This window comes from Hippocampus guttulatus, chromosome 4 (genome assembly GCF_054856545.1).
Source record: "Hippocampus guttulatus isolate MCC_2025c chromosome 4, RoL_Hgut_1.0, whole genome shotgun sequence".
Taxonomy (NCBI): domain Eukaryota; kingdom Metazoa; phylum Chordata; class Actinopteri; order Syngnathiformes; family Syngnathidae; genus Hippocampus; species Hippocampus guttulatus.
Window position 1 is genome coordinate 9,217,629 of NC_141264.1, and position 267,415 is coordinate 9,485,043.

General features: G+C 42.0%; 4 protein-coding genes across 7 annotated transcripts; 3 read left to right on the forward strand and 1 right to left on the reverse strand.

Moving 5' to 3' along the window:
* Positions 1 to 4,671: 4,671 nt before the first annotated feature.
* fjx1 (four-jointed box kinase 1) lies at positions 4,672 to 6,846 on the forward strand. The gene has a single exon (XM_086110322.1). It carries the CDS (start codon positions 5,026 to 5,028, stop codon positions 6,274 to 6,276), a length of 1,251 nt encoding a protein of 416 aa, XP_085966448.1. The 5' UTR covers positions 4,672 to 5,025; the 3' UTR covers positions 6,277 to 6,846.
* An 8,687-nt stretch (positions 6,847 to 15,533) lies between these two features.
* trim44 (tripartite motif containing 44) lies at positions 15,534 to 79,970 on the forward strand. Of its 3 annotated transcripts, none has more exons than XM_086109830.1 (6): positions 15,534 to 15,622; positions 29,740 to 30,374; positions 32,973 to 33,050; positions 43,909 to 44,196; positions 50,206 to 50,228; positions 78,939 to 79,970. In XM_086109830.1, exons 2-6 carry the CDS (start codon positions 29,790 to 29,792, stop codon positions 79,021 to 79,023), a joined length of 1,059 nt encoding a protein of 352 aa, XP_085965956.1. In that variant the 5' UTR covers positions 15,534 to 15,622; positions 29,740 to 29,789; the 3' UTR covers positions 79,024 to 79,970. The 3 variants fall into 3 exon arrangements, with proteins under 3 accessions (XP_085965956.1, XP_085965955.1, XP_085965957.1); XM_086109829.1 differs by lacking the exon at positions 15,534 to 15,622 and adding an exon at positions 26,118 to 26,312; XM_086109831.1 differs by lacking the exon at positions 15,534 to 15,622 and adding an exon at positions 26,118 to 26,312 and having other exon boundaries at positions 50,209 to 50,228.
* Positions 79,971 to 101,168: 21,198 nt separating this feature from the next.
* ldlrad3 (low density lipoprotein receptor class A domain containing 3) lies at positions 101,169 to 191,896 on the forward strand. 2 transcript variants are annotated; one of them, XM_086110104.1, is made up of 8 exons: positions 101,169 to 101,291; positions 102,147 to 102,580; positions 136,179 to 136,325; positions 146,980 to 147,105; positions 149,066 to 149,200; positions 186,109 to 186,272; positions 186,414 to 186,505; positions 188,392 to 191,896. In XM_086110104.1, exons 2-8 carry the CDS (start codon positions 102,538 to 102,540, stop codon positions 188,543 to 188,545), a joined length of 861 nt encoding a protein of 286 aa, XP_085966230.1. In that variant the 5' UTR covers positions 101,169 to 101,291; positions 102,147 to 102,537; the 3' UTR covers positions 188,546 to 191,896. The 2 variants fall into 2 exon arrangements, with proteins under 2 accessions (XP_085966230.1, XP_085966229.1); XM_086110103.1 differs by having other exon boundaries at positions 186,109 to 186,505.
* A 71,234-nt stretch (positions 191,897 to 263,130) lies between these two features.
* Positions 263,131 to 264,320, reverse strand: ascl1b (achaete-scute family bHLH transcription factor 1b). The gene has a single exon (XM_086109371.1). The coding sequence runs from the start codon at positions 264,213 to 264,215 to the stop codon at positions 263,640 to 263,642; it is 576 nt and encodes a 191-aa protein (XP_085965497.1). The 5' UTR covers positions 264,216 to 264,320; the 3' UTR covers positions 263,131 to 263,639.
* Between the last annotated feature and the right edge of the window lie 3,095 nt (positions 264,321 to 267,415).

Here is a 267,415-nt window from a genome sequence, read left to right on the forward strand (position 1 = left end):
GGATGGAGGGGGGAAATGGGCAGGTTTCTGTTTGCTGTAAGCCAAGCACAAGTCCCCGCAGAGCAAAATCGCTTGATTCTTTGTAAAGGGCTGCCGACTCATTCTCATTACTGGCTGAGAGACTTGAGCTTCTGTCTAGATAGCAGCAGACAGGAGCCTGGTTTTAAGATAGCATCAAACACTGCATTGAGAATTAAACAACTGCACAATTGACTTGGGAACTTGTGCATTTATTCCTCAGTCAAGGCACTTTTCCGCAGTAGTAGTTGAGATGAAAAGAGTTCACAAATTCAAGGATATAGTGTCAAGCAGTCTGCAGCCATCAAGTCTTAGACTCTTCTTAGAAACTGGTGTTTATTGCTTCCTAATTAACCACGCGTAGAGAGAGACACTCTCCCTTCAAGGTTGCCCTTATCGCTTATCAGTTGGGTCTCATTCTCAAGGAATTCAGTACTTAACCTCCTCAGTCACGCTGGTAATTTATGTCCTTTGGAATGGAGCTCAAACTTATGGAGACTAACAGATCAGTGTTCACAGAAAACATGAACCAAACACAAGTACAGCAAATACTAAATGAATTTACCGGTAATGCAAAGGTTTTAAAAACTCCTTGAATACTTGATTACATAAAAGCAAAGGAATGCCTGAGAAAACCAAGATCATAAATTTTCCATTTTCGGGGTGAGCCAGACCAAGTGTGTCAAACTCAATCGTACAAGGGGGGCAAAACAAAGCACAGGCACAACAGACTAAAACAAAACGCTTCACGTAAATGAGAATTTAAAAAAAAGAGAGGATACAATTTTATTCCAAAATAAAACTAGATTAGTTTAAAATACACTGGTGCTTTGAGACACGAGTAAACCGACTTAAGAGTTTTTCAAGAGCTGTTCAAACACAACGGAAGTGTAAGCAAGGATGCACAACCTTTTAGCCGCATGATCCTCTGATCCAATGATTCGGTATGGCAGCTGTTGCTCCGTATTATAGAATTTGTAGTTTGTTATGTCTTCCTCGCTTCATAAAGGACCGTTAAAAAAGATATTGTGGAGTGTTGGGCAATCGGAATAGGTGATGTTTGCCAGCATATTTTGCTGAAGTCATATTTATCGTAATGTGTTGTGTTGTTCAAGTGTAGTGTAATTGTTAAAATCATGCTGTTGTGTGCAGTTAAATTATGGCTAATTTTGGTCACACTGAATCTTGCATGTTAGTGCAATTAATAGCACTCTGGTCTCTTGTGGCACAAGGGAGCCATTAGTGTGTTTTGGCATATAAACTAGGTATTGCTGAAAACAAAAGGTACCGTTTGGTTACGTTTTGTTGTTGTTTTTTACTGTTGCTACGTGGGCCAGTTCCACGCTATGAATTAAATGCTGGCAATGACTTTTGACATATTTCAGGTACACCCAGTAGTTACCCCTCAACCTTCATGCTTTGACTTCTCAAGTGGTTTAATCATTGTGGGAACAGTTTAGAGAATGTTTGTGTGGAAGTAGCGGACGGGGCATGCAGTCCCATCAAACATCTTTGGGATGACCTGAAACAGAGACTGTGAAGCACGAACCTTTGAATTGATAACTGTTTCTCTGTAAGGATTGCAATCCCACAAAACACACGGACACGTACTGTCAGGTCGGAAAGTGGTCTCCAAGTGCCCACTTCACAACAGTTTATCATTGATGGCCCTGGCCAACTTTATATCATCTACACATGGAGATGTACTGTATGCTTACAGTTCCTCATCATACTTAATTTCTGCCTGTTTCCATTTGCGTCAATCTTTGTGCACCTACGAAAACGCCAGAAAAAGGTACACACAGCCTGCCCATGCACATGGTTAGACCACATTTTGCACGAAGACAGAGCCCTTGGTGCTCAAGCATACTTGCGAGTAGAGTGCAAACACGAACCAGCTACTTCTTTGTTTCCGATTCCGTCTTCATTTTACAAGCTACAAAAGAGATGCAAAACCACTTTTTACACAGTGAGACATTTTTTTCAATACGCATAAAAACTTCAAGACTATGAATTCATCCCAATAGGTTACCCCACACACACACCAACCCTGTCCTAAATCCCAGAGCAAGAATTGTCATGCCCTGTGAAATAATTGCAGCTTTCAACGCTAATGGAAAATGTGCACATTCATTATTCAGTCCAGAAGATAAAGTGCCAAGGGACCTGTGACTTATTTCTTTTTGCGAACTAACCTTAGACTGTAAAGGAAGCAACACAGATCTAGTGAACTCACTGTCCCTCTGTCCTGATCCCCAATGTCTTATGTCCTCCTCTCTTCTGGCCATCTGCACAGGCAGAGCGGCACCACGCAGAGAACCCGAGACCGCATCACAGCTGTGGCGTGCTCAGACCACTGCTGATGGGTGCACTGCGTCTTTGCAGACAGAATGACAGACGGCCTGGGCTCTCTTGTGTCACTGCAGCGCTTGACCACAGGCGGCCGCGACTTGTGGAGAAAAGCCAGCCCAGTATTATACGTCTCTCTGGGGAACGCTGTCGGTTTTTATGAGGAAACGTGGGGCAGGAATGTGGCAGGAGGGGAGGTTGCTCCAAGGTTTGCTGACCTGCAAGATAACACGCGGCAAGAAACAGATAGGCTTGATATGTGAACATGCCCACACTTGCTCTGAGGGAAAGAGACACCAGAACTTGGGCTGCTGCTGCACACTGATCCAGTCCACACGGATACTTGGAAAAGCCAACACACATCTGACGGAATTCCAGCAATGCACTTAAGCCTTATTCATTTCCCGTGTCTAGAACCCAAGAGACTGTTGTTGTGCTTTAGCTACTTATTCGGTTACGAAGTGAAAGCAAATCAACTGAACCAATGTGAAGCGGGATTTTGGAGGGCGGAAGCACATACCAAATAAAACAAAACAAAAAAAAAACATGCCATGTGCTCACTTACAAGAAGCATGGATTCAAGTGCTTTAATGACCTTGTCTGTGCCACTTGTCGAGAACGTCTTTAAAGTTCCTTGCTATCTAGTTATCTGGGACGAAGACGCAGTGCAGACTCATTTGGTTTCAACAGATCTCAAAATTAGATTGGGTAGATTAAAAAAAATAAAATCCACTGAAGGACTTACTTTTTTGTGAACCGTGTTAAAAAAGCACAATCAGCGGACTACCCAAGATTTCTTCACAAAGATTTGAGGGCTAAAATACGAATACATATTTGTACCAGCAAGGCTCTTTCCATTTTCCATGCCGCTACTTCTCATTAGGGTCATATGTGAGCTGAAGCCTAGCTCAGCTGACTTTGGGCGAGAGGCAGCGCACACCCTGAAAAGATTGCCAGTCAATCACAAGACATATAGACATACTGTACAACCATCGTTCTTTTCATTTTAAATGAAAATATCTATAAAAATGAATACTTAAAAAAATAATAATAAATAATCAAACAAAAGGAATAAATTACATGTACCTGCTTAGGCACATTTGATCATTTACATGTTTAGAAAACGAGCTGGCAGAGGTATAAACTTATGTGGACCTATCCTTCAATTTTTATTTTATTACCAATTTATAAATAATATTTAAGAATATTCATATACCACTCTCTCATCATAGCATAATATATAAAATGATAAACTGTGTACCAATATGTAGCACGCATTTCTGTCACAATAAGCATATTTATACACTAATATGTAGCTATCCCTAATACTCTTAACATCCTCTGTACCAACAACTCTATTTATATATTATAGTTAACACACATATTATTGTCGCATTGCAGCAGCAGTTTTAGAAGGTTCCAACATGTATTTTGACAAACTATGCAGTGGAAGGCCTGCTACTTTATGGCCACTGATGAAAACACCTAACTCTTTGTGATGGCATTTATCCGGTGGACTGCATTTGATCTCAGCGTCAACAAAAGCTTGATTCCGAGAGGCTTCAAGCAGAAGATTATTATGTTAACCAACCTGAGGTCGGTTAACATAATAATAGTATTTGGTGCCAGGCTGAAATTTTGTAATGTTGCTTTAGTGTCACATGGTGAGCTATGGGCAAGAGAATGATAGGCTTAAAGTGCCAAGCCTAAGCTATTAAATGTTGATGGCCTCACATCTGTTCAACTGATACCTGAAATGACATAGAAAATGGAAGTGGATAGTAGTGACTTTTGGGACATACTGTATTACTAACAGTAACATTTTGTTTTTATTTTTGCTTTTGTACATTTCAGAGCCTTTTTTTCTTTTTTCTTCACTTTTAAAGGTGAATCAGTATTTCTACTTTCACTTGTGTTTTTTACGCCAATATCTGTATGATAAGTAAACACTAATTCAAGTAATTTTGCCACCTCTGAAATCACATCATTATACTGTTGCTTTCTGGGCAAATGGGAATCTTTTCTTTCTTTTTTTTTTTTTTTAAATCTGCCTCGGTTTTGAAAATATGTTACCTGGAGGGGATTAAGTGGGTGGAAATATGAGATAGAAATGTGATGAGTCTGTTTCAGAAAACTGCTGCTTTAATATGAAAGGATTAAAAAGTCACTGCACTCACACACATAACACAGGCACACACTCACACGACGCATGGTGCACTTGCTCCACTCCTCCCCGCTCCCTCCTCCGCACGACCCTCCCACCAACCCGGGACTGGAATCACGTGTCTCACAGCCAAGCTTCTCAACCAGCCAACACCGCCACAAATCAAACATACCCAGCACCGGTTTCCTTAGAGAGAGAGAGAAGGGGAGAAGAGCGAAAGAGAGGAAGATGAGAAGCAGTGAGGTGTTCACGCGCAGAGAGCCACTCCATCACCAGAGAGGGTTCAGTAGAGGACAAATCCAAAATGTCTCTGCATACAGGAGGCTTTTGATAAGCATCTGAGATGAGCGGCACACCGCTTCGGAGTCTCATTCTCAAGCAGTCCGACTGCCAGCCGCTGGGTCCGGGGGCGCACAGGCTTTCGGTCGCTCCAACTCAACCTCGGCTTGAATAGAAGCGGATCTTATTTAATTTTTTTTTGTTTTGTCTTCGCCATGAGGGTTGTGACATCCAACTTGTTCGCGCTGCTCTTGCTGAGCGCGTTCGCGGGCGTTTTCTACGTGTGGAGCTCACTGGAGGACCGCTTGGAGCGACACAAACGAGGCTTCACCGTGCCAGGCGCGGGGTCGTTCTACCCCAAACTCCCCGTGGATCTTTCATTGAAAACTTTCCGGACTCTGCTCGCTGTCCCGGCGGCGCACAGAACCCAACTCAAGGCTCACAACCTTAGTGAGTACCCAGCGGGAAGTCGCCATGACAACGTGAATGGGAATCAGCCGACTCCACAGGAAGGGTTTGTCAAGTTGGACCCCCCCGTGGAGGATGGCATATTTTGGAGCGCATGGCTGGAGGATTTACTCCCGGTGGGCTTTACGGCGAAACACGCCCATGCTTGGCGAGACAGGGCGAGGGCGGCGCGGGTCGTGAAGCTGGAGCCAGGATGCGGCAGGACATCCAATCAGCTCGCCACCTTTGCGGATGGCTCCAAAGCGTGCGTGCGCTACGGGATCAACGCGGATCAGGTGCAAGGTGAAACTTTGACCTATTACCTTGCTTGCTTACTGGGCATCACCAATGTGCCCCCACTAATACTGTCGCAGCTAAACAGCTACAATGAACAATGGGGGGCGGTGAGGACGCGCCTCGGCGGACTACAATGGAGCGACCACGCTGTGGTTTCTCTCACCGAGTGGGTCTCCAACCTAAGCGGGGTGGTCACGCCTGCTCCGCTACGCCAGGAGAGCAGCGGGCTGCACCCCGAGCTCCTAAACAAGAGCACGGCGGAGCTTGTGGATCTCATGCAGTGGAGCGACCTGATCATATTCGATTACATGACGGCCAACTTTGACCGGCTCGTGAGCAATCTGTTCAGCCTGCAGTGGGACGCGCGCGTCATGGAAAGAGACACGAACAATCTCCTGAAAACGCCGCGCGGGGATCTCGTTTTTATCGATAACGAAGCGGGGTTAGTGCACGGCTTCCGGGTGTTGAACATGTGGGAGCAATATCACCAGACGGTGTTGAGCTCCGTGTGCGTGTTCAGGAAGAGGACCGCGCAGCGCGTGGCCGAGCTCCACCAGCGCAGAGACTCAAGGATAAGGTTGCTACAGCTCTACAGAGACAGCGAGCCTTTGTCAGCCAAGCTGGGCTTCCTTTCAGACGAGCACGCCGCTGTCCTCCAGGACAGGATAGACAGAGTATACAAACACATTCTACATTGCAAAGAGAAGTACGGCCAGCTATGAGCAGCCACGATGGAGTCTGTGGCCCAAAGATGCAAATATGACAGCTTTGGCTCGAATATCCAAGTGAACTACCTACCTCTTATGGATAAAATGTGACGCCTACTTTATAACTATTTGTGCCAGCTTAATCCCTGCTGATTCATCTCACACCGTGAATCCCACTTGGTACAATTACTTGACTCGAACCACATGTAAAGATTATAATAGTGACTGCATGGGGTAACATATAACCCCTGTTTGGATTATTGCCGTATGGTCTTTAATCTAGATATGATAAACTCCCACGCCTTACTGTTTACAGTTCAATGTTTAATACTTTATTTCTGTGAACATATGGTCGATTTTCTAGAAAATCTTTTTGCACAGTTAGTTGCCGGACAGGCAGCGTGGCACCTGTATTTTTCTTTTTATTCAGCCTTAAATGTGTAGCATTTCAACTGTACATGGTGTAAATATTGCTGACCAACTTGTTTTGGCAAGTCAGAGGTCCGCTAATTGAATGTGCATTGTAACATTCCAAACTATCTTGTCCCTTTTCTCTTTTGAAATATACACTAATTTATGTTGAAACACTGTGTGTTGCTGAACAGTTACTATGGTGCGTCAAACATTTAGTAGCCTGCACAAGCCACTGTGCTGATCATTACAGTGCTTTCATTGTGTTGTATAAATGCGTGGTCCTGGCATGAATGTTCCCTCTCAGCCATCCTGCCAGCCAAAGGCACGCTACAACGGGAAACGCTAATCCTTTATAATCTTACCAGGAATTATGGAGGAGACAAGTGACATCATTTGATACGTTTGCAAAAGGATTTGCTATTTCTTAACTATGTTGAAATTTCTTCTCATCTGTCTTTCACCTGAATCAAGGGCTTCATTGAATGAATTTGTCTCTTCGGTTAAAGAGCAAAAAACATGCTACGCTGCTAGGCTAATTAATGCTCTTTCCCTCAGATGAGGGCTTTGTTTACTGTTTTTCAAAGGTTAAATTTGAACAGTGAAATGGATTCAAAGCACATGAGTGCCTGATGGTCAGTATTACTTCTTCAGGCTGTCGCTCCAACACTGCAAGGGTTTATTTGACCGTTTTAAAAAGGCTCATTCTTTATTAGTTCCCGAACAGATTGGACTTCTCTGATCTTCAAAGCGAAAACCAACTATGCATGTTTAGAAAGTCATATTTTCAGCCTCCCTGCTATTCTGCAGCTGGTTTCTTTTACTACTTCTGTATGTTCAGCCAACTCCAGGGCGCATCACTATTTGTAGAGTTCGTGGTATGAGAGGTTTTGCGTATGTTATTCGAACAGTGATTCATCCGCCGTTTCTATGTTTGGAGCACGTGCAAATGATTTGCGGTCTTGCCTGGTGGGTCACAATGGCAGCGACGCAGTGTACAGGGTTAAGCAGGTAATAACATTTTCACCCGGCGAAACCAACTGCTTAGTAGATCAATATGTGCACTAACTCTCGGGAAAAGGAGGTCACGATAACGAGTTGGGCGCTGGTTCTACGGTTAATATGTTGACTTGAGTTTCACTGGAGTGGGGGTGGTGGGTTGTTACGTGGATTGTGCGTACAGCTGGGCACCATCTAAGCATGCTTGTTCATGCTGAACCCTGCAAAGAGATTTATGATGGGTTGCAGACACCAGGGATTAAACACAATGATTAACTGTGGTCTGCACGTGGAAACCAGACTCACAACCCTCCTGCTTTTTCTGCCTTTCATGATTCGCCTCACATCTTGACCTTTGAGGTTCACATCTTTTGTTCACTGTTCACTTATTTGGTAGTGAAATCAACTAATGTTCTAAATTTTTTGAATGATTCAAAAAATGTTCACTTTGTAAATCACATCTAGCCTTAACTTTTTATGCATGGCTCACACTTTCGCCTTGGCTTGTTTTGGTTAGCATTGCAAAGTTTTTCAAGTCCACCCCCAATTTATCCTCTTCCACAGGCAACAAAATCCTGTGACACTGTAATGAATTAAACTTTTCCTATAGCTCATGGCACTAAAGCAGTATGTGGTACTTAATTACAGCCTAAGAAATGCCAGTGCGCTGTGGTTCTGTTCACATGTGGTACTTGTTTGTGTTTGTGTGTGCGTGTGCGTGTGAGTGTGTGTGTGTGTGTGTGTGTGTACAAAGAGCCACCGGCTCCCACGGTCATGCAGCCTGAGCTGCATGCCCCAGCACAGATCTGCAGGTACTTCAGCTGATCTTCCTCTTTTTGTGCACATAGCAAACATTCCAGAGGAGCAGAGGGAGGATCATCTCCATGGACACGCACACACACACACGCAGCGAGTTCTCCAACAGGAAAATGAAACAGGAACCGGCTGTGTACACAGACTGTCTTTCATGTTGAAGGCTTGAACTCTGATCACTTTTTCTCTTCCTTTTTATAACTCCCACCAGAATGTGACAATTGATTTGGCTAATAATTTTAATAGCACAACATTTTTTACATGAATTAAAAACCAGTCTAACAATATTTTAGGCATAAATAAACAAAAAGCTAAATGAATGTGTAGGTGTTTTGCCATTAAATAAGTGACTAACTCAGGCTCGCTCCCCCTCGCCATGTGTGAGTTGATAGACATAACTGACATTCTTTCAAGGCTACATAGTGCAGGGGACTTCCTGCGCATGGCTGAATGATTTCATTATAAAACACCGCACATAGGGGGAGAGTCACTTAGTCACAGCTGAGTGGATACCGTTCATAAAGGGTCAATCGTGGGGGGCTGGGGCAAGGACTAGAGGGGCTTTCGCATTGTGGGCCGGACATTCAGGGACTGGTGTGCTGGGAGAGCTGGCACAAAGCATGACTGTGTTCAAACCAGGGGTACAAACATAAGGTCAGGGCCTTTGGGTTTGTTCCTCAAGAAAGACAAAAGTTGTAGTCAGGCAACAGAGCAACACATTTCTCAGCTGAAAAAAAAAAACTAAACAAAGAACGATGTCTGAATTACAAATAGTTGCCTCAAGTCTCGTGTTGTTTTATAACTACAGCCATTTCTGGTCAACATTTCATTCCATCTTGCAAGTTTAAGACGGAGCTTGGAGCAGGAAACACTGTTGTATTCATCTAATGTAAGTGCAGTTTTATAGTTTTGTATTTTGCGGAGGTCACGGAGCAAAATGAAAATGAGACAAGAATGCTGTGTGTAAGGGCAAGAACTAAAGACAGCTGTTGTCCAATCTTTCACTGGTGCCATGCCTGCAGATTAAGGAAAACCTGACTCCCTACTTACCGATCATTCTTCCTTATACCATTTTTTTTGCATCAATGTGTTATATCCTAGTTTAATAATTCATCAAAACTACTTTTTACACTGATGTAGATTTCACAAAGAGCAAAAACAATTACGATATTTCCACTCATTATAATGTATCTTGCAGTCTGTATAAATCAGCAAAAATACATGTCCTGGTAATCACAAAAAGATGTGTCATAACCTCATTTGAGAATCCCCCCCGCCCCCCCCCCCCAATACGATTTAGTTCATGGTCGACTTTGCACAAAAATAAATCCAGATTAATTTCAACACACAATTCCATCCTACTTTGTATTTGTTATGCTTCATCATTCAAGGCCTGTCTCCAAAATGTCCTGCAGAAAGTTGCCATTTTTATTTAATTGGATGTAAACATTAACACTCCTTCACATAGAGAAAATAGTGTAACAAAATCCATTTTTACATAGAGTAGATGCCCTGATGTGAAGAATTCAATAAGGAATACTCTGGATTTATTTCCACGAGCACAAGCGCACAATCACTGAGTATGCAAACATCCTTTCAATGGGCACTTCAAGAAGATGAGTTCTGCTCTAAACGAGACATGCATTATTGTCACCTTTTAAAACAGTTTCCAGGTCTCTTTGTGGAAGGTCTCTGATGTTCTTGGCTCTAAATAAACAAAGGATAAATAACTACAGCATACTTGATGTGCTCTTTTAACACAGTTTTTGAAATTATATGGTGGTGGAGGCGATGAGGGCTACTTTGGTGACAGTGCAGCGTACATCTTATGCTATCATGACCAGTTTACTACTTGTTATAAAGGAGCCCGGAGTCTAAAGAGATAAGTGCGCCCCCAAAAAGGCAAATATTTATTTTCAACTCATCGAGGCAAGGCTTAATCACCAAGCTTTATTTGTCGATCAGTATCCGGATCTGTGCGTGTGGCAAATGCTCCGAGCACATCACCAAATACAAATATCCCCCAGCTCCACATCAACAGTTTTGCTAAACAGTGGCGTATATGCTGGTTATGAGAAGCTCATTCTAATGATAATGTCATACTTGACTTAATTAGGGCTAACGCTGCAGGTCATCTGGCCTTTTGACTTTGACATGATTGGTCTTCAGTTGAGTCCTCAAAATAGCGGAACTTTGCCTAGTCTCTCTGCCCAAAACCTAGTGTGAGGGCAGCATTGTCTAAATTAGGCCAGGAGTCACCAACAATTTTTAAAGTGAGCGCTACTTCATGGCTATTGATTAGTGCGAAGGGCTACTAATTCGATACATAATTCTGAAACAACAAATTAGCTCAAATTACCTTTAACCTCCTGTCAGGTTAAGATCAGGGGATGTCGTTAGTATTTGTCCACTATGGGTTTGTTAAGCCCTTTGAGACGTTATACAATACAATGAATACATCTCTATTTAACAGCTGTCGCTGTAGCTGTAGCAATTCTATAAATTCCTTTGACTTGACTTAATACGACATGTTATTGTTAACACTGCATTAATATTCATCTTTGTGAAGACACTGATCGCATTAATGATTTCTCACGATAATGAGGAAACCGAAAAATATCAAATGGAACACCATTTTCATAAATCTCTGCTCGTATTCACATTTTAAAATGACCACTTCTTAAACATCCCTAGAAAATCACAATGTCCTGTTACTGGTGAGCAGTTTTTAGAACAGCCCAGTGGGCTACTCTTGTGGTCCTTGCAGGCCATCTGCATCTGCATTTTTTTTGGTTAACTTTTCTTTTGATAGCGGCGCGGACACCCGCAGCAGCTCCTCTTCTTTTATGTTGAGAGTGAAGAAATTTCATCTGTGCTGTATGTTACACATACAGTACATTTGACAATAAAGTTGTATCCAATCCAATCCAATGTGGTGCCGGTGGGCACCACATTGATGACCCCTGAATTTGGCACAAGTTACATTGCAATACGGTAAAATTTTAAATGTCTCTCTCACAGACACGTTTTTTCAATATCCATATTTTCTTGTAATTTCAAACTTGGTGGATGAAAGAACTACCAGTATTTGCATTGAAGAGCAATTTAATTTAAAAGTAAATTCCCACGAACACACACAACCAGTGACACATACTACTATCAACACCAAAAAAGCAGAAAGTTGCCAGAAAATACTATTGCTTTTTCTTGTTGTTGTTGATGTTGTTTAGCATGTGTTTGTTTTATTCACAGAAGGTGTTTATTAGTTAGAATACTTTTTGTAGCCGCCATTTTTACTCTTCATGACATTTGATTGACATGCTTAGGTTTTGAAATTTCCATATTGTGCTGCCTTGCTACAGCAAGGATGCCACTTTCTAGAGCATGCTCATTTGCATTAGGTTCATCTCCATGTAAATGAGAATTAGTGTGCTTATGGAAATGACTCTTGAGTTTTCTTTTTCACTCCTTTTCACAAACACATTTCACTGCAGAATTTGTGTAAAGACCTGCACCTGCCCATATCGGAACCAGCACCATGCAGCGATTTCTGAGCAAACATCAATGCTGAAGAGCACAGGTGTCAAACTCAAAGCCTGGGGCTCAGATCCGGCTCGCCGCATCATTTCATGTGGCCCGCGATTAACCTCATGCTTCTTGCTAAAATACCAAATTTGCAAAATGTTGATATATTGCAAGCATTTTTTGTTGCCAATCCCCCTTTTAAAATATATGTAATAAGACAATAAGAATAGCACAATTTTTACTGGCCTCTAATTACAGAACCAGTAATTCATCAAATTATTTTGCAACACAATACATTTATTGTGCATATTGCTGGCTCATTTGTCACAATATGGAGAATTTCAAAAAAAAAATTCACATATCTATATTGTTGGTCAGTCCACACGTGTGAGTGCTGTATTTACAAATTATTGCCCGATGACCCATGTGCCCTTTTTGTCTCCACCTGTTCTCGCCATCCGGGTCCCTTGTGTTGAACCAATCAGCTCCCTCAAGGTGTTTCTCGTCTCGTCACTTTGCTTGTATTTAGTTCCCAGAGGTCTGCCAGTCTTGTTTGGAACATTTGTGTGTTTGTGTGCCCCGGTCATGTTTTGTTTCTGTCATAGTTTTTTGTTACTTTAGTTTCCTGTGGTTTTCGGGACTTTGTTTGTATGCTTCTTTTAGTTTTTACAGTGTACTCCTGCAAGTGTTTTTGTTATTGTATTTTGCTCAGTCCACCTTGCTCCTCCTGCCTCCCTGCTTTTTGGGGTCCTCCACCTACCATTATGCAAAACATGACAGAAATGAAAATATGGAAAATGTCATTATTATAAAGTGCTATTATCTAGATAATGTACATAATTATAAAATGAATTATAATGATTTCAGATTTTGAATTGTTTACTCACGTACTTTGTAAAAAAAATAAAGAAATAAATCTGTCATAGGCCCTAAATTTGAATTGGACTCTAAGCCTTGCAGCGTAAATTGGCGTTAAAGTGCTTGTTTGACAGAGTTTATGGCTTTTGTGATTTGCTCAGTTTGCTGTGACAAAGTCATACAGGCTTTGTGCCAGACATGCCTGAAGTGCCGGCAAAATCAATATATAGAAGGGCAAGAGGACGTGTGATGACAAAATTCTTCGAGCCTGCTGAAAAAGCATATTCTTCCGGGCTGACTTGATCCCTTGCCGCGTCTCTTGCTCTGCTGGTTTCAGGGTGTAACCTATCCAAGGTAGTGCTCTTGAATTATAGTATCCACTGACAGTGCAGGAACGCTGTAATTTGGTCATTTGCATGTAAATTGTGTGTTTGTGACACCATCACAGTCTGTTGTGCTGCACAAGCAGTGCGGCTTTCCATGCTCTACAATGTTGGACTTTCACACGAGAATGACTAAAGCTGTGGGAAGATGTCAGAAGAGCCAATCACTTAAGTAGATAGTTGACAAAGAGTAAAGAGAGAAGCGGAGGGCAGTCAACCATGCAGTGATGAGGACAGGCAGGAATGGTAGCTATTTAGGGTTGGACCCAGGTGGTAGCATCTTTCCCTCAATATCAGTGGGATAATGCAAAAGCTCGCCTCAGGCAAACGAGCGGGGGTTTATGGCTGACTCCGTAGTTTCATTGTCATTGGAATAAGATTTGACATGCCTTGCTGATGGTGAGAGGCCACAAAAGACTGGGGGCAATCTGTCATAATAGTGGCACGATAATCCAAATATAGCTTAATGAAGATGATGTAAATTGATGAATATTCAGCTTTGGCTTGAGTGCAAAAACAGACCATAAACCAGAGTTGCTGTAGCCTGCAAGTCTGGGAAGGAAAACAACAGAAACACTTTGTTTGTAAAGGTCAACAAGTTGGCCAAAAAATCCTGGTCGTTCTGAAGTGATTCATTACCTTAGTAAGTATCAGGGTTAAAATGCCCCATTTTGAGTCGGAGAAAATAAAACATTGGGTGTTGTCTCTGTCACCATCCTAAAGCTTTTAAGACGACTTTTTTTTAAGCTCTGCATCGTTTCTGTGGTATCCCAGGCAACTCCAACTCTCACTCCTCCTCACCACTTTTGGCACAACATGAAATAAAGTGGTGACAGCAAAGTACCAAAGTCAAAACTTCAAAGCATCTCCACAGAGCAATAATCAACTTTTCAAAAGCTGAATCTTGTTCTTTTACGCACTCTGTGGCGATTTGCAGGATCTCACTTTCATCATTATATCTCTGACCCAATAAAAATACTGTAAATGTGGAACAACCATCACACAGGCATCACACATATATTCAGGAATATGCAGGGATTTATTGACATGTTTAGATACAAATGATATGAATTACTTTTTTGTGTGTTTGTGTTTTGCTTTGACTTGAGAGCAAAAAGCGAGATACAAGTGCCGTATGGTGGCAGTGAACTCAATTCAACTCACTTCAAAACAAGATGCAGTTATGCTGATAGTGCACAATTCTCCATTTGACATTCACTGTCAACCTAAACATAAAACAAAGAGAATTACATGTTGTGTGTTTAATCGAAACACATTCACTTTGCCTTACAAAAGCCCACTTTGCTTAATGCTAAGAAATAACGCAAGACATCAAATATGGGTTAATCGATACTATCTACAGTATGTGGCAGTGTCATAATGCTTTCAAGGTGTGGTTGACAGTTTTCAAGTTGCTAGCAAGATTTATATGTAGCCTCATCGTTCATTTATGTGTGACAAGATGACTTCAGATAGATGTTTTTTGAGTTACGCATGTGATCACGGAATAAATGAAAGTGGTATCTCAAGGCACCAATGTATGTTCAAAAGTATTGGGTTATCATGAGTTTTGTTTTAATGACCATTCATTTTAACCAGTCAAGGAAAATAGTAAGGAACAGACACACCATGAATGGGATTTGGCGAAAAAAAAAGAAAAAAAAAAGAAGTAAAGCCAATTTCCATGACATTTTTTAAAGTGCTTACATTTTAGTGAGATTCTCGTTACAGCTGCAGATAAAGGATTGAAGTACAGTATCAGTCCAGGCCAACTAAGCAGCATATACTGTATTGTTCCATATTTTTTGTCTTTTTTTCTTATTGTTTACTGAGTTGCTCATAGCTGAATTTGTACCGGTCCTAATTTCGAATTAGGCACTTTGACCCGCATTGCATACCAATTCCTCACCACACAAAAATTTGATTGGACCAGCTAAATGTTCAGTTGGCCTCACCAAGAGTGATTCTTCTTGTCCCGCAGCATTGGCAAATCTGCAGAGCACTGGCTAATTCTCCTGCAAAGGTCAAAGCGGTGGTGGTTTGAGACACACTTGGTGCTTTGTGAAGCCTTTTTCCATATACAATACTGTAGTCTTCTGACTTCCCCCACTTGCCGAGTGAAGCACATACCGGTACTTGTTGTCACACGCTTTACTGACTTGTCTCAAAAAGGAAGTCAGCCAGACTCTCTCCCAGGCAGACCCAGCTATTATGACACACCTGTAGGGCAAGTCTAGCGTTTTACCACAACCTAGCACTACCTTAAACAAAAGAAAACCAGGATGTACAGTGACGCATTTCCTAACCTCAATCGTTGCGGCAACTGTTTAGCCTCCCAGTACATACAGACCAAATTTGGATCCATTCAACAAGTGAGTATTCAACAAGGTAACACGGTGTCCTTTCCAGCTTTTAATTTCCTTATATATATGGTCACATCTGTTCGTCCTCTGTAAATATTTCCTGTGCACTGTGCAAACATTCATTGGCTGGAGGTAGGGGCTAAACCTTCCGGTAAGATCCAAAGAAACAAAATCAGTTTTATTGGAAGACAAATGTATCGATTTGAACATTTCCAAAGATGCCCTTGTAATGTACCAGTTTCTTCAACAAAGGCAATCATCTCTCTTTCCTGCTGTCCTTTATTCCAGCTCTTTTTTTTTTATTTGAAACCGCCTCATGTCATATCATCTATCTTTAAAAGAGGAGAAGAAAGTTTTATTGAACACCTGGGGTATGAAATATGTCACTCTAAATGGCAAAATTCATCGCCATCCAGTGGGAAATGAAAAATTACATTTACTGACTGTGTGTGTGTGTGTGTGTGTGTGTCTTTTGGAGGGCAATGCTGAGAAAGCATAGCATGTTAAAAAATAACTGATGGGCACGTCGCTTTTCATTTAGCAGCATTGGGCTTGTCATCTGCATGGCTTTATTCCAGACATTTTCATCAGGAAATGTTGTGAGTGTGGAATGCCTTTTGATATGTAAATGGTTGGGATACAACATTATTACATCTAGTAACTAAACAAATTAGTTGCTGGCAAATACTTTTTACTTCTTGAATTTGAATTGTTCAATTTAGACGTGGTTCCAAATTTCTAGGAGGAGCAAGGGGAATGTCCTTTTTCCCCAGCATGACTGTGATCCAGGAAGACATGCTTCAATTCATTTGGTGTTTGTTGGGTTTCTTTTCTTTCTTTAAGTTCAATTTAGCAAACAGCTCAACAAAACAGCTGTTTGCTGAGCGCCGTGCTAGTTTCTTGGAAGTAAAAGTGTGGGGGAAAAAAACAGGCAAAGAATAAGGTAAGGAAGAGAGGACAAATGTTGCAGAATAAGAATACAGAAAATGACAGAAAAACAACAAGGCCAAATAACTACCAGAATATGTCCATAGTAACTCCAGCAAATTATATGCATCCAAAATAAACAAACGAAAGGGCTATTTTTTAAGTGTCCTAAAGTGCCATGCCTTTAGGACATGCCAAAAAATAAAAATAGCAACAATAATATTAATAATAATTAAATGATGTGGAAAACAACTGTAAATAGCACTGCGATTTATCCATTTTGTATTTATATTGCACTTAATTGAACGGTGTTTGTTTGTTTTTTCTTCTTTCTTCTTTCTGCCTACATTCTTGCTGCTGGAGGCTGTAAATTTCCCCAGTGTGGGACAAATAAAGGATATCTTATCTTATCTTATCTTATCTTGTTGAACCAAACCAAGGAACATGGAATCAAGGAAGGCGACAAAATATCAGATGGCCTCCTCAAACTGCGTCGTGCTTCAGTATAAGAGGATTGTTTGCCTCGCCATTTTTTCCAGAGTGCTGTTGGGTCTTTAATGCATAGGGTTGTGGTCTAATGTTACCTCCATATGAGAACCTCTGACATAAAGTGTGGTGTGATTTGACGTCACATACAGTAGTAAGTATTGGGCCACGGTTAGATTTGTTGTTTTAGGAGTGCAACAATGACTATGGATGGCTGTGGACGAGCAAAATGAAAATTGCCATTGGTGGAAAAACGTTACTCTGCTTCTTGAACACTGTTGCGGGGCCCTTGAGCAAGGCATTGGACTGCAGAACGCCTTTTCAGATTTAGCATGTGCGCAGTGTGGCAGAATCTATGTTCAGTTTTAAAATTTGCTGAATATGCAGTCCTTTAATTGAACATTTTTCCTGGACTTTGTTTAACATTAACAGCTAATTGGTCTCTCAGCAGACTCGACAGACACATCATCAACACTATTAACTGTCTCTATGATGCTCGACACGTGACGTGGACAACATCCTGAAGGAAAACCAAGGCCTTGAATGTGTCCCTCTGGAACAGACAAAAAAAACTCATGTTGTGGCAACTATGTACAGACATGGAGAGGTGCTAAGGTGACTTTGGGCTTGCTGATCATGTTGTGTGAAACTGAAAGTCAAGCCGCACACTGACCCCAGCCATGTTGTGCTTTTACAACCCCCAACCTTTAAAAACAAACTCCCCTGCGGCGGGCATAGATTCTCTGCACTTTTTTCCCCATATGATGTTGCTACTTGGCAAGCAAGCATGTGTCACAAGACCTGTCTTGTAATCTGTGTATGTATTCCAATTTTAATTAGGAGTTCGAGGATAGTTAACCTATGACTAATCCATCTGGCTAGCTTCGTGTCAGCATGTTGCTTTTCATAGGTTTAAGGATGCCAAGCAACACCTCCCTTTTCACGAGTGCTGCACCCCTTTATGCATTCCAGGTGTTCCCATAATTCAGAGGGCCCCAAATACCAAAAGGATGGACATTCCTAAACTTCAGAGGCACACCAGCAGATGAGGGTGTAGATATATGGCCTGCTGATGTACAGGGCAAGGGGGAGTGCAGCATGGCTGAGAAGGAGCAAAGGGCCACTTCAAAGAACAGAAAGTGTTGCTTTTGTTCTCCCTGATGCTTCCTCTGAGGAATGTTCACAATTCTCACATGCTCGGTTCTTTTGACAACTGCAGTGTTCAATCACTGCTTTGCACACGTTCAATATAGGTTTCATTTTTTATCCAAAATGACAAGAGCATCAGGCAGCTCACACCGTGCCCCATTTAAAATGTGACTGTTCCTATAACAAACATAATTCTCAAAGACATGGTTTAGCTTTTCATTTCTCATTATTTCAAAGGTGACCCTTTGTGGATTGCATCCAGTTTTCTTTTATTGCACCTGGATACAATATCCCCCCCAACCCTCACTTTAAAATGCCACCTCCTTCTGATATAGCTGGTGACAGTGATTGTACAATCCAAGGTCAAATAGCAATGTCTATCTCGCTATATTTGTGTATGTGTGAGTAGATTTGCATTTGTGTGTGCGTGTAGATTTGCATTTGTGTGTGTGTGTGTGTGTGTGTGCGTGTGTGTGGATGGTGAGCGTAGCCCTCTGCGCTCAACTTGATCGTATTGTACTTCAACGGCTCTTGGTCTGTGACAGTGATAGTTGTGCAGAGGGCTGTCTTTTTTCTAAGGTCTTCCTCTTATTTTTGGAGTTGTATTGCTGCGACAAATATTTCAAATATTTCATGGAATTGTTCTTAACAATGCCAGCTAACACAAAAGCAAAGTAGATAGCACAAATATTATGGACACGGACACCTTGCTTGTTTTTCAGCTCTCTCAAGCATTTCTTTCTGCAAGTAAGACGTGGAACGAATACCAAAATAAACATGATAAGACTTCCATTTTCCTTTCCTTTTCCCATTGGTTGTCATCATGAAAGGAACAATCCTGTTCCAATTCTGGATGTTATTTCCAGGAACTAGTGTGATCCAAAAGGCACCGTTTGATCACTTTCACTACTCTCGCCTAGATTTAACCTGCCAATTTGGCCAGTCAGTGAAAAAAGCAAAAAGTGCATATTTTGTGGCACCTGCAAGATCTTTTATAATTACCGACAGTATATGCACTATTATACTCAATTCAACTCAACCCAATTGGATTTAGAGAGCACTTTAAAACAACCGCCGCTGTATACAAAGTGTTGTGCATGGAGCAAAAATAATTCATACACCAAACATTAAAATACTCAATTAATTAATTAATTAATTAAGCCAGTACGGCTGGGATAGGCTCCAGCACCCCCCGCGACCCTAGTGAGGATCAAGCGGTTCGGAAAATGGATGGATGGATGGATGGATTAAGCCAGTAGAAAGCACAAAATCAGCAAAAATACAAATCAAGTCTCATGCTGAGTCAAAAGCCAAAGAATAAAAATGACTTTCAAGATGAGTTTTAAAGAAGTCCTTGCCTAACATTCGGCGCGAGGTCATTCCAAACAGCAGGACCAGCAACAGAAAAGGCTCAATCCCGTCTGAGCCACTTTACTGTCTATTACTTGTAATATTTTATATTATATAGCACATGCATTCGATATATTGTTGGGAATCTCTTCATGGTGCATGGTGAAGCTAGAACTGTTGCTAGAACTGTTTTTGTTGATTCTTCTTTACTTTGTAATGTGTGTAGGCAGTCATTGTGAAGAGCTGCGAAAGTGCAAAAGCCCCGTTCTGGACCTGGGTGCTTGCCCTGCCTGACGTGACACAGAGAGGGTATAAATAGAAGCGGCCCACATATCATTGTGCCAGACAGAATGTGGCATCTGCTGTGCAAAGTGTCTGAGAACCTCCGAAGGCTTCTACATTTCTTTCCCCCTCCCCCCTCGCACCTTTTATTCTTCGCAGTGATCCCATTCCTCCCCCCCATTTGTCTCTTTTTGTTGTCCTCCTACTTCCTTTTCTCTCTCCATCGCATTCCATTCCTCAGCCTCCTTCTAATTGGCCCTTTGCCCTCCCCCTTCACACTCACTGCCACACATCTGTTGCCATGTGTTGAGTGTTGTGGAAGGGACCCAATTCTTTGTTGAGGCAACGAGATCTTATTTCAAAACATACATAACCGGAGAGGGAAGAAAGACGAATAGGAATGAACGGAAAGGAGCGAGAGGAGTTGAAAGGATGATATTGGGCTCTCCTCCAATCCTGATTTCATATTTACATTTGTTAACAAATGTTTCCTCAGGGAGTTACACGTGCATGCAAATACAACTTAATCTCTTGGGATTAAGCGGTCTATTTGTGAGGGAATTTTGAAAAGGATTGCCACTCTGTGAGAGATATAAGCAGTCATTGTGATTCTCTGCAGGTTATTCCTCAACCAAAGCCCATGCTAATGATTTCGCGATGCAATTCTCTGCTCTCGCCCATCCAGTGCAAAGTCAGGTTAACCTTTCTTTTCTTACTTTGTCTTGTAATACTTCACTCAGTGGCATGACCTATTGCATTCATACAGTACAGCGATACATAGGAATGGATCGGTTCCGGCGTCCTTCCATTTGCTATGTACATTGGTATCTTTTGTTTTCCCAGAAGCACACCACTTAATCTCATAATCTGCTTTCACTGTGACTAGTCTTGAATTCATTCAGAGGCAGGGGACAAAGAGTGGCAGATTGCAAGGCATGTACACGCTCACACACACAACACTTAGTCACGATGCCTGCCAAATTAATGAGCATTTTACCAGTCATTACATTTTTTTTTAATGATGCATCATTCCTTTGTTCTTCATCTACCCTTTCCTTTTCTTCCGATGCTTTTCATAACTCCCCCCCACCTGCTTTGACAGGTAGATTTCCATTAATGTTTGCTGACACAGCACTGTGCTCGCCCTCTGGCAGGCCAGTCATTGCTTTGCCAGTTGACAGTGGAGATTCACAGTAGGATAGAGCGTGAGAGGGAGGGGCTGCAAGAAGATGGCAGCCCGTCCAACTGTCAATCGGAGAAACGCTGCGGGTCCTCTTTTCATCCTTTTGTTTGCTTGCAGACTGCTTTGCCGGTTTTGAAGATGAAATTCTATCTCTATCCTTTCACTCCGTGCCTTTCCGACTTCCCCCTCCCAACCCTTTTGCTAAACCTGTTCTCTCCTTATTCCCCTTCAAAGCTATTCTGTTTTTCCTCTCTTTTTCATTTTCCCTCGTGTTCTCTCCTGCATGTGGTGATAGCAACAACACATAAGACAAAGATTCTCCTTTTTTGCCGGGTAAGGTTGCTCAAGTGAACATTGAGTAAATGTCACCCACCTTTAAATCTGTAATTACCTTAGTGATGGAGCCAAATGCATTTGCAGTCACTCATCTTCCTCCAGGTCCTTTCTCGCTGCGTGCTTAGGAGAGAAATAAGGCATATGCTGCCAACTTTTGACTGGCAGGTGCAGTGTTACCTTCAGTTCAACTGTTAGATTTCAGGCCATTGGATAAGATATGTTATCTTCAATGCTAAAATAAAGAGATTTATGATTTCAAAATCAAGCGTCATATAGACAAAAATTGATCTGCAACTATAGCAGACTGTCTCACGCTATTGTTCGATGGTGCATACACTTAACCCTGCAAAACCAGAACAACTACTAAGTACTGTAAAACTCACTGAAAATAAAACTTTTCATTGCAGATATCAACAAGTAAGATTCACATTTTAATGCAGTTACCATAATATCCATTAAAGGCAACCACAAGCCCATATATATCTTCACAAACTCGTCATTCGTCACTCAAGCCCGTTATTTCTCGATTACTTGCTGCTAATATATGGTTGATTGAGCTTGAAGGAGAGAATAAAATGATAATGTGTGAAACAGTCCCACAGACATGATGACATGAAAGTCATCGGTACATGCGATACCATGCATGGGTGTCCTGTCCTACAATAATTATCCACAAAATACACACAAAAAAGTACTGGTAGTTTACTTTTTGGATGCTCCTTTGTATTTGTATTGTACAGTTTATGTTTTGTAGCATCGTGTATGTGAATCATTTAAGCAATATAGATGATTCATATTTGATGTAATGTATTTTTTAGATGAGCGATTCCTTTTTACGTGGACATGATTTGGTCAAAAACACAATGGGGCCACTTCTGAGCCTAAAAAAACACTTTAAGAGAGCAAGAGAAGCAGGAAAGAAGCGGCTATCGAAAAAGAGCCAAAATTCCCATCGCTGCCTCGGTGAGATTGGTGTTTCTTATCAGGTTTGTAGATTCCAATAGAACACCTTTACATGGTTGGTCGCAATCGAGAGGGTCACTAGGACCTTGAGGATAGTGGCGACAAAGAAGATAACTTGCATTTGAACTCGTCATTTTTTCTTGATAAGGGAAAAGGTTAACATACACACTATTTTTTCTTCACACGTCTCAATCAGTTCATTTATATCTCCAAGTTAGTTGTCTGCAATCATGAGTATAATGAGTCGCAGGCAACGAAGCATGTGCCCCACAGGGGCTTCAGCGATTCAAAAGCGGCAGACTTGAGTTTTCATACTGTAATTGTTTCTCATCCACAGCAGTGCCAGGATACCGCACATCAGGGAGCGCAGAGGAATATTGACCACATTTAGGGGGCTGCTGAGAGGGATCACGAGGGAAACACTGAATGTCATTAGTGTAAAACACAGATGTCCTGCCTTGTGTCCTAAACCATCCATAATGGTGAGACACGAGTCCAGCTGTGGCAGAGTGTGCCTGACAGTTGAAAAGACCGAGATTGTGCTTCTTTTTTTTTTGCATACCGTACTTTGATTTTTTTCACTTTAACATGATTATAGTTTTGATCCTCTATAACGGGGTTCGGTTTGAATTTTGCTGTATACCGATCCCTCCATCCATCCAACCATTTTCTGTACCGCTTGTCTTCATTAGCATCGTGGGTGAGCTAGATCCTATGTCAGCTGACTTGGGCCGAGAGAAAAGGTACACTATGTCCTGGACACACATAGAACAAGTCTATTCTATGGCAGCCCCATAAATGTACTTTCTGTCTTGATGCCAAATACCACAGCACCCCATCTGGAGTCCATGCCTCAGTGGGCTCAAACTATCTTGGCACCAATAGGCTGACCTACACAATATTAGACAGGTGGTTATGATGATCCAGACCAGTAAATTCTACTTAAATTAGATTTTATTTCATCTTAAACCCTAAAGGACCAGAGATAAGATTCCCACTCCCATCTTTAATCACTTCCACTAATCATGTACGGTGATCCCCAGACACTCAATTTCTGCCTCTCTGAGAGAAGAGTCAACCATGAAAGCAACAGAAAACTGCTCGTTGTATATCACTGCCCTACAATTAGTGGTGTAAGAGAGTTACCCTGATCACAGAGTGGGTAGAAGAGGAAGTTAGGATCAAACAAGATACTGTAGGCAGGGATGGTGCAATCAACGCCAAGACACTGAAGAAGTACAGAACATGAAAAGGCTCTGACTTACAAGCGCAACTACAACAAATGAATACTAAATCCCTCATTTCTAATCCAAACATAAAAAAGAGGTCTTCTCAGCCTTAGCCATTTACTAAAGTATGAATGTATCGTTAATGAGACAACTTTCAAAATAGGTCTGGATGATCATCATGTACAATAATGAACATGTGAACCATGAAAATGTTTAATAAAAAGAGAATTAAAAAAAAACTAAGAAAATCAGCGGGTCATCTGCAAAATTGTGTTTTGCCATTGTGCACTCTGCGGCAGCCATGGCAGCTTGACATCTCGGAGAAAAATGTTTCCTGCTTTTTTTTCGGATTGTCCAGTGCAAAGCTGGTTCTCAGTTGTACGTGGATTTTTTAAATGTAATTATTTTTAAAAAAATCCAACTCTATGGTGACGCTGTGCAAGCTTGCGATCACCCAGAGAGCCTGCTGAGGCGGACTGACCCGTGTGTGTGTGTGTGTGTGTGTGTGTGTGTGTGTGCGTGTGTGTGTGTGTGTGTGTGTGTAAGTGTATCTATCTATATCCATCTATCCATCCATCCATTTTTTTCTGATCCGCTTATCCACACAAGTTTCGCCGGGCGTGCTGGATCGCAGCTGTCTTTGGGCAGTAGGCAGAGTACACCCTGTACTGGTTGCCAGCCAATCGCAGGGCACACATCGCTGATCAAAAACCATTCACACTCACAGGGAGAATTGATAGTGTTCCATTAACCTGTCACGCGTGTTGTTGGAAAGTGGGAAGAAACCAGAATACCCAGAGAAAACCCACGCCGGCATGGGGAGAACATGCAAACTCCACACAGGAAGGCCAAAGCTGGAATTGAACCCTGCACCTTTGCACTGTGAGGCCCACACGCCAACCAGTCGACCACCAGGCCGCCTATCTATCTATCTATCTATCTATCTATCTATTGTTCATAAATCCATCTAAATGTATGCCGAAACAATCCACCAGTGATTGTAGATGATAATTAAACTGCACGATTTTTGCACAAGTGTGCCTGAGGCTGCCCACAACAAAAGGTAACAAAAGTGGAATCATACAGCACAATGCTACAGATGTCGAATTTGTTGAGGAAGCGTGCAATTGGTATGCCTGTAATGTCCTCCAAGGCTCCTCTGAATTTCATGTTCGTTGCTCTGCCATAAGCATTCTCCAAAGATGTTTCAGGGAATTCAGCAAAAACGCAGACCATGTGTATTGCAGCAGCCCAGGATTTCTCATCCAGCATCTTTACCTCCAAGATCATATGGGACCATCCATCTGGACTGCTGCTGTAATATCGGTTTCCAGAAACAAATAATTTCTGCACAAAGTTTCAGAAACTGTCTTAGGCAAGCTCCTTTGCATGCTTGTCATTTTATTAGGATCTCCACCTGAATGCAGTACGCCAGTACACATATTTTGCTGTCTTCATGTGCATTATCTGCTTACATTCAATTTTTAAAAAAGTGTGGGCGCTTGACCACTGCACAACAGAATATCTAATGGTACTTAATAAAATTAACAATAAAGTTCAAGGGAAAAAAGTGACTTTTCTGGTGAATTGTGAGACTCTCATTCAAGCACGGTGGCCAACGCTACCTTTTGTGCACTGCGCCAATATCCAACCACGGCAAGTCCCAAGCTCGGACAAATAAAAGAGGTGCGTTGCATCAGGAAGGGGATCCTCTGTAAAAACTGTGCCAAACAAACCATGTGAATGTCTCCCCATGGTAACCCCCGATTGGACATGATGAAAGTGACAACTTCTTGACTTGGCCTCATGTAGAAGACTGGTTTGAAATTCTCACAAAGTGACTCCTGAATTGACTGTTGGAATTACAAAACAAATTACATTTCTTAGTTGACCCGCAAGGTTTAATTAAATGCGCGCTCTTCAGGGAGAATGTCAAAGTCACGGCCTGTGAGCTAACCTCTCACCAACCAGTCCCATTTTCCAAATCCGAACAAACTGATGAATATAAATATTGACTTTCTCTCCCTTTGCAATTTGCTTTTGCAAATAATTAGCACTTTTAATTGAATATTAATGGTTTCACAACAGGTAGTCTTGTTTTTGTCTTTATCACTAACATGTATTCTACGGAACAACGTATGCTTTGTATTTAACATTATTATTATAAAATGATCAACAACAACAGTGTATGCCCAAATTTAAATTGATTTCTTGGGAAATTGCTTTGAATTCACACTATGTCATAAATGCATGTAATAAAAAGACCAGGTCATCAATAAATCTTTTACAGATATGCATATAAACCAATGAAACAAAATCATCTAAAATAATAATAATAACAATAATAATCAAATAAGAAAAACAAATAAATGAAACACAAATACAACAATACAATAAAACTAACACATTAAAAAAAAGATATCGGCGAATTACTCTTTGAACTTTTCTGAATGTATAACAAATATTAATCTACACATTTTATTTGTCATTAAACCAATGAAATAATTGTCTACCTCGATCAAAATAATTTAAATAAAGGGGTGGAAACATTTTTCGACAACGCTCGCGTAGGTGTGTGACGTCCTACTGGAATTCGCACAACAAGGAAGTAAACTCTGCTTGCTCGGGAACGATCTTCCGATGTAAACTGAAAGTTCATTAGACCGGTCTCTAATAGAAAAAACAGCACGTCGGCTATCCTTACGGGGTTTGGTTTAAGTCAAATACCTCAGTTGACTTATTTTAACACGCCCTTGTCTGAAAAGCCGAGGTGGGGGCACGAAAACACCGATCGGTAAGTAAACTTAACTCCGGAGGACCGCGTGTGTTCGTAGAAGGAAGCACCCTGCCTGCACACATCACACATACAAATGTAGTAATGGTATAAGCACTGGTAAAATAGAGTCCTCCTCGCCTCGAAAGATGTGTGCGTGTGTCGCTAGTTGTGAAGGCAGTGGCGGTCCTAGCTTGAATGGCACCCTGAGCAAAAGCACACTTGGACGCCAACGCCCCCCTCACCCCCCTAACAGGCACAGGCATCCACAGACGAACAACGCACTTATAAATATATAGAATTTAAAATACGAATATAGCAACTGCAAAGAATATTTACATTTGTGGAAAGAGAATTAAATGTATTAAAATACACACACTTTACCATCTATAAATGAGGGGGGGGGGGATTACAATTTGCAGTTTTATATTTTTGAGCTGTGGAGATGTAGATGATTGTGCATCCTCAGTGGGAGAACATGTTCTAATATATTTGAGGAGTTCTAACATTCCATACAAACACAATCTAATTTTGAAATGAAACGTGCATGATTGAGCACAGACATTATTTTGTTTCATGTTATTAATTTGATTGTCAATGCATAGATAGTATCAGTAAGGCAGAGGGCCTATCTAATCCTATTATGAGCACTTATTGTTCGGTTGACCCTCACACTAAGATACATCATCGAATGACAATTCATTTGAACCGAAATAACGTAATTTCTTTAAAAAACAAAAAAACATTTTCATATGAACTTATTAAACATCTTAGTGAGATGCTAGTGAAGGTTTTGTGACAGGGTATCACAATTTGCACCCTCGTATTTTTTTCTTAAAAAAAACAAACCAAAAAAAGACAACATGTTAGTTTTTGATCTAATGTCAGTTTATTGGAAACAAAATTTGCATCGATTAACTTGGCATTGTCAGTAATCATCACCAGTCTCAGAAGGCTGAATTTAATTTCTGTTACCAACATCCTATGATAACTCTTACTTTTGGGTGCAAGTATCTTCGCCGGAGGCTAGCTAAACACTAAAAAGGTTATTGTCACGCCCCCAGCCTCCCCTTCTCAACATTTCTCCAAGAATGCTAACCTACTCTTATTTTGATGTAATGTGCAATCATTTGATCCGGACAAAGTAGAGAACATCGCAAATTGCAATCGGCGATAACCTCTCACTTCAAAAATTTATTAGCAAAATCCTTGACGATCTCACGTTTCTCTGTTATTAGCCTCTTGCTTAGATGCTGGCTCACCCTTTTTTTAAATGCTTGCTTTTAAGAGACAGTGCAAGGTTTCTTCAAGAAAAATGAGCTGGTTATTGACAATTTCAAGATGGAACCCGCCCATAAAAATCATACTGAAGGGATGAAAAATGTCAATATCTTCATACCTGCACCCTTTCCTCATTGCGACTTTTTCATCTTTTCTTTGCTTTCAAAACTGTGCACCTGATGGCGTTGACCTTTACCTCTTCATGATTACAATAAGTATAAATACATTTCCCATCACTCCCCAAGGTCCCTGTGCTTGACCCCAACTCTGTATCAAATCTTCACAGGGCAACACAAGGGTAGGGCTCCAGGCTAACTCTTTTTTTTTTTTTTACTCGGAGCACAGCGGCCCCATCTTGAAATTTCAGGGCCATATGTTAAAACATTTTGGGGTTTACTTTGTATTTAATATTCATATTTCCACTCATTTTCATTGTATTCCTGATACGTGGGCTGAAGTGTGGTGCAGGAGTTTGCCCGCTACAAAAAAAAAATTGAAGAATGAATGAATAAGTAAATGAATGTGGAAAATGTACTGCTGACCCATGTGCGAGTAGATGGAAAATGTACTTGCACTTTCTCAAATTGGAGCCGCAAAAGGCCACCGTTTTGCGGCAGTCTGAAGCCGTTTACATGGAGGTGTAAATTCCCCATACAAATGCCCATAACTGTCACATCATGATGCTACTACATAACAGAAAATCATTTAAAATAGCTATTTTTTGTTGATTTTTTTAAAAAAAAATTCAGGGTGCTTCACCATCCCCCCAGCAATATGGCCCTATGCGGTGAAGGCGGAATTTCTACAAGACCAAAAATCAAATACGTTGGTGGATTTCCGGGGTGCTCGTTGATGGGCTCAGGAATGACCACATGCACATGCTATGGAGTCAGTAACACAGAAAAGTATTTAGTCCCTAACAAATAGTCTAAGACTGCATAGATCATGCCAATTATTCTAAACAGAGCTCTGCGTCATCGACGTCTCAACGCCAGGGTAGCGAGGCAGAGTGACAAAGACACCTTTCCCGTGACCCACTTTTAATACAATTCCCCAAAATGTGTGTGTGTGTGTGTGTGTGTGTGCATGTGTTCAGGCATGGCCAAATGGTCTGCGAGGACAGCCTGGTTGTTATCAACTGCATCTGTCAGATTCGTGTGAATTGTCCTTCTATTGTGAATCTTCCTTTGATGTGGATATGGTCTTCCACATTTGGCCGTCTTCTGTTGTTGGAAGTGGTCGTCCTGCTGTGGGGGCCCTTTTAAGTGCCAATTGTGATCTCCAGTCCAAGGGTCCGGCCAGGGTCCCCCCTTGCTTGTGGCACCTTGGCACCCCCTCTTCCTCAATCACACCCAAATGCAAACGGTCTCTCATTTACACTCAGCAAAACATCATTATTTGCAGTCACGCATTCCAAACCTTCACTCGAATCATCTATAACCCTGAAAAGCAGCACTGACACAACAGCAAGTATTTTGTGACTGGATGAAAAAGAGCAATACAGCAATATGAAAGGCTATAATGTGAATGAAACTCCCTTCAGCGGCTACACGTATTGCACATATCATAAACCACCTCTGATTGCAGGGCTTAGGATGGATGTGTTGCAGGTGAGAAGCATGCAGCATCATCGTTTAAAAAAAAAAAATGATTTTGCTTACCAATGTAGCTGCAGGCAACATATTAGTATTTGTGCTTTTTAAATCTTGTTTGATTGAGTGCAGTTGTTGTTCTCTGCACATCATAACTACTCTGATACATATCTAAACTCAGCATTGCAATATTTGTCAACACAGAATATTTTATGTTTCTTCTATACTGCAATGAATGTGTTGCCTCTGTTTGTGTGGGTTCCGGCATCAGCCTACACAGCACTTACTGTGAGTCAGTAAACAAAGTGAGTGTGTTTGCACTCAAATAGTCTCATGACTGCAGGTTTTCTTTTCTGTTTCCTGCCTTTGTAAAATCATGGGCTTTGCTAAAGCTTGTTTCTGTTCCTTTGGGCTCTCTCTATCCAGTTGACTCTGTTTTGGGAATATTATGATCAAGGGATTAGTCCTGTGTGCTTTGCTCTTTCCACTGGTGCCAATAATAGAACCACTCATCGAAGGTCATGGTTATTATCCTGTAATTTAATTTTTGCACTTTATTGTCATCTGCCATCCAGGTATATTGTCAGCATTCAGGGACCACAAAGGAGAACCTTAGGAAGGAGTCATGAGCCTAGACGACATACCACAGATGGATGGAACATGTGATGCATGTGAGCCTGACGAGGCTCAAGTGGCCACCCAAGTGTGCCACAACTGCAGATTTGCCTTCTGCTGTTTGCATGCTGACGAACATGCTTCCAGTACACACCACTCATTAGCGCCCTATGACCAGGAGCGGATGCACGCTAATGGACGTACCTCAGACGCATACTCGGGATTTGGAAGTGGGACCAAGGAGACTCCGCCTCCTTTGAAGGGGGTGCCAAATGAACAGGATGGAGATTTGAGGCATGAGACTGGTGATATGAATGGTCATAAATCCAAGAAAGCCCTGCTACTGCAGGGAGCGGATTTGGGAGCCGATTTGAGGGGTGAGGGTTCTGAAGGTTTGCCGGTGGACAAGGCTGCTACAGAGGCAGTGAAGAACGACAGTGTATCAGTAGTTAGGCTACGTTGCATGGAGCATGGGCAGGAAGGCTCCCTCTACTGTAAACCGGATGAGAAGATCATCTGTGTTGTGTGTGCTATGCAGGGTGAGCACCAGGGACATGAGATTATCACCCTGCATGATGCTTACATCTGGCAGAAGGTGAGTCATGCACATGGAACGTGACTGTTTATAATGCAATCCATAGCCATGGCAGTGGTTTAGGATGAAAACCTCAATCTCAGTCTTTGTCAGTAGCATCTTTGACACAGCCATATCACAAAGTTGCCACATCACAGCAGCAACACAAGACCGAGTTATCCGCCTTTAGTTTACACACGGGACCTGATTTTTGTGACATTCGGCTTGTCCTGTCAGAGGTCACCACAGTGCGTCACTTGCATGGTTTGTTTCACACATGAAGTGGGATATTGCAGCAACTTTGTGTGCTTTCACACTGCGACTTGGCATCCCACAAGCATGACGACAACAGCGCCGGCTTCTGGTGTGACATATGAAATACCTGTTAGACGTCGAATTGTTTTCAGAAAAATAAGTGACAAAACTGAGTGTCACCTGCACATTCCTAGCATATCAGTCATCTAGTGTTGATATAAAAAAATGACTTCGATACTATGCTTGTGTAAAGTACCTTGATACCAATATTGAAATGATACCACGGCAAAAAAACGAAAACATCAGTTAAAAGCAATGCAATCACAGATGACAAAACACAGAACTTAAAATTCTCTGAATTTGTATAAATTCAAACTATTGCAGTCGAGTCCTTTGTTACAGCTGCAGCTGTTGTGAAAGCGCGATATAAATCAGGATGTATTGTATTGAGAATATGAAATGAAATGTTTATCCTTTATTATTTTCATGTCCTATTATATGGTCTGAACATTTTATTTCATTTTTAAAATAAATCAATCAGTAGCACTCGATCGTAGCATATTGTGGATTCAACTTATATTTTTTTCCTTTGCTATTTCTGTTGTTGCTCCTCTGCCCTTGCGCTACTGTTGTATGGAGCCTTAGGCTGAATAAAAGTACAATGCAGTCTGCTGCAGTGAGCTCATATGACCTTCGTTCTTTCCCCAAACAATTACTGGACATATTTCACAGGTGTGACAAATAAATAGCTGAACGGAATTACACAAACTCTTATTGGAGAACTGTCCCCTGTTTGCCAAAGTGTGTACAATTACCCCAACTGAAAACATTTTTCATTTCATTTTTTCTTATTGATTGTGGTAATTTAGCACCGGTCTGTAACCCTACAGTCTTCCCATATACACAGGCCACTTCTGTTTTGGCTGTGATCTCACCACCAAAGGTAGGTTGGTCTCAGGACCACACCATTTCTGTTTAGTGGCATTTACACAGAACAGAACCCTTGGGGGGAGATCAATGTAAGACCTGCCTGCCAAAGTGGAACACAAGGTCAAACACAATCAATTGTGAAACATTGATTTTATTGTTGTCATATTTTCACATTTCACAATTGTTTTACCCTCGTTATTCAAAGACATTGAAGAGGCTCCGAGCAGGTCTCTATGGTAATTTTTGCACTAGTAGCTTTGGTGCCTCCAACTTCTTCAGTCCAAGATTTGGTCACACCCTTTTTGGGGAGCTACAACATGACTATATTTGCTGTTTTAAGTTGTCTTAGTAGGCATACTCACTGTTTAGTATGACGGTAAGATTGACAGTGATTGAAGATATGTTTCCATAATATTTTACTGCAACAGGCAGTGGCTGATAAAACAGGTTGATTATTTTATATAATATTAAACGAATGCATAACAAAAAACAAAACAAAGGCTTTGCTTTTAAATCAACATATTTTTTCAACTAATAATTTTTTCAAAATTATTCACACAAATACATCCGCAATTTTCATGTGTTTTCCGGATCCACAAATATATCTGCAATTTACACATGTAATTGTTTTGGTTTTGTTTTTAACGTGTGTGCATTGATCATGACTTATCATTTCATTATGACATATCATGATTCATTTCTGCTTGTGAATCATTAAATGTGCATTTGTAGATTACCGGGCACACACATTTATTTTTGAGACAAACGTCGGACAGTTGTCAAAATCTGCACTCACGTTTCAAACATTCATGTGTGGAAGGGCCTGTCCCTCCTCCACCTACTCAGACAAAGGCATCTATCTATCTATCTATCCATCCATCCATCCATCCAGTGTATATATACACACACACAAAATCGTTAAAAATAGCCTAGGACAGCTTACCATTTTAGCAGGAACAGGAGCAGTGCCCATCATGGAGTGTTGTAGCATTGCTGTGGAAACGGTGGTGTCCTCTGGCCTGCGGTTGAGCCTCTGAAAAACAAAGTAGCTTACATTAGCTGCAGCACTTTCCCTTCCATCAGGGCCACATATGGATTGTTGCGACACAAAGGGGGTCACTCACAGCCCAAGGCTGTATTATTTATGCTAAAACCACTCAATCTTTTTATCCTCTTTCTGTGTATTCCTGTGAGAGACTTGCAGCGGTGGTTCTATGGTGTCCCTTTGGTTTGAGCTTTTGAATCTTTCCCCCTCATACTTCGCCTTCCCCGCCTCATTATACTGCTAAAGCTATTGTGAAACCATTCCAGCAATTCTAACCTGAATTGAATCCATTATTGAGGTTCACTGATATTTGTCTCTCCTGTTTGTACGAATGCTACCATGATAATTGATGACAACCTTGCATCTATTGTTTTCTGTGTATGCTGTAGAGTAGGCACCTTTGTGACCTGCTGGACTGTGTACAAGAGATGGAAGAAAAGATCTCAAAAAAGTGGACAAATTCAGAGGTGAGTCTAAAGCTCTCAATAGACAAAGTGACGACAAAAAGCACAGAAAAAAATTATAGTTTTTGCTGTATCCTTGGAGGATTTGCAGTTCGTGAGCCAACTGCCATATGTTCTTTCATCATTATTATTATTTTAAATAGAAAAAAAGCAAGCTTTCAAACAAACTCTATTCTGCTGCTCAAAGTATACTATACAATAATATACTAAGCTACAAAGCAACATCATGCATGGTAATGATTTTATCTCTTTTAGCTGTAAGACAAATTCAAAGATGTTCTGTTCATGAACCAAAATATGAATATATTATTTGTTGCGACGACTAAAGAATTGTTCAAATAAATACATGTCTTGGAATAAGATGATTTTTCATGAGTTTACATGTATATTATTTTTGCATGAGCTAATTTGAATTGTCGTAACTGAGCCATTTTACCTCGTGATTTGTCAGTTTGTACATGCCTCTCCATGCCTCTCCATTCACAAAAAAGAACTTGGTTGGATTCAGTTCATGCAGATAAAATTGTCGAAGAGACTTATGTGATGTCTAACTTTAGCCTTCACTTTTGATGTCAGTCTTTCACGTTGACGATAAGCAATAGTAATTCTGACATTGTCTTACATAATTGAGGAGAATGCGTCCAACCAGATTTCCTCTCGCTGTGGCTTAAACCCCTGTGGACCAAAATCAGTTAATTGAATCAAGGATGTAGCAGGATGCGTGTTATGTATTTCAAACAGGTGTACATACAGAACATTCAAATAAATAAAACGTGGGATGGATGGACTGAGATTTTTGATATATTGCAGTGACATGCTGCACAAATAACATTCTGAGTGTACAGGGACAATTTACACCTTTATTAATTATGGCTCCGCTGTAAGGTATTCCTTGTCTATTACTCTTCTCAGACTTACAGACTCTGGTTTATATTGATTGTGCTGGAGCTGTAAGTTCCCCGTTCTTATTGATATCAATTTAATGGCAACAGAAAATAGAGAGAGAGGGCTCCGCAACAGCAATTTATTGCTGCTTTCAAGGTGATATTGGTTCAGCTTTGGTAACTTATCTTCAGTGCTCAGCTGATGTGTGTAGTGATGAATGCAGTATAAATACGACTGGGATAGATCAACTGTGAGCTGACATCGCCAGAGCTGGACACGTTACCCTGTTTGCTGGTCTATCCTCCGTCCGCGACCTGGGTGCCCTTCCTTCATTGTCCCTTCGTCCTTAGTGACATAATAATCGTCCTACGTCCCGGTCTATCCTCATTGTTTTAAAGCGCTTCTGTACCAGTTTTATGATATGATCTCCGGATTTTATAGCTAATCTTGAAGCCACACATAATATGGCGGATTGGGTTGACATATCGCTTTGACAGGGTTCAACAATTATCTGCAACAGAATTGGCAAGAAAAAGGAAGAGAATATTGATGTTCCTTTTAGATTTCCAGAGTTTATGGCTACAATGGAGTCTTGTAGTAAACGCTTCAAATGGCTCTTTAGTTGCCGACACTAATGTTATATGTCCTTCCTAACTTGCCATATCAGGACGCAACATGACAGTCTAAACGTAGGAATCTAAACGTCTCCTAATGTGCCAATACTGCAATTGTTAATTACCAAATTGTATGTTTACATATTTACTTATGCTCACATCAACCTCTGAAAATATTAGAATGATCGCCTTCGTTTTAGGGATTTTAGGGTCTTGTCCTCCTCATAGAGGCGCTCACTAGAAAGCTTATGTCACTTCATGAGAGAAAGGCGTCGTCCATAGAATACAAAATACATGACTCAATGCCTCACTTTGAAAAACGTGTGGGACTCTACATTGACGTATTCATCGCGTACACGTCTGCGTCCCAAACCTTATTTCAATAACGCCGTGATTGGCTGTCGCAAATAAGACTGGCCATCAATCTAACAAAAATGACATCACAGTTTCTTTATATTTTTTAAATGTCTTCATGATAAGCAAATCAACATTAGTACCTCACAACTATGCTATTATAATATAGTAGTCCTGGACGAACGGACCGTTCTGTCGCAGGTACGGAATGTCCATCTCTGGAGATCACCACACTCATCGAGCAATATCCTTGTTTTAAATGTGATTTTGCAGAGTAGTTGTGGTAGTAGAAGTTGATAATGCTGCACCTTTCTCCTTCTCCAGTGAATGTCCTTAAATGAGAACTCATCGGGAGTGGGGTGTTACAAAGCTGTCCCTTTGCGACAAATAAGTTGGCTTTCTCAGGCTTGTTCCCCACGGCATACTGTTTCTGCCCTCGTAAATCTGATTACCCTTATCAAGTGTTTTACATTCAGTATGTTAATTATCTACCCAGTGTTGTGCGATGTGGCTTAGTTTCATCTGCAAACACTGCAAATGGAGAACAGGCTTTTGGTACCTCAGCATTATAGAGTGTAACACTATTGCAGAACACATTTATTTAGTCAGCCATAGGAAATACTGCAATGTGATAAGGGGTCACCGTATAGAAAAAAAAATCAACCATAACTTTGCAAAACATGTTTTATTTCCCATCCTGGGATTCATTTTGCAACTCTAACTTGACTGCCCTAGTTGTGTAATGCACAATGTCAAAGTGAGCGTCAAGGACAGGTACAGCTACCATAGTCTCGGGCTGCCATTCATCACTGAGAGCATCTGTATTCCTGCTCTATCAGCCATCTACAGTAGCTCCGCGTTAACTGGGTCTGAACCCAGTGGAAGAAATGAGAACACCGGAGCATTGTTAAGTGCCCGCAGAGATTTGACCCAAGAGCAGTAGCGTATTGCAGAAGGTTAATTTGAGTAACTGGCAGCTGGCGCCGTATCGGAATTTGCGTGCTATTATCATTTTGAAATATCAATGCTGCCCCCAGGACTGCTTTTACATTAATCAGTCATCTGCTGTTCCAGTATAGAGGTGCAGTGCACCAGCTGAAACCCACTTTCCTGCTTCCTCAAGGGGCAATGGTAGCGATATTATGTGGATTTGTCAGCGTGTCCTCTCTGCACTCCCAAATGTCAGCGCCTGCATTATTATGCATGGCAGGCGAGCATCAGAGTGGCGGCTTCTGGTAAGCAACGGTCTCTGTGTGAGAGCGCTCGTAAAAGAGCGAGACAGAAGTTGCACAAGTTTGAGTCGTATTAACGGCTTTCAAAATTTGAGGAGAAAAAGGGGTGTCTGGATTGAGAATAATTTACCATTGACTCTTTAAAAGTTAACCTTGCTTAATTATTCATACAAAAGGGGATTTCACGCTTTTTCAACACATGTACAAAGATGGTTTTGAATCTCAGTAAATTGGTACCACGGTCTATGCAGCCTCGAAAAGCCTGGTCACAAATCTACATGTATTGTGTGCATTAGCTAAATGTGTCTTCTCTGCCTCGTAAAACCTTCAAGATTAGCAGACACATATAAGCTTGTCTTCTGGAGGAGAGGCGAGGGAACAACCAGGACAGACCTCGAAAAAAAACTCGGTTTCTTTTTACATCAGGTGTTTATAGTTTTTCCTCTCGTGTACTTTGTCCTATCTTCTCTCCTCCTACTTTTCCTCTCTACCCCCTTCTCCCATTGCGCGTCGTAAGTTTGTAGCCCTGCCACTGCTCACAGAATTTTAATTGGATGACTCAGTATCATTCCCAAAGAAGGTGGCTTGGCATGCTACTTGGGCTTCTGTCAAAACCAGTATAAAGTTGTTGTTTTCTTTCCCCTCTAAGTTTTCTTCTTCCTATTTCAATGTGTCCACTTTAGGGGTGCACTTAATGATTATTTTAGTAATCGTTTAATATGTTAATTAGTTGGTCAATTAATCGATGAATTGGACAAAACTGTTTTGATTTCTATTGCGTCATAAAAGGACATTAACAGTGCAGTAAATGCACAACAGATATCATTTATGATTCAGTTATCGTTTTGGTCCGTAATTTGGCAGAAAATTGACAAAAATGGTCATTGTTTTCCAAAGTAAATGCAAGTGTTTTATTTTGAGTCAACGGTCATCCTGCTTACATGGAGGATAAAATAAATTGGCGAATATTTACTGTTGAGAATTGTAATTTCTGTTCTGTTCTTGTACTAGCACAGACGATTCTCACAATTATTTTGAAAGATTTTATTCCAAAATATTGTACATTGTAAAAAGATTTTATTGCAGAACTATTTGAAACATAAGAACGATCAAACCCCAAGTGAATATGAAATTATGGAAAAATACAGTATAGCTTTTGCTTTGTTCACACATCACATCTGCCATGTTTGTATCGGGATCAGTGCGAGCAGAAAGACCCTACAGCAGATATATGTGATGAATATTTGTTGGATACGTTAAAGAATGGGCCAGGAGTGGACTCTGAAGAGGGTTGTGGAGTGATATCAACAGGTACTTGCTGGCAAGGGGTGAGGTGAGGCCAACAAAGCAGTACAGGAAAGGAAAGATGGGGCAGGAACTCTGAGAGGAATATAAAATACAGGTTGAGATCAAGGCAATAGTGCCTGAATATGAGTTGTATGTGAGTGACTCTTTGGCAGAGTCACACACATACAAATGAGAAGAGGCGGGGCAGCAGACATGACACCAAATGGACACGTCAACGAATTAAGCCATCCCCGTGTAAAGGTCAGATGACAAAGGTCTCCGCTGTTAATATGTCACAAGTTGCTGGGGTGTTGACTGAAAAATAACGTACCACATCATGTGTGATAACCCACGGTTGAGTGAAAGTTAGATTGAATAGTTCGGTGCGAGCTCTTTTGGAGTTCAGAATGGCATCAAAGTAAAACACCATTTTACACTGATCAAGGAAGTGCTGCATTGATAGTGTAAGAAAATGTTTTGGGGGGGGCATGTTTGGCAATGTTAAAAACAAATCCTTTTAATCCCAATGTTCAGTTAATTAAGGTCCGTTTAAAATGAAAATAATCAACTAAAAAGTAAGCATTATTTAATCTTCTGAAATGTCCGATAATGGCCGAGTGAAATCTATGGATGTCACAAGATCCCATCATCACGATACTATTTTGTCCCCCCCAAAAAAGAAGTCTCTCAAGTATAGGGTCAGCCTTTATAACTGCTTCACCTCTCCCATCTCACTTTCTATGAATTTAAGTGGAAAGAAAGCAGTGGACATAAATCCACTGAACACTGCTGCATCCATTAGCCAAGTCACAACAGGAATTCTAACATAAATCTGATTAGCCTTATTATCTTATCTGTCATGATCTGACACATTCTTTCACTCCCACAACCAATTTGTCAGACCTTCTTGACACCCATCGAGCTCTCTGGCCACTCGCAGATTCCCTGTGGCCTCAACAGCAGATGGGGCCTTGAAGCAAGATCCCAGTTCTTTGTTGGGAGCAGCTATGTGCTCTACTAACTTTTATTTAGGGAAAGCATTTGCCTGAGAACGTGTCAAGCTTGCAAGGAAGATGCATTCATGCTCGCTAAACTTCATTTGCATTGCAGGCAAGCTGAGGTCACAAAATGAAGCCTCAGGAGAGTCTGCTTATATGAGGCAGTAAGAGGAAGTGATGAGCGATGAGAGAGAAATTTGAACAAATACAGGCAGAGGTAGATTATCACGCTACCCCACTAGTTGCAAGCTACATCTGACTGTGACACTTTTATTGTAAAACTTGGGATGTAACAATCACGGAAATATCGTGATTTTGCAATAATAAAATTGTCACGATATTTTTGTCATGTCATGTTTGAAGCATAGCATCCGTTAAAGAGGCCAGGTTATTTATGCACTTCCACTATCCTCTGGTGGCTAATTTATTATGACTGTTAAATTTGAATTAGGCATGTTTTGGCCACCTACGTCTAAGACCCACACTAATTTCCAGATTATCACGATATTGTGGGGAAGTTTACGATTTAAAAAAAGCTCACGATACTGTATAAAAACTCATGATATTGTGAAAAAAATCATATTGGCTCAGCGGCAGAGTCATTGTCTTATTAGTTCATAATGTTTGGCTGATAACACTGATAACACTTCATATTGAGCACCTAGCTCACCTAGCAGTACAGCCGTTAATTTAAACATTTATGTATTTATAATGATTAACATGTGAACAATAATCAAAATTTCAAACTACTCAAAAAAAAATGTTGATTTGTTTTGTATTTGTTTTGCATTCTTCCCTGGAGGCCAACTGACAGCTTGTAAGGCAGTCAAATGCCAACACGGATCAATTTCTATGTGAAGGAATCAAATACAGAATAGAGATTTGACCTTGGTGCATGCACAGACATGTGAATACCTGAGTTTCTTCTAAAATTTTCAGATTGAATGAAAACGTAATTAGTTCTGTCTGAAAAGAAAACCTGAACTTCTGTCAGACAATTACACTTAAGGGTGCACTATTATGGTGCTCAGACTCGATGTCTGTACGACTACAAATAGGCCAAGCCAATCGCACTCCCCTCAAAGATGCAATGCAGCACATTGAGCAAAGAAAAGGAAGTGATATATTAATGACGTATCACTTCAGTTTTGCTGTTAGTTTTATTTTCTAAAGTTGTGGTATTCTCAAAAAGCAGTCTGCTACTTCTTTTTAGTCGCTTTATTTTTGAGATAAAACAGATGTAACATTTCCTCCTACTCTCTGTTTGCCTTAATGCTCTCTCGGTTTCGACTAAAACCACATACCTGAAATGCCTTATCCGTGAAATGTGTGGCAGGACTGTCAGAAAAAATTGCAGTCAGTAATGACAAGTTTTGTTTGAGTGAAACTTAAACCATGTTCAAAAAATGTTCGTGTTTGGCTGAAATAGAACACGTTTTGATCACAATTGCAAGGTGTGATGGCATTATGAGGTATCAGTACTCTGTATCGGTGAGTACTTGTACTGGATCCCAGAAAATTGGTATCAGGTCAACCGTAGTTTTCATAAATGTACCATCAAACAAATACACTCAGGACATCAATGCTACTGAAGCATGAAGACGAAATGCCCCTACTTTCCAGGTAATGTCAAATACATCTCTGATCTCATTGAGTAGGACTGATGAAAATTCTGATTCCTTTTGCCACTAAGGATAGGGATGTGGAAACAAGATCAAATAGATAAAAGGACGTAAGATACATTTTCCAAGGGAGGGAGCCGGCCGAGCAAATGATGCACATTTACAAGCAGAAATCATGTGGTGGGCCTTCGAGGTGTTTCATGTCATGACATTTGGTTGGGAGGATTCAGGTTGTTGTTTATTTATTTATTTATTTATTTAAGTAATGAGTCAGAACTAAAGAGATCCTTGGCGGGGAAACAGAGGCCGATTAAAGGAATATGGCAGTGAGCAGTTAAATTGCTTTGAAAGCCAAACAGATGGCCTGCTGTTGCAGGAAGAGCCTCTGCGGTCTTCGTCTACAGCTGGGATGCATGAAGTTTATCTCCAGGGAATCTGCTTCAAACTATCAATTAGCCACAGCATCATAAAGACATTTTGGTGTTGGAAAATAATCTTCCCCTGTTGAAGTAGGTCTATATTTGTCTCATTTCACATTGTAATTGTTTTGGTTAATAAACATCCGTCCATCCATTTTCCAATCCGCTTATCCTCACAAGGGTCGCGGGGGGTGCTGGAGCCTATCCCAGCTGTCTTTGGGCAGTACGCGGGGTACACCCAAAACTGGCAGTGGCAGGGCACACATAGACGAACAACCTTCCGCGCTCACACTCACACCTAGGGACAATTTAGAGTGCTCAATCAGCCTGCCATGCATGTTTTTGGGATGTGGGAGGAAACTGTAGTACCCGGAGAAAACCCATGCAGGCCCAGGGAGAACATGCAAATTCCACACAGGGAGGCCAGATCTGGACTTGAACCCGATACCTCTGCACCGTGAGGTCGACGCGCTAACCACTGGACCATCGGGCCGCCTGGTCATAAACATGTAGTTTTAATTTTCTAAATTGTTTTGTATTTACATTTGTGAGTTTTCTGTCTTCAAAACCTCTATTTGCAAGATGCAAGTAATGAAGCCATTTAACAAGACTTTTAGAAGAGGTCTTGGAAATGTTTGAATAGCCTACAACCGAGTGTGTTTATTCACCGATTACCATGACCACACCATCTCACGAACAATGTCTCATTACAGCCGGTGGTATTCAATGTTTCAACTTGGCAGTTATCGTAAAACATGACCAGTGGGAACACTTTGTTTGTATATTGAGATGCATGTAGATTAATTAGTAAGCTAAAATGATAAAGCCAAGTGAAACAATTATCACTCTTTCCTTGCCCCGTGAAGTGATTACCTTGCCTCATTACACTTGTTTGACTTATGGCAAGATGTGATTATATCATCTTCTCAAATGTGCTGACCCCTTACTCGCTGAAGTCTATGAAGTCCTCTGCATGCGGGTGAGTGGATGCTCACCGGAGATCTATTACAGTGTTTGTATCAGCATCAACTAATTGCACTGTGGGGAACTCAAGTCCCATTTAGTGTTGTATAACCTAGACTGAAAATTGGGGCTATGAACATCCTTCATGTGACTGGGAAAGCATGTCTGCATGCATGCATATGCGCATATACCTGTATATATACTGTATATATATTAGAGCTGTCAGTTTAGCACGTTCTTATCGGCATTAATTTTAATGAATTTTAACGGGATTAAATTTTTTCTCGCGAGATTAACGCGCCACACGTCACAGCGGATGTTACGTTGCTCTATAAATAAACCAGAAAGAAAACAACAAGCGCGCTGCACAGGTCCACGCATGTTTATTTTGCCAGCCACGGCAGCGCGAGACACCGAAAACGGATACTTAAAGAGTTTATGAATGGAAAGTTTACTTTTAAAAAGTTGCCAGATAGTTCCACTGACAAGACCAAAGTTACCTGGATGTTTTGCAGTAGTAAACTGAGCTATCATCATAGCAGTCGAGTCTGAAATACCACTTAATGGCCAAGCACACAGCTGATGTGAGTACTCCGCCCCCTCGTCTAAGACAGACAGCTATGCGAAGAAAGCGAAGAAAATGGATGACACGACGAAGAACAAATTTGCTGAAGCCATAGCTAAATGTATGGCGACTGCATGCAAGCCTGTCAACATTGTCCACAGCCAGACTCAAGCTGAAATCATTCGCATTACATCTAACAACTCCACTACGGATTGCCAGCGAGAGCCTCCATTACAAGCTGTGTACAGAGATTGTACGTAGCGGAGAAGGCTAAGGTACACCAAGCGGGAGAAGACACTGTTTCGGGAGAGAAATAAGAGACTACGTTGATGAGCCTCTGGTGAATAAAGAGCAGGTAGCCTGTTGAGTACGATGTATGCCACGGACACGATTGTTACTTGTTTGTAACTATTTTGTGTGGAAGGTTACTGTGTTCCGTGTCCATATAAATAATGGGGGTGGAGCTTCTCTGTGTTCGTCTGACAGTGAGAGTTCAGCGGTGCAGTGGTAGCGACCTAGCGAACGCACTGAAAATAAAACGTCTTCAGTGTTGTCATCGAACCAAGTGTAGTCATCCGAAATGATGTCTACACAAAACCGTAGAGAGACTTCCGCGCAAGAAGGACCAACAGAATCAACATAGCCTGACTGCTGTGTTCAAAGCAAACTTGAGAAAATGTAGGCAACCATGGCTTAAATCCACTGTAGGCTGAGTACTAGTTTACCTTAGATGTGCAGTTTATAATGTTATATTGCTCTGTTTTGATTTCCTAAAAAGAGCTGTTCAAGCAGCTGTTGTGTGACAAAATATATTTTTCACTGTTGTTGATGGACAGTAATATTGTGTGAGAGATTATGTGTGAATAACTGCTCCAAGTGAAAATTTTTCATGTAAAATTGAAAATCGAAATTATTTCAGTAAATATTTGCATTTTGCACATAGAAAACTGATTCATGATTCCATGTTGATGAGAGCATTAAAATGGGGGAAAAATAGGACAAAAAATATAAAAGGAAATTCAGAAACGATAAAAAAATGTGTGAGTAATCATGATTAATTTTTAGTTAATATGAGTTAATTATGACAGTTGCGTTTTTAATTAGATTAAATATTTTAATCGTTTGACAGCTCGAATATATATATATATATATATATATATACCTAATAATGTCGCTTGCTTTTCAGTTTTGATGTATTATTTTCAATTTTTGTAGTTTCATTGAAGTAATTGTTAGTTTACGTTTTTCGGAGGTTACGTTTTTCTTGAACACCTCTCGAGTCGAACGGAAGAAGGCACGGAGACAGACAAAGACGTACCTGTATTTGTTGAGACTGTTTTAAAAAATTAACACCACAGCTCTCCTTTTTTCGGAGCTGCAACACAAACTTATTTAACAAAGCAGTGACACAGTTCACCGAACCAACAGCAAGTTATAACAGTGGAAGCATGTCTCCAGGAAGGAGCCATCTTGGAGTCGACATATTACCGTAATGACCATACACAAGGCGCACCGGATTTTAAGGCGCTGGGTGAGCTTTGAAGAAAATGGAAGACTTTTTGGTGTGCCCTACAGTGCGGAAAATACGGTGTATATATATATATGTATGTATATATTATTATGTTTCCCTGTGTGGAGTTCAATCTTTAACTGACATCATAAAGCATCAACGATGAGAGCGCTGACTTAAAATTAAACCCCCCAAGATCCAATTCAACCATTCACTGTATAAATAATCAACATGACCGACAAAAGAAAAAAAAGACAGATTTGCGGCAAAGTAAATCTATTCCCGCTAATTGTCTAAACATATTACCAGATCGTCCTAGGAGATTTCTAGTAAATGTCTGTTTTCTAACCGACTATAGTTGTTGAGATGCATTCTTTAACTCTACTTTTCTATCCTTTCAATTACAACTCAGATGTCTACAGTGGAATTGGAGGCATATGTGAGCAGTCAGTTTGATGCACTTCGCAGATTGCTATATCTGGAAGAAAAGAAGACCCTACACATTTTAGATCTCAAAGAGGCATTCCTGACGGCATCTGCTGCAGAGAAGATTGCAGAGATCAATGTCCAAACTGAGCGTCTCCAGGAAGAAATGGCCAGCATTACACACCAGCTATGCTTGTTGGACAAAGCAACCATTAGTCCTGCACTGGCAGCGGAGGCCCTCATCGAAGCATCGGGACCAGGCCATAGATTAACGGTAACATTTCCTCCATTCTCACGAGCCTTCCTGTACTTCTTACATTGCCTAGACAATTAATGTAATTTCCTACTCCTAATAAGCACACAGTTTGACAATCTCGTGATGCTCAATGTGTACCTCACTCAATTCACTCTGAACTATGATTGCTCAGCCAGCCCAGCCATGCCTGGAAACATGCTTTGTATTGGCAGCGGTTTCCTAATTATCTATGTATGAATGCGCGTGTGCATTGATTTGTTTGTTTGGTTTTTTTTTAATGCCAAATCAGATGTAAATAGCTGAAAAGTTCATGATCATGGTGGGTGCCATGTACCTTTGTTGAAAACAGGTTAACACATCAGGCATACGTACAGTCTATCATCGCATTGTTGTTAGTGCACAAGTATGCAAGAAATTATTTCTTTAAAACATCCAGTTGTCCAAAACAGAATTAATTGTGTTTTACAATGTGGCAATTAAACAACAAATACCTCCCATGGCAGAAATCAAGTGTCTGCTCCCATGTGTACAGAGATGTGTATGTATATTTCAGCATGAGATGCAGCAGCACACATTATATGATTTCTCTTTCACATCAGTTGGGTTAATAAAGTATGGAAAGTAGGGGTGTAAGGAAAGACAATTTGAATAAGAATCGTTTGTAATTTAAAAGATTTGAGTGCATCGGTAGACAAACTAATGTGTCTGGTCTCCCCACAGTTTGAACCGGTCATGAAGTTATGAATCAGTATAAGTTGATTTGATGTTGCTTATTATTATGGTTCAGGCTTGGGAGAGCTGAGACATGACAAAAGCAACAAAAACATTTCTTCTGTGTCTTTGAGAGCTCTCTTTGAAGGAAATTCCACATTTGATGCTTTGACAAGTTAATTGACATTGTAAAATTATTGTCTACCTTCAACATGAAACATCATACCCTGTCCAATTTAGCAGTACCTTCCATCGATCCATCCATTTTCCGATCCACTTATCCTCACAAAGGTCGCGGGGGGTGCTGCAGCCTATCTCAGCGATCTTCGGGCAGTAGGCGGGGGACACCCTGAACCGTTTGCCAGCCAATCGCAGGGCACATAGTACCTTATTAAATCAAATCGTTTTACTTTAAAATAGAGGTGGAAATATTTATCAACAACAAATTTATTATATGGGTCATTGATTAAACATTTAGGGGACCATTTGATAAACATTTTTTCCAATCCTCTGAATTTCAGCTTCTCAACAGTAATAATCTCTAATTTTTGCAGTTCTGTTTAAAAATAGACCAATGTATATGTGTTGTTTATGTTTTGTGCAATTTCCTGTCTCTAAAAAAAGCGACGGAAATTGACAAATTTCAAAAATTCGATTCTCGATTAATTCACAAAATGATCAATAGATTAAACGTTTCTTGAAATAATCATTTGTTACAGCCCTACTTTGAAATGTACTGCTTATAAATCCTGTCGCACCCCACGTTTTGAGATATATACCGAACACTTGGTGAGATGCACACCCCTAATAGAAAGTAAAGTTTCTGCATTTACACCCCTGAGTAAATCTATTGTCATGCTATTCCCTTTCGAGGGGATTTCTGATTCTATGGATTTTTGATATTTTTTTACAAATCGTGTACTTGTTTGGGTGAAAAAGTGGTTAACGGTTATTTTCAGTGTTGTTTGTTGCATGAACAAAGTTAAAAACTGCAATGCCACACAGAGACATGTCCAGAAGTCGTGTCAATAATACAGACTAAGCACTTGAATACAATTTCTGGGAGGAGGTATCCCTGTAATCACGAGTTGACTGTTGTCAGCATGACAGTACAGCACAGCTCCACTAGCTGGTGCCTGCAGCGGCACACTAATTGTAAATTGATGAAAATTAAATGAATCCGTTCAGGGATGAACAAATTAAATGATGGAAAGGGCCACCGTTTTTCATCAGTGCTACTGGGGCGGTGGCCCACATCAGACCACAAACTTCCTTTCCAGATGTATGACAGAAGAAAACTTTAAATCTGGACAAACTGCGTGCATGCCTTTTTTTTTTTCAATTGAACCGGTGTACATCACAGTACCTGAATGTATCATGCTCAATGCATGTATAAAAGATCACAGCCTTGAACAACAAAATGTTTGAACAACCAGCAAATACATTTACTTATGTATTTTCTTCAGTGCAAAGGGCTCTCCTTCAAAATTATACTATTATTGTGGTACTGTAGTATGTTTGTCCCACATATCATTCTAAATCCCCACATTATTAGGCATTTATCACATTGTAATATAGTTCAGTATAAGATGTCTGCCATCTAATGTTCAATGGCGATATCACATCTTAAAACTATACATTGGAACACTGCTATTCACAGGAATAGGCACTGGCCCACCCCACAAATAGTGAAAGCCGCATATAACTAGGCAGTTGCTCATTCCAGGGGTCAATGTTGGTTACACCATAGGCATGGGCCAGCTACCAATTTGACGGCTTATCTTGGTTTTAAAAAGTCAAGGTTTTAAAAGCCGCTAAAAATGCCCGTCACCGGTACTGAGCTTTGCCTTTCTTTTTTTGAGGGGATTCCAAGCGGGCAGCATCCCACTGCAATATGACTGGCTGCTTGCAGAAATCACTCGACCTGCTTCTTATGACGAGAGGCTGAGCAGATAGGGGAGGGATGAGCAGAGGACACAGAGGGAGGGAGACAAGAGAACACAACTGTGCAAATTTCACCATACTTATGACAAACATATCCCTTTTGCTCTGTCGATTAATGTGCAATGTCCTAAAACTAATAAACAAAAACAAAAAACAAAAAAATACATGGTGCCACCAAGTACTAGTTAGCCTCCAAGGACAACATGAGCCAACTGGTCTCTTTTAAAAATCGCTCGCCAGTGATGGGACACCGTGACTTACTAAGAATGTCTTTTTACTGTATTCATTTGATTCTAAGGCTGACTTGCTAAAAAACTGAGCAACAATCCTATCTGCAAAATGGAAAAGAACAAATTTCTACCCCAGATGTTAAATTGACATCTCTGATTATTCTTAGCATGAAGCGAACATTGCCAATGCCTTTGTTGTCATTTAATAATGTATTGAGTGTTCAACCACAGAATGGCTTTCTAAAGAAAAGCTTGTCAATAAGCATTTACATGCTAGTTGCTGGTACACATGCTATTACCAATACCGTGTCTATTTTTTTTTCTCAGATTTTTATGCTGGTCAGTCGTTTGTCAGGACAGATAGAAGTCATCTGTCCTTAAATAAGTGTTTGGAGTGTGTGATCACAGCTTGTGCACTGAGGGTCATTGTTCCAGAGCCCCGAAGTATCTCTGCAGTCTTCAATGCCTTTTAAACTCAGTCACAGTTAATACGCTCCCTCAGCTCTTCTTTAAAAACCGAAGAGGAATCATTTATTGCTCTGTGGCCGCAAATTAAAGCATCACGTTGGTGTATTTGTCATAGTTTATCAGCAGCCAGGGTGTCTTTAGTGTAGTGTAGTGTAGTGTAGTGTAGGGTGTCTTGATGCTGCGGTGGATAAGGTAGGCATCAGTAGTGGTTGTATATCTGCTGCAGCTCTACCTAAATAATCTGTTATAATACGCTTAAATAGCCCTGCCCTTGGTATGTTGTATGTTGCTAAACAAATATGTTGATAAACTTGATATCGAAGAAGCAGGCCCATCATTTTCAATGTTTAAACTAGGGGTCCTGATACTACTCACTGGTGGATCTCCAGATATGGCCATTGAAATTATCCCTCATTCAAATGCATTGTTCTACTCAGAACAATCATAATAGATGAAATCATAGATCCAAAAAAAAATATTGTGGATAATTCAATGCCACAACCATCATATATCACCACTAAAAAATACATTTCGTACCACTTTTGTGCTTTTACAGTTAGAATTATACTATTCTCACAATAAGATCCAACTGTCCGTTTTCCTGTATGAACGAAAATGAAGAAATAAAAGTGCTTTACTTTTTAGCACAGATCTGCTCGCTGCTCGACAGAATCAATTGAGCTCAATTCATGGTTATGAAAACTCAGAGCAACACCGGAATAAAAATGAATAAACACATCCCCAGTTACACTCCAATTATAATTCTTACTTTCTTACATTAAAAAAAGATACCATATGTGGAGCAACTAGGAAGAACATACATGTCTTCACAAATGTGTTGTACTGCCAGTAGATTGCATCTTTTTGGGATGCTTGCATGTCACTGGTGGACGTTTGGATCCCAAGCAAATCTCCCACCCTGTTCAAATATTTAAAACAAACCATTCGACGAGATGTAACACGCATTAAATTTTCAGCTTGATGGGCCAGATGGCAAGGCACTGCTCACTGGCCAACACTGATCAGTTCTCTTAAGTGTTGTGTGCTTCCAACGTCTCAGTGGCTATAAGAGACTGTGTCACTATATTCATTCTGGCTGTAGTCAAGGTCCAGCACTGCAGTACAATCTGTGCTGTGCGAGATATCGGAGCCGGTGAAAGCAGCAATCTGGTGCTCTTTAAATCATTTTGCAAAAACTAACATTAATTTTGGGCTTTGCCGTGTATGTCAATTTTCGTATTTGAAGTCCCTGTTAAATTAAACTGAAATGCAGAAGTCTTCTATAAACTTAGCAAAACACATACGTTAATGTTTGCTGTCTTATAAACCAAAAAAACTGCCAAAGTATCTTGAAAGTGAAAAGTGTAGCACTACAGTAGATCCATGTAATGTACATGCAGAGCCAGACCATTTACCTCATCTTACTTCGACTAGATGAGCATCCGTATTGTAAATATATTTTTAAACGAAGCAATGAGTCACCTAAAATGTTCTAATATATTATAGAAAACATAAATCTATTCAGAAACAAGGCAATGAGTCACATAAAGTCGCTGATGATGTAGCGGTGCACTCGCCAGACTTGTGTGCAGGCAGCGTGGGATCGGTTTTGCTCAGTGACGGTGTGGGCGTGAATGGTTGTTAGTTCTATATGTGCTCTGTGACTGACTGGCGACCACTTCAGGGTGTAGTGTGCCTTTCACACAAAGTCAGCTGGGATAGGCTCCACCACCCCCTGTGACCCTGTACAGCAGGGTTGTCAAACAAATTTTTTGTCGTGGGCCACTTCGGAGTTACGACTTCCATCGGTCGGGCCGGTGCATAATCTCAACATTATTTATTAGCCATGACAATTTGACATTTCGGTCTGGATTTCAGCAAGAATCATGATAGTTGACACACATGATTTGCTCCTGCGGGCCACATAAAATGACATGGGGAGGGCCGAATCTGGCCCCCGGGCCTTGACTTTGACATCTGTGCTGTACAGGATAAGCGGTGTTGAAAACGACACCGATTCTTCCAATTTCCATTGTTTCCAATGAGAGTATATATTTTTAAATCTATCTCTCGGCCATTGTGGAGTCCTACAGCCTCAATCAAAGTTTTCAGATTTGAATGGTGCAAGGCAGCTGCTGTAAGCACAATTAATTAAAAATAGCTTTAAGGTTATCAAGTTTATGCCAGCATTTCTTTGAATTCACTGCATGTATTGTGTTCATATTTTGAGGGCAAATTGAGTGGACCCCCGCCCCACCCCACCCCAATAACCTCTTATAGAGTTGTTTGCATTTAAAGAGTGACTACTGACTCCTTCACTTAAAATATTGGCTAATGACTAGTTTTTCTTGATACTGGATTGCAAATATTTCCTACAGTTGTATTGTCACTTTTATTGACTTTTTTAAATAGCATTGGAAAATTGCCAAAAAGGCTGCTCAAAATAAATAGATGATAGGGATGAGAGGGAGGGAGGTAGTGGGTGGGTGAGGAGCATTCCTTCTGATCGGAAAATGAGAGTGAGAATTAATGGGTCAGATTTAGAACCACACCAGCAGTGGCCCTAGTTAATGTGAATTGTGTTGTTTACCTTGTACTTTATTACCACAGCACCTGCACAATGACTTTTAATATTTTATTCTTACTCTGTTTTTGTCTTTCTGTCTCTCTGCAGCAGGACTTTGAGGCCAGACCAAGGTAAGGCTTTCAGTTTGATCCATGTTCACTTTTAGAGCATGATACTGAAGTAGGCACTTTGCAAACAATTCTTTCAGTAGCAATGTGACTAGGAGCGCCACCTTGCTGACATTTTCTCAAGAGCTTGTCGACATGCTACAGTGTATATTTAAAAAAATATATATATTTTTCCCTTTATTTGTGGCTGAACAATGCCGGACCATATTGATAAAGTTTGTATTGAGACCTATACTAAAAATTAGAATAGATATACTAAAAATAAAAACCTGTGTGGTAAAAAGTAACAAACTACAGCGGATTTTCATTGTGTTACAATGCTCTACTCAATGATTTGTTCTATTTTTACACACACACACATACATTATATATATATATATATATATATATGTATGTATGTACTGTATGTACAAATAGAGAGAGAGAGAGAGAGAGAGAGGCATGGGTGTGTCACGAAGTTGCACTAACAAAATACGTAAAGCTCGCACACAACTTGCGTATCTTGCGAACACAAGTTAGAAGTCGTGCATGCGTCTCGTAACTCAATATCATGCTGGCTGCTGGGTTCTGTATTTATTTGGGTGGTTCAGTCAGTCATATGAGCTCCCTGTTTGGAGCAGATGGCAGCACGGCTGGACTAAAGGGCGAGATGCAGCTGCCCTTCACCAAGGTTAACTGCTACATCTTACACAGTCCATGAAATAATAACTCTCAAGTCGCTCATACGGCACCAAATTGCAGTGATTCAGAATCTTTTGGAACTAGTGAAAAATAACTTAAATTTGACAAAGTGTCCTTGATCCAATTTATGTACGATGAATGAATACATTTTTATTATTTTCAAATTATCAGAGAAAATCTCTTTTAATGTTCCACACTCCATTTTTAGATTGCAGTGATGTACTGAGCAGAGGATTACACATTGGCAAGGTTTCCATATCGGAGAGCTCTGTGAATGTGACTTCCCGTCGCCAATTTTAGTTTGTCATTGTTTAGACCAGAACGTTTTCGAAAGAATCAACAGTATCTCTGCTGGTTGTAGCCATAGAGTGCACTCAGTTTAACCTCAAATGCTTCAAGACACAATGAAGTAATCATACATTCCACACAATCGTCTGAATTCTTGACTATTCATTAATTTATTTTTAATGAACTAATTTTACATGGGTTTGACAATCCAATTAAAAGTATAAGAAATGAGACATAATTCCCATCAAGGATTTTATTTTTAAAAAAATGGAGTTGAGGGGCAATTGATAATGCATCCATGTGTCAGGAACAAAATTCTGCAATCTGAGCCCAATATCATTACTTTTGACAAAGCATTCCCCTAAGACTATAATCCTTACACCCCCACACTTCTTTCCACCAGTTCCACATCGATACCTTGCCTGCCAAAGTCTTCTGAATTTAAAACTTGCTTTTCTGCTCTCAGCTCATCCACCAGACTGTTGCCTTAATGAGATGCATTTTCATTTAAATTTAAATTTCATCCCTCTGCTTTAACCCCCACATGTCCCCTGCACTTCCTGACACTTTTTGTTTTACATATGTACTATATTGATGCACTCCGAATGCATTTTCTGTATATGAACACCATGAAGCTCTCAGGCAGATTGGTCTTTAAAATGATTTTTTTTTAAAATTGTATTTTACTAAAGTTCCTTGTTGAATTGACCTAACAAAAAGAGAATCAACTGACACAATACATAATATGACTTTATGTCAGATGCACCCCAAAAGGAGTCAATTCATTTCAGGGTTATAGTGTGCAACAGTATAATTCATTTCGTTGCACACTTTAAAATAATGTTCACAATTATCCAAACAAAGTTTCTCTTGTGCAGCTTTCCTAAATTCTGCCTTTGCTTGGCTAAATGTATTTACTTCTTTATTTCATACTGTAACTATCTGATAAAATCTGACGATTCAATGTCTGTAATCTCAAGTCTTTGTTCATGACAGGACACATTGTTGAAGAATTATGAAGGGTACCATTGACATTTGTCTATCTATGCTTAGCTAAATTCAGTCATTTACCAGTACACAAAGGAATGAAGCTTGTGCAAATTGTAATTGTTAGCGAATTACATAACTGTCCTGCTTCCGAGTTCATGTTTGATAATATATCAAAATGTCTTTCAATTTATATTCATGAATTTTATATATTTTTAAACAAGAGTGAAATTAATAGGGTGACCAGGCATCTAAGGGAGATTTGACATTCATGGTGTCTGATGAGAACACAAAATACACAACTCACAAAATTCAATATTCCATCAAAGCTGCCCAATGATCAGTTGATCAGTCAGATCATTAGTAGGGAAAGAAAAACAAAACAAAACACGGTCTCTCGACCTGCAGGAACATGTTACAACTGTCTTTTCAGCACTATAAGGCGCTTCAGAGTATAAGGCGCACCTTCAATGAATGGCCCATTTCAAAACTGTTTTTATAAATAGGACGCACTGCATTATAAAGCGCATAGAATGAATAGAAGCTACAATAGTGGCTGCGGTTGCGTTATGCAGCCACTAGATGGCACTACGCTAAAGGGAATAAAATACAGCTTTATTTATATCGAGCTTTCACAACCGCTGCAGCTGTAACAAAGCGCTTTAGAGGACATTTAAATATACAACGCCCAAGAAACCAGAATATTGATCCATATATGAGGCGCATCGGATTATAAGGCGCACCGTCGGCTTTTGAGAAAATCGAATGCTTTTAAGTGCGCCTGAGAGTGTGAAAAATACAGCACTTTAGCACTATTTCTCAATATTTATTATAATTCTTATTCATTCACTAACTGTATCCTGATGGTTTTGCTTGAATGTTCTTTTATGAAGTGGTCATTGAAAGCAGATTCCAAGGCTAAACCATCCACTTTGTCGAACCGAGTGATGGTTTTTAGCTTCCCTTTTTCATAGTGTAAACGCACATGGAGACCAAGGGGACACCGCCTGACGGGGCATAGGAGTGTCGACACCGGAGGATATGGCATCAGCCTATCTGTCTGAGTAGTTTGCCCTTCACATAGTCAAAACAGATGAGCTCAGCAAGGCAGGGATGTGTCAGGGGATCATGTTTGCAGGACACAGCACAGAACTAGAAAATAAAGGTAAGGAAGGAGTTGCGTTTCCTCATGAAAAATTCACGACTTGCTAAAAACAACACGGCGTGTTGTTGTGTTCACTATCTAACTGTTGTTTGCAAAGTTATGCTGTGCAAAGTAAGCAATGAGGTTGTAAAAGTAAAGACTGCAAATAATGTCAGCGCTGCAATAGTGATGCAGTTTGCACGCTTTGTCAATTAAGCATGGGGTGTGGATACTGTGGCAGGAGATAATGTATTTGGTCAGTGGCTACAACGAATTTATTCAACATTTGAAAACAAGTGCATCACATTTTTTTTTAAACGAGAAGTACAATAATTTCATTTAAAAACTAATACAGTGGTGATGAGGCTTTTGCTTCGGCTGCAGAAAAACTTCTTATATTTCATTAGGTGACAATTTTGTATCCACCGACAACAAAAAAAAGTTTTCGAATATTAGATGAAATAACATTTTAGCAATCTAATATCTGTCTAGATCAGCAAAAATCCTCTGATTCAAGTCTACTGTAATTGGACTAGCTGGCCGCTTGGATGACAAACTTGGGCTGGGCTAGCACAGGGACAGGGAGTCTGACTGACATACACGCAGAAATCAATTCAAACACAGCAGTGTTCGGAATATGAGACAAAAGTTCTTTCCACACACAAATTGAACAATTGAAGCAGTGCTTTTGTATTAAAAACAAAATGTCTGTCCCAGGTGGGCCGTTGCTCGCGGCCCCAAATGTAGAATCACAACTGAATAAGAATAAAGGTTTATGTGAGTCTGTTTTTTATTACATATTTATAGTAACTGAAACTGCAAATGCAACATCAGTGCTCTCATCAACAAGTTATCCAATGCATCTTTAAGGTGCTTGGAAAGTGCGGTACTGATGGTCTTCAGTCACTCTGAATGGAAGGTATGATGGTTGTCTGCAACACTGTTTTCGACAGAGTTCTCCTGAAATAATTGTTTATATACTAGCGATTTATTGTGATTGAGTTCAGCTTGATTTTTTTTCCTGTTTCAGACAATTATTGTTTTTTTCCCCTCCAAAAAGAGATGTTTAAAGTAATGAGGCCCTGGCCCCAAAAAGACTGAGAATCCTTGTAAAAATACTAATGAATAAAAACAAAGCTTTTAGGAATAGTCTGAATTACATAGAGAGAGCTAGCAACCAAGTGATCAAACCTGCTCTTTGTAACAATGCTGAGCAACAGCTTTCAGCATTTGATGCCGCTTGTTCTCCTCTTTTATCCGACCAAAGTTCTTCCTCACACTCTTATAGCAACACTTTCAGCATTTTCGCATGATAATGACACAACACTTGACACTCTCTCTTGTTCACATCTTAACTCATTCAATACCAGCCAATTCTGGACCAAGTCTGAAAAGACGTTTAAAAACGTCTTTGGGAGTGAATGAGTTAAGCTTGTTGCAGAAACAAATGCGAGATTCGTGTTCATCCATTCTAGGGTGGCGGCAGTGCTGCTAAATTTGCTAACCTTTGCAACCATGCCCCCACTGGAATGTGTTAACAATGCCAATGCCAACAATGGATTGACAAGTGACATTGTGATTATACTGGCTGTTACCAATTATATGCATCACTGGCCACCGAGGGAATTGTGGGATTATTTGATTTGCATACCGACATTTCTGGGGACGGCCGGTGGCAGGGGCGGGATGGAGAAATTCCGAGCTTTTGATGCAGTTTTCCCAGAGCGATTTTGTCAAGACATGTCTCCCATTTGGCCTGGCAATCTCTCACGATTCCCTGGAAAAGCTGGACAGCACGGAAGAGGGAGGTCTGGGGTTTTTTGCTGAAGCTGCTGCCCCGTGACCCGATCCCTGAAAAGCGAAAAAAGGGGTGATTATTTAGTATTAAGCGCAATAACTTTTCTCATTGTTGTAGTCACACAGTCATTTGGACCACGACTTGTGACGTGCTGTAATTCTGCTACATATTTCTTTTCAAGTATGTAATACTATCGGGCCTGATTGGTTCACTGTCTATAGCTTGAAGAGTGCTTCTCGTATTGACCTGCTCTGTCGACAGATAGAAAGCTATGATCTCAGAGAGCAAAGATAAGGGTTTAAGTGTCTGCAATGCATGCAACGCTACAGAGTAGCAGAATCAGGTTACCACTGTGTTTGGGTTGAGGCACTAAAGTCTGTGGCGCCAATGAATAATGGATTGTTAATCCGTGTGTGAAAAATACATCTCCCCCTGCATATACTTCCTTGCCTCTTCATCTCGCTGTTTGGGATGCACTTGTGTATTCGTATTTGTCCCCATACATGCAGTTGAAGGCCCCTTTGTGGATTTTTTAATTCCTCTTCATATTCGGAATAAGAAAAATATTTTGTGTCTTAGAAGAATGAATAATAATGTGTTGACCCTTGTTTTGAAATAATATCAACAAATAACAAAATATAAGTGCAATCACTTGACTTCCACTAATCGACAACTGTTTTAATAATCGAGTAACTTTTAAACTTTTTTAATCATTTGCTTTCAGCCTCTCAACAGTACCGTATTTTCACGACTATAAGGCGCCATTAAAAGTCTAAAATTTTATCCAACATGGACAGGACGCCTTATGATGCGGAGCGTCTTGTCTATGCGCTGAGTTCCAAAACCTGACTGACAGCCGACACGCTGTTTATATAGAGAAAAGGCGGAAGTGACTGTGGACAGGCATGCGGCAAAGAAGTCGGCCAATCAGTGAAGGGTGGGCGTGTATACATACATATATGGAGAGAAAGAGAGAGAAAAGGCAGACGTGAGTGACAGGCATGCGGGGAAGCAGTCCGCCAATGAGTGAAGGGTGGGCGTGTAAGTGGACGCTAAAGGGACGCTACAAGCAGGTACCAACACCTGTATAGAGTGTGGCTATGTGCATTGTTGCAAAACAACGTCGGTTTTGGTTTCTAAGAACCCCCGAAAATAAATTCTACAAAGAGACACGCCTACGAAGCTCAGTTCAAACTTCAAGCCATCGGTTATGCTTTTGGCATGCGTGCCCATCTCACAGCAGCGGTGAAAAACCAAGTCAAGCAAATGAACTCTGAGCTTGCCGTTATTCCCGGAGGCTTGACTAAAGAACTCCAACCGCTGGACATCGGCATCAACCGGGCGTTCAAAGTAAAGTTGCGAGCGGCATGGGAACAATGAATGAACACAACTTTACAAAGAGTGAGAGGCAGCGCCGGGCGAGTTACGCCACAATTTGCGAATGGATTGTGGCTGCTTGGACGAACGTGTCTGCTTGCATTGTTGTTCGAGTTTTTGGCAAAGCCGGCATCATTTCTGTGGAGCCACATGGCAATGAGAGTGACTGACAACGAGAGGGAACACGGCGTTTTTGATGGATTACCGGTACTTGCACAATTGTTCAATTCTGATACAGAGGATGAGGACTTTGATGGATTTCTGGGTGATGATTGATCGAAAAACGTGAGTACATTGTACGATGGCTAAATAAAATACAACGGAACTCCGTTTTGCTTCGTTGCCTTTTTAAAAACGTGTTTTTAGCGTGTATCTGTATGTCTTGGCATGCTACCGTATGCTACAAGCTAACGTGTTTTTAGCGTGCGCGCATGAATGCCGTATGTTTAAGCTGGCGTATGTTTTACCACTTTAAAATTGCGCCCAATAATACAGTGCGTTTTGTCTATGTGTAAAATACAGAAATAGCACCCATTAATGAGACTGCGCCCAACCATACGGTGCGTCGAATGGTCGTGAAAATACGGTAATTCCGATTCCTGAAGTCCGTGATGACAGCAGGCTGATTATCTTTTTGTGTTTTGTGATTCTTTTGTTTGTTCAAAATTAGCTAACATGTGCTTTTACCTTTACAAAAACAGTGGCCTATCCAGCAACGGAATCGGTTTCAAAACAGTTGGTAAATACATCCACCCCTATTGTGTGATATTGCTTAGTTGTTGTTGTTTTTTTTTTTTTTTTAATCACTAAGCATTTCGAGGGCCGGTGGTTGACTGGTTAACACGTCGACCTCACAGTGCAGAGGTGCAGGGTTCGATTCCGTCTCCGGCCTGTGTGGAGTTTGCATGTTCTCCCCGTGCCTGCATGGGTATTCTCCGGGTACTACGGTTTCCTCGCACATTCCAAAAACATGCATGGTAGTTTAATGGAACACTTGTATTTAGAGTTCCGTGGCCTTTCATCGCTGTGAATGCACGGTATTGCGAACATATCGACTTCATAATTACAGGTTTCTTTGAATGCTCTAATTGTGGTGGATTCTACAACAGCTAGATTGGAATAATCAACAGAAAGCAATATTTTGATGAAATTCGCTATGAATAACCAACCTGCCAACGTGATTCAAAAGGAGATCATAGGGAAAAAAATCTCACTGTATAGTGTTTACCGTAGCATATTTTAATTCCCAATAGAGGCCCTTTCTTCCTAAAGGCAGGCTGTCAACAAGGTCTGTTGTAACTTTATACATAGCTTCACACACAATTTTTGTGAATTAACTTTTAAAGTACCGTATTTTCCGCACAAAAAGGCGCACCTAAAAGCCTTCCATTTTCTTAACAGCTCACAGCGCGCCTTAAAATCCGATGCGCCTTGTGTCATTATGGTAATATTTCGACCCCAAAATGACTCCTTGCTCGAGACATGCTGACAACGCAGAGTCAATGTAATAACTTGCTGTTGTTAAAGTGAACTGTGTCGCTGCTTTATTAAATAAGTTTTACTGACATCTGATCGTTCTGTTGGTGTTTGCTTGAGCGTAGCTCCATTTAGTGGATGCATTGTAGATTGCGTCTTATAATGCGGTGCGCCCAATGTATGAAAAAAGTTACAAAATAAGTTATTCATTGAAGGTACATCTCATAATCCAATGCGCCTTTTAGTGTGGAAAATACGGTAGTAAAAATCTGTTCATCCATCTATCTCAGGGGTGTCAAACATACGGCCCGCGGGCCGGAACCGGCCCGCAAGGAGGTTTGATCAGGCCCACAGGATAATTTAAAAGTGAAAAAATGCAAAAAACGACACGGAATGAATATTTTTAATGATGTGCAATTCATGGAATATCCACTAGGGGGACACACTGTTTTGATCAGAGGAAAAGACAACATTGTTTTGATCAGAGAAGAAGACAACACCAGCCTCAGTCTGTCACTGAGACAGACCCAACACAGCAGACGCTATCAAGGATATGTGAATACTTTATTCTTTACACATATTATGGCACTCTCCTTAGTTTGTAAGGTGTAGGCAGGGATTACATTTAGAATTTATATGCCCGTGTAAATTCTTGTCTTTATAAATTTTGTTTAATCTTAAAAGTGCATTACTATATTTTTCAATACCAATTATTTGTTAAGGTTTTTGATGCCTTTGTACAGTCAGTGGGATCAGTTGCAATGCATATATGTGAATGATAAAAGTAAATTGCACATTTGTCTAAGGAAATCTAAGGTCCTTCATGAAATGTTTTGTAAAAAATATATTCATTAAATTTCAACATTTTCCTAGTATTCTTGTGCTTCTTTAGACCAAAACAAAGGAAATACATGTTATTTTAGTTATTAACAGCAGAGTATGGTATCATTTTTAATGGTCCGGCCCACTTGACATCTACCGAGGCCGTATGCGGCCCACAATGTGAAATGAGTTTGACACCCCTGATCTATCTGTTACATTTTAAAAAGTCTGCACACCTTTGTTCAAATGCCAGGTTTTTGTAACATAAAAACAACCAAAAAAAAAACAAAACGGTTTATTTATTATCTGAGGCTGAAAAATATTTATTGTGACAGGTGACCGTATTCTCTCCATGTTATCCATCTCTGACAAACTTTTGACAGATGTAAAGATTAGGGATGCAGTTATTGAAGACATTGGTATTCGGATATCCATCCATCCATCCATCCATCCACTATCCATTATCCACACAAGGTTCGCGGGCATACTGGAGCCTACCGCAGCTATCTTCGGGCAGTAGGCAGGGGGGAACCCTGAACTGGTTGCCAGCCAATTGCAGGGCACACATAGACGACCAACCATTCGCGCTCATAATCACACCTGGGACAATTTAGAGCATTCCATGAGCCAGCCCCAAATTATTTTGGAATATGAGTGGAAACCGGAGTACCCGTAGAAAACCCACACAGGCATAGGAGAACATGCAAACTCCACACAGGAAGGCCGAAACGGAATCAAACCCCGTACTTCTGCACTGTGAGGTGGAAGTGCTAACTAGTGCTGCTTGGTATTCAGATATCCGACTGAAAATTCTGTCGAATAATTGTGTACTGTATTTGGATATTTTTCCCCCCTTGGTTAACGATACAGAAGACAAAAAGACGAACGACATTTCCACCCGATAATAAATGACAAACTTATTTACATTTTTAGCTGATCAACATTCCATACTTACATTTAAATTGCATAGTAGCACACTATTTTCCTTTCTTGAAAAAATTTGTGAGATTTTAAACACATCTCGCCCCATAGTTTTTGGTTCATAAGACAAAGAACCACAGTTGCGATTTTGCCGGCTAAAACAACACCCTTGATTCAGCCAGGGTTGTTTAAAAGTGATAAGTTGGAACGGCACCTGTGTCAGGCAGTCAGCATCAATCGGAATCAGAATCAGATTTATTGGCCAAGTATGCAAGAAACACACAAAGAATTTACTTCCCAGTTACAACCCGTTCAGAGGAACATAGACAAGACAGCAATAACCAACATGGGGGAGATAGAATGAGAAGCTTCGCGGGTCGCTGTTAAGCGCCGCAATATCTTAGATGTGAAAGGAAACAGTCGAGAAGAGGAGGGACAAAAAAAACTGATCGACTCCAACCATTCTCCTCAATGGAAGGATGACTTGAGCAAGAGAAACCTCAGCACATGTAGCGTACATTTCAAAGCACAGTACAACAATTCTCAAGACTTAACATGAATACAGCCAAGACTTTGACATGGCACCTGCAGCTACGAGGCCAAGACATGACCAGTCACAGGCTCGGGGGGCGAAAGTAGAGGAAAATAGGGAAATAGGACTCGCGTCTGTGTGTTTTTTCTATCCAAGGGAGTCCAGATAACAACTGTTTTGGGAACAGGATCGTCCACAATTTCAGACAGCCTTGAATGTCTTTTAGCATGTGACTCTCCGTGGCGTCAATCTGCCGAATTCTTGATCCATCAGTCAATCGATTTTTTTCCAGGACGGTACAACTACTTCCGGTCTCTTCCATTTTGCGACTCTAATACCACATCTACTTTATGGTTGAGTTCAGTCAACGCATGAGTCTGAATGTTGATCACCCGCCCCAAACTTTCTATGTCGGCCACCAGCTTGTTACTATCCAATGAAGCTGTCCCCAACGGCTGGATTTTGCGATAGATCAAGAGACTGCTCACACCAAACAGCAGGATACCTGTAATCAAAAGGCCAATAATATAGATGTCTTCCACATCCTCTACGGAGAATATTGTCAAGCACACCATTCTCCATTTCTGCCAAGGATCTAAGATGTACCCAGCAGCATATGTCCCAGAGGAGCAAGAGGGCTCCCCACCACCTGCTCTTTTCAAGGTGTAGAAAATGATGTTCATGATACCAATTTGTAATTTTTGGACAGTTAGAACATGCTGCAACAACTGGAAGGGAATTAACTATACAGATAGGGACTGTCTCTGCAACTCTGTTCTCTTTTACGCCCTACACATGCACATTACATTGTGTTGGAATCGAATTACATGTCTGATCTCAGTTTGATGAAGATGTGGAAAGATAGTGGCAGACTGAATCAAGGTGCAATGAATCAGTGCCTTATCAAGCCCTTGGCCCTCAGTTGGATGTGTCAAGACAGAAATAGAAGAGACACACACACACACACACACTTGGCAGACATCTCCCTTCCCAGAACGCCTACAGTTGGACACAGCAACATCACAGCAAATGTTTGTTGACTCAATGGGATGGGCCATCTCCCTTGCTCAGTCCACACAGCGTCCCTCTGCTCAGTTGTCATCCAAGTGAGGCAAGGGAAGCGTTTGTGAGTGTTTTCATGTTTAATTCAGCAGTCCTACCACAAGCGCTGACACCATGTCTATATATAGTATTAGTTAAAGGGAAAGTGGAGGTGGTTTGGATTTAATCACCCAAGGATTGGAAATTGTAAAACCAACATATGTGTTATTTGCTTGTTGGCCAACAAAAACCTTATGTGGGATGAGTAATGGCATTTCATTGAGTGACATTGTGAAAACTCAGGTCCGGGAAAGCCTGTTTAATTTTTGAAAGAAATTGTAGTCCTGCAAAATAGTCCACGTTTTTCATAAATATACCTGTAATCTGATTCTGTTGTTTTTCTGTAACTGTAACAGATTACAGTTCCAATTCTTGTGTGCTGAATATGTAATGCATGCATATATAGTACCTAGTAGCCACTTATTACACAACCCAGTGCCATACAGTATGTTGAATTTCTCGTTCTTCATTATCCATCTCTTAGGTCCAAAAATAAATGAATAAATAAAAAAATCAGTGCTCCAAGCAAGCAAAGCTAAATTTGCCCTTCCAGTGTGCATTATGTTTGTGGGTTGAACTGAAAATGCCAGAGTATCCAATTCTCCTTTGAAGTTAGAAGTGAGCTGGGTAAACTGAAATTTCAGAGGTGTTCTTTTGAAAATTCCAACTCACAGGGTAAATTGCCCGCAGCAGCAACTATGACTTAAGTGCTTGTACTGTACACACTGAGAGGCACAAAATTGCACATTCGGCTCAGTGATGATGTTCCACCCCGAAGGCGTTGGTAGCTCGCATTTCAAATTGTTGCCAACCTCCAAACTTATCAAAAGTCAAGAGCATTTTTACTGTCTGTGGGTGTGGAATACTAATGCTTAAAAAAATGATAATGAGACATTATCATGATACAACACACTCTGCAACATGATTTGTACAATACTGTTCTACTTTGTGCAGATGGAGTCAGCAGAAATGTTGTCATAACTCTGTATGACTGTGTGAGATCACCACTACCACCACCAGAATTCATTTAATTAGACTGGTAGAAAATTACAAATCGCTGCGTCTTCCCCACTTGAATACTAAATGACTAACCACACCTGACAAGACTAGAAAATCATTTTAGATATGAAACAGCAGAAACCTGCCACCTTTAAAAGTGCCTCTGATAACCCCCAGGTTCGAGGAGGCTTTTCCCTCTACCTTGACTTACACCCCACTTCCAGCTGAATAAAAGCAGCTCTGAAGCACAATGTTTCGGTGTCGGTATGGTGTTTTTTGGTGCGGCGCAGTCTTTTGTCGCCCTTGTGTGTGTGTGCATATACCTTGTTCCATCCAGTGCTTTTGTTGAAGTAATAAGATAAAAAAATGTTAATATGACTAAAATGTTAAGAATGTCTTTTGTGAGTCTTTGGTTAATTAAGCACGGATCAAACAAATTCCACTGAGTGTGCAACAGTACATAAGTGAGCCTTATTCGCTATGGCTTAAGAGTGCATCCGTCGGTATCGTTGGATCTCCAAAATTGCACCACTGTCATGATCATTTTTGTTTACATGAGTGGAAATGTTCTCCCCGCCGCCTCTCGTTCTCCTTGCGGTACGCTAGCACTCTAATGCGTGCTGGGCTGCACCTACCTTTCAGATCAAAGAGGAAACGTGATCAAGTTTTTTAAATTCTGTGGCACATGATAAATCCATCTATTTGCTGTCAACCCTTTCCCTCGCAATTTCGCGGTTCTTTATCGCGGCTTCAGTGCATCGCGGAATTTTTCAAACATATTCATAAAAAAAAAATTTAAAAAAAGAAATTACGTCCGCAAACGGTCCGGGAGAAGCAGCGAAAGTCAGCAAAACAGCAGCGAGTCACTGAGTCAACTTTTACAGTACTACATGTATGTATTTACTGTATTTTGTTATTCATACACTAACCTAACTTATACATGTTTAAATCGATTAGTATCCAGCATTAAGTAATGTTAATTACGACAAAATTTATTTCTACATGCATGTATACCATGAAATTTGGCCTTAAAATACTTTTTTATACTCATACACATGTACATGTACCTATACGGGGGGTCGCTACTTCGCGGATTTTCGTTTATCGTGGGTGGTTTTGGTCCCCATTAACCGCGATAAACGAGAGATTACTGTAGTTCATCTTGTCTTTTTTTTTTCTTCAGAAAACTCAAACTGATTTTAACATTTAGGGCGAACATCATGATGAGCTGTTTAAATATTGATTAGCCAGAAAATACGAGACAAATATATTTGTAAATGTATATACATTAGTATGTATATACTAATACATATATATGTATATACACATTAGTATATACATACTAATGTATATACTAATGTATATATACTAATGTGTATATACATTATATACTGTCAAACGATTAAAATATTTAATCTAATTAAAAATGCAAATGTCATAATTAACTCAAATTCACTAAAAAATAATCATGATTACTCGCGCATTTTTGATCGTTTCTGAATTTACTTTTATATTTATTTGTCCTATTTTTTCCCCATTTTAATGCTCTCATCAACATGGAATCATGAATCAGTTTATGTGCAAAATGAAAATATTTACTGAAATAACAATTTTGATTTTCAATTTTACATGAACATTTTTCACTTGAAGCAGTTATTCACACATAATCTCTCACACAATATTACTGTCCATCAACAAAAGTAAAAAAAATATTTTGTCACACAACAGCTGCTGCTCTTTTTATGGAATCAAAACAGAGCAATATAACATTATAAAGTGCACATCTAAGTAAGTAAATTAGTACTCAGCCTATAGTGGATTTAAGACATGGTTGCATACTTCGTTTTTCTCAAGTTTGCTTTGAACACAGCAGTCAGGCTATGTTGATTCTGTTGGTCCTTCCTGCGCGGAAGTCTCTCTACGGTTTTGTGTAGACATCATTTCGGATGACTACACTTGGTTCGATGACAACACTGGAGACATTTTATTTTCGCTAGGTCGCTACCACTGCACCGCTGAACTTTCGCTGTCATGTCACCGCCTCAGCGCACTGTCACTGTCAGAGGAACACAGAGAAGCTCCACCCGCTCTATTTATATGGACACGGAACACTGTAACCTTCCACACAAAATAGTTCCAAACAAGTAACAATCGCGTCAGTGGCATACATCGTATACCTGTATGATACAGGTAACTTTGGTCTTGTCAATGGAGCAATCTGGCAACTTTTTAAAAGTAAACTTTCCATTCATAAACTCTTTAAATATCCGTTTTCGGTGGCTCGCGCTGCCGTGGCTGGCAAAACAAACATGCGTGGACCTATGCAGCGCGCTTGTTGTTTTGTTTCTGGTTTATTTATGGAGCAACGTAGCATCCGCTGTGACGTGTGCCGCGTTAATCTCATGAGAAAAAAATTAATCCCGTTCAAATTCATTTAAATTAATGCCAATAAAAACGTCCTAAACTGACAGCTCTAATATATATATACAGTACATACACCGTAAATTCCGGATTACAAGCCGCTACTTTTTTCCACACTTTCAACACTGCGGCGTGTAATATGAAGTGGCTTTTTAATTTTTTTTTCCATCGCGGGAAAAACGTGGACCAATAAAATGAATGAGTAGTTCACTGAGGTCCAATGAGATTGTACGACTAATCACAACTTTCGCTCTTTTGCCGTAGCGGGGAAAATGTGTTACCTGGCAGCAGTCGACCAATAAAATGAATGAGTAGTACACAGGGGTCCAATGAAATTGTATGATTACCGGTAATCACAACTTCCTTATTTCAGTCTTTCTTCTAACCCTGATCAACATGGAGAATACCAGACAAAATGCATATGATGCAGCTTTTAAACTAAAAGCGATCACTCTGGCAGTTAAAGGAGGAAATCGAGCTGCTGCCCGTAATCTTGGCATAGACGAGTTGATGGTGCGGAGGTGGAGGCTCCGGCAAGAAGAACTGAGCCAATGTAAAAAGACAACCAAAAAGACCCATGCACATTTGATTTGCCCCTCACTCGGACTGTAAATAAAAAAGGTGACTCCTCCGTCATACTGAAAACAAGCGGCCACGAGAGAACACATTTTACCTGTGTTTTGAGCTGCGCAGCATCAGGCCTAAAGCTGCCACCGATGATCATTTTTAAGCGGCTGACTATAGAAATAATTTCATACATCTTTTCCCATTTATATGATTTGCATTATTCTATTTAAAGCCTAGTGGGCTGCAGTATTTCTCCTCGTAATTACGCAAATGCGCATCAAGATCTCTCTTTGTCTGGCCTCTTATTATGTGTTTCAGCGTAATTTCGTTGTGCAAATGCATTTATCATGCTCATAAAAATATGGAGATTATTTTAACCTTAAGAAATTGTTGCGTTTTTTTTCTGCGGGGGTTCAGTGGGGGACCGCGTCAGCGGCCTCACCTGGAGGCGGAGCGCCTGCGTCCCTGCCGCCTGCTCCAGAAGCAAACCCCCGCCTACTCATTGGCTAGCGGTTTATAATATGGTGCGGCGCATATAATTACAAAATTGATTTTACTTCATAAATCTGAGCATGCGGCTCTTAATCAGGTGCGGTCTGTAGCCCGGAATTTACGGTATATATACTGTATATATACAGTATATATATATATATATTAGGACAAAATTTAAAAATAAATGGTTTCAAAGCCAATGTTCTTGATAATTTTGCCCCAAAGTACCCGTAATAATCAGTATACCAAGTGCCAAATATGATGTGCTTGCACTGATGTTTAGATGTCTGCATTTCTGTGCTAATACCCAATAGCAGTGTAACTTCGCTGTTTACATTGATTTTGCTGCTAAATAGTTGTTCCTCTTTCAGTTGGTTGTGGTGAAAAATAAAAAAATAAGATAAAGGCTTTTATACCACAGTGTGATTATGATTAACACTGAAGGAGACAGAGGAGGAATGGGTGTGGCAGTGACACATTTATCAATAAACTGTGAGTTGTTCAAATCTGGAGTTTATGTGTTGTTTGGTTTGTCTTCCTTGAGTGTCCTCATCACGACTGGCTTGGATGGCAGGGTATGGATGTCAAGCGCTAATTTTTGATGTGACAGTAGGCTTTGCCTTATTGGCAGTCTGTTATTGAGCTCTGTTTCACAGTACTTTTTCATCTTTTGTCCTCTATGCCATCTGTGCCTCTGATGGCCCTCCACTACTGAGGAGGGTTCAGAAAGAGTAGGAGTCACGATCATTTCTTAACGGGGTGTAAACGGGGGTGCATTTTAATTTCAAAGCCCCTCCAGTGCAATCCAGTTTCTGTGGTAACATGTCGGGGAACCTGGTCATTTTGCTGATTCAGATGGCGCCGGCAGTTTACTGTTTGAGAAGGGGCTGTGAGAAAGAGGCAACAGGGGGTAGGCTACCAGCCTGCCAAGTGTGTATGCACTGCTGTGACCAGTCGGCCCTCATAATGGTTGTTTGGCACTGTGAAAAAGGCAGTTCAGTCATCACGTCTGCCTAAAAAGGTCTCCCAAAGTAACCCTGAAAAGACTGAGCTTTTTGTTGGGATAGCAAAAAGGTTGAGAGGATAGGCCAGAGCAGCAGAATATTGGAAGAGTCACAGGTGATTGGAAGGAGACCATATACATAAAATACAATCTGACGAGGTGATATCACGCAGTGGGCGGTGGCAAAGTCTGAATATAAGAAGTTAAAAGTAAAATGAAACGTGGAGCCAATGTACTGTTGGTGCTGACTGTTCATTACTTCTAAGCTGAAGCTGTGCATTTTCAGAAGAACAGATAACGCTTTATCTCCCCAATGTATTTTCTCTGACTTCTCTCTCATTTGGGCATGAAATTCAAACTTCAAGAAATATTGGAGACTGCATTATAGAATTTTCAAATTAAAGTCCCATTTCGTGCTTCAAATACATAATGTATTGAAAAGACAGGTTTTGCTATACTGGCAAAAATCATTGCCTGACCAGGGAGTTGTATAATGAAGTACAATAAATGGAACTTGTGCCTTCGGGTTCCGTGATGAGTAGCTGCTCAGAGCTTGGCAACAATCTTACTTTCCTCTTGAGGCAGTAATTTTATGCTAATAAGAACAGACTCCTATTAAAAGTAATTTGGTGAGAACTCTTCATGGTCTTTGCTACATAAAGAGTTACAATAGAATACTTCAGTTTTTAAAATTGCCAGTCACTGCAAATTCTTTTATAAGTGTATTTGTTTAGACTATTAAACATTGTTTACAGTCTTTAAAATTACACTGGAACCTCAGGTTACGAATGTAATTCGTCCCCTGACTGTGTTTGCAACCTGCAATGTTTGCAAATCGAGGTAATGTGTCTCATTGAACTGAATGGAAATGCAATCAATCCATTCCAGCCCCACAATATAGTTTTGCTTATGTTATTGTAATGTTTGTTTGGTTGAAATCAAAACTATAGAACAGGGATGTGCAACTTAAATGTTAGAGGGGGTCCACAAGTTTTCATTAGTGCTACTTTTTCTTTCTCCACAATTTCATTGATATAGATTTTTTGGGGGGGTGGCTAAAATGAATTCCCGCCGACATATTTGTCATGAGTGTTGAAAAATGCCTCACACAATCGGATAAAGTGAAAAAATATAGTTGCTGTGTTTATTGTTAGCCCAATTGAAAGTAACATATGAGTCCAAATTCATGTTCCTTCATTCTAGTATCCACTGTGTATGAACATTAAAAATGTAAATCAGTGGCATCTAATTCCCTGAAAAAAAGGTTGAAGATGATCCAGTATCCAGTATCAAAAGAATGACCAACCCTGTACACTGCCATATTGGACATTTTTGTATGTAATCCCTGTGACGTATTATGTGTTATGTATTTTTCATTATTGACTTTTTTTCTGGTCTATGTTCCTATAAAAATGCCATGTGGTGTTATCTAGTATTGATATAATGTAGATGGCACTCCGACACATCTCAGGTTTCATATTCTCCCTTTGAGAAAGGGAGGGAGAGACATTTATTGCGGGAGTGGCTGGCTAAACTAGACCAACCCATGGACTGTACAACAGTGTGCAACGAGTACACTACTGTGGCATAATATACGAAAACGGTGATAGATCTTCATCAAAATTTCTGGACATGTGTAAGCATGTGATAATCAGAGGCTAAAAATATTCTTCAGCAAGACAAATTATGGCAGGATCTGTGCTCATGAAGAATGAACCAGTCTGAAATTTTGTCCAACTTCCAATTCTTGGGCTTTCGGATAACAAATTCCCTCTCCTGGAGCCTCATTTATCAAACGTGCGTATGAAAGAGTTCATGCAGAACATATATAGAATTGCTATAAAGATGTTATAAATAATTAGCAGCTCATGCACCCAGAAAAAAACAAAAGGTACATTTGAAAAAAAATATTCTTGTCGCGTTTCCGTTAGCCCCAAACAGCACCACGCTCGGCCTGGCCTGGCACCACACAGCATGGCCTCTTGCTTTTCCACAGACGCAGGGTGGGTTCAACTGAACTATATTTGCAGCGTGTGGGCTTTTGCCATCACATTTCACAAGTCTCGGCCACTGTTTTTGCGGCCATTCTAAATATGACTTGCTGTTGAATGATGTAGCAACGTTGCAAAGGACAGCCATTCAAATTTGGTGTTTTACATCAACATTGAACCATATTACATGTACAAGTTTGCATATACCATTGTGCGATAATTTTCGCGAGCGGCACACAAAGCTTGCCGGCAGTGCTCATTTATTCTGAATAGAAAGGTCAGTCTCATTCGTTGGCCGCCACTACGAGTCAACGCCTCATATTTGGCCCACCTCCCTGCTCTTCCTCAAAGCAAGTTAACATAGGACATCTTACCGCAACCACCCAAATACACGCGAAGTTGCTGCATGAAGACCAACAGTTAAGCAGGAATTAGCCACAAGCTCCTACCTCCCCGGAATAATATTCACGTGAAGGGGAGTCGATCACTCCCTCATTCGAAATGTGGGGATGGATTAGAGAAAGTGGTGACATCTGAGGCAAATCGCTGGAAATTGGCTGGACGGCCATCGTGTTGACAGTGGTGGAAAGTTTCTAAATAGATTCCGTAATCTCCCTCAGGAGATGCTCACGTCTGCCGAGCAATGCACCCCGAGCACTGGCGGCTTGATGGATTGTGTTTGGGTCTGCCCTAAACCGGAGTCTGCTTGGGTGCATGACGAGTCTGAACATGCTGTCACGTGAGGAGCAGAATTTCGACCCAGAAACGGAGAGGACAAGGAAGTGGCAAACAAAAGTCTTTATTTACAAAAATAAAAAGGACGTAATAACAGACAGCAGGGCTGGATGCAGACGACATGGAAGAAAGCTTGACGATTTGACATGGAAGATAGCTTGACGTTCTGACAATGTGTCACTGAGCCCACTCAAGCTTAAATACTCAGAGACATCAGGCCATGCCCAATCCCATGTGACACAATAAAGCTTACAACATAAACTGACAACTTACAGTCACAACAGTGTGAACTGACTGAAAGACACTAAGTGCAACAAACCGCACAAAAGACTGAAATGTGATGCATAAACAGGTTGAGACAGAAAATTTGGTGATTATGAAATGTGTAACTCAGGCTACCACTTAAACATGTATTATATAATGATGTTTCCAAAGTTCTTAACTTACTGTATTTTCCGCACTAAAAGACGCACCTAAAAGCCTTCCATTTTCTTAAAAGCTCACAGCACGCCTTAAAATCGGATGCACCTTGTGTATGGTCATTACGGTATGGAGCAGCGGCAAGAGAGTTCAACATTAATGAGTCAATGTTGTAACTTGCTGTTGGTTAAGTCAACTGTGTCACTGCTTTATTTAATAAGATTTACTGACATCTGATCGTCACTATATAAATCAGGGTGTAGTTCAACAGCATTCTGTTGGCTTTTCCTTAAGCGTAGCTCCATCTAGTGGATGCATTGTAGATTGCGTCTTAGAATGCAGTGCGTCCAACACTGTATATGATAAAAAATACAAAATAGACCATTCATTGAAGGTACGCCTCATAATCCAGTGCACCTTTTCGTGTAGAAGATACGGTAAAACCGAGGGCAACATTGCCAAAAACGCCTATGGAAAGATGCACCCCAAGTAAATTTGTAGCTGTTCTTGAACCATTTGGAGTATCAGCATAGTTTTGGTCTCTTTTTGAAATGTTCAAAATGTTATCATTATGAATATTTCTCCTATACAGTAAAAATCTGTGTAAGTGCTCCTGTCACTGAACTATGGATGTTCGAAAACAGAAAAAAAAAGGGCGAATCTTATGTTCGTCCAATTTCTTTTCACAAAATCTGCCTTTAAAATGGATTTAGAATGTTGATTAGGACTTGAAAACACTACAGGATCAAAGCTTGAGGTCTCCCCAAATTCCGTTTCAAATTTGACAATTGTAACATGCATGGTACCATTCAAATCTCCAGAAACTCCGCTTTTAAAAGATGTATAACCTGTTCACACATGTACTCAGCTGACGACGTGCATCAGCGATTTGTTTTGGCAGATGGCGGAGGGCCCTTCGGTGGGCCCTCCTAACTTTAACATTTACCAATTTGAACTGGTACCTAAGAAAATTTGTTAAAATACTTAGCTTCAAAAATATACAAGAAGCATCTGTTCAATCGCGGAATTTGCTGAGAATACTTAGCAAAAAATATCAAGTGTTCAATATGCACATTTTAGCCCACGTTGGTTCGAGAGGATTGAAGTTCTTGGATGAGCTCTCTATTGCCCCCTGTGGACACAAAAGCTGTTGAAGCACCAAATGAGCCAATGTAAGATTGAGGTCAAATGGCATTATCATAATGTCTCTGCATTCATTTGTCTCTGTGATTAACAGTTGGCATCTGTGTTTAAAAGGATTGGGAATTCATTCATTTTATGCTAACATAATCATCCAACTCTTCACACCTGCTGCAACACAGAAATCTGTGTGATCCCCCATCGTCAGCTCAGTCTTAAATTGTGCATCGCTGACCTTTCCCCCCAGCTGCTCAGTCCATATGCAGGTATCCTCGGGATAATACATGCATCACGAACGGTCGGCTGCATGTGAACCTTTTGAAGGAATCGTTGGCGCTGCCTTTACTCACCACATAATGCCATGTATGAGCATTTGGTGGATGATGAGATTTATTTATTCTCAGTAGTTTCACTTTGCGCAATGAGTAAGCTTCAGAACACACAAAGGGTTATATTAAACCCCCGCGAGTGCTTTGTCCCTGCCATGATGCATTGCCTTTTTGTTTTGCCCCATCTCTTCCTTTCCTCCATGAGCCGATTAAGTCTCTAGAACAGGCTGGAAACACCACAGGGTGTTGTATTGTTTTTCAGGGGGAAAAATGTCCCTTGCCTCTTTTTGGCTGCCACATTTATTTTTATTTTATTTTTTTGCAGGAATTAAGAAATCAAATGTTATTTCAATGATTTCTATGATGTGTCCACAAATTAATGTAACCTGCATAAAGTATGAAATAACATTTGATAAAGAACAGATAAATCATCTTTTTTATTTTATTTATAGACAGAGACAGTTTTCTCTTGCAGTTTATATGAAAGAAAACTGTTACAGGTACGCTTGACAAATCTATGTAATGACTATTAAAATTCCGCAGAAATATTAGAAACTGCCGTGGACATCTGAATTTTGCGGCAAGCCAAAATCTGGATTTAGTTGGTCAAAAAAGAATCTTCACCTTCAGTCCTTTGTTAAAATGCCTTGAATTGCTAAGTCTTCTCAACGCAGTATAGATTTCCACGGCTGCAAACCAGAAAATACAGTTTTCTTTTGGCAGAGAAGTTTGAACTAGCATTAGAGGATTTATTCATGTCAAAGGGTTTTCAAATAAATCCTAAACCCGTGTGGTTGTCTCAACTATAAATTATCGATGGAATCTGGGGGATTAGTCGAAGAAAGAGTTGGGGATTTATTTTAAAATCTGTACTTTGGAATTAAAACCAAACATCTAAACCGCACGCACGCGCACACTTCCCTGTCATTGGTTGAGCTGCTTCTTCTGCTTTGTATTTGGAGGCGGCTGTTTGCTGCCGATTAAAAGGAGCATATTGATATTGAATTATCGCCCAGCGCTACTTTAATGATTATGGCCTCTTTGTAATAAAATTATGGAGGCAAAACTGTGATGCACATTCCACACGGCCTCTTCAACATTGTCTCACTTGAGTCTTATAATCAACATGAGTATTTCTTGACAGTACAGGAGCTGCTACTGTTGTTTTGCCTGCAAAATCTCCCCCTGATCAATTGTGTTTCCCCACACGATGAGTCTTCAATTCTGTGTAATGGTTCTTTGGCTCTGCTTGTTTCCCCTCCCTCACATTTCTTATCATTAGGATACAGACAATATAAAAAACAAATTCTTGCTCGGTATTGAAAGATCAGAGACGTACGCCAATGAAAAGTATGTGTGCGGCCTGCCTTGAAATGATCCTCAGTCAGGCTTCTGTGGCAAACAGAACAAAATGGGCCATTACAATTAGACATAGTTGTGTTCACAATATGGTCTGCTGTGTCTTTCGTCTATTTTTTCCCCCTATGTAGTGATTTACACTATACTAATATGTATTTTTGTAAATCCCCCATACAATTTATTGCTCATTTTCTGTTACCTCGTTCGTTTGATCACATTTTCCGTGGTTGCTGCATAGCTATTATGTTGAATCACCCGGGAGAAGTGATGGGTTTTACTTCATTAAATTGTAGCAGGGTGCGCCGCTTCGCTACCCCGCCAACCCACCCCCAAAAAATGGTACGACTCCGTCAATAACCATTAAGGATCTTCTCTCATTAGACCAAACCCTATACCCCCAGTCCTTGAGAACAGCCCTGCCGCCTTACATGATGAAATACACATAGATGGAATTCCAACTGTGTGGAAATACAAATGGCAGTGTTTATTTTTCCTCCTGGGTAATTGCCACTAATGCTGTATTATACACAACCTTGTTCTCATTCAAGCCATATTCGGTTACTCAACATCAGGTCACCTTCTCTACAATTGACAGTGGATACACAGGAAAAAAATCAACATGTTCAAATGACATGTTTTAATCATGAAACAAAGCTATTGTAAAACTTTTTCCAGCAGTGGGTTACAAAACCTGTACGTCATTTTTAAAAATATATTTTTGAGTCGTGAAACTGGGTTGTGGCTGTATTCCCGTCTCAAATTAATCCCCCCAAAAGTTCAGGTATTCAAGTAGACATTTTCCGGAGATTTTGTTCCTTGTTTTCTCGCAGAAGGTGTTGAAACAAACGCTGACTGCAATTTCGAACAGGGATGTAACGACAATGGCAGTAGCACGATATCGCGATGTTGAAATACCACAATATCATCATCGTCATGTCATGATATTTAAATCAGCACATCTTTTTAAAACTCCAAATTGTTTCCATTTTGTACAGTTCCAGCACCCTCTGGTGGTTAGTTTATTAGTGCAGTCTAATTTGAATTAGGTACATTGTGGCCACCTATGTTTAAGACCCACGCTAATCGCCAGATGAAGGCGAACATAACATGTTTTAGTTCTTCCACAAATTGACTTGATTCACAACGTGCACATGCATTAGCCAGTAAATCCCTCAACATTGTTAGGTTGATTGTAGGTCGTTTATGTACTATGAGTTTAATGTTACCTGTACTATTTTTAACTATACATGTGTAGAATTATGACCTCAGCTAATTAGCATTGTATCAATGAGCCATTTACATGCACCTGATCATGTTTATTTTATATGTATTTGGTGTTCTGCAGTGATTTTTTTCCCAGTATGGTATTTTCATTTTTCACAATACAGTGAAACTCCTCTGCAACGAAATCATATTTGCAACAAGAAATTTTTCACTACAGGGAACTTTTCACTATTACAAATTTATCTCAGATGTAAACACACACGCACGCACACACACACACATTATCGCCAATAATTATTGTATCGTGAGTTTCGTATTGTTGTTTCATATTGTTACATCAGTAATTTTGAACATATTCCGTCCAAATTGTCAAACGCGTCATTTTCATTTCTCAATGAAAAACAGCTACAAAGCATGACGCTGCCACCACCCTGCTTCACTATAGGTACGTATTGTGTTCAGTTGGTGACGAACAAGTGATGTGCCTGTGCCAAACATACCTTTTGGAATTACGGCCAAAAGAATCGGCCTTGCATCGCAGAATCTCCCAAACGCATAGGAAAATGTGTTCTGGTCCAATGTAGCCCAAGTTGAAGGTTTTTGGTGATAATTCCAAATGTTTAAGGCTTCCGATAGAGAGCAAAAACAAAAAAATGTAGGATAAGACTTTCTTTGGAATGAATAAACGAAGGTGGCAGAGTTGTGCTGACCCTCATTTAACCTGAGTTTGAATATGACTGGTTAGCTCTGAACACCAGCCCCATTCCGGTTATCACAAAGAATGCACACTTAGTCAACTTTTTTTACCCTCTCCAAGACGTTTTTATGAGTCATGGTGGTGGGATACGTTTTGAAATTATTTATCTTAGCCTCATTAGTTTTATGGATTAAAGACCTTGCGTTTGATCACAGTTACATAGATTTTTATATATCTACTGTAGCTCTTTGGTTCCTCTCTTGGTGAGTGCGCTCACACACACACACACACACACACACACACTATCTATCATATCTAAGGTACTGGAGTCTGATTCATAAGTCAATATATCTGGATCAAGCTTGTGAGGCTGCTACAAACATTGGGAGTGTTACTAGATGATGCACAGCACCCTTGCTTGGAGCAGTACATTTAAACTTCATCAGGGGCCCTCAGAGATTTGAGACCCCAGAAAGGGAATGGAATAATAGAGACCAGTCTTGCATTGTCAGTCTTGTAAGGTAGTGTGCTTTCTGACGGGTATGTTTTCAAGAGACAGACAAAACTTATGGTCTTAGTTTTCGGCAAAACACTGTAATATGCATCCAGCAACAGTAGTTTGCCATGACTTTGTTTGCCACTGCTGTTTTGACTGTCATGTACAGTACTTGTGGTTTTTCCGCGGCCAGTGTGCCAGATTTCCTTGCCGAATCTCACCCCATCCTCAGGCCACGGTCACACCAAGGGGAAGAGACAATGATCGGTCCGGATCAATAATACATTGACTGCATTAATGCTTATGAATAAGTCATAGAAGCAGAGAACCCAGGTGACAGGAATGACACACCCATATGCACGGACACACACCCGCACAGTCAAATGATCTTTTATTATAGGGCTGGGAGGATAAATGAACGAGAAGAGAAGGAGAGCAACGCAGGGGCTTTAACTTTGCACTTGAGGATGTATCAAGCACTTGCTGACATTTTGCTGCATGTCAAGGCTCCTCTCTGTCCTTTTTCTGTCACTGGCCTTTTTCTCTCAAGGCCCCCTTTCCCTGTGGGTGGAATGAATAAGAGATTGCATCTGTGTCCTCAGTCTTACTCAAGACGGGCTTTATATAACAACTCAATTTGGTTGAGGCCATGCTTTGATGCCATCATATGTCATATTATACAGTACATGTGAACAGACAAATACATCATATGTATTTGTCTGTTCACATGTATAATATGCCAAGACATTTTTCCCCGGATGCCATCTCAGACAGGAGGAGACTTTTTGTGTGCCGCTAACAACAAAGCCTGAGCAGCCTGTGAGCCGGTTTGAATGCTCAGTAAAATTAGTGTGGTCGAGGAATGTACACGTGGTACTGTTGCCAAGAATTTTGAATGGGAACATCACTATTGAATAATTAATCCACTGAATGTACACCAAAGTGAGATGGGAGAAACTATAGCAACTGCTGCATGTGGGTGTATTCACGTCATCTGATCTGTTGGCTGTCTTGCTTGTATTGTAGCATTGCCAAGATGCACGTGTTTGTGGGGCTGCTGCGTGCTGCAGTGTTCTTAAAATACAAAAAAAGTGTTATACAATCATTAAAGTTTGTTCTGGCTTGTGAGAAGCCCTGTGGTGAGTTTTGAGTGGTGTCTCCCCAGGAAGTGTATGACGGGAGAGAAATCAGCTCTTTGTTTCTGCAAACGTAAATATCCAGGGAGCAGTGCTCAGCACTATCATTGGCTTATATCAAAGATTTTTGTTTTTCCTTTCCCTCAAAAATCCCGCCGCTCCTTGCCTGGGTTGAAAAAGCGATGCGGTGGAGGTAGAACAGTGTTGTTGCTGCTTCATAATGACAGCGGCTGTGAATGATGGAAATATGTCCTTGGAGGGGAGACGGCAGGTGAGGTCAGGCAACGCAATCATGTGGCCGCACAACAAAAAAACTGCAGGTTTCTGTAGATTCCATCAATTTATTGCTTGAAAAGAAACCATTCTTCAAAAACGTATTCATTTCTCGCACAATGGCTTACAAAATTAAAGACCTGCTCTTGCACAGATTTTTGGCAGTCATAGCATTAATCTCTGCCACTTCGGCTAGTCATAAATGTCTGCCTCCACATGCTTAGAGTAAAAGGTTAGGCAATTAAAAAAAAATCACAAGAGCTGGGTCTCATCCTAAGTGCATCCAATTATCAAGTATGAGACATTTCACAGTTTATAGTCACGAGATTCAACATATCTCAGACTCTTTAGTACAGCAATTCCACAGTCGTCAGCCAAATTGTGTATGAAGAGGGCACACATACTGAGATAGGATATGGATAAAGTCTTGGGTTTGCACAACTTTATAATTGTAGCCATTTAGTCAAAGCTACCAAAAAAAAACAAACGTAAACCTCCTCCTCTGTCATCGGGGGACTTGTTCTGGATGTGTTTCCGTGCATGTGAATGGGGTATATGGTGTAGCTTTGGGCACATATAAGGAAGAGCTCTTTTCGTCACATTTGCCATTTGATCATCACATTTATCCATTTTTCATCAGGTCAGATATGACTGAATATGAGAACGCAAGGGGGAATGTGAAATGCGCTCAAAACAAGGTGTGGGTTTAAGTTTTTCAAATATGCTGGTAATAACGTTGCTTTAATCCTACACAGTATTTCACTCACTTTGCATCACGGCTGAGCAATTCTTCGATATTCAATCGTGATTTCGATTGTGGCTTCTCTCCATTTTAACAACACAATAATTGAAGAAAAATTATGAATGTGCAAAACGGTGCGGTGTGTCCGCGTTCCTGATTTTGTGAAAGTATCCTGAATAGTACCATGTTACTGAATCAAGCATGCAGTTTATCAGAATCACAGTCTGATTTATTGGCTAAGTATGCAAGAAACACCCAAGAAATTTACTTTCCAGTTACAACCCGTTCAGAGGAACGTAAAACAGAACAGCAATAACCAACCTGGGGGAGACAGAACGAGAAGCCTGGTGGGTCGCTGTTATGTGATTCTGAAGAATGACGTTATAACAGCTTGAATTGGAATCAAATGAACACAAAAAAAAGTATTTTCTCATCTTTCATATTTATTGTTTCACCGTCGTCCTGCATTCATGCGTCACAAATTCGCTTGTCTCTCGTCTAAACACAAGGCAATTGGCTAGCTGTTGCTGCTCCCTATCGGTATGGGAGGGTACTACACGATTACTTTCTGGGCGATAGACTGCACAGGCACACAAATTGGATATTTTGCCATGGCACACCTGACAATGTCTTGCGGCACACTGGTGTGCCGCGGCACAGGGGTTGAAAAACGCTTGTCTAAACTATACCTTTTAGGTTAAAAACTTCATCACATTTGTCTTTGAACAACTGACAAAGTGGTCATGTAACTCAGAAATCTCTCATTTAAAGAACACCCATTCTTTACAATGCATGAACTTGTGCATCAATCTGATACCGACTTAAATTCTGCCACAGCTTTGTTGATAGAACGCAAGTGCTGGTGGCGGCCCACTGAAATACCTTCCTTGTATACCAAAAGTGCCTCACGCCAAAGACATTAACAGCTTCCGAAAAATCATTTCAGCTGCACATTTTACACATTTATCCTCTCTAACTCTTTTGGACACAAGTGCATGAATGTCCTAACTTCTAATTCAACCCATTGTACTCGCACCACTCAAACCGCAATTTTTCAGAAAACCATCCCTCCATATTAACATTGCATTGTCAAAGTTGTTTTCAAAACTTGGACTTATCAATTCGTAAAATGAACAGCTCCTGTAGTGACTGACCAGTTATATCTATTGGTGAAAAAGGTTGTCAACCAAATTTAGACAGAACGTTTCCACCCCACAGTGATGAGTATGCTCCAACAATGTTTCCGCAGTGTGCAATTAAAACACTTTATGATGAGTGTGAACCATCCTCGGTGAGACTGAATCTATCAGCCAGCCCCTGATTGCTGCAGGTCTCAGCAATTTAGCTTTCGCTTTGTCTCCATCACCGCATAGCTTCTGAAAGAAACACGACCCAATGGAGGATTTTCTTCTTGAAGTGTTGATTGATTGAAGCTGATAACATCTCGCAAAGGTTTATTATAGTTCATATGCGTGTGCGGTTGGGGGGGGGGGGTGTTATGTTTTGTCATTTGGAAAAAAAAGAAAAAGTGTTGTGATTCATTCTTTTTGTGCTGCTTTCAGGCTACCAGTGCCAAGGGCAGACCCGGTGGACCTGCAGGAATTTGATGACAGTGGTTCCGGACGTTCCATGGACCACGCCCCATAGTTGTTGTCTTTCTGTTTCGTAACTTGGGCTTCAACCCACTTTTGGCGTCCTTGTGATCTTAAGTCTCCCTTGTCCTCAAATGGCAGTGAAGTGGCCTTGAAATCACTTGTGACGGCTCAAGGCGGTTGTAACACCATTTGCCCCCCTCTCCAAAAAATAATTTTTTCTCAACCATTAACTGAATGTAAACACTGCAGTTCACTGTAATCGATTACAATCTGGCCCGATTTCTACTGGCAGTTGGATTGGAGGCTCACTAGTGTGCTTGCGGACTTGAGAGATGGAGATTGACTATGAGTAAGCTCGGCATATGTCAGAAATTGGATATTTCTTCAATACTGGGATTTTTACTTTCAGTTTTTTCCAGTTTTAGAGACGGCCGTGTTGAAAGCTATTTTGTATTTGGTGGCAATAAAAAAAAAAAGGACATCTACAGTCGCTTCTTTTTAAACTCTGTCTTTTCCACTTCCCGTCATCCTGGTGCTTGAACGTTTTATTCCCTCATACGCCTTTACCGAACCAGTCACTGGCTTGCTTCGATTTATGTGCAACCACTTGTAGGACCATCAACTGGGGCATTTGACACGTCTTGATTTTTGGATGTATATGACTTAATGGGTGAAAATCAAACTGTAATTTGAATTTTTCAAAAAGAACTCTTACCCAATGTCAGCTCACTGTCTGTGTTGCTCATACAATAAAACATACACAGTCTGTGGCAAATTTACGCACTTTCCACCTTGACCTGCTCAAGAATGATTTTCATTCACAATGCACCGCAGTTGAATTTTTTCTGTCTTGTCATACGTGTTATGTGATAGATGGGTGGATCATACATGACAACACTCCCTGAGCGCTGCAGTCAAGGTGCAACAAAAACAAAAAATGTTTATATTTTCAAATTTTGTCTTGAATCTATAAATAAACACATTCAGATTTGATTTGAAGGATGGCATCTGTATTTTCTTTTTAAGAATAATGTCTTTGTTGCGGCTACCTGAAAAGGAAATCAAGAATCTGTTATCTGAATACTTTGCAAGCAGGTGGGGATGGTTGGAGACAAGAAGGCAGATGCCGGGCTGCATCGAGTTGTAGTTTGGCTTCATCAAAGGTAAAAACAGCAGACTCCAAAAAGAGTGGGAATAGGAGGTACTGGAGCATTATTTTTATTTATTGGCTTAGCACTGTTGCTATACTAACATAGCATCCGAGTGTTGAGCCCAGCTCAACACAACAGCCGTTGTCATTGCGTTTCACTCTCCAGGCATGACTAAGAAATTGACACGCAATCCAGTGAGTACACGAATGTAAATGTTTGGTTATTCTTGCTTTAATTGGCCATGCCCGTAGAGTGATGGGAGGATAACGCCGCAATTGCAAGAGCTTTCAATGCATGATAGAATCAAGTCGCTCACGCGCGGTCGGTGTCCCGAGTGATTGACAAATAGGGCAATGTAGGAAGGAACATGTGGCTACATTTGATCGATGATTGATGGTGACAATGCACGCTACCGCAAATGCAATCAATCATTTAAATCTAAGATGCAATGCTTGTGCATAAGCAGCTCAGTAAACATTTTGCAAACATGCATCTCTCCTCAGAAGTGCTTTTTTGATCCCACATAGACAGAGCGAAACCCCCACACCCCAAAAAAAAAGATTTTTGGGGAGATTTTTGGTTTGGGTCCTCAGCCACCCCACAAGCAAAATTGCGACAGAGTTTGCACAGCCTACCCACGGAAACATTAGCAGTTTAGCTGCTAACAACGAGCTGGCAGCCACCAATGAAAGCGGCAATCAATCGTCTTTATCTTTTTCACATTTGCAGTCATGCGAGTGGGGTATGTAGGATCATAGAGGATCATAAAATGTTATTTCATAATTATCTCTGTTGTTTGTACCAATGCTATAAAGCTGGCAATTGAAAAACAACGGCAAGTCCATTTTTAAATCAGTTTTTTTCATTTTGCTCAGTTTCAGAAAACAGCTGAGCCGTGATTGGGTGTTACCTGAGCTTTGAGCAACTGTGATATCATTTTCAGTCGACAGCAAATGGCAAAATGGCCTCCCCCTGAGATGGATAAAAACATGTGGATGTTGCTACTTAATTCATATTCCACAAACACAAATTTAATCAGAATATAGTTTTTCGACTCGTGGGGCTGCATAGAACAAATTGTAAAGAAATGGCGAGGGTTGACTTCCCCTTTCAAGAAGAAAGGAGGGGCAGTGTTAATTGTATTTGTTAGAGTGTTTTTCTAAACAAAAACATGTACGGACGACTTCTTGTGCCGCGGAGTGACATTCCGACACCGTTAACCTTGAAATGTCACACAACAGGCCTCTTCTCAAGCGAGGACCCTCTTTAACTGATTAAGTCAGTGTTAATATTCTCCAGAGTCTATGATTTTTCAGCACGGCTGTGGATGAAATGATTTGGGTTGCGTGTGAGAGAGAGCCTCATCGAGTGACACCTCGTTCATGCTTTTGCCTCTGTCGCTGAGTCCAAAGAAACAATGACAAACCTGAGGGGTGGGGGAGCGCACAACAATCTGTCGGTGGTCTAGGTTGGAAATGGAGGCAGGATATCTGATCTCGTTTAACCTGGGAAACCACAGGGTTCCCTTTTATTTTTCCCCACCCCCAATTACACCTGCTCTTCCAAGTTCAATTCACACAGGACCTGGCGGGGACACACACGCACACGCACACACAAAACACAACCCTAGGCCTTCTGCCTCCTGTTCCTTTTGTTTTGTTTTTTTCATATATTAACACCTTAATTGGTCATGGATTGTGTGATTCAATGAGCTACGTGACATGCTTACGAGTAGTGGTGCCGCTTTGATTGTTCTGTTTCAAAATACATTTGAACACTACGAGTTTGCAATGATGGAACGCCTCGACACCAGCCCACTGTGACATGCAGTAGTGATGCTCTTCCTTTCTAGCATGTAAGATCTGGCAGAAATGGGAGATTTTTCTCGACCAACACATTGCCCCACGATTCAAATGTGTGTGTGTGCTTCTTCGGTGTTTGTGTGAATGTCCATTAGCCTGTGAAAAATGATACACATTTGCAGAGACCCACACACCTCCGCCTTTGCTCAGATTGCATGTTCTTGTTTCATTCAAGAGATTGAATTGCTTGTCTCACACTAAATGCACTTTCTTATTCATCTCCCCAAAGTCCTTCCTTCGCACACACAAATACAACACACACACATGTATTCACACACACCTGGCCTCTAACATGTAAGCATACGCGAACAAAGCAAACTAGCCATCGCTCAAGGGAGAGTACTATTGATTTTCACATTCCCCACAGTTATTTTAGATTTAACGACTGACTACAACCAAACATGGTACTTACAGGACTCGATATTTGACTCAATACCAAATGATAAGCCACCCTTAAGGTAAATGCGACACATCCAGGTTCCTAAACAGCATGAATGCCATTCCTTTCAAATCTGGCCTTGGTCACTTTTGTATGTTTTCCTAGTTCAGTTCTATATCACTGGGATCAAACCAAAACCTCCTATGTCACAATTAGCTATGTGCTGAAAATGGTTCGCTGTCTTTGATGATGCAACGTTAACGGTTGAACAAACATCTCGTATTTGGCCTAATGCCAGTGATATCTATTGTGCAAAGATAGGCTGCAAGCTAAACAGTCATGTCACACTAATTCTGACCTTTACACCACTAAGGTGCTTCATTTGTCACAATTCTGTATTGGATCTGACAAGAGATCAACTCCTACCAGCTTGCTCAGAGATATTGGGTGTTGGTGGTGCGCATGTTCCTCGAGTGTCTTAAAAAAAGGCAATGCTGAATATAATCAAATATGTGCTTTGAGATCCTGAAGTTTTGTTTGAAATCTGTGACTGAAAAAGAAAACTCTTCGTCCGTATCCTTGTTCTTGCTATCACTTGCTCATAAGTTGGTCAACTTTGATTTGCACAGCAAAAGAATGACCAGTTCACTTGTTCTAAATGTATGCATGTATATGTACAGCACACACGTGAATCAGCAGCGCTGTTCGTTTTTTTTTTTTCCCCTGTCACCGGAACCTCTGATTCCATCTTGGGGTCATCTTTTTTATCCCTTCCGAAACACCAAATGCATGTCTTTGAAAGCCGGGTGCTTGGGCTCCTTGTGCCAAAGCATTTTTGATGGCTGCATTGCCCATTTTGCGAGTCATACTAAGCAGTGTGAGTTTGGTGCGTGTAAGTCAGCAAGCAATAAACCCATACCTTAAGTACGACCGCCAATTTTAGGATCTCTTTCTCATCATTTGGCCCATTCCCCTTTTTGTAGAAGCCCCCCAAAACAAGTTTTTATTTGTCTTAATTTTTTTAACGAATTAACTTTGGGGCGGCCCGGTAGTCCAGTGGTTAGCACGTCGACTTCACAGTGCAGAGGTACTGTGGAACTAGAGTCAAGTCAAGTCAAGTCAACAGTATTTATAGAGCACTTTCAAACAGCCATCGCTGCATACAAAGTGCTGTACATGGAGCAATTTAACATGCACAATAAACAGTAAGACAAATCGGTAATAAAGGCGGTAGAAAGCACCAAACAGTAAAACCAAGAACAAATCTAAGTCATGCTGAGTCGAATGCCAAAGAATACAAGTGAGTTTTGAGGAGGGTTTTGAAGATGGGCAGCGAGGAGGCTTGCCGAATGTTCAGTGGGAGGTCATTCCAGAGAGAGGGACCAGCAACAGAAAAGGCTCGGTCCCCTCTGAGCCTCAGTTTAGTTCTTGGTACTTCTAATAAAGTCTGGTCCACAGACCTGAGGCGCCGGGCAGGTGTGTAGGGGCGGATGAGCTCAGAGAGGTAAGGTGGCGCGAGATTATTCAGAGATTTGAAAACAAATAAGAGGATCTTGAAAATAACTCTAAAATGAATGGGGAGCCAGTGAAGGGATGCCAGAGTAGGAGTTATGTGCTCCCTCTTACGAGTACCAGTCAAGAGGCGAGCGGCGGCATTCTGGACCAGCTGAAGGCGCTTAATGGAGGACTGGCTGACTCCAAAGTAAAGGGCATTGCAGTAATCGAGCCGGGATGTGACAAAGGCATGAATTACATGCGGTTCAATTCCAGCTCCGGCCTCCCTGTGTGGAGTTTGCATGTTCTCCCCGGGCCTGCGTGGGTTTTCTCCGGGTACTCCGGTTTCCTCCCACATTCCAAAAAAGACATGCATGGCAGGCTGATTGAAAACTCTAAATTGTCCCCCGGTGTGAGTGTGGGCGTGTATAGTTGTTCGTCTCTGTGTGCCCTGCGATTGGCTGGCAACCGATTCATGGTGTCCCCCGCCGACTGCCCGAAGACAGCTGGGATAGGCTTCAACACACCCCGCGACCCTAGTGACGATAAAGCGGTTCGGAAAATGAATGAATGATTTATTTATTTTTTTAACAAATTAACTTTGGGGCGGCCCAGTGGTTAGCGCGTCGGCCTCACAGTGCAGAGGTACTGGGTCCAATTCCAGCTCCGGCCTCCCTGTGTGGAGTTTGCATGTTCTCCCCAGGCCTGCGTGGGTTTTCTCCGGGTGCTCCGGTTTACTCCCACATTCCAAAAACATGCGTAGCAGGCTGATTGAACACTCTAAATTGTCCCTAGCTGTGGGTGTGAGTGTGAATATTGTTTGTTTCTGTGTGCCCTGCGATTGGCTGGCAACCGGTTCAGGGTGGCCCCCGCCTACTACCCGAAGATGGCTGGGATAGGCTCCAGCACCCCCCGTGACTCTTGTGAGGATAAGTGGGTCGGAAAATGAATGAATGAATACTTAACTTTGTTAGCCCCACCATTAGCCTTCACCTTCCCGTGGTGGAGAGGGTTTGCGTGTCATAATGATCCCAGGAGCTAAGTTGCCTTGGGCTTTATGCCCCTGGCAGAGTCACCCATGGCAAACAGGTCCTAAGTGACAGACCAGACAAAGCACGGCTCACGGACCCGGGCCGTGATGATGAGCAACATAAGTAGACGCTGTTTTCTCCTGCCCCGACACGGGTCACTGGGCCCCCTCTATGAAGCTAGGCTTGGAGGTGGGGCTTGGTGGGAAGTGCCTGGTGAGCAAAAAGGCAACGTGGATCCCCCTTTCCATGGGCTCACCACCTGTGGCAGGGGCCAACGTTTTTTGGCTGTCTGATCCCCTGCTATAGAAGCTATCTCTTGGGACATGGCATGTCAACTCTCTGGCAAAGAAGGAGGGTGAGGCAAATAAGTTCCAACTAGATATAGTCAGACTTGCCTTCATGCACAGCTTGAGCTTGGTTCACAGTTTATGTACTGTAAGATGGCCGCGTCCTTGTTGGCAAGGGATGATGTAAGATGATGGTGCCATGCCATGCCATTTTTTTTTTTTTTACTCTGGGATCCCAGGCTGTTCATAACCATTTCCCAGTTATGGAAGTGTTGTGTGGCGCTAAAAGGTTTTTTCCATCGCTGTCTATATTTGGTGAGTAGAATGCTGTTGAGAAACTGTCAGTCATACATTCGTTGCTCGTCGAGTATCTGTATTAGAGACTGTAGAGCATCCTTGAGTGACTGACCTGACTGCGAGAATCAGTCAGGGGTGGCAGGTACACACAGCAGCTTGGCTTATGAACAATGACTGGGTGGGGCCGAGGCAGCCAGAGAGGCCATTTATCCTGACGACAGCCTCCATCACTCTCACATCCTCGGGTCGGCAAAGTCTCTTCGGGGCCGCCCTCTCTGACCTCTGTGGAGTATTTTCCTGTCTGACCATCCTACTTGGACAAGTAAGAATTACAGAGGGGAAACGAAGAGGGGTGAAGATGTGCATGACTGATGCATGATCATCGTCTATAATGACTGTTGTCAGCTGGTCCCATGTATGCTATTAGAGATGGAGGATCACAATGGTACGAGTGCAGAGGGAAGGAACCGCAGTGGTTTGTTTCCTCGAGCTGATAATGGAACGTGCCTCTGAATTCTAATGAACATCCCGTCTCGATAACACCTCCTGCTGTTGCTTGTGGAAGCTGACGCACAGTTTACTCTCCCGCCGTCACATTTGTGATGAATTGCCTTCACAAAAAAGAGAAATGTAGAATGTAGAGAGGTGGGAGGAAAAGTCAAGTATTCTCAGGCTCCCCTCCCAATAGTTTTGCCCGAAGCAATTTGGGAGCAAACACGAGCTTTGCATAAACACTGGTTTTAAAACCAAATCTTGCTTTGCATAAATGGGTCTCCATGAGGATGACTCTTAAAAAAAAAAAAAAAAAAAAGACTATTGAAAGTTCCTGCCTCCCTCCAGGGAAATGAATGACAGATATGACTTTGTCAACCTTGTCTGTTGCACTCAGCGTTTCTATATGCTCATGATGCAGCTTACCATTCACTCGGTGTACACAGTTTGTCCCTTTCTGTCTCCTTCGGAGCTTGTTCATTGCGTTTGCGACACGGGTTAGTGTGTGAGGCAGCAGGCATATTCTCCGACCTGGACTGAAGAGAGGGAAAGGCGCATCTGTCTGGTTCTGCCCCAAATCTGGGAGATTAAAAACATGGATTCCTCGTGTGATAAAAGAGCTGATATTAGCAGTTTTATAGGGACCATGTCTTCCGTTGAGCTTGCACCGCTGGCTTTGCTCAACCAAACTGCATCAATATGATGAAAATGCTCTCTCCTGCAATGCTTCGCCGAGTTAGCCAGTGGCGTTGCCATGACCTTTACATGACAGCAGGACAACTCACTTAATTGTCCTGCATGCTCCTCTATATTCAGAGACAATATCACAACATGCTTTCACTATGCATGATTTGCACCTCTACATGCGTTAAGGTCGAACCGTTAAGGCTCGAAGTGTCATAAATAAAGTTGGACCAGCATGTAGCTCCCATTCATCATGTTCTCTTACAAAAGTCTAAAGATGTTGCTGAAGAAATGATCTTAAATAAATCAAAGAACGCATTTGACTGATAACCTGCTGAAATCCATTGCTCATTTACGCCAAGACACCGATGTGCTAATATTAACAGAATTCCCTGTCACACTATAAATCATATACACTGAACTGGAGTTTAGCAAAGTAGGTTTATCATATTGCATGCGGGCTTTGACACTTCCTGTTACTGCCAAGATGAATGGACAAAATAAAGTGCAAATGTTAAGTGAACTCTATGCCGTAAGACTCATTAATAGCTCACAGCTCCAGATGTCATGCAAATATGCCCCCTAGGGACGGTGAGCCGCATAGGTCTGAACTCAGAGATTTCATGTTTTGGATCTGTCTGTTAAAGTAGAAACAGGAGCAGTAGACTTCACGTTTGAAAGATCATTGTGACACTCTAACTCTGACACAGTACTACTGTGAACGGATAATTTGTTGTACTTATTTGCAAAAGATGACAATGTGCAATATCGACAAATTATTGACCGGTAATCATTTTCCCCCTCCCATATACTTTAAACCACATTCTTAAAGTCATTTTTTTTACATCCATTATAAATTAAGGGAAACAAATGCAAGCATGAGGAGGGAGATACTGTACATTGAATAGCATCTGTGTGTTAGATATGTGCCTTTAAGAGAGGGGGCCTGGTCAGGTTGTGTGTGTCAAGGTCTGGATGAAATACTGTATTTGGCTGACAGCATCTTCTGCCTAGTGTGCTCCTTATGTTTTACTATTCTCCAATTGCTCTCAATAAGAGAAGTGGATTGGTGACTGTGTCTCTCCTCACGCAGCAACATTACAGTAACTTTACTGTAAAAATCCATCAAAAACGATAACTTAAAAATTTGCCATTGTGGTTGGGCGCCAATGAGCAATCAAGACGTCACGGGCAAACATTGTCCCAGCGAGTTGAGAATTATTACCATCACAATGAGTGATGCCAAAAAGGAACAGAGATATGATGACCACAGCGTTATGAATTTAAAAAAATAAAAAATAACGGAATGTCCAGGGAAAAATCATCTGCGTTGATTGCTGACATAAATATAGCCTACTTGCTTTCAGCTTTCAGCCTACTTACGTTGCAATACCTTCATCACAGTTAAGGTGGAGAAGACCACAACTTCCTTTTGCAGTGTTAAACTTCTCTTTCACTTGCATGTCAGTTTTGAGAAGAATTTGAAAAAGCAAGGCGTAGGTCGTTTTGAGTTTTCGGCACAGATGAAGGCATTCGTCCGTTAAAATGTGCAATCTTTGTTAGCTTTAGCATTGTTTTTAGCATGAGCATTCCTACTCCACCGACTGCGCAAACACCTTCTTTGTTGTTAGCTTTGAGTTTCATGACAACTGAGTAGATCATAGTGTGTAGGTTGGAATTTAAAGTGAAGACTTGTAAATCACACATTGTATTCCCATCTTCAGGGAAAGAGAATAAAAAGCATCCTTATTTCTCCAAGCTTAGCCCCACAGGAGCTCCTAAATCCCCTTAATCGACATTAAATCCTAAATTCCTCCAAAGGCAAAGACTTGAAATGTAGTGTAAAAGGATGATCCAGGGAGCAGAAACCTCGTGATTTTAATGGTACTCTCCTAAGAGATTTCAATTTATGAGGCAAAAGTAAAAGCAGACATTTGATTAAGTTTAAACACAGTCAGAAAACACGATTGGGACAAAAGGGACATGATTGTCCTAAATTGGCAAAAAGGCCATGTCTGTAAGTGCTTTGCAAATGTAATTTCCACCGTTGTACGGAATGCAGTATCAAGAAATGAATGATGTCCACTAATCTGACGTTAGATTCATTTTCTAACCCTTTCATGCACCAATAATGATAACCTGTAACTTGATAAGTGTATAGTCTGTCCACTGTAGTAACCGCTGTCCCCGAAAGGGTTCAAATGTAAATCTGAGATTGATATCAAGATGGAGCCTACTACTTCAATCATATATCCTGTTTATAAACACAGTCAGAAAACATGATTGTGGATGTGTCTATGATACCATTCAAAGTTGCTTCAATTTGGAAATAGGATACAGTTTTGGTTATGTTTGAAAAGATATGGTGGCTGGTTTGGAGGTTCTGACTGCGGCTACATTCGGGTGCAGCAGCAAAGCATTCATAGACACCTCTGACTGACACTGTCTGCTGACAGCCAATTATAGCAGCGCAGCAGTGTATTTGCCCTCCCACTAATCTCGAGTCTCCAGCTACCACAACAAACCCCAATGGACATCCCGCCCTATCCCTCCCATGCTGGACTAGTCAGGAGCACGTTCGTATCTTGGTGACCCTTGAAACTTTGGAGGCCTGATGCCCATGTCAACAAGCAGTCATGTAAGGCCAGGTACGCAAAGACAGCAGCTATTTTTGTCCCGATTACGCCCCTTCACAATCTTATGTCTTATTAGAATCTCCTGTAAGGTGTGGATTTGTCCCGAGCAAAGATGGGCATTGGGATGGAACGGTCCGGATGGCCGCCAATCTTTAGCATGGGGGACAGGCGACTTGAATTTTTTTTAAAAGGACGGACTAAGCAAGGACGGAAGCGGGTTTTCGTTCGCCCCTTTAATCGCTCCTAACCGGATTAAGTATGTGGTAATAACATGGCTAGAGTGGAGCCAAACATTGTTTTGTTTTAACAGACTATTTAAGAGCATCATCTCAAGAGTATTTTTATACTGTAGCAACACTGCCACCCATTGTACAGTCAGAGCACACAACAAAGTACGGTACTTATAGACACCCATTTCGGTAACAATCAATCCATCCAGTTGAGAAAGCTGGCTGTGTTGTTATGTCTCATGGTGCCCGCCCACCAAGATGCTCATGCCATTTGAGGCATGGATTTCTAAAATTAAAGTTTTTATTATTATTTAATTTGATATAGGCGGCCCGGTAGTCCAGTGGTTAGCACGTCGGCTTCACAGTGCGGAGGTACCGGGTTCAATTCCAGCTCCGGCCTCCCTGTGTGGAGTTTGCATGTTCTCCCCGGGCCTGCGTGGGTTTTCTCCGGGTGCTCCGGTTTCCTCCCACATTCCAAAAACATGCATGGCAGGCTGATTGGACGCTCTAAATTGTCCCTAGGTGTGAGTGTGGGTGTGAATGGTTGTTCGTCTCTGTGTGCCCTGCGATTGGCTGGCAACTGATTCAGGGTGTCCCCGCCTACTACCCGAAGACGGCTGGGATAGGCTCCAGCACCCCCCGCGACCCTAGTGAGGATTAAGCGGTTCGGAAAATGGATGGATGGATGGATAATTTGATATAGTAGCTATTTTTGAGTTATGAAATTCTAATGTTGAGCTGCTTATCACTAATATAAAATATAAAGAAACAATTATCTCATTATTGTTTGACGGACGGCCAGTCTTATGTGCAACAGCCAATCACGGCCTGACTGAAAATAAGGTTTGGTCGGCAGGCGCATATGTGATGAATACGTCAATGTTTGCATGCGAGAGTCCTGTATATTTTTCAAAGTGTGGCATTGTGTTATATGGCAAGACGTGTCGTGTATTTTTATATTGACAATGCGACATAAGCTTTGTAGTGAGCTTCTTTATGAAGAGGAAAATCCCTAACACTTGGGCGATCATTCAAATATTTTAAGAGATTGATGTGAACATAAGTAAAGACGTCAACATCAATTTTGGTGACCATCGACTGCGGTTTTTCAACATTCGGGGGCGTTTAGATTCCTATAATCCAGGTTTTGACTGTCATGTTGCATGACTATATGGTCATAAACGAGAACGGACATAGATGAGCCATTTGAACCATTTACACTTATTTGCCAATCTATTTAACTCGACAGCAGGAGCATGCTGGTGGCTGCCTGCGGCAATTTTAAGTCCTAAAACGGCAAAAGGTTTCACTTTAAAGTTTGGCTTACCTTAACCAGAAGTCCGCGTCACATTGTAGCCAAAGTCACAATTTTGTGCCTCGTAATTCATTGTGGTCAATTTCCACAACATTGCCATGGCAACAGTTGAGTTTTATTTTTATGTTTTTTTTGGTGGTTGGCAAACAACTTAATGCATTACCGCCACCTTCTGAAATAGAGTGTGGGTCTTGGTCTGTTTCACAACCTCCCATTTAACCCTTTTTTGTCCCAAAATAAAAATAGAAACTTAAAACTTAACTCACCGGAACCTCTCTTTCATACTCTAGAATTCAAAGCTGCTTTCTGACCTGTAAGCTCATTAATTAGTTGCCTGACGACACAAACATTCTAATTATCATAAACAATATAGTCAATGGAAGCAACCCTGCTGAATTCACCCCACAAACAAACGCACGCTAGATAGGCGGGGCGTGTTTCCGTCAGTCATCACCGAAACGGGCGTACGTCAGTGACAAAGGGGACAGATTGTAAGGGTCTCATTTTGTACTCGATGTAAATACTCTCCAGTACCCTTAAGGGTACTGCACCAATGACAAGCCATTGGATCCTCAAAGGTCCAAATTTAGCTACATTTTTTTTCTGACACTGTAGGATAAAGTTAATTCTCAAATATCTGACCCCAAAGGAGAGATGAGATGTGCTCTCAATATGTTGTGTTACTCCAAGATGTTCAAATTTGATTAACAGTCTAGACAAGGTAATATGAGGACATAAAGGAAAGTTGAAAGGCAACTGAAGTCTTAATATGCTCTTGGCTTCTAACAGTAACACCATGCATTTATTCACTGACATAAGGAAGCCCTTTATGTCCTTGCATCCCTGCTCCCCTGTGGTGACTAGTCCATGATGAGATTCATATGGGGAGGAACAAGATGAATTACATTGAATAGAGTGATGTTGAGACACAAATTTAAAATACACACATTCTAAAAAAAAATTAAAATAAATAAATTATCACAGGGCGGTAGTCGAGTGGTTAGCACGTCGACTTCACAGTGCAGAGGTACCGGGTTCAATTCCAGCTCGGGCCTCCCTGTGTGTAGTTTGCGTGTTCTCCCCGGTTTCCTCCCACATTCCAAAAACATGCATGGCAGGCCGATTGAACACACCAAATTGTCCCTAGGTGTGAGTGTGAGCGCAAATGGTTGTTTGTTTCTGTGTGCCCTGCGATTGGCTGGCAACCGGTTCAGGGTGTCCCCCACCTGCTGCCCGGAGACAGCTGGGATAGGCTCCAACACACCCCGCGACCCTAGTGACGATGAAGCGGTTCGGAAAATGAATGAATGAAATAAATTATCACATCTCACTATTTGAAGTTTTGGGGGAATTAATGAATTACAGCTTTGAAAGTGCGAGCCTCCCTCTCGTCATAGCTGCACCTCCCACTTTCTTCTTATCTCTCACGCTGTACCCTCCTTAATCCTTCAAGTTTTTGCGGGGAGGGAGGATGAGTGGGTTGCATCAAGAGGCAACGGTTAAAAGAGCTGCCCTTTCTAGATAACACATACTGGAGCTAAAAGTGTTTTTTTTTTTAAACATTTTATATGTTTGGTGGACTGCCAAATTAGAGATGACAAACTGTCTATATTGCACAAACTGTCACACTAATGGATTGAATGTGTTTCTAAATGTAACTCCTGTGCCCTAAGATCTTGCGATTTCTTGTATTTTAGTGCTGGCTACCAGTGGTTTGAGATGAATATATTCCGATTTCAGCTGACTGCCTCAATACCCTATACAGTCTCTCAATGTACAGGACAGTGAAGTGAGAGCTGTCCCAAGGTAGTTAGGAATGTTTTGTTTACCTGTGGACGGAAAATCAAACGCTCTCCAAACGTGCTAGTACAATTCCTTCGGAACAGTTGCAATAGACAGCTCTCTGCATCCTCTATGATGCATATCTACAGCCGCAAAGGGCAAGCTTTTAAAATCTCTTCTAATCATCTCAAAGGGGGCTATTTTATCTCCATTACCATGGACATGCATGGCAGATAAATGAGGTGTGTGTGGTTTCATTCATAAGAAATGATCGGCTTATTTCCGTGAGTGAGCATCTCTTTATTCACATATTCTGCATCTCACGGCCGAGCTACAAAGAATATTTTCTCCATGGAAGCTTTTCCAGCAGGGAGAGGAATAATGAGAATACAAAATTTATGGTCATGGCTTTTTCAGTTATGCTGAAAATGAACCTAAATGCCATGGAGTCTGGATGCACAATTACCCCAGTATCAATGCGGTTAGGGTAATGTATTACTTTTTGCTGTAAATGCACTTCATCTAAAGAAGCTAACTTGTGTGTTCCTACTCGTGCTCATGCCCACTTTTTTTGACCTTCAAAAGGTGTCATGTCGCAGTGTTCATATGTAATATTTTGGAACTGTGTTCATTTTTTTCTCATGTTGGGTGGGGGTCAGGGGGGGAGCCCCCCAATCCTATTTTCGGTGTAGTGATTGCTTATCAGCATTTTGGGGAGAATTTTTAGGGTTTGTTTTTTTTCCCCATTGAATTTCATTGAGCAACACTTATACGTACATTTTGGCTATTCGTGGGTAGGCCTGGTCCCATTCCCCTGCAAATTGCGAGTGTTGACTGTCCAGGCAACATTTTTTTTTAATATAGATGGGTTAATTTTATGATTGATTAGGTGGCGGCCCGGTAGTCCAGTGGTTAGCACGTCGGCTTCACAGTGCAGAGGTACCGGGTTCGATTCCAGCTCCGGCCTCCCTGTGTGGAGTTTGCATGTTCTCCCCGGGCCTGCGTGGGTTTTCTCCGGGTGCTCCGGTTTCCTCCCACATTCCAAAAACATGCATGGCAGGCTGATTGAACGCTCTAAATTGCCCCTAGGTGTGAATGTGAGCGTGGATCGTTGTTTGTCTCTGTGTGCCCTGCGATTGGCTGGCAACCGATTCAGGGTGTCCCCCGCCTACTGCCCGAAGACAGCTGGGATAGGCTCCAGCACCCCCCGCGACCCTAGTGAGGATCAAGCGGTTCGGAAAATGGATGGATGGATGGATTAGGTGATTGTTTTTTTTTTTTTTTGGAACTCGCTGATTGTGAACGACTCCACAATTTTTATTGTGTGAAGTCTAGTATTGTACCGTATATGTGTAGTATATGTCATTACAGGCCAGCACGGACTTATTTCTTCCATGCTTAATGAGTTTTCATGGTTTCAATGTGCTATTTTTAATGTTGCCAGTTAGATGAATATCATATAAATATACCTGTATATCAATTTTTTTAAATGGTGGCACATCCCGAAGATTGAAAGTAAAATAAATATATTTGATAACTTTTCATTTTATTTCATTCTGTGGCTCTGAAAAATGAATGAATTAAAATTATTTTGTTTCTTTCAATTTTTAGTTTCCAAGTTCATCCGTGGTTCCCCCCCCCCCCCCCCCACTAAGCTAATTTCCTCAGGTAGTTAAAACTGGCTCCTGTTCACTCATGACACTGAATGGAATAAGCAGGAGAAAATTAGTGAATGGTTCATCTTTACTTATTTTTTTGTATGCAAAATAAAACCCTACAAAATATCTAATCGAAAATAAACCCATATAAGTTGTCAATTATTATTATTACTATTTTTTTTTGGTGCAACCATTTCAAAAGCAACCCATTTGTGTAATAGACTTGAGATGCATCATCATTTTTCACAGTTAGGGACAGCAATATCCCGGAATAACGTTGCTAATTACAATACTATATATTGGGATATGTGTGTAATCTGTGTACCTCATGCTCCAGGTTGATACTGTACAGTATTTTTGAGGGGAAATTGGATTGAACCATGATAATTGTATTAAAATAGCTCTTATTAAAGGCGCATTCACTTCTGTTGATTGTCCCTATAAAGAAAAGTCATGCTTAGCACGTGCCTGGACTTAGTCGCCTCAAGCAATCCTATTTATTGAGATGTTCTCGATTGTATCAGCCACCGGAAGGCAAAGTCGGGCCCAGTTCCTTTCAATCTGACATTAAAGATGACTGGGTGTGTTTCCTGAAGGCATCAGGGCAATGAAAAGCAGTTGATCAAATGTCATGAACGGGCTGGTTTCAGCTGTTTTTGAAAACACTTCAAGCCTGTAAATACCAAAGTATCAGCACAAAGGAACTGAATATTATGTTGGAAGCAATGCTCGAACATTTGCCGGAATTCGGGCACTGACCGTGGCAGCGTGCAGAGAACCACCTCCCCTCCTTTGAGGATTAGAAACCACAAAGCCCTGCTCATTCCAGGCTCACATTTCCTCACTCTCGACAGCAGGCTGGAAACCCCCATCGGCGCAGACACACCGGAGGGAGGATGGGAATACTCTGCCGAAACCTGCCATTTCATTCCCCCTGCATCCAAAGGGCTAATTTTGTAGCTGAGTTGTAGAATCATACTGTCGTTGCAATATCACAATTTGAATCATTCTGGGAGAGGTTTAGAGTAGCGCTTTTCAGACATTCAAAAATGTGTCCCACAATACTCTGGTGGTGCATTTTGGGTGCTGGCCAATTTGTGAGCGTAATCTTGTCTATTTGATCGCGGTTCACTGAATATTCACACTGACATCTTTAAGACTGGAACGAAAAGTTCCTAGTGGAAAGCAATTGGATAAGAACATTACAAAACAATAATGCTGTTTGCTGGGTTATTTATGCTGACGATGGACTGGATTTGTGTCCATATAGTGGCACATAAAAGCAAAAAATAAAAAAAATTAAAAATTGGATGCACTAGGTGTGCCTCTTTTGCAGACACCACAATGATATGCTGCAAGTGGACAGCGATTCTCACAAAAGTACCAAGTAACAAAACTGCTTTGATCCTTTGACGAAAAGAACCATGGTGGTTTTTGTTTTATTTTTCCAATCCGCTTGTTGTGGGTGAGCTGGAGCCTGTCCCAGTTGATGTTCAACAAATGGAGAGTTACCTGGTCTCCAATCAATCAATTACAGGGTTTGACTGATATCATTTTGTAATTTTCCTACTCTTTCTGCTGTCATTTTCACACACCTCAACTGAAGTGATGCACCCGGGTTTGCTTTTATCTTTTCAAGTCGCCTTGGTCCACTTGATTGCTATGAATGGTTGCGCTCACACGACAACTGTCAGAGAATTTACTCTTCGATTGGCCAAAACTGTCAACATACGCTTTGTATATCAACCTCTGTCCGCTTTACTAAGGGCGGCCAGGTGATCTAGTGGTTAGCGTGTCGGCCTCACAATGCAGAGGTCGTGGGTTCGATCCTGGCTCTGGCCTTCCTGTGTGCAGTTTGCATGTTCTTCTGCCTGCATGGGTTTTCTCCGGGTACTACGGTTTCCTCGCACATTCCAAAAACATGCATGGCAGGTTGATTGGGCACGTCAAATTGTCCCTAGGTGTGATTGTAAACGTGAATGGCAACCAGTTGAGGGTGGACCCTGCCTACTGCCCGAAGACAGCTGGGATAGGCTCTAGCACCCCCTGCGACCCTTGTTAGGATAAAGCGGATTGAAAAATGGATGGATGGATGGCTTTACTAAGAAATCAAATGTACAAATTTATCTGCACTGGAAAAATGACTTAAACAATGCAATCGCTTGGTACTTGTTGGGTTAAGTGCTGCAATGCACCCCTGATTCTAGGTAGAAGAGATCGAAAAGAGTATTTTAATCCCCCATTTTTTTACCTGGATAAATAAAGGAAGAATAATAAAACCAAAAATAAAAACATACATTGCCTCTTGTATGAGGGTTTTTTTTTTCATAAATAAGAATTTTCTTGTGATTCTCTTGGTGTATCTGTGTATATGTACTTTGTTGCTTATTGTTCATCTTGTAGAGTCTGTAAATAAAGCTGACTCGAAACAGAAGAGCAAAGCCTGAGCTTTTGGCAAATGGTGTTGGGCTTCGTATTTGAACATCAACTCACTTCATGGCATTTTTCTGGCTGGGAGCCCAGCAGCAGTGAGCACTGAGCTGGTTTGGTTAGTCATGACAATCAAAGGTTTTGCTCTCTGCTCTCGCTCCGCTGGCCTTTTTCAGCCAGCCGCCTACCCCCTCTCCTAGCCCCTCCCCGCTCATATGGCTACTCTAGTTAGAGCACAGCGCAGCAGGGCGTGAGCTATAACCATGTGGCGTTACCGCTTGTTATCCCGGAGCCTTGCAGATCTTACCGTTTTCGACAAGGCTGTCTGACCCCTCACTGTGCTGACTCTTAACCCTCCTGAGCACAACTTCCTCCTGCCAAAATCAGTCACCATCACTAAGCTGTCTCTTTTTCAACATTTCCGCTCATCGTATCCTCTCCATGTGGTTTCTTAAACTCTGTCTAACCCCACCATAATCCAGTTTCCCGTGCCCTTGACCAAACACTTGATTCCATAAAATTGTCATTCCTTTTTCTCCCTTTGCACACACAAACGCATCGAAAGCACATGAGTGCGGAATCCGTATCTGAAGCTATTTATTTCTTGTCTTTTCACAAGTCAATTTTCTCAAATGTTTGTTTTTTGCTTCTTGTCTTCCAATTCACAGATCAGAACCGTCAATCATATGCTTATACTACATGCCATCCCATCGCCCTGTAGTACCATCTCATCAACATACATGACAGCTTTTGTACCTTCATGGTTACTCTCAAGGCAGGCAAGCGGGCAGCGAATGATTGGCCCATTAAAGTGTGGACTAAACAAGTCCGCCTGTAGGTTTTAGCGCTAAGGCAAGCCACAATGGATGCCGTAAAACAAATCAACCTGGCTGTGAGCATCTCTTGACTTTGCCCCATACACCAACACCCCCTGCACCCCCATCTACTCCGCCAATTCCAACGTGATGTTTCCTTCTCTTTATTTTTACAGATTCGTATTGCACTTGGTCACCTGTATTCAATCTTTTGCATGATTTGTTGGTTGCTTAATGAGGTTGCTGAGAGCTCTGTGTGATAGCGTTTCTCTTTGTGGAATTAGTGGTGGCAAACTTCATTTGGGGCACTCACTAAAGTGATACAGTTCACTTGAGTCACTTGTGTTGTTGTTTTTGGGTACCGTTGCACCCAAATCATCTCGAGTCTCCTGCTTTTTGTGAACTTGCCTTGTATTCTTACCAAAAGAGGGCCACAGAACTCGTCAGACTCTGGTTAATAGAGACATCAGACTCACAATTCCTCCTCATTCTGTAAGAAGATTTGAATTGTTTGCCCCGGTGATTCAGGAATCAGCCGGCTCTAGGTGGAATAGCGTATCCATCAATACTTTTTCTGAGTGGGTTTGACATTCATAAAACATGTATATAACATTTCTTCCTTTTTTTATAGCGTACTTTGTTTTAATTGTGCATTTCTACCTGTCTTTTTAAATTAATCTCATCGATGGTCAGTTTTAATCTTCTTTTGTAAAGTACTTTGTGACAGAATTGAGAAAATAGTTAGTCATGTAACTTCTTCCTATCTGTACATAATTTTGTCCAGACCCATTAAGATAGTAATTGGTGATGCTTCAAGCATGTCTCACTCCAATTGTTTTTTGGCCAGATCCTCTGAAATCCCAAATCAATATCATTTCCATACTTGTGTGACACACAAACACACTCACAGGCACACGCACACATACACACACACACACACACGCACACACACACACACGCACGCGCACGCATTGTGCAGTGTTTCCACGTTCCTTTAATTCTATTGGTGATGTCTTTCTGGTTTCATCAGCTTTGACAGCGACTGCCAAAGGAAGTTGATGTTGATCGCTATACTGTGGGAAACATCTCTATGTTTTTTATTTTGTTTGTGTGTGTGTGTGTGTGTGTGTGACCCGCTCTGTATATTTCTCATCAAAGTCATCATTTTATTTGGTGGGAGGAGATAAACTTGAAAACAAGTGCATTACGCCATCTTTGCCACGACCAAGTAGTCAAGTATGGATGTCGGGTCAATGGTAGGATGCAAAGTGTGCAGTTCCAGCGAAACAAGTCATCAACCCGTGTCTGTATAAACTCACAGAGTACTTTTGCCTTTAGATTTCCACGAGGAACCTCTAACCCTGTGTCACTATTTGATGGATTGGAAGGAAGACGACGGTGTCTCCTTCCTGTTTTTCTCTCTATTGCTCTGTGCCTTGCACGCTCCCTGGCACCTGAACAAAGATGTCCTCTATATCAGAAGGTGGGTTAATAAATGTAAGATGAATGTTAGGAGTCTCGCTCTAGTGAGTGAAACTTCCATTTCCAGGCCTCATGGGGCCTTGGCATTTCATAGTTAGCCCAGTGCAGTGCAGTCTGACGTGACAAGGACGTGACACCTTGAAGCTCTCATGACTTGCATTACTGCCATCCCCTGGCTCATTTCATCCTCTCATTAGATAAATTGATGGAGCTGCATTGGCTACAGTTATTGCCAAGGTTACAGAATGTTTCTTTGCAGCAATACATGCTATTATTTGACATGTTAAATGAATAACAAATAATTAAAATTATTTTAATGTCATTTTAGTATCGCTAAAATGAACACATTAAAAAAGGCATTAAATCAATGGAATGTTTTCCATCCAACCAACCATTTTCTGAACCGCTTTATCCTGGCTTCCTCACATGCTGCTTTGCGAGTGTTATTTTTGACACACACAGGTTCTCTTTGCAACTTGGGCCATAAGACAAACAGTAGAGTCTTATACTTCTCCAGCTCAAATTGTCTCCTTCTCAATGTCAGTACTCACCCACGGGCAAAGTCTTTCTCGGTTGTCATGTGTAACAAGTATTTATTTATTTGTTTCATGTGGCCTCTAATTGGGGTTTTCATATTACAGTTTAACATTCCTGTAATGAGTCAATTTGTCGGCAACCATCTGATCAGGACATTGCTTTTTATCGAAAATCAAACTTAACAGTGTGCCGGTCCAAATTTGTGTCTTTAGTCTTCATCTTGGTTGTACGGAGTCCTTATGACATAATGTCATGGGACTGTCGTTCCAAAAGCTCAAAAAGGTATTTCATTCATCCATTTAATATTCTACTTATCCCGTTGAGCAGCGAGAGTCTATCCTATCTATTTAAAGGCAGATTAAACATGGACTAATCGCCTATTAGTTGCAGCGTGATTTTAAATAGCACATGGAATGTGAGCCACATCAGCTGCAAAAAATAAGTCAGAAATGTGAACAATAGGTCATCATTTTTAAGAAGATAAGTTGACTGTGAAGGCGTTCGACCGCAATCCTAGTGAGAAGAAGCGGTACGAACAATAGATGGGTGTATGGCATCGGTTATCATTATTGAACATGCTTGTTTTTAATTGAGTCTCCAGAATGAATCGGATAATATGTCTTCGGACTCAATGTTCTGAACTTTTGCCCCGCCCCACTTCTTCCATAACAGTGACACAAATGTTCATATGTGCCACATCCACGCAGTTTTTCCACTCATGACATGATTGGCGAGGATATCAAAGATCCAGATCGATTGTCGCGCCACCGTCAAGCCATAGAAATACAGCCGACATACATATTTTAGGGTGACCATATTTTGATTTCTAAAAATGAGGACACTTGCCCCGGCTTTGAGATACTGAAGTGACACTCAAAGATACCATACATTATGACTTTAATCATTCTAAAGTAGGGCTGCACGAAATTGGAAAAACATGCAGGATGCGACATGGATGTTGCACATTGCAATATCAATATAGTGCGATTTTTAATATGTACCCAGTGACATCTTCATTCTTAAATAAAGGTAATAACTACACTGTATGTATTCTTATCTAACTAAGTTCTTTAGTGTTTGTAATGCTTCTAGATATTGTTCTCTTCTTGGAGTTAACTGACATTGTGATGACATGATGATGAATTGAACACAGTTTTATTTGACGTTTTTCCCAAACATTTTAGTTGAAGTCCAAATTGTTCAACTCAAGGGAATTTTGACTTTGGAAGTTTCACCATTATAGTTACACCTCAGTTCTGCAAGAAGTTCCTTATTCCCTTTTATCTAAGAGCTTTGCCTTACTTTTTCACTTGTCAGGTGATTTTATTTGAGATTTGTGCTGAACACACTCCGCCATCATTACCTCTGGCAATCATTAAAATATTCATATCTGCCAAGCACAGAGTTTTTAAGAGCGGTTACAGAACACACTATCAGCACCCGTCAAAATGTAATGAAATATATGGGGCCCTTTGGTAGACATACCCCCGCAGATAACCCTGCACATCAGATGGACTGCTACACAGTTTAAAAAACTCACCTGCTGTATCCTCGTGAGTCTATCTGCCTTGCAGGTTAACTTCCAGAAGAAATCAGGTAGCTGTTCTTTTTTTTTTTTTTATAGATGAATAAAATCTTCATGGCATGCATGACATGGCCATCCCGGGGAGTTTGGGACTGCCTGAGTCTGGTTTGATAAAGCAGCGTTAAAGGAAGAAAGTAAGCTGGAGAAGTCTAATATTGGGCCCATGCCTCCAGGTGAGCACACAATCAAATGGAGCTGTTTTTTTGAAGACATGCTGCCTCCCTGCACACAGCTGTGGTTCAGTGATAAAAAGGGGAGCTTCAATAGGTGAGGTCCCTTGTGTTTCCATTGCGTGCTTTCACTTTTGGTCATCAGAATTGGGCGTGTCGATACATTTTGCAGCTACATTATTCGTCATTCGCCAGCAGCAGGACCACCAGTCCGTCATTGTAAGTCTGTTATCGTTTCAAGCCGAACCAAACTGTAGTCGTCAGACCTCCATCTTTATTTTAACCACACTCGCTAACGCCAACATGAGACTACAATACTGTCGTCCGATTTTGAGCCGACAAATGTGTCACTGACCAACGTAGTGTCTCGACGTCGATTTTCAGTTGTCTTGATGTGTTGTCCCCCATGTGATGTGACATACTCAGCGACTGTTTGTGAGGTGTCTGGGACGCTTCATGACCACGACAAAAGTCTAGCACATCTGAATTTTTGTGAGTCTTGCTGCTTAGTGTGACATGTCTTACATCACCTTTCGATTGGTTGGTACATTACTTCCTATTGGTCAATGTTGAGTGACCAATGTCAATGTTGATTGACCAATAGGAAGTAATGTACCTGATATCTGATAGCATTTTTTTCTGAAACTGTCACATTACAGCTACGCGATATTTATGTGTGAATATGTTGTGTTGTCTGAATGAGACTGGTCATTATTAATGTTTGTAAATCATGTCTCATGCTCAGAGGAATAAAATCTTGTCGTCACTTAATGGAAAAAAAGATGGGGGTGGAGGTGGTGATGCTGCTTCATCAGATGCGTTAACTGTCTATTCAATATACTCTATTTTATACCGTAGTGACAGAGAAGCGCGTTCTCGGAAGGGCCGTTGGTGGTCCCGAGCCGAAGCACAGTTCGGTAACCGACGTCCCAGAAGGCCGACCCCTGCAGCCGGCTTTCTGTCTCCGCCTCCGCCTTTGAACAACAACACAGGAGCGACCTCAGCCTGCTAGGCTCTACCCCGAAGACCCGTCCACATTCAGCCTGCCCCCATCTCCCCAACCCGAACGCCATTACTTCATCTCAACGAGAACTTCTCCACGAAACGCCAAAAATGTTCTCTTTAACTCGGACGGTGGTAAAGTAGTTCCAGTTCTAAAGTCCAACAGGCGGCAGAGAGCGTCGCCGAGGAAGTTTTTCACCCTCAGTTTTCGGCCAGAAAGCTCAGGTCTCTGGGGAAAGGAGTGCATATGATGTGGATCTGGTACATTCTGCTCGGCTCGAGAACAATTGGTAAGTTTTTGAAAACTTAAACGTACTCGTAATGGTGGGTGATGCGCGGGGGGATAGCAGAGAGTGAAGAGGAGGGGGCGACGTGGTGAATGTATCTCTCCGCCGACAAACTGAAGAACTTTTGATCCACCTCGTCCGAATGAATGTGCGTCTTTAGCGTCAACATAGTGTAGTTTCGCATATGGCTCGCTCAGAGGTCCTTTTTTAAAGAGTGACGAGCGACAGGCGCGTTCAAGCCACCCTCCACGCTTGCCATCCTGTGTGCGATTTACGGCAACGAGTTAGAGGCTGCTGTGAACGGCGTCCCCACTGACAAACTGTTTCCCGAGTGGGCCATGGCAGCCGGGCCATTACAGAGCTCACATAGGCGGCTTCACCAGGGCTCATAACGGGACACTTGGCATTTGACTCCTCGACTGCATTTGTGCTGATTTTCCAATCAGTTGAGGTCGCAAAAGTTGTACCTATCTATGCACAACTACAGATTGAAAAAAAAAATCTGGTAAAAGTAAAATGGATTGAACAATGTATTTAAAAGTAGTCAAGTGCAAACTCTGAAATCTACTTCAATACTAAATTAATGTGTTTTCTTTCAATTATATACCCATTTTGATATTTTAGCACAATAAAGGAGCTTGCACTGAGAAGGAAAAAAAAACCCTGGACACAGCTTGGCTGAAAGCTAAACTTGACAGGATAATGACAGCTAACATGGTCTGCATGAGCAAAACAAAACGTCACAAAATAAATCAATTTGTGTCGTTTATGACAATACTAATACAATAAACCTCTGCCACCGTTATCTTCCTGCATTACAATGTTTTACGTTGTATATATCTTATGGTTTATATATATTCTAATTTTTTGCTTATTTTTTCATAATTTAAATACATTTTGCAATGAAGAAAGAGCTGCTTTCAATTTCATTGTACACTTAATTGTACCCATTTTTCAGATTTAGTCAGATAATCATTTGAATGCCTTAAGCTAGTGCTATTTGACATGGAAAAACGTTTATATCTCGATTAGGGGTGGTACTGTGGAGATTGTTTATCAATCCGGTGCTTTAAGTGTTGTCTTCTCACTGTTTTGTTTTGTTGTTCTTTTGTTTTTGTTTAGAAAAACACCAACACAAGAATGTTAGTTAACACTGCTCAGATTTGTTTTGCAACGACAGTAACATGAATGTAAAATAAATCAATAAATATAAAAATGTTCAGAAAGCAAAATGGTTTGAAAAGAAAGCATTTTAATCATGTTAAATGTTATTTAAACAATAATTTCATCTAATACAGGTGTAAAGCATAGTGTGGCTAGACATTTAACCAGGACAGTCTCGGTTTTGAGCCTTCTACAGTATCTCGAGTGTCAGTAGATTTCACCAGCCACATTGTTTTTTTCCCACTTTAACGCAGGTCCCATCCTGGCATTCTGTTTTTATTTCTTTTAAGTCCAGTCAGCAAGCCAATTGTTTGGGCCATTTGCCTCGGATCCCAAAGCTTTGAATGAATTGAATGCAGTCCGCATAAAATGAGTGAGTTGTAGAATGTTACATTTATATGTGATATTCATCCTGACAGCTAGATGTTCGGCTATGTTCACACAGCAGGACGTGATGCCAGATTCAGATATTTTTTAATAAACATACTCTTTTTATGTTCTAGTTGACATTACAAAAACAAATGCATCCTCTAATACAGTGGTTCTTAACCTTGTTAGAGGTACCAAACCCAACCAGTTCATATGCACATTCACTGAACCCTTCACTGGTGAAAAATACAATTTCAAAACACAAGTATCAGTTTTTTGAAATCTAATGACCTACCATCACGACAGTCACACCTCCATGGCAGAGGCTCCGTCGAACCCCTGACACCGATTCACCCCCTGGGGTTCGATCGAACCCAAGTTAAGAACCACGGCAGTGTTTCTGGAAGTAAATATGATGCAATGTGTTGGTGCGCTTTTTTTTGTAGTCTTATATCGACTAAGGAGCGATGCAGGAGGTGAATAAATTATTGTGATGAAATGAGGCGACACTTTTCTTTCTCTGAATTTCATGGAGATGTCCAGCAAAGATGATGTCACGTCATGGAGACGTTAACGGATTTTAATTTTGAAAATCTTGTCACTGTAGTAGAGTAACAAGGCTGGAGTATAACGTACGTTTGGTGGGATACACAGTTTCTGTTTGTTAAGCTTGTTTGAGGGTTTCCTCACAAGATTTCAATGATCATTTGTACTTGTGGCAACGTGCATTGAGCAGTGTTGTTGCGCCAATAAATCCGTCCATCCCTCCAGGCACGACCACTCAAACCAAGAATCACCAATCTTTTTTACATTCATGCAAATGTTGCGTTCAGTGTAATTCGATCAGTCATGCCAAGAGTAAAACGCTCGGATGCTACGTTTGTAATGGCCTGATCGAGGGGGAAAAATGCATGTGTAAAGGTCCAAATCGCTTGTTACAAACCCCCATTGGTTTAATTGAGTGCAATCTCCACATAACTCACAGGTGACCAATGCAATTTTATTGCACCCTTGCTTTAAACAAAATGTGCCAGAACAAGGAATAAAACTCTGCACCTCCTATGTGTGAAATGCCAACGTGAAGGGAGCTTTGGTGTATTTTGAATGGAGAAGAAGATTTACTTTGGTTATTTTGGAATGCATTGTTATTATTATTTTCTGTTTAATGTACAGTGCTTTGGTACCTCTGCGGCTACTGTGAATTTTTGCTGGTAAATAATGTGGTGAGATGCTTTGCTGGATTTTGCTCTCCTCAAATAAGGAGTGCTGTCAGTTTACTTTGTTGTGTAGTTTGTATTTCAATCTTATAGCTGTCTCTGATTTAAAGTAGTTAGGCAGACTTATGTTCATTTTGCACAGTCTTTAAAGAGTTGCACAGCTCCAAACATCCATTGTCTCAGTCTATTTAATCATTGTAAACATCTTTTACAGCATATAACTCTAACAATTTCTGTTACCTACCATAAACCGTGTTTCGTTATACTTCTCTTAATATCTTGCAATGAAAAGGTCTCCTTTTCATTGCATTTCAGACTTGGCCTTGTGGTTTGGTGCTTTGTGCAGTTTCGAAGGTGATCAGATCAGACAAGATGAATTGACTGACAAAATACCAATCTGCTTTGTGGTTTCTTGATTTATTATCTGAAAGATAAAAATGAGGGTGGCGACACAAAATACTTGTACAGTATTCTGTTCACGAACTGGATGCCTCCTGTTTAATCAGTCAGTTTGTGATCCATTAGTGCTACCAGAACATACACGCGTACACAAACTCACATCCAAACGATTAATTTGCAGCCAATTACAACAAGACTACATATTTTGGTCAATTCCCCCATTGAGGCAATGAAACTCATGGCGGAAATGGGGGGAGAGGGGAAATTAATACCCTACAGACAGCACGTGCTTAGCTCCATATACAGTATTCGCCTAGTGCTGCTGATCCCATCTTGAATGGTGCCTTGCAAGCAAGTATTATCATTTACATACACAACATTTACATTATGGCGGCCCGGTGGTCCAGTGGTACCCAGAGGTACTGGGTTCATTCCAGCTCCGGCCTCCCTGTGTGGAGTTTGCATGTTCTCCCCGGGCCTGCATGGGTTTTCTCCGGGTATTCCAAAAATATGCATGGCCGGCTGGTTGAACACTCTAAATTAGGGGTGCCCATCACGTCGATCGCGATCGACCAGTAGATGGCGGACTGGTCCCAAGTCGATCACGATCAGAGCTGTTGCACTATATCTTTGATCGTTATCATTATTCTCATTCAGAGTTTGTTTCGTGTACAATTCACCAAGGGCATGGGCAAAGAATAGGAATCTAGAGGGCTGAGGGAAGCACTTTAAAATGATACGAGTGAGCTATGATAGTTCATAGGGTGCAAAAGTGCGTCGCATGCCTCCGTGTCAGACTGTTGCTCATCATGGTGTGCGTGTGTATGTGCGTGCGCGGTAACGGGTCGATCGCGGGAGGTAGGTTAATTGAAAAGTCGATTATCGGTCCCAATATTTTGGGCACCCCTGCTCTAAATTGTCCCTAGGTGTCTGTGTGAGCATGGATGGTTGTTTGTCTCTGTGTGCCCTGCAATTGGCTGGCAACCGGTTCAGGGTGTCCCCTGCCTACTGCCCGAAGACGGCTGGGATAAGCTCCAGCACCCCCGCGACCCTTATGAGGATAAGCGGATTGGAAAATGGACGGATTGGAAAATTATTGTGGTAAGATATCAAAATGGGTATATAATTGAAAGAAGAGATTTCAACGTTATCAAGTCAATGTTGTAACTTGCTGTTGGTTCAGTGAACTGTGTCGGTGCTTCAAGTTTTTGTTGCAGCTCCGAAAAAAGGAGAGCTGTGTTGTTGTTGTTTTTTTAAACACACACTTTATTAATGGTTTTCACAGTCTCAACAAATACAGGTACGTCTTTGTACTGACATCTGATGCTTATGTTTGCATTTCCTTGAGCGTAGCTCTATCTAGTGCATGCATTGTCGATTGCATTTTATGAGCCGGTGCGTCCAATATATGAAAACAATTACAAAATAGGCCATTCATTGAAGGTGTGCCTCATAATCCAGTGCGCCTTTTAGTGTGGAAAATACGGTTTGTCCTTCTTCACTTGCCATACGGTGACACACCATGACAGTCTATACGTAGGAATCTAAATGTTGTGTAATGTGCCAAAACTGCGATCAATGGTCACCAAAATTTATGTTGACATATTTATGCTCACATAAATCTTTGAAATGATTGGAATGATCGGCCAAGTCCAAGAAATTTTAGTGTTTTCCTCTTCATTTAGGCGCTCACGACAAAGCTTATGTCACTTCACTTTTTTACGATAATGTATTCATGCAGGCATTAGAATTGGCCTTTATAAAAGCAAAAGCAAAAATAAAATAAAATAAAATAAAAAAAAAACGAAGACAATGTGGATGCATTTTTTTCTCTTTAATCCGCTACATTGCCAAGATATCAGATAAGGATTCGGGTTCTGCAGATCCTCAAAAGCAGGTGGCTTGGACTCTAAGTGCAAAAAATATGATCAGGATATTCCTAGTAAAAATCTGAATCCATGGACAGTACAGTAGCTGTGCGCTCATGAACTAAACTTGCACAAAAGGTTTGTGTTTTATAAATGTTATATATCATGTTGTAACCATACCCTACCAGGTAGCTAGTCCCTGCATAATTTCTCTGCCTCATTGTCAAATCTCACTAATCTCACATGAAGTGATTTACTGTTGTGCACTTTTAGAATTTAAACACCCTCTACCTGGAAATTAAACTGCAGCAGCCTCACATCATTGCATCTATGAAGCCACAATCATAATAAGCAAGACGATAAAGGCATGCTTTGAGCAGTAAAAAGCAGAGAGAAATATGGAATGATAAAACACATGGCACATTGAAGATAAAATACTTTTTTTGGGTTTGATATAAAATTGAATTCAATGGATGACCTATTTTTGCTTGAGAAATATGTTTCTGCTAAAATACAAAGAGCATACTGTTGTAAATGCAACAACCACTAAAGTAAGCAACTTATGCTGATTTTCAGTACGTTCAGTACCAAACCACATATTTTTGAGTTTGCAAGGACTAACACAGTCTAGAACGATGTCATGACACTGGTGTTAATGAGCTGGAGCTTGTTTTATTCTTACAACACCACATTAGCTCCAGTTTTCTCTGCTTAAATGCTTTGATTGCTGCCCTTTATCTTCATTAAACATGCACTCCATGAGAAAAGGACGCTGTATTTGTCCCCTGTGTTGTTTTTGCTGCCCAGGCAGATTGACAGCTGGCCAGCCTGCTGTCCCCATTATCAGCAGTCATTTGCTATTTTGTTGTTGTCTCATATACACCATGGCAGGCACTTTAGCTGCTGACAGTCTATTTTAGACTGAAATTTGGGCAATGGATCCAGTGGCGTACCACTCGAACAGTACATCAAAGAAGGGTTAACCTCTCAAGAGGTAATCAGTATAGAATGTAACCCCCCCCCCCCGAAAAAAAATCCTAATTTTATTTTTATATATTTTTTTGGAAGACCCTTCAACACAAGGAAAGGGCAATGCATGAATAGCCCAAGTCAGTTTTTAACTTTTTTTCAGAAAAAACAAAAAATTTAAATACATTCTGATTGTCTTTTATGTATTCATAATTTCATTTCAGGAGTCTAGTGAACTGTTTTGGAAGAGGTGGCCAATGACATTACCTTTAGAGGCTGATAGATATATGTGTGTGTGTGTGTGTGTGTATAAACACAGTATATATATGTTAGAGCTGTCAGTTTAGCGCGTTATTATCGGCATTCATTTAAATGAATTTTAACGTGATTAATTTTTTTCTCGCGAGATTAATGCGGCACACGTCAGCGGATTGTACGCTGCTCGATAAATAAACCGGAAACAAAACAACAAGCGCGCTCCAGAAGTCCATGCCCATGTCTGTTTTCCCAGCCATGGCAGCGCGAGACACCGAAAATGGATACTTAAAGAGTTTATGAATGGAAAGTTTACTTTTAAAAAGTTGCCAGATAGTTCCACTGACACGACCAAAGTTACCTGGATGTTTTGCAGTCGTAAACTGAGCTATCATCATAGCACATCGAGTCTGAAATACCACTTAATGGCCAAGCACACATCTGATGTGAGTACTCTGCCCCCTCGTCTAAGACAGACAGCAATGGATCATTTCAAAGCGCAGAAAATGGATAACACGACGAAGAACAAATTTGCTGAAGCCAAATTTGTGTGTGTATGTATTGAATCAAATTGAATACAACTTTATTGTCAAATGTGTATGGATGTATGTACACATTTATATTTCTTCAGGTATGTGTGCAAATGCACACATACCTGTAGTCTAGATGAAAACATTGCAGCAAATAGTCACACGTTTGTAAATTCTTGACCAGCATGTGGTCTGCACAGCCTGTGATTGGGTCAAAATTAGTCAAGCAGGTAAACATCTAATTTCACCGTCATGGGGTTCTCATCAGCACCGTGTCCTCTTTGGGTCAGGGTCTCATCTGCCCTGAAGGAACAGCACAGTAACTGATTATGATGGATCATAATAGAAACCTCCTTGACTGACCTCTGTCGGCAGTAACATTCTTCACTGCGCCTGCACACCCTCAAACATTTACATGAAAGCAAAAAATTAAAAAGAGTTTTTTTGTTTTTTTGGGGGCGGGGAGTGTCATTCTGGATCGTAATCTTGCCGGATGTCATCATACAAGTGCTCCGCAAAACAGATGTCCATCCACCGGTATATCCAGATTAACAATTGAAATGTTAAGCAATATTAAAGCCAGATGGCAACAAACTCTTGCTGGGAACAAACATTACTACAAATACAGCAAAATTTTCCTTTGACTTTCATCGGGCGGCATTTGAATTATTCATGTGCATGCATGCATCACGTCGAATAATACACATGCATGGAATGCATACAGACGTGAACCCTTACATGTCGTATAAATGGAACCGTTGTACATCTGCGATCCTCATGCAGTCCTAAGCGGTCTGCTGATGTGCAGTGCGAAAAGAATGAATCAGCCTTTGTGTTCTGTCCAGACAGACTGACAACCAGTGATAAAATCACCACGTTGCCTTGTACGTATCTCTTTGATGGTATGACACCAGCATCTCCATAAAAGAGTGCAAGACTGTGAATGCCCAGACTCTTGAGAATAGAAGACCGTCTAATTCAGGGATCCCCAACCTTTTTTGCCCCACGGACCGGTTTATGTCAGACAATATTTTCAGGGACCGGCATTTAAGGTTTGGCGGAAATAATACGACAAAATAATATGGTATGAGCTGCATGAAAACGGTGGTGTTTTCGAAATATAATAATAAACACATATCGCGATGGTCATGTTTAATGCCTTCAAAAAAACGATACAATGCAAATTCAAAGTGCATGAAAATGACGACTCACCACAGCCCCGAGCTTGATTTTCTGCAACCAGACGGTCCCATCTCGAGGTAATAGGAGACAATGACACCTCAAGTGTGTGTTTTATGTCCAGTCTACTTCGTAATTTTGCTTTAGTCGCCGTTGCTGCAGAAAACCCCGCCTCACACAGGTAGCATGTCTGAAATAGCAACAGTGCTATTGTGGCGATCTCAGAATATTAATATTCATTAATCCAATTGGCTCGAACGTACTTTTAAGGTCGCCGTCATTTGCGATCTCCAGCGTTTTTTTTTACTAATTGTGTTTTTAGCGTAATCGATCACGTGACGCAGAAGCCTGGCTTGACTTTTGTCAAGCGTGACAGACAGATGTAAAGGAGAATCCGGTATTTTTTCAAAATAAAACATATTTCGTATTCCGAAATAAATAAAACGGAATGAAGGCAAGTTCTTTCTGTGCGGCCTGGCACCAAATGCCCTGCGGACCGGTACCGGTCCGTGGACCGGCGGTTGGGGACCCCTGGTCTAATTAATTTGAATGTCCACTCTGAGGTTGCCCATGAATCTAATGTGCGTTTCTGTTTTGATGATGACCATGGAAAATGCTTTAGAAATTATCAATAGTGGTGTTATCAGTTTTATTTCCTGTCTGTGAATTGAATTTCAGTGGGTGAAGCTACACTGGTATTAAGTCAAAGTTCTACTGCTAAGTTTAAGTACAGCATTTATGAGAAGTAGGGTCATGTAAACACATGCATAAATGTTGCCTCTTTTTATTTGAATGAAAATGTGTTCACGTCTTCTTTGCAGCATATAAAATAAATGATCTTTTGTCAGGCCTCGTTTGTTGCAGATAAACTGATTTACCAATCAAGTCACTGTCAATCTTTCACATAAAATTACACTATATGCATTATGTAATTCAGTAAATATTCTCAAGTACGGACTCGTGTTTGCGCTGTCCAATTTGTCCTGATAACAGAAATTCCTCATTTGGGAAATGAGCATGGTACATGTCCTTTATGAACCTGCAAGTATGTTAACAAAATGCACGTGTAACAACACAATCAATAAAATACAAAAATATACTGTCCAAAAACTGTTTATATAACAAAAACTACAATACAGGTGTATCCAAAAAAAATCACAACAGTAAAATACATACAGTATTTTAATGTTTATTTTTTTTTCTGTCTTGGGAAAAAAATGTGTATTTTGGATTGTTTTGTTGGATGCATTCTTTGGTTTATGACAATGTTTGCCTGCGTGTCATACAGTTTTCTTGCTAGTTGCAAGTAACTGTCCCGTTGATCACTGATGTCTGGTAATTCTTGTGCATACTGAAGGATTTTTGTTGCCATTTGCATTGCTTCCTTGCTGGATGGTGGCTTGTCATCAGGAGTTGAATCGATGCCTTGTTGTTTAAAGTTTCGTAGATTTGCGTCTTTCCGACTCCAAGTGTCTGCTGGATCTTTTTAACTTTTGTGTCCAGCCTCGCTCAAATGGATGCATTTCACTCGCTCCGCTCCAGTTGGTACAGTTCTTCTACATTTCGATGCGATGATCTACACGACGTAAGTGAATAAAGTTAAAATCTTTCGCAATTACAGTAAAACGCACGCCAATAAAAAGTCGCTTACACATTTTCGTTTCGAATCTGATGAATGAAAACGGCGAAGCGAACACGTTTCTTCGGTCGTGTCGAGTGGGTGCTGCTTTTAAGCTAGTGCCGCGTTCTCCAGGATGTAAGTGAATAAAGTTAAAATTATTCACAATTACAGTAAAACGCACGGCAATAAAAACTCACTTGCACGTCGTCGTTTAGAATTTGATGATCGAAAAACGCGAAGTGAAAACTTGTTTCAGCGTTGTCTTTTCCGTCGCATCGGGTGGGCGTTGCGTGTATTTAAGCTCCCGCGGCATTACACCTCCATCCGGGTTACGGGTAGTGGAATTTCCGCTTACGCAACTTCCGGTAACATGTAATATCGTAGTCAAAATGTTAATGCATAGGTTTTTATTTCGGGTGAAGGATATTCCTTTCCATAGAATTCCGGGGATGGGAATATTTACTGTATTCATGTTCATGCTCTTACCTCCCCGCCCCGCCCTGACAAAAAAGGGGGGGGGGGTGACCAGAAGATGTGCTGGTGAGGCTTCCTGAGAAAGTTGGTCGCACCACTGCTACCGGTGGTAAAGTAAGTGGCAAGTCTTTTGGGGAGGTCATATAAGTACCGCGCGCTAACCGATTGCGCCACTGGACAGAACAAGCACGTACCTGTATATTCATGTTGCAATGTGATAAGTTTCAATGATTAATTCTTGTCTTTCAGGATGATTATTATGCTGTATTTATACTGTATTATTTAAGCCTTTAAGAAAATGTTTCTTCTTTATACGTACTTTTGTTTCATGTTGTGTTTTTTTTTTAATTATTCTATGTAGTAATTTTTTTTCTCAGTACAAAATTTTAGTGAAAAGTCAACTTTGGCCATTTTCTGGGTTTTATATTGTGTTCGAGCCATTCTTAATGTAAGGATTTAATGTAATGTACCCCCCCCCCCCCCCCCGCACCTCAAAAAAAAAAATACACAGTGAGACAATTTTACTTTAACCTCACATCTTAGCCCAGAGACTCTCAATGGATTCACATCGAAATATAATTTTACTGTGACCTAGCTCTGGCATGACCAGAAGAACACATTCACTACCTATTGCTCTTATGACATTTCTCGTCCTATTCATGTCTTTGCTTGGCACGTCACCTCTGTGTTTGAGTTGCCCTTTTACAGAGATCACATAGATAGTAATCTTTGAGGAATGACCTTTCGGAACAGCATCATAAGCCAGAGAACCCTGTTCAAACCCTGTTTAATAGTATTTGCCTTTTAAAACCAAGCCCTTCATTTGGTTGTTGAAGTACGCAAAAATGAAAGCCTGACATAATTACGAAGACACCACACACTATGGTCATAGTCTCTCTGGTGCAAATCCTCTTTTCTGGGATTTTCTCTCTCTCTCTCTCTCTCTCTCTCTCTCTCTCTCTCTCTCTCTCTCTCTCTCTTTGCCTCGCTACACAATTCGGAGTTAATTGCTAGTTTGTAACCGAGAAGAAGGACAAAAGCGGTCTATTTAGTCTTATTTAATGCATCACTTTTTGTGCTAATGGTTTTTCTTCTGTCTCCCTCTTAACATATATTCCTTTGATGATTCATCCTGAATTTAAAATGCTAAAAAAATTTAAAGGAATTATTTTTTGATTATGTACCGTCACATCATTGTTTGTGAATAAACTAATGTAATGAATAATGTTAAGAATAAAAATGATTACCGTATTTTCACGACCATTCGACGCACCGTATGGTTGGGCGCAGTCTCATTAATGGGTGCTATTTCTGTATTTTACACATAGACAAAACACACTATTATTGGGCGCAATTTTAAAGTGGTAAAACATACGTCAGCTTAAACATACGGCATGCATGCGCGCACGCTAAAAACACGTTAGCTTGTAGCATACGGTAGCATGCCAAGACATACAGATACAAGCTAAAAACACGTTTTTAAAAAGGCAACGAAGCAAAACGGAGTTCCGTTGTATTTTATTTAGCCATCGTACAATGTACTCACGTTTTTCGATCAATCATCACCCAGAAATCCATCAAAGTCCTCATCCTCTGCATCAGAATTGAACAATTGTGCAAGTACCAGTAATCCATTAAAAACGCCGTGTTCCCTCTCGTTGTCAGTCACTCTCATTGCCATGTGGCTCCACAGAAATGATGCCGGCTTTGCCAAAAACTCGAACAACAGTGCAAGCAGACACGTTCGTCCAAGCAGCCACAATCCATTCGCAAATTGTGGCGTAACTCGCCCGGCGCTGCCTCTCACTCTTTGTAAAGTTGTGTTTGCCATCGATCATTCATTGTTCCCATGCCGCTCGCAACTTTACTTTGAACGCCCGGTTGATGCCGATGTCCAGCGGTTGGAGTTCTTTAGTCAAGCCTCCGGGAATAACGGCAAGCTCAGAGTTCATTTGCTTGACTAGGTTTTTCACCGCTGCTGTGAGATGGGCACGCATGCCAAAAGCATAACCGATGGCTTGAAGTTTGAACTGAGCTTCGTAGGCGTGTCTCTTTGTAGAATTTATTTTCGGGGGTTCTTAGAAACCAAAACCGAAGTTGTTTTGCAACAATGCACATAGCCACACTCTATACAGGTGTTGGTACCTGCTTGTAGCGTCCCTTTAGCGTCCACTTACACGCCCACCCTTCACTGATTGGCCGACTTCTTTGCCGCATGCCTGTCCACAGTCACTTCCGCCTTTTCTCTATATAAACAGCGTGTCGGCTGTCAGTCAGGTTTTGGAACTCAGCGCATAGACAAGACGCTCCGCATCATAAGGCGTCCTGTCCATTTTGGAGAAAATTTTAGACTTTTAATGGCGCCTTATAGTCGTGAAAATACGCTAATAGAAAGCCAACCATTTTACCCGCTAGGAAATGCATTCATAATGGCAGTGGAGTAACGAGAACACTGATCTATCCATTCATCCATTTTCAACACCGCCTATCCTGTTCAGGGGTTCGGGTCGCTGGAGCCTATTCCAAGTGACTTTGGGCTGAAGACCCACCCTAAACTTGCCATTTACACTCACATTCACACCGTCACTGACGGATGTCATCATACAAGTGCTCCGCAAAACAGATGTCCATCCACCGGTATATCCAGATTAACAATTGAAATGTTAAGCAATATTAAAGCCAGATGGCAACAAACTCTTGCTGGGAACAAACATTACTACAAATACAGCAAAATTTTCCTTTGACTTTCATCGGGCGGCATTTGAATTATTCATGTGCATGCATGCATCACGTCGAATAATACACATGCATGGAATGCATACAGACGTGAACCCTTACATGTCGTATAAATGGAACCGTTGTACATCTGCGATCCTCATGCAGTCCTAAGCGGTCTGCTGATGTGCAGTGCGAAAAGAATGAATCAGCCTTTGTGTTCTGTCCAGACAGACTGACAACCAGTGATAAAATCACCACGTTGCCTTGTACGTATCTCTTTGATGGTATGACACCAGCATCTCCATAAAAGAGTGCAAGACTGTGAATGCCCAGACTCTTGAGAATAGAAGACCGTCTAATTCAGGGATCCCCAACCTTTTTTGCCCCACGGACCGGTTTATGTCAGACAATATTTTCAGGGACCGGCATTTAAGGTTTGGCGGAAATAATACGACAAAATAATATGGTATGAGCTGCATGAAAACGGTGGTGTTTTCGAAATATAATAATAAACACATATCGCGATGGTCATGTTTAATGCCTTCAAAAAAACGATACAATGCAAATTCAAAGTGCATGAAAATGACGACTCACCACAGCCCCGAGCTTGATTTTCTGCAACCAGACGGTCCCATCTCGAGGTAATAGGAGACAATGACACCTCAAGTGTGTGTTTTATGTCCAGTCTACTTCGTAATTTTGCTTTAGTCGCCGTTGCTGCAGAAAACCCCGCCTCACACAGGTAGCATGTCTGAAATAGCAACAGTGCTATTGTGGCGATCTCAGAATATTAATATTCATTAATCCAATTGGCTCGAACGTACTTTTAAGGTCGCCGTCATTTGCGATCTCCAGCGTTTTTTTTTACTAATTGTGTTTTTAGCGTAATCGATCACGTGACGCAGAAGCCTGGCTTGACTTTTGTCAAGCGTGACAGACAGATGTAAAGGAGAATCCGGTATTTTTTCAAAATAAAACATATTTCGTATTCCGAAATAAATAAAACGGAATGAAGGCAAGTTCTTTCTGTGCGGCCTGGCACCAAATGCCCTGCGGACCGGTACCGGTCCGTGGACCGGCGGTTGGGGACCCCTGGTCTAATTAATTTGAATGTCCACTCTGAGGTTGCCCATGAATCTAATGTGCGTTTCTGTTTTGATGATGACCATGGAAAATGCTTTAGAAATTATCAATAGTGGTGTTATCAGTTTTATTTCCTGTCTGTGAATTGAATTTCAGTGGGTGAAGCTACACTGGTATTAAGTCAAAGTTCTACTGCTAAGTTTAAGTACAGCATTTATGAGAAGTAGGGTCATGTAAACACATGCATAAATGTTGCCTCTTTTTATTTGAATGAAAATGTGTTCACGTCTTCTTTGCAGCATATAAAATAAATGATCTTTTGTCAGGCCTCGTTTGTTGCAGATAAACTGATTTACCAATCAAGTCACTGTCAATCTTTCACATAAAATTACACTATATGCATTATGTAATTCAGTAAATATTCTCAAGTACGGACTCGTGTTTGCGCTGTCCAATTTGTCCTGATAACAGAAATTCCTCATTTGGGAAATGAGCATGGTACATGTCCTTTATGAACCTGCAAGTATGTTAACAAAATGCACGTGTAACAACACAATCAATAAAATACAAAAATATACTGTCCAAAAACTGTTTATATAACAAAAACTACAATACAGGTGTATCCAAAAAAAATCACAACAGTAAAATACATACAGTATTTTAATGTTTATTTTTTTTTCTGTCTTGGGAAAAAAATGTGTATTTTGGATTGTTTTGTTGGATGCATTCTTTGGTTTATGACAATGTTTGCCTGCGTGTCATACAGTTTTCTTGCTAGTTGCAAGTAACTGTCCCGTTGATCACTGATGTCTGGTAATTCTTGTGCATACTGAAGGATTTTTGTTGCCATTTGCATTGCTTCCTTGCTGGATGGTGGCTTGTCATCAGGAGTTGAATCGATGCCTTGTTGTTTAAAGTTTCGTAGATTTGCGTCTTTCCGACTCCAAGTGTCTGCTGGATCTTTTTAACTTTTGTGTCCAGCCTCGCTCAAATGGATGCATTTCACTCGCTCCGCTCCAGTTGGTACAGTTCTTCTACATTTCGATGCGATGATCTACACGACGTAAGTGAATAAAGTTAAAATCTTTCGCAATTACAGTAAAACGCACGCCAATAAAAAGTCGCTTACACATTTTCGTTTCGAATCTGATGAATGAAAACGGCGAAGCGAACACGTTTCTTCGGTCGTGTCGAGTGGGTGCTGCTTTTAAGCTAGTGCCGCGTTCTCCAGGATGTAAGTGAATAAAGTTAAAATTATTCACAATTACAGTAAAACGCACGGCAATAAAAACTCACTTGCACGTCGTCGTTTAGAATTTGATGATCGAAAAACGCGAAGTGAAAACTTGTTTCAGCGTTGTCTTTTCCGTCGCATCGGGTGGGCGTTGCGTGTATTTAAGCTCCCGCGGCATTACACCTCCATCCGGGTTACGGGTAGTGGAATTTCCGCTTACGCAACTTCCGGTAACATGTAATATCGTAGTCAAAATGTTAATGCATAGGTTTTTATTTCGGGTGAAGGATATTCCTTTCCATAGAATTCCGGGGATGGGAATATTTACTGTATTCATGTTCATGCTCTTACCTCCCCGCCCCGCCCTGACAAAAAAGGGGGGGGGGGTGACCAGAAGATGTGCTGGTGAGGCTTCCTGAGAAAGTTGGTCGCACCACTGCTACCGGTGGTAAAGTAAGTGGCAAGTCTTTTGGGGAGGTCATATAAGTACCGCGCGCTAACCGATTGCGCCACTGGACAGAACAAGCACGTACCTGTATATTCATGTTGCAATGTGATAAGTTTCAATGATTAATTCTTGTCTTTCAGGATGATTATTATGCTGTATTTATACTGTATTATTTAAGCCTTTAAGAAAATGTTTCTTCTTTATACGTACTTTTGTTTCATGTTGTGTTTTTTTTTTAATTATTCTATGTAGTAATTTTTTTTCTCAGTACAAAATTTTAGTGAAAAGTCAACTTTGGCCATTTTCTGGGTTTTATATTGTGTTCGAGCCATTCTTAATGTAAGGATTTAATGTAATGTACCCCCCCCCCCCCCCCCGCACCTCAAAAAAAAAAATACACAGTGAGACAATTTTACTTTAACCTCACATCTTAGCCCAGAGACTCTCAATGGATTCACATCGAAATATAATTTTACTGTGACCTAGCTCTGGCATGACCAGAAGAACACATTCACTACCTATTGCTCTTATGACATTTCTCGTCCTATTCATGTCTTTGCTTGGCACGTCACCTCTGTGTTTGAGTTGCCCTTTTACAGAGATCACATAGATAGTAATCTTTGAGGAATGACCTTTCGGAACAGCATCATAAGCCAGAGAACCCTGTTCAAACCCTGTTTAATAGTATTTGCCTTTTAAAACCAAGCCCTTCATTTGGTTGTTGAAGTACGCAAAAATGAAAGCCTGACATAATTACGAAGACACCACACACTATGGTCATAGTCTCTCTGGTGCAAATCCTCTTTTCTGGGATTTTCTCTCTCTCTCTCTCTCTCTCTCTCTCTCTCTCTCTCTCTCTCTCTCTCTCTCTTGCCTCGCTACACAATTCGGAGTTAATTGCTAGTTTGTAACCGAGAAGAAGGACAAAAGCGGTCTATTTAGTCTTATTTAATGCATCACTTTTTGTGCTAATGGTTTTTCTTCTGTCTCCCTCTTAACATATATTCCTTTGATGATTCATCCTGAATTTAAAATGCTAAAAAAATTTAAAGGAATTATTTTTTGATTATGTACCGTCACATCATTGTTTGTGAATAAACTAATGTAATGAATAATGTTAAGAATAAAAATGATTACCGTATTTTCACGACCATTCGACGCACCGTATGGTTGGGCGCAGTCTCATTAATGGGTGCTATTTCTGTATTTTACACATAGACAAAACACACTATTATTGGGCGCAATTTTAAAGTGGTAAAACATACGTCAGCTTAAACATACGGCATGCATGCGCGCACGCTAAAAACACGTTAGCTTGTAGCATACGGTAGCATGCCAAGACATACAGATACAAGCTAAAAACACGTTTTTAAAAAGGCAACGAAGCAAAACGGAGTTCCGTTGTATTTTATTTAGCCATCGTACAATGTACTCACGTTTTTCGATCAATCATCACCCAGAAATCCATCAAAGTCCTCATCCTCTGCATCAGAATTGAACAATTGTGCAAGTACCAGTAATCCATTAAAAACGCCGTGTTCCCTCTCGTTGTCAGTCACTCTCATTGCCATGTGGCTCCACAGAAATGATGCCGGCTTTGCCAAAAACTCGAACAACAGTGCAAGCAGACACGTTCGTCCAAGCAGCCACAATCCATTCGCAAATTGTGGCGTAACTCGCCCGGCGCTGCCTCTCACTCTTTGTAAAGTTGTGTTTGCCATCGATCATTCATTGTTCCCATGCCGCTCGCAACTTTACTTTGAACGCCCGGTTGATGCCGATGTCCAGCGGTTGGAGTTCTTTAGTCAAGCCTCCGGGAATAACGGCAAGCTCAGAGTTCATTTGCTTGACTAGGTTTTTCACCGCTGCTGTGAGATGGGCACGCATGCCAAAAGCATAACCGATGGCTTGAAGTTTGAACTGAGCTTCGTAGGCGTGTCTCTTTGTAGAATTTATTTTCGGGGGTTCTTAGAAACCAAAACCGAAGTTGTTTTGCAACAATGCACATAGCCACACTCTATACAGGTGTTGGTACCTGCTTGTAGCGTCCCTTTAGCGTCCACTTACACGCCCACCCTTCACTGATTGGCCGACTTCTTTGCCGCATGCCTGTCCACAGTCACTTCCGCCTTTTCTCTATATAAACAGCGTGTCGGCTGTCAGTCAGGTTTTGGAACTCAGCGCATAGACAAGACGCTCCGCATCATAAGGCGTCCTGTCCATTTTGGAGAAAATTTTAGACTTTTAATGGCGCCTTATAGTCGTGAAAATACGCTAATAGAAAGCCAACCATTTTACCCGCTAGGAAATGCATTCATAATGGCAGTGGAGTAACGAGAACACTGATCTATCCATTCATCCATTTTCAACACCGCCTATCCTGTTCAGGGGTTCGGGTCGCTGGAGCCTATTCCAAGTGACTTTGGGCTGAAGACCCACCCTAAACTTGCCATTTACACTCACATTCACACCGTCACTGAACCAACGCTGCTTGCACCCATGAAGCGAGTGTACACCATTTGTGACTGGGCTGCACGAAAGTAGCGGATGACTTTCCTCAAGTCAACTCAGTCATGTGTATGGCCTCCATGTTCTTGTATGAACTGTCTACATAGCTTTCGCATTTTTCTGATGACAGATGGCCTCCCGGGTCTAGATGGACTCAATCAGCTTCTGGACTATCTGTGGTGCAACATGATTGCAGTGAATACAATGATATAAAATTTCTTCTTATCTTATCTTATAAGATGTCCCAGAGGTGCTAGATTGGATTCCAGTGTCATCAGAAGCCTTCCTTATCCAGAGATACTGACACACTCTTGTCTCACTCTTGAGGCATTGTCTAGTACCAGAACCATCTCACTGCAACAGCATGTAATGAATATGTGTTGTAAAACTGTCCGTTATTCCTCACTGGATTCTTCCAAAAATACCCACTATTGAAGTCAGGGGTGCCCAATACGTCGATCGCGATCGACCGGTAGCTTGCACTGGTCGATCACGAGGGGTGTCAAGGGAAATGGGGGGTATCACGATATTTGCGAACCAGGAAATTCGGCAGAGCGAGCCCTCTTTTAGATTAGAACATTGCTACAGAGATTTATGACTTCTGGGGATTTTTTTGTTAAAATAAACAAAGTAATTGGAGTAGGCTTATAACAATAACAAAGTTTTGCAGACTTTCTTTTATTTCTCAAGCATATTGAACATGTGCATTGAAACATAGAGAAACAAAATATCTTATAATACAATATATATATATATATATATATGTACCACCGGACCATAACTGAAGTGGCCGATCTCAAGAAGTCCTATCAGTGGCTAGAGAGGGCTGGCCTGAAGGACAGCACAGAGGCACTCATCCTGGCTGCTCAGGAGCAGGCCCTGAGCACCAGAGCCATTGAGGCCCAGATATACCACACCAGACAAGACCCAAGGTGTAGGTTGTGCAAAGAGGCACCTGAGACGATCCAACACATAACTGCAGGGTGTAAGATGCTGGCAGGGAAAGCCTACATGGAACGCCATAACCAGGTGGCTGGTATAGTCTACCGAAACATCTGTGCGGAGTATGGACTGGAAACCCTAAGGTCAAAATGGGAAACACCTCCGAAGGTGGTGGAGAATGACAGAGCGAAGATCCTGTGGGACTTCCAGATCCAGACTGACAAGATGGTAATGGCGAACCAACCAGATATCGTGATCATAGATAAAGGGCAGGGGAAAGCCGTTGTAGTGGATGTAGCGGTCCCAAGTGATGGAAACATCAGAAAGAAGGAACACGAGAAACTCAAGAAATACCAAGGGCTCAGAGAGGAGCTGGAGAGAGCCTGGAAGGTAAAGGTGACAGTCGTGCCTGTGGTGGTCGGAGCACTCGGGGCAGTGACCCCCAAACTAGATGAGTGGTTGCAACAGATCCCGGGAACAACATCGGACATCTCAGTCCAGAAATGTGCAGTGCTGGGAACAGCAAGGATACTGCGCAGAACCCTCAAGCTTCCTGGCCTCTGGTAGAGGACCCGAGCTGAATGAGGGACGGACACCACCCGAGGGGAGGTGAGACGAGGAATTTTTTTTAAATTTTATTTTATATATACCTGTGTATATATATATATATACATCAACCTGTACGGCCTATAAAAAGCTTGCTGTTAGTATGAAAGTGAAAGAATGATCACAGGAAGTATTATCACAGAATTATTAATCCATTAAGGTTTGGTCATCAGAAATATATATATTTCTATTCATGCCAACTCTGTCTAGTGACAGGGAGAAAACTCAACGTTCTTTCATTGGATTGCATGAAGTACAATCGGCCTGTATATCCACTGTTGCCACTCATCCAACAGAATAAGTCATGGCTCCCTGCAAGGACTGCATATCAGCTTTGTGTTCAATTGAACAAGCCCAGATTTTGCAGTGAGCATGGCTTGACACTGCGACAGATATGCTCGCAAATGCGGCCAAGTTTTCAATGTGTGCTAGTCGAAATTTAATCTGGTCGTTCAGCATCAGTACATGTTTTAATGCTCCTAGCGGTACATACAGTGAAGGCGATCCAACTCTGTGTCCATGTAAGAGGCAAAACATTGATTACTTAGTTATCTGTATCTCTGATAATTTTGGCGAAGCCGTTAAGGACATAAAAGCCATGTTTTGTTTCATTTGCCTCATGCCAAATGTGTGGCAACTGAATGAATGTGCCCGTCCTTCAAAATGTGTTTGAAACTGGAAACAGCATGACTGGAAAACTGTTCCAGGCATTGTCTCGAAGCACTCATATGCAAGGAAATGACAAGTTTTGTGCACAACCAGTTAGGGCGTCGGCCTCACAGTGCAGAGGTCCAGAGCTTTATTCTGGCCCGTGAACTCCATGTGTGGAGTTTGCATGTTCTCTCCTGTGAAATTAAAAAAAAAAGAAAAAAAAATCTGCGGACGTTGTATCGGTCTGTCGTGGTGAAGAAGGAGCTGAGCCAAAGGGCGAAGCTCTCAATTTACCAGTCGATCTACGTTCCAACCCTCATCTATGGTCACGAGCTATGGGTCGTGACCGAAAGAACGAGATCCCGGATACAAGCGGCCGAAATGAGTTTTCTCCGCAGGGTGTCCGGGCTCTCCCTTAGAGATAAGGTGAGAAGCTCGGTCATCCGGGAGGGGCTCAGAGTCGAGCCGCTTCTCCTCCACATCGAGAGGAGCCAGATGAGGTGGCTTGGGCATCTGATTCGGATGCCTCCTGAACGCCTCCCTGGTGAGGTGTTCCGGGCATGTCCCACCGGGAGGAGACCCCGAGGAAGACCCAGGACACGCTGGAGTGACTATGTCACCCAGCTGGCCTGGGAACGCCTCGGGATCCCCCGGGGAGAGCTGGAAGAAGTGGCTAGGGAAAGGGAAGTCTGGGCTTCCCTGCTAAAGCTGTTGCCCCCGCGACCCGGCCCCGGATAAGCGGTAGAGGATGGATGGATGGATGGATGGATGGGATTTCAAAAATGTTTGCCCCAGCATATAAGTTCTCCTCGCCACCTCTCGCACAATGCTTTCACTGCTTTTTGTGCTGGTTTGCACCTGCCTTTCAGACACAGTATTTAAAGATTCAGAATCAGTCATTCTGATTTATCTCAGGCATGATCTCATTGCATGCCCTACATTCACCTTTTTGAATGTACTCCTTCCAGAACATGCAAAATGAACTGCGTGGCAATTTTGAGTGTTTGTGAAACAACAAAAAAAGCAATCGAAAAGGCTAAACATAGAAATGGGAAACCTGTACATTGTTGGAGGCAGGGAAAGGCTGGGAAAGCCAATTACCTTGTGCATCCATTTTTCACTTTACTGTCTGTTTGCATTCATGGCTTCCTTATTCTAAATCTGACCCTCATTAAGGCCAGACTTGATCTGTTGCTTTGTGAATTCCTTTGCCTGCGTACCTCTGCAGGGTGCCTTTAATGGAAGAAGGCCAGCTTTACACTAGTGCTTACTTTAACTGCAGGCTTCAGTGAGCTTCAGGAATAGACTGGAGCATCTTCTCCCTTCATGCACGTGCACACAAATGCACTAATGTACACACACACTCACGGGGACAGCAAAATCACCTTCATGCACGTGCACACAAATGCACTAATGTACACACACACTCACGGGGACAGCAAAATCACCTCCTGCTGCTCCACAGAGCCTGATTATGTCTCCAGCCCATTGAGAGTAGTGTATAATTTAAAAAGTGTGCTCTTTATCTGAGAAGTGGTGAAGCCTGAGTATTGTTATTCAGAGCTTGGTAATGAACTTCTTCTTTTCCTTTGTTCTCAAAACTTCACAGTAAGAATTGCAATAACATTTTTACTCACTCAATTTGCATTCCACTTTCCAAGTTTCCACTTTACAAGTTGCCTGATTTATATATATAAATGTGTGTGTATGTAATGTATATGTATGTACTTTATATTGTCACAAAATCAAGTATCAAGTACAACTTTATTGTCAAATGTGCTGTATGTGCATACAGCACAGGTGAAATTTCTTCCCTCTCACAACATACAATACAATACAATACAATACAATACAATACAAAGCGCTGATTTATATAGCGCTTTCACAACAGCGGCGGCTGTAACAAAGCGCTTAACAAAACAGTTAACATAAAGTAAAATAATAAACAACACATAACATAAAACACGGACAGTTGTGCAGTCCTAACCACTTTTCCGTCACACGCTTTGTTGTTTGAAGCAGTTTGAGATGAAAGAGGACAGAATCAAAGTGTCCTTTAACCAGTGGATCAGAGACGTAATGCTTAAAATGTGCACACGTCGGCTACGGGCTAAGTTTCAAAGTCAACAAGAAGCTGTAGCATCCATTGACGAAAAAAAGTGATTGGTTCACTTCTCCTGTCCCATGGACATCCATTTCAATTCCAAGCGGCGACTCTCTGTTCCAAATACGCATCGGCGCTCTGCACCGGAGCCGCTGTGGGTGCCCACGCCGATATTTTGTAACGTACCTTACCGCCCGCAACAGACAGGACTGAAATAGGACTGTCTGTCCTCCATTTGCATCATGAGTTTTGGGATGGATGTGTTGGATTATCTGTGCACAAATGAGGTCCAAATTCACAAAGAATTAACTGCGGCCTTTGATAGCTTTGATACTTTTCATAAACATTGAATTTTATCCATGTTCTCACCACCACACTGCTTTCCCCCCATCACCTCACCACGCACATGGGATCGCCGTACTGTCCACACACACACACACACACACACACGCCATGTGTGGACTAGTGATGTGCCCGACTGTGCCGAGGTTCCGATGCGTGTGCCGAGTAAACGGCAAGAAAATCTGCGAAGCGTGTGTCGATTACGCTTGTGGCCACGCCCGATGCCTCGGAACGCGCGTTGCTCCGCCCGAAGCCTCGCGGGACGGGATTCCTACGTCACCGCCAACAAATAGTTTCGCGGGTGAATCGAAATAAATTCGGCGCACCGGGACGACAATGAGCTGACAGGTGACACTGACTAGAGGTAAGATCGGGCCGCCCGAGCCCGCGGGTCGGGTCGGGCTTCTCTCTCGCTGATTTTTTTTTTTGTTCGTTACGAGGCCGTGAATAGTTTTGGCCGCGAGAGACGGTGGTTCGCAAAAAAACAGAAGTGGCCTCATCACAACACGTACTATACTAAACTCTCGCAATGACAATTCAAAGAACTCCTTCATGTCTCTATGATCCAGCCGTCATTGTTCTTCTTTGTCTCGCTGCTTCTCTCTCATCAAGTGCCACACACGATTCTTAAGGATGTACTGCTGCTGTGGTGAATGGTCCAATTTTCAACCCGTCAAAATGACGGAATGCCTTAAATTTTTCCTACAACTCTTAAAAAAAAAAATCTGTCAATGATGGAAAATTGTCGGTTAATGTACCCTCTGCTGCAACAGAAATACATGTTTAAAGTACCGTATTTTCACGACCATTCGACGCACCGTATGGTTGGGCGCAGTCTCATTAATGGGTGCTATTTCTGTATTTTACACATAGACAAAACGCACTGTATTATTGGGCGCGATTTTAAAGTGGTAAAACATACGCCAGCTTAAACATACGGCATGCATGCGCGCACGCTAAAAACACGTTAGCTTGTAGCATACGGTAGCATGCCAAGACATACAGATACAAGCTAAAAACACGTTTTTAAAAAGGCAACGAAGCAAAACGGAGTTCCGTTGTATTTTATTTAGCCATCGTACAATGTACTCACGTTTTTCGATCAATCATCACCCAGAAATCCATCAAAGTCCTCATCCTCTGTATCAGAATTGAACAATTGTGCAAGTACCGGTAATCCATCAAAAACGCCGTGTTCCCTCTCGTTGTCAGTCACTCTCATTGCCATGTGGCTCCACAGAAATGATGCCGGCTTTGCCAAAAACTCGAACAACAGTGCAAGCAGACACGTTCGTCCAAGCAGCCACAATCCATTCGCAAATTGTGGCGTAACTCGCCCGGCGCTGCCTCTCACTCTTTGTAAAGTTGTGTTTGCCATCGATCATTCATTGTTCCCATGCCGCTCGCAACTTTACTTTGAACGCCCGGTTGATGCCGATGTCCAGCGGTTGGAGTTCTTTAGTCAACCCTCCGGGAATAACGGCAAGCTCAGAGTTCATTTGCTTGACTAGGTTTTTCACCGCTGCTGTGAGATGGGCACGCATGCCAAAAGCATAACCGATGGCTTGAAGTTTGAACTGAGCTTCGTAGGCGTGTCTCTTTGTAGAATTTATTTTCGGGGGTTCTTAGAAACCAAGACCGAAGTTGTTTTGCAACAATGCACATAGCCACACTCTATACAGGTGTTGGTACCTGCTTGTAGTGTCCCTTTAGCGTCCACTTACACGCCCACCCTTCACTCATTGGCGGCCTGCTTCCCCGCAGGCCTGTCACTCACGTCTGCCTTTTCTCTCTCTTTCTCTCCATATATGTATATATACACGCCCACCCTTCACTGATTGGCCGACTTCTTTGCCGCATGCCTGTCCACAGTCACTTCCGCCTTTTCTCTATATAAACAGCGTGTCGGCTGTCAGTCAGGTTTTGGAACTCAGCGCATAGACAAGACGCTCCGCATCATAAGGCGTCCTGTCCATTTTGGAGAAAATTTTAGACTTTTAATGGCGCCTTATAGTCGTGAAAATACGGTATGTAAATAATTATACAGACTTGTTTAACTTAGATTTTGTGGAAAAGACAGGCTTTAATTTATCACAAATCACCCCTCCTTCTCCCGAGTCATCACAAATGAAATAGGAAATGTCGGGTTTGCTTCGGGCTCAGGCCTGCAAATCAAGTTAATTGGTCGGGCTCGGGACGGGTCGGGCTGGATTTTTTTGGCCCGATCTTACCTCTACATCAAATCCATGGTCTCATTTTAATCACTGTCATGACATCTATTTTCCACATGATGGCGCAGTGGTACAAATAAAGCCTCATGATGCTTCGGCCCAGGAACGAACCAGTTGGATGGAAAGCCTCATTGCTTCATGAGGCTTCATTTTCCCATCACTAGTGTGGACCAAGATCTGATCAAAGCCACTCCTCCCATCTAGTGGTGATTTACCATGCTGAAATCCTTCCCAAATCATTGATACTTACTGAGGAGCTGCGCGAAGCCCTTTATTAAAATGTTATCTGAAAAACACCAAAAACATAATTTTACCTTATGTCTTTAAATTAGTTGAGCGTTTTAGACTCTCCCAGTGCAAACCCATTCCTCAGAACTCCAGACAAGAAATACTGCATCGGCATCTTTTTCTAATTATTCGTTCATGAGCATGCATGGCATGACGATGCTCTCCGTTGTCCTAGTCTCTTCTGCCATGATCAGGCTTCCACAGAAGAAGGTCAAGTTTTCACTAACTTTCTCAAGACGTTTCACTCAAACTTGAAGTGATTTCCGCCTTGAGTGTTGTACCGACTTTGAGGCTTAACGTTTCACGCAGAGCAAATTACATTGTTTTCCAAATCATGAAGCAGGGGCCGTTTTTTTTTCTCGTCCCATTTTCCTTAAATAGAGTGGTGTTTTGGAAAAAATAAAATAAAAATGCCACTCAATGAGCCAAATTCTACCCTATTGTATCATAAAATAATTGGCAATCCTTTTCAGCGATTTCCATGGGGTAATTTTTACAATCCTGGAAAATGTGCTGTCAATAAAATTATTTTTCACAGTTGTATTTTCATAAAGAATGAAAACATAGTATTAGTTCTCATACTTGTGGCATTTCTCAAAGGCAATTTTAACATAGTAGTTCCACATACAGTAGGTATACTGAGTGTGATACCAGAATATTCTGATGCCCATTGGTGTAGAGTTACTGTGAAGCCTCATGAAAGAGTTGCATCGAATAATGTGGGGAAGCTTGAAAAAAAGGTTTTCGTATTTTGTGAAAATCCTCTTTTGGGATTCATTTGATCATTCTAAAATTGACCCACCTCTAACTGACAGATGTTAAATTGGAAATCTTTTGTTTTTGCCACAGCAGCGAGCAGAGCATCCATTCATCTATCCATTTCCTAATTCGCTTAACCTCACAAAGGCCGCGGGGCATGCTGGAAACCTATCGCAGCTGTCTTCAGGCAGTAGGCGGGGGATACCCTGAACCGGTTGCCAGCCAATCGCAGGGCACACATCGACGAACAACCATCCGTGCTCACACCATGGAACAATTTAGAGTGTTCCATTCCTTCAAATTTGAATGTTTTTGCTAAAGCATTAATGGACAATGGAGGCCCTGACCGAAAGACATCTATATTACAAGGGTGCAATATGATATTCTTTCAAGGGGTCTCAGATTGCTTTCAGATCGTTGGATATTTGGATGGTATTAAACTGCAAAGCTTTTGCGTTTATAACACGTGGTGGATGACTCATGGTGTCAGAGACTTGTTCAGTTGTTATTCGGCTGTGAAGGGTCTCAATCTGACTCTTGACCAGTAATGAACACTCAGCGCCACTGCTCATCTTGGAAGGTATTTGCCATGTCCTTTTTAATTGAGGTTTACAGCTGACTGTATGCTCGGAGAACAGAAGCTGACTGCATTTTTTTTTTTTTTTTTTTTTTTGCTGCAGGTGGAAAATAAGTTAGGCGTTAATATCTTGAATACGAGGAGTTCTCAAATAGAAAATTACCATTTTATTGGAAAGTAAGCGTCAGCCAAGTGTCATCTTCAGTCCCTACATACAGGCACAGACTTAAATGCGAAACCAGTGGTCAAGACTGTGAAGAGATGTACTGATGATGCAAAGCTGGTACTACCAGAATGCTTGGACTACACTGACTGGGGCGTCTTTTAAACTTCAACTGGCAGCCTGGACGAATGCACAGACATTGTAACATCATGCATCATTTTATGTGAGGACATGTATGTACCAACAAACATCCTTCCGCTCCTTCAGCAATAACAAGCCATGGTTCACTGCCAAATTCAGGCAACTTAGAAAAGAGAGAGAGGCCGCCTTTAGAAGTGGAGATAGGGCACTGGATAATACACCTGAAACCAATTGACGAAGGAAATCAACATCACAAAGAGAAGCTATGCATAGACTGTTTTCTGCTCACAACTCTGCATCTGTGTGGAATGGCCTGAAAGCAGGTCCAGACTACAGGACACTATCCCCCCAATCATCATCCCCCCAAACAATAAGGGACTGGCTGATGATCTCAACATGTTTTTCTGCAGATTTGAAAAGGGCATCTCCACTTCCCACACCCCATACCCCATTCTCTGCCCTGGAGATCCACAAACAGGATGTGAGATGGCTCTTCATGCAATCGAATATCAAGAAGGTCGCGGGGCTCCACAAGGTGTCCCCTTCGTTTCTGAAAGTCTGACCAGCTGTCTCCGGTCATCACACAGATCTTCAACAGATCCCTGGAGCTCTGTGAGGTTGCATCCTGCTTCAAACAGTTCACCTTTATACCAGTGCCCAAGAAACCAGCAAAATCGGAAAAGAACGACTATAGGCCTGTCGCTCTGACGTCTGCGGTCATAAAGTCCTTCGAACGCTTTGTGCTGAACCACCGAAAGAACGTCACCGGACCCCTGCTGGACCCTCTTTCTGGCACCTCGAGGATGGACCTACACAAGCATGTGTCCTCTCTCTGCTGCTCTTCTCCCTCTATATGCACCTCAACACACCCATCCGTCAAACTCATAAAGTTCGCAGACAACACCACTGTCATTGGCCTCGTCAAAGACAACGAGTCAAAGCAACGGGTCTGTGTACCGACAAGAAGTGGAGCAGCTGGCGCTCTTGTGCAGCCAACACAACCTGGAGCTGAACACATTCGAGACTGTAGAGATGATCCTGGACTTCAGGAAACATCCTTCGCCACAGCTGCCCATCACACGATCTAATTGCCTTGTGTCAACCGTCCAGACCTCCAAGTTTCTGGGAATCACAGTCTCTCAGGACCTGAAGTGGGAGACACACATCAACTCAGCAGATGATGTACTTCCTGAGGCTGCTGAAGTAACAAGACCTGCCACAGAAGCTGCTGAGACAGTTCTACACAGCAGTCATCAAATCTGATGAATGAAGGAAGCCCATAGATTTCTGACCATATTTAGGTGAATGATAATAGTCCACCAGCTCCGGCCTCCCTGTGTGGAGTTTGCATGTTCTCCCCGGGCCTACGTGGGTTTTCTCCGGGTGCTCCGGTTTCCTCCCACATTCCAAGAACATGCATGTCAGGCTGATTGGACACTCTAAATTGTCCCTAGGTGTGAGTGTGGGCGTGGATGGTTGTTCGTCTCTGTGTGCCCTGCGATTGGCTGGCAACTGATTCAGGGTGTCCCCCGCCTACTGCCCGGAGATGGCTGGGATAGGCTCCAGCACCCCCCGCGACCCTAGTGAGGATCAAGCGGTTCGGAAAATGGATGGATGGATAATAGTCCATCCTTCACGTTCTTTACCTTGTTCTGCTTTTTCCTCAGCTCTTTGTGCGATCCAGACGCTCATACAGGCCTGCAAGGAAGGTCGCAAAGATAATATGCACTGGAGTTTTAGGAATAAGTTTGCTTTCAATGTTATTAAGTGGAACGGAGTGAATAATGACACACGACTCGGTCTGTCCTGAAGTAAAGAGAAAACCCTTGAGTGCATAATAAGTCACTTTCTAATCTATATTTAAGTTGTTGTTAAATTTTGTTCAATTATTTTGTTCAAAATAAATATTTTTAAAAAGAAAAGCAAATTTAAAAAAAAGGCACAACCAAATAATATATGAGGGGTTGCAGAACATTTTAGAGAGACTTCAGCCCCCCTAAAATAGGGCTAACGATGCCACTTGCATCGGGTGCTATTCTTACCTTATCGCCTGCAAATTTGTCCCTCCGATGTGGTACCAAAGTTGTTTTACAGCATCTTCAGTATCATGTAATGTGAAGGAGAAATTTATTCGGTGGTATGCTTCCCGTAATTTGCATTGAACTCATCCATGTTTGCTTGTGAGCATTTCATTGTTCTTACCCGTTGAGTTGAGTGGCTTAATGTGATGAATGGTGTCCCAAAGTAATGAGGGGAGTAGGGGGAGCACGTTATTAACCTCAATAGTAAAGTCCTGCAAGTAGCCTATTGACTTTCTTGACATTCAGGAATAAGGTGGGTCAAGTGTGCAGCGGGACAGAAGGACTCCCAACATAGTTGTGAAAGGTATTTGCTAAGGTTATGATTGACAATGAATCAAGAATCATGTAACACATGATCTTTTCTGGCCCTCTCACTCTCAAACAGACACAATGCACAGATATCCTTCTGTGCTTTCTCTCACGCCTTCCAACCCACTGTCCAATTATCTTGATGCTTTCCAAACAGCCGAGCTTTGTAGTCCTTGAGCGGGGTTCCGTGTAAAAGGCGAAGGCTGTTTCCTGCTGATGGAATTATAATTATACCTCTTATTCGAGTTGCCATTTGATCAAGTGTGTTGTTCCCCTTGTCTGTGAATGATGAAAACAGACTTTTTTTCTTTTTCTTTTGCTACGCGCGTACGTACTATTGTGCATATCAAATGGCCTCATCCTCAAGAGTCAGACATTTAGGCAGTATGGTCACAGGCAGCAGTCATTGAACTTTGACAAAATATTTCAACTGTAAATTGTATTGCTCAGAAAACAAAATGGTATAGTCCTTTTAAAGTCCCGTAGGTAATCAACCAATGCTAAATGTTTTGTTTTATATATTAGATATAAATCAAGTTTCAGCATTATTCGACAATGAAAGTAATCTTTTATTTTAAGACATTATTATATTAACAACGGAGTTGACATGCACGTCACAATCCAATGGCTAGATATTCCATCAAGCAATGAATCATGCGTATTTCTATATGAAATTACATCGCTAAACATGTGTTCTAAGGTACTTTTAAACCGAGAGCAACATGAATGCCAAATTATCGGTTTGTCACATCATCATTATTGCATTTACATTTAAGTCCCCACCTAGACATTGCAGAAATTGTGCAGTAACTAAGCTTTAAACATTCTACGCTTACCGTATTTTCACGACCATTCGGCGCACCGTATTGTTGGGTGCAGTCTCAGTAACGGGTGCTATTTCTGTATTTGACCCATACACAAAACGCACTGGATTATTGGGCGCAGCCAGGCATGGTAAAACATACGCCAGCTTAAACATACGGCATGCATGCGCGCACACTAAAAACACGCTCGCTTGAAGCATACGGTAGCATGCATGCACGCTAAAACATACCAGGTATGTTAGCTTAAAGCATACGGTAGCAGCTAAGACATACGGACACACGCTAAAAACACGTTTTTAAAAAGGCAACGGAAGCAAAACTGAGTTCGGTTGTACTTTATTTAGCCATTTTACAATGTACTCACGCGACTGGTACCTGCTGTGGACGTGTCTTTAGCGTCCTCTTACACGCCTACCCTTCACTCATTGGCGACTGTTACCTGCTAGGGACGTGCCTTTAGCGTCCTCTTACGCGCCCACCCTTCACTCATTGGCGGACTTCCGCATGCCTGTCGTCCCTCACGTCCGCCTTTTCTCTGGATAAACAGCGTCGGCCAGAAGTGCTCTCAGTCAGGCTTTGGAACTCGGCGCATACACTAGACGCTCCACATTATAAGGCGTCCTGTCCATTTTGGAGAAAATTTAAGACTTTTAATGGCGCCTTATCGTCGTGAAAATACGGTACTTTGTACATCGTACAGCGATGGATGTAAGATATACATTAATATACGTAATAACATCATCATTAATATACGTAATAACATCATTCGTGGTGTTTTGATGACATACTGTACTTTGAAATTAATGTTTTTAATTATAGTGACAATATTTAAAATCAGTGGTATTGCCATTTTATGATTTAAACATTGAACATTAAGTCTTAAAAAGAGGTTCTAGATGGTCAAAAGTGTGTTAGAGTTTGGGTTATAAGAATAGATGTTTTTGTATTTCCTCAAACTGTATCACTTTTCAAGGTAGGTGAAAAAATACCCAAACAGCCTGCATAAGTTAGGAGTGATGATTTTAGTTTGTGTGGTACATTTAATCACAGTCGGCAAACTTGATGACACGGCATATTTGAAATAAAATTTGAACATTGGTATGATGGCTGCGTGTTAAATCACTAACTCAATCTCACTCAATTAAGCAATCAGTGAGTGTCATTCTTCGAATAATCCTAATGGCACTAATTTCGACACAACCTTCTCATCCTGGCCGGTGCACCAATTATTTTGGATTTGGCATGTTCTTATGTTATTGTTGAAGCCTGCACTTTAGATTGTGCAATTTTTTACTGATTTACAGTATAGTGTATATATACATATTTGGCACGGTTGTCATACATTACATTTCACAGATTGGGAATCTTTGTGTGTTGTCATGTTACCCATGTGTATGTGTTTCTAGTATTTGTGTGTGAATATTTTGAAGCAAAATCACTCCCAAAGTCTATGCTAATTTCCGACAGCATTTGAATGGTCTTTTGCCAGGCTAATGTTCAAGTCAATAAACAGTAATCTGACGATGTTTTTAAGACGAAACATTTACATCTAATTATTTTTGTTGTGTTTAGTTTGAGTGTAAACTTGAACATGGGAGTCAACTTTTTAGCAGTTGAAAGGATGCTTAGAGACAGTAGAATCACAAAAGCTACCGTAAATTCTGGATTACAAGCTGCTACTTTTTTTCCACACTTTCAACACTGTGGCGTGTAATATGAAGCGGCTTTTTAATTATTTTTTTTTCCATCGCGGGAAAAACATGGACCAATAAAATGAATCAGTCTTTCACTGAGGTCCAATGATATTGTATGACTAATCACAACTTCCGCTCTTTCTGCCGTAGCGGAGGGAAAATGTGTTACCCGGCAACAGTCGACCAATAAAATGAATGAGTAGTACACAGGGGTCCAATGAAATTGTATGATTACCGGTAATCACAACCTCCTTATTTCAGTCTTTCTTCTAACCCTGATCAACATGGAGAATACCAGACAAAAAGCATATGATGCAGCTTTTAAACTAAAAACGATCATTCTGGCAGTTAAAGGAGGAAATCGAGCTGCTGCCCGTAATCTTGGCATAGACGAGTCGATGGTGCGAAGGTGGAGGCTCCGGCAAGAAGAACTGAGCCAGTGTAAAAAGACAACCAAAAAGACCCATGCACATTTGATTTGCCCCTCACTCGGACTGTAAATAAAAAAGGTGACTCTTCCGTCATACTGAAAACAAGCGGCCACAAGAGAACACATTTTACCTGTGTTTTGAGCTGCGCAGCATCTGGCCTAAAGCTGCCACCGATGATCATTTTTAAGCGGCTGACTATAGAAATAATTTCATACATCTTTTCCCATTTATATGATTTGCATTATTCTATTTAAAGCCTAGTGGGCTGCAGTATTTCTCCTCGTAATTACGCAGATGCGCATCAAGATCTCTCTTTGTCTGGACTCTTATTATGTGTTTCAGCATAATTTCGTTGTGCAAATGCATTTATCATGCTCATAAAAATATGGAGATTATTTTCACCTTAAGAAATTTTGCGTTTTTTTTTTCTGCGGGGGTTCAGCGGGGGACCGCACCCGGAGGCACTCCACGGCAGCAGGGACGCAGAAGCGAACCCCCGCCTACTCATTGGCCAGCGGTTTATAGTACAGCATATATTTACAAAATTGATTTTTCTTCATAAATCTGAGCATGCGGCTCTTAATCAGGTGCTGTCTGTAGCCCGGAATGTACGGTATATGCTTGCTACGCAAACAACATGGTACATTCAGGTCCCTTTTCCGTTGGGAACTTGCACACACACCGCACTGTTCTGCACATTAATCATTTTTCTTCGGTTATGATGCTTTAAAGATTGAGAGAAGCCAAAATCAAGATTACATTTAGATTAATCACCCAGCCTTTGCTTCATATAACCTTGGCTGTTTAGAATTTTGAGGTCAAAGCTTCCCCACTTGTTTTGGGGTTTATTTTGAGTTATTCCTGATGTCAGGAAAAGCTTACTCTTGCACATTTTTGCAATTGGAGTTAGTTAGGCCAATAGGTCACTAATGGCTTCAAGGCCAAAATCTCTTGGCAGCAGACCACAGCTCCTGAGTCTTTTAAGTGCGATGAAGCTGGCCAGCCATGCACCCATTTACAGCAGTGCAGCATAACCGTTTCCTCTGGTCAGTGCGACACTCATTATTGCTTGCTCCGTAGTGTCAGATCTCAGCTAAAAGGCCACGTTTCACATTTACCGGTATGCCTATTAAGCACAGTCAAATGCCCCAGACAATGCCTCAGTCTATTTACGAAACTCCAGTCAGTGCATAAATATGTGTCTTGTTTTCTATTTTGTGGAATGTTTGTTTATTTGTTTTTTTGTGATATTATAACCATTTTTGACCAGAACAGGAATCAGCAGTATTTAATTTTGATTATGGGTGTTGACTATCTCATAGATGCAAATGAAATCCACCTTGCAGGTAACCTTTTTTTTTTTTTTTTTTTAACGGAATGGTCATCAGTCTCTCTTTCTTGTGTCTGCTTTTTTGTTTTCAGAGAGCCAGCTGCTTCCAGGGAATAACTTCACCACAGAGTGCAACATCCCTGGAATTTTCATGTGTGGGGATGGGAAGTGTGTCCCAGGAGGGTGGCAATGTGATGGATTGCCCGATTGCTTTGACAAGAGTGACGAGAAAGGCTGCCGTAAGACCACTTTATTTGATTGATCATGGTTTCGTCAATCCTGCCCCTCAACAGAGTATTTGCGAGCATTTTTACTATGCTAAGTTTTGAGAACGGGGTGGTTAACTGGTAACACAATTGTAAAAACAAGAACACTTCTGAGGGAGAACATGAACGAAAGAGGGCCAAAAAAAAAACAGTGAGGACCCAGTTAAAAGTTAAATGACCATTTTTATTCTTTACTTTATATTTTACATTGTTCACAACTCTCATTGATTGTGCAATAATCTAATTGTAACATGTATTTGTTACATATTTTGATGCATTTTTATGCTTTAGAAAACAGTTTTGCATTATGAATGGGGGGGGGGGGGTGCTTGGAACGAATTAGGGCATTTACATGGAAAATGCCTCCCTTCTTCCAAAATTTCTAGATAAGACATTTCTTCCAGAACCAATTCATTTAGTAAGTAGAGGTACCATTGTATTTCCATTTCTTGTGTTTTCTCCAGGTAATCAGACATCTTTCCCAAGTCCAAAACATGTATGCTAGGTTTGTGGATGACTTTGTCTGTTTTTGTGACTTTATTTGTCAGCATTGTGATTGACATGTTTAAGAGTGTACCCTACCTTACTCCCTTTTGAAAATGGATGGATGAATTTGGTTGATATTGTTGGTTTTTTTTGTCATAGTATCATTGGGCAGCATGTGGAGTTTGTATCCTCTGACTGTATCTGTTTTGAGGTTTGATATAATGTAGTCCAGATCAAAAACGTATACGCTTGGATGGGAATATGAATGGATGGATGATTGAGCCTCTCCTATGTGTCCGCTCCTGGTATTCTGTCCACGATGTAGCTCATCTCTCGACTAAAATCTTCCGGATTAGCCTCCCGATCCCTCCAACCCTGCACGTGCCAGGCGATATCGTGTATGAATTCCTCCACATGGTACTCATGGAGCCATATAACCTCCTAAAGTCGAAGTCCGATACATATATCGGATTACTGGTGATGAGTGACTTGTGATCAGGCTCACTCTTCTCACAAAATGGAACCTCTACTGATATATTGCTTTGGCTCACAAATTATACTTTTTTTTTTTTTTTTGGTTGAACTTTGACGTGTTAATTCTATTTTATCAACTGGTGCCCAAGTCTTAGCCTGCAGTTTCTGTGCATTGTGTGTTTGCAGTTAGAAAGTCATTTCTGTCACACCAACGTGAGACACTGCAGCAGTTAGCTAAAGCAAGAAGCTTCGCCTGGGTGCTACTGCACATAAACATGTTACAGTTTTGCTCCTAAGTCAGTAATCACAGCCTCCCTGGCTGTGATATTTATGTATGTGTGTGTGTGTGTGTGTGTGTGTGTATGTATGTGTATATATATATATATATATATATATATATATATACTGTATATATATAATATAAAATTGTGTGTGTGATAAAGACTTCTGCTTCTGCTTATTAAAATGAATACAGGTATGTCATCAAGTGTATATATTCAATCAACAGATGACATTGTGTTTAGGCAGACTGTATCTGTGGGTGTGAAATATGCCAGATGGCATGAGGACCTGTGTAGAGCATACACAACAAACTGATGCAATACAGAAGTATACAATTAATTTCATTTGGTTAAAAAACCAGGCCTGATTCTGTCTCTGAGAAATATTAAAATAATGCCATTTGCTGTTTAGAGAGAGGTGACAGTCTTTAAAATAATTATCAACATAACAGAAATACAACATTGTTGCATTGCAGCACCATCATCATAGCACCTAGTTTAACAGTTTTCTGAGTGATCCATACAAGGTGGTCAAGAATAAGTTAGTAAGTCCATGACGATCAAGTCACCAAAAAGGTATGAAGCCATTAATACTCTGCCAAATGACAAAGCAAGTCGATTAAATATTGCTACTGAACATCATTCAGAACATCTGTTCGTAAGATGTTAGCTCTTCTCCTTGATCACATTAATCACAGGAAGTTGTTTTTTATGAATTCCATAACATTTGAAATAAACGACATGTCAATTTCTCCAATTTACAGAATCTTCTAATAGAGGTCAAAAGGAGCACAGTCACACAATGTCCCAAATGACCGGAAGAGACAAAATAGATTCTGACAGGGGAGTGAAGAAGTAAAGCTGACTGAGCCTTCTGGGCCTTCGAGCCAGGATTAGCCTCTTTGCCCTTGTCTGGATAGGGCAAAAGCAGGCAAGAGGGGAGAAATGAAACGCATAGGCAACCAGGTTGAATGGGCATGACTCATAATGCTAAGAGAGCATATCATAAGATGAAATAAATGTAATCTACACAAATGTATATAATTGTACATAATAAGGCTTTGTTGCAGACATTTCATTTCTGTTTCCGGTGCAATTGAAACATTATTGTTAAGAGCTTAGTTGCCTCCTTTTTTACTGCCTATTACTTACTTCATTGATATTCTTCTCAGCGGTGGAGCACACTTGTCCCATGGATGCTCACTAACTGCCCAACGGCTCTGTATGTGTCAATACTACAGTACAATGACGACCGAACGTCAACATTATGGTGGAAAAAAAAAAGATGAGCGCCAGTGGACTTTTTTCTTCAACTATAATGACCATTTCGACATGCTGACAAAACTTGCAATTGACGCACCCGTCCACACAGTCATCGTAATAAAGGGTTAATAGATTTTTTTGGGGGGGATGCATTTGATGCGCCCCATGCGTAGTGTGTTTCGTTGCAACCTGGTCAAATTTCAATTTGCAGCGTCTCCTAAGCTTTCCGAGAGGAGCACGGTATTCAAATTATATTGATTTTTATTGGATTTATTAATAAGTGAATGCAAAAACACACACGCCGCCAAAGTAGCCTGTCGATGAGCCACTGGTGGTCCAGGTCCAGGAAGCAAATGAATTTATTTCACAACCAGTGTGCCATTATTTTCAAAATGGATCTCTATGGAATTCTCATGTCTCATGAAAACTCCACAATTTGGAAATTGTGTGTGGGTGGGTGATATATATACCTGTATATACACATTATATTTATAAGTGCCTTTCAAAACACTCAAGGACACCTTATAATCAAACAAGAACAATAAAACCACAGATAAAATTATAAATAATGAAAGAAGAGATGAGTTTAAACTGAGTATGCAATTTTATATAGGTGGGTTTTGAAATGAGTTTTGAATGTGGGAAGAGAGTCAATATTACGGATGTCGGGTGGGAGTGAGTTCCAGAGTTTGGGAGCAGAGCGGCTGAAAGCTGTGCACCCCATCGTGCCGAGACGGGCAGAGGGTACACAGAAGTGGAGGGAGGCTGAGGACCTGAGGGAACGAGAGGGAGCGGAAATTTGAAGCAGGTCAGACAGATGGGTGGAGGGGGGGGGGGCAAGGTTACGGATGGCTTTAAATGTAAAGAGGAGTATTTTGAAGTTAATTCTCAGTTTGACAGGGAGCCAGTGGAGCTGTTGGAGGATGTGGGTGATGTGATAGAAGGAGTGGGTTCTAGTGATGACACGAGCTGAAGAATTCTGGACCAGTTGAAGTTTATGGAGGAATTTGTGATGGACACCAAAAAGAAGTGAATTGCATTAGTCAATACGGGAGGTGACGAGACTGTGGACAAGGGTAGCAGTGGTGTGAGGGGTGAGAGAGGAACGGAGGCGGTTTATATTGCGTAGGTGGAAATATGTGGACCGGGTTATGTTATTAATATGGGAGTGGAAAGATAGTGAGCCATCGAGGATGACGCCCAGGCTCTTGACCTGAAGGGAGGGGGACACAGTGGAGCTATCAATTGTGAGAGAGAAACTGTTGGTTTTGTGTAGGGTGGATTTGGTACCGACGAGGAGGAGTTCCGTTTTGTCACTGTTAAGTTTGAGGAAGTTATGTGTGAACCAAGATTTAATTTCTGAGAGGCAGTGTGAGAGGGAGGCGGGTGGGGGGGGGGAGGCCTCGGGTTTACTGGAGAGGTAGGAGCTGGGTGTCATCCGTGAAGCAGTAAAAATGTATACCAAATTTATGGAAAATATTGCCAAGGGGGAGAAGGTAGATAATGAAGAGGAGGGGTCCCAGGACTGAGCCCTGGGGCACACCAAAAGAGATGACAGGGAGGGACTGTGAAGTAAAGGAATTGAGTTGGATGAACTGAGAACGCCCAGAGAGATAGGAATGAAACCAGTGTAGGGGCGTGTGAGTGATGCCTATGGTGGAGAGTCTATTAAGGAGGATAGGGTGGGAAATTGTGTCAAAAACTGCACTCAGGTCGAGGAGGATGAGGCTGGAGATTAAACCGGCGTCCGCTGCCATAAGAAGGTCGTTGGTGATTTTTATGAGGGCTGATTCTGTACTAAAAAACTGGATTGCTTATGGTACTGTAAACACACAGGAATTGCTACACTATATTATCCATTGCTTTTGCTCTCTCTCAATAAATGATGTTTGTATTTGTGCGATAAAATACTTGAAAAAAGATGTGCTATTACAACATGCCTAGGGTGTAATTTACAAGGGTATACTGCATTTCATGTGGTTCACTCCTTGTGGGCGTGGTCTGGAACATAACCCACTGCGATGGAGGGGGGATTACTGGACACAATTTTAGTCATTTTAATCTGAACTTCATTCATACCTTTCACTATGCAGCCAAATTAACAATGTATTTTTCAATTACGGTACTCAAATTTTGAAGCCGAAATACAGTATAGTGGGGGTTTACAGTCAATGGCATATGGACACATCATTTCATATTTATTCAAGACACTGATGTTTGTATTCTTCTCAACCATCCATCCATCCATCCATTTTCTGATCCACTTTTTCCTCACAAGAGCCACGGAGTGTGCTTGCGTCTATCCCAGCTGCCTTCGGGCAGTAGGTGGGAGACACCCTGAACTGGTTGCCAGCCAATCGCAGTCTTTTAAACCATGAGTCTGAAAATAATCCTGATCTTCTTGCTAACACGCTGAGTCAGATACTTTATTGATTGCATTTTCACCTTTGGTAGTGTTGAGCAAAGTCAAAAATGTTGAAATCCTCTTCTACTCAACTGTGCTCTTTTCTTTTGTTTGAGTCTTTTCAGTTCCTCCACAGCCTGCTCAACTCTCACTCTTGTATCAATCATACCTGCCCAATATGACCAAACCTACCTGTGCCAAACAAGTTATTCTTTCCTCTGGGGAAGTGAGAAAAGAACAAGAAGAAGGGCATGGAAGTGCATATTGGGGAAGGGCAAAACACCAAGTACACAAGTACAGTCGCAGGGTCCATGAATTGAATGAAAAAGTGTATGCAGGAGAGCAGACCAAAAAAAATAGTGCTCCAGTTTATGTCATCTTGAGTTGCTGATCTCCTTGGCCTGGTTTTTCATCATTTATTGCGAACTGTGAAAAGGAACACAAATTAAACCATCTCAAAATGTTACTGTTTCTTCTTTTGATTTTCTGAAATTAGAAAAATGCATTTAATTGGAACTAGGTACAATTTTGCTCCTTATATTGGCTTGTGGAAGAGTCGACCATTCATCATTTGCCGCCAAAGTGCAAGTGCATTGAATTGAACAGAATCGAATAATTCCACTTTAAATTATATCGAGATCTGTATTGAATTATCTTTCATTAGAGATTGATTATGTTTGAAGAAAATGTCACGGTACAACACTACTGACTTTAAGTTTATTCATATGTCAGTAAAATTTGTTGATATCATACCCTCTTGAACTGAGCTTTACTATATTGAAGTGATTCGTAATCCCACTGAATCTAATCGTTCCACATTAAAATCTAACCCTCCTCGGATCGTATTGCACCCCATGTGTTGAGATATGTACAGTATGCAATCTTTTATTGGAGAGATGTGCGCCCTTCGGCTTCTCTGTCCAAATTTGTCGACTCAGTAATTGACTGGAGGTCTGCACAGGCTGTGCTCACCCTTAATCTCTAAAACTGAGTTTACTGTGATAGACTCCATAGAAAATGGTAACATGGATAAAAGTGCGCGTGCAAATGCAAAATCCACTGTAATCTTGTCTCTTACTGTGCTTGTGATAGTTTCACCTCAGGAATCAGCTTGACTATGGCTTCTTTCACATTCATTTGAGCTGTATACTCATCAACATTCAGGCTAAGTTTGCAACTTGCCCAACACCCCGCTCTCTCATCGGAAACGACCTCTATAGAGCGAGGAAAAAGAACATTTGGCACAGAGCTTTAAAAGTTCAAATGATAAAAGACTGTAATGGGAGAAGAGTAGACGACGATATGCTATCATGCTCCTTGAGCATTTTCCAGATTGTCAAAAGCTTCCTCATGAAAGTGAAATAGGACACCTTCATAATGAAAAAAAAAATCATGGTAAAATGATTTGTTTTTCCACGTTTTCTACTGAAACTGCTGAGTGCGTGCTGGAATAATGTTTGTTCTAAATCCCATTCAGCGCATAGCCTTACATCCTCAAATGGGTATAAGCGCTTAAGCTCCATCCTTTTGCTGTCTTTCCCACCCACGAATTTCTCTTCACGAGCTTGCCCTTCATGCGACTTTTGAGTTAATTGGGAACACAAACATTGGGTCAGATAAATCCAGCCAGCAGCAAAAGTGGTAATGAGGATGTAGATGAGACAGGAAGTGAATGGGGGGCTCTCGAGGCAATCACAGAGCTGTCTCAACTAAGAACATCATAGCCACCCATTTAGCAGAATGCAATGTAATGTCTTTGCGACAAAGAAAGAAGGAAGTCAGAAAATCTGGTAAAATTTTGTGTACAGGTAAATTCTGTGTTCACCCCAATTATTTTTTCCATATTGCTGAGAGCCATGTTTATTTCTTCCTCGGACTCCAATGGGCATGATATACCATGCCTAATGAGCTTTGGGTGATTATGGGTGTGCTGTCCAGGTAAACAAAAGGCTTCCCAGGGTACATAAAGACAGAATGGACTCAAGCCCAGTTCCCTCCCTTGTTCTGCAGATTACTTTTCATCTTGGAGACGGGGCGCTCCCCTTGCTATTCCTGTGCCTATCCCTCCTGCTTTGCCAAATGTATTTGTGCTACTTGAAAGGGCCTATATCTCTGCCCACAACATTGTTGTTTACTGAAAATATTGTGCCCTTGGCATTTGAGTTGTGAGTATTTCAACGTTCAAGTATTCAAAAAAATTTATTGTACATGTTCTTTACATCCAACAGAATCACAATACTGTTTCTCGAGTAAGCAATCATACAAAATAAAGATAATTGTCTATTTGTGCTCAATTAGAGGTGAAGTGAGCTGCCGGCCTCTTGTCTTTCTCATTCTGCAATAAAATACTACAAGCAACAGTCAGTAAGTCATAGTTCAAATCTTAATAATACTTCAAATTGTTTGAATTGTGTTTTCCCTGTCAAGTACTGTGAATTAAATGAGTCCAGTTGAGCCACACAGTCCATATTATTATCACGACACATTTTATTGTCTACACATCACATAATACAGTGGACCCCCACGTATCAGGGGTCAAGGTCAAGGGTCAAGGTCATCTTTATTGTCAAATATGCTTTATGTATAACATGCAGCACAGATGAAATTTCTTCCTCTCAATCCTCAGTGCAAACATGCCATGCATTAAACACACACAGCTAGATAAGATAGCAACTACGCTGTATAAAAGATGATATGTAATCTGAACAATATATACAATATAAACAATGGCACTTGTGACTACAGACGCTCCCCGATCTACGAACATCCGGGTTATGAAAAACGGTGCATACGAACATTTTTACGGGTATGTCGAAAAAGAAAAGAAAAAGTTAGATTTTGTATTGCGTGCCTTTTTCCGAGAACAGGTACTGGAGTGCTTCTTTCCGCCGCTAATACCGACGTGAGGCGCTGTGAGAGCTCGCCCAGCATCCACCCCGAATCCGGCTTCCTCTGCCCAGTTGTTAAATATCTCGTGCATCCATTATTCAATATGGTTGGTGAAAAGCGAAAGGCTTCTAGTGAGAGTGGAAGTGTAAAGAAGAGGCAAGCCATTTCATTTCAAATGAAAGTGGCAATAATAAAGAAGCTTGATGCGGGTGAGAAAATGGTGAGCGTTGCACGTGCTACTACTACAGCCTCCAAGGAAGATCCTCGTCAACCCTCACCTTCTTCTCCTGGACCCTCAACTTCTTCCTTCATTGATGTTACGGAGGAGGAAGTAACTCTTGAAGCCCATTCCAGCGACGACGAAGACCCTCTCGTCCCCATGACAATCCTCCTCTTCCTCCTCCTCCATCATCTCCTTAAGCCTTCAAGTACATCTTCGAGTACATCTTCATTTTATTTACAGTATCTTATTACGTACATGTACATACTGTGTGTGTGTGTGTCTCTCTCTCTCTCTCTCTCTCTAACATATGTAGTACTGTATTCTCTCCAGTTGTACTGTACATATCTTTATCGAGCATAGTATTTTATTAAATGTTTATTTTTCAGTACAAACCAATACAGGTTACTCATACAAGCCTTAAACATACTTATATAAACCTTAAACATACTTATATAAGCCTTAAACAAACATTACATACAAAATATAGCACTGAAGCAACTTACGAACTAATTCACCTTACGAACGATCGTTCAGAACGTATCTCGTTCGTAAGCTGGGGAGCGTCTGTATTGTGAGGTAGTGCATTGTGCAATACGCAGATGTCGGATGCTGAGGGGAGGGTCATAGTCTGTGACAGGAGGCAGGGGTCGGGCAGAGGCAGAGGGCGGGGAGTGCGGGCAGAGCAGGGAGGGAGCTGAGTCTCCTGACCGCCTGGTGGAAGAAACTGTTCTTGAGCCTGCTGGTTCCAGCACGGAGACTCCGCAATCTCCTTCCCGACGGCATCAGGCCGAAGAGGCTGTGAGATGGGTGGGTGGGGTCACCTGCGATCTGGATGGCTTGGTGGGTCAAACGAGAGTAGTAAATGTCCACGAGTAGCGGGAGAGAGACACCAATGATCTTCTCAGCTGCTCTCACGGTGCGCTGCTAAGTCTTTTGGCAGGACACAGTGCAAGTGCCATAACACACAGTGATGCAGCTGTACAGGATGCTCTCAATGGTGCCTGTATAAAATGTCTGCATGGTGGGGGGCTCTCCTCAGTTTGCGGAGGAAGTACAGGTGCTGGTTGGCTTTTTTGGCCAGTGAAGAAGTATTGTGGCTCCAGGACAGGTCTTCAGAGATGTGCACTCCCAGGAACTTGGTGTTGCTCACCCTCTCCGCTGTGGCACCGTTAATGGTCAGTAGAACATGCTGGGAGTGCATCACTGGGGATAAGGGACATTTTTAAGTCAATTTGTATTGCATATCTATCTAGTCTGGTTAGGTTAAAAGTGAAATAATGATCACAGGAAGTGTATTCACAGAAATTATTGTTATTGATTGTCATTTTTGAAACATTAGTTCACAGATATACTGTATGTACATGCATATCTTTTTTTCTAAACATACAAGCGGTGTATAGGACAGTGTCAGGCGGACAGATCAAATGTTCATCCATTGAATGGCAAAAGATGCAATCAACATGTGTAGCCAACTGTTGCCATATGTTCATCCAACAGTATAAGTTGTGACTCCCTGCAAATATATCAACTTTGTGTTCAATTAATAAACCACAGATTTCACGCCTAATAGCTAGCATCTTTTCTTGCAAGATAGTTTGAGACCAGCCACCCATACAACTGCTACACCATGTATAACGGCACAATTCCTGCGCAAACTGTCAGATGTCATCTCAGGGAAGCTCATCTGCATGCTCGTCATCCACATCGGGGTCTCGACCTGATCGCAGTTTGTCTTCATAGCTGATTTGAGTGGGCAAATTTGATTGAGTCTGGCACAATGGATAGCTTTTCTCTCCATGCACAAATCCTGGTTTGTCATTGTACAGGCAGATTACAGACAAGTGTGCATTGTGTCATGTGGGTCAGTGCTTTGCTGATGTCAACATTGTGGCTTGAGTTGGCCCAGATGCTGGCAGGTGTATTTTAGGTGTTTTACTGAAGTTCATTTAGAATATGGAAGGATACCATGACAAGGTCCTGAGGCCTGTTGTTGTGTATTCCATCCACAATCGATCACCTCATGTTATATTTGAGTATTTTTTGATTGAACACCAGGAGGTCTTCAATCCTGGGTGTGGCCAGTGAAAATGAACTCAGCCTTCCAAAAATTGCTTTTAGCCATGATTAAACAGTTGAAGCAAGTACTTTTCCACACAGAGCCATCTTTGAATACATCTCTCCAACAACCTCCAATAAATATAACCATCATCAGCCTGCATTGTATTTCTGCTTGGATTATTGAAAGATTTGAGAATAGTGCAAATATGTTTTCATGGCACTGCATCTTTGCTCTCGTGATGAGTCATGGTCAGCTGCCCTATTGATGCCTTATCATAATAAAACACTGGCACCATAGATAACCGTCATGGTTCATTTCTACAGTATGTTGAATCAATCATTAAAAACCATGTTTCAGACAAACATGGTTGATGTCATGTCTCAAAAAATGGTACAACTATGTCATATAGATGTTTGATTTGCACCCCGGTTGTTCAGGAGTCCAACCAAAATGCATGTATTATGAATGGATTATTTTTGTTGTTGCTTCCTCTGGTTGAAGACTAATGTGTGATTTTACTTGGTTTCCTCCCCTCAATCACCCCTCAGCTAAAGTCAAGTCCAAGTGTGCACCTACGTTCTTTGCCTGTGCCAATGGGGTCCACTGCATCATTGGACGTTTCCAGTGTAATGGCTTTAGTGACTGCCCTGACGGGAGTGATGAAGACAACTGCAGTAAGTTTCCCACAACCAACATGAAATGAGTGGTAGGTGTCTGAGGGCTACGGTTATTAGACCCGGTGACGATACGGCAGTCATGCCATCACAACATTTGGCTCTACATAACAACATAAATGATTTATCTGTATTTTGTTCTTAAATCACTTTCTTTTAAGTCTATTTTTAAAACTACATGAGGTTTCTATTCCCAATTCCCTATACCCAAAAAAGCAGGGTGGCAGGAGAAGCAGGGAGTACTGAACAAAATGTATTTTTTTAAAAAAACACTTTTGCAGGGGTACACTGGAATAACCACATCAAAAACACAAACCAAGTCCCGAAAAACCCAAATAACTCAAAGTAACAAACTAACAAAAACACATTACAGGAAGAACAAAAGAACACGAAACAAACACACACACACACACACACACACACACACACACACACACACACACACACACAAACGATCCCAACAAGACTAACAGAACCGAGGGAACTAAATACAATAAATGGATGACAACAAGTGGAAACAAAACCAAATGTTTTTGGAATCTGGAAAAATTCCACGCAGGCACGGGAAGAACACGCAGACTCCACACAAGAAGGCCGGAGCTGCAATTGAACCCTGGATCTCTGCACTGTGAGGCAGACATGCTAACCAGTCAATCACTGTGCCGCCCTGGGATTGGCACAGGAGACCCGCGACCCTCGTGAGGATAAGCGGCTCGGATGGCGGATGGATGAATATCTCGAACTGACATTGGAGTAGCATTGTTTCACAGCCTCTTAGTAAAAATAAATAAAATAATTACAAAATAATCAGAAAAAACAATCTGTCTTTGAAATCAGTACCAGTTACCACTGAAAGAAAAAGCATACTCACTTTTAAAATTGCTTTTATTCATCAAAGTCAAGGTTTTGCCGGACCCTGAAGACCTAATAGTCTGTTGATGGTTGAAGTGAGGGTCGACACGAGGGCAATTGGTGTTCGAGAGGAGGATGCTAAAGATAGACTTGAATGGAAAAGTATGACACACTGTGGCAACCCCAAACGGGATAAGCCGAAAGGAAAAGAAGAAATCCCGTATTGTCATCCTGTAGTGTAGATAACGACAGATATAACAAAATGAGGGAAAAATACAGAACATCTTCGGGGGGGGGGGGGTTGTTAGCTGATAGGCTTGACTTAATTATGCTTTCTGTTTGTTTTCCTCTTGAGCTGCCTTTAATGGAATTCCCCAGATCTACTTAGACACATTGTGATTAATTTCATTCACATGTGATGTCTTACGTGAATGATTTCTTTTCGAATTCCATGATGTCCATTCACTTGAGTTTACATACTCCCCATTCACATCAAAAGTTACTCCAAGGTACTTTTGGAGCCGTTCCAGCAGAACAAATCCAGCTAAATTGGTGAAAGAGAGAGGGTGAACTATGCCCTTGAATTACAGTGCAAGGTTTGAGTCTTGCTCTTCTAATACTGAATACAGGCATATTTGCCCTCAGGACCAGAACTGAAAGGTCTGGCCAGACCAAAAGTCTTTTCTTCCAATTATGTAAATTCAACTACATTTTTGGTGACAAAAATAATTCTTGAGCCTATTTATGAAGCACAGTGAGCCAAAGCGGGATGAATAGGATCAGGAAGTCTGAGTTCTCATCTGCACTCGAACAACAATATTCTGGACTCTGTGTCATTTGAAAATGGTTCTTCAGTATGACAACAGACAACCGTGAAAACACGAAGTAGTTGTCGTGCAATGGTGACAGTTTTTGTGTGCATGTGTGTGTGTGTGTGTCTGTGTGTTATTTTCTTTATATTTTACGTTAAATTGGTGAGCATACTGTCAATGTACATTTATTCTTCTGTGAGTTGAATAATGCCCTACTGTAACGCTTGTTGTAAAAGATCAGAGCAAAACTTATACAGGTTGGTGATAGATCTTATTCTTTTTTTTTTTTTTTACAGCAGGTAACCCCTTGGTGTGCTCTGAGGCCCGCTTCAGGTGTCGAAATGGCCGCTGTGTCGACCACAGCTTTTTATGTAACGGTCAGGACAACTGCCAGGATAACAGTGACGAAGAGCTCTGCCTGAGTACAGAAGGTAAGCCAAGCTCCTTGATAGCGTCATGTCACCATAAGTCCAAATCAAGCCCGCCTCATATTTACAGGCTCAGCAACACACATTACTTCGCTGTCTTTGTGTCCATTCATTGTTTCCCAAGATTTCCACAGAAAACTCAAGCTTTGCTGTCTCTGCGTGCTTTTCAAAAAGCAGCTTGTTTTACCAAGCGCCATAAGATTATTGCTCTTAAACGCCGCCAAGACATGTGTGACTAGCACACAGCAGTCAAAAAGTAGCCACACGTTCAAGCAAATCCTGATTTATTTACCTTATTCAGAAACTATAAAACAAGTGTTAACAGAGGCTGCGGGAATGCATTAAAAGATGTATCAGAATAGATCTGCCCCAGTTTTGAGTGGATTCTTTCTTGACCCTCATTACCCCAATGTGAATAACAGTAAATCTGATGATTGCAGTTTAAATGTTAACAAATTTGAGCAAGCGTCATCTATTACTAAAGCAGGGCTGCCCAAACTTTTCGGATTGAAGATCTACTTTTCGATCAACTAACCTCCCGGGATCTACCCTTACCGGCACGCGCGCGCGCACACACACACACACACGAACACACGCACACACACACACGCACGCACGCAGCCATGATGAGAAACAGCCTGAAACTGAGGCATGCGACACACTTTTGCAGCCTGTTAACTATCGTAGCTCACACGTACCGTTTTAAAGTGCTTCCCTGGACCCTCCTAGATTCCAATTCTTTGCCCGTGCCCTCGGTGAATTGCACATGAAGCAAACTCTGAATGAGAATAATGACGATAAAAGATAGAGCGCAACAGCTCTGATCACAAGCTGCAATTGCAGACGGACTGCTGAGCGCTAACAACTTCCGGTGACGTAATCACAAGCCACCGTAAATTCAAGATTTACCTGCTTTATTTTATTTTTTAAATATTTTTTGGGTGAAAATTAGACTGATAAGATGATTAGTGTGCAGCGTACATGAACACAAAAAAATATGTTACTAACATGTACAAAGACACAAATGGTAGTTTGTTTTTTTTCTCCTCGACACTCTTCGGATCTACTTGGGCCCTGTCTTAGATCTACCGGTAGATCAGGATCGACGTAATGGGCACCCCTGTACTAAAGCATTACAGTCATTAACACACACACTTGCAGATATCATGTTTAATTATTCTATTCATTCAAATTTAAGATAACTGTAGTGGCTCAGAATGTCAATCTTCTGATATTCTAGACATGACTTCGGAAATGTTTGTGTTTATGTTTGTGCTACTTAAAAACCAAATTGTCGGACTTCATGGCACACTTGATGCAAGGGGCGATGATTTCAGTTCTCTTGTGTGGGGGTTCTCTTGGATGTTTACCAATCATCCACAGCATTGTGACTACGCGCACAATAGAATGTTATCTAAACCGTGAGCTAAATCAAATATGTTCCCTGTCAAAAGACAACAATCTTCAGTTACCTTTGTAGAGGCAGAATATTTGTATTGGATTGCATATTTTGTGGCTGGTTCGTGTACATTATGTTCATATCACCGATATCAGTGAATGGGAAGCCTTCTTGTATACAGTCTTATTCTCTGTCTGTAACTGCAAGTCTCACATCACAGAGGCAGCTGCTGTCTACGGCTTCTTGTCAATACTTTAGGAAAGATTCAAGGCAAATAAAGATGCTTTCTATATGCTGTCAAACCCTGACCATCCTTGTTTATTTAGGTTTTTTTTTCTCTATGAGGAGTGAAGTCGTTAAAGAGGAACACAAAGGAATCACATGGATTGATGGCCTTCCATAATAATGCTCTCGCATCTAAAGCACAAACAACAGTCATTTATTGTTTGCTGAGATGGGCAAAATGAGCGTTTATTTGACCCAGTGGGGCTGTGATCCTTTTGCATCCCGCCAAATGCCCTGAGATATCTTAAAAGTTTTGTATCTGGCACAAGTCGAACCTAGGTAGTGAGCCTTCTTTTTGTTGATCTTGCTTTTCTGCTTTTTAGTTTAGTTTAGTTTAGTTTTGTTTTTAAACCCCACGAAATTAGTATGACTGAAAAGCTATGGAGAATTAACTGCATAATTGAAAGGAAAAAGTTTATATTTTAATGTTCTAGAATGGGGGTTTAAAGCTTCTAACCTCTGCTCATGAGTTGTCACAAATACATTTGTTGATGATCTTATCACCTCTTGGTTAAAAAACAACAACAATGAAAGGTGCAGTATGTGATGATAAATATGTCTTCACTGGAAGCAAATACTGTTCTCATAGGTCACTGCAACTTGAATCTCTGTATGTCAACACAAACGCACGCACACACACACACACACACACACCTTATAATAAGTACAGAGCTGCAGGTGACAGATAAGGCATGCAATATCCGTCATCAGCCACCTGCAATTCCTTCCACACTTCCCTTCTTCTACCTTGACCACGGTCCAAGTCCTTTCCCACCCTAATGACTACTTGGTGCCCGGTATCCACATTGTGTTTCTGTTTATGGAATTCATAGCCACATATCAGCCCTATGCCTTATAGAAGACATGGCTATGTTACAGTTAGCTATATTGCACCATTTTTTCTGTCTTAAGTGTTTTCTTTTTAGATTCCAGTAGCCTTCAACTTGTTGGCACATATACATCAACCTGACACTCATGCTCTTTCTCTTTATCCTTTGTATAACGTGTACCGGTAATTGAATTTTGCTGTGACAGAGAGTGCCATTTTCCCAAAAATGCAGTATCGCATTCATAGAATGGGGAGAGAGTGATATCAAGGGCCTTTCACAGAAAGGAAAAATGGAAAATGCTCCTCATGAAAATGCTCCTCATGAACAGAATAGAAAGGGCATCACATATCGTGATGAATAGCTATGCAGGAAGATGGAGTTAAGTAAAGATACAAGCAAACAGGAAACGATGTGGATTTTGCACTGGACTAGAGAAGATGAAAACATCCTCCTTCTCAAATCAAACCCTGCTGCTGAGCGGCGGGACAGCTGGAAACAGAAATGGCGTGAAAACTACTTTTGCAATATTCTCTTTGCTTTTCCCATCTGCTCATAGCTTTCGTCATCGATGCTGGACTGATTGTTGTTTAAACAGAGCTGCTGGGCACGTGGGACCCTTGCTGTCACGAGAGCAACACTGACACGTTCAACACTTAGTCTGTATATTTAATTTGAGGGTGTGGGAGGTTTGCATGGGGCAAAGCCCCAAAAACACTCACATCAGCGTCTCAATTTACACAAACTCTTAAGTCCAAAAAGCATGTCAGATTGTCTGATGACTTGTGCGGACTTTGTAATTGTGATGAAATGTCTCATGAAGACACTTTAAGGAGGCTCCATCTTGGCTGGCTTTTAAAGTGACATTGATCTGAAAGAGAAGCAGCCGAAACAGAGTGGCTTGCGTGATTGTGAGCAAGGATGAGATGGATCAAGCGCGTGTTTTCAATTGGAAGTATGATTTGCATGGGCATGAGACAAAAAAACTATTTGTATGTAACAGTTTTCATTTGGTTCACCTGACACAAGTAAATTTTTTTTGCTCAAAAGGGCACATATAGAGTATGTCATGGCAGCATAAAGACAAAATATCCGATGACATGTTATATCCTTGGAATCAAGCTTTTTGTTGCCAAAAGTCCAATACGATTGGACATCTGACAATGCGACTGCAGCGTAAATTGACAGATTGGATATACCCCAACACTGTTAACTTGTGGTTCCACTCAAACCTCTTTTCAATGTACCCTGTTTACGTTTTCACCCCTATAAACATTCACATTTCAAAGTCCCGATTTTTTTTAACGTAAACTTCATGATCACAAAGTAGTGAAAAGGCCTTTGTTACAATGAACCGTGGGATGCTAACTGCTGCCATGACCTTGCTTATGTACAAAATGTATAGCACGGGATTCCCCTCCTTTGCTTTGCAAGTGGACCGATCAACTTGTACATTGTTGTATTTCCGGAGGCATGCCATGATCTTGCGCATATGGTCAGAAAACATGTCTGGTAAACAGAAACAAATCTGGCTGTCTGTGAATGCTGAGAGTGTCTCTCACTTTCAAAAGGGAGTCTGCCAGACGATGCTCAGCCGAGACTACAAATTGGCAAAGTCAATCAACCATAAGAGAAAAGAATAGACAAATATATAAAAAAATATCGCATTTAGGATTTTTTTTTGTGTGTTTGTTGTGATACTTTGAGATTATATATTTTTTTTTCCTGGAAAGAATTCTCACCGAGAATAATAACAATCCACGAAACATTGAATTATGGCATCATAAATTTCATGCTTAGTCAAATTTAAGGGAAGCCTTTGTTTGCATAATACCCAGTAAATTATACAGTGTGTAAAATCTGTAACAATCAGTTGTTTGTGAATTTTTAATGTTCATAACCTTGTGTTGCCTTGTGTCAAATACATGGTCAGAGAAGCATCCATCCATTATTTTTCTATACTTCTTATCCTCTCGCAGGTGAGCTAGAGCCTATGCTAGTTTATGTCGGGCGAAAGGTGGACTACACACTGGACTGGTCTCCATTAAATTGAGGGTTCTGCGTAGCAGTGGTGTTATGTATATTTTTGAATACATTTCAATAACGTCAGTTTAAGTGCAGCAAGTGATAGTCTGTGGCTCCTCAGAGAAGGTGTCGGAGGGAACCAGAAAAGGAGGCTGCATTGCAGACAGCCTGACAATTGGATTCAGTCTCCTCCATGAGTTTCATGTCAAAATATTGGCAGCTGACACCACCCTGGACATGAATTGGATTGGATTTTTCATCTGTTGGACTCATACTTTTTTTTTTAACTAGCAGAAGCGCAGTTAAAATCACAAGACAGACTGACCAACAGACGATTACAGTTTGCCTCAGCTTGAAAAAATGATGTACTGAGAATGACAGCCGAGTGCTCAGGCTGCTGATGAATGACAACTGACGGACCGGCAAAGTTTTGTAAATTGCCCACCTCTCCCCAAAGAATTATCACGTGACTTTGTGTAAATGGAAATAACTATTGTCCCGCGTGTGGGGGCCCATTTGATCATCTCATCTCGCCAGAGTAGCGAGACGGGAAGAGCTAGAAATATTTTGGGGATGTGAGGCAACGCTCCTCGACCTCCTCATTTAATGGAGACTTCTAATAGAGATGATGTCACGTCATTAACACACATAATAAAATACAATTTTAAAAAAATGTTTGCATGGCTGAATTCCAATTATCACCACAAATGTCTACATTATGCTTCATGATTCAATTGGGATTAAATTAAAGTCAAATGTAAAGACACTGTTACTCAAAACAACGTAGACAGGCAAAAAAAATCTGAATTGAGTTGCAGAGTGACTTCACATAAATTTATAGATTGTGCTTTGTGGCCAGGTACTTATGAAACTGACATGAAACACAATATTTAGTCATGGTGCTGAATTAGAAACAGCAGTGAGAGAACAGTAATTCAATATAAGGGGTGAATGAAAACAAGTCTGCTACTTCAACCATGGAATAATTATCATCTAACATTAACAATAAAAACATAATTCTTAAAATTTGCATAATGCCGCTGGGCATGCTATGAATTCCCGCATCCGTTTTCTCCTACTCTAGACTTTTGAGCATACAAGAGCGTGTTTTGTGTTCACAAACACGGGACATTTGTTTGTTTTGTTTTCAGAAGTATATTTTGTGTACCGGTAAGTTTTTTTTTCCTCCATGTGCTTATTGCTATGCACTCCCTTGCATTCTCTTACCTCTGAACTCACTGCCAACATAGCTCAAGCTATATAAATAATACAGTAGATAGATACAACCCCTTTTGAGCTACTTGCCCATAGATATAACACCGGATGAAGCCGGGACTTGAAGCGTTGTGCAGAGTGGATACCTTCTTAAACCAGGAGTCCAGCAATTGTCACACCCCTATTACTTCATTTATTTCAATTAAGACCATGGGCATAACCACACTTAAAAAAAAAAAAAAACACAATTTGCTGAATAGGTGGGTGTTTTTCCATGCGTTTTTTTTTTTGTTAAAAACGTCAGACATGTGGCTGCAATACGTATAATCTGTGTGCGTTTAAGATATTTCCTCACTCAAAAATATTTTAATTGAATAAGAAGCTAAAATATAGACACATGAGGCCAAGATATATCCAATATTGAATATATTTTAATAATAAAATATGCATTTTATATATATACAGTGTATATATATATATATATATATATATATATACTGTATATACTAGAGCTGTCAGTTTAGCGCGTTATTATCGGCATTAATTGAAATGAATTTTAACGGGATAAACATTTTTCTCGCGCGATTAACGCAGCACACGTCACAGCGCATGTGACGTTGCTCTAGAAATAAACCAGAAACAAAACAACAAGCGCGCTGCACAGGTCCACGCACATGTCTGTTTTGCCAGCCACGGCAGCGTGAGACACCGAAAACGGATACTTAAAGAGTTTATGAATGGAAAGTTTACTTTTAAAAAGTTGCCAGATAGTTCCACTGACAAGACCAAAGTTACCTGGATGTTTTGCAGGAGTAAATTGAGCGATCATCATAGCACGTCGAGTCTGAAATACCACTTAATGGCCAAGCACACAGCTGATGTGAGTACTCCGGCCCCTCTCTAAGACAGACAGCTATGGATCATTTCAAAGTGAAGAAAATGGATAACACGACGAAGAACAAATTTGCTGAAGCCATAGCTAAATGTATGGCTCCTGCATGCAAGCCTGTCAACATTGTCCACAGCCAGACTCAAGCTGAAATCATTCCCATTGCATCGAACGACTCCACTACGGATTGCCAGCGAGAGCCTCCATTACAAGCAACGAACAGAAATTGTACGTAGCAGAGAAGGCTAAGGTACACCAAGCGTGAGAAGACACTGTTTTGGGAGAGAAATAAGAGACTAGGTTGATGAGCCTCTGATGAATAAAGAGCAGGCATTCTGTTCAGTTCGGTGTAGGCATTCTGTTCAGTTCGGTGTATGCCACTGACACGATTGTTACTTGTTTGGAACTATTTTGTGTGGAAGCTTACCGTGTTCCGTGTCCATATAAATAAAGGGGGTGGAGCTTCTCTGTGTTCGTCTGACAGCGACGGTGCGCTGACCGCTGAGGCACGTCGAGAGTTCAGCGGTGCAATGGTAGCAACCTCGCGACCACACTGAAAATAAAACGTCTCCAGTGTTATCGAACCAAGTGTAGCCATCCGAAATGATGTCCACACAAAACCATAGAGACTTCCGTGCAAGAAGGACCAACAGAATCAACACAGCCTGACTGCTGTGGTCAAAGCAAACTTGAGAAAAACGAAGTATGCAACAATGGCTTAAATCCACTATAGGCTGAGTCCTACTTTACCTTAGATATGCACTTTATAATTTTATATTGCTCTGTTTTGATTCCATAAAAAGAGCTGTTAAAGCAGCTGTTGTGTGACAAAATATTTTTTTCACTGTTGTTGATGGACAGTAATATTGTGTGAGAGATTATGTGTGAATAACTGCTCCAAGTGAAAAATGTTCATGTAAAATTGAAAATCGAAATTGTTATTTCAGTAAATATTTGCATTTTGCACATAGAAAACTGATTCATGATTCCATGTTGATGAGAGCATTAAAATAGGACAAAAAAAATATAAAAGGAAATCCAGAAACGATAAAAAACTTGTGAGTAATCACGATTAATTTTGAGTTAATTTGAGTTTATTATGACAGTTGCATTTTTAATTAGATTAAATATTTTATTGTTTGACAGCTCTAATATATGAATAAAATACCTTACAAATATATTATAATAAGCGAAAATAATTATTAAATACAACATGGCACAGTATATCATTCAATAAAAAAGGTTTGCTTTATTGTGGGTGGTCCAGTGTTCAGCTTGTTAGCACATCAACCTCACAGTGCAGAGGTACAGGGTTCGATTCTGGCTCCAGCCTTTCTGTGTGGGGTTTGCATGTTCCCCCCTGGGCCTGCGTAGATTTTTTCCGGGTACTCCGGTTTCCTCCCACATTCCAAAAACATGAATAACAGGCTAAAGGAACACTCAAAATTGTCCCGAGGCGTAAGGGTGGATGGTTGTTCGTCTCTGTGTGCCCTGCGATTGGCTGGCAACCAGTTCAGGGTGTCCCCCGCCTATTGCCCGAAGATAGCTGGGATAGGCTTCTGCGCGCCTGCGACCCTCGTGAGGATAAGTGGATTGGAAAATGGATGGGTGGATGATTGTTTTAAATTTGTATACAGGAATGGGAAGGTTACTTATGATGGGAGGGTAATTTTTTTTTCCGCACCCGAAATTGAAATCTAAAGCACAAGAATTGTAAGGCAGATGTACTAATCATGTGTGCACCTTGATGCATAGCTGGATGGATGGATGGATCTATCGATCCATAGATAACTTCATCTCATGTGCGAAATTAGTTTTGATTGCTTTAAGTTTTTCAGATCTTTCCCCGTGACCAGTTTGTTACAAGTGAAAGGTATAAAAGAGGCGTTAGCTTCAATCCATGCTTCTCACACACACGCACACACGTGTATACACATGTTCGTAATTTTGATACGATGATATGTGTCAGGAGCGGGAAAAAAACGTTTTTCTTTTTCCAGTGATAGATTTAATAGAAGAAGCATAGAAGCAGAGTCTGAGGACCCTGAGATGGGCTCTCCTATCTATGTGGTTGAAGTCACCGAGGTGGTTAAAAAGCTCCTCGGTGGCAGGGCCCCAGGGGTGGATGAGATCCGCCCGGAGTTCCTCAAGGCTCTGGATGCTGTGGGGCTGTCCTGGTTGACACGCCTCTGCAGCATCGCGTGGTCATCGGGGAGAGTGCCTCTGGATTGGCAGACCGGGGTGGTGGTCCCTCTTTTTAAAAAGGGGAACTGGAGGGTGTGTTCCACAGTGTTGTGTCCAAGGACCGGCAACCCGAGGCCAAGGCCAAGGACTTGACTCCGAGGCCAAGGCCAAGGACTTGGAAAATTTTCCGGGGCAAGGCCAAGGCCAAGGACTTGAGAAATTTTCCGAGGCCAAGGCCAAGGACCAAGGACTTGCCTCCGAGGCCAAGGCCAAGGACCAAGGACTGATTTTGAAACTGAGGCCTAGCCGAGGACATGTATAAAACAATGCTATCATACCACTTGCCAGGTCCTCATGATTTGCAACACCCCTCCATCATAACCCTTTGCACTCCCTAACGCTTGAACTAAGTGTTTTTATTCAAAGAGTAGAACAGTCAGGGTACGTGTTATTTATACTGACAAAAGAAATAAAATCATATGGTATACATTTGGCGGCCCGGTAGTCCAGTGGTTAGCACGTCGACTTCACAGTGCTGAGGTGCCGGGTTCGATTCCAGCTCCGGCCTCCCTGTGTGGAGTTTGCATGTTCTCCCCGGGCCTGCGTGGGTTTTCTCCGGGTACTCCGGTTTCCTCCCGCGTTCCAAAAAAAAACATGCATGGCAGGCTGATTGAACACACTTAATTGTCCCTATAGGTGTGAGTGTGTGCCCGCATGGTTGTTCGTCTGTGTCTGCCCTGCGATTGGCTGGCAACCGGTTCAGGGTGCCCCCCGCCTACTGCCCGAAGACGGCTGGGATAGGCTCCAGCACCCCCCGCGACCCTAGTGAGGATTAAGCGGTCCGGAAGATGGATGGATGGATGGATGGATGGTATACATTTATGAATTAATGTTTTAGTGCAGTAGTTTCTTAATATGAAGTAAATCAACACTCAACAGGCATGACATGGCACGGAACACAAGTTGAGAAATGACTTTGCATAGAAGTCAATCACTGACTGCAGAAAAAGCGGTAATCTCTCAGTGATAATTTTACAGTTTACCGGCAGCGAGTCCCAGGGACTCGCTGATCAGAAAAGTATGAGTACCATTATGGATTGAGAGAGTCCCAAATTTCGAATTCTGAAAGGGTCTACTTATTCAATTGCATATGATAATAACACAAACAACAACATATACATACAATGATAAACAAATGGTGCAAAAATTTAAATAATTCAGGAGCAGGCCTGAGGATGGTTCATGGTAACCGTTTTTCGGTTCCGTCGGATTACCCAATGGGAAACCACGATAACAAATGTTGGGTTCCGTAAACGTTCATCATGGGAACCCATTTTTCTATTTTGACTGATATTGATCATCAAGAATTCCGAAACTCAAAAGTATAATGTTTCAAGGGTCAATGTTTGAAAACTATGCATTAACAATGAACATTACATCAGCAGCTGTGTACTCCAGGTTTATTCCAAAAAATAAATGGATCAAAAACTGGTGTACTCGTGTGGCATCATCAGAGTATTTTTTCCAATCTCACACTGCAAAGATTAATTGACTGGTAATCATTAATACAGGTAAGTATTGATGTGGCTTGACATCCTCTTCCCAAGACGATGCACGTGTAATCTACGATCAATTTGACGAAAGAATTTAACACACGTCATCATGAGTTCTACCAACAGTTAACATTAGCATTACTACACCTTGTGACAAATGTTTTAATCATAAAGTTACCATGCTACAACCAGTAAATTATAGAATAACCAATACTGTTTCATAATATTTGTCACAGCGATTAGCCTACAAATCTAATGACCAATTTGCCTCGTAATCGTGCCTCGCATCGTATTTCGCTCTCGCGTTCTGTGCATATGTCACAGGTGAGTTTAGTGATACGCCCTTTGGACGATTCATACGAAAAATCAGACAAGCATTCCCATTTCTTAAATATTGTAATTAGTAGACCTTGGTGAGTTTTTTTCGCCGCCATCTCAAACTTTCATCCGCGCGATTCCTCAGTTTGCGGACTAAAATAACAACCCGCATGTGCACATAACGTCATCTGTTGTGTCCCCCCCCCCCCCCCCCCCAACACTGAAAACAAAACAAAACGAAAGTAAATTAGAAGAAGCACACTCACACACCACACCACATCACAAACACACATACAGGCGCATTGAAATCGCGTGGATCACACAGTCAATTCAAGTGCGGTGACTTTTATAATTACCGTATTTTCACGACCATTCGACGCACCGTATGGTTGGGCGCAGTCTCATTATTGGGTGTCATTTTTGTATTTTACACATGGACAAAACGCACTGTATTATTGGGCGCAGTTTTACAGTGGTAAAACATACGCCAGCTTAAACATACGGCATGCATGCGCACACGCTAGCACATTAGCTTGAAGCATACGGTAGCATGCCAAGACATACGGATACACGCTAAAACACGTTCTTAAAAAGGCAACGAAAGCAGAACTGAGTTCGGGTGTATTTTATTTACAAGGTACTCACATTTTTCGCTCAATCATCACTCGGAAAGCCATCAAAGTCCTCATCTTCTGTATCCGAATTGAACAATTGTGAAAGTACCGGTAATCCATCCAACCCGCCGGGTTCCCTCTCGTTGTCAGAGTCACTCTCGTTGTCATGTTGCTCCACAGAAATTATGCCGGCTTTGCCAAAAGCTCGAACAACGGTAGTAGCAGACACGTTCGTCCAAGCAGCCACAATCCATTCACAGATTGTGGCGTAACTAGCCCGGCGCTGCCTCCCACTCTTCGTGAAGCTGTGTTTGCCATCGATCATCCAATTTTCCCATGCCGCTCGCAACTTCACTTTGAACGCCCGGTTGATGCCGATGTCCAGCGGTTGGAGTTCTTTCGTCAAGCCTCCGGGAATGACGGCAAGCTCGGAGTTCATCTGCTTGACTTGTTTTTTCACCGCTTCTGTGAGATGGGCACGCATGGAGTCGCAAATCAAGAGTGACGGCGAGGCACGGAAAAAGCCATCCGGTCTCTTAACATCTCACTTAGCCACTCTCTCATCTTCTCCTCGTCCATCCAGCCCTTTTGGTTTGCTTTCACGATGACGCCGGCTGGAAACTTTTCTTTCGGCAGCGTCTTTCGCTTAAAAATCACCATAGGTGGCAGTTTCTGTCCGTTGGCATGACAACCAAGAACGACAGAAAAAGCAGACTTCTCGTGCCCCGTTGTGCGTATCGCAACCGTGCTGGTCCCCTTCTTCTCCACCATGTGGTTCACCGGGATGTCGAAAGTCAGCGGGACCTCGTCCATGTTGGTTATGTGGTTAGGCTGGATGCGTTTGTCGACAATCTTCTTACTGCAGTAGGTGCGGAAAACGGCCAGCTTTTCTTTGTAGTCCGCTGGAAGTTGCTGAGCCACGGTCGTCTTCACTCTCACAGATAGATGGTGCCGTTTCATAAAGCGAAAGCACCAAGACGGACCTCCTTGAAAATGTTCAATTTTCAATTCTTCGGCTAACGTTTTCGCCCTTAGTCGAATGGTGACCGTGGAGACGCTTCTGCCGGCTGCTCTCTGATCAAGAATCCACCGCTCCAGTTGGTCTTCCAACTCGGGCCACCTCACCTTCTTTCCACGGAAACTCAGCTTCGTCTTTTTGACTTGGCGAAGCTCGTTCTCCTGCTTCCTCCATTTGCGAACCATGGATTCGTTGACCTTAAATTCTCTGGCGGCTGCTCGATTCCCATGTTTCTCTGCATAACCGATGGCTTGGAGTTTAAACTGAGCTTCGTAGGCGTGTCTCTTTGTGGAATTCATTTTCGGGGGTTCTTGGAAACCAAAACCGAAGTTTTTTTGCAATAATGCACATACTCACACTTTATACAGGTGCTGGTACCTGCTAGAGGCGTGCCTTTAGCGTCCACTTACACGCCCGCCCTTCACTGATTGGCCGCCCTCTTCGCCGCATGCCTGTCCTCACTCACGTCCACCTTTTCTCTCTCTCTCCCCATATATTTATATATATACACGACCGCCCTTCACTGATTGGCTGCCCTCTTCGCCGCATGCCTGTCGTCACTCACTTCCGCCTTTTCTCTATATAAACAGCGTGTCGGCCCTCAGCCAGGATTTGGAACTCAGCTCATACAAAAGACGCTCCGCATCATAAGGCGTCCTGTCCATTTTGGAGAAAATTTTAGACTTTTAATGGCGCCTTATAGTCGTGAAAATACGGTAAATTATTTTTCTGTACCGTGAAAATGACGCCACGGAAACGACACGCTACCGGTAACGATTGTTACTGTGAAATCCTCAGGCTTGCCGTAGTTTTTTTGTTTGTTTGTTTGTTTTGACTGAGAAATTTCCTTGCGCCCCAAAAACGCACATTGTTTGGAACTATGCGTCCCGTGGGAAAATTATGCGTCTCGGATGCGGGACGCAGAGGTAACGAGATGGTTGAATCTCGAACCATTCTCTGAGTACTACTATTATTACCACTACCACTAATACTACATTAATTAATACCTTCAACTTCACAATAATAATAATAAATAATTTAATCAACCATAATTTTTAAACTATGTATTATCAATATTCATTATTCCAAACATGAGAAAGCATTCAGCAAACAAAACTGGAATCGAGCAAAAGGACTCCAAATCCCAACGGCCAAACCCGGAAGTGAAGTGCCGACATTATTGACTCCAGCTGTAACGCAAATTACTTTCAAACAAACATTCTAGTGCGACCGCACAAACGTGACGACTGTGCAAAAATAACTAAATAAAAGACACCACTGTTACAGAAAGGCTTTACACGCTATTTAAACTGCCGATCGCGAACGCAACAAACCGTGATTGAAACTAACTGTGATGCCGCTCTTTATACGTTGCGCCTAACTGTTATCTGTCAGTGGCAGACCCGCCCCTCTTAAAGCGCCAGAGTTAATCCATCAATATGGGTTTCTTTGGATGGAATTTATTAGATTCCTTCGCGATTTTTGCGGTCCTTTTACAAGGGTTTTGATGCTCTAATTCCTCATTGTGTCCGAGGACCGGTAATCCGAGGCCAAGGCCAAGGCCAAGGACTTGACTCCCAAGGCCATGGCCAAGGACCAAGGACTTGACTCCGAGGCCAAGGCCGAGGACCAAGGACCGGCTCGAGGAACACATCTCTGGTGTTCCAACTACAGAGGAATCACACTCCTCAGCCTCCCTGGTAAGGTCTATTAAGGGGTGCTGGAGAGGAGGGTCCGTCAGAAAGTCGAGCCTCAGATTGAGGAGGAGCAGTGTGGTTTTCGTCCCGGCCGTGGAACTGTGGACCATCTCTACACCCTTAGCAGGGTCCTGGAGGGTACATGGGAACTTGCCCAACCACTCTACATGTGTTTTGTAGACTTAGAGAAGGCGTTTGACCGTGTCCCTCGGGGAGTTCTGTGAGGGGTGCTTCGGGAGTATGGTGTACCGAGCCCCCTGATACGGGCTGTTCGGTCCCTATACTGTCGATGTCAGAGTTTGGTTCGCATTGCCGACAATAAGTCGGAATCGTTTCCAGTGAGGGTTGGACTCTGCCAAGGCTGCCCTTTGTCGCAGATTCTGTTCATAACCTTTATGGACAGAATTTCTAGGTGCAGCCGAAGCGTTGAGGGGGTCCGTTTTGGTGGCCTCAGTATTGCATCTCTGCTTTTTGCAGATGATGTGGTACTGTTGGCTCCTTTAAGCAGGGCTCTCCAACTCTCACTGGAGCGTTTCGCAACCGAGTGTGAAGCGGTTGGCATGAAGATCAGCACCTTCAAATCTAAAACCATGGTCCTCAGTCGGAAAAAGGTGGAGTGCCCTCTCTGGGTCGGGGAGGAGATCTTGCCCCAAGTGGAGGAGTTTAAGTATCTTGGGGTCTTGTTCACGAGTGAGGGCAGAAGGGAGCGAGAGATCGACGGGTGGATCGGTGCAGCGTCTGCTGTGATGCAGACGTTGTATCGGTCTGTCGTGGTAAAGAAGGAGCTGAGCGAAAGGGCGAAGCTCTCAATTTACCAGTCGATCTACGTCCCAACCCTCATCTATGGTCACGAGCTATGGGTTGTGACCGAAAGAAGGAGATCCCGGATACAAGCGGCCGAAATGAGTTTTCTCTGCAGGGTGTCCGGGCTCTCCCTTAGAGATAAGGTGAGAAGCTCGGTCATCCGGGAGGGGCTCAGAGTAGAGCCGCTTCTCCTCCACATCGAGAGGAGCCAGATGAGGTGGCTCGGGCATCTGATTCGGATGCCTCCTGGACGCCTCCCTGGTGAGGTGTTCCGGGCATGTCCCGCTGGCAGGAGACCCCGCGGACGACCCAGGACACGCTGGAGAGACTATGTCACCCAGCTGGCCTGGGAACGCCTTGGGATCCACCAGGAAGAGCTCGAAGAAGTGGCTGGGGAGAGGGAAGTCTGGGCTTCCCTCCTAAAGCTGCTGCCCCCGCGATCCGACCCCGGATAAGCGGTGGAAATGGACATTTAATAGATGATATGGCATTTAAATAGTATAGCTGTGGGTCATTCACAATGAAATTAGTTTAGTATTTACTGACATGTTGTAGGCGTGGTGTCATCCTGCTTAAAATGAATGAATGAATCCTCCAGCAAATATGATCCAAAACAGTCACTCATCAATTCCCTTTGAGTCACTTTCCAAACTTACCACGCTCAGACCAACACCTACCAATTAAACCACTCATCTTTCTCATTTCATCTTTGGCCAACAAAAACCTATTTGTGGGCTGACGATTGAGCCATACTAGCTAACAGCGGGTGACCCTGGATTCTCCGTCTCTCTCTCACCACTTTCAAAATGTAGTCCTGCAAAATAATCCACATTTTTACATACATCATACAGTACTTCCATCCTCTTCATTACCATTGCCTGTAAATTAGACATTGATAGTCTGATATCAGGAGAGCATGTCAGACTAATTCTGCGGCTCTCGGTCTTTATTCACTCATGCTATCCCTTAGCTTGTTAATAGCATCTCATGCTGACCTTCCCAACACACTGATTGCTGCCAGAGCACAGCTCCAAATAATATAGGCGCATTAGATTAACATGTTAATTAATGTGCAGGTTTTGTAGTGGAGCACAGTGTCTCGCTGAAACGGTTGAGTAATGCCCATCAGCAGCAGCTCTCTTGAGAGCTGGCAGAGTACAAAGATGCGGGAGAGAGTGTGAAATGGTGTAAGGGAATGTAATGGCTTTTGACTGAGGAGTTGGAGTCCAATATTTAGTGTGAGCCAACTCTTATAGGAGTTCACAAATGTCCCCACTATCAATGGACTTAAACTCTTGCAATGATCCGCAAAGAAGGTTACCTGTAGGTATTGACAGGGTCTCAGTTGACCTGGAAAAGAGCATTTAGTATCTATAACAGTGATTCTGAACCTTGTTAGAGGTAGCGAACCCAACCAGTTCATATGCACATTCACTGAACCCTTCATTTGGAAAGAAATAAAAAAAATTAGATTTTTTTTTTTTACAAATTCAAGACATAAAAAACACATTTATTAAAAACAGAAAAAACCTAAATGCATTTTCCAGTCATAAGTACACGTTTTTTTGACTGCACAAAATAAAGCAGCCAGTGTTGGCCAAGCGGGCGTGTCTTAACTAATTGACATGTTGAGTCGGATGTGCCTTAACCTCCATGGCAGATTCACCGAACCCCTAGGGTTCTATCGAACCCATGTTAAGAACCACTGATCTATAATGTCACGATCCATCAGCTTATGTGGAGTTCACATCACTATATGGATTCTAATGCTAATTTTTTTTTTTTTTTTTTTTTTTTTTTTATGGTTTTGACATTTGTTGTGACCAAGATGCAATTTTCTTCCTTTCAAACCTTCTCAACTCCCACTGACCAAAGGATATAAGAGTCAGTCTTTTTAGAGCCCTTGTTCTTGACGTCATTGTTGGAATAGGTTGTGACCACACCAAATTGTAATGGGTCCACATGAATCACCCACGTCTTTGGAACAGTTCTAGTCAACTCTCACTTGTCACATCTGTGTAAATCAGCAACCTTTGCTTCCACAACCTACGTAGTCGCCATGGTGATGGTTGGTCAAGTGACGACAGGCATTCATAGACAGCTTGAGGAATTTCCCTGTGAACAAAAGCTCCTCTGTTGCTTTTGGTTCGTGCAGCACGAGGGGTGACTGCGGGCCTTTACCTGTGTGTGTGTTTGCATGTGTCATTGTGCATGTGTGTTTATGGCAGAGTCATCCAAAATGACATTTCCACAAAAAAACAAAAACAAAAGGGCGTCAGCCACCTCCACAAATTTGAAAATTGTAAGAAATATTGGGAGGGAAAATGGCAGTGGCAAATGTATTGAAGTATGTATAATCAACACTTGCATAAAAATGTTCCTCGTGCAGCACTCACACATTCTGCATACTGTACTGTAAATGGCTATCATACGTGGAATCATTCATCATTTTGATCAGTAAATAGCGACTTAAATACTTTGCCCTACCATTTTTTTTTTGCAAGGTTCTTACAAAGGAACTAATCCAGAATGAAACACGACGCTCAGGTAATCCCCACGTGACTCTTCTTGAGGGGCAGTGGACCTTAATAATGGGCAGCATTTAGGAAAAAAATCCACCGAAGTGATGCATTAGGTGTCAGTCTGCTCTCGCTGTAATGGGCCAGGCTATTTTCTGCTCGATGCCAAATCTGTATGTGTGCATTCACCCGCAAAACCATTCAGCTAAAGTTGTTGCTGACAGACTGCAGCAATTGTATATGCGAGTTATAATTCAGACCTGCATGTAGAGATTGTCATATCCATGTACTGTATTATGCTGTTTGTGAATTCATCTGGGAAATGCTTAAAAATGAAAAAAGGGAAGTGGGGGGGGGGGGGGGGGGGGTTCACATGAACATTAAAGAACCATGCCCAGGAGAAAGGACTCACGTCTGAGAGAGACAGAAATGTGAGTGGATCGAGGGTCTGCAGTATAGAAACCATGATTGGGGGGGGGGGGCGTGTGAAATAGGATGGAAAGATTGGGGAAAAGAAAGAATGAGCGAGAGAAAAGCTGATGGAGATGAGGGATTAAGGAAAGTGACATAGCTATTGAAGGAAAAGGTATAACCCTCTGGATTCAGTCTGCGGAAAGACAGAGAATCACAGCATGGACGAAGCACAGGATGATAGAGTTGGTTGATCGGGGAGGGGTCGTAACAGCATATAGAGAAAAGGAGATGAAAGGGAAAATTGTGAAAGGACGTAGAATATTGTGCTTTTGCTGAAATGGGAATGAGCAAGCGGTATAAATGCTGTAGCCCGAGTGATAAGGACGACTGGATTTAAGTTGAGCCACTATAGTGATATGAAAATGAAACACAACAATACAAAAAAGAAAGTATGAAAACAGAAAGAAAGAAAGTGGAAAGGGAAAAAACTGGGTTTTAGCAGAATTCCTTTTAAAGCTTTCAATGATATAATTCATTTTAATTACAAGCGGCCCAGGCTCATTCGTTTTGTCGTCCCCTTCTTCTTTTTCGGAAGTGAAATCTTCTGGTTCTGACTCATTCCTGGCATGGAACCGCAACTTTGCAATGTCTGGCAGTATTTGCTTTTAATTTCCATGCTCCTTATTTGTGCCATGATGTCTCTTCACAACCCCATGTTACCACGACTATTTGAGCCAGTCAGATTCTTCTTTCTTGTGGATTTTTACAAAGCTTCGTTTTCAATTGTAAGTCATACATAATTTATCAAACTATTTTTTTTTACATCCTAATGTCACCTGACACCGATAATAACAGTGCTGTGCTGTTTATGAGGTAATGGCAAAAGGCACAGCTGATTCAGTGTATGTTTCCGCATTCATAAAATAAACACTCCTGTTTCTTTGCTTTGCTTTTGCCAGCTGAGCTACAAGGCAATTTCTGTTGCAACCACTCTTACCGACTGAATGACTAGACCAAGTGGGTTCACTCTTGAGGGATGGCTTTTGAGTGATGCGCTATAGCTACTAGTGTCACAAAGACACAACAATCCCCTGGCAGTTTACTGGGAAGCTTTTACATTAAAATTCATAGAAAGAGGATCAAAATGCAGAGCTGTGCTTTCCTTCCCACATACTATTTTCTTTTTGGGTGAAAGTAGTACTGTGATTTCCAAATTTTGAGGTATTTTTCACTGCTTGATTTCATAGTCCGCAACAATTTTTAACAGTACATAAGTAAATCAGTTGAATATCTTGACTGATGTGTCGAACTACGATCAACAAGTGCACATTTTCTTGGCAAATACGCGTTTCTTTAGTTTGTATGTGTATTGTGTCATTTATTTCTCAATATACATTTGATATATGTTTGTTTTCTTTCTTCTTTATCCACAGTGCGATGCAAACGTGTTTTCCCTGTGATCCGTAAATATGAAGAATAGGTCGATGTGACAGGCCTCTTTGAGCTGCGAGCGCGACCCTCAGTGCGGGCAAAGTGTCAGTCCATTTCATGTACTATATATGGATGCCTCCACATAGTGCTAAACACTCTTGCTTCTTTCCCCTTTTCAATTGATGTGATTCAAAAAAATAAAAACACAAATTGATTACCGTATTTTCACGACCATTCGACGCACCGTATGGTTGGGCGCAGTCTCATTAATGGGTGCTATTTCTGTATTTTACACATAGACAAAACGCACTGTATTATTGGGCGCGATTTTAAAGTGGTAAAACATACGCCAGTTTAAACATACGGCATGCATGCGCGCACGCTAAAAACACGTTAGCTTGTAGCATACGGTAGCATGCCAAGACATACAGATACAAGCTAAAAACACGTTTTTAAAAAGGCAACGAAGCAAAACGGAGTTCCGTTGTATTTTATTTAGCCATCGTACAATGTACTCACGTTTTTCGATCAATCATCACCCAGAAATCCATCAAAGTCCTCATCCTCTGCATCAGAATTGAACAATTGTGCAAGTACCGGTAATCCATCAAAAACGCCGTGTTCCCTTTCGTTGTCAGTCACTCTCATTGCCATGTGGCTCCACAGAAATGATGCCGGCTTTGCCAAAAACTCGAACAACAGTGCAAGCAGACACGTTCGTCCAAGCAGCCACAATCCATTCGCAAATTGTGGCGTAACTCGCCCGGCGCTGCCTCTCACTCTTTGTAAAGTTGTGTTTGCCATCGATCATTCATTGTTCCCATGCCGCTCGCAACTTTACTTTGAACGCCCGGTTGATGCCGATGTCCAGCGGTTGGAGTTCTTTAGTCAAGCCTCCGGTAATAACGGCAAGCTCAGAGTTCATTTGCTTGACTTGGTTTTTCACCGCTGCTGTGAGATGGGCACGCATGCCAAAAGCATAACCGATGGCTTGAAGTTTGAACTGAGCTTCGTAGGCGTGTCTCTTTGTAGAATTTATTTTCGGGGGTTCTTAGAAACCAAAACCGAAGTTGTTTTGCAACAATGCACATAGCCACACTCTATACAGGTGTTGGTACCTGCTTGTAGCGTCGCTTTAGCGTCCACTTACACGCCCACCCTTCACTCATTGGCGGCCTGCTTCCCCGCATGCCTGTCACTCACGTCTGCCTTTTCTCTCTCTTTCTCTCCATATATGTATATATACACGCCCACCCTTCACTGATTGGCCGACTTCTTTGCCGCATGCCTGTCCACAGTCACTTCCGCCTTTTCTCTATATAAACAGCGTGTCGGCTTTCAGTCAGGTTTTGGAACTCAGCGCATAGACAAGACGCTCCGCCTCATAAGGCGTCCTGTCCATTTTGGAGAAAATTTTAGACTTTTAATGGCGCCTTATAGTCGTGAAAATACGGTACATCGATTGATTACTCAGACCTAAAATCAACTGTCATTCAGCTCAAAGTGAATTCATGCCAGATAAAAAACTTACCAACCGAATCAGCTTCTGCTGCTCTATTTTTTTATCACTCGACAAACACATCCTTGTCCTGTGAAGCCAAGGGGAGATGCGAGTAGCAGAAGGGAACTTGGTGGGTGTTGTGTTGTTTAACTTTGATAAAAGACTCAGGGGCTTCATTCTCTTCCTCCAGGATATTGTTGAAAGAGAGCGATTAGATGGTGGAATAGGCACTGGGGTCTTGCTCTACTTTTTTTACTCGGAGGAAAATAAAGCAGAACAGAAACCGAGGAAAGGCTGGGATTGTATGCTGGAAATTACATTTGAAATATACGCATGTTTAGTCGTGTTGGGAATCACGTGTACTGTGTAAACAACTGAAGATGGAAGACGAAACTTTATTTTCTCGGAGACCAGAGTTATTTTTGCAGTGTTTTTAGTGTGTTTCTATGATTTGTGGTTGGGAAGTTGCTGCTTACGGTACCTTGAGCAGATCAACCTCGATCAGCTTCTCATTTTGACCTTCAGACTTGGATCTTGGGCCTCTTCTGAATGTTAATGCTAATGCATTCATGAATAAATTAAACCGATACAGGCATTATGAAATAAGGCAATGTGTGTTATATTTCACATTTTAATCATCCATACATGTTAACATACGTTAACATACGTTAACTCAAATATTGTCATGACAACAATATACAGCCCTGCTAGTCTAAACACTTGATTCTGAAAATGATATCACAGTTGCTCAGGGCTCAGGGCTCAGGTAACGACCACCTGAGCAGCTGTGATGTCATTTTCATTCGAAAGCAAATAGCAAAATGGCAGCTCCCTGAGATGGATAAAAATGGGTTGAATTTTCTGCTCAATTAATTTTCTATAAATGTACTATTAATCAGAATACTGTGTATAAACTAGTGCAGCCACATAGAACATGTTATAAATCAAAAAAAAAGTATTATCACAGTTGGTTATCCAATAGATGATAGCACATTTCCCATTTGTATTCTCGACTTGGGGTTTGCTCAGTGGACTTTTTGAAACTCACCACTGTCTGTTCCAGGAGGCGTTTAAACCTTTGATTTGGTCAAATGAATGTTTCCCCTTCCCCTATTGCAACAATAAAATGTGGAGCAGGCCTTAACTTTGATGAATACTGCTTTCAGTGATAAGTTCCCATAAGCATTTAATCTTAGCCCTTTCCTTCTTTGGCTTACCGTCACAGATACCCTTGTGAAAGGGTATAAACACTTAAAAAAGCATTGGGCACATTTTGAAATATACATATTTGGAGGCAAGTGAGGTTAGATGACGCTTGATGATCCGCTTTGTCTTCTCTGCCTCAGCTGTTTTTTTGTTTTTGTTGTTTTGTTTTGTTCTGGGTTTTTCTTTGACTTTGAGATAATACTTCCTTTGAAATTTTAAGTTAAATTCCATGTTGTTTGTCCACCAAGCAGTTCAATTTCTATGTATCAAATATCTTGAACAAAAACCATGAATGCATCAGTTGCTTTTACTCCCATTTTTCATGTACTGAACCCAGAGGTCAAAGACCTTTTTTATGTATTTAAAAAAAATGCCCATTTCTTTCAAATATTCACAAATCTGCGAGTGAAAATTTTTGCCAAAGTTCATTCATCTTTGAAGCTTAGCCGTTGATAACTTTTATTTAAGCACAAACACACACAGTCCACACTGCAGTTTTATGAACATTGTTTAATCAACACGGGAATTGGAAGGAATATGTCAAAGTACGGTGGAAAGAGTACCGTATTTTCCGCACTAAAAGGCGCATCTAAAAGCCTTCCATTTTCTGAAAAGCTCACAGCGCGCCTTCAAATCCGATGCGCCTTGTGTATGGTCATTACAGTAATGACCATACACAAGGTAATATGTCAACCCCAAAATGGCTCCTTGCTAGAGACATGCTTACAACGCAGAGTTCAAACTTAAGGCGATCGGTTTCACATTTGAACACGGAAATAGAGCAGCGGCAAGAGAGTTCAACGTTAACGAGTCAATGTTTTAACTTGCTGTCGGTTAAGTGAACTGTGTCGCTGCTTTATTAATTAAATGAGTTTTACTGACATCTGACCGTCGCTATATAAATCAGGGTGTAGTGTTCTGTTGGAATTCCCTTGAGCGTAGCTCCATCTAGTGGATGCATTGTAGATTGTGTCTTATAATGCGGTGCGTCCAATACAGTATATGAAAAAAATGACAAAATCAGCCATTCATTGAAGGTGCGCCTCATAATGCAGTGTGTCTTTTTGTGTGGAAAATACGGTAGCGAAGAATGAGAATTTAATAGGATGAAATAAATTTAAACAATTTTAAAAAATAAACTAAAAATGGATGGCGCTAGACATTGTTAATTTTCTAAAAAGACAGACATGCAGTTCCTTGACTAACCTGACCTCTTTAACTCAGTTTTAAATGTACACTTGTACACTTGTATTTTGCACTCACTGATTGTCTTCTGTACCGATGAGCTGTGAGGAGTTTATCCTGATTCGAGTCTGCGGAGCACGGGTGTAGTTTAAGCCTCTGGCTTGGTCCTTGCGAGGAGAACTGACGAGACCGGATAGTGTTGGGCATGCCACCGACATCGACGACAAAGAAAAGAAACGTGGCAGCCAGTGAAAAAGGATGGCCCCAGAGAGAGAGAGAGAGAGAGCCCAGCAGCAGGCTCATGGCCAGAGGAGAGGAGGAAAAGGGACAAAGGCTAAAAGAGGCCTGTCATCCAGCCAGAGGGGGAAAAAAAACAGCAGGAAAGACAAAAGAAGAGAGGAACAAAAGAGGGAGAAAGAGGAAGTGGCTTCAGCCTTTAGAAGCTGTGAACTCAAGCCAGTCCTCTCCCACAGTCTAATGTGGGCACCAGTTGCGACTTGTCTACCCCCTCTCTCCAGTCCAAGTAAGATTCGGACACAGGGTGAAATTAAATCACTCTCTGTTCTATATCACACAAAAAGACATTTGTAGCTGCCCTCGAGTGTCACGGGACTTTGGAATGCAAGCATCTCGGGATGGAAGATGGTCTGCATCCTCCCTTAGAAATCCACATCCCCTTTTAGGCACACCAGTGTACTCTTGATGATGATGACAGAAGTTCCTTGAGGCTTGTAACGGCGTTGTGACTGGAGCTATCAATTACAACATGCAGCATTTTATTTCTCCAAATCTTTGCAAGTGTTTACATTTTCAAAAGATCACTTCGATGCCATTCCAGGGTTCCCACTCTTCCCCTTGCTTTTTATTTATGGACCGTTAATGACTTTTGAGGACCAATTTATCCATTTTTAAGGACTTTTTCTCCATTCGGCGGGGGATTCACGGTGGATTTAATGCCCGCCCAGCAATACACGGGCTGAACAGAAAGCCACATATCACTGAGCTGGTGTTCAAATCATTGCTCCCAAAGGAAGGGCACAGCTTTATTTTTAGGGGCAATCACTTAACCCTTTATTTGACATACTGTATGTCAAATTTTCACTTTCCTACCTGTATCACAGGTAGGAAAATGAAGAAAACGTAATTCATTCTCAAAAAAAAATACAAAGAACATTTTAAATTGAGAAAATATAAAACTTCAATTTATTTTCGAATAAACACAACACTAATAACAAGCTAATGGTCATATGGGTCACCTGGACAGGGTTTAGAAAAATCTGGTTTCACTAACAGTAGTACTGATTGCCCGTCTTAGCAGTATCCAGTATACCTGAACAGCTCAAATGCATGTCAGAAGTCTAACTCCCAAATGGTCCAACCCTATTATTTTCCCTCATTTCACCTTCAATGATCAGACATGTTTTATAATGACAAATATGAAACTGATATGACAATTAGGGAATAGCAGACAGTGACTTAGTTTTCTCCTCAATCTCTTTTACAAGTTCTTGGCGATCAATTTTCTTCTGTTTTGCTGTGTGCCTCAATGCATTTGACTTGACCAGGAGGCTATGACAAGTTTTACCTCTCACGGAGATGCCCTTCTTGCACACTCGGCAGTGGGCCGACGTATAATCGCCAGCAATTTTTCCGACCCAAACACGGAACTCTGGCTTCTCCAGCCACGCCACTTGAAAATAGCATTGTCCTGGAATATTTGGAGCGACGCCACTCGAGCGAAGCGCGCCTCAGCAGTCGAAAGTCCGCTGCTCTCTGCTGTGTGTGCGTCCCCGCGAACATGTACGCACGCGCACGTCTTTTGGTTTCAACCAAGCAACCGACATCACAAATCAAATACGCTTTGACCTACGACAACAAAAAACTAGCCTAACCGAGACAACAGCTAATCTTAGCTGACGCACACACAGCAGAGACAAGCGGACTATCGACTGCTGAGGCGCGCTTCGCTCGAGTGGCGTCGCTACATATTTGTCTGTCACTTGTTGAGATCGATAAATTTGATGAATAGATTTTTCCAGAAAATATGGTAATTGTTTGACGAGCCTGCAACCAAACCATCCATTCACTGCCCCAGGGTGGCGTCAATCTATTGTTGTTTCCCGGAATGACCCGAAGTGATCACGTGATCATCATCGGAACTACCGTATTTTCACGACCATTCGACGCACCGTATGGTTGGGGGCAGTCTCATTAATGGGTGCTATTTCTGTATTTTACACATAGACAAAACGCACTGTATTATTGGGCGCAATTTTAAAGTGGTAAAACATACGTCAGCTTAAACATACGGCATGCATGCGCGCACGCTAAAAACACGTTAGCTTGTAGCATACGGTAGCATGCCAAGACATACAGATACAAGCTAAAAACACGTTTTTAAAAAGGCAACGAAGCAAAACGGAGTTCCGTTGTATTTTATTTAGCCATCGTACAATGTACTCACGTTTTTCGATCAATCATCACCCAGAAATCCATCAAAGTCCTCATCCTCTGTATCAGAATTGAACAATTGTGCAAGTACCGGTAATCCATCAAAAACGCCGTGTTCCCTCTCGTTGTCAGTCACTCTCATTGCCATGTGGCTCCACAGAAATGATGCCGGCTTTGCCAAAAACTCGAACAACAGTGCAAGCAGACACATTCGTCCAAGCAGCCACAATCCATTCGCAAATTGTGGCGTAACTCGCCCGGCGCTGCCTCTCACTCTTTGTAAAGTTGTGTTTGCCATCGATCATTCATTGTTCCCATGCCGCTCGCAACTTTACTTTGAACGCCCGGTTGATGCCGATGTCCAGCGGTTGGAGTTCTTTAGTCAAGCCTCCGGGAATAACGGCAAGCTCAGAGTTCATTTGCTTGACTTGGTTTTTCACCGCTGCTGTGAGATGGGCACGCATGCCAAAAGCATAACCGATGGCTTGAAGTTTGAACTGAGCTTCGTAGGCGTGTCTCTTTGTAGAATTTATTTTCGGGGGTTCTTAGAAACCAAAACCGAAGTTGTTTTGCAACAATGCACATAGCCACACTCTATACAGGTGTTGGTACCTGCTTGTAGCGTCCCTTTAGCGTCCACTTACACGCCCACCCTTCACTCATTGGCGGACTGCTTCCCCGCATGCCAGTCACTCACGACTGCCTTTTCTCTCTCTTTCTCTCCATATATGTATATATACACGCCCACCCTTCACTGATTGGCCTGTCCACAGTCACTTCCGCCTTTTCTCTATATAAACAGCGTGTCGGCTGTCAGTCAGGTTTTGGAACTCAGCGCATAGACAAGACGCTCCACATCATAAGGCGTCCTGTCCATTTTGGAGAAAAATTTTGACTTTTAATGGCGCCTTATAGTCGTGAAAATACGGTAATCTGAGACGGCGGAGAAGCAGAGCGGGTACCAGGTCCTGCATGTTCCGACAAAACTATGAATTGAAAGGGTGGAGGAAATGACATACACAATGACACCGCAGGTTAATTTTTATGGATTTTAGAAGATTTCCCTGAAAATTATGGACAATTAAGAACATAATTTTACAACTTCTTTTTTTATTGATTTTTATGTACTTTAAGGACCCGTACGAACCCTGCATTCCCAGGAAATAACAATGTCCCACCAGTGTTAGAGCTATTCTTCAAACAGGCACGCGGGCTACTCATGTGACCCTTGTGGGCTCCCTGGCGCCCTTGGGCACCAGAGGCGATTGCTCTAAGACTGCAAGGGAAGCTCAGCTTCACCTAAAATGTCAAAAAGTAAGTGATCAAATATACGTGTGTACGTACAATTGCGTGGACATGTCATTGACTAAATATACGCTACAACGCGCTCAACTTTTGTTCCGAATCAGCTTCTTATTACTGGTTACGACGCGACTCTCTTCTCATTCATTTCCGCAGCTTCACTGTGCTTTAAAATGTGTGGACGCTGAGCGTCGACCACATGGACGCTGGGCGTCAAGAGAGTTCAGTGTAGGTTGTCCCAATGCATTGAAACGAGAAAGGAAAAGGAACGGAGAGTAGAATTCACGTATAAATAAACTGACACATTTTATGATGTAAGCCAAAATTGAGCTTCCCCTCCTTGACAGACCAGCATCCGCCACTGTTGGGCACCATTGTACGGGGTTCTTCTGTACAATGTTTTCTCTCCCATTTCTCTCTCTAAAGCCACAGTTGGAATTCAGACAATTTGCTGCCATTGCAAAATGCTTCATTCCAATTTTCCACATGTATTTATTATTACCTTGGTGTTTAATAACGTTCACCTTTTCCTATAATTGCCTGTTATCTCATATCTACCTCTTTGCTACTCAGGCTGCCAAACGTGTCTGTGACTCCCTGTGTGACTCCTGCTTGTCGTCTTTCCTGGTGTTTCGTCTCCGTTGCTACAAGCAGCAATCCAATTTGGTCTCTAGTTGAGGCTGGTCTATCCCTAAGGATCCCATTGTTGCACATGTGCAAAGACCTGAAATACATCCAATGTCTTATCTATTGTCCATCTCAATCACATAAAAGCTCTGTACAATGTTGGCACATGTGTCAAGCACATCTGAGTTTGATATGCACTGTCAGGCTATCTTCCACTAACCTTTGAGTCCCAAAGAAAGTTGCCATGGTGACTGTACCCGTTCGGCATGAAGAGACAAGCCAGTCGTCAAAACCTAAATGATCCTTTACAACGTTTTTTTCCTTTATCCTCTCCAACCCTGCTCTTCAAATGACAGTTTTTTTTTCACAAAGAAAGAAAGAAAGAACCCCCCACCCCCACTAGTAAGACTTTTAGCCTTGAAAACGCTGAAAACAAAGCACATACAGCATCTCACAAAAGTCACAAGATCCCTGTGCCCACATATTATTGCAAATATATTTCTGTTCATCGACCAACAGTGAAAAAGTGACACTTTGCTACAATGTAAAGTAGTCACGATGCAGCTCACTTAGAACCATGACTGCCAGCATCGGCCATGACATACTGAAGCAGCGCATAATATCCTCCCTTCGGAAACTGGACGACAGGACAGTATTTCAACATATCAATCCGAGACACACCTCTAAGATTCCCACTACCTTCCGAAAGAATCTCAGGGTGAAGTTGATGGACTGGTTAAACATATATCCAGACCTAAACGGAGCATCTATGGTGCAAACTTGTTTTCAGAGGTCTGCTGAGTGTTAGTATTGAGTGTCGCACAAAGGAATTAATCACTCACAATCATTTTACACAGCGTCAGTCAGCCACTTAATGAAAACAGCAATGAGAATACTGTGTAACAGTGTTTTCACAGTTCTTTCACTTAAAATGTACCTGTGCGCTGCAGATGTTTGTCTCATAAGCCATTCATTGCAGTTGTCAGATGCGACATGTTTCCTCTCGATGATATCGCAGTTCCTTTGTGACTCAAACAGCAATTACAAAAGTGGCAGACTCGTGGGTGATTGTGTTTGTGTTTCACAATTAATTTGTTCGCTAGCAGGATACAGTACTTATTGTTCATCACTCAAAATGGCAAAAAGTGAAAACATGTTTTACTCCTTTACCCAGAATCTGTCCAAAGTTACGTCTTTATCGTTGGTACTTACACAAACCAGCTCTTCACAACTTGTGTGGGATTCAAACAACAAAAATAGTCTTTCTTTTGCACAGACTGAAGTAATTACATCTGATGTGTTTTGTTCTTATAGCTGATGAAGATGCGGGTGATGGTGAGATACAAAATAGAATACTCTGGATAGTGTGTGTAACTTGTATTTAGTTTAGTAGTATTTGTAGTGTAGTTTAGTGTAGTGTAGTTAGTGTAGTATTTGGGATGGACTGCAAGCTAATTGCACGAGTGAACTATTAGAGCAGTGTGAAGCCAGATGGTGTGGGCTACCTACCCTGCTCCCTTTACAATTGCCAAGTGTTTGTATGTGTATAGAATTGCGTGATATGTCTGCCCCCTAGTGTTTCTCTTCTCTTTGAATCTCATCCCTTCTCTTTTCTCCTCTTCTCATCTCATCCCATGAAGGACGTAATATTCTGAGCCTGCCAAATCGGTCTCTGCTCCTACATCTTATTAAATCACACAGAAGTGAAAACGTTAACTGCGGCAGCCGAGATACCAAAGGAGCCAGCAGAACCCCCCACCTGTAATTAACATGACACGAAGTGACTGTGCAATGAGGGGAACATGTAGCTGTGACATACTTCTGTCAGCCGTTGACAGACTCGGATTAGCAGAGTCTGCAAAAGTTGAGACGACGGATGGTAACTAATTTCGGCCCACACTTTTGAGTCGGTTTAAAGAAAGGACTTTATTAATATGAAACAGGAATATGCAAAAGTACTGGATATCTCCATCTCCACTTTTCTGAGGTGGTTTAAGTATGGCTATTAAGAGACTATCTGAAGTTTATTATGATCCAAATTCATTTTTATTTTATGTTGCATCCCAGTAATTGGTGTTTTAGATACATGCATAAGTCAGATTTAACTTCAGCAATCTTAAAATGGAATATTTTTATGCTCTACATTTGTGGCTCCAACTTTTCTTAAATTGTTACCAACAACTCTAAATTGACTTTGCCAGCGAGGAAACTCACAATCCACTGACATATAGGAGGGAATTGTTGATGTGAAAATCTCTAATTGGCATTTTCTAAATTGATTGAACTATCTTTTTGTCACCATTAAATATAATTGATCATTTCCCCCTTATAAGGCTAGTTTCTACCAAGAGCACAGCATACTCTGGTGACTTGACAAAGGGTACAGTACATCACTGTCATTCATTCATGTAATTGGTTTAGTTTTTCACCACAGCATCCAACATGAGCACATACAGCAGCAGCTTCTCTTTTTTGCGATGCCAGTTGTTTTCTATCCATCCACCCATCCATTTTCTGATCCGCTTTATCCTCACAAGGGTCGCGGGGCATGCTGAAGCCTATCCCAGCTGTCTTCGGGCAGTAGGCAAGGTACCTCCCTCTACTGGTTGTCAGCCAATCGCAGGGCAACTATTCTCGCTCACACTCACACCTCGGGACAATTTGGAGTGTTCCATTAACCTGCCATGCATGTTTTGGGAATTTGGGAGGAAACCAGAGTACTCTGAGAAAAACCACACAGGCACGGGGAGAACATGCAAACTCCACACAGTAAGGCAGGAGCCGGAATCTAACCCTGCCAGTTGTTATCTATTAAAATCTAATTATTAGATAGTGATACCTCTCCCAAGACTGCAGAAGGGAAGATAAAATATGTGAGCATGGTACTGAAAAAGGTTATTTTTCACCTGTGAGACATCTGGTCCACAGATGTTTCTTCCATGCATTATATGCCCAGGATACCGATACAGCAAGGAAGTTACAAATGAAGTAGTGAAATGTCATGACGATGGAGGGACATAGGGACACAAACAGCAGTGAAAGCAAGGGAGCAAATTGATACAGTGTTTTTGCAGTGTATACTCACTCCAGTCAGCATCATCTAGCCTGAGTGTGGTCAAAGCATTCTGCATCTCATCGCAATTACTGTACAGTAAATTACCACGGTAGGGGTGGGAGGGGGGGGGGGGGGGGGACGAAATGGAAAATGGAAAAAGACGGTGGAGAAGAGGGGGGAGAGAGAGAGAGAGAGAGAGAGAGACGGCACACAAAGAGAACCAGTAGTGTTGGACAGGAGGAGGCAAAGATAGTGAAGTGGTGTACTTTGTACCTTATGGATGGATTTGGAAAGCAGCTCACTGGTGTAATTCAAGCGATAGAGCGGAAAGCCTGCACCTTGCATGCCGCAGCCAGCCTCCACCTCTGAAAATCTAATGTATGCCGTATCCACTCTGGAAGAGTATAGGGGTGTTCACACGGCACACATTTGCGCCGGCGCTGCACCGATGTATTTTGTTGCGATATATTTTACACCGCAGCAAATTTTGTGGAGCGTTCACACGTACAAAGCCGCTGAGCATGTCAGCACCGGCACAGCGTCGGTGCAGCCCCACTTGCATTCACACGGCAGTTTCTGCAGCGGAGCAAAACGACAGAAAACAAATGAGCTGTCGTGTTGGTTCTTTTTAAAACGTATACACAACTCAAGCTACTGGACAGGTACGTCCTTCTCCTTCTCGGTCTCCGTGCCTTCTCCTCGAGAGTGACCGCCCCTGAAAACGTAAATCAATGATGAGAGCTGACATGGTAGATGTTCGGAGACATTTATGACAGTGGGAAAAAATGCATAACAGTCCCATTCATCCTTCCAATTTGAACAAGTGCTGAATCATGTTTGACCCATCACGATATCAAGTACTTACCGTGTTTATCATGTATGCACACATTTAGTAGGGAGACTACTCCCACTTCTGTGGATGAGACCCCCAAGCTTTTCACGCCTGTGTGTGATGGTTTGAAAGCCTCTGGAGAACCGCACGGTGCAATTTTGATCATGACAGCGTCGCATTCAATACGTTTGGTCCAACGTAAGCACGGTCAGACCCGCTGGTGGGGAATGTTACATTTCATATACAATGAGGTCACCCGTCACAAGAGGTTTATGTGATGAAAGCCGGCGTGCTCCCCATTGTAGCTCGCGGGCACTCATCTCGTTGCTAGTTTGCGTCATCAATCACATGGCTCCAGCGAGAGGTCTGACCACTTCAAATAAGGATGCTAATGATATTGATCGGCAAGTCGTGATTAAAGTAAGAAGTGAGCGAATGAATCTGCGTATGTTGTGAGTGTGTTTGTAAGCCACAAGATAAGATGGTGCAGAAATTAGAAGTAAAGGTCAAGTCCGGTCTTAGAAAACGTAACATCATCATGGCTGTCTCACTGCTTCTGCTGCCACAGAAAGCCAGCATGGCAGAGATAGCAGCTAGCTGCACTTGTGACACAAAATGACGACACAACACTTTTGTGTGAACTTGAAAACAAAGTTAAGCAATCAGTGAAAGATGAGCATTTTAGTTGTATTGAGTTTTTGGAAAACTATTGACTGTTATAAAGTGCAAGGAGAGATTTCATTGTTAATGTCTTCATGTAACTTTGACATGCTGAGCCTGGGAACTCCTTGCACAGTTTGTCAGAATTTTAAAACAAAGTTGTCCATTTTCTAAGATGGAAAAAAACCTTTAACATGTTACAAATGACAGAAGCTGTTTTATGACCATGTGCTTAAAGTCTTAAAGTGGAGGCTGCTCTGTTGCGTTCTTCTTTTCAGTCTTTGCAGCTAATGCTGACGAGTGCTGATCAAGCTCCCATCGTCAATGCTGCAACATTATGAGTTCCCTTTGTGTGTTTATCTGCACTCCCACAGTGACATCTGATCGACAGACTTGAGTAATGATGGTGGGGTGTCTGCATTTATGCTTTTTTAAGCCAGATAATTATGGAAAGTGTTCTCCAGTAAGAGTCCAATCCGCAATGAATTGGTAGCATGAAGGACTGGCCAATTTTAAATCACAAGAGCTCTTATTTTATTGGCTGCTGACTAGTTCAGGAAGCAAGCAAGTTGAGCATCTGAATTAGATGACTAGATTTAATTAACGGAGCCCCCAGCCCCTCACGACCTCGGCCACACACTGGTACATGAATAGGTGGCCTGCCTTGTTGGGAATTCAACAGGATGTGTGCACACACATACATGGACATACGTCTCAAAAGCCTCCTCGGGGCCTCAAAGGTCAGACCGACAGAGAAAACATGCAACAAAGAGCCTGAAAGAATCAGACATGAAACAAGTCAGAAAGGTTTTTTGTTTTTTTTTTTAAATAAGGAATGCAAAGTAACATGTAGAATCCCATCAATACGATAACTCAACTCAACTCAACTGTATTTATAGAGCACTTTCATACAGCCATCACTGCATACAAAGTGCTGTACATGGAGCAATTTAACATATACAATAAACAGTAAAACAAATCGGTAATAAAGACAGTAGAAAGCACCAAACAGTAAAAACCAAGAACAAATCTAAGTCATGCTGAGTTGAATGCCAAAGAATACAAGTGAGTTTTGAGGAGGGTTTTGAAGATGGGCAGCGAGGAGGCTTGCCGAATGTTCAGTGGGAGGTCATTCCAGAGAGAGGGACCAGCAACAGAAAAGGCTCGATCCCCTCTGAGCCTCAGTTTAGTTCTTGGTACTTCTAATAATGTCTGGTCCGCAGACCTGAGGCGCCGGGCAGGTGTGTAGGGGCGGATGAGCTCAGAGAGGTAAGGTGGTGCGAGATTATTTAGAGATTTGAAAACAAATAAGAGGATCTTGAAAATAACTCTAAAATGTATGGGGAGCCAGTGAAGGGATGCCAGAGTAGGACAAACTGATACCGGTATCCAATAACTCTTTTTTTGTATTCTATAAATATGTTATTGCCACTTAAAAGAAAAAAATAAATAATTACATCCCCATTCCTACTAATCAGAATCAGAATCATCTTTATTGGCCAAGTATGTAGAACACACAAGGAATTTGTCTCCGGTATAACACGCTGCATTAGTATCATCGTAAACAACAAATCATTGAACCATTTTAGAGTAACCAGTAGCAGTATTTGTAGTACAAGAAGAGTGACTACGTCAGTGACTGTTTAAGGAGTTAATGGCTAGAGGGAAGAAGCTGTTTAAGTGTCTACTGGATTTGGTGCGCATGGATCTGTAGCGTCTGCCTGAGGGGAGTAGCTGGAAAAGGTGGTGGGCAGGGTGCGGGGGATCCAGGAGGATTTTCCGTGCCCTTGTCTTGATTCTTGCAGTGTGCAAGTCCTCAAGAGTGGGTAGGGCGGTGCCAACGATTTTGTAGCGTGTTCGTAGCATGGTATCAAAAAGTGATGAGCGACAACGTCACTGTATATGAGGCGGCTTTCGGTCTAATTTTGCTGATATCGGGTTGATCCAAGTGACAATGTTTTTCCCCAATAACGGTCCAACAGTTATCATGCATCCCCACTTTCTATTAACTGCTTCTTCTTTGCAACTCATTTCCCTCAAGGTAAAACGAAGGGGGAAACCATCATATGTCACTCACTATGTTTGTCTGGATGTGCATTGAAACAAACGGCTGACTGTAGCTTCCTCCACTCTTCTAACTAGCACAAAAGAAATACAACAGTTTCCCATATGGTATGAAATCTCGTTTCACCTCAGCTATAATAAATACAATCAAGCATATTGCACTGATGTTTTACTTAGATTTTCTGACTGTTAAATCACAATGCGGAAGACCAGCTTTGCTAATATTCTCAGAGGCCCTGTAAGTTTATGACATGTCAGGGTTGCAAAACATGATACCCCTCAAGTGCTCATATTCACCAAAGACTTCAAAAGACGACAAAGGGCTTCCTTCTTCCCAGCCTTAAGTCTTCCAGATGGAAGCAACGTCTTGCTATAGCAACCTAGCGGTATCTTGAACTGGTCATTTGCCGTCAAGCTCTTTTGGCAACGTTCACATCATGTTTGCTTGGTTGCTAGGCAACACAGACCACACAGAGTCTCACTTGGAACTGTAACAAAGTGTATTCGGGCAGTGAAGCATTACACTTTCCAACGTAGACTAGAAAAAGTATTTCGTTGTGCGTTTTGAACTTTTTATGAGGGACCCAGAGGTTTGCTGTTTATAGCCTGAGCCCAAGGCACTTGTGTAATTTGAAATAACATTTCTACCCGTAATAGAAAATACTCCCTTCTCATTAGCACCCATCGCCTGCAGTGCCTTCATAAAAAGGACCTTGTCCCTCTCTACCTTCCTTGTACAATTACATTGTACGAGCTGCCAATACGAAGCTGGAATTTGATTTGCACATGCTTTACCCTGATTCAAATGGCCAAGCTGTCTCCCAGAGCTATTGCCTCATTGCGTTTGTAGAATAATGATGCAGTGCTTTCTAGCATTCCAGCAGTCCTTTCTTGTCTTTCATTCAGCAGCACAGTCTTTTGTTCCACAGTGAAGTTCCCCGAAATTGGGTAGTTTATGGAAACCCTGATGTGGCAATTAAACTGTAACCTCGAGCTTTGATCTGGTGTTACCCTCTCTTATCTGCAACAGCCAAAAACATAGATCATGCTTGATTTGAGGTTGCTCACGTCACTTGGCCTCTGTCCGTTTTCTTTCTTTGTAATGAGTAAGCATTTATATTTTTAACCTGGGTCACCCAACGAGTGCAGCTTTGGGTTTTTTTTAAACTGCGTTCATACCTCTAATAAATTTCTGGCGTCTCCCTCTTTAGGATTATATTGAGTCTATTTTCAAATGAAGACAGTTCAGTGCTTTCACATTCTTTTCCCTTTTCACCCCGACATAGTTCTCCTCATTCTCAATTGATTCTCCTTAGTGATAAGATTAAGATTAAGATATCCTTTATTTGTACCGCAATGGGGAAATTACAGTCAGAATTCAGAAAGGAAAACACTGGGTAGGGAGAGGGAAAAAAACACGCTCGAACTATCCTCTTCTGAGGATAATTTAAGTCCAGGATAAAAAAAGACCCTAGCACATAAATAAGCATATGACAGTTACAACAAGTCACAAGACATAAGATTAAGATTAAGATATCCTTTATTTGTCCCGCAATGGGGAAATTACAATCAGAATTCAGAAAGTTAAACGCTGGGTAGGGAGAGGGAAAAAAACCCACCCTCGAACTATCCTCTTCTGAGGATAATTTAAGTCCAGGATAAAAAAGACCCTAGCACATAAATAAGCATATGACAGTTACAAGTCACAAGACATAACATGTAATAAGGGGGAGGATGAATGGGAAGGGGGGGGGGGGGGGGGGTGACCGCGACGCGGCCGAAAAATGACCAGCTGCACGAACGGACACGAGCACTCTGCATATCGAACCACGTCACGGGGGGAAAAAGAATCGGAGCGATGAAGACGGTGATAACAAGGATGTGTATGCGCGTGTGGTTGTCCAGTTGTTTATGTGTATGCGTGTGCGGGTCATAGCTGCTTCGTCAAGGTCTGCTCATCATGAAGACAGTCCCGGCTTATCAGTCCATGGCCGAGAAGGAGGGGGGTGATGGTGGGGGCCCTAGATTCCATGCATGCTTCCATCCAGGTGAAAGGGCCAGATAGCGTTGTTTGTTTTGGAGGGACGGCCGCCAACAATTTCAGACAGCCTTGAGTCCTTGGTCTGTATCTCTTCACTGGCGCCGATCAGCCGAATCCAAAAAACTCTTTCCGCAGCGCGGATTCCAACTTCTCCGTGATGTTGTCGATCGCGCGCAGTCGCTCCAAAACCGCATCAATATTGCGGTTGAGCTCAGTCACCGCTTGAGTCTGAGTGTTGGACATTCGCGCCAAACCATCCAGAATGACCGGCAGCTTCATCATTTCCAATAAAGCCGCTCCCGTCGGTTGAATTTTGCGATAGAACAGAAAGCTGCCAACACCAAACAGCAGCATACCTGTTATCAAAAGGCCAATAATGTAGATGTCTTCCACATCCTCCACGGACAGTATTGCCAGGCACACCGGTCTCCACTGTCTCCATGGATCCAGGGCGTATCCGGCAGCAAATGTCCCCGGAGGGCAAGCAGGCTCCCCACTGCCTGCTCTTTTCGTCGAAAAAATTTTGTCGATTGCATCGAGAGACCAGCCAACTAATTCCATGGTTAGTTCTTCGGATGAAAATACGGTAGGAGGCTAGGAAAAGTTAGACAAAGACAGCACAAAGACTAAGTGGCGAGCAAGGAAAGGGTGGGGGTGGAGGGCAGGAGCTGAGCAAAAAGTCCCTTACCTGGAGCTGGTAAGGGACTCCTTACCACTTCATGGCTTCCTACCTTCCACAGCCTTATTTCTTCCTCATATCCATCCTCACTTGACGCTTTCCCTTTTCCCTTACAGAAGCGTCCGGGCAGGACTTTGTGACGTTGGACTACCGTCTGCGGTACTACCCCAGCATCACCTACGCGGTCATCGGGAGTGCCATCATCTTCGTGTTGGTTGTAGCGTTGCTGGCCTTGGTGCTTCATCATCAGAGGAAGAGGAGTGTTCTGCTTCCCACTGGTGTAAGGGGAGCCTCCCACAACCAACAACCGTTGCTGCTGTCCCGCTTGGTCATCTTGGATCACGGCCACATGCATCCCGGTGATCCGGGTCTCTCTCCTGGCTCCCCTTCTGCAGTCAACCAATTTAGCTCATCTCCTCAGATGCTGCGAATCCTGTCTGATGATACCCTTTGTTCGACTGCACAGCCAGTGGAGACGCCTCCATCATACTCTCAGGCCGTCATGGATGTCAGGTAAAAAATAATAATAATGGTCAAAAAATACTGGATGCTGTATAGTTGGGAAATGCAACAAGATATATCACGACTATTTCAAATTGGCTGATAATGGTTTATATGTACATATACAGTATATATACTATATATATATATATATATATATATATATATATATATATACACACACACACACAGACTCGCGCGCACACACACATTATAAAATTAGGACCTAGAATTTAGGCTGAATTTCGGTCATTTTATTTCAACATATAATATTTAACCTTCAATCATAGGTCAATGTAACTGAAAAAAGTCCAATAAACTGGTCAAGATCAAGATTAAATAAGGGTCTTTTTAAACGTAATAGGCATAGTCGGGCGGGGCAATAGGGCTGAAAAATGTTTCACTGTTCAAGTATTTCATATCAATCAATATTGATAGATCTTTTATTAACAGTTTTTGTGTGTATTGTGTATTTTATTTGACTGATTGTCACTTGGGTGTGATGCACCTCATCATTATTGTTGATTTTCATTGGCAAAAACTAATACAAGAAGGTTCTTTTTGGGTCTGCTGGGTTTTCGAGCATGCCCAGTTGAGCTCATTGCCACATCTTTGTATTATTTGAAAGGAAACGAAACATGACAAAAATCAACACGCTTTGTCGGCAAATACCATGGTATTGGTGAACCCCAACGATTTGTCAATTCACCTTCAATATATTTGTGATTTTCTGCAATGATACAAAAATGATTGGCGTTGTGTATGTGGACAATGTAATATTATCATTTACCAATGCGATAAAGATAATATCATCTGAAAATATGAATAGAATAATACTATACATACCGCATGTGCTTTTCTGGGTTGGCAGGTGATTGGCATTCTGTTTGAGTGTTTCACTGCATGCAGTGCAGCATCTCTGCATATTTTAATGCTCTTTCTTTCATCCCTGTATCCGGCATGGTAATTCGAAGGCTTCTAGCGAACAGCTGAAGCGTTTAAAGGAGGCTATGATGCCCCAAGAGAAGGTAAACCTCTTGGATTTGGATAAGGAAAATGTTGCAATGCAACATCTCGCCATTATGATGTGAATGACAGTACCGTATGGATGTCATTAAAATTCTGCAGCGCCATTCGCATTAGCATGGAAACAAACATATGAAACATTCTTCGTCTTCGTGACAAAAACAACAGCAGCAACTCATGCCTATCATGTTTGTATTCAAGCCCGTCAGAAAAGTCACGCCAAATCAAACAATTACTTTGTCGTCATTCATCAGACTGTACAATCCGGCAAATTCATCATCCTCTTCGTCAGCTGGTTCATGTACTGTTAAACTTGTCCTCATTACAATACTGTAACAAAGTTTAAAGATTTATTTTGCCGTGCACTTACTACATTGTATGTACTTAGCTGCAAGCCATTTATTTTTAACGGAATAGCAGTGTTATAAGTTGTTTGGAAGACTTTAAGAAGTCAAAGGATTTGGGGGGCAGGGAGGGTGGGCTAATAATTAATCTTGTATTTACTGTTTGAAATATTGCACTGTTTATCGATGCAGAAAGAAAAAAAGGCAGTTGTGCACAGCACAGAGACAAAAAAAAAGTGAACTTAGGGAGAATTGTACATGCTCTCAGCTTTTCGCCAAATCACGGGAGGGCTCTAGCCACATCCCTGTACATCAGTCTCTCCTTTGCTCTCGCCGTCCGTAATGGTAGATATTGTCAACCATTGTAAACCACATATTTTTATTTCTCATATTTGTCATTTATAAATATGCATTTCTAATAAAGACATTATTCGGGGTAATTTTCCTTGTCACGGAGCACATCTTAATGGAGAAAGAACATTCTGTGACTTGTGCTCACATTCATCGTTTGTTTTTGTTTTCCTCCAGTCGGCCTCCCTGGTTTGACCTCCCACCTCCTCCTTACCTCCCAGATGGGGAAGAAGCTTCCGAGGGCGACTTGCCCCATTACGAGAGCCCTTCTTCATCTGTCGCCGTCAGAACTACGTCCTCAAACAGTCAGCCCAGTTCAAATTTTACTTGACAGTTGGCAGATCAGCTTTAGCCACTCTCCAAGTGACTCCCTGGTAGCTACTGCAGGACTTCACAAAGGCGCACATTCCAGAGCGCAGACCTGCTGAGAGCACAACTACAGGAGACTGAACAACGTTGAGAAGTCACCTCATCTTGAAACTTAGTCTTGTGTCTTGGCTCCCCCTAGTGGACACGTATGCAGAGCCACATCTCTGTCAGAATGAGTCGTTACTTCATTTCATTTGAATTGATTCCACATTAAGAGGTGCTCGCTATTTTCTTAACCAGTTGCCACTCCCTTAGAGAATTATCTCAAGTTATTTAGTAAGACTGTGTTAAGAGTGCCAATAAGATATTTTTTTCACTGCGGAACAGTAAATAATTAAGTCCGACGAGGTCTTTTTGAGGTTCTAGGCAACTGTATATATACTGCCTCTGCTCTCAATAGAGGTGTGTGTAAAGCCATTTCAGGAAGTATTCAATATCCTTGTTATTGAGCATAAGATCCATTTTCCTTCTTGTTACTAGTAGGGATAGTTCAGCACACGACAAGATTTTGCATACATGCACAAATGGCTTTATGCAAAACTGTTGAAGGGTTTAGTTCTTGATATCTAATTTAACGTCCAAGTATGTGTTTGCTCTTTGTCTCACTAGTACAACGAGACCGTAAGCTGGCAGGACAACTACTTGTAACTAGTGAGACTACTGCTTGGTACTAGTACTAGACACATGATACAATTCTACTTAATAATATAATAATAATAGATTTTATTTATAAGCGCCTTTCAAGACACCCAAGGACACTTTACAATAACAAAAAACACAAAACAATACGGGTTGAGCAGCGGCAGCCAAAACGCGCCAGCGTTCACTCAACCCGAAAGTCAGAAAGAAACAAGGGTTGTTAACATCTAGCACTTCACGAGAACAGCTTTTGCCTCACTAGTAGTTGTCCTACTAGTAAGTGTCCAAGTTGTCCCAACAGTGAGAACAAAGAGCAATTTGATGCCCTACTACCCTCTGAATAGTCTTACTAGTGATGACAGCAGGTGTACTAGCACGGCCCTTTAGCTCGATATCAAGTACAGTGAACCCTCGCTATAACGCGGTTCACCTTTCACGGCTTCGCTATTTTACATGCAACGAACCTCCCGCGATCGACCCATGACCGCACGTATACACGCACGCACAGACACAGGCCATGATGCGCAATGGCCATAACGGCCCCTAACATGAACAAAACAGAAAAATAAAGTAGATACAAGAATTTGTGAGTTGATGAAAAGGAAATCATTCCCTACCTGAGTACAGAACTGATGCGAGGCAAGGGACGCACTTTTGCGGCGTGTTAAGTGTGGAAACGATCATACGTACGTGTACCGTTTTAAACTGCTTCTCCTGGCACTCCAGATTCCCATTCTTTGAAACAAACTTCATCCATCCATCCATTCATTATCGGAACCGCTTTATGCTCACGACGGTGGTGGGCATGCTGGAGCCTATCCCAGCTGTCTTCGGGCAGTTGACGGGGTACACCCTGAACTGCTCGCCAACCAATCACAAGGAACGCATAGACAAACAACCATCCGCGCTCACACTCACACCGAGGGACAATTTAGAGTGCTCTATTAACCTGCCATGCATGCCAGAGTCGGAATCGAACCCCTATCCCAGGGTTTTGGGGGGTTTTTTTGGGGGGGGGAATGCGGTAAACGAGAGTTCATTGTCCATCGAATAAATGCTCAAAACGGCTTTCGATGGATGTGCTGCTTTTCAACCACAGTAAGTCTCCCCAGGAACCTTTTGAGGACCAGTTTGTTTTGACAACCCCACTCAAATATGCTCTTTCTTCCTGATTTGTGACCACATATTATTTTCAAAACTGAGCAGTGTTACGCAAAGAGGCTTGGGATCGGTCCTCCAAAACAGCGGAAAAAACACTCAGCCCCTGAATCGGTACATGGGTAGTGTCAGCAAGATATGCAAGTGATGTTATTCCACTCAGTGGAAATCGACTTTGGTTGCACCTCATTCAAAGTCACCTCTGCATTCATTGTTTCCTGTATGGGAGGTTTTTTTTGTGTGTGTTTAAAACATTTGGCGACTCCAATAGAAGTATAAAACATTTGATATATTTGACACCTGCTATTCTGTGAATTTTCAAATCTCAGTATTGTTGCCTTATTTGGGTCAGTTAATACACTAAGCAGTATTTCAATTTTACGTTAAGCGTTGGAAAAGTGTTTGTACAAAATGTGGTCGTAAATTCACAAAAGCAGCTATCTCATTGGTACTTGTTTGTGGTTTTAATGTTTTACAAAAGAATGTATCACATGCCCACTAAGTGGCAGTTAATGTAAGACTACTTCAAATGACTTTTTAGATATTTCAACTGCATTGTTTGTAACAATTCTTATTTGGAGGTGGGTCTTTAAAAGCAACACTAGATTTTTCAGCTTCTTGTATCACAATATTTGCTAATAGCTTGTTTTAATTTATTTGGACATAAAGTGGACCAATAACATTTCAGGAAATTACAAAAAAAAAAAAAAGCAAAGAACCTACAACTACTCTGCATTTAGCTGAAGCATTCCTCCACTCAAACACAATGACAACAAAGACACTTCTGGTCATTTTCACTCTGAAGACCAACGGTGTTATGTTAGTTACAAAGAACCAGTTGTATTATGCAACAAGAATATGAGGCCATTTTACTTCAACTAAATGATTTTGATGGCACTCTGGCTTGTAAAAAGGAGAATGGTGGCTCTGTTCCTGACGTCATATGGTTCAGTGTTCTATTTTGGCTACTCAACCTGGATACATTTCATGTTGCTTGCATAATATTACTGATCGTGATTGCGTGCCCTGCCTTTTACTTCCTAATGAAATGAAGAGTGTTTATTTCAGTCTTTATTGCTATGGCTTTATTCCAAAACCTGAAAAAAAATGAAAATTGTATTTTGAATCTTCAAAAGACATTCACTGCTGATCAACTATTCTGAAAATAATAGAAAAATATTTTCTGAAATTAAATTACACATGCTGGGGAACGTTCATCCTCAATTTTCAAGATCAAAAGTGTTGTTACTTGTTTTCATCTCGGTCAGCTTGTCAGTAAATTTACTCACTGAAGGATCTGATTTTATGTGTTTGTTCTTTTGGCTTCAACCCTGTAAAAAAAATTACATTATTTACTTTGTAAAAAAAAACGTGTATACCTTTCCGCAACAAAGGAGCATCCATGTCACCTTGCTGTGCATATATATTATATTATATTATATTTTGGTATCATCAAGTCCCCTGAGTTGTGTCGTAGTTTGTGCATCATGTATATTAAAATTATGTACAATTCTCATCCTTAGACCATGAATGCATTTTGCAAAATGTTTCCGGGGTTTTTTTCCCCCAATGGAAGTACTGTACTGTAATTGGTTTTCTTAACTTATCTTCTTATCTTAATTTCCAGTTTTTGGATGTTAGGTGTATGTTCAACCACAAGATGTCAACCTTCTTCGTGAAATTGAAATCTCTTAAAGCTCCCTTCTTTTCGAATAATTGGGGAGCTTTCTTATTCATATCATTCATGTAAACTAGGATGTCTTTCACATTAGTTTTATTTTTAACAAAAACAATCTACTGTTGTTGTCCGGATAAATTAACTCATGATCCATATCTGCCCCCTTTCGTATTCATGTCAAATAACATTTGCCTTCAGTGGTCTTCAATCCTGTTCTTCAAGGGCCGCTTCTCCTGCCTGTTTTCCATCGCTCACTGCTGCAACATACCTGATTCAACTGACTGAATGGGAAACAGGCAGAACAACGTTCCTTGAGGAACAGGATTGAAGACCTCTGACTTATATGAAACCCCTCCAAGTCCATGAGAACATGAATTATTTATAATCATCATCTCCCCCTTTTTATGATTAGATTGCCCACCCCAGAATATATTTGTGTTTGCCTCAGATCACTTGTGATATGTTTGGCTTGTCAGCAAAAACTGTCTCATCATTTTACGAGTAGCACTTATCATTTGTTATCATACCACCCTCCTTCATGCAGCTCACAATGATTTTCACCACCTTTACACCTCCCTCAGTTCTCTTTAGCCGGTCTTGAACTGTGCTGCAAGAGGCCCATATTTGCTTAGCCCCAGCCCTTAACTACACAGACTTTAATTAAAAGCCTGCAGGCCACTTGGCCATGTCTCTCTTGCTCGCTCTGTGTCCCTCTGCTTGGCAGCTGTTGGATTTCTAGGAATGCTTGAAAACTGCACTCACAAACCTGGATACTGTCAATTACGTCCCTGCAGTGTTAGTTTGGCTATGATGAAATAGTGGCTAAACAGTACTGCATTGAGACTCCGAGGCAAAATGATAATATTCTAACAAATTTCACTCCCTTAAGTGTCCCGTTCTCCCGTATGCTGCAGGCAGTGCAAATGAGAGAAGTCCAACTGGTTGATATCTCTGTTTTCACTGCATTGTATGTGTTTGGATGAACACAACCTTACTCTTTTATTATTGACACTCTCTCAATGGCAAAGACAAGTACAGTGCTCCATGATACTATTTCCAGTAGCTGGAGCTTAAATTGTGCTTTGGTTATGTTTTATGGCTACCGTAAACTTCTGCTGGTGACATAACATTTGAGGATACCGTGGGGACAAATTCAACGTAACCCATTACTAACACCATTATCACATTCCGCTTGCTGTAAAAAAAAAAAAAAAAAATTAAACAATCATCAGTGTTACAAAAAATGTAGCATAACAGTGTGCAACTCTGCCAAAGACGTCATCTGGAGCAGTTCAGAGTCAATCTAATGACTTAACAAAAACATTAAAACGCTTAACTCTTTCAGGGACAGCGGTCACGACAGTGGTCAGTCTATCATGTTATCAGGTTGCAGGTTATCATGACTGGTGCATGAAAGGGTTAAATAAAATAGATACCGGATATGCTAATTAGTGAATGTAATGTGTGCAGATTGCTGCAGAGACGTTACATTAGAGGCTGCAATCTGATTAGAAAAAAATATATAGCTGACATCTACATACACTACTAGAAACAGAACAGCCAAGAGAAATGGTACAGAGTAAGGAGAAGAGATTGTTGGGAATAAATGAATACGGTTTCATGGAAGAACTATTAAAATTTCGATCAGAAATATCGGTCAGTGCTACCAATTGTGTTTAAGCGGGCAGAGAAGGCCATCGTGGCCTTGACCGTCAACCACAGGCGCGAACAATAGCTGATGCTGTTTTATTGTAGTGCTGAACGCTGCAGTAATATACTCCACAGTCTTTACTCCCTGCCTATTTTCAGCTTCTGCTGAACAAGACTGAGGTGGTGGGCAGGACATGTTTTTGCTTTTGTCTTTTCAGTCTTAAATTTCCCAGTATCGGTGGAAAATTATAACAATCCAGTATTGAATGTCTCAAAGGCACCGCATCATTCTTCAACTCTATAAAACTGTGATGTAAACGCAACATTTTCAATATAGCGCTTCTCGGAGGGAAAAAAAAAGGTATACCTAATTGAATGTATATGTAATTGCATCAAGTAGCATAGCAAGTTGCCAGACATGTACCACACATAACACTACTGCATTCAGCAAATGACGACCTTGCTGAGCTGTAACCCCACCAAAAAGGCTTTTTGCGAAAGATTTCCACTAATGTAGAAAACATACTATAGCTCTTGTATCAGACATCGGATTGTGCATGTGTACCTGATGAATTCTCCTCCGACTATAGATACAAGTGCTTCTTTTCAGTATTCCCTTTCATTCATGCAGTTATCTCAAGGCCACCTTCTCTCAGCAAGAGAGTACACACGAACACTCACTTTGGCTGTTGAGCCAAAGCTGCGGTGCACTGGAGATAAGACCATGTGTTTTCACATGCAAATAGTGTGAGTGTGGAGGCGAAGGAAGGTGCATTGTTCATAGGCAGAAGCTCTGAGGGGCCCGAGAGGAGCTCTGCCGAGCGTTTGGCCAGTGCGGCCCTTATCAGATGAAGAGCAGGCCTCTGAGGGAAGGAGGGGCGTCGGCGAGGGGCGAACGCTGGGTCGGGTTGAGAGGGCCAAGCGAGAGAATAGAACAGCTGGCAGAGTCACGCGTGCAGCCCCAAAAACATACAAGAGTGCAGACACGTTGAGCACGGTGGGAATCTCCCCTGCTCAGAGATCCACAAACACACACGGCTTCTTGTGTTATAATCAGCCGCCGACCAGCAGGTCTGAGCACATAATCACACACGGACGCACAAAAAAAAAGGACAGAATCACAAAATCCAAACAGTTCAAACCATCACATCGATCCAAACATATCCATCTCCATAAAGGTGTCGTCACCCATGAAAGTACACATTTGTGAAAGTAGGAGTGAAGCTCAGTTAAATGTTGATATATTCAAAGTTGGATACTATTCTTGTGAATTAGTGATTGGTTTTTAAATAGACTTGGAAAAAGTAACGCCAAATTTTTCAATACAGTGCTCCTGGAATATCGAATATTAGAGCAGGGTAAATGTGGTTTAACCTGTTTTATCTCAGATGTTGGTTGAGTTCTTTTGTGATTAAGCTACCGGTCAATCTCAGAACGCCGCAGTGCTGTTCACTTGGTTGACATGCTTGTGGATATGCTCACTCATTCAAGTCAGTCCATCCTCAGAGAAGTTCATTGATCGCAACTTGACTGCTCTGCTGAAGATGTTTTCGCCTCCAATCCGAGTCGGCTTCATCAAGTTCGTACAACAGGTGTCATGATTGGGACTGCACCAGAATGTTTACATCCAGACCATGAGACAACTTTGTCGTTTGGTGAAACCGAGTACGATTTTTATAGGTCAACTATACACAGTGCTTATTACACATGGAAACCAACCACGCAATGTTAATTATCAAAATCATTTTCAGTTATGGTTGATCAAACAATACTTTATGTCAAAGCTCTTTGACCAAAATAGCATTTTAAACGTGAAAACATAATTATTGTCATGCATAGTCGTTATGCCTTCTTAAATTACTCAACCAAACTTTATATACGTGCCTGTGAGAAAAAGCCTTCCACAAACGCAATGATGGAGGATCCTACTGTGTCCTCTCAGAAGTTGCTTTTGTAGCACCAAGCAGTCTTGTGATACGAATATTATGAATGTCCAACTATATACAACATACAAAAGCATCCCGGATCCATCCAGAAGTGTCTTGACGCCGACTGTTTACAAACAATGAGATGAGCAATATTTCTTGATTCAAATTGAGTCATGATCAAATGAATGGAAATGGTGAAGTTCCTGGAGCACACTCGAAATGAAAAAAGAAAAAAAACCCATCATTAAAGCACTTGATTTTAGGACTATGATAACCATTGAGATTAATACAGAAACCTAATTTAGCAAACTGACAGTAAGTCGTGCAAACACTTCAACATAGCCAGCGGTGTGAAGATACTCATTCATGTTGCAATAACGCTTCTGATTATTCTTTCATCAATGGTTGTTAAAAGCATAGCGATAGATACTCGATATATGCATGAATGCATATGTGCATAAGTCAGTCTGGAATTAGCAGCTGAAACAGTAACACTTCCCAGTTGAAGAATAGGCTGGGGGTGCTGGCGCTTGTCCCTTGCATTCAGACCAGTGTTAAACACACAAACTAGCATGCTAATGGTAATCCCTGAGGAGCAGCCACCTTTGTCACACCCCGAAGAGGATGTCTCTCTCTGGGTATGCAGTGACAGCCACCAGGCTGCCTGCTTCTGGACAGCCAGCATGTTGCCAGATAGTGATCTCGCTCCAGAGGGATGCCAGCAGGTTGCCAGGTCCTCATTGAGATCCGATGGGCAGAAGATTGACGTTTGTCCTGATTTTCTTTTGTTTTGTTTTGTTTTTTTTTGTCTGTGCGACACCGGGGGCTTTGATATCTTCCTCGCTGAGAAAAAAGGGAAAGTGTGGCCTGCGGGTGCTTTGTCATGCAGCAGGTGGTCTCCACGTGACCACAAAGACCTACCGTCAATCTGACAAATACAGTAATGGCGAGAGGTACGATGTTCATAACTTTGTTGATTTATTTGACCTCCAAAACTATTTTCAAAAGGCCCTGAACACAAATACTCTAATAGTTAGAGAAGAGCAACTGGTTGCACGACAGAAGAGCCGTCTGTATTAATTTTAGTAATTGGATGTCTGAAGGCAAAATGAATCAAAATTCAAGTAATGTCAGGAGGCTGAAAGGGGTCGAGGGGTGTTCCTGCCGAGACGGCCACTTGTTCATGTGTTTCGCTGGATTAAAGACATTCCAGTTCGCAAGGTGGACTCCAGGAGAGGGAAGCAAGTTGTTTAGTCGGCTGTCACTGAGTAGCAGGGAGGAAATTCCACAGTGCAAGGTGCAATCGGGAGACCAAAGAACGAGGCTAATCTCATGGGAACACTTTAAGCCTTAAACAGAGATGTCAATAAAATGAGCCGCTTCATAAATGTTGGCTTACGATGTGGGGTACTGTGTGCTATTAGCTGAAGGATTGCGTCATGATGATTATTTTAATGCATCCAGTCCTGGTTTTATACTGTCTGTGATAAAATATTGTGTCCTCATGCCCGTGCTCTACACTCATTTGTCTTTTCACCCCCAGAGAATTGAGCTCCACATTCAGCAGCACGCATTTTATTTTAGCAACAAACACGGATGTGCTTGTCCTTGAATTTTTTTTGCAGGTTATCAAAACTTGGATAGCTCTTTGATTAGCCATGCGCACTGGTGGTTATTTCCCCTGTTTTCTAAACAAAACACGCAGATAGATCAGAAAGCCATACCCACCCCCCACCCCTCGCTCCCAGTCCGCCCACTACAGAAGGCCACCCCATGCCTCGCACGTTCCTCTCAGACAGGCAGCACGACACTGGGGCCCCCCGTCTCCATCTTGTCCACGCCCCCCCCCCAAAAGCTTGTCTGAGGTCCACAGTTCCATCCATCATATTTGCCCCCTTGGCCTCCATCGCATCCCCACAAAAGCAGCCAAGTCAAAGAAAAGAAAAGGTGAAAAAAAGAGAGGGAGAAGAATACAACCGCTACCATGCAGAACAGTGCGGGCCCGAGGACCGTCTTTTGTCCCAAACCCTGCCTCTCTTCGCCTGGTCTTGCCTGCGAAACACACCCTCTTCTTGGAAGGAACAACAGCCCGGAGGCCTGGGGGACGGAACCGGGGTGTGATGGTAGCTCAAGTAGAATAGTTTGTTGCCCCCTAGGGGCCCCCTGGTCACCAGCAGACTCTGTGTGTTGAGCTGTCAAACGGGGCCGCCCTCGCCCTCCCCTCGTGGCCACGGGCACTCCCTCTGGGGGACAGCAGGAACCACCAAACTCCTGACTCATGGGCCTCAAGCAGAGGTAAACTGTGCTCTGTTGACTTAACCACTGCCGCTCTGTGAAGTGGAACTGTAAGACTCAGGTGAGGGGGGGGGGGACTGAGGGCACATCTGCAGGAGATTTGCATAGTTTTACTTTCCCCACACCTGTGACTTTTGTCTGCTATGTGCATTCAAGTGAAAGTGCCACTGGACCACTGGATTCTTTGACTGATTCTTCCATAAGGGAAGAAAGAAGAGCTGCCTCTTTCAGCTGGAGCTGATGAAAGAAGAAAGGGAGGAAGTGAGCAAAACGTTGGGATCCGTTAAGCGCAAATAAAAGCGGACGCTGATGTTGGCCAACCTGTCTTGGTTGCACAAGGAAGAGAGGAAAGCCCCCACTCGGGAGAGTTGACACACACACACCGCTGAGAAACAATGTCACGTTGTGGCTCATTGACGTTCGAGCCCTGCAGCTGTGTGGGCGTGATTGTCAATGAAGGGGAAAATGACGTGAATTACTCAATCAATTCAAATACCGTACGATGGAAATTAAAATAACTTTCATGTTTTAAATCAACATTTTATATACAGGAATGCAGTCGTCATTCGTTCATTTGTGTCTGCCACACTTTAATCACTACAGTAATCCCGCGTTTATCGCGGGGGTTACGTTCCAAAAAGAACAAGCGAAATCCGTGAAGTAATGAACTTTACTTTTTTACAGCAATTATACAATATTTAACTATATATACAATGAAATCAAAGACCAAAACCTGTTTTCAGGCCCAATTCCAAAAAAAAACGAAAACGTTTTCAACAAATAACTATAATAGTTTTTGGAAATATTGTCTTGTCGACACGCGGCGCCACCGACACGTTCTGATTCAAAGGGTTAAAAGCATTAAAAAACTGCACGAAAAAAATCTGTGAAACAGCAAAGCCACGGAAAGTGAACCGCGTTAAAGCGAGGGATCACTGTACACATATTTGCTGTGACATACTGTTGTTTTAGTCTAATTTAATGTCACGGTATGTCTTTCCCCAGTTCCAGTTCCAGTATTTTGCTCGTGAAGACTCAAATCACTACCCATGGTGTCTTGCAGTACATCGCTGCTGTCCACCAGAAAATCCTGAAGGAGAACATCCAACCATCAGTTTGCGCCATCAAAGTAAGCGCTCTTTGATCATGCAGCAGGAAAACAATCCAAAACACACCAGTTAGTACACCACTGAAAGGCTAAAAAAAAAAAGTTTTTGAAGTGGCAAAGTCAAGTCTGGATGCTAATCCAATTGAGATGCTATGGTGTGATCTTAAACGTGGAGTTCATGCTAGAAAATTACTACTTCTACTCCACCACACTGGAAATAATGGCGGAGTAGAAGCAATTTTGTGAAGACGAGTGAGTCAAAATGTGTGTCTGTGAAAGACTCATCACCAAAGATCGCAAACGCTTGATTTCAGTTATTGCTGCCAAGGCTGGCACAACCCATTATTAAGGGGGCAAATACTTTTTCGCAGAGGACAGGTAGGTTTGGAATTTAGCCTTAATAATAATAATAAATTGTTATTTAGAAACTGCATTTTGTATTTCCTTGGCTTGTTTCTGTGCGATATTAAAATGTGTTTGTGAATTTAATCCTCTGTCTGTGATAAAAATGCAAAGAATAAAAAATCAGGAAGGGGCCAAATACTTTGTTACGGCACTGTACAAGGTGATAAATATTGCTAAAATAAATGACATGGGGATTCCAGGTACATGCAACATTCGATAATCAGTCTGCAAGAGTTAGACAAACTGCAGCAGGCCAAAGGGCACATCAAATCACCACGCTGCCTATGCAAAACCGTGACTGGCCACGTTCCAGCTCCATTCAGCCAAATAACAATAGTGTGTAGCGACTAAAAAAAGCCAGCCACTGTGAGTCCCTGGTGTGCATTTTAACGTCTAAAGCTATGTCCGGTCCTCGGCAGCACAGATTGTGATTTTCCCAGGTGAAAGACGCCATGAAGAGCGTGGATCTTCAAGCCCATTAAAGAGCACTCTGAGCCATTAGAATGCATTCAGCAGGGTGTGCATACCCCCAGAATCCAGTGTCAGGGCACACAGCCAGGCCCAAAGGCCCTGGGGTGGGGACCTGTGCTCAAAGGGCCCAGGGAACTCAGCAGAAGGAGTTGATCCTTGTTTTTTTTTTTCGTTCTGTGTGGGCAGAGAGGCAGGGGCGTGTGCGCAACAGCTTGCTGGGTTCCCTCGCCTGAGGAATTCAGATGATCCATGAACCTTTGAATGGAATGATGGATGAATTTGAAGCACAATTCCTGAAACCCATATGTTGTGCTATCAAGCTAAATCCAACCGATGATCTCTATAAGATGGCATAATGCTGTCGAGGTTGTGTTGACAGTTGAGCAAACACAAACAGTCCCCCTTGTGGACAGCAGCCAGATTCTCCAACATCATTGAATCTGCTGAATATAGAGTCACACTACAGATCACTGCCGTGCCATTCAGTGTTGTGTGTTGCTAGGTAGAGTGCACCAGCCCATGGTATATTTACATGTGTTTTGTGTGTGTGTGTGTGTGTGTGTGTGTGTGTGTGTGTGTGCGGGTGAGTGAAACAGACAAGCTTGCAGCGTCCCCTCCTGATTGCTTGATTGTTATAAATGAGAGTCATGTCAGCACAGGGACCCCAGGCCATCTGTGATATGCACATTCACACGCACACTCATAAATAGTGCATGCTACCCTATCCTGGAATTGTCGACTGCTCTTTTACGCACGTTGCAATAGATGTATTTTTTCATTCTTTCGTCCTCAAAATGCGCACAAATATGTGTCCATCAAATGTAATCCAAAAAGACTAATGAAAATAAAAAAATCTCCGCGGCACAAATTGTATGTCAAAAGTTTCAAACAAGGCTGGGATGAAAGTAGGACCGTAAGAAGATAAAAAATAAAATATAAAAAGAGAGAAACTAGGCCTCAGAGTGTAAATTTACAGTATGTTCAGTTCAAAGGAGGAGACAGCAAAGGATGTGTGGGTTCTGGTGGTGTAATGTGTCACTGACAACAAGCTCCATTTTAGTGCTGAATAAGATGTTCTGTATAACGTAGAGGATAAACCGCGTCTTATTTTTTTTAGGCCCTCTAAAATGGGATTTATGTCCTCTTTAATTCAATTAATCAAACATTTCCCTCTGGCGAGAAAGTGTAGCTGGTGTTGTCAAATTATTTATAGACTCACGCTCCTGTTTTCATTTTTCTTTTCACCTACCCCAGCTTCCGGGAATCCTACTCTGGCATCACTGAGTATCTCATCAGACTAAATCTATCCTGCTTCCTCAGAAAGTCATAATGTTGGCCCATATAAAATGGCTTTTATTCATCCATTCTTCCGTTTGTATCCCGCCTTCTCCTCATTAGGATCGTGGATGAGCTACAACCTATGCCAGCTAACCTGAGTGAGAGGCAGGGTTTACCCTGGACTGCTTGCAAGCCATTCGCTGGGCACACATAAACAAACAAGCATTTATTTACATCAGGGGTGTCAAACATATGGCCCGTGGGCCGGAACCGGCCCGCAAGGAGGTTTGATCAGGCCCGCAGGATAATTTAAAAGTGGAAAAATGCATAAAAGACACGGAATGAATATTTTTAATAAGGTGCAATTCATGGAATATCCGCTAGGGGGACACACTGTTTTGATCAGAGGAAAAGACAACATTGTTCTGATCAGAGAAGAAGACAAAAGCAGCCTCAGTCTGTCACTGAGACAGACCCAACACAGCAGACGCTATCAAGGACATGTGAATACTTTATTCTTTACACATATTATCGCACTCTCCTTAGTTTGTAAGGTGTAGGCAGGGATTACATTTAGATTTTATATGCTCGTATAAATGGTTTAAAAATTCCTTTCTTTATAAATCTCGTTTAATTTTAAAAGTGCATTACTATATTTTTCAATACCAATTACTTTTTCAATGTAATTACTGCCTACAAGTAGGCCTCAGTGGGATCAGTTGCAATGCATATATGTGAATGATAAAAGTAAATTGCACATTTGTCTCAGGAAATCTTAGGTGCTTCATGAAATGTTTTGTAAAAGATATGTTCATTAAATTTCAACATTTTCCGAGTGGTTTTGTGCTTCTTTCGACCAAAACAAAGGAAAGACATATTATTTTGGTTATTTATAGCAGAGTGTGGTATAATTTTTAATGGTGCGGCCCACTTGATATCTACCGAGGCCGTATGTGGCCCGCAATGTGAAATGAGTTTGACACCCCTGATTTACCTATATAATTTGAGTTGATAATTTGCTTGTTGTAGAAAATCTAGATGAGAGGAACAATCCATTCAGTGACATGAATTATTTGTCCACTGGAAATGCAGTGGACAAAATGAACTATATAGGTATTGTGTAACGTTTTTAAATGTCATATCACATTAAATATTCATCATCATCTTCGGCCGCAGTCTTAAGTGGATGGTGGCTCGGCCTACACTAGCATTGAGTCAGTCGCATCCAGCTTCTATTTATTGATCTGAATCAGTATAATAATAATTAATATCATAGTCGTCATAAATATTCCTCTCTAAATTCCTGCCCAAGCATCCTGGCCTGTGCACCTGCCGTGTTTGCCTCGCCTCTGGCTTACCAGCACCCTGGAACTGCTGAGCTCATCTTGTAGCCCTGTATGGCTTCGACTCCCCTGGCACGTGCCTTACCTGATTCAAAGTTTCATCTTGTAAATCTGCCTTTCTGCTTTGAATCTGCTCACCTCATTTATACGTCAGGTGTATTTTCTGATGTGGAGATGTATTCCTCGGATACTGGCTGAACTAGTGTCTCGTGAGATACAGTTCACACAACTTTGTGCAACGATAGTAGCTGGGGGGTTTTCTCCAGATTTGTCTTTTTTAACTTGCCAGTCAACTGTTATATTCATGCTTTTCATGATTTGTGTCATGGTGATCTTACATTCAATACTGTGTTAACTTTTCCAGAAATATGTTTTTGAACTGAACTTGAAATAATGTTACAAATGTTTCCATCAGCTTGTATCTTGCTTGAAAGACACTCGCAGTGGAGAATTGAGACTGGGGGTGTTATGCCGATGCCAGTTCCTCCAAAATACAATCCTGAAAAGAAAGTTGGTTGCTAGAGTTCCCTGTCTTGGTATGTTTTGGTGGAGGCCAAGACAAAGCAACCCAGGACTTGGGGTGGCCTTTACAGCTGTGAGTTGTCTGCCAGCCAGGAGATGGACAGAAGGGCAGGAAAAGGAGAAGAAAAGAGATGGATAGAGGGAGAAAAGACTGAAAAAGGAGTTCTTTGGGGTGGGGTGAAAGTAAGAGGACGGAAAACTTAAAAGTAAATCAGCCATGAGAAGAATCCCACTTCAGACAGAACAGAAGTAAGCATGAGTTTGCAGTCGTATCACCAGTGCGCGTTCCCTGCTCACTGCTGCTTCTGCCCCTCCCAACAGAGAGAGAACAAAACAGGTTGTAAAGCAGCACAGTTGTAAAAGACAAAGAAAGCAAGCGTAAATTCACACAAAAAAAGGTAGCAAGAGTAAAGGGTCATAGTGACAGCAGACCGAACTCTTGACCTCCATGGTAACCAAAGGCTGCCACCCCACTTAAAACAATACACTCATCATCTTTCCCTCTGTGTGTGCCTCAAGCCTCCCCGCTGGCATCTTTCATCACTAATCACGTCTGCCACCCTCCCTCCTTCTGCTCAGAAGACCCTAAATATGCTCCACTTGGGAGGGTTGCCTCCTTCCAACAAAAGACATCTTCCTCTCATCCTTCTTGCAGGAGACAGCGGGACAGATGAGGAGACACAAGAGCATCAGCTCATCCTTTTAATGCAAGAAACTCTTCAGTGAAGAGGTGGCAAATCCACTGATCAGCGGCTTAACATGCAAATGCTTCAAAAGACCTGTGGCTCTCTTTTCGGAGGATCGCAGCAGGATGGCTTTGCAATTTCTGCCTGTGCATTGTGAAGCACATGCGCTATAGCACTGTTAAAGTGACGCACACACCGTCACTATCCATTTGCAAACGTACTCACCTTTTAAGTGTTACTTCTTCACAGATTAAGTTGGATTCATTTTCCTTGCATCCATGCTCTCATTAGTTGAGGTTTACAGCTTTCAATGTTCCTTTTATAGAAATTGACACAGTTGGGTTCCAATGGGCTCGCTCCCTTGTGTTCAAATTCATCATCCAAAAACAGGAAAGAACTTTTCAGACACTAGAGGCATGTGTTTTGTGCATCAGTATGAGCATGCATATCACTGTGCGTGTGCGTCATTGTGTTTTCCTTTGTGCGCGCGGCGGTGAGTGTGCGCCCGCATTCAGCATCTCCCTGCAGCTAATGAGTGGCGGCCCACCTCTCCAGCAGGCCTGGCAGTCCTCAGCTATGAGGCCGGGGCTGCCTGCTTTCTCATGGTAATCGCACACTTTGTCCCTGGGAGGATAATCCTGCACTGGCTTTGTGCGGGCCCCAGAGGAGAGCCCCACAAGGTCGACCCCGCTTCACAGAGAGCCACAAAGAGCCAAAAGCAGCAGCAGCACCCCACTCTAGGCCCAGCACCCCTGCACGCAGACATCCACAAAAAGCACGCCCGCTCTCAAACGCACGCTCACACTCATTAGTGATTCTCAATTTCAGCAGTCTCGAGTCATTAAAATGAGCGGCTTGTTTCCCAGTACAGACACGCATCCTCGTATACAGTACACAAGACGTAAGAAAATGTCAACGGAAAAGGGTGTTTTATACTATTACTGCCAAACTCTTTCCGAATGACATATATTCATGCAATGCTTTAAAGTGGGAAAAAAAAGTGCTGGTACTCTCCTTCGTCCACCATTGCTAGGTAAATGTGATGGAGAGAAAATATATACACACACACACACACACGCATGCACGCACACACACACAGGTAGAGTATGTACATATTAAGGTGGGTTTGATCCCTGTACGGTGTCAGAGTTTTGTCCACAATGCTAGCCAAAAGTCAGATTTGTTTCCAGTCAAGGTTGGACTCCGCCAAGTCTGCCCTTTGTCACCGAATCTGTTCATAACATTTTTGGACAGAATTTCTAGGCGTAGCCGAGGTGTTGAGGGTGTGCAAATTAGTGGTCTCAGAATCACATCTCTGCTTTTTGCAGATGATTTGGTACTTTTTGGCTTCCTCAAGCTGCGATCTCCAACTCTCACTTGAGTGTGAAGGGATTGGGGTGAAAATCAGCACCTCCAAATCTGAGACCATGGTTCTCAGTCGGAAAAGGATGAAGTTACCTCTCCAGGTTGGGGATGAGATCCTGCCCCAAGTGGATGACTTCAATGATGACTTTGGGGTCTTGTTCACGAGTGAGGGCATGATGGAGCAGGGGTTCGACACGAGGATCGGCGCAGCGTCTGCTGTGACAGAGACTCTGTTGTGTTGAAGAAGGAGCTGAGCTGAAGGTCGATCGACATTCCTACCCTCACCTATGGTCACAAGCTGTGGGCCGGGATGTCAAATACAAGCAGCCAAAATGAGTTTCCATGGCTGTCCCTTAGAGATAAGGTGAGAAGCTCAGTCATCCTGGAGGGGCTCAGAGTCGAGCCGCTGCTCCTCCGCTTATCTCAACGTTTGGGCCGGTTGAGGTGGCTCAGCCATTCTATCAGGATGCGGCCTGGACGCCTCCTTGAGGAAGTGTTCCAGGCATGTCCCACTGGGTGGAAGTCCCAAGGATGACCCAAGAAACGCTGGAGAGATTATGTCTCCGAACTGGCTTTTGGGAACCTCTCAGGATCCCCCAGGAGGAGCTGGACGATGTGGCTGGGGAGAGGGAAGTCTGGGCTTACATGGTGCAGAGCTGCTTTCCACATGACCAGACTTCAGATAAGTGGAAGAGAATGGATGATGGATGAATAGATGGATGGATGGACTTATTCATCAATTAATAAATCTTAGATCTGCTGTTGCGTGCCATCGACTTTTCCCTGCAGTCAAATAAGGCGAGGGCCGGCAGTTATTTTTTCCATTCAAAGCACTGTGCTTGAGGACAGTGCGTCCAAAATAGTACAAGCACAACATAACCATTAATCATAAAAGACAGTTATTTGAAAACTCAGAGGACAAAGAACACACCAACAATTTGTCAGGGATTCACAGATGTACAGTATATCACAAATGACAGACCTATATCAGGATGTCACTTTTAAGTTGGCATGCATTGTTTATTTGACTCCTGATACCCAGCATCTTTTAGCTTTCGCCAACCATTATCAGGTGTCACATCCTGAGTGAACATGGCATTAACCCTTAAATTGCATGACATAAATAAATACATCTGGTACATTTACTGGTTGCACATGGATGAAAAACTTACTCACGCTGTCTGAAATGTTCTAAGCGAAATGGAACCATTATGGGGGAGTCTTTAACCCTTGAGTTGTGTGGGGTTTCTTTTTTACCTTGACACAAAGAACGGGATATTCGTCATAGAAAATTAATGTTTGGTGTATTTTATCCCTACATTGCAATGTTGAAATGGCCTATCTTGAGGGACATTTTGGGATGAGTCCATCTCAAGGAATGAATATGACTTTGAGCTACCTCATTAGCCAGAAGCAGCAGAGCACTGTGGGCCAGTGTGAAGAGGCAAAGAGAGGGTTTGTAATCCTCTGTGGCTTGCTAGACAGCCCGATGTCTGTCCAGGGACACATGAGGACAGTTTTGTTCCACAAACAAGGGACACACACACACACACACATACATACACACATAAGTGCACACACAGGCACAAGTCTAGAAATCTGACTGCTTCTAGGCTCTCCTCATTAGGTATTCTGACAGAGTTTTGCTGTGGACACCAAGTTGACCGACAGAGTGAGAGAGGAAAAGAGGAAGGGTGGAAGGAGAGGGGGCAATCAGACAACAAAAAAAAAAAGGAAAAAAATACCCATCACTGCTCCCCCTGCCGTCATTGGTAGATGGCACAAGGTCTTTTCTGTGCTTTTTGCTAATTGGCCACCCAGGCATTGACCCTGGCATCAGTTCTCTGCCAAAACACATGCACGCTCCCACCCCCTGGCTATTCTCCACTCACCTTGCCATTTAAATGACTCTGATATGCCTGTTACAATGGTAAATGAAAACATCCACTGAACATGGTGGCAAGAGGTCGTCCTCTTTTCGTCACTCCATTAGGTACACCTGCAAAAAGGAAATCCATATCGGAAATTCTGCCTTTTCAAAGATAATATTGCTCGGTTCTGGGTGATACTGTCAGAGAGGTATCACTTGTTTATTATTGTGGTGATATTTAAGTACAGAGTACATCATAATCAAGTCAAGTCAAGTCAACAGTATTTATAGAGCACTTTCAAACAGCCATCGCTGCATACAAAGTGCTGTACATGGAGCAATTTAACATGCACAATAAACAGTAAGACAAATCGGTAATAAAGGCGGTAGAAAGCACCAAACAGTAAAACCAAGAACAAATCTAAGTCATGCTGAGTCGAATGCCAAAGAATACAAGCGAGTTTTGAGGAGGGTTTTGAATATGGGCAGCGAGGAGGCTTGCCGAATGTTCAGTGGGAGGTCATTCCAGAGAGAGGGACCAGCAACAGAAAAGGCTCGGTCCCCTCTGAGCCTCAGTTTAGTTCTTGGTACTTCTAATAAAGTCTGGTCCACAGACCTGAGGCGCCGGGCAGGTGTGTAGGGGCGGATGAGCTCAGAGAGGTAAGGTGGCGCGAGATTATTCAGAGATTTGAAAACAAATAAGAGGATCTTGAAAATAACTCTAAAATGAATGGGGAGCCAGTGAAGGGATGCCAGAGTAGGAGTTATGTGCTCCCTCTTACGAGTACCAGTCAAGAGGCGAGCAGCGGCATTCTGGACCAGCTGAAGGCGCTTAATGGAGGACTGGCTGACTCCAAAGTAAAGGGCATTGCAGTAATCGAGCCGGGATGTGACAAAGGCATGAATTACTGTCTCATGGTGCTCATGAGAAAGGGTAGGTTTTACTTTGGCCAGCTGTCTAAGGTGAAAGAAGCTGGATTTAACAACGGCACCAATTTGCCGATCGAGTTTGAAATCACTGTCCAGCTTAAGGCCCAAGTTTGAGACTGTTGATTTAAGATAAGGAGGCAGGGGGCCCAAGTCTACAGGATGGAATGTACAAGGGCCACTGGGACCAAACAATATCACCTCTGTCTTCTTTTCATTGAATCTCAAGAAATTTTGTGCCATCCAGGTTTTGATTTCTTCCAGACAGGATAGGAGTGGCCTTAATGAGAAGGCGTCTTTCTTGCTCAGTGGGACATAGATCTGGCAGTCATCTGCATAGCAGTGGAAGGGAATACCATGTTTCCTTAAGATGGAACCCAATGGAACCCAATGGGAGCAGATACAGCGAGAACAGCAGAGGCCCCAGAATTGAGCCCTGTGGAACACCACATGACAGGGGAGCAGTGCGTAACTCAGAGCAGCCAAGGCTGACAGAAGGTTCTGTCAGCTAAATAGGACCTAAACCACTCAAGAGCACTGCCGCCAATGCCCACCAAGTGCTGTAAACGAGTCAGCAGAATACTGTGATCCACTGTATCAAATGCTGCAGTTAAGTCCAATAAAACTAGACACACGTGGTCTCCAGAGTCATTTGCCAGGAGGATGTCATTAGAAACGCGTAACAGGGCTGACTCCATGCTATGCATCGTCTTGAAACCTGACTGGAAGACCTCCAAGATGTTATGTTCATCCAAGAAAAATTTCAACTGCATGTGCACCACTTTTTCCAGAATTTTGGAAATGAAAGGCAGTTTGGAAATGGGCCTGAAACTTGACAGCACATCTGGATCAAGACCAGGTTTCTTGATCAAGGGTTGGACCACAGCATGTTTAAACTCTTGGGGAACTACACCAGAAGAGAGGCTGCTGTTGATGATATCCAAGACTGATGCGCCAACACTCGGAAGAACCTCCTGAAAGAAGTGCAGGGGAAGAGAGTCGCAAGGGGAGCCAGATGGCTTCGTCTGGCGAACTACATCCTCCAAAAGCGCCAAGGACACAGTTTCAAAAGAATTTAGCACAGCTGAACATGGAACATGGACAGAGGGGTCAGATGCGGTATTTGAGACCGGAGTCCTAGCTGTAGAGACCTTATCAATGAAAAACTGAAGGAATCTGTTGCACATCTCGGGTGAAGAATCCGAGCAAGTAGGCAGAGGGGGTTTGAGTACAGAATCTATCGTTTTAAATAGTGCGCGTGGGTTGTGACGGTTAGCTTGAATAAGGTCCGACAGATATTCTCTTTTGGCCTCTTTTACTGTGAGCTGGTAGTTACGCCAGCAGTCTTTCCAAATTCGATAAGAGTAAGAGCTCTTTATCTTATTTCACGACATTAAATACTGTATACTAATATACTGTACACTGAAAAAAATGGTGTGTTGAGTTTACTCAATTTTATTTCGTCAACTGACTGCACAAAATAAAATCTTCATGAAGGTCCTCAGCTTTGAAGCAAATAATTCCGAAAGCGCAATTCTTTCGATCGTGATGGACAAAGGCTGATGTCGTGATTTCGTTAACTTATTAGCAGAGGTCATCTTGCACTTTTGCCTTACCTCCTTTGGGGTGTCAAAAGGCATGCCATAATTAATTTAGACAAAATGAAAGAAAGAAACAGAGAATGGGTGAGAGGAGAAAGGAGTAATTTGATTGTCTGGAGGCTCCATATGGTTCTGTGGCATTTTCCTTCACCCTGACCGGCTGAGGCCTTTCTTGTTTCAAACTGATGACAAACTTCCTTATCCTCCCCGCATCCATCTCTCAATAGCGCCACGCCAACAACCAACCCCCGCCTCCCAATCCCCAAACGCCGTGAATCTGCTGAGGGGAAGAATAGGCAAGGCAAACAATACTGGTGTGTGAGGGGGGGTGTCAAGTGACCCGCAGAAAACACTATCAAACAAAACTGGAACTTTGAGGGCTCCACAATGGAGCACCCTGCTCTTTTCTGTGGGGTGCCACTGGTGAGGAAAGATAAGGGAATCTCTCTATACAGCAAAGAGAAAAAGGGAGAGTTTTGCTTTTGAGTTATTCAAACCTCCAGTGCAAACACCCCCCCCCCCAATAGATTAGGTCTTCTGTGTTTAAAAGGGAGGCTGAAATAAAGAAGCACTTTGTTGGACAAGTCAGCCTTGTTGGTGTTGATATGTGCATTGTGAGCAGCGGTTTGATGGCGCTCTGTGCAGATAGCGGGGACAGTTGCAAAGTCCATGGAACGAACCATAAATTCAACACGTAACACAGCAGCTGTCTGCTTCTATAGAGATGCAGACGGAATGGCATTATCACACCAAGGTGAATATGACCGTAGAACCAAGCCTTATTCGTAATTCCTATCATGACAACAACAACAAAAAAATTTGGGATATAAATCTTTGTCCTGGCCGTTTGGTACAAAATCCACTTTCATCATCGTGTCATAATTTCATCCCCGTAGTTGCTGCTGGTAGATAGGTGAGACGTTTTTGTCAACGCTTACTCTGCACACCTAACACCCGGTGCTCCCGTGGGCTTTTAAGGCATCTTCCCACGTTGTAAAAACATGCATGTTAGATTCGTTGAAGACTCTCAATTATCCAAAGATGTGAATGTGAGTGTGAATTGTTATTTTGTCCCTGTGTGCCCTGTGACTGACCAAAGCCAGCAGGGAAAGGCTCAAGCTGACAAGCAGCGTAAGAAATGGAGTGAAGAAATTAACTTTTTCATTTATGTTCCGGTTTTTGAAGAACAGTCAGTCTACAGTAAACTTGTATGGCAATAATATAATTTTACAATTATGTCCTTGGTTGATGCCACCGCAGTGCCCTTTTTACCTATTCATTTAGTTCATGTGAAGCATCTGCTCTCAGATCACCCTTGCTTATCTCACATTAAACCATCCACGTAATCCTTATCATATCCTTGGAGGCCATCTGATGTCCACTAACACCAAATTGGTAAACCCCAAAGTAAAATTTAAAATACACAGTCAGATAATACATGGAGGTATGCTATTATTTTATATGCATATCTGTGGACCCAAGAACGAGCAAGGTAGCAAGCAAGAACTACAACTTGTGTCCAGAGTGTTGCCAACTTAGCGGTGTTTTTGCTTTGCTATTTTTCCGATTCCTCTAACAACAAATTTTCCCCAAAAAGAGACTCGCAAAAAAATCAAAAAAGTTGTCATTGGACACATTCTTATTTCGAGGATGATTTTTCTCAATACAAACTCAAAGTTGAGGTTAGCATGTGTGCTTGGCCTTTGGCAAGCATTCCAGTTTCTCATGTTGTACCTTTTGAAAATGAATTGCCCGCCCCTGCTGTAGATGAATTTTTTTTAACCTGTAATTTAAACAAAAATTGTAATTCTGAGTCATAGTTTTTTTTTTTTTTTTAATCTTTCGATCTAATTTAGAGAGTACACTCACCATAATTCCCTCGTCTGTGTTTCTATGCACTCTCTTGAAGACAAAAATTTAACAATTGAGCATCCATGTTCAAATAATTTCCAATGTTAGCACATCCAGTGGGCTTTACACCATTTTTGGGAATGACGATGGCATGGCAGTGAGCCAAAAATAAAAAAGCCTGTTGAGACATTTCTCTCTGCATAAAACCAAACCAAGTGCTTATCTCAACGCTTGGGCCAGAAGGGGCTTTACTTTGGACAGAGCTACTCAAATATGCGTTATTTGCACAGCATACAACTTCCCAGTCACTACGGATTAGGCAAACAATACAGCTCCCCCCATTCTCTCCTTCTTACCCCCGACCCAACCCCCCCCCAAAAAAACTCCACCCAAATTAGTCTTTCTTTGGCAAGTTATAAAGACCTGAGTATGAATGAGGGCCTCTGTTAGTCCAGAGAAGATAACACACACTCACTCACAACGAGGGGGAAAACACTGCTGTGAGCTCCTCTGTATCTTCTCATTGGCATGACTGGTCTCATTTCTCATTGGCTGATGAGTGTTATCTCCATGGGGGGGCTTTACACCTGTCCAACCACTCGCCTTGCAAAGTGCAAATGCACATTTACTGATCACTGCATATGACACAACCGTTTATGAGTATGGTATAGATCACATTTGGAGATAGCTACATATCAAAGTGTGTGGGGTGGTTTAAGTCACATAGATGCAAATCGCAAGTAAGCGTCAAATTGTAACTTTCTAGTCTCAAGCAAGTCCAAATTTGAAAAAAACAAACAAACAAACAAACAAATCGAGTCGAGTCACCATCAAATTTCAACAAGTCATAAGTCAAGTCATACAATTGTTATCAGTCACATCATGAAGTGGACTCAGAATGTAATAGCTTTTCCCATTAATACGCAGTTACTTCTCATGTAAAGTAATTTCAACAAAAAGGGCACTCAAAGTACAGATCCACTGTTGGCAAAAATACATGTATATTCTTCAGTCAAGAGACCCCTTCTCTTGGCACAGGCAGTGAGAAGGTGCCTGTTCTGCAGCATACAAACCGCTGAGACGTATTGAAAATACTCTCAACAAGTCTACATAAGCTAGAGTGCTTGAGTACTTCATTTAATTGAGTCAGATGTGCCTGTGTGCCATTGTTGTGCCAGTGAGCGGACGTGTGTCTGTGTTGGTACCCTATACTTTCTAAATTGATACAGCTGTACAGCTGCTGTCATTAGTAATAATGATAATGATAATAATAATAATACATTCCTGTGACTTTATACAATGTTGTACAATGTGTGTGTGTGTGTGTGTGTGTGTGTGTGTGTGTGTGTGTGTGTGTGTGTGTGTGTGTGTGTGTGTGTGTGTGTGTGTGTGTGTGTGTGAGAACAGCCCAAAAGATTGCCTATAGCCTTGATCGATTCAAAGTCATGTGAACAACAAACAAAAGTTGTTTTTGCGTGGGGCCAGCATCATGAAGTAGTCAATTCTACAATCTTTTGAAACATTTATTGCAACTGTACCACGTTAAAATATGTTGATATTTAGGCGATTCTGACTGTGTATGCTGTTAATATTTATTAATTGTGACAGACCAACCAACGTGAAACAGTCAATATTGTATATGGACACAGATGGACAGGTGCTCGGCAGCTGGCACGGAATGCCTGCAGTTGTTATCTATCTAGACAATTATTGGACCGATTAAAGCTTAAGCCTCTATCCCACTTGGAGTTCCTTCAAGGTTGCAAACGTTCGCCGAACATTCACCAGTTTCAGTCGGGGGGGGGGGGGGGGGGGTTCTCTTGTGGCAAGGCAATTTTGAACATTGCAGGGTTCGATTCCAGACCCCCGCCTTCCTGTGTGGAGTTTGCATGTTTTTCCCATTTCTGCGTGGGTTTTCTCTGGGTACTCCGGTTTCCTCCCGCATTCCAAAAAAATGCATGGTAGGTTGATTATCCATCCATCCATTTTTTGATCTGCTCTATCCTCACATGGGTTGCGGGTTTGCTGGAGCCAATCCCAGCTGTCTTCAGGCAGTAGGCGAGGGACACCCTGAACCGGTTGCCAGCCAATCGCAGGGCACACAGAGACGAACAACCACCCGCACTCACACTCACACCTAGGGACAATTTAGAGTGTTCCATTCACCTGCCATGCATGTTTTTGGAATGTGAGAGGAAACCGGAGAGGAAACCCACGCAGGCCCAGGGAGAACATGCAAACTCCACACAGGAAGGTTGGAGCCGGGATTGAACCCACGACATCTGCACTGTGAGGTCGATGCGCTAACCTTTTAACTGTAGGTTAATTGGACACTCTAAATTGTCCCTACGTGTGATTGTGAGTGTGAATGGTTGTTTGTCTATATATGCCCTGCAATTGGCTGGCAAACTGTTTTGGGGGCCCCCCACCCGTAACAATGATGAGGATCAGATGGATGGGTTTAAGGCTTTCAATCAGCTACTCAAATCGACTCAAAGTCATATGACTCAAGTGCCACGTATCTGTATTTGAAACAGTGCAGTTCTATTCCTTGGAAAACTGTAATCATAATAATAATAGCCTGTTTCTTTAATGAATACCTCATTGGCAATGTCATGAGTGAACATTAATAATCACACAAAATGTGTAAGGATTATGAAAACTCCCAAATTGATTTCTATGAAACTTGGAAGGGGATCACAACATATACCATACACAGAAATTAAAATCTCCAAAATAGTGCAGAATTTGTTCCTCCCCCTTGCCCCAGAAAGCACACTGCATCCATCTATTTCAGGCCATCTTACAAGATAACGATTCAGCAGTATAAGAAAGTGGATATCTACATTTTGAAACATTTTGTTATTTATCATATAAATATCACATCATACAGCCAAACTGTTTACAACATCCTTTTTTGTTTGTTTGTTTGTTTCTAATCGGCCACACTGCACCCACCATTTGGGATCTTATTAAATCAATCACTAAGTGTTTGTTGATTTTACATTTGAATGGTTCACTTCTATTTACAGTAAATATTCCCATCCCCGGAATTCTATGGAAAGGAATATCCTTCACCCGGAATAAAAACCTATGCATTAACATTTTGACTACGATATTACGTGTTACCGGAACTTGTGTAAGCGGAAATTCCACTATCCGTAACCCGGATGGAGGTGTAATGCCGCGGGAGCTTAAATACACGCAACGCCCACCCGATGCGACGGAAAAGACAACGCTGAAACAAGTTTTCACTTCGCGTTTTTCGATCATCTGATTCTAAACGACGACGAGTTTGTATTGCCGTGCGTTTAACTGTAATTGTGAATGATTTTAACTTTATTCACTTACGTCCTGGAGAACGCAGCACTAGCTTAAAAGCAGCACCCACTCAACACGACCGAAGAAACGTGTTCGCTTCGCCGTTTTCATTCATCAGATTCGAAACGAAGACGTGTAAGCGACTTTGTATTGGCGTGCGTTTGACTGTAATTGCGAAGGATTTTAACTTTATTCACTTACGTCATGTAGATCATCGCATCGAATCGTAGAAGAACTGTAACGACTGGAGCGGAGCGAGTGAAATGCATCCGTTTGAGCGAGGCTGGACACAAAGTTAAAAAGATCCAGCAGACACTTGGAGTCGGAAAGACGCAAATCTACGAAACTTTAAACAACAAGGCATCGATTCAACTGATGACAAGCCACCATCCAGCAAGGAAGCAATGCAAATGGCAACACAAATCCTTCAATATGCACAAGAATTACCAGACATCGGTGATCAACGGGACAGTTACTTGGAACTTGCAAGAAAACTGTATGACACGCAGGCAAACATTGTCATAAACCAAAGAATGCATCCAACAAAACAATCCAAAATACAATTTTTTTTCCCAAGATAGAAAAAAATAAACATGAAAATACTGTACGTATTTTACTGTTGTGATTTTTTTGGGATACACCTGTATTGCAGTTTTTGTTCTATAAACAGTTTTTGGACAGTATATTTTTGTATTTTATTGATTGTGTTGTTACACGTGCATTTTGTCAACATACTTGCAGGTTCATAAAGGACATGTACCATGCTCATTTCCCAAATGAGGAATTTCTGTTATCAGGACAAATTGGACAGCGCAAACATGAGTCCGTACTAGAGAATATTTACTGTACTTCCAATGTTATATTGTTTGGCATGAGGACTTTTCACATTAAACTACAAAATGCCCTTGCCAATCAATAAAGGTTTTATAAATAGCAAGAGTAACTAATTAATTTTGCTTCCATTATCTCTGAGAAGATACACTGTTTGATTGTATAAGTATAGCTATTCACAGATGCCTCTGGCAAATTTCTCACAATCACAAGTGGGGTACCATGTCCCCCTCTGATCATTTCATACAAGAATACAGCTTGTCTATGATGCAATACTTAATCTTGTCTGAACTCAATACACCTGTGAAGTGTCACTCGAGCCCTTCTGCCGGCCTCGTCTAGCATGCAGGGTTCTAAATAAACCTGTTTTCTGAGTTTGATGATGTGACATCATCAAGCGGAGGCGTGATTGGTTGTTACCCAAGCCTTGTGCAACTGTGATGTCATTTTCAGTCGACAGCAAGTGGCAAAAGGGCTGGCCCCCGAGACGGATAAAAAGGGGTGGATTTTGCTACTTAATTCATATTCCACAAATAACATACAGTAATCGGAATGCCATTTTTAGACTAATGGGGGGCGCATACAAAAATAAGATAAGATAAGATATCCTTTATTTGTCCCACACTGGGGAAATTTACAGCCTCCAGCAGCAAGAATATGGGTAGAAAGAAGAAAGAAGAAAAAATAAACAAACACCTTTCAATTAAGTGCAATATAAATACAAAATTGATAAATCACAGTGCTATTTACAATTGTTTTTCACATTTTACATTTGTTTCACATCATTTAAGTATTATTATTCTTATTGTTATTATTTTTATTCAGCAGCCTGACAGCAGTCGGTAGGAACGAGCGTCGGTATCTCTCCTTGCAGCGCGGGTGTAACAGTCTCTGGCTGAAGGAGCTACCAAGTGCCGACAGGGTGGGCTGGAGGGGGTGAGAGGGACTGGCCATCATAGCTTTTAGCTTAGTTAGCATCCTTCTGTTGCCCACCTCCTCTAGAGTGTCAAGGGAGCAGCCCAGGACAGAACTGGCCTTCCTGACCAGTCGCTCCAGTCTCTTTGTGTCCCGGGCCGAGATACTGCCTGACCAGCAGACAATGCCATAATGGATGGCCGAAGCCACCACCGAGTCATAGAAAGTCTTAAGGAGCGACCCCTGAACCCCAAAAGACCTCAGTTTCCTGAGTAGGAAGAGTCGGCTCTGTCCTTTCCTAATCAGGGTGTCCGTGTTTGTAGACCAGTCCAGTTTGTTGTTCAGAAGAACACCTAGGTATTTGTAGGAGGTCACCCTCTCTATGTCCATACACTGGATGTTCATCGGTGCTGGTGAGGACTGTTTCCTGCAGAAATCCACAACCAACTCCTTAGTTTTCCTAGGGTTGATCTGAAGGAGATTCTGCTGGCACCAGTCCACAAAGTCCTTCGTCAGTCCCTTGTACTCCCGATCGTCCCCCTCTGTAATGAGGCCAACAATCGCAGAGTCATCGGAGAACTTCTGAAGGTGGCAGTTTGGAGTGGCGTGTCTGAAGTCCGAGGTGTAGAGGATGAACAGGAATGGAGCCAGAACAGTCCCCTGCGGCGCTCCAGTGCTGCAGAGAAGCCTGTCCGACTCACAGCTCTGCAACCTCACGTACTGCGACCGGTTTGTGAGGTAGTCTATGATCCATGCTGTGAGATGGTGGTCCACTCCGGCGTTCTGCAGTTTGCCTCCCAGTAAGTTGGGCTGGATGGTGTTGAAGGCACTGGAGAAAAAGAACATGATTCTCACAGTGCTCCCAGCCTTCTCCAAGTGTGACAGCACTGAGTGGAGGAGGTAGATAATGGCGTCTTCCACGCCAATGCCAGGCTGATAGGCAAACTGCAGCGGGTCCAGTGCCGAGCTCACCAGCGGTCGAAGGTGGGCGAGGACGAGTCTCTCCAGCGTCTTCATCAGGTGAGACGTCAGCACCACCGGTCTGTAGCTGTTCAGCTAGGGTGGGGGGTCTTGGGCACTGGGAGGCCAAGGCACGAAGTTTTCCACAGAGAATACAAAACATTGACAAGAAAATGTTTGGGTTGACTTCCGCTTTAACTTATAAACATATGCCGCCTGCTTTGCACAATATGATGCGTGTGTGCTCCCTTCTTCGTTGGTCTCAGCAAGTTCTACGAGACAAAATACCACATGGGACCTTTGGGTTTGTTTGCAAAAAAACTAACAGAAAAATTTGTGATGGCGTTATACTATTTTCCAACTTCATGAAGAGCGCCCTCTCGTGTGGGCAGGAACTCAGATTAGCGCTCTTGAACTCAGATATGCAGACAAACTCTCTCCAGGATGTCTGAGTGACTGGGCTGCTCAGAATTGGAACCCTCTTAGCCTCGGCCATGTCTGCAGTGTCGCCACAGTCAATCCAACTGTGCTCAGTGTCAACGGCTCACAAGGTGGATTCACAGAGGGCAGTTTGCTCAACCTCAGTCTGTACCAGCATTCATCTTGTTGACACCACTTCTCTTGCAAATTCGCACTTTTACAAACAACACTTCATTACGCTGGTGATGGGAGTTCAACGAGAAAGACCAACACAACTTAAATATGTTCGCATTGCTGGGTTTGGTAAACATCCACAAGGGAAGTATGTTTTCACTCCCGTAGGCGCAAGTGTTACACAAACAAAACACGTGTTAACTGACTAATTTAGGAATTGAAATGTGATGGCAAGTATGTTTGAGTCAGATTAACATTCTTGTGGGAGACAAAGTACAACCAACAAGCAGGTATAATTGGATTCTGTTTCTACTTTGCTGTTTCCGCTCTTATTACTCAAGTCAAATAAGAAATACAGATCCATTCACAGGTTAATACCCCACTTCAGTAATGGATGGAATGTAAATGGTGAAGGTCTCAACATGGCACGTTCAAAAGGGATTAAAGTCATCCACTCAATACCTCCAGGTTATCCTCATCAAGACAGACTTTTCAAATCTAGGACTCATTTAAGATGCAAAGATACTGTCCGTGGTACCTGTCTCCTGGACAGAAAAGAATAATGTTTTAAAGAATGCTCAGCTTTATTAGTTTTGATTTTTGTTGTTTGTGCACAAATGCAATTTGTGTGATTTTAAAACTCGCTTTCAGTATATGGCAGAAAAAAATCATAAATATCATAAAAATCATAAGTATAGTCACACAAGAACTTATTGATTTACAACTGAACTATTGCTTTTGATTCTAATATGTCATTCTCACTCAATTTTACAAGTATTATTTGATGATTTCATGGCAAATACAATGGACACATCCAATATGGTGGATACTTGACTAATTTTCTGCAGTAAAAAGTGATTTTCTCTGTTGAATTTGAAAACGTCATTATTTTTCATGTGCAATCAACACCTTCAAAAAACACATTTTGCCACTTGCTGTCAACTGAAAATGACATCACACGTGCTCAGGGGTCATGTTACGACCAATCACGGCGCATCTTGCCAATTTAACATCCACTCGCATCCACTGCACATACACTTATTTGCCACGTGTTTCTATATATTGTCAGTGGAGTCAAACCTGCAATATTCAAACACGCAAACAAACATACAAGATAGACGGGGCATGTTTTTCAGTCGTCAGTGAAACGGGCATCTCTCAGGAGTGGGCTGAAAGGTCCGTCGGTACGTGGCCAGCTAGTGACGATTACACTGGCAGATGAAAACCCACTTCCATCGGTGCTTAGTTGATCACATTTGTCATTCACCGGCAAAACAGGCGTCAGTGCTGATACTATCCCCACCTCTGCTTGTTTATAAATTATGGGCTTATGTTACCCTTTGTTTTGTGTTTTCCAATGTTGTTGTTACCAGCAGACGGAGTGTGTAGAACTCTTGTCGTCCAGGGAGGTCGGGTCTGTCTTCGTGCTGATTGGTTTGTAGCATAGGCTATGTTTGGAAATTAATGGAAGGGGAGCGCGCTTCACCTCTCCAAACACACTTACTCAGAGTGGGGATTTTGGGTGTCAGTCGGCGCTCTCATTTTAATGTATCCAAGTCACACCTGGATTTAAGTTGCAGGATCAGTCAAACTATTAAAAAAGTGTGACTTATAAAATGTTGTATTTCCATACTGTCTGACCCATGCAAATGTATTGTGACTGTGTCGATACATTTGTAAGCCAGACATTTTACTCCTCCATTGAGTGTTCTTGCCCAGCAATTGTAGCATCCAGATGAGTCAGAAAACCTCTGTGATATTGCCGATGGGGAGACGAGATGCAAACAAACACGATTTGTGATTACTTCATTTCTAGCATGACACATCGAGATGCAGAGCCGTAAATTGGAATCTTCAAGAAATTGACTGATCAGGATCAATACAATACAATACCTGTATACCACAGCCAACTATGCATGAAGTTGGATATTTTGGCATCCATTCATCTGAGAATGTCTTCTTCAATTTATTCAAATGTCCTGCTATCTCGCGGATAGGATAAATGAGGCAATTACCTTTGATGTCTCCAAAAAGATTGAAGGTTGAACCGATGCTTTAGGAGTAGTTAGTTATTATCGATCAATATTAGACAGACCGGTAGACCTGGACATAGTCGGCACGTCTCTTCCCAATCACTCCTGCTTGGTGATAGCAGCGAAGCAATCTACTTGCTGGGAAGGTTATGCTTATCTCTGTTTATCTAGCTGCACACCTTCATCATCTGACCCGTGATTGTCACGCTTACTTGGGCCGCATAGAGCAGCGCAGTCATGAACCTAACCTGCGCTACATTTCGAAATGCCACCTCGTAGGAATTGTCAATTGCTTGTCCTCCTGGGTCTGATCCAAAAGCAGGTTTTGAATATACCCGGTCAGCTTATGAATGTCCCTTTTTACTTGACATACTTTGCTGAGTTCAAGCTGTGTTCCACCATTGTTGTTAAGGTTGCACATTCTGAGAAAGAACATTAAAACATGCATAGGATTTTGCAGACCATCATTATTATGGTTTACATATTAATAACAATGTAAGAAATGTTCAAGTTGTGATGTCTTTTCAAAGATTGGCATTTTCAAATTGCAAACCATTATTATCTGGAGAAAAATGAAAAACACAAAATGTCATTGGAAATTTATTGGTACTTAACTCCTCTTTTTCGGAAAATCAGCTTCATAATGTGGCTCATGTCTGAATACGTGTACGGATTGCTGCGCTGATGAATGCTAAAATATCTTCATAATAATAGCTGCCTAACTTATATTTTTTTGCCACCCATATTCTTACAGGAAATGACTCTCTTTTGTCCAACGCAGATGTTGCAAGCTTGCTCAAATACAAATTTGCTCTCAAATGCAAAACATGAGTTAGACATTGGTTATTAGTGTGACGATATTGTCCAAATCAAAGACAACATATTTGTCTGCACACGGGATCCCCAGCAAAGGACTTTACAAGTTCCACTACATGAATCAGAATGTGTCATTGTCTTTCACTAGCACATTGCAGAACATTGCAGAAAGGTGAATTTTAGTGAATACAGTATTTGTCCAAAGTCATGAATGTAAAACAGACAATTGAAAAACAGTCGTACATAGGTACTGCTACAAACCATAAACCCCATAACTCCTGTTTTTGCTAACAACACACCAATAATGAATCTACGACCAATTCAGAATCGCTGATCTTGATGAATGCCAAAAAGCAAAGGTTGAATTTTCCTTTTAGGTTAAAAAAAAAAAAAAAATAAGACTATAAAGCCACGGCATGACCAAGCTGATGCCTGAACAGAGAGTTGATGTGAAAGTGAACATCGAAATACCGTTCATAAATCCACAGTTGTTTTTTGCAGCCAGACTTGAGGCCACACACGTGTGTTTGTCTGTGGGCTTGTCTCTGCGTTCATAAGTACCCACTGGTGAAAGTGCGTGTGTGCCTCCAGATCTTGCCTCTGGGATTTGGATCCAAATGAGTGGAGTGTTGGTGCATTAATGAGTAACACACATCCCTCATCTTCAACAAACTCCCCACCCACCCCAACAAAACACACATGCATTCAACACACACCCCTTTTGACATTTCAAGGCTGTGTTGGGAGCCAGAGGAGGAACTTCTTCATTTGGAGAGTGAGACAATGTGGCAGGCTGGTTGGCTTTGTGCTCCTGACATCCCACCGAGGCACAATATGGCTCCGTCAGGGATCAGTGGAAACACACAATGCCCATTACCCACGGGGGCCGTGCAGAGAGCCTCAAGGGCAGGACCGGGACGGGCCCGTTTCCAGACTACGGGGTGTCTAGGCCACACTGAGAAAAAGGCGGAAGGGGGAATAACGATCAGAGATGAGTTGAAGTGACAGAAGATTTAAAGATGAAAGAGAGATAAGATAAAGACGAACGATGAGAAGTAAAAGGGAACGTGGATGATGAAGATTTAAAAGAGAGGTTATGAGAAAGTGGCAGGATGGAGCCTGGAAAAGACAGAAGGAAAAAAATTCCTTTGGCCATTGAACCAAGAAAAAGAATGGAGTAGGTCCTGTGCCAGTGATGCAATGAAAGAGACAACACAGGCGGTGCATCTCTCCTGGGAGAAGAGGTCAGCCTTCGAGCTGAACTTGGTGGCTCTGTCTGCAAAAAGGCCACCTTGAACAAACAGGAGAGGCCAGAGTTGCATTTTTACCTTCACCGCTGCACCTTTGACCCCTCACTTCTCTGAGTGGACACTGGGGGTGGACATCAGGCGCCTGAGAGCCAAAGGTGGTGACCAGAGGGTCATGCAGGGGCACCTAAAGGCACAGAGACACAGATAGAGTGGGTGGATGAGGGTCAACGAGCCGGCTGAACTTAACCGTCAAGATCCCTCGAGAAACGGCCTGTCGCTTCTTTTCCTACTCTAGACAGAGGTGTTAAACCAGTTAGCTCAGCAAACAAATCTGTGACGCGGAGATCCTACCTTTGAAGTTGGGTGGGAAAGGATCGCAAAAGCGACACAGTGACATGTGTGTTGAAGCCCAAGGTCAACCATCCCCATTCAGTCTTATCTGTTGTGCTGACCTGACTTGAATTTCACACCAAAAGTCACAGGACTCCACAGATCGGAGCTGTTTTACACTTAATTTGAACCTATTTTCAATGCTTGCTGACAGAGGTGCATTCATAATGAGAAAGTGTCGCTTAAGAAAGAAATGGTGGACGAGTGGTGTCTGCTTCTTAGTTATGAAGTTTGGAGGACAAATGGCAATTTTGTCTGAGTTTGCATAGTTTCCCCTCCCTTGTTCCAAAAACATGCAAGTTAGGTTCTTTTAAGACTCTTAAGAAATTGTCCATTGGTGGGAAAGTCATTCTGTATGCTTGTTTGTCTTTCAGTGTCTTTTGATTGGCAGTGCACCCTGTCTTCCACCTAAGTCAGTTGCGTACAGTTCCACAACATTTTAATTTGTTCTACTTTTATTTTCACAAATGTGTATTTATTGGGTTAACCGGCGACCTCGGGTGTCCTATTTTGTACCATATCAGAATCATCTTTATTGGCCAAGTATGTAGAACACACAAGGAATTTGTCTCCGGTATAACACGCTGCATTAGTATCATCAGAAACAAGGACATGACAAATAAGTATGGAAGGACATGTGGAAATGTGTGTTGGCAAATGACAAAACTTCCTTGAATCCTTGAAGACTCATCTTTAAATATACCTTAAAAGAACAACGAGAAAATGAAGTAAAGATAAAGTAGGAATATACTAAAATAAGAACAATGAATAAACATAAACACCGGCTCTTGCTGCTGTGTTGGCCTCTTTGGGGCAGTGTGGTGCCATGCATGCATGGAATACAGTACACACAAGAAGTTAAGAAGAGCAAAAGAAGAAACTGAACCTGGGCTCTCTTTATATAACTCATTTTTCACAATTGAGGTAGAATTTGTGCCTTTGAGTAATGTTATATTATCTTTATGAGTGTGTCCATACAGCCAAGTACAATATGTTACAATGCAAAGTGTGCTACCAAAACCAAAAATTGGATATTTTTATTTGAGCCCTCAGAAATCATTTACACCTCATGTCTGGTACCCTGGTTCATACCCGATTTGCTGCCACAGGTTTCAGGAGCTGAAGGAGTCCACATTACACAGCTTGTTTGAATGAACACTCAAGTAGCGCCCCCACTCCTCACCAACACTCGCCATCTGGCTTGGTCCTTTCTACAGCATGAGAGCATGCACAGATGTGGGATAAAAAAAAAAATCCCATGCTTGTGCGCATATGGAGTACCCCTTTTTGTTGCTTTTTTTTCCGCAACACATTACTTTTTATCTCTAGTAGTGAATCATGTCATACAATCGCAATTTCATCAGACTGTCGAACTGGGATGGGGAGCTGGCAATTGTTTAGAGCAATGCATGACAAACGATGCCCATGTCTTGAAATCATAGCACCAAAAGGGAGTTTGTTTGCCGAGAACACAGATGAATTCACACAGTGTCTGACAGCCGTTGCTTAGTAGTTGGCATAAATCCAGTTCACACCTTGGTCGCTACATGCTCCAGTGTGCTCACCACTCTAGTCAGAGTGAGGAGGACACGTTCCATCAGTGTAGCAAAATGTGAACATAATAAACGTTAGGCATTGTTTTTCTTCACCTTGTTGTGCATGAGGCTGAAAAAATGAGTGATTAAATGAAAAATATTCAGAAAGTGAATACTGATGTCTCAGAGTTCAAAGGTTTGAGGTGGATCAGAGTGCACAAATGATGGGTGATGGGGAAAGAGCCCAGCGACCAACTTGGTGGACGACAGCCTGTTGTGCGGCTGCCAGCCCCATCTGTCTACTTTCTCATCACCTCTGTTCGAGACACAGAGCCAGAGACATAAGATAGCATTGGAGAGAGAGCAAATTGACTCTCTAATAAGATAAGATAAGACAACCTTTATTTGTCTCACAATGGAGAAATTCCCAATTTACGACAGCAAAAATTATGAAAGGGAGAGGTAGAAGAACAAAAAGTATATCAGTAAATATAAATGATAAAATATAATATAAACATATTAAGAATGGGTGAGTGCGGGTGAGTCCAGGTTTTCAGGACAGGTCTGTCTATTCATGTCATGATTCGGTTTAGGGACCAACAGGTGGCACTGTAGGGCTCCCCCGGCAGCTGCACACCTGTTGGTCATAACTAATTAAGGCTTTAAAAGGACTCCCAGCCCAAACACTCAGTGTCGGGTCATTGTTGCTTCTTGCTACTGTCATGTGTGTTGCTTTTTGCTACTGTCATGTGTGTTGCTGTTTGCTGTTGGCTTCTGTTATGTTTAGTTCATTGTTATGTTTTAGTTTTAGTCATGGGTTTTGTTTAATACTTTGGACTTAGTTTGTTTTGGATTTAGTTTTCTTTGTTTTAAATACAATTCTTCAAATACACCCTGATCCTCCCTCCTGCCTGCTTTTTGGGGTCCACCACCACCGCGCAATCGTGACAATTCAACAGCCTGACAGCAGTCGACAGGAAAGAGCGGTGGTACCTGTCCTTCTTGCAGTGTGGGTGTTTCAATCTGGTTGAAGGAGCTGCCCAGTGCTGTCATGGTGGAGCGGGTGGGAGGGTCTGTCCATCATAGCTTTTAGCTTGGCTAGCATCCTCCTGTTGCCCACCTCCTCTAGAGTGTTAATGGACGACAAGTTGACACCATGGCCACATATAAGATATCCTTTATTAGTCCCACACTGGGGAAATTTGTGATTTTCATAGCGTGCCACTGCACAAAGGGCATATACGAGTGATCCGTTTGAGTATGATAGACTCTCTGGAGATGAATCACTCTTCTCTAACCCGTGCAACATGAATGCTGCATGAATGCATGCTACACATCTAGGCAGTCTGTTTCTTGGATATACTCTGCAATGATCAAAGTGGCTCATTCTCTCCTCGTCACAGAACAAATGTTCAACAGCAAAGGTGTGCCCTGTGCTTCCAGTCAGCTCATTTGCCTAGTGCTCAGAAGTACTGTTTGTTTCTAAGAAAAGGCTGTGTTGTTAACCGTTAAGAGCCAACTGAAGTTGGCCAAGTGTCAAAGTCTACACTTAGGGGAAAACCATGCTCAATCGCAAATGTCTACCAAGTGGGCCGAGCAAACAGTTGTGTGGCCAGAGGTCAGCCGTTGTGGCATGACACCTAAAGATTCCTGCTGGAAATCGGGTTGTAGTGAATGTAGTGAAAATAAAAATAGCTGAATCATTAATACATGTAGTATCTTCAAATAACTGAGGGTCTGTGTATACCCATGTCAATGATTTACAACTGTGTTAAAGAGCCTGACTTGAATATTCTAACAATAGATTAAGGAGGGGTTTTTTTCCCTCGCACTATATTCCGTCTCATCAAAGGCCAACATGAAAGAAGCTGCAACAGCAACATAAAAGGATTTGTCACATGCTACACCCTGCCTGGAAGATCATGTAAACAGTCAGGTCAAGTCAACTTTGTTGTCAAATATGCTCTACGAGCAACATAGAGCAAAGATGAAATTTCTATCCTCTCAACCACAGGAGAGAGGAGCCACTGCGGGTATCCGCGCCACCATCAACAGAACACTTGACATAAAATAACAAAATAATACAACACAACACATAAGACACAGACAACCGCACGATCTTAGCCACTTTTTCTGCACGCACTTTGTTGTTTGAAGCAGTTTTAGATGAAACAGGCCAAGTCATTTTGTGTAGTACTGTAATATGCAATCATGCTCATACAAAAGACAGAAAAAAAAGATATCACTTGCTGCTTTTAGTGATTGGTCACTTTTTCATTGTAAAAATAACTGTTGTTCTCTATGCATCCAAGGACGTAGCAGAAGGTCAGGCACCCTTTTCAGCTGTGAGATATGGAGCATGCCAGATTTATGATCTTTAACTGAAAGTACAGTATATGCATCAAGGTTTCAAATGCATTGAATCCCCACTACACCTTAGAGCATTTTAACAATATTTTTTGAAGGACTTTACAATATGCAGGCTGGCCTGAATTTAGAGAGATGTGCCTTTGGTGCAATACCACGTTGTGCCACAACATGCCAGAAGGCACCTCGCTCTACTGAAAGACAGGGCAATAGAAAAAGAGCAAAAGAAAGGAGGAGCAAAAAACGTCCCCAACTGAACTCCAATAATTCACTTCAACTCCCAAGTGTAAACACAGTCATCACAGAAATGTGATTTGCATACTAGCCGTCATAATGTGTCTAATTACTCTTCTGCTTTTCATATCTAATTCTGCATTGTTTCCTTTTTTTTCTTTTTTTACCTGCCATGCAGAAATGGATTTTAAAATTCTAGAGGGTTGTTTTTAATTCACACTCACAACACTGGTTTCTTACAAAAAATCCTCTCCAAAAGTATTGCAATAGTGCGTCCATTTCCTTTATTTTTCTTGGAGACTCATCAAAAAAATATGAGACGGGTATTTCCACCTTGATCTGACACCCAACTTAAACTGCAAGACAGCACGTCATGTTTTGAGTGGGCGCTTTTTCTCATTTGTTTGGTGTAAATGACAGAGAAGAAAACGGAATATAACAGAAACCTTTTGAGAGTTGCAAAGGAACTCTCTTAGACAAACGTTTGTGACATTTGAAACAACCTGCAGAGGGTAAGAGTGAAGGCCATGAGCAGAGTGAAGATGGTACTTTGTTTACTTGGTGGTCAGGGGAAAGTATTCATTCACTGTAGCCTTCACTGCTGTTATGTAGTCTGATCGCATTCGGAGCATCTGAAACGCTCAGTTCTGCCCCCGGGTGGAATAATGCGCGGACTAAACGAGTTGCCCGTTTGACAGCTCATTGTGGTGAGGCTGAGAGGAGTTGTCCAATGTTGCCCAGATTTTGCCCTTCATTCTCATTTCAGCAGCAGCCACTCGGTCATCCTCGTCTAGACCAGTGGTTTCCAACCAGTTTGCGGGGGCATATTAGTGTGCCGTAAGAGCTCTCATGGTCTGCTGCGGGAAATTTCACTTAATTGGGGCGAAAATTATGTATTCATAACAAATAATGTATCCCTGTCCATCTATCCATGCCAGCAACCTATAGTGACAGAAAGAACAAATAAATAATCTTCTATTAGATGGCAACAAATATGAAATTGACATACTGTATGTATCCTCATTTTGTGACAGTATTATGCATTTTACTTCATCGAGGAAAATGATACTAGAAAAAAGACTATATTTGGTCCCAGTGTAAACAGAGTAAAATTTACACTTGGGAGAGATTAAAATATTCGAGGCCGGATTCACTAATTGTGTGACTTTTGTGTGGCGCTAGCCAGTAAAAATGATGCAAACAGATAGCATCTAATCCACAAAGCACGCACAGATGTTGAAATGCGTGACAAAGCGAGACACCAAGCAAAATGCATCTCGATGCGCCGGTGGTATTTGCGCATATTTAAATGAGGTAATATGCATATATTTGGTGAAAAAAATTGCCCACCTCTATGCAAATGAACCCCATAGATAAACAACGTCTAATTCACTAACGACAGCACTAATCGCCACTTGTGGTTTGATTGAGGCTAAGAATGTCAAGAAAAAAACTGGTGTAGAATTGGCGCAACTCAGCTGAAGCCTCATTTGAGTGAGGGAACGCATTGCCAGAGCAATGTAATGGAAGGCTCTGACATGTCATCCAAAATTACCCCCCCGCCACTCGCTGCCAACTTAAAAAGGCTGTGCCAAAAGACAGGAGTTCGGGGTGGGCCGGTCAGATGCAAGTCCTGTCACACCTGATCAGCATGATGCGAAACTTGCATTCTGATCATTTCATCTTTCTATAATGATAATAATTATAATAATAGCCTAATGCATTTTATTTCATGGTGCCTTTTTGGCGCTCAAGGACACTGTACAATGATGCATTACATTACAATATACTGTATATACTGTATATATATAGATATAGATATACAGTAGATATAGATATATTCTGTATATCTATCTATATATCCCCAGTGTGGGACTAATAAAGGATATCTTATCTTATCTTATATATATATATATATATATATAGAGAGAGAGAGAGAGAGAGATATAAAGATCAGAGATAAAGGGCAGAGGAAAGCTGTTGTAGTGGATGTAGCGGTCCCAAGTGATGGAAACATCAGAAAGAAGGAACACGAGAAATACCAAGGGCTCAGAGAGGAGCGGGAGAGAGCCTGGAAGGTAAAGGTGACAGTAGTGCCTGTGGTAGTCGGAGCACTCGGGGCAGTGACCCCCAAACTTGATGAACCATCAAGCTTCCTGGCCTCTGGTAGAGGACCCGAGCTGAATGGGGGACGGACACCACCCAAGGAGTGAGACTAGGATTTTTTTCTTTTATTTGAGAATATATACAGTATATATATATATATATACCTCCATAGATAGATAGATAGATAGATATACTGTATATATTGGAATGAGATGAATAAATTAAAAACAATAAAAACAAAGTGGCAGATCAAAATGACAGATTGAGTAGGAAGTTTTAAACAGGTGTATTTGGAGTTGTGATGTAAATTGAGTGAAAAAGTCTCTTCCGAACTTCCATTGTTCTGCAACAGTGTTCTTGCTGCAAAAACTGCAATTTGTATATGCAATTGGTGAGCAAACAGGTGCAAACTGCACTCATCCATCAAATGTTGGTGGTGTGTTTGCATTAATATGTCATTAGAGCAATATCCTCTGTGAAGAGCACGTTAAGAGCGGAGCAAACCGCGGGTGCAAATGAAGAGCAGTTAAAGGCGCAATCAGCGGCCATAGTTCATTCTTTGTTCATTTGGTTCTCAGAGTAAGTTTTCTTAAAGTAGTGGATTAGCTGTACTCCAAATGAAAAAAACAACTTTTCTTTGAAGAGGGCATGTTTTACCCACATTTTACTGTGAAAAGAGTCGGGAACGGGATTTTGATCCATTCTGAAGATTTACTCCCACTCAAGTGGCCATGGGTACACAATTGTACTCCAAAATGTTTAAAAACAACTCACTTAGAGGGAAATAATTGTGACTCCCACATCTACCATTTGTTTTTCTTATTGATTTCGAGCAACAGGTTGTTGCTGTTATATCATGAATCGAAGCTCTCAATCAGCCCTCTGTCTCCTCATTGTCACCACCTCTGATGCATCCAACAATGAAGGAATGTTTGGAAACATTTCTTGCAGTAGTTTCCCGTGAGAGTTGAAGTCTGTAGAGGGAAAAGTGGCAGAACAGTTCTTTGGAGTACTCTTGTTGCGACCTCAGAGATGCAGCCGAACAGCTCAGCCTAACGTCCATATTTTGGAATTGTGTAAGAAAGCTGGTGTACATTGAGAAAGAAGGCCCGCGCTGAGATTTGAACCCAGAATCTTTTCTATGCTTCTTGCTTCTTGCTTCTTGCGTCGGGTAACAAACGAGCTGGAGTCTCTTTTTCAGCTGACTTAGGGCAAGAGGCATTTAAACACTGGACAAACAAAAGAATCAACTCCCAAATTCCTGAACTTATGATGACTGTATGTTGTATACAACACATGACAATTTCTTTAGGAAATACTTTATCCGTGTCCACAGAATTATCTAAATCTGTTCGTGGGCACTCCTCCTTTGCTGAGATGATTCATCCACCTCACAAGTGTGTCATATTCGTATTCAAGATGCTGATTGAACAGCATGATGAGTGCAGTTTGCCCACAATAAAAGGCCACTCTAAAATGTGCACTTTCATTACCCGGCACAATGCCACAGTCGTTGCAAGTTTTGAGGGAGCACACACCTGGCACGTTGACTGCAGGAATGTTCACCAGAGCTGTTGCTCATGAATCTACTACAAGCCATCTGCAAAGGTGCTCTCAAGAATTTGCTCCTACATCCAACTGGCCCCACAACCGCAGACCATGTGCAACCAAACCAGTCCAGGATATGCACATCCAGCATCATCACCTCCAAGATCCTCTGAAACTCGTCATCCGCACGGCTCCTGTAATAATCGGCTTGCACAACCAATGAATTGCTGCAGGGAAACCTCTCAGGGAATCCCATCTGCATGCTCGTCCTTCATATCGGGATCTTGATCTGAAGCAAATACACACATTTGAAGGTGTCTGGCACTTTGGAAAGGTGTTCTCTTCACAAATTAATGCCGGTTTTCACTCTTCCCAGCAGCTGGCAGCCAGCAATAGTGGGTGAGCGGTTTGCTGAGGTTAACATTGTGGATTGAGTGGCCCGTGGAAGTGTTGGCATTGTGATATGAGCAAGCATAGGCTCAGTTTATGGAAAACATCCAATTTCTTGCATGGCCAGCATATTCACCAGATTGTCACCCATTGAGCGTGCTTTGAAACAACGTATGCAATGGTATGTTACAGTTCCAGCAACTTTGCACAGACGTTAATGAGCAGACCAACATTCCACCGGCCACAATCAACAACTTGATCACCTCAAGGAGAAGTGCAAATGATGGTCACACCAGCTACTGACTGGAGAACTCATCCACAGGGTCAAATTATATCAACACGATTTTAAATAGTTTCTTCTTGTTTTGACGGATCACATTCTGTCAGCGCATACCCACTGATTATTTTTCCTAGAAAGTGAATATCGCACTTTTCTTCACAAGGGTTTCCGCTAGGTACTACAACCTCCTGATACAAGGCTCCAATTGTCTGATAGGTGTTCATGTGAGTGTGAATGGTTGTTCGTTTGCACGTCAGTTAATGTCCTGTGACTGACAACCGGTCCAGTGATACCCCGCCTGTCACCCCATAGGCAGTTGGGGTATGCTGCTGCTCACTCATGACCCTGAACAGAATATCTGCTTGAAAATGGATGGAGGGACGCTGATATATGTGGTATTTTGGAGTCATTTAGGAGTAATCATTATGGGTTTGGTTTTGCATTCATGTTGCTTTGAAACTATCCAGTTCAAATTATAATGTGTCAAATTGCCACGAGAACTCCATGACGAATGACTGGCTATCATTTTAATATTTGTTGGTTCAACTGTCCCCAAATCTCCCGAATCTCGTACCTTTGTCCAGAATTGAAATGCTTTGGGCTCACACATCCGTTCAAGTGGCCTTTCTCTCTCCAATATGCAGGTCTTTCTATCAGCTAAAACCAGAGCCTGCTCCATTCGTAAAACCAAGACAGACCTGTTTGTGCAAACGATAGAATCGTTGTTCAAACATTTACATCAGCTGGAAGCGTCTTATTCCTTGCCCACTTCGACCAGACAAGGCTTCCCTGATGCTACAACACTAATATTGACTCATTGTGGCTAATCCCTCACGTCTTGTCATGACTCAAAACTCTGAATGCTCACACCAAGCAGGCCATTTATCATATTTCAAATGGTCGCCCCTTGGAACCTGCCCTCTCCCCCTCACATTTTCTCGGCCAACTGATTGTTTGGCTAATACGCAGTTCAATGCCAGACCGCACTTTCTGTTTCGTTGTTTGGCTTTTGTCACCCCTCCGACCTCCGCTACGCTTCCTAACGGACTTACAATGAGCTTCATTCTCTCTCCTTGTTGGCCTCTCCCTGTTTGAGTTGCTCGTATGTTGTCTATCTTTACATTACAGCCATACGTGCTTTGTGAATAATTCCTCTCCACGACCCCAGACGGCTCCCTCCCCCAGTGACAACAAATCATCACGTGTCAGTTTGAGTTTCTTTCTGTGCGCTTCTGCATATAAGTGAACATTTACATTGCTGTTGTGCACGTTCAACCGTTCTTAGTGAAAAGTCATGTTTTGCTTTTGCTTTGCGACGGTCTTTTCTTTTGTTGTTGCTCAAACCAGCTGGATTTAACAGACACAATTCACCTGTTGAAAAATTATAGATCAGAGTAAAACTGAGCTTATGATATACAGTACACCCAAAAACAGAATAAGACACAGTTGTTGTACTGTTTTAAAAATTACACCTTGCATCTTTTCGTTATTCTCCTTCTCCGGGTGTGTCGTTAGAGAGTTCAAGCCTTTGCTCCCTCTTAACTGCTCTCACTCCTCCTCCTCCTTATTTACAGGGGTGCTGGTGTGCCTCATGCTCCTTATAGGGCCCCACTTTGCATTTTCCTGCCCATCAGAGCACTAATGTGCGTGAGCGTGTGTGTGTGTGTGTGTGTGTGTGTGTGTGTGTGCAGGAGCCGTGATGACTCCCCCACCCCCTCACTAGCTGAAAGCATAGAGACAGCGTCCCACTCCTTCAGCCCGAGGATAAGTCTACTATCATGCTAATGTCCATGTCCTGAGACTAATAGGCCCTTTTACACTGGAGGTTTTCATTCCTCTTGCCTCACTAAAGGGTTTAGTGGCAAGGTCCTTTCTCTCCTTCCTAAACTTTTAAACAGGATAAATATTTCTGTGATTCCACCGCCTGGACGATATGTTGGGAGACGGCTCTTTGTAGATTTATCTTCTACAGTCCTGATAGGTCGGCTGTAAATATCCTTGGTGGATGCAGTAAAGTGCCAATCAAAACAAAAAGAACATAGCGCCCCACCCTGTACTCCTTTGCATTGGAGTGAGGGTATGGGCATACATTTGAGTGTCGGGTTGATAGTAGGATGATTTCCATGAGACCCTCAGGCCCTCTGCTCCTTCCGTCTTGTTCTGTGCAGACATATATGTAGGGATAAATTAAGAGGCCGTTAATCTGTGACCTTGGAGGGGCAATCAATATATCTGTTAGCTTTACTTATTTTCTTAAATACAGAACTGTATATGCTTTTAAGGCTTCTTCCATGTGTTTAATTTGACCAGATTACGGTGTTATTGTCATGATGTGTGTTTTCAATTAGATGAAATTATTTGTATTTCAGCGGCCCGGTAGTCCAGTGGTTAGCACGTCGGCTTCACAGTGCAGAGGTACCGGGTTCAATTCCAGCTCCGGCCTCCCTGTGTGGACTTTGCATGTTCTCCCCGGGCCTACGTGGGTTTTCTCCGAGTACTCCGGTTTCTTCCCACATTCCAAAAACATGCATGGCAGGCTGATTAAGCACTCTAAATTGTCCCTAGGTATGAGTGTGGGCGTGGATGGTTGTTCATCTCTGTGTGCTCTGCGATTGGCTGGCAACCGGTTCAGGGTGTCCCTCGCCTACTGCCCGAAGACGGCTGGGATAGGCTCCAGCACCCCTTGCGACCCTAGTGAGGATAAAGCGGTTCGGAAAATGGATGGATGGATATTTGTATTTCAGGTTGCCTTGTTGTACATGTCTCTCTTGTTAAGAGTTTTTGCTTCCACCTTTGCTGGTCGACCTGGTCCCCTGTGAAATCCCCCAATCAGCTCCCTCAGACACTCGTGTCATGTCCAAGGGTTCCTTGTTATCTCATTGTTGTTAAGTTTGGATTATGGTATTTTCTTTGCCTTGTGTGCTTTTTTTTCTTGTTGTTGTTGAATAAATTCAATTTGAGATTTCTTCATGCAGTGCTTCCCTGCTTTGGGATAGAGCAAGTTACCAACCTTGATAGAATGAACCGAACAAAAATGAAACCCACAGAGGCATTCCACTCTGGTAGTTCATACAGAACACCTTGGCTGGTGAACTGACACCCTGAGGGCATTTAAGGAGGCTCTTCGGAGCCTGTCTTCCAGGATGAGCGTCCTGGCTACAAGAGTGGACAAGTTGTTCAACTTGGTCTCATTCCCACCTGCCCCAGCAGCACATGTCCTGCGGCTGCCACAAGACCTTGTTCCGGTGATTCAGTTCATAAGTGTCTGAATTCTGGAGCAAAAATCATGTCTCCTAAATTGAAGGACAAATGAATTGACTTCCATTATGGCGTTTATCAGTGAGCAGGAATGGCCAAATGTTTCACAATAGAGTCCTTGACTTTTGGGGTAAGTTTGAAAAGTTAATTCAAAACCGTTACAATCACTAGGTAGTAGTGTTGCAGTTTTCAAAATCAAGCTTGGTCTCAAGACCACTTCTGGAGGTTCTCATCTTGATATCGAAGGCATTTTTAGTCCATCTTGTCTCGGTCTCAGCCAGAGTGGATTTGGGATTTTTGATCAAGACCAGGCCGTACTACTTTAAAGTGTAAAAACGCAGGATGCAGGTCTTGCACTTCCTTCCCGGTGTCGCCTTTCGTGCCACACCCCCTGTATACTGAGAGCGTTTTAAGACGACTGGGGATGCAACGTCCACGCAGAATTAGAAAGAAAATGGTCGGCAAACCCACCAGCAATTAAGTTTGGTTTCCAAAACCATAAGTTCATTTGCGAACGAAATGTAAGCGTAAACACTGCAACATGAAAGTTCTGTGTTGCAATGCTGACAGAAGCCACCGGCACAGCGTCCACCTCTTATTGGAACACTCAGAGAGAACATAAAGTCCGGTAAAGTAACCATTAAATGAAATACACTGGGAAAGTTCAAATCAGAACACTCCATTCGAAGGCAATGAGTGAAAATAGGCTCTTTACCACGCTTGATCGTTTTTTGTTTTTTTTTTGCTGTTGTTCAGAGCAAACAGTGACTGAATAATATGGCCAGGTTAGCTTGCATAACATTGTCACAATAACACAAACAATGAATTCGTCAGGTATAAGTCAAGCCCCAAGGCATTACAAAGCAGTTTTTTTATGCAATGGAAACGTTATTCATGACACCAATAAATGAGATGAGCTTCAGACTCGACCAACGGGACATATTTCTAGTCTACAACACCCTCTATGCTTGTACTTTATCTGCAGAAAGTATCAACAATGAGCCTGAAAGTCAATAACACTGAATGTGGTTGATCACATTTGTTTAGTAACAAATATTGAAAAGAAAGAAGAAAAAAAAGTTAGAGTATTTTAAGACAATAAAAACTCAGTGAGTATAACGTTAAAGATTCTTTAAAAGCAGTAAATTCAAAGTGATATTTGAAATTCATTTTAAAAAGTGAATATTGTACTTGGAATATGTATTGATTTCTCTTGTAGAATTTGTTGCTTGTTTGCACTCAGCACATACTTGTAGATGTTTTTGTTGCAATTGTCATGAATAAAAGATAATGGTCATTTTGTTGTGGGGGGTTTTTCCCCTCTCGAGTTCCAAAAGACTTGGTCTTGGTGTCGCCCTCCAAAAGTATTAGTCTTGTCTCTGTCTCGATACTCTTTAGCCTAAATATTGTACTGGTTCTGGTTGGTATGGTCTTGACAACACTACTAAAGAGACTAGAGGAGAGGCGCAGAGTGGGAAAAACGACAGGGCTTAGTGGCTGAGGAGTAGCTTCGTCAGCAGAATGAGGGCAATGGTGAGCTGTGCGTTGGCAAGCATGTTGACGCGGTGTGATTCTTGCTCCCCTCATTTTGCCTTATTTTGGGTTTGGGACGTACGTGATGATGCTGCTGTGGAAGCAAAGAAGTGCGGGAAAGCGGCCAAACAAACGGTAATGGTGTATAAATAAAACAAAGAGCTCCAATTACATTCCAAAAAACAAGATACAAGGCAACAAAATAACACAATGGAAAGGTTCAGAACTACAAACAACAGGACATGACGTGACACAGCGCACGTCACGTAGGACAATCAACCAAGACCAAAAATACAAAACAAGCTGGATTGACTGTATGGCACACCTGCACATGACACGAGTGGCTGGAGGAAGCAGATTGGTGGACATCGGTTGACACAATCCCTGCCACGAAGTGGGACTACCCCATGGTAGTTGATGCCCCCCGCCTGCCCACACCCTAAAGAAAAAAAACATTGCACTGCCTCTATTAATAGTGTCAACAATACTGTAAATATCGTATAAACTACAATCTGAAATAGTTTAAGATCATTTTAAACTCATTTTAGAACATTATTCTTACATATGGATTGCTTACACGTTTGATTTTTTTAGAAAAATGCACTGTAAGTGGATGTGTTCATTTTCTTAACAGTGAAGACTCTCCTTTCACGGTCACTCGGAACCGAGGCTAAACCGAGCTCCTCCCTGACATACAAAGCTTGATTTCAGTTGAGATGGATCCCTTCAACACATCACCTTGACATCAATTACTATTTAGACAGGTCTTTGGTATTGTTCTGTGGCATCTTGGGCCTTTTTGGAAAGATTACCCCAAAAAATTGAATCTATAGGTAAGCTTTTCAGCAAATAGTTGTTGCACAGGGAAAATAATAAAATTGTTGAAATCGGGGCGGCACGTTGCACGACTGGTTAGCAGGTCATTCTCATAGTGCAGAGGTGCTGGGTTTGATTCCGGCTCTGGCCGTCCCGCGTGGAGTTTGCATGTTCTGCTCGTGCCTTCATGGGTTTTCTGTGGGTGTCCTTCCACATTCCAAAAAAAATGTATTGCAGGTTAATAGAACGCTCTAAATTGTCCCGAGGTGTGAGTGTGAGCCCTGCGATGGGCTGGCATCCGGTTTAAGTTGTACCCCGCTTACTGGCTGAAGACAGCTGGGACAGGCTCCAGCACGCCCACGACCGTTGTGAGAATAAGCGGATTAGAAAATGGATGGATGCATAGTTGAAATCCTGGTCCCATGAATGGAGTAGAGGCAGTAAGCGACTGTTTTAAAATCATTTTCATCTGTGTACAAAACTAAATTGAAAAAAGTCCTGTTTATACTGGTTCATTGTTGCGTAAACATACCTTAAAACCACAAGTATTTTCACCATCGGTATTGGAGATGTAAAGGCAGAGTTCTGTGATTGTCTGGTGACGTTGTGCTGTGTGTGCTCAAAGTCAGCTGTGATACGTTCCAGCTCACCCAAAAAGGGGTGAAAAAGTTGAAGAAATGGAAGGATTGAGGCAGTTTTTGAATGTGTGTGTGAATGCGTGTGCGTGTGTCATACCTGTCAACTCATACGGTTTAGCCATAGTTCATACGGATTTTGTGGTGAATCTTACGTATATGGCCGTATCGCACAAATCATACGGATTCTGAAAATTTCCGGGGGGTTTTCACCAACTCCAAATGATTTGGAGTTGGTGAAAAAAGTAACGCAGGAATACAACTCTGAACACAGTAATGCCACTAAGTAGAATGATGATTAGACATTAACCAGACATTGTATTATGGAGATCTACAATAAATATCATTGAAAATTTCGTGGGGTTTTTTCTGCCGTTATTAAAGGCTTTGGTATGTTATAAGGATTTTTTGCTCGTTATAAGGATTTTTTTGGTAGTTTATACAGGTTGGCGCTCCAAAAATATGACAGGTATGGTGTGTGCGTGCGTGCGTGCGTGCGTGCGTGCGTGCGTGCGCGTGTGTGTGCGTGTGCGCGTGTGTGTGTGTGTGTGTGTGTGAGAGACGGGTTGAAATCTGACTGTATAAGAGCTCTACAACGCACATCAAGAAGAGTTATGACAGCAAGAACACACAGTATTGGAAATATATAGTATTGCCATTAAAAAGAAACAACCCCCCCCCAAACAAACAGAATACCAAAAAAAAAAAACATAAGGTGAGTCTGCCAGCGTTTCAGCTAATAGAGAAATGCCTCACTGTCAGTATTACCTCACAACCGGTATTACGCCAGTTCTCATTCTGTCCATGCTGTGCTCTTGGCATCACTCCATCTGACTTTTAATAATAACGGGATAAAGATCTTTTTTTTCCACAGCACATCTACATGAAGATCAATTTGAAGGCATCCAGTCAGGAAGAGTTCAATGTTGAGCTTTTACAATGTTTTGGGTTAGCCTTATCTGACTGTGCAAAAAACAAACGGGCAAAGCTTTGGCCGCAGACATCAAAGTGTAGGCCAACTGCCGCTCCATCAATCCATGTGACACACACACACACACACACACACACACACACACACACACACACACACACAAAACATACCGAAGGCCCTGCCAGTGTTTTTATTTACACTACACTGGATGCAGTCTATTCCAGTGTGATGGCAGTTCAAGATTCTAACAGTGATTTTGTATTTCTAGCTCACTCTTCAGTAGTATATATCCTGGCTCACCTAATCATCATTAGGCATTTATATGCTGGACCTAATGTCATTGTGTTGTCCAAACATATTTTTAATTGATGGCTTGTCATCCTTGTGATCAGGATGATTATTAATCCTAAATGGTGTAATCATGGCATCATCAAGAAAAAGGACAGAACTTGGAGGAAAACAATGAGACGAGAAGGGCTTGTTTTTGGTATTTTTCCAAATGGGTAATTAAAAGCTGCTTTTGCTTGCAGGTTTCTACAACCACAACCAAAATACTGTACAAGGAGTTTTACGTTTGCACGCGTACTCGTCATTTGGCAGGTAAAGGGGATACTATTGTCATAACCTGCCGTCAGGTAAAAAGGCAGGCCTGTTCATGTTTCCCATCACTGCTGAAAATGAACGTAGCTCGGAGCAAGGTTGTATTTGAATGTATAATAATGTGAGTGTCAGCAGAAGGTTGAAAGTAAAAATTAACATTCTGAAATCATTTTTTGTAGCGACATTAAAGACTTCATCGGACTTACATTTGCTTAAGTTACCAAGTGATACACTCGCCTCCGCGGAGGAACTCTTGTCCTGGATGGTGAGCCTCGCGCGAGCGTGACTAACAGGACGGATGGCTCGCAGGGCCCATCAGACCGTGTCCCACTCCGCTGACTGGCACTGTCACTTTCTGTATGTTCGCGAGTTCGGTACTGCCTTTTGTGTGAATGTGCCCGTTGTTATGGACAAAGACACCTCGCAGGTTGTGTCCTCCAATTCTTGGATGGAAGAATGCACGCCCTGAACTCCTGACAGACGGCGCCCAGGCCAATGTATTCTGACAGCTCTGTCAAGCACAAGAAATGACTGCTGGCTGTCGCTGCCACTGCTGCCGCACCCTGCTCAGGCGCACAAGCAAGTAACCGGGAAGTCACGCAGGCTAGTAGTTTGGTGGTCGGAACTTGGATTATACCATTGGTGTGCTGTCAGGGCCAGCAAGGCCTTCCCAATCGTGTATATTCTATTCATTTCCTTGTGTTTCCCCTGGCTGTACTTATTTAGTATGTCTAGAGTGCATATGAAAATTCTACTCACCCACTGAACAAATGATTCTCGGTTTATGTTCGTTATGGATTTTCTTGTCCTTTAACTCGACATGCAATTTTCGTTTATCTCGTTCCTTGCCTTTTGCAAGTGCTTTTGGTGTGTTCTTGCCTTTTCGTGGTTCTCCGTTACCAGCGACTTTTTCGTTGTACTTTGTCGGTCTTGCATTTTTGTTAATAAATATTTTTGTGATCAAAACGTATTTCCTGTGTCGACGCTTTTGGAATCCTCATTCAGTCCAGATTTCGTCCGGACACCTGCTGATGTTGCCGTGTTCAGAATTAAACAATTAGCAGGGTTATAGTGGGAAAGTCTCAAATGGTTCAGTCCTCAATTTCAGTCCCAGTGATTTATTTTTATTTATTTTTTCCAAATAGGCCCTAATTCCAACATAATTTCCAATGAACACAGCCATCAAAATAACGTGCTGTCTTTGTTGTGCATTTCAACTCAACTCAACTGTATTTATAGAGCACTTTCAAACAGCCGTCGCTGCAAACAAAGTGCTGTACATGGAGCAATTTAAAATATACAACAAAGTTTTGGCACGTTTGACAAATGGTTAGTAACTTTCTCAAATGGTACAAGCATTGTTCCTAGGAAAATCGAACATGAGCATGCGTGCGTAAACTTCAGTGTCGTTAACTAACAAAACAACAATGATGGCCTACAGCACTCATCACCATGTTCCTTTTCAAAGTGACACCACCAATTACAGCAAACACCAATTACTGACTCAGAAAGCATACTGCACTGTTTCTAATCTTTTTTCTTTTTTTTTTTTACCCTGATCAGTGTGAAAGCATGACAAACAACCGTGTCAGCGTGTTGTAATCTTTCCATCTCTGACCCTTTAACTCTTTCTAGCGCTTTTGCTTTTGGACATGCATGAACGCTCAACTTTTTTCAAAGTAGTAAAGCAACAGTTTTTCCCCTATGTATGACATTTCTTCGCGCTAGTTGAATGACTAGGGTACACTCGTGAAAAACACTGCATGTTCTTAGTGAGGCATAAGTGTGCACTAGTTGACATGCATGCATCTACTACTACGAGTGAAGGGCTAGACGTTAACTATTAGAATTTTATAATGACACTTTCACAGCAATAATGACAATGTTGTGTTTGAATTAATATTATTACTCATGAAATTAGATTATATTATGTTATTATTCATTTTTAGAGCGCTCTTCTAAGTGTAAATGAAAATCAAACGTAGATGAAATCAAGTGGGTTAAAAAAGAGAATGTTAAACCTAATTTAAGTAAAGCAAATTATGATATCTATTGTAAATGACAGCTATGTACCATATGTTGTATATGCGGTATTTGCTATTTAGTCCATAGTAGTAATATATTATATCTATCTACCTGTCTGTCTGTGCGGTTTGATGTTTACTGAAGTCAGCGTCTGTGAGCTGTAGCATGTTGGGATTGACAGGTAACCTGCAGGGTTGAGGGCCAGGTCTGCACACGTCTCCTCCAAATGTGTCAACACCTGATCGCCCGTGATAGGAAACGGCACAGGCCTAACTTTCTACACTTGATGTTTATCTGCAATATTTTACAGTAAATGTCTCCTTTGTAAACCACAGCAAGTAAAGGAGGTCCATTTGTGGGATGTTCACTAAGGATGGTGGAGAATCGGTTGTGTGTCTGTTAATCCTGACAGACACTTTCAAGCCATTACGTTTTACGTCATTCCAATCTTGCCGACAGCATGAAAAGGGACAGACACGTGTAGCTTTATTTATTCGACTTTAGTCTACAGTTACTCCATCACAACATGTGATTTGTTTGGACAGATCCATGTCTCCAAGTCTATTTATTTTAAACCCTTATACACATATGCCGAGCCGACCCGCATCAGTTGACTGATGCACATGTTTGTTTGAAGGAACACATACCCACAAAAGAGTGTAAAGTTAAAGATATCTCCACTGTTGATATTTCACCTTTATGTGCTGTAACAGGAATACAGCAGGCTATACGGAAAGCCATTACTCATTTGAACTCCTCAGAAGAAGCTTCAGACCTGTCAGTCATTTCATCCTCCACATGACATGAAGGTGTTCAACCTCATGTATAATATTTTAGTTCAGCTTTCAGGTATTGTCATTCAGCAGCTACCAACATTGACAGATAATTACCTAAACTGCTCAAGACAAACGGGACACTTCAGGTTAAATGTGTACTTTAAATCTTGTTTGCTTAGCATTTACTTTACCGCTGTTACGTGCCATTTCTGCGCGTGATCCACCCATTGATAATTCTAAAGCATTTCTTGTTGTTACCATCGCGGATGAACAGGAGCCTATGCAAGATGATGTTGTACTGGTCAGCAGCTAATCGCAGTGCACATTTAACCAAAGAACCAGTCACACTCACATTCACAGCGATGAATAATTTAGAGTCTTCAATTAATTAATGTTGTGGAATGTGGAGAGGGGTCATAGTACCTGCAGAAAATCGCAACTGCTGGTAATTCACGCAAAGTCCACAGAGAAAGGGCCTGAGATTTGAACCCAGGACATTTTGATTGTGAGGGAGCTTTGCTTTACATGACAAAACCCTGCTTCCAGGATGATGCAAAAACAACAACCCAGAGCTCCACTAAACTTTGCGGATAGGTGTCAAATAAATATTTGTATCTACATCAGAATCAAATTGTGAATAGAGGAATTTATTTCAGTTCGATTATTATGCAGCAGGAATGCGGTCGAACTCGAGTCCGCAGACTGGTCCCGAGGGGTATTGGGGGAAATGGAAGAAAAAAATGTGCATAAATCAATATTACCAGTATAGATTTTTGTGTTAGTTTAATGTTCACAAAAAAAAATAAAAATAAAAAATAAAATCAAAAAGAAGGGCCCGTGACCCTTGTGAGAATAAGTGAATTCGATCATGGAAAGTTGGATGGCCAAAAAACTGCGTCACCTTTAATTTACGGTGGAGCATGACCTCCATCACAGGAAGTTGTTAGCGGTCAGCAGTCTGCAATTGCAGCTTGCGATCAGAGCCGTTGAGACATACCTATTTTTTGTTGGTTATCATTCCAGGTTTGTTTTATCTACACTTCACTGATGGCGTTGTCAAAGAATTAGAATCTAGAACACCAGGAGCAGCATTTTAAAACGGTACATGCGAGCTATGATAGTGATGTTTCTGCTCTTAACATGAGCAAAAATGTGTCCCTGCCTCCCTGTGTCAGGTCTCCCACTAAGATAGGCAACGATTTCCTTTTTACAAACTCAGTCTTGTCTTGTATCTGGTTTATTTTTCTGTTTCGTTAATTTTAGGCTCCGTTATGGCTCTTGCTCATCATGTGTGTGCGTATGTATGCCAGTGTGTTTGCGTGTGTGCATGCACACGTGTGCGGTAATGGATCGATCATTGGGCATATCATTCAATGAACCTGCCATGCGTGCTTTTGGAATGTGGGAGGAAACCGGAGTACGTGGAGAAAACCCACACAGGCACAGGAGAGAACATGCAAACTCCACAAAGGGAGGCCACGGGCCAGATTCGTACCAATGACCTCTGCACTGTGAGGTGGACGTGCTTTCCAGTCAACCAACGTGCCACCTCAATCTTTTCATTTTAGCGTAAATATTACATGTTGTTGCAACTTTCGGCTTGTACCATCAGGGGTCGCCACAGCAAGTCACCGGCATGATTTTTATTTATTAATTTTTTTAAAAGATAGATACCTTTCCTGAAACAACACACCCATTTTTTTCATATGGGTTTCAGACCGGCACGAGCAGAGGTGTGTGTGTGTGTGTGTGTAGGTATTCTTATAAGACTAGGGGAATATGCTTAGGCCCGCCTACAGCTGTGATGAATGGGTCGAAGCCTTTATTCCACAATGGCCCTCACTTCATTACTGTCACATGGAACAGATGGTGCCTTTCACCATGGCATCACTCGTACACAAACTCACACACACGCGCACACGCGCACACTTTCATTTCGGTGATGTTGTCACTCTTTGTCATGCAAACACATGCGAAGGACAAGCGGGCTTAATGAATTCTACAGTGCATGCGGCATGCTCAGCGAAGGCATTAATTTACAGATCTGTGGAGCAACCAAACAAAAATGAGAGCATGAATTTCAAATGTTAAACAAACACATGCGAGGCTAATTTAATGAAGAATAGAATAAACAAAGAGCCCTGATGTATGTTCCAAAAGAAAAATGATTTTGGTTCTTGGGAAACCAAATCTGCCAGCACAGCGACACATCCTCGAGATGGCTTGTTTGTGTGTGCGCACTTGTTACTCAAGAAGACAGCAGGCTTATCATTCCTCTTTTTGCTGAATATTTTAACTACTTTGCAAACAAGCACATTGGAAAATTTGATCAGGTGCGTCTAGTTAAAGCAATCAAAGCACAATAAATATTGATGCAAAGAATATGCATACGCTGTCACTCATTTGTTGTCCACTCGCCTACTCTGAGTGTATGTCACATTTGTGAAGGGTGGCCGCTTCCGCAAATCTCCCTCTGGCTGCCAACGTGAATTCTCCTCCAAACTGTCCCAGTTTGCCCTTCATTCAAGTCACACATTTATAGTACAAGAGGTTTGTTGCACTGTTGTACAGAAATGACACGGTGAGGAGTTAATTGGAGTATGTGCTGTGGGGAAGTTGGTGTGACAAAGCAAGGTGCTGTATGGAAAGCCATTTCAGATACTTGATATCATCTAAAGGTCCATGTACTAGGACACTCTTAATTTGTCCTGACTAGCATGACAATTCAGCGTTGTAGCATCACAACTGTTTTCGTGCTTGTTCAACGTAGTAGCACAACGGACATTTTGTCTCAACTACGAGTGTCACATTTGGCCTACTTGTACATGCAAATAAGCCTTACGGGTAAATTTGGCTGTAGGAGTAGCAATACGAGGAATAGTATATCCACCTTCAACATAGAATAAATGCCCAAACGGGTTTTTGAATAGCCATTTGAGGATATTTACGTAGCTTGAGTTCTGTTCTAGACTAGGGGAATAGCGCCTCTTTGCTTAAGCCCCTATTATCCCACTGAGCTACTGTGCACTTTTTGGGCTGTGCAGGTTCCCCCATTGGCTTCAATGTGTCACTGACCCACCTTCATGAAACATATGCACTCTGTGTGGTGTGGAGCCACCTGGAAATGAAGGTGTTTCCTGACAAATCTGGCGGTGTCCACCTTCTTGCAGAGACGTAAGCATTCTTTTATCTTCCATTGCATGGAGGCTTTGCTAGGGTCAAGTGCAGGGGTAGGGAACTCCGGTTCCTTGAGAGCGATATCCTGCCTGTTTTAGATCCCCCACCCTACTCCAACACACCTGATTCATGATTGTTTCAGGCCTTGCTGATGAGCCGATTGTTTGAATCAGGTGTGTTGAAGTCGAGAGGGATCTAAAACAGGCAGGATATGGCTCTCGACGAAGCGGAGTTCCCTACCCCTGGCCTAGTGCCTCTTGAAGTTGAAACATCATACGGCACGTTTTGAGTCTCTTCACAACAGATGACAGCAGGACTGATTCGTTCTGATGCGTCTATGGAATGGGAGAAGGGTACATGCTCACTGACTGAATTACACTATTAGGACACCCTCAGACTTCACCGATTCACGCCTCTTTGGTAGCTGCGCACACATTTCCAGGTTTCACATGGTGGTTTGTCAGAATCATCAAGAGTGCGCAAGAGAGGCGCACAGAAATTGACTTCAGTGAAAACGGGAATAGTCCCCTTGTACGCTCACAATTACTGCTTGTCCATCGCAATCGTACACAAAGCTCAGTTTTTGTCAGCTTATATCCACTATGTGCAGTCCTTTTACGATTTGATGAAAGTAATGCATCTGCACCGTTCACAAATTGGGGTGCAGAACAAATTGAATGTGCTGTCGAAACATTCGCAACGACATCATCTTGAGCAGCACAAATACTTAAACAGAGCTGTGTTCCTCTGTTATTGTTTGCATTTAATCCAATTGGCCATGTTCATTTGTTTTTAGAAGATAAATGCAATCATTGTTTACATGGAAACAATAACTGTAATTTAAAAAAATATATATACAGTACATTTCAATCGTTCCTCTTGTCAGACTTCAAATAATCGTTGCTGTGTTAAAAAATACAATACAGTATGTCGTTAAGTGAACTTACAAATATTCAACAACAGATCCTAAAGCCTCATGTACAGTCCATGGGTAATTTAAAAATTAATTCTAATGTAAAAAATTACATCAGTCCATATTAGTGTTTGGCGCAGGAATGTTAGTCAAGTCATGCATTGTTGCCAAAGTTTACCAAAAGATCAGTTTCAATAACTTTATTTTTTAAATAATGTTTAAATGATTTTAAAAAAAGCTATATTACCTTGGATATGGCTGAAATTCCAGAATTTACAAACCCCATTTCCACTGAACCTGGGTTGCTGTGTAAAAAATATCAAATTCAAAGTCCGTGAATAAGAAAAGAAAAAAAACAATAGCTAATCAGTTTGAAATGTTAAATCATGTTTTTGTGATGTTTACAATTAAATATAAGTTGAAACTGGCTTGCAAATCATTTTATTCTGTTTTTATTTACGTTTTACACAACGTCCCAACTTCATCGGAATTGGGTTTGGATAAAACGTATTCAAATGGTAGGATTTTGTCACTGAACATACAGTGTACTCATCCCTTGTAAATGTGTGGAACAAATGCCTTCTAGTAATAAGTGTAAAACAATTCTTTAGTCAGCCAAATGTTCATTTTAAGCTCTCTCTTTGTGATCCACTTTGTCGTCCTGATCCGAACTGTATCCCACCTGTGCCCCATGAATGGTGAAGAGCAAAGTTCAGAAGGCAGCATGCTCGCTAATTAGCAAGCTAGTAAACACTACTTTTAGCTTAGCACACAAATACGCAGCCACACTTTGACCCTGTTATCTAACTGAAAATCAGAGTGACAGATACGAAGGCTTTGACTACATGCCACGCAGGGCCCAAATCAAACTATATCTGTGGATGGAGTGAGTCTAGACTACACAGTGTCTGCATTATCTTGTTGGCTTAACATTGAGCAAACTGTGGCAGCACACCAGACCACCAGTCGCTGACTTGTCTCTTTTATCATATTTCTGTTTGCAGTCCTTTACTGCTGCTATCTTGAAGGGATCCATTAAAGATGCATCTCTCTTTGCAAACAAACTAAGACAGTATGTATGTGTGTGCGTGTGCGTGTGCGTGTGTGTGTGTGTGTGTGTGTGTGTGAGTGTGAGTGTGTGTGTGTGTGTGTGTCCACTGACTATTCTGGTACGATCAGAGGAATTAGGTCAAGGGGTCAATCAAATGACGTTGGGAAGTAACTCTAGAAACTAAGATATTGAATAAATTTAGTAGGTAAGTAAGTAATACTAGTGGGTAGAATCCTGAATTGGTTTACTCAGGAATAACATGAATAGCATGCAGTGACTATAATGAGTTTTTGGGACCATTAGTGCAGTAACTGGTCCCAGTGGGCAGCAGATGCAGGACAACCTCCCCACCGTGCAACAATAGCTTTCACGCCGCGCTGTGCGTCCATCTGCATTTGTCCAATACAGTAAAGAATCTCTGTCAGAAAACCAACTGGCCTTATTCCTCTATTGTCTATTGTGATGAAACTATCACCGGAATGAATCATTACGAGGACAACACAAGCCATTTCTGTTATTCCAAACCGAAAATCGACTTTGATTGATCAGGAAACAAATGGAGCAGATTCTTGCCACCCGCCTTTCTGTGTCCAGACGAGAGCAAGTGAATGGCTAACTCAGTTAATTTCTGTGGCATGTGGCCTCATCCTTGTCAAAAGCTGACAGAGTGGCTGCTTCCAGGAGGTGACTCTTGTAATAGTCCGGTGGGGGGCGGCGGGGGGTGTCTGGCAGTTAAACTACTGCTGCTGTAGCTCTGCCGGTCTTTGAGGAAAGTGATAGGAGATGTGCAAGCAAATCAAACGTCGCTACGTCTACAAAGGAGGTCACTTATCGTAGAAGCGACACACAAGCACACTTGTGCGCACTGACAAGCATATACAAAGGCGTGCACACACGCGCAGAAGCATTTGCGTTAAACCAACTTATTTCATTAATTTCCCTGCATCCATCTAGTTGCAGACCATCGTAACCATGATCGCAACATGACTTTTCAGCATCTTGTTTTTGCATGTGACCTGTGAGTAACCTATTATGTTCTTCCATCGTCAATTCCTCTTGGATGTATTTTGACCTGTATTCTGTTGTATTTTTTTGTCTGCTCCACACACTAACATGAAATGAAAGATACTACTCATGAATTAGTCTTCATCCTTACTAATTCATATTTGAATTGTTTTAGATTTCACAATGTCATTAAATCAGGGAGTGTGTTGTGGGCACCCTTTGTAATCCGATTTTTTTATATTTTATACAATGAAATAATATCATGTCAACACTGCCAATGGATGTATGGATGGATGGATGGATGAATCACTTCCGCTGTGTATACAAGGGTGTCCCATACGTCTCCATACATAGGAAAAAAATTAACATTTCTTGACACAAACCATTTTTATTTCTATAATATGCTTTATATTGATGACTTCAATTCATTGTTCTTTCTTCAAATGCATTAGTCTCGGTTGTCTGAAATATAAATAAATAAATGTTAGAACGAATGTATTATTTCTCCCATGTATGGAGACGTATGAGACAGCCTGTAATTAGTGTATTGCTTTGATCTTCACATCTGCCCAATGTTTTATTTCCTGCTCTCAATGCTTTGTGGTCTATGTTCACCTGCTGAGCGACCATCAATTGTCACTACTTTTACAATTGCATTGTGGGTAACTTTGAGTGCACTCTCGTTTTTCTTTTGGACACTCAGACACCCCGACAAAATAGCGTAACCCCTTAATAGTCCACTAAATAGCAAATAGGATGTTTGCTATTTAGATGGGACACAGACCCTATCTCTCTGTGGAGGGCACTCATTTCCGGGATCTTGTTCTTTCAGTCACAACTGAGAGGTTGTTACCTTTCTACTCCTGATATCCAGATGGTGGATGAGAATTATTTTGGAGGCCATCCAAAAGTCATTTTCTTTGGCCTCACCAAACTCCTCCGACACCCAAGGTTTTGCCTCAGCAACCGCACAAGCTGAGCTACGCTTGGAAAGCCGGTACCCATCAGCTGCCTCAGGAGTCCCACAGGCCAAAAAGGCCTTGATCGGACTCCTTCTTCATCTTGACAGCCTCCATTATCACCAGTGTCCACCAACGGGTTTGTGGATTCCCGCCAGGGCACTCACCGACCACCTGACGGCCACAGGTTCCGTCAACAGCCTCGATAATGGAGGTATGGAACATGGTCCACTCTGACTCAGTGTCCCCCGCCTCCCTGGTACGTGGGTGAATTCCTGATGGAGGTGGGAGTTAAAACTCCTTCTGACAGCAGACACTCGCAATCCGCTTGGGTCTCTCATGTCGGCCCAGCATCTCCCTTACCATTGGCGCCAATACACCACCAGGTGGTGATCAATTGACAGCACTGGTTGTCAACCTATTTGCAAGTCTCAACCAGAGAGACAGAGCCCTTGTGCAGAGGACGAGCAAAGAGGTAAGGGTGGGTTGTTGTGAAAGAAAGAAGGAAAGAAAGAAAGAAAGTAGCTGAACACATGCCTGGATGTTGACTTCAAATCTTTATCACCAATATCTAATCGCTTGCCCCCACACCACCAGCACTGGCTGATAAATGGTCTCACGTTGGAATTTTCTTCCTCTAACTAGAAGACATGCTAAACACAGCTGTGAGCCTATGGAGGACAGATAGAGGAAATGTGAGCATTTGGTCACTGATGTGGTGACCATAGTTAATGCTTAAGCAGGTTTAGGTGTGTGTATGTGTATTTACCACTGGATGGGGCATACATGGGAGGGCTATGAAGCTGGGCAGGTTGTTAAAGAAGGCTGTTATCTAACATACTGCCGTTAATGGTGAACACAGTCGACTTGCAGCCACACGCCATTAACATGACCTGAAACCGAACACCTATTCACAACGTTTGAAGTGAGACCTGCTTTATTATTCTGACATGGTTCTTAAAAATGAATGCGTGTGGTGACTCACTGGGTTTTCTTTCTCCTCTTGCATGGAAAGAGGGGCTCTGACATTCAGCGCAGTGACTAAACAGCAGAAAAGAAAATGAAGTGATGTTTAAAGTTGAAAGCGGCTCAGCGGCTCCCTTAGATCACCAACAATGATAGTTCTCTTCGGTGCACTGTGTGAGGGGAGAGACTGACACACTTCAAAGTGTCGGGATTACACTCATTTGCTCCTGTTAATCCCAGGAGTCGGATGACGGGAGCTGCCACATAATGATGCTTTCCCCAAAGGTTTGAGGAGTCGCAGCAAAAACACATCGTGGCACCTGAAGAGAGTCTAAATATTGACTTTGTTGCTGCATCAACTTTTGCTGCCATTCACACAAGAACTGGGTGAGCCAAGATGAAAGCGCTGTGCTTAAGGAAAGACTTTACACACCAGGATTATCATAAATTTGGACTTTTGATTCTAGTTCGTTTGTATTTTGTTTTAATTTTTTTTCTTTTAAATTGACTTAGTTTGAATTCATTTTTTCAGCAACTTTGTGAATTTTTATTACAAACCCAAGGCTAATGAAGTTGGGACCTTGATTTGCAAATCAACAAATCACTGCTCCGTATTCAATTTAAACATTTGTTCAGGGAACACTCAGGTGAACATTATTTGGTTCAAGGACTTCCACTGGATATTTGGAAGGTCATTCACCTGTCTGTCTGTGGAGTGGAATAGACACACTGTCAGGAGAACTCAAGTCCCACCATACCCAGAGGTAGACATTAGAAATGACCAAATGTGAACAGACTAAAGAGTAAACAAGTATATGCACGCATACGACAATGATAACTATAGTTTCCGGCTTTCACCGTAAGACATCTATTTTCTTACGAAACAAAAAGAAACAAAACAAAACTAACAAGGAAGACAGGATGTAAACTGCAAGAAAACAAACAAAACCAAATACTATATAATGTCGACAACAAAACACAGATCATGACATGTTTAAGGTGTCAGAAGCTGCAGGCTTTCCGAGCTGACTCAGAACAAAAGGCAGACGATTCCGTGGCCCGGTCCCCATTCGATTACAGGGCACACGTAGAGACCGCCATTCACGTTCACGGGTACCTTAAAACGGAACCTGCCCTGCTTGCACCAAAATGTGATGTATGAACTGCTACACCAGACACCGACACCACCGTCTATTTTAAATGATGCGTCAATTGCGGTGTGGTGGATAAATTGTCAGATTTTTCTGCAGACAATGTTGGTTCAGTTCTCAATCAGTGATGGTGTGAATTTGAGTGTGAAATGTTGTTTGTGTCTATAAATGCCCGGCCATTGAAGCGAACCAGTACAGGTCGTAGTCTGCCATTTAATCTTAACTCATTAACCACGATGGTCAATCCTAAAATAAATAACTTTCCCTCTCAGTCAGGAGCCAAATTACGGCTCTACTACCTGCGATTGGCTGGCAACCGGTTCAGGGTGTCCCCCGCCTACTGCCGGAAGACGGATGGGATAGGCTCCAGCACCCCCCGCGACCCTTGTGAGGATAAGCGGATTGGAAAATGAATGAATGAATGTTTGACTACATTTCTTTGCGGAACGTTTATTCATTGATTCAGGCCAGTTCACCTAATTTTCCCCAGTGCTTTACAGACCACACCGGGATGAGTTTTCTTCCTCTCTGGAGTTCATGTAAAGACACAGACCCTCCAAGAACTACAAAGAAAGTGAGGGGAAAGTACACAAATTATTCGAGGTACCACCTAGAGAGCAGGTGAAAACACACTGTGAGCAAACGGTCGGTGTCACTGAACAATAGAAGGCCAGACACCTTTGGGAGGTTTCTGTCGAGTGAACGTAGACACACACTGATAGAGGGCAATGTGGTAATAAAAAAAAAAAAAAGTGAGAGTTTTACCAATGAGACCACACAAGATCACCAATATTGTACAAATATGTATGTTTGAACTGGTTTCGACCTTCTGGGGGGGTTTCTGGCTTGTTGGAGCCTGCCACTGAATCAGTCCAGCACACTTTTGTCCGCTGCGATACATTTGAAATACATTGGCTGCTCATGCCTCTGGTGTCACTGAATGTGTCTGAAACGGGATTACACAGTGACTTGTCTTCATCTCTGTTTTACGTCCTTTTTTCCCCTTTTAGAGTCTCGCTCTGGACATGTCTGCCCCTTCTCTCAGGTATAGAAAGCCACGCTGATGAGTCCAATTGGTCTGAACTCTTTGGGCCAGCAATAATCTCTCTTTAGCCTTTCTGAAGGCTGAGAGGGTGGAGTGAGCCATAAGAACCCTCTCTGTCAACTTGAACCAGCCAGCAAAAAGAAAAAGTCATAATTATAGTGAGCTCTCTGGCTGGATTTAAATAAATCTTCCTGGTTGGGGGCCCTATATGTGCACACACACACACACACACACACTGCCATGCACTTCAATAAAAAAGCCCTAATCAATCAGAGGTTCCCCTGCCATGGCTTCATTGAAGGCCCGCTCTGAAAGAGGGAGTGACAACCCTCAACCTCCCAGTATTGTTAGATGAGACTGATTAGGCCTCTGACTGGCTACCTCAGCCACCAGCTCTTTCGAGCACAGAGGTCAAAGGATCTCCATTTGAAATCGACAAGCACTGAAAAGTTCTGGACACCTGCTTTTTAAAGTGATGCTTGTCTCTGCGCTTCTATCCTCCTTTTTTGTCATTTGCAATTTGAGGGCAACACACGCAGAGAGTTGTTTGAGAGACGTGTGTGTGTGTGTGTGTGTGTGTGTGAGTGGCTCAAGTTTTAGAGGGGGGGGGGGGGCTGGCTGTGGGCCCAGGGCCGTAACAAAGAGGGGACGCTTTTTACATGCACATCCAGACACAGTAAAGTGACCTGCGGCACTGACAAGCAAATACAGGGCTAAAAACCTTGGGGAAAAATAAATATACCGGTACAATGTAGTCATCAACATCTTATGTTTTGCTAAAATTAAATAATTTGTGCTTTTTGCTGTACAGTATTTGTTATTCATTTATTGTTTTATTGTTTGTTGTGGTATGCATTATTTTTGCTCTGTGTACAGCACTTTGCATACAGTGGCGGTTGTTCTTAAGTGCTCTATGAATACAGCTGAGTTGAGTTGAGAATACTGTATTGTATGTTGCTCCGTGGCCATGAGTAGTCACGTTATTGCTTTGCTCGTACCAGTAATGAATAAATATAATCTATACATGGAACACATGGCACGGATCAAAGCCGAAAAAAAGTATGGGCAATGTTTTGTTATTTCATGGATTCCTCTGAATGGCCTTATACAGTATAGCAAACAACTCCTGAGGTATATGTTTTTTACTCCATCCCTCCTAAGATTGCAAGAATGTGCACAGGATTCTTGTACTCTTATTCTTTCCTGCTTTTGACCGGAATCAGCTTTAAGCTTTGCAACAATTTCACCCTTTTAAAAAGGAGAGCCACTCCATCAATTGGGGACAATAGCATATACGGACAAAAAGTCTGAAGGCTTTGCGCCACCCTGCCATCGCTCTGCTTCTTTCCATACAGCCGCTGCTGGTGACTGGTAAATGCCACTCTCAATCTTTCTCTTTTCTCTCCTCATCCCTTTTTACTCCTCCTATTCCTCGGCCTCAATGGGTGTGTTAAGTATTGTGCACTGTGATGGGGGCGGTGAGTAAGTCAGCATCATTAAACGCAGGCCAGGCCTGTGGCCAGATCACAATAATTAACTGGAGAGGTCACAAGCTAATGAAATGAAACGGGGGGCTGAAAGGAGCCCCTAAATGGTGCTCACTAATCCCCCCTTTACCTTGTTTTAGGGAGGGGGCAGGACTTCATAAACCAGGGCATATCTGTTGATAATAGAGGGGACTTGGTGCATGCATGCAAATGTGTGCGCGTGTGCATTCGTGCGTGTGCATGCTCGACCATTTTTGACCACTAATTTCATGTTCAAGATTCCATTTCAATTCAATTCAATGTTCAAGTGACATTCACCTGATGCAGTGTTTGATCCATGTGCATTTTTCTACACTGTAATTCTAACACACTTATCGGTACATATTTTTAACATTTTAACAGAGTTTTCTTTTGTGACCCCATACATGAAAAGAAAAAAAAATACTTGCTGCTCTTATAGTGTACGGTGTACAATACACACATAGCGATGTTTCATCCACCAATCGATTCTCCTCCCTCAAACAAGATACCTGTTGTTGTACCAAGACTGACCTTTGCATGCGGGTAGATGCTAAGGGCAGCATGGACTCGAGGGATGTCAAAATGGGTGTGTGTTGGGTGGGTCGCCTTGAATATACTGATATTGTCATTTTTATTAACTCTTAAAGTGGAAAAAGTAGTAGACCTACAGATGCCCCCCCCAAAAAAACCCTCCCCATATGTCCCTACGCACGATGTCAAATCCCCTCTTCTTCCCACTGACTTCCCTTCGCTGCCATCATTTGACCAAAGGCAGGTTTAGTAAACATGTCAACAGTATATAAACTGTCATTTGCATAGGCAAGCGTATAATAATTGGCCTTCTTATTTGTTGATAGGATTTTTGGGCAAGTGTATTCCTATTGTATTTCAAATCATTTGCTTTTTTTTTTCTCTGTTTTTTTTCATTTATTTTTAACTTTACTACTTTACTTTATTTTACAACTTAATTTTAACTGAACTCCTCTCGTTTTATGTTGTCTTGAGAGGGAAGAAATTTCAACTTTATTTGACAATAAAGTTGTACTTCACTTGACTTGTGAAGTATATAAATCAGCTGACATTTTATCCTATGAATTACAGAAATGTAGAAACGATATTCAACGTTTTGGTTTGTGTATGTTTCATCACCGACAGGCAGGGACCTCAGAGAAAATCTTCCCCAGTGAGCCACATTGGCGCAGGCCCGCCCAAGAGAGGCATACTGGCATCCACACTTCGGGAAAATTCAAAGAAGAAGAAAGCGCAACAGTCGAAGTTGTCGTAGAAGTAGAAACAGAAGAAGCAAAATCTTATATATTCTTTGACAACCTCAATTCTCACTCCTCTGACACTTCTCTGACAAAAATCAGAAGATTAACTGTTACATTTTACTGCTCCATTTAGGATCCAGTCAGTCCAGTTAAGAGAAATGCAATCCAGTCTAATTGTTAATGTACCATATTGAAAACTGGTCTCCTTGTGATTTTTTTGGTGATGAATGACTTGGTAGACACGCTGTACAAACATTCAACACAACCAAATTTTTTCCTCACTAAGCAGAAGCAACTTTTTGGCTGTCAACAGAAGACATGTTTAAGACGTTTTGCTTGAGTGTGGATTTACAGCACACATACCCCCGTCGAGAGAAAGGGCTTAAGTGAACAATAGAAACACATGCCATTTTGAGGACAGTGTGTGTTTTACTGTGCGTCACTGATCAGGTTTTGCGGAGGCATGCTCCAACCTGCTAAGAACTCGGGGGGGGGGGGGGGGGGGGGGGGGGTAAACGTTGTGAGTACAGTACATGTTTGTGTTTTTGGAAGGGGATGTGTGTGTGTGTGTATGTATGTGTGTGTGTGTGTGTGTGTTTGTTTGTGCGTGTGTGCGCGTGTATGTGTGCATTTGTGTATGTGTGTGTGAGTGTGTGCGCGTATGTGTGCATTTGTGTATGTGTGTGTGTGCATATGTGTGCATTTGTGAATGTGTGTGTGAGTGTGTGTGCGCGAATGTGTGCATTTGTGTACGTGTGTGTGCATATTTGTGCATTTGTGAATGTGTATGTGAGTGTGTATGCGTGTGTGTGCGTGTGTGTGCGCGCGCGTATGTGTGTATGTGTGTATGCGCGCGTATGTGTGCATTCGTGAATGTGTGTGTACGTGTGTGTGTGTGTGTGTGTGTGTGTGTGTGTGTGTGTGTGTGTGTGTGTGTGTGTGTGTGTGTGTGTGTGTGTGTGTGTAAAACTGAGACCAACAGACAGGCAACACATTTGTACAGCAACCCATCTTTAAGACGTTACGTTTTGTTGAGTGAAAGAAAACACCTGATGGTAGCAGGGGAAAGGGGGCAAGCTTTTTAAACTGAGCTCAGAAAGAACAAGTCTACACACGATATGTAATCGGACCGTTTGAGGAGTAAATTTTTTGAAATGATGACTTCACACCATGGGGTCTATATTTGTAGTGCAAGTGTGTATAAAAGTATAAAAACAGGCGCAACTTTTTGTGAGTTTTGTGCTGGTGTGTTTTGGAATTTGCCAGACAGTTCGGCACCATGGTCGGGTGTTTTGTTAAAAGCAGACTAAATTTTATGCTTGCTTGGCAGGGCCGCCACTCCTGATGTGCAGATACCGCGCAGTGGCATGAACTTTGGGGCATGAAAAAGTGGCGGGATGCGAGGGCGCCATCTGACGTTTCAGTGTAAGGCATCCAAAGGGGTAGTGGCAGCACTACCTGCTGCAATCAGGTCTTGACAACAGCCTACATCAAACCCTCTGAATCATTTTATAGATCATTGAATTGAAAGTGATATTATTATTATTACTGCCATCTTTATTGTACGTCATTGCCCTCTTAAAATAACGCCCCGAGTCATCCCTGTGTTTTGACAAAGAAATATTTCTTTGCCTTCTCTTCAGGATGCTGGCCACCTCTGCTAAAATTGGCTCCATCCTTAGTTAAACAGATCATTCAGTTCTACCCAAGAAATTAAATTAATTAATGTCATCCATCCATCCGTTTTTTTGAATGCGCTTACCCTCACAAGGTGTGCTGAGGCCTATCCCAACTGTCTTCGGGCAATAGGCGCAGTAAGAAACATTATACAATTGGAATATACTTGCCTTTTTTATGTTTTCTGTTTGAAATGAAAAAACATGTTTTAGTACGTTATTTTAGGACGGATGTTTATATAACCCCCTTTCCCCCCCACCGAAGCCGTGTCATGTGTCCTGTGTTAGACTTATCACCACAAACCCAGGCCGTTTTGTCTGCTTTCTATCAGAGGTCAGCAAAGATCGTTATTTTGTGAATGTGATTGACATGTCGCCAGGTGAGGTTATGGTATGCATATGGGAAGCTTTTATTGTCGATTTGCATCAGTCAACGCAACACCTGTACAATAAACATGCTTTAATCAGCATTTTAATGTACCTCACCTGTCGCCTTGATGCATTTTATTAGCAAACCGGATATACAGTACTCCCTAGATCAAATTTAAAGAAATGTAATGATTCAATATGGAATCGAGGTTGGCATGTTTGGCTCACAGTTGAGATGTTCTGGGTTCAAATCCTGGCTCTGAGTTGTTTGTTTGTTTGTTTGTTTGTTTATTGAACATAAAACATATTATACAATTTGACAGAAAATAAGGTAGATTAAAAAAAAGTAAAATGAAAGAAATCAATCTTCATTCAACACAGTTATTATGTTCAAGGGAGTAGGAAGAAGTAAAAAACTTATCTAGTCCTACCCCGTTATGTGATTATATTTGCATGTTATCCCTGCGCTCGGGTGGGCTTTCTCCAGGAACTTCCATTTCCTCCCACCTTCAGAGATCATGCATGCAAGGTGTAAAGGTGAGTGTGAGCGGTTGCTCGTTTATATGTGCCTTACGGCTGCCTGGCGACCATTCAAAAGTGTATCTCACATCTCACCCAAAGTCATTTGGGATGTACTTCGGCCTATAGACTGCAACCCACCCGCAACCCTAATGAGAACATAGGAAATAAATCATGATAATGATAATACCGCTACTAAGGCTCTATGTTTGTCGTTTGCTGCTCATTATATTGACGTCTTTTTTTTTTTAACCTCAGTATTTCTAAGTTTTGTGCTCCATAGTTTTGACTCTCACTTCCCCATAGAGCTCAACAGCGAAATGCACTCGTCTCACTCTATGCTGTCGCAAGCTTGCACGAAACCATCATTACAGTCATTGGGCCGCTATAAGCTCTGCATCACAAGAGTCCACCAGCCTCCAGTTTAACCCATCAGTAATTAGCACATCCGTTAGAGTAGAATTAACCTGTACAATGAGACAAAAGAGGCAAGAAAGTTGGAGCTAAGAAAGAGGGTAAGTGTGAGGTAAATGGGGAAAGGAGAAATAAGGGAGGATTAAAATTGTTTGAATTAGGTCCACGCTCGCCCATTCATTTGGTATTCTGCTCAAATCAGCGCTTTTGTTGAGCCTGGTGTAAAGTAGTGTCAATCATCTCGACCCGGTTTTGTGCAATGGGCAAATTTATTATGAATTTTCTCCAGCAAATAATGAGTCGGACCCCCTGCCTGCGCTTTCCTTCTCCCCCAAGCCACCTCTTCTCACTCTGCCTTGCCTCCGCCCCCGTATCAATGCTGCAGAATAGGCGAGAGAGTGAAGTTAGCAATCTCAGGGCCACTCGCATTCTGGACCCACATCAAAGTGACACAGACGTCCAATCAGATTTGTCTTACAGGCATTACATGATGAATATGGTGCAGCCTGAGCACAAAAGCACCTTTGTGTCTCCTCCAAGCCGAGACTATTCACAGCCCACCACAGCCAGCCAGAGTGGAAGTAAATGGCCAAAAGGGCTCGGGACAGAAAAAAAAAAAAAAAAAAAAAAACACCCAAACTTGTGCAGCACAATAGCCCATGCAAATCACAGCCCCCGCCGCCTCCACACAACCCTCTACTACACAGCCACACCTCCAACCCCATCCCTGCACCAGCCACCCCCAGTCCCCCTTCCAGCCTGAGCTTAGTTCCTCACACATGCAGAGGTGTCAGGGATTCAAGTTCCATGCTCCTTTCATTCCCAAGACTGAAGACTGACTTTTTTCTTCACTACGCAGAAGTGACTTTGTGGCTGTCAACAGAAGGCACGACGTTTGCCTGAGTGTGGATTTCCAGCGCACATAGCTCCATCGGGAGAAAGGACAAAGTGAAGTTTGTGAAAGTACTCAATGTAAATTGCCACCTTTACCAGTAGACCTAAAATCGTCCTCTCTAAATGACAAGATATATCGGTGTGCTCTGGTTACGATTGCAGCTCATTGGCAAATGTCAACACATTTATGAGCTGCATAGGTAAACTCAAGGCTAAATCAGAGGGGACAAAGAACATGTCTCTTGTTGGTATACCCACTGAGACCCTCAACTGGTTTTCTACTGGTCTGCATCACACAAATGCTAAACTCTCAAATATGCAAATAAAAGTTTGTATCAAGGAACAGTTGCTGTCTTTTACAAAGTGGCATTGCCAACTACTGGCCTGGCATGCATACTACAGAGTTTTGACAACACTGACGGCAGGTCAAACTTTGGACAAAAATATGCCAATTTTAATGAGAGTCAACAAAGCACACGTGATCACACACATACTTCCATGCACAATCTCAATCTCAAGCCACAAAGACACTTATCTATCTCCCTGTCAGCACCTTAAGGTTCGATTTGACTGAAGAATAACTTACCCCTTTTTTTTTTTTAAGAACCTGCTTTGCTTTTTGGGAAAAAGAATTAGCAAAAAATTTCAAACTGAACAAAAACGGGGGGAAAAGTGCACATGTAACAAAAATTAAGAGTGTTCATCGTCTTTGCTCACTACTTTGTTGATGCACCTTTGGTGGCAATTACCGTTTCAAGTCATTTGGAATATGATGCCACTAGTTTGGCCCGATATTTGGGGAGTTTCACAAGCTCCATCAGTTTAGATGGGCAGGGTCAGTGCACAGCCATTTTCAGTCCTCTCCAGAGACGTTCAGATGCATTCAAATCTTGGCTCGTTCACAGAGTTGTCCTGAAGGCACTCCTTTATATTGTCTTGGCTCTATGCTCAGGGTCATTGTCCTGCTGACAGATGAACTATCACCCCCGTCTGAGGTCAAGATCACGATGGAGCAGGCTTGCATCCAGAATGTGTCTTTGCTTTCATCTACCCCTCAATCCTACGACTCTCCGACTTTCTGCCACTGAAAAATATACTCATGCTTCACCATCGCGCTTCACTATGGAGATGATGTTGGCCATGTACTTTTTACTAAGGAGTGGCTTCAGTCCAGCACAAGATCTTTTGGAAGCTTCTCTCTTTCCAACAGTGGAAGACTGGAGCTCCGAAAGAGGTTCTTTTCCTTCCATCACTCAGTTTTTGACAGACAGACAACTTCAGGAAGAGTCAAGGTTTTCCCCTTTTTGGATGATGGAGGTCGTGCATATTGGGACAGTAACAACAACAGAAATGTTTCTGTACCCATTCCCAGATCTGTGCCTTGTGACGATCCCGTCCTGGAGGTGTCCCGACAATTCCTTTGACTTCATGCTTGAGCTCTGCCATGCACTGTCAACTGTGGGACCTTCTATAGACAAGTGTGCATCTTTCCAAATCACGTCCAATCAACTAAATTTACCAAAAATAGATGCCAATTTACTGTAGCTTCTTGCTGGAACTGGAACTTTGTGTGCGTGCGCAAGTTCTAAATATACAATATAGTTGAATATAATGATTGGCTTTGTTTTATAATGTATGTAAAATGCAACTGACTGCGAAGAAAAGAACATGTTGTGAATTCATCTGACTCACTGATCTGACTTTGTATGGCTGACTGAATCACACTGAGCTCCTGAATGGCTTTTTACAAATCAGTGATGCAAACAGCACCACTTCAATTGATATCATGTAAATCTGTTCTGACTTCTTAATGCTGTGTTGTGTTGCTGGTTTGTTTGTGACACACACACACACACACACGGGCAAACATATTTCAGGATTAAAACACACTTCCTGGCCATTTATTCAGCAAGACCTGATGTAGGCGCGAGCAGACACACACTCTTGTCACATTGGACTGGATGCATAAATGGGTTGCACGTGATGGATTATTTAATGATGGATTAACGTGAACATGGCCCTTATATTTGCAACATGAAAATGACCCTAGAGGACAAAGTAGCATGAATAAATTCATCTTGTCCCGCTATAGCTGAGGGGAAAATTGCGTATCAATCAATCCGTCAGTGGACAAACGCTTTCTTTCATTGAGAAAGCTGGCCTCTGGTTGACACTCAAGGACATCAGAGACACCATCAAGCGTGTCATAATGGGGCAGCGGGGTGTTGCACGCCCCGATTTGATTTGTCTTTGAGAGTCCTGGTGACGTAGGAGGCTTATACGACACATTATGTTCTTGAAGTCATTTATCACTTGTTTGATCCTGACTGTGCCACTGACCAATGGATGCACCAGAGCTTTTGTCACCCCCTCCCAAGTGTGGGCACGTGGCTAACACCTGCAGGCCCCATGTGTGTATGTGTGTGTGTGTGTGTGTGTGTGTGTGTATGTGTGTGTGTGTGTGTGTATAGCCTTTTTACAGAACATCCAAGAACCCGTAACTTAAACTTCAGTTGAATAGGACTCACTCTCCGTGCCTCCCAATGAGACAGAAGAACCATGCAATTACAACTGAGTCAATCAAGGAATAAATTTAATCCTAATAATGTCAAAGTTCTGAATAAAAAAAGATTTACTTAGGATTTTGTCATGCCACCACAGAATTATACGTGTGAAGTGTTTGTTGTGATTACCACAGAACCCAAAACAGAATTGACAGTCGTGTCAGAAAATGGCACACTTATCTATAGGGAGAAAGTAAGTCAACGTCATGACAAAAAGAAGAAGGGGAAGAAAGGATGCCATGATGTTATCTGTGTTTATTCTTTACATGAAAACACCCCCCAGGAACACACAGGACTTTTCCTCCCCGAACATGTCACTGTGCCACGAGTGCACCACTAGTCATTAAATTTCTGCATAAGTACATTGTTAGTTGTTTAGGAAAGCACCAAAATCATCTTATTTTTGCACTTGCATGAGTGTTCGGAATGTTAAACAGCATGATGCATGAGGTTTTTTTTATTTTAGTATACAGTATGTACAATTCATTGAGGATGATGGACAGTTAACTTCTTTGTTATACTTGCATGACAGAACTGTGCAAATGTTTACACACACAATATGGGGACAGATTAATTTCCATTCCTCAATGTGGGAAATTTATTTTGAAGTTAAACAGAGTGTGTTTGCTGTTCGAGATTTTACTCTTTTATAAATACAGAGATACTGTTTTTAACTCATTTAATGTACTACAAAATTAAAAGCAAGCTAATTATATTATTTATATGGATAATTATCGGTGGCATGGTAGACGACTGGTTAGTATGTCCACCGTACAGTCCAGAGGCATAGAGTTCGATTCTCGGCCAATGTGCTTATCCTCGCAAGGATAGCGGGTGTGCTGGGGATTATCCTCGCTGTTTTCGGGCAGGAAGCGGCGTGCACCCTGAATTTGTTGTCAGCCAATGGCAGGGCACACATAGACAAACAACCATCCGCGCTCACACTCACAACGAAGGACAATTTAGAGTGTTGCATTAACCTGACATACATGTTTTGAAATGTGGGATAAAACCGGAGTACCTGGACAAAACCCAAGTAGGCACAAGGAGAACATGTAAACCCCACATGGGAAGGCTGGAGCTGGAATTAAACCCCTGCACCTCTGCACTGCGAGGCAGACATGCTAACCGGTCGACCACCGAAAAAAATAAAGGGAACACTTTAACAGCACAATGTAACTCAAAGTGATCTCTTTATTTTATTTTATTTTTTACAGTTGAGAGTTGGGAGCAGGGGGGAGAGAGGGAGCAAGAGAGAGATGATTGTTTGTATGAAAGCTACGGTATACCTATAATTGTGATTCAAAGTGTCCTCCACATCCTACATCTGGAAAATAGTTACATATTAAGTCATAATCTGTTTTTGCCATCAGACTTTGATGGCTATGATCATAATAGTAATGAGTTTAATCAGCTACACTAAAGGCCCCAAATTTAAATAATGAGGCGCAAAGGAAGCACAATGGCGCCCACAGTGGGGTGTTGTGCTCCCTATTTTGCACGAGGTGTGCTCGTGATTGAGCCTTGCTTGAAAAACACAGTCGGGATACAACTAGCCTACAAGGCCAGGTTTTTATTTAGATTGATTTTAGTCAGGCCAATACGAATTTTGACCTGACGTATTGTCTTGCTGACTTTCCCGGGGCCGTATTTCAAATGGGCTTTGAGAAGAGTGAATTGCCCCCTCCTCCTCCCCAAAAAAGCACTCTCCCTGCAGGCAAAATAGTGCAGGCATGAAACAATGCAATGCAAGAAAAGTAATATTAATCTCCCCTCCCTGAATGCAGACAAAGAGTCGTGGAAAGTGCGCGTCTCTAATGCTTATTGAGGACTCACCCAGCTGCGCAATTTTAGCCCCATGTGCCCAATCAAGTCGGGGAAAGGTCACTGAGGCGGGGGTCGGGGGGGGGGGGGTGGACTTAAATAGAAGTGCTCCATAGTTTGCTCAATTACCGCCACACACTCCCTCCCACGCGTGAACATAAGGTCATAAAGATGGAAGCAAACACACACACACACACACACACACACACACACAAGCATGTAATATAAATAGATTATTTTATTTATAAAACTCGTTTTACACAAATATATCTGTTAAAATCAAATATGTACATTTGGAGGCTACACGAAGAGGAGAACAAGTGCATACATCAAAAGAGATCTCCTTATCGCCTCCTATTTTTAGATAGATTGATATAAAAAAGGGAAATGAACTACAATTCGTCCCAGGTAGTAGCCTTGATATTGCTGATAAAACTTAGCCCATCAGTCAGTCACAATTTTCAGTGTACAAAAATAGGTCTTCATGTTACAATGAATGACAAGAAAGAAATGTACATGTTTGTCCATCTTAAGTCATTTGAGGACGGTTGTGGCTGAATGTGAGTTTGTACGTGTGTGTCTGTGTGCGCGTGTGTCTGAGCGTCGCCTAATTGCACTTATTCAACAGTATTTACTTCAGCGCGTCAACATGACACAGTCCAACCCCTTCACCCCTTCACTCCCTCAGACGCTGTCATTATTGCTTGGCTGCTTTGCTCGCAGAGTCAGGTGAGGGCGGGCGGTCACAACACTCTTCGAAACTGCCGCGTCTCCGGTGCGGGCCATGCACCGGCTCGCTTTTACGCACGGGCGCCGCCGTGTGGTGCTGCGTCAATACCGGTCGAACCAGGTGGTGAAGTCCAACAACTCCTGCTCCTCGGAGCTCAGAGGCTCATCGGACGAGTACGTGGAGTGGGGCGACTCCGGGTCGGCCGAGTAGGTGTTGGAAAGCGTGGGCGAGGGCAGTCCGCACTGAAACGCCGCCGACACCGCGTCGTGCTCGTCTAAAAGCTGCTGCAAAGCTCGGATGTACTCCACCGCTGAGCGCAGAGTCTCCACTTTGCTCATCTTCTTGTTGGCGGCCCCGTTGGGCACGTGCTGGCGAAGCGTCTGGAAACCCATGTTGACCTGCTTGACCCGGTTCCGCTCCCGTTCGTTCCGCCGGGCCACAGCCACGGGCTGCTGCTGAGGGATGGAGTAGCCCAGGCCGTTGAAACTCAGGCGCCGCTTGCAGCGCAGCAGCTCGGGCGAGTTGGAGCGCTGTCTCTTCAGCACCTTGTTGCTTCGGTTCTGCTCGTGCGCGGTCGGGAGCGAGCAATCCTGAGCCGGAGCGTGCACGCTCAAGCCGGAGCGTCTCTCAGTGAGCGCGAAGGTGAAGGCGGTCTGCGTGGTGGTGATGGTTGCCATGTCTGTGACAGCTCCCGTGATGGATGCGGTGAAGCTTGGCTCTCGGGTCCTTCGTGTGGGGGGGACCGTGTGGTGGTCGACTGTGGTTCAAATCTCTCTTGACTGCTGTTCTTCACCAGCCTATGTGACCCAAACTTTGGCAGCACTCCTCTTTTTCAACACGCGCCCTGACGCACACTCCACCCAAGCACCCACCCCCTCCCCGCACGCTCCGTGGCGAGGCCCCGCCCCCGCTGTGTGATTCTTCCGCGGGCCGGCTCCCTCGGGCCAGGCGCGTGGCTCCGGGAGCTCAATAAACAATCTGAGCTTTCACTGGGCCCCGAGCACGCGCTGACCTCATTTGCATTCCAATGTCTCCAACTTGAAGGCCCATTGGTCCATTCAAACGGCCTGCAACCGTGCGAGAAGAAAGCAGGGAGCTCGAGGGGCGAGAGGTGGAGGGTTGGGGGCGGAGGGGGGGGGGGCAGAAAAGACTGGAAAAAAGGGAGAATGAAAAAAAGTGAATGGTTGGACTCTTTGAAATGCCTTTTGAATTTGACAATGTACCCCTGGCAAGTCTTCAAATTATAAGTCCTCGCCCCCACCATCGTTCTCCTTTGGCTCTTTACGATCACAAATACCAAGACGCTCGGTGCTGTATCCAGGCTACAGCTTTACGCGGCCAAATAGATGCTAAGCGTGTCTCTGTGCACAGTAATTGGCAATTAGACAAGTGGCGCGAGGGCGCGATTCATTCCAAAGTAAACATTGTGTTTATGACATGCAGGCTATGTGCACTCTGTTGCGTTCGCCCCCGTTGAATCGAAAGACATTGCTGCGTGGTGTTAAAACCGCACGCAGAGTGAGTTCAGATCACAAATGGAACTGCAGGTGCACGGAGGCATTTCAGCACCATCACAGAGTGGACAGTTCATTAACAAGAGAATTCAACTTGTAGTTTTAAAATGTGCACCGTGCTTTAAAAAAGTGGAGGGGGGGGGGGGCACTTAGGTTTGTTCGGGTACAGCTAATAGATTCGCAATGTCTTATCTTTTTTTGAAGACTCAGCGATGCAATCACTGTCGGAAGACAAATGTGATAATTACGCTCCCTTGTGGTATATCTTAGTAATTGCAACCAATTCAGCTTCTGGTCCAGGCACGGCACCAAGATTTTTTTCTCTCCTGGTACTTGGTGGTGGGGGGCTTGACCGATATGTGAGTTGGAAATAAAATAATGGATTCGATTCACTCCACTCTTTATTCAGGGATTGCCGTTTTTCAATGATCTGCACACGTTTGTCCAATGTAAACGTGGGCCTATATTTCACCTGAATTAGGATAAAGAACAGCAGTGAAGCTCACTTCAAGTGACACACACACACACACACACACTTTTGTTCTTCTACTTCTCCCTTTCATAATTTTGCTGCTGTAAATTGTGAATTTCTCCATTGTGAGACAAATAAAGGGTTTTTTATCTTAACAATGACATGTTATTCCACTAGATGGCAGAAGGTACATTTCACCTGTGTGCCAACCTGTTATCACCGAATGACAACAGAATAATGGTTTTGTGTTCAAGGCCACAAGTTCACACTTAATGATCATCGTATCAGAAAATGTCCTTTTGTGACATTGTTGTTTGGTGGTACTGAGATTTCTGTAATGTCAAAATACAGTGGGTCATACCAGTTGACAATTTATTTCCATTTCATTTTTTTTCTTTTTTGCCCGAATACTTTTTTTACGCAAGTCACTTTACTATGTGGCATTACTTCAATGACCACTTATTTTTCGAAAAAGAAAATCTCAACTTTGTACACTTTATTAATGCTTTGATACAATTGTAAACACATGCAAAACTCAATAGTTTTGGGGGGGGGGGGGGGGGAAGAAATACGGTAAATGAAGTGTGCTAAATGGATTTCCACACAACAGAGAAAAAATCCTGAGTCTCTCGAGAATTTGTGATTACTTTTATTTTGGATTGTGCTTAGTGTTACTGTTCCATGACAAAACAACAAAGGTCAGGCCTAAAAACATTTATGGCTGCCAGTGTCAACAGAAGGGACAACCTGTTTACTCTCTACACTTACAATGACAGTTTATGCAACGTTTTTTTTTTTTATTAAAATCATGGAAAACAGTGGTCTCTGGGACTTCCCCATTTGAATATGACAATCTTGCAAAAGTGGAACAAGTGGACTTTCACTTCAAAAACACAACACACATATCACAGCAAGAAAAGCTTTACAAACATGTTCATAGTTAAAAGTAACAAGAACAGCACTGCCTGAAGTTTCAAAGTTCCAAACAATAGCCTTGCGTGACATGTGCTGTTAATGGGCGAGGGAGAATGCAAGAAATGTGTGCGAGAGCGTAGGTGTACAGTAGTTAGCACGTGTGAACACGAGGGAAAGTTGGAGGAGGATCAACAATACAGTTGTTAAGATGCATTACATTTAAAAAAAATCCCCTGGTTGCGTCATATTAACGGTTACAAAGGCACAGAATAAAATGTCATCATCAGGGTGGGATAAGGCAACAGTCATGACAGGAAAAAAAATCAAGTTCAACTCAGGCACTGAAAGAGGTCATTACAAACACTAATGACAGACAGTATTACTCAAAACTAACGGCTGGCAGTAAATATTACGTAATAAGTCTTCTTAATACCAGAGGATTGCTGTTGAGCATGCGCAAGAGCCGCCTCTTCTTTAGCAAGCTAACCTACCATTAATGAGCAGAAACCATCACAAAGTAGTTTGCTTATCATGACACACGGCCTTTCACATCTACATTAAGTCAAGCATCTTGTCGGGGTCTTTGTGGGGGGGAAGCGAGGACACATGAAGAGAAGAGTCATGGGAATTAAAACCCTAAGATATGCAGTCAAGGCATGACAGAAAAAAAAAAGTTACACATGACCAGAACCAACAAGAATTCGACAACACAATACCAGTAGGCTGTTACGACATGCTGGGCAGTTGAAAATTCCCCATTTACGTGAGATCATTCAAATCTTGAGCTTGGACCATTGAAATTTCCAAGGTGGAAAATTTCCCACTGTCCAGCAGCAGTCTGGAATGTCATCAAACAGGTCTGACAACTGCCGATAAAGTTGCTGCTAAGATACTTCAAAGTTGATTTTCTGAAAGCTAGTGGGTATTTTTTGGAGGGGTAGCTCCATTTCCTTTTTTTCTCGATTTTTTTTACGGA

Excerpts from the sequence above, each read along its gene's own strand:
- fjx1 (XM_086110322.1), top strand. The coding sequence starts at position 5,026 with ATGAGGGTTGTGACATCCAACTTGTTCGCGCTGCTCTTGCTGAGCGCG.
- trim44 (XM_086109830.1), top strand. The coding sequence starts at position 29,790 with ATGAGCCTAGACGACATACCACAGATGGATGGAACATGTGATGCATGT. Across the intron at positions 30,375-32,972 it reads ATGCTTACATCTGGCAGAAG|AGTAGGCACCTTTGTGACCT; the intron begins GTGAGTCATGCA and ends TGTATGCTGTAG. Across the intron at positions 50,229-78,938 it reads GACTTTGAGGCCAGACCAAG|GCTACCAGTGCCAAGGGCAG; the intron begins GTAAGGCTTTCA and ends TGCTGCTTTCAG.
- ldlrad3 (XM_086110103.1), top strand. The coding sequence starts at position 102,538 with ATGATGTGGATCTGGTACATTCTGCTCGGCTCGAGAACAATTG. Across the intron at positions 102,581-136,178 it reads GCTCGGCTCGAGAACAATTG|AGAGCCAGCTGCTTCCAGGG; the intron begins GTAAGTTTTTGA and ends TTTTGTTTTCAG. Across the intron at positions 136,326-146,979 it reads GAGTGACGAGAAAGGCTGCC|CTAAAGTCAAGTCCAAGTGT; the intron begins GTAAGACCACTT and ends ATCACCCCTCAG.
- ascl1b (XM_086109371.1), bottom strand. The coding sequence starts at position 264,215 with ATGGCAACCATCACCACCACGCAGACCGCCTTCACCTTCGCGCTCACT.